General features: G+C 42.8%; 5 protein-coding genes, 1 long non-coding RNA gene and 2 other non-coding genes across 13 annotated transcripts; 3 read left to right on the top strand and 5 right to left on the bottom strand.

Moving 5' to 3' along the window:
* Positions 1-19,383: 19,383 nt before the first annotated feature.
* LOC141981084 (small nucleolar RNA SNORA31) lies at positions 19,384-19,518 on the bottom strand. The gene has a single exon (XR_012637642.1). It is a non-coding gene; the product is annotated as a small nucleolar RNA SNORA31 (small nucleolar RNA).
* Positions 19,519-20,387: 869 nt separating this feature from the next.
* On the bottom strand, positions 20,388-25,878 carry TPT1 (tumor protein, translationally-controlled 1). Its single transcript, XM_074961266.1, has 6 exons — positions 25,704-25,878; positions 25,342-25,415; positions 24,218-24,405; positions 23,019-23,124; positions 22,293-22,409; positions 20,388-20,604 (listed from the first exon to the last, which is right to left on the bottom strand). Exons 1-6 carry the CDS (start codon positions 25,729-25,731, stop codon positions 20,602-20,604), a joined length of 516 nt encoding a protein of 171 aa, XP_074817367.1. The 5' UTR covers positions 25,732-25,878; the 3' UTR covers positions 20,388-20,601.
* LOC141981083 (small nucleolar RNA SNORA31) lies at positions 20,658-20,789 on the bottom strand. The gene has a single exon (XR_012637641.1). It is a non-coding gene; the product is annotated as a small nucleolar RNA SNORA31 (small nucleolar RNA).
* Positions 25,879-59,898: 34,020 nt separating the features above from the next.
* On the top strand, positions 59,899-88,911 carry SLC25A30 (solute carrier family 25 member 30). Of its 4 annotated transcripts, XR_012640559.1 has the most exons (12): positions 59,899-60,040; positions 62,018-62,099; positions 63,528-63,675; positions 65,128-65,222; positions 65,568-65,653; positions 70,114-70,209; positions 73,721-73,845; positions 74,447-74,585; positions 78,975-79,055; positions 80,274-80,693; positions 87,143-87,736; positions 88,304-88,886. XR_012640559.1 is itself a non-coding variant. In XM_074961104.1 (9 exons), the coding sequence occupies exons 1-9, from the start codon at positions 62,036-62,038 to the stop codon at positions 80,313-80,315; spliced, it is 876 nt and encodes a 291-aa protein (XP_074817205.1). In that variant the 5' UTR covers positions 62,018-62,035; the 3' UTR covers positions 80,316-83,621. The 4 variants fall into 4 exon arrangements, 2 of the variants coding, with proteins under 2 accessions (XP_074817205.1, XP_074817191.1); XR_012640558.1 differs by lacking the exon at positions 59,899-60,040 and having other exon boundaries at positions 88,304-88,887; XM_074961104.1 differs by lacking the exons at positions 59,899-60,040; positions 87,143-87,736; positions 88,304-88,886 and having other exon boundaries at positions 80,274-83,621.
* A 4,111-nt stretch (positions 88,912-93,022) lies between these two features.
* On the top strand, positions 93,023-141,705 carry COG3 (component of oligomeric golgi complex 3). Of its 2 annotated transcripts, none has more exons than XM_074961077.1 (23): positions 93,023-93,281; positions 98,203-98,349; positions 98,917-98,978; positions 100,140-100,305; positions 103,403-103,477; positions 103,612-103,704; positions 104,012-104,137; positions 106,958-107,038; positions 107,984-108,027; positions 108,280-108,406; positions 108,868-108,959; positions 111,109-111,248; positions 113,234-113,391; positions 121,988-122,093; positions 124,154-124,278; positions 126,947-127,036; positions 130,969-131,089; positions 134,097-134,185; positions 134,296-134,430; positions 136,966-137,041; positions 138,732-138,859; positions 140,180-140,278; positions 141,512-141,705. In XM_074961077.1, exons 1-23 carry the CDS (start codon positions 93,123-93,125, stop codon positions 141,539-141,541), a joined length of 2,469 nt encoding a protein of 822 aa, XP_074817178.1. In that variant the 5' UTR covers positions 93,023-93,122; the 3' UTR covers positions 141,542-141,705. The 2 variants fall into 2 exon arrangements, with proteins under 2 accessions (XP_074817178.1, XP_074817169.1); XM_074961068.1 differs by having other exon boundaries at positions 113,231-113,391.
* A 4,307-nt stretch (positions 141,706-146,012) lies between these two features.
* On the bottom strand, positions 146,013-194,788 carry ERICH6B (glutamate rich 6B). The gene is made up of 15 exons (XM_074961054.1): positions 194,407-194,788; positions 188,458-188,515; positions 184,337-184,449; positions 182,372-182,452; positions 176,679-176,777; positions 174,342-174,398; positions 166,649-166,716; positions 163,385-163,486; positions 161,987-162,141; positions 160,913-160,977; positions 160,177-160,280; positions 156,728-156,816; positions 156,262-156,414; positions 148,051-148,279; positions 146,013-146,237 (listed from the first exon to the last, which is right to left on the bottom strand). Exons 1-15 carry the CDS (start codon positions 194,786-194,788, stop codon positions 146,013-146,015), a joined length of 1,980 nt encoding a protein of 659 aa, XP_074817155.1.
* A 26,231-nt stretch (positions 194,789-221,019) lies between these two features.
* On the bottom strand, positions 221,020-223,488 carry LOC141982075 (uncharacterized). 2 transcript variants are annotated; one of them, XR_012637944.1, is made up of 3 exons: positions 223,266-223,488; positions 222,006-222,130; positions 221,020-221,126 (listed from the first exon to the last, which is right to left on the bottom strand). It is a non-coding gene; the product is annotated as an uncharacterized LOC141982075 (long non-coding RNA). The 2 variants fall into 2 exon arrangements; XR_012637945.1 differs by having other exon boundaries at positions 223,439-223,462.
* A 25,451-nt stretch (positions 223,489-248,939) lies between these two features.
* On the top strand, positions 248,940-255,365 carry CBY2 (chibby family member 2). The gene is made up of 3 exons (XM_074943795.1): positions 248,940-249,051; positions 250,828-251,012; positions 254,273-255,365. Exon 3 carries the CDS (start codon positions 254,400-254,402, stop codon positions 255,363-255,365), a length of 966 nt encoding a protein of 321 aa, XP_074799896.1. The 5' UTR covers positions 248,940-249,051; positions 250,828-251,012; positions 254,273-254,399.
* Positions 255,366-263,623: the final 8,258 nt, after the last annotated feature.

The following is a 263,623-nucleotide window of genomic DNA, read 5'->3' as shown; positions in this document are numbered from 1 at the left end:
ACCCAGCTGACACATACTGTTGTAAGTGTAAAGTAGTCTCCTTTTATTTTTTTTTTTAAAGAATTGTTATATTTTGGCATCCCAAAATTTCAAGAAAAATAATGTGAAAACAAAAGTAAGGATGCATATGAATTAACTCAGTTATAGCAGTAGTTTCAGATTGGGTGAGTGGGGGGAGGGGGTTAAAGGCATTTTGTTTTTAAGCAGGGTCAATTTAACTTAATCTATGCCTTGAATATTTTTTCCCTCAAAACATTTTCCCACATCACTAAAATCTGTATGTCACTTGTAGACAGATGTCAATGAAATTGGAAAGATCTACTTTAAAAAAAATTTTTTTTAAATTGTTAATAAGAGTAAATACCAATGTTTTTATTACAGAGACAAGGGGGGTGAGGTAATATTTTTTTTATTGGAAGAACTTCTGTTAGTGAGAGAGACAAGCTTTCGAGCTTACACAGAGCTCTGTTTCAGAATGTTACAGCTAAACACGAGGTGGAACAGATATTTTTATTGTCCTTATTATGTTGATTATGGAAGAAATGCTTTATCAGAGAGGAGAGTCTTTCAGAATTGCCTGAAGGTGATGAGATTCTGTATTGTTCTGATCTGCACTGGAATTTTGTTCCACAGCTGAGCTCCTTCAGCCAAGAATGCTTTATCTCCAGCTCTGCAGTGCTTTTTTTCTGGACTTTCTGAGCTGCATTAGCCATGGATGGGTGTGGCCCATGGATACAAATGATGACACTGATGTAGCAGAGTCCTAGGCCACTTATGGCTTTGAAGGTCAAGGTGAAGGTAAAGGAAGTGGAGTAGGAGCCAAAGGAAGGACAGTAGCCCAGAGGCAAAGTTTCACAGTGGTATATCCAGTTGAGGTAAAAAAATATTTATTTGGAGTGAGTGCAGAGAAGAGGACTGTATACAGTTTACCCTGCTTACTTACCTGTTGCTTAAGAAAGGAAGAAAAAGCCTGATTAATTTTTCCAATTTAAGTACTTTCTATTGATTGCCTTCATTTGATTGAACTCAGTTCTCCCTTATTGTTGTTTTTGGAAATATCCTGATTTCTAAAGTCACAATCCTAGTTATTATTTATTTGTTGTACTGTAGTGCCTAGGACTGTCATGAAAAGGACGCCATTTGCTAGGTGCTGTACAAACAGAACAGAAATACGTGTCTCTATTGCAAAAAGCATGCAATCTTGTTCTTCTATTTGTAATTTGCCAATATTGATATAGAAATTAAGTCCAGCCATTGGCATAAAATGCTCTTAATGGCAGTCCTGTGTGATTCGCCTAACAAGAATGTATTTTTGATTTTGATGCATGTTAATTTACTGTTTCATAATCTGTCTTCAGCTGCTCAGTGGTTTAGCAAAATATTGTAGTTATAGTGAGATGAACTGATCAGTCACAGTAATACAAAAGAATTAAAGAAATTCAGTTATTTTAGTGATATGTAGAATGCCTGTTGCTATAGGAACTAGGCACTGTTTACAGAAATTAAAAGCATATATGAGATAAATATGTATTATAGTAACCTATTCAGAATAGGTAACAAGAACACACTAATGTTGCCAGAAATAAATTAATATCCATATCTTTGCAAATTGATCCACCCAGGAGCCGGGCCACTGTGTTGTTCACAGGCTGAAGCTTGCAGGTGATCTTCAGGCATTGACCTAGAGACAGAAAAGACTTCAATCAGCTAATTTCATCCCTTTCCCCCCCCCTCTCCCTGGTTTCAGGGTTCTTCCGTATGGTGTAACACATGGTGCTAAGGACCTCAAGTTTGTCTGAATTAGGGATGGGATGAATAATCCCTTCATGTACAAATACCTACTAATCCCAAAATAGTTTTGGGATTCTAGTTTTTACTAGCTTTTTCTCCAGGGAGCTCCACCAATAGAAGGGGGAGAGGAGTGCCACTTGCCCAGAGCAGTCTGATGGGAGTAGCCTGGCTTTAGGCAGTCTGGTCTGATGTCCTGGTCTCCCTGACTACTTATTTATTCATTTAACCAGAGAGTTGCAGGAATGTCGAATACGATTGTTCCTCCACTGACTGTCTTTCCCTGCTTGACGGTGAGGCCTACAATAAGGCTGCATTTTTCTCTAGTGCAGAGGTTCCCGAACTGCGGTTCGCAAAACATATCCTTGCTTGGTCATCCCTGGAGAACTGGCCGGTCACGTGGTGCTGTTTCTCCTTGTATCTGCCTGCTAAATTTCATTAAATAAACAGATGTATTTTTAGGCTTATCAGTTTCCCAATGTCACTTCGTGCTGGCAAGTTCTGTAGCTGCCACAGGGATATTACATACTCCTGAACAGAGGGAATATGGTGGCACAATTGTGTGGCCTGTGCAGTAGTGAATGAGAAGGGAGATGGTCCATGAGAAGATCACTGTTAAGATACGACTCAAGCACTGAAAAATTGGGAACCCACCCTGTAGTTCATGCCATGATATATGTTTTAGGTTGTGTAGTAGACTAAGGATCATGTGCATGTGAAGTAAAATAAACATCAACTGGAAACGTCTGAAACTGAACTTTTTGCATTTAGTTCCTAAAAACAGCCTCTGAATATTTCAGACAATAAATGTTGAAATCCATAGCCCTAATTCCAACCCCAACATTATTTGTCACGTGTCAGCAGTGTGCTTGGTACTTCAAAATAAGACAACCCAGTCTCTGTCCCAAGTAGCTTACCCTAAAGATGACAGACAAATGGGATGCAAAAAGCTAGTCATCAGTGTTAGGGATGTTGCACCCATTCAGCTGCACTGGTATAAATCCAGAGGGTAAACTCAGAGCAGCAGCTTCAAGCCAGGGCATACCACATCAGTGCAGTTATCCCAGTGCAAAACTCCCTAGTGTAGACGAGGTCCAAGCATATGTGACTCATGATGAATGCAGTGCAGGAATCTAGCAGTAGCAGTCTCCAGAAAATTATGTGGAAGATGGGCAGGTCTAACTTGGAATGTGCATATGTAAGTCTTTATATTCTAAAATATAAACTCAGAACAACGGGTTGGAGTAGATGATGCTAGACACTGTCAATTCTGGGAAGTTGTCGTATAAATAAGAGATGTTAGTTTTCTTCGTTGCACCTCAAAGGGAGCACCATGTGAATATTAAAAGTGTGCTGGCAGAAAGTCACACGTGTCTCTATTGGAACAGTGTTACTGATTCTTTGACACAGGTATGAGCGTCCTCATTTGGAGTGGGAACAGTGCAAACTAGCTGTTAAAATTCCAGTGAGTGCTCCTCAAAGCCTACCCTGTTTTGAGTCACTTCTGTATTGTCTTCACCAGCTGCTTTAAATTGGCTTTGACCGAACATACCTCCTGTATGTGTCAGTTCTGCCTACCCACGTTCAGATGTCACCATCACTAAGATGGCATTTGGTGAGTCATCATATTGACTCCCAGCAAATCATTTTCTTTGATTATTTATTATTCATGATTGAAAGCACTTCTGCAGACTCACCCCGGTGAGGGTCCTTTCTCTGCAGTTTCCAGAGACAGTTCGGAGCTGTGGTCAACATGACACACCTCACAGGGGCAGCCTGCCCCTTTGGTACAAACAGCAGTGGGAACACTTCCCCGGAGCTTCTCTGCCTTTTGATCTTTAAACTTCTGTGAGAGGAGTTGTGAGTTTTCAGATTTTCCTACCTTTCAGCTCTAACCTTCTCCTTTCCTTGGCTTGTTTATCCTCCATCCAACCAGCTACTTCTCCAACCAAGATTTTTCAAGCTTATTGTGCATAATCTGAGATACTCCCCCTTGCCCACTTCTCTCCCTGAGTGCAGAGGGTAGAGGCCGATCTGCCATGAGCAAGCCATGAATCCTCTCTCCAGAGTAGAAATGCGGAGACTGGCAGTGGGTGACGGTAGCTAGAGATTCTAACGTAGACTAGAATCTGGGGTAAGAAGTTTCAGAGTAACAGCCGTGTTAGTCTGTATTCACAAAAAGAAAAGGAGTACTTGTGGCACCTTAGAGACTAACCAATTTATTTGAGCATGAGCTTTCGTGAGCTACAGCTCACTTCATCGGATGCATACTGTGGAGGTCCTGATGCCTCTCTGGGGAAGAGGTAAAGGAAGAAGAAATGCAGAACATTAAGGCCTAGTTTACACTACAATACTAAACAGTTGCAGAGCAGTTGTCAGTGATAAGCTTAACACTGAGCACCACTGAGTTGCAAGGGTAGACAAGGAAAAACCACATTCAGCATTGTTTCAGCTAACCACTTACACCTTGTGTTATGAGCAAGGTTTGAGCACAATCATCTGAAAGAATGCTGAACACAAGTGCTCTTGTAGCTAGCCTTTGCTCAATACCAGTTCAGCTAAACCAATTGCGGACAACCATGTTCGCAGTGTTTTGATTCTGAAGCAGAGACGAGGCCTAAATGACCGTAAAGAGAAAAAGAATAAGAAAGGACAAAGGGTTGAGTTAAAGTGGCAACTGAAACAATGGAAGCTTCTTTAAAACAGTTGAATCTGTGTCAAATTGCTGCTGGGCAGCATTTATCTAAATTAGTCAATAAAATGAATGGAATGTGCCTGTCAAGGCTACCTTGAAAATCAGTCAGTATAAAGGAAATGGGAACTCCCAGGAGTGGAAGAGCTCAGTAGCTTTACATTTGCTTTTGAAAATGATGAAACAATGATTCCCCACACAATTGTGGTGGAACAGGTAATGAAATGCCCTACTAGAATTAATGGCCCAGTTTGGGGAAAGAGGGGGCTTGACCAAGGTCTGTTTACCTGCCTAGTAAGTTCTCACATTGAAAGGGCTCTGCTCTTTTGTTAGCATGATCAAAGGAACCAATGGCTGCGCTATACAGAGAATTTTAAAGTATCTAATTAATGCAGTAGGCTGAGGGGAAGGGGCAGAGAGAGGGATGCTCTCAGATAGTTTGCTCAATGGTGAGGCAGACATTTCTGTGTGTAAGACATCTAATAACCTGGAATCACTTAAAATCTCCTGCTTAATTCCAAAAGCATGCAGCAATGCCTTAGAAGTGAGGGGTGAGAAGAGCAATGTTCCCTGCAGGAAAAACCCTTCCTAACCCAGTCAGCTGCCATCACACACTCAAAAAGCCTGGAGAAAAATATAGCAACTAGTTAGTCAAAACGATGATGTGCCCCTAGACCTGGGCAGACCTTTCCCTCTCCCCTCCACCTCTCTGGAATCCACCAGGTGATTTTTCAGTTTAAGACTGAATGAGCATTTTTCCATTCAGCTCTCAACAAAAATCATGTTAAAAATGATGGTGGGATTTCCAGTTTCAAGAGAAGCTGTGGAAGGCCTCAGCTGCTGGACATCACAGGGACAAGAGCTTGCACAGAAATGTCTCCTGTCTATGGCCTGTGGGAGCTCTATCAGTGCATCTGACCTGGCAAAACTCCAGCATGTGGACTAGGTGGTTCTTTATTCTGTTAGCTGAATTTCTAGACAAAATTGTCCTGTCTTCTAAGTGCTGTGGGAGTAACTGGTGAGATGTCGGTGGCTGCTGGGTAGCTCAGAAGAGAGAAGGGGCCTACCTACATTAATGTTTGAAATTTTTACAGTTTCATTTGTGTTCCTGCTTCTTTGGTGTGTGACAAACAACCTAGTATGTGTGGACTGACCTGTCCCAAGTCAGAGGGACAGACCTTTTACAGACACCTCGCGTTTTTCTGCTTTTCTCCTATCTTTAATGCTATGATCCTGTTTTTTAAAAAACATCTGAAGGCCCTTATCCCTTGTTTGAACTAGTGTGTAAGGCCCCGATAACACAATATTTACTTGGGCAAAATTCCTATTAAAGTTGATAGGAATTTTCTGGGAGAAAGAAGCATTATAGGGTCACATCCCAACTGTTGTAAACCTGGAAAGCAGCTTACCGTTGTAAACAGCAATGACTTTCCATAAAGTTTTCTAGTAACCTTTAAGTAGCAAAATGTTTCTCAGAGATTGTTGTCTGTAAATGTTATATGGTGATACAGTCCATTGATACGTTGTATCTATTGGCATTATTCCCTCCCTGCAAACGTCTACAGTGACAATGTATTGTGACGTCTGAAGAAGTGGGGTTTTTACCCACGAAAGCTCATGCCCAAATAAATCTGTTAGTCTTTACGGTATAACCTAGTGTCCCATCACAGAGTGTGGTGAGTTTTGTGTAAAACTTGGCATGGAATCTTTGGGAGCTATTTATCTTGGTTGTCCCAAGTCCAGATCAGGAGCAAGCCATGGAAGAGGCTTTTTACATCTGACTTAATAGTGCTACTTTGTTTGAGGAGGAAAGCCTAGGACAAACACATCTGTTTTTGTACAGCACCTAGTACAATGAGATCCTGATCCATGACTGGGGCTTTGTGGCACTGCTACAATATAGATAATGCAAGTGCTAAGTGAAAATGCTGCACACTTTTCCACCGGAGTGTAACTGCCCCAAGTGAACCATTCTGTCATTGAGCCAGTCACTCTGCGGCTGAATCTGGCAACGGGGTCAATAGCTAGTTTTTACTCAATGTTCGCTTTCAAATATATTCAATATATGCAGTAAAACTGTACCATGTGAAGTGCAACATCAAAGCATCAGGAGCAGGCCTGCTTACCTGTCCCTAATCCAGCCCCAATTTCCAGCTACTCCTGGGGAGCTACGTGTCCTAGCAGCCCCCGCTTTCCACTCAAAACTGAGCCATAGTTTGGTAGATTGAGCACAGACTAGGAGATGAGACTTTGAGGTTCTGTTCCTGTCTTGCCACTGGATTGCTGTATAACCTTAGCCAAGACCCTTAACATAGATGCCTCATTTCTGTAAAACTGGGCTACTAGTGCTTAGGCAGATTTGTAAAGCACTTTGAGGCCTGTTTGAAATGCGCTGTATAAGGCCACAGTAATAACATTAACTGGTCCCAGGGCCCCAGATACAAATCTCTCAGCCTCCAGCAGCAGTTGGGTACCAGGAGTGGACTGTACAGCCCCACGCACCTTCTGCATCACTTGATGAACATTCTCATCAGATTTCACCATTCTCCTCCACTTTGACAATGGATCTGCTTCCTTAATTGTCTGTGGCTGTTACGAGTTCCCATTACCAGCTTCTGACTAACCCTTCCCAATCTGCTTAAAAAAAAAAGCCACCTATGCCCAACTCAAATAAATACCCTCTGTCCCTGAAATGTTGGATATTAATGCAAATTCTAAGTATAAAAATCAAAACCTCCAACAAGAAAGCAGACCACAGGCTTGGCAGGACTCTGCTTGATTCACTGATGAACTGCTGGACCTGGTTAGAAGCCTCTCTCTCTTCTTCCCCCTTAAATTTTATTTGTCCACATATGTGCTGAACTGGGGGTGTATTCCCTTATCTTCAGACTGGAATCCACCAGCACAGGTTCTTCACAATAATCTAACCATGATATTAAAGGTGACCTGCAAAAGATCTTTGTTTAAAGTGTTTGACTCTTTTGTTTCTTTATGGTGTAAATGTTCTGGATGGTTTTTGATTCTTTGGTTTCTTTTCTGCTTGTTTGTTATCTTGGAAATATTATGAAGATGAAGCTTTGCTTTGGAAGAGGGGAGAATTGGAGGAGGCAGAGCTTTCTCAGGCTTTCCTTTGAGGAAGTGAGTTGTTTAAATCTTTCCTAATGAAAGCTGTCCGTTTAATATTTTTTTAAAAAGCTCATTTAAATGAAAGAGTTTAAACCACCTGACTAAAACTCTCTTCTCCCCTCTCCATCAGGGGTTCTCACAAGGCCACTCATTCTCCAAAGTGTCTTCCAGCAAAAGAGAAGTCAATATGTGATATTTCTTATGGAGATGGGGAGTATCCAAAAAAATTATTTGGGGGGGAAAGGGAGGTTAGGGGGGAAAAAGGGGTGGGGGTGGGAGGAAGGAAGACTTCTTATACATTATAAAGAACCGAAAACAAACAAACTAAATGAAAAACGGTGTGTGGGAGGGACAGATTGCATGGGGGAGGGATAGAGTATTCACTGGTTTCTTTTACAGGTCACTTATGCAGTTGCCTTTATTGTTGAGAATTGTACTCCAGCCAGCCAGCTGGCATGTTTCCAGTGCCACAATTGCCAGTTGGCTCCCACCATGCAACAATATGGCCCTATATCTCCCACATCACCTCTTCTGTCAGGTATATGGCAAAGCAGCACATGGGAGTAGGTGTTATCCACATCATATGGATGGGGAAACTGAAACACAGGAATGGTACATGAACTGTACAAGGTGACACACCCAGCCAACAGCTGAATAGGGAATAGAGTCCAGATTTTTTTTTCGCCAGTTCCCCTACTTTAACGCCATGGCAATGCTGCTTCCTCTAACATAGGTAGACTCTGTTATTACCCACATGGGGATTTGGCCAACAGTGTTAACACTTCACTCTTCTCATGCATGGTTTTAAGTGGTCAAGAACTTGATTGTATGTCTCATCTGACAAACCCTAGCACAAGGCAGAGTCATTGGTTAGGTACTGATTTAGAAGGAAGTGACTCACCAGCCTTACTTGCTGCATGTAAATGTAGCTTAGGACTTGTCTACATCAGGAAAATTAACCTGCAGAGCTATACCAGACTAACTATGCTGCAATAGCTCCCCATGTGGACACTCTATTCAGAAGAAATTTGGTGTAATTATTCTGAAATAAATACAGAAGGGAATTATTCTGAAATAAAATCTCTTATTCTTGAATAGCATCCACACAGGAATAATGATGCTGGCTAATTTCCCCTAGGTAGACAATGCCTTAGAAGATTCACACTCAAGCATTGACCTGGGTCAACCAACTTAGCCTGTGAGATCTGACAGGAACCTAATGAAAGGCTAAATGGCTACAAGCTAATTTGTACGAGAGAACTTGTATTTTGAATCATCTGGACATCCTCTCATCCTCTTGTGTAAGTTAACACAATACTCTACTGCCCCCGGGCATGGCCTCCTTATTAGTCATCAGAGGCCATTAGAAAACTAACCTAGATATAAAACTGCCAGGCTATATCAGCATTGCAGTGGTCACAGTGCAGCTGTTAACTTGGGGTTCTGTCTGCCATATTTAGGGAACTTTTTGTGGTAATGTAACCATCATCCCCAAAGCAGCTGACCATTAGAAATATTCGCACACATCAATCACAAAATGACATTCTGGCTATTTTAATTCTTAGGAAAACTGGATAATTGCCCAGTCTTTGGGTGTGTGTGTGTATGGGGTGGTGGAGGGGGTTATCTGATGTGCAGGAAAAAGGGAAGGGCTTGGCTGATGAGATAGGGCCAGGAGGAGTCTAGAGTGGAACCAGTACTTTTGCCTGTGACCTGTATGCCTGACACCTACTGTCAGCTGATATCTTCCCAGTTAGGCCAGGAAGATAACAGGGTGAAAGTGGGGAACTTGAACTGGAGCTTTCAGAAAGAGGCAGGAAGCCCCATGCATATCTGTGCTTGGGCTGTGAAGGCTAGTGGCCAAAAGAACACAGCCAGGCAGCATAGATCTGTTGGTCCATGGGACCTTCCGGCATGATCAGAGAGAGGGGCAGGAGTGCACCCAGCCTTGGGGAGAGAAGAGGGATTGAGGAGGTATTAAGAACAAGTGTACTCCTCTTCAGAACCCAAGTTCTGCAATCCCATGCTCTGAGTGGCCCTAGCCTGTTTACCAGAAGCTGGGAGTGGGCGACAAGGGATGGATCACTTGATGATTACCTGTTCTGTTCATTCCCTCTGGGGGACCTGGCATTGGCCATTGTCGGAAGACAGGATACTGGGCTAGATGGACCTTTGGTCTGACCCAGTGTGGCTGTTCTGAAGTTTGTAAGTGTGTAGAACAGAGGACAATCCTCTTCCCCTTCAGCATTGTAAGGGTTAAGTGACTCCCACCTAGCCTTGTGAATTGGATGACAGGCTGGGTTCTTGTTATCTTATTCGCAGGGTTTCCCTATCCAACTTCTTCCAAAGGGCCTGGTCAGAAATGTGTGTGAGACGCACGTTGGCTCTACTGAAGGTGTAGAATGGTAGGTGAGAGATGTGATAAGCATGACTGATGTGATTGCAGGATTGTATCCCACCGCTAGAGGGAGGTGAAATTTCCCCAGCCATCTCTTGGGAGAGGAAACAGAGTAAAATGAAGGCATCTGTGATGTGGGGAGGGTCGGGTAAAAATACAGCTGTATGGGAAAGAGTGTCCTCAGTACAGGTTGAGAAGGAAATGGTGCATATGCTAGTGGGGTTATTTTACAAACAGGAGTGGAATGCAAAAACACCCTCTTGGTTTAAAAACAAACAAACAAAAAAGATTTCCCCATAGTCCAAAAGTCTGTGTTTGCTGATAAACTCCCTCCCTTAGATGGCAGGAAAACTGTACCAAGGCCCAAGCTTCCCTGGGCAGAACCCAACATTACCCTGAGTCCTATTTGGCCCTTTGGCAAGGCCTGTGCCATTGTAGCTGCTATTCCCCGAACCAGAGCTGTGCATTAGAACTCCCTACAGCCATTTTAATCCAGTTCCCCTGAGCTTCAGACTGGGAATCAGTGGCGGCTGCTGGGAGTTGTCACTGCATGACTGGGTTTTTGCTGTAGCGTTAAAAGTGGAAGCATGTGAGTGATCAGATGGCTTCCTCCCAAGCTATGACAGCAGCTGGTCCTCTAATCAGCACGTGGATGGAATGTCCAGGGGACAGCCACATTCCCTTTTACCTGGCATTATTCTCCAGCTGGTGGCTGACAGCTGCAGTCCCTGGGTGAAGGTCCTACCACCTCCCTTCCTGTTATATACCAGTGGTCCTAGCACAGACTATAAGGATGGTACCCCCTCCATGTTTCCAGCTGCTTCTCCAAGCCATACCTTGCAATGAAGAACCTAGCCAACCCGAGAAGCAGCTGGAAATGGAGGAAGAGCCAGCAGTATGTGACCTCCCTGCCCTCAGTGGCCCATGGACCAGGATGGGAACTGCTGAAATAAGAATTCCTGCATGTTTCCCATATTGGTTTCCACACTATTGGGTGGGGGTAGAATAGATGTATGTAAATAAGGAATTAGTGGAACAAATGATCCCAATGATAGCTGTTTGCAGTGTTGTTGTCGCCATGTTGATTCCAGGATATCAGGCTATGTCTGCACTACAGACCTTACAGCTGCACAGCTGTGTCACTGTAAGGTCTCCCAGGTAGCCGCTCTCTGCCAGAAGGAGACAGCTCTTTGGCCAGTATAATTAAGACACCCCTAAAAAGCAGCGATAGCTATGTTGGCAGGAGAGTGTCCCCTGCTGACATAGTGCTGTCCACGTGGGCACTTTTGGTGGTCAGGGGTGTGTTTTTCTCATACCCCTGACTGACAAAAGTTTGACCGAGGAAAGTGCTAGTGTAGACAAAGCCTCAGAGACAAGGTGGGTGAAGTAATATCTTTTACTGGACCAATTTCTGTTGGCAAGAGACAATCGGTCACACTACGCAGTCACCTGAAGAAGAGCTCTGTGTAGCTCAAAAGTTTGTATTCTTACCACCAACAGAAGTTGATCCAATAAAAGATCTGACCTCAGATCTCGTTGGGACAGTTGTTGAGGCATAGCACTGGGGAGCGAAGAAGCCAAATTCCACAGGAAATTAGACACTGGAGGGCAGTTGTTCTTGTCTCATCACGTACTAGCGAGAAGACATGCAAGTATAGAGAATATAGACAAGGCTTTGCCTTTACTTCCAGAGTACTTTCCTACCAGTTTAATTACATCCGTTTAAAAATCAGTCTAGTTAAATTGGTGCAAATCCCTAATAGATGCACTTAAACTGGTTTACCATGTTTATACTGGCATAAATCAGCCACAGGAGGCACCAGTGGTGTACCTATCTCAGCTGCCAACCACTGACAGCTGAATCGGGGTCAATCTCCTAGTCAGTAAGGCCCAGATTTTAAAAGGTACTTATGACCTGAATCCTGTTGATTTCAAAGGAAGTCAAGCAGCTAAATACCTTTCAGAGTCTGAGCCTAAGTCTTTGTACACAAATCTTTAAAGACTAGTAATAAATGGTGAATTTTTGTAATACTCTCTTCTTCTGCCATATATAAGTAATTTAACAGGTATGTTAATAACCCCCTTTTTGGGGAGAATAGAACACCAGGGTGTTTTATGTTAGACTCCAAAATAAACGTTGTAATTTCCCCTCCCTGTTTCAGCCTATTTATATTATAGCACTCTTCACCTTTATCTTGTATTTTTATTATAGTGTATTATAAAATCTTAGAAATGCAATATATAAACAGTAACATTCCGGTAAATTGCTAGTAATTAAGGAGGTGTGGAAGCAGTCAATTATGACTACTCTTGAATAGTTACTGTATCACAAAGGTGTCAGGGAGCTAAATCATAAATGAAAGGTTCTTTGCTGGCAGCCTAATTCATTAAATATTCTTTCTGAATGTAAACCCCCCATGTTCCTTTGTTATGTTCAGCTTTTGGGTCCACGGGACCCGTCCATGATACAGTGCCAGAGAATTTGCAGGGTCTTGATGTGAGGGCAGGCAGCGGGGTGATGAACGAAGACTTGAAAAGAAAAAATAGTTGCCCTCAGAATGGAGTCAGGTCTCTCTTTTCTCTGAGCGTGCAAGTCTCTGCGCTCACACAATGTTCTGAGTCAGTTATTGGCTTTGAACACAAGGAGGAGGAAGTGAAGAGGTTACTCATCTCTTTCCTCTCTCTGTGTGCAACTGCTTACTCAGGTTCACTTTGAACTGATGTCAGAAGTGATATTTCCAAGGGTGCTGATGCAATAACACTGCCTGAGAAGCTGCAGCCCAATCTGTGCTGTCTGCTGCTCAATGAAACGCCAGGGTTCTAGTAGCCGCATAGATACTCACTAGTCAATACTCAACTAATACTGGATTGAAAAAACCCCACTCTTTATAACACCAATTTAAATTAGGCTCAACTTCTCTTGGCACAATGGAGACTTGTGAACCTGATAATATGTTAGTTGCTAGATGAAGAGCTCCTGCCAGTTTACACCACAGCTCTGGGCAGCCTACGCTACTCTTCAAAGAACTACCCTTGTATTGCTGTTACCCACATTTTTTCACTTCCCATGTTTGTGATCATTACTCTTCAAGAACCATCTTAACTTAGGGCCTGATGCAGCAAATACTTAATACAGGAGCAACTTTACTCGTGTAATGCTAGTGAGATTCTTAACATGGCTGCTTTTGTAGGTTAGACAAGGTCAAAGAGATTGACATCTTGAATTAAACCTTGCCCTGCTCAGAGCACCTGACGGGGAACCCTGGGAAAGTTGCCAATGCTCAGAGGCTCGGACTACTCATGTGAGTAAAATTATTCACATGCTTAAGTGTCAGCAGGATTGGGCCATTAGCTTGAATGGTACGTGGCACAGGCTGGCTTCTATATGTAAGGCATTAGTCACGTTTATAATGCTTTATCAACAATAACTTGGTGCTCACTGTTCATACGGGGTTCATACAAAACTCTTTAGCATCCACTTCACCCTCCGTCCATTAAAATCAATAGTACTTCAATAGTAGTCAGGCCAATGCTGAGTATTTTTTGACAAATCCCCCACAGGATTTTTGGGGCTTCGATCACTTTCTTCTGAGCGTTTCTTGTGTCACTTAAGTTTTTCATTTTTTACTTACAGAACACTCTAAACAGAGGCATCTCACTCCAGTAACAGTGATGGGAGCCACAGAAGCCTTAGGATAGCTGCCAGTCAATGGGATTGTATATTAACAAAACCAGCCACAGCACAGCACAACTCTTGAATCTGTGTGCTGCCAGTCTTGGGTGCAGTTTGACACAGGGGTTGGTTAAGCAAGATGAGCAAGTTTCCAAGCAGGGCTTGTCAAACTGAAAATCCAGTGAAAATGAAATAATTGGAGCAGGGACTAATTTAGCAAGATTTTTTGCCAAGACCTGCAGGGATTTTTTTCTTCTTCTATTGAGACTTTTACATCATGGGTAGAATGAGGGGCTTAAATGCACATAACCTGTTGTAAGGTATCATGGAAGCTGATTAATTTGGTGGCTAGTGTAGGATTAAGAACCCTAGTTTATAGATTAAGGACCTCTTAAGATCCGTAATGTAGACATGGCCTCAGTGTACACTGACAGGAGGGTTTTTTCCCATTAGTGTAGGAACACCACCTCCCACAACGACATTAGCTATGTCTACAGAAGTCCTCTCCCCTTGACATAGCTCCCAGCATAGATGCAGCTATGTTGGCAGTTATGTCAGTGAGGGGTGTGGTGGTTTCACACCCCCTGACTGATACAGCTGCAGCTAAGCTGATATTTTTCTGTATAGACCAGGCCCCAGGAAAGTTAAGACTAATCAACTGAAGTCCAATGCACATTGAAGTGTGTTAAATCTGGGTGTGGACACTCTCATTCAGGAGCCAAGTAGCCTCAGAGCATTGTTACAGAGAATGATCACAAGATGTGATGTACTCAGTCACTGCATTAAATGCCCCAGTAACAACTATGCAGGTGAAACCAGACACTCACTATGGGCTTGGCTACACTCACGTTTTATAGCGCTCTGATTTGCTCGCTCAGGGGGGTGAAAAATCATCCCCCTGAGCGCAGCAAGTCAGAGCACTTTAAAGCACTAGTGTAAACGGGCTCTCAGCGCTGGGAGTCGCACTCCCAGCACTCGGAGCTAATCCCTTCGTGGAAGTGGATTACCAGGAGTGCTCTCGCGTGACCACACTCGCACTCTCCCAGCGCTCCCGCAACAGCGCTTTGAAGTTTCCAGTGTAGCCATGCCCTTTGCTTTCAAGGGAATTCACCCAGAAAAAATAACAACAAAAATCCTATCACCTGTGGGTAAACACTTTTCACAAAGCGATCACGCAACATCTGACCCACCAGACCTCATCCTCAAAGGAAACCTGCACAAAATACAGGCCTGGGAGCTTAAATTCAGAACTTTGCTACACATTAAAAATCATGGACTGAACAGAGACATTGGATTTTGGCTTATTACAACAATCCCTAACCCACAAACAACTACCTTGCACCCCTCCCTCCATGACTGCACAGGTGTTAACAGGCCACTTAACTTAGAATGGTCCCATGAAACATATCCTAACTACTTGTGCTAAATAATCTGTTCCACCTTGTATTTAGCTCTGACAGTTTCCCAGATCTGAAGAGCTGTGTGTGGCTCGAAAGCTGGGCTCTCTCACCAACAGAAATTGGTCCAATAAAATATATCACCTAACTAAGCTCACTTCACTCCTGAATGAGAGCATCCACACAAGGTGTCATAAATATAAAGGGAAGGGTAAACACCTTTAAAATCCCTCCTGGCCAGAGGAAAAACTCTTCCACCTGTAAAGGGTTAAGAAGCTAGGATAACCTCGCTGGCACCTGACCAAAATGACCAATGAGGAGACAAGATACTTTCAAAAGCTGGGGGGAGGGAGAAACAAAGTCTCTCTCTGTGTCTGTGCGATGCTTTTGCCGGGGACAGAACAGGAATGGAGTCTTAGAACTTAGTAAGTAATTTAGCTAGATATGCGTTAGATTCTGATTTCTTTAAATGGCTGAGGAAATAAGCTGTGCTGAATGGAGATTCCTGTTTTTGTGTCTTTTTGTAACTTAAGGTTTTGCCTAGAGGGATTCTCTATGTTTTGAATCTAATTACCCTGTAAGGTATTTACCATCGTGGTTTTACAGAGGTGATTCTTTTTACTTTTTCTTCTATTAAAATTCTTCTTTTAAGAAACTGATTGCTTTTTCATTGTTCTTAAGATCCAAGGGTTTGGGTCTGTGTTCACCTATGCAAATTAGTGAGGATTTTTATCAAACATTCCCCAGGAAAGGGGGTGTAAGATTTGGGAGGATTTGGGGGGGGAAAGACGTTTCCAAATGGACTCGTTCCCAGTAACCGGTGTTAGACGTTTGGTGGGGGCAGCTAAAGTCCAAGGGCAAAAGATAAAATAGTTTGTACCTTGGGGAAGTTTTAACCTAAGCTGGTAAAAGTAAGCTTAGGAGGTTTTCATGCAGGTCCCCACATATGTACCCTACAGTTCAGAGTGGGGAAGGAACCTTGACACAAGGGTTTAATGTGCTTGAACATGCACTGACTTCATTTAGCTGATTTGCCCTAACTTTCCCAAGTGTTCCCATGTAGACAAAGCACTCAGGGATGGCGACAATGCCAGGGAGTTCTGAAGGTTTATTGTGTTTGCTCAGTCATGGAAGAGGTGGAGCCTATAGCATTACTAGGTCACTGAGATGCTTAATTACATTTTGTAAAGGTGCTCAATGGCAACGTGGGAAAACAAAGGGTCACTATATTGCAGCTGGCATGGTTTATATTCTTAAAAAGCATCTGCTATAGAAAGCCATAGATCAAAAAAATAAACATAAAAGCAGAGCTAGAGTCAAACAGGCTCCGTGAAAGGTGACTCACCTCCCTGAACTTTCTCAAAAAAACCTTTTCTTGCTTTTTCCTCACTTCCTCGGCACTTGCCATGCCCTGATCTTCCTGGGGCATCAGCTGGCCACAGTCTAAACGTCCAGCACTACTTTCTACCTCCTAAAGACCCCAAACTCCTCCGTCCAACCTTTTTTATTTCTTCCTATGCAGGTCCTCTTTAGCAGTGCTCTGGGCTAATGCAGCAGCCTTTGGCTTTAGCCAAGTGTATAGATGGGATTGTCATTTTTTTACATTCCAAGACCGATTGTACTAGGCCTCCACCTTCCACACCTATAGTACCAGGGTCAGTACAGACCGAAAAAAAAAAAGGCCCGTATCTAATGAGAAGTACTAAACACCTAGATTTTTCTACTTTCTATGGAGGAATAAAGTGACAAGACCTAAAAATCATTGCACTGGGACTAGCTACAGTAACACACTTCAGTTTAGTGAGATGTTACAGAGTCCAGATAACAGGAACTGACTGAAACGTATGTAACAACTATATTTTTCATAGGGTCAAAAGCAGACTAGCGAAACAAAGCCAAGAATCTAGCTCTTCTCTAGCACCTGTTTTCTGACTAAAAAGCTACAACATAATGGAACCACTGCCCTCCAGCAGTTTATTACAACCCAAATCTTGCTCTTTTACCAAACAGGATTGCGGGGGGTGAAGTTAGCAGGTGCTGTGGCATTTGGATTTTAGGAAGCCAAGTAAAGTATCTGAGACTGTCACTTTTTCAGCAGCACTTGGATTTTAACTGACTGAAGCACTAAACGCTAAAGGAACTGCAAAGCACCGAGCATAATTTGTAGGGCTGGGAGATGAGGGCAACAGGGCTATCAATTGGCAGCGTGCACTGAGTCAAGACAAAGACACAGCTGTGGTGGAAAGCAGTTAGGCTGCTTAGACAAATGCAGGGTATTCATTGAAAGGGAGAAAATAATAGAACTCTTAGCATATGCACAACGTGCCTCAGGTGGCACTTGACTAGGATTCATCATAGAATTTGGTCCAGGGGTTGGGTCATTTGTTTCCCTGGCCCAGGCCAGGCACTGACCGGGAGTGCAATGTGAACGCTGATCCGTGCCCCCCATAACAGCACTGAGGAATACCAAAAGGACACGATGCTGACACTACATGCACAGCACTTTCTCTTGCTACAGCCTTTTTAAAGAATAATTTCCCCCAACAAATAACCCTCTTTACATCATGATAGATGATGAAATGTGGTAAGATTAAAAGGAGGGGAAGGGACATAGTTTCAGGGTCTACATGCATCATAGACCTTGAAGAAGTCAGTCCAAATTGCTTTGAAGTTTTTGGGCATTCACCTTCTGCAGCCTGCCAGCGTTTGCTAGCTGCAAGAGAACAGCTGTATCACTGAGCCAGGCATCAGCACTTGGTGGTGACTGACATCCATTATTTGCACCATTAATTTTTTAGTGACCAAAGCTGGATTGTGGAACCATTCTGGTTTGTTACCAAGTAAGTTCCACTTCTTAGGCCAATAGCCAAGAATAAAAATGCAAGGAAATAGGGTTTCAGTTCAGCTGCTCAACCCTCTTTTATTCAAACTTTTGACAAAGACTTAGGAGAAAAACCCCCCTTCAATCAAGGGCTCACATTGTCTAAGGAATCCTCCACCAAAGCATCACACTTGATATCCTACATTTTAGAATGGGATAAAAAAAGTGTTTGTAAACAGAGGGGTAGTTGTGTTCATCTGTATCCACAAAAATAATGAGGATGCCGGTGGCACCTTAAAGACTAACATGTATTTGGGCATAAGCTTTCATGGGTTAAAAACCATGCAAGTAGTGGATTTTTTACCCATGAAAGCTTATGTCCAAATACATTTGTTAGTCTTTAAGGTGCCACTGGACTCATTGTTTTTGTAAGCAGAGTTTAGACTGAATGTACACTTAAGCTACACAGTGGTAACTGTCACTTTCGGGTGTGATTTACTACCATTGTAATTATACAAACCCATGCTGTTATAAAGGAGATTTATAGCAGATGAGTTTAGTGCTCATCCTTCACTGCAATAAACTATGAACTTTTGTTCCCCTTTAACTGTATTCACATAAGGGACCTGCTGCTTCACATAGTGGGTACATCTGATGCTGCAAAACTTTTGAGGATAGACAGCCCTGAGGCTTTCATTATTCATCACTGACATCACTTAATCTGACTACATGCTAAGTGGGGAAGACAGTCAAAAGAAACTTGACTGGAGCAAAAATGATAACATAAGGGGGAATAGTTGGCTAGACATTATATGAAGTCCTGCTGTACAACCCATCCCAGCTGTACTGGGCCATGGTGTAGCTTCAGACTGCCATCTTGGGTACACACACTAGAAAATAAGAAATAGGTTGAACAGAAAGAGGTCTAACACAACAGCTGCTTCAATGAAGACAGATTAAAGCCACCCACTCCAGAAGGGAATGAGGCAAGAAGCCCCTTGCAGTTCATGGGGCTAGCATCCCATTGCTTCTCTCCATTAAAAGTCTGCTAGCATCCAGGAGGAACATAACTTTGTAGTGTAGGGGAAGGGTGAAAATCTAAGGTAACAGCCTTCCCCCAGGAATAAAGCTGGTGACTGTAGGCTAGATACTAAGTCCCACCTCATTGTCCACCCCTCTATGCTAGACTGAAAGTTGAATGAATAACTACAAGATTGCCACTTAGACTACAGTATCTGATTTACTTTTGTTGGCAAAGATAAGTCCATTGTGGGGAAAAGAGTAAATCTTATTTCCATCACTGTTTACTATGACAGCTCTATTCTGATCCAACAACCACCTGCTCTGAAACACACCCTAAACTGATCACAAGTAGCAGAAATGCTTTGACAAGGCTATTGTGATTGGAAAGATATACCCAATTCTTCCACCTATTGACAAGCTTGTTAATGTCAAGCTATTTTAGTTTAACAGTAATCGCTCTAGGCTAGTTATATTCCTTTATTCAATCTGGACTGCCACACGATGACAGGCAGAAAGCGCAAGGAACTGTTTTACTCTTGCATCCTAGTGAGGACCAGAAAAGCAATGGTCACATGCTCCAGGTCTGTCAAGTAGATGCATTGTTAGTGACAATCCTCTAGCAGGGACTAACACCCAAATAAAAGCTGGGTACACTATTGAAGGGGTTGTAAGGTCTAACCCCAGCCCTGCCTCCTTTACTTAAATAGCAAGGTGGTCTATTGCCTTTCTCCAACACTTACTTTCCTGTCAAAACCTACTTCACATTTTCGTTTGGAATATTAGCTAGTTCATGTATATTCAGTGTCCCATCTATCAAGCCAGTTGTAAATCTACTTAATCCTGTGACTGATCACTTATGCACCGCTGCTCACAGTGAGAATACTGCTCTATGGTTTGGTGGTAACTGTAGACAGTCCATAAAATACTGTAATTTTATATTAGCTGCATTTCCCACATCATCCCCCTGTACACACATGCACTAGCTCAACAGCTGCATTCTGGTGTTGTTACTGAGATCTTCTCCCCCTGCTTTAAGATTGCTGTGCAAGGTAAAGAAACCAAATATCCTTGCCTGATAAAGAAGCTCAGCCAATACTCCATATTAATAGCTTTGAATTCAGTTTTGTTTTATTGGTTTTTGGTATCTCTTCCAGAGAGTTAATTACTTCAGTTTGTAGAACTGTGAGAGATGCAGAAGGTCCACTTCATTATGATGGCACTTCTTTGGACATTTCCCTTATTCACCTCAGACTGCTAGGCAGGCAAAAGTTAGGAGCCTGCACTTGCATTCCAGTGTCTCAAGTAGTGACTTGCATGAAGTCTATCTGAAGACAGTCTTAAGTTGCAGTGTACTAGGATCAGGCTATATTACTGACAAGTATAAAGGTCCGTGGGCACAAGACTTGCAGCAAGCTTACTGTAGGAGTTCAGCTCAAGAAACACATTAGACCAACAGGCATTACCTAGAATGGGTTTAATGAGTTTTATTTTAGACAACCTACATGACAAGTTTTTTTTAAAACAATGCCTCCACTCCAAATCAGGGTCAAAAAATAAGTGAATAAAGCTCAAGATGGTATCAGTCCAGTTGGCAGACACTGCTGAGTCCTGGTGTTGTGTTGATGAGGAAAGAGCAGCAGCAAGTTATGACGACAGGTGATCCAAAATAGTTGCTCGGTTTTGTTACTGTAACAAGAATACAATGGGTATTTCAGGTTCAGTCAAGCAATGGTGTCTCTGCATGTGTTCCCCAATTCAGTCTGAGCTGCCACGTGATCAGGCAGGCAGAAAGTACAAGGAAGTTCCTTTTGCATCACAATGCAAACCCAGGAGCAGCAGGAGAATTGCTCAAGGTCTATCAGAGGATGCATAACATTTCTACAAGCTTTCAGAGCTGCTGGTGCTCTGAGTTTCTAAAGGTACCAAACAGAACAATGGTCACCTAGATTTCCCCCCCCACCTCCACTGCTGGCAGGGTAATGTGATGGAGTTCATCTTATGCTACCTCCTGAATACAAGTTCAGGTTCACAGGGGACATAAGACTGATTATGCATTACAGTATATGGCACAAATATGATAAAGTCTGACCCTCTTGTCAAGAGGAGCTGTGTGGCAGTTTCAAGGTAGAGCATTCCAAGAGAACAAAATTTTCCTGCTCCTCACCCCTGGAATCAATAGTGTTACAATGCACTGGTAGATTGAGAAAGTAATGCATAAAAAAAGTTTCTGCTCAGCCCAAGTGGGGAAAATATTTCCATTGTTCACTACTTTATTCTAACAGTGTGAAAACTACATGACTAAAAAACAGAGCTGCAGGAGTTAAAAGGCATAGTTAGTGCTGTATGAAATTTGTCTAATATCCTACAAGAGTAGGAAAAAAATTTAGCTGGCCACCTTTAAAAGGCTCTTGCATACCAGAAAATTTACAATAGACTTAGTAAACATTTAAAGCCTTGCACCTAGTTTTCCTGAATTAATATTGTTCACAGCCACTTTAACATATGATCCTGCAGTACTGGCCCCAATCAAAGTAATCTAAGGGAAGGGATTTGCTGTGGCAGATTATAATCAAATACTAGCTTCAGTGTAGGATCAAATTAATTCCACCCTGGATACTTGATGACTAGAGAACAGTAGTCAGTATTTGCATCAGTTTCATCACAATGATCAACAGCAATTCTTCTCATGGGTTGTGGCCCAGTCCAGGACTCTCCAAAGAGCACTTCTAGAACCTGCAGGCATTTAACCTGCTTTGGCCAAGTTGGGTAATTCACTATATTTGAGGCCAACTGAATTTGAAAGGAAGGCGTGAGCCAAGCTGCAGTTAGAATATAACGGGGGCTGCAGCAATCCAGGGTTTAGGTACTGGAATATAAACTAAGAAACCACATCACCTGCATTAGAGGTTTTATCTTGTCTTACCATACTGCCCTAATACTGTTAGGCAAGAACCACTAGGATACCAGAGGAAAGGGACGGAATCTGATCTATATGGGGACCACCACTATAATTAACACACCATGAAATATATCAACCACTGCTTTGATTTACTCTCCCTGTAGTGGGACCACATCTTTGAAAAGAGATGCCTTCCAGTACTGTTTCAGCACAATTCAGAGTTTAATGCCAGAAGGGACTATTAGATAGCCTCCGATATATAGGAGGTCAGACTAGCTATTAAATTTCACCACCTACCCCCTGTATGGAGCCCAATAACCAATGTGGTTACATCTACATTTGACAGGTGATTGTAGTTCCAAAACTACTCTGAATTAGTAACTTGCAACATTTATATTGCAACAGTGGACATTTTATACACAAGGGAAGTTGGCCACATGAGTCAAACATATTTGAGCAAGAACTCAGTACTTACACACTTCTCAGTTTCTAAACCATCCTTAAAGAAAATCATATATGGAGTTACTCCATCCTCACGGAAGTCCAGGAGAGCCACCATGCCATCTGGATTCATGTTTTCACCTACAAAGAACTTTGAAAAAGAACTGGTGTTACTACAATTATGAATGTACTATGAGGTAAAGAGTAACTATGAGTAACCAAAATACTCTATGATAGACAGTGTTTGGGCGGGGGGGGAAAACAAAAACAAAAAACCATCATCATCCAGATCTAGAAAGTTTTCTTGGGCAAGTGCCATCAACTTCTAATGAATTATGCCCAATTTGGAGAAGCTTTAGCTCTTAGGGTTAGAACCTTCCAAATAAATCAATATAGTATTGTCTTTTTAATAAAGTTTCAAAGCCTCCACTGTACATTCAACTGCTAGGCTAAGCTGTGATATTTAGACTTTGGTCAACTGTACTATTTCTCTTTAGAGCCTTGTAGGCAGTGAAAGTCAAGAGTCAGGTCAACTCCATTCTGTTGCTGCTCAGGAAAGCCATGAGCAACAAGCACATTAGAGCCATTTATAAATTATGACAAGACAGCCTGGAAAAAGGTAGATTGAAGGCTCCCCCAAGCACTACCCTTACAGCAGTCAGGAGGTTCAAAGTCTATAAGGTGTCTAATAGTAAGACAACTCTCAGTTGGTATTCCTTTGTTTTATACTACAAAAATAGTTAAAGCTATTTAAGCTTACCTGGTAATTTTTGAAGTTTGCAAGGATGTGTTTGACTTGTTCTGCAGCCCCTGTCATGAAAGGCTTTACTCTGTCTGGCTTGTGTTCCTCAAGTCTGGCTTTGATTCTAAAAGAAATCAAACAAGCTCTTAACTAGAATGTAACAAACGTCAAAGGAGTTCAGCAGACTAGGGTCACTTCATGTCAAGGTGAATAAGTTTGCCTGCTGTTGCTGAACCTCTATTCAGCAGCATTCCTAATACCACGAGCTCCCTGACACTATTGGCATCTGCAAGGCAAAATGTTCTGGCTGCTAAGAAAAGCTACTAACAGTACTTTCATGGATGTGTGGAGAGTAGGCAGAGTTCCATATCAGCAAGAGCACTGTTCCAAGCAAAAAAAAAGGGGGGGACACAAGGGGTGCAAGGTGGGACTCCCAAGTTGGAGGGAACACCTTCCACTTGGAGGGAAGAAAGTTATGAGACAGTTGGATAATTAGATCAGAGAGTTTATTAACATACATAATTTTAGGCAATGAAACATTGTGTTGTGTCAAATTAAACAGCCTCCTGGAAATTTAGAGCAGTTTATAACACAAGAATTTACCTACGAATACATAGTTCTAGAATGCCTCTCATCTAAGGCGATGGGGACTAATAAATGTTAGCACAGTGGTTCTCAAACTTTTGTACTGATGACCCCTTTCACATAGCAAGCTTCTGCGTGCAACCCCTCCCCCCCATAAATTAAAACCACTTTTATATTTTTAACACCATTATAAATGCTGGAGGCAAAGCAGGATTTGGGGTAGAAGCTGACAACTTGCAACCCCGAGGGATCCCAACCTCCAGTTTGAGAACCCCTGTGTTAGCGCATCAAACCTCACTCTGTGGGGTAGAGGAAACATTTGTTTTATACATAAAAAGCCTGCAGCACTCAATGGAACAGGAAGGCAAGGGTAAGACCTACACCTCATGAACAATTCCTGTACCTTAGCTAAAACCATTTTCTGAAGTGCTCCTCTATATTCAACCGTCAGGAGTCTCAAATGATGAGACACTATTGGAGCACTGAAGTTATTCAAGTGTCAAACTGACCACACCACATATCAGCATCTACCATGACTCAGACTTACTTTTGGGAATATGATACCTAAGGAGGTGAAATTCATGAGGTACCATTCACAGAGGAGTTCAAGGGTAACACCAGTTTTCACTTACGCTTTCATGTAGTCCTTGATATACTTCTTGTAGGACTCTTTTGTAAAGCTAGTTTCCTGAAGATGGTGATTCATTACTATATCGACACCAGTGACAACTGTGGGATCTGTTCCTTCTTCAATAGCTTCAGAGGAGGCATTGCCACCAATTAAAGCATCAGCAATCTGACCCTCTGTCCTGGTGACCATCTGGATTTAAAGAGATCATCAAAAGCTTATTAGAGAAAAGCACCACAGAATCAAATGATACTTACACTGTTTAGAAAAAGCACCATTAACTCAGCCCTACTGCTGCTGTCAGTCAATTCAGGAACTGCTCATTTTAAAGCTGAAGTGGACTATAGAACTACCCCATTATTTAACAATAACAGCGCTGAATTCTTAGCCTGTCCTATCAGATAAGCAGGGCTAAAACTTCCACACAGGTTAAAGATCTTGGTCAGTACTAGGATACTAGTCCTGTACCCAGTCCTGACAAGAACGATAAACCACCAAAAGCTATAGAGACTACTGGAGCTGAAGTATTCTCAGATAGGTCAGTCTTCTAGCTGGGGTACTCTCAGACATGCCAGTCACCTCAGTGGTTTGCTTCCCCTCACTAGCAACAAATCAAGCTGCAACCGTGTCAGGAAAGAGCTAAAAAACACACAGTTCACTGACCTGCTAGCAGGCATGACCAAAATAAGGTGAGCTACCGGCAACTGTAGGTGTCGCCAAGCCCTCGCCCTTGTTACTCCAAGCGTGGGTACCCCTGTGAGGGCCAACAAGGCTTGGCCACAGCTGCCCCCCCCTCACCGTAGCAGCTTCGCGCCTGGAGCTGCCTCTTGTCCCCCAGCAGCCCCGAGCAAGCAGCGGGGGCTACGGGCCGGCTCCGACCAGTTACCAGACAGCCTCGCTGGTTACACCGGGCCTCCGCCGAGCAACAGACCGCACGTGGGCCGGGGGGGCTTGGCCAGAGAGCCGCCCGGGGGTGGGGGGGTGCGGGAGGGGGTAAGTGCCGAGGTCCGCGGCCGGGCCACGCGCGCCGCGGGCAGGGAGCAGCGTCCCCAGCAGCTCCCGGGCTGCGGCGCGGGCAGACGCCGCCGGGACACGTGTCCCCGGGCGGGCCCAGCCCCGGTGACTCACCTTCCCCTCCACTTCCAAGCAGAGCCCGTCGGCGACCTCCCGGATTCTGTAGATATCGGAGAACATCTCATCCTCTGCGGGGAGAGCGCGGCGTCAGCCCGGCCCGGCTGCCCCGCACCCGCCGAGCCCGAGCCCGCGCCCCCCCCCCTCGCCGCCCGGCCGAGGCCGCTCCGCCCCGCGGCCCAGGCACCGCCCCCGGCCGCTCCCAGCCGGGCCGCGGGCCGCTCCCCTCCCCCGCCGCAGAGCTCCGCATTCCCCGCCCGGCCTGCTCATGCGCGGGGCCCGGCCGGTCCCGCAGCGCCCCGCCGCGCGCGCGCCCGCCGCTCCCTCCCCCCTCCCCCTGCCCGCGGCCCGGCGCTCACGGCTGATGCAGTCCCGGTAGATGATCATGGCGGCGGCGGCGCTGCTGCTGGGCGGCGCGGCTCGTTCTGTGCGCGGCGAGCGACCCGAGAGCGGGCGGGAGCGAGGCGGAAAGGGCCGAGTCAGCGGCTTCCAGAGCTCATATAGCGGGCACGTCCCTGCCGCGTCACCAATCCCTGCGCTCCTCGCAGCGCCGAAAAGAGTGACGTAGCACAGCGCCCCCCCCCGCGGCGCGGCGCCATCTGGCGGCCAAATCGGAGACGGCGAGACGGGGAAGCCGCGCGCCGCACCGCGCCTGCGCGCCTGCTGGGCTCTCTGACGCAGGGAGTCTCCGGGAGCGCTGCTGCCAGTGGCAATGGACGAAGCGGTCAGTGAGTTCAGTGGGCACGACCCAGCCCTGCGCCCCGGGAAGGGGCTCGGGGTTGGCACTGAGAGCAGTGTGAGCCTTCCTGCAGCCTGTGCTGGGGCATCATCTCCCAGCTGGGGCTGCAGCTGCACAGGGAGCACCAGATGGCAGGTCAGAAACAGGCAGGTGGCAAGTCGAACTTGACCCAAAGCCACACACTAAATAGAATCATAGACTATCAGGGTTGGCAGGGACCGCAGGAGGCCATCTAGTCCAACCCCCTGCTCAAAGCAGGACCAATCCCCAATTTTTGCCCCAGATCCCTAAATGGCCCCCTCAAGGATTGAACTCCCAACCCTGGGTTGAGCAGGCAATGCTCAAACCACTGAGCTATATAGTGAAAATGGTCACAATTTTTCATTCTTTCTTCCAGCCAGTTCCGCTCAGTGCCCAGGGCTACATGGGCCAGCCAATACATAGGCCTGGTCGACACCTATCTTAAGTCACAGCTACATCGCTCAGAGAGGTGAAAAGTTTCATCCATTGTAGTTAGGTCGACCTACTCCCCACTGTGGATGTAGTGGAATTCTTATGTCGACCGAGGCGATGGCAGCCTCTCTGGGGGTGGATTTATTAGAGCAACAGAAAAACCTCTTCTGTCACAGTAGCAAGTGGCTGTGCTACAGAGACATAGCTGCAGTGCTGAAGCTGTAGTGCTTGCAGTGTAGACACACCGGGGAGAGAGAGTCGGTATATAGTTGCTAACAGGATAACCACAGACTCCTTTGCCTGCCCCTCGGCAATAACCCCTGCTCTGTAGGGGGCCAGGCAGGGTATGAGAGCTATTGCTACTATTATTTATTTGTTAATATTGTTTGTTTATTTATACAGTGTCCCACCCCCAAAAGCCAGGTCCTTGCCATAAGGAGTTTACTCTCTAGGACTGCAGATAAGGAAAGAGCATTTTGCACTCAACTTTGCACTGGTATAAATGACTACACAAGTCACAGGACAGTGGAGAATTTGACTCCTTCTTTTTAATGTAGCATGCAACTGGAAACGTCACATTTATACACTGCACTACAAGTGTTGTTGTAGACCTGAGGAAGAGCTCTGTGGCTTCAAAGCTTGACCCTTCCACCAACAGAAGCTGGGCCAGTAAAAGATATTACCTCACCCACCTTGTCTCTCTAATATCCTAGGACCAACATGGTTACAACAACACTTCAAAAAACAATTAGATTAGAATGACAAGTGATAGATGACTAGTTATTTTCTTACTCAGTAAGAGGTACATTCTTAAGACACCACACAGTTCCCATTCAATTGCATCACTCCCTGACAACAAAGGACAACTATAGGTGTGACTCTGTAGGGCAGGGGTGGGCAAACTTTTTGGCCTGAGGGCCACATCGCGGTTGTGAAATGGTATGGAGGGCCGGGTAGGGAAGGCTCTGCCTCCCCAAACAGATTGGCCCCTCCCCCCTTCTGCCCTCTCCCACTTCCCACCCCCTGTCTGCCCCCCTCAGAACCCCCAACCCATCCAACCCCACCTGCTCCTTGTCCCCTGACCACCCCCTCCCGGGACCCCCTGCCCCTAACTGCCCCCTGGCACCCCACCCCCTATCCAAACCCCCCTGCTCCCTGTCCCCTGACTGCCCTGACCCCTATCCTCACCCCCGCCCCTGACAGGCCCCCTGGGACCCCTGACCCATCCAATCCCTGCACTCCTTGTCCCCTGACTGCCCCCTCCTGGGACTCCCATTCCTAACTGCCCCCCCCAGGACCCCACCCCCTATCCAACCCCCCCCCCCAGCTCCCTGTCTCCTGACCACCTTCCCCAAACCTCCACCCCATCTGACTGCCCCCTGGGACCTCCTGCCCCTTATCCAACCCCCCCTTCCCATGCTGCTCAGAGCAGCAGGACAGGCTTATTGGAAAGCCTGGGAGGTAGGTGGGTGCAAGCCATGCTGTCCGTGCGGAGGTGTGGCTGCAGGCGATGGGGGACAGCGGGGGAGGGGCTGGGGGCTCAGGGGCCGGGCAGGATGGTCCCGCGGGCCAGATGTGGCCCGCAGGCTGTAATTTGCCCACCTCTGCTGTAGGGTCTGCTCCAGAGGTGAAAGTAAGCCGGTCCGGTCTGGTACGGTGTACCAGCAAGAGCCAGTATGCCATGCCAGACCAGACTGGCTTCCCCGGTGGTGATTTAAAGGGCCCAGTGCTCCTGCCACTGCGGGGAGCCCTGGACCCTTTAAAGTGCCACCGGAGCTCTAGCTGCAGGGCTCCAGCAGAGATTTAAAATGCCTGGAGCTCTGCGGCGGCTGGAGCCCTGGGCCCTTTAATTCACTCCTGAGCCCCGGGACTCCCAGCCGCCTCTGCAGCGGGGTGATTTAAAGGCTCCAGGGCTCCCAGCAAGAGCCCCGGGACCTTTAAATCGCCTCTTCCGGTTGAGGCCACGCCCCCACTCAGGACTCCGGCATACTGGTAAATCCTTTAAGTTACTTTCACCCTGGTCTGCTCCCTGGAAAAAAAGTGATGTGGGCTTTGAGAAGAGGAAGTGGGAACTCTGAGATGGAGATGAGTGAGTTGAAAGACACAAGGGATATTAAGACTGCAACCCTGGAGGAGCAGGTGCAAACAAAACTATTTGTTGTTATACCAATATTGTACACTAGTGTTTTGGTTGGAAGTGGGGGAGTTGAAGGGAGGGATTTTAAAATGTAGCGCTTGTGAGAAAGCAGTTAAAAATTTGAAGTCCAAAGTCCCAATTATCACTAAGCACACTCAGTGTATAGTTACACAGGGCCCAGGATTCAGTCTGGAGAGGCACTCAGTGGCTTCAACTCCTGTGGAAGGCACTGGAAGTTGAGGGTGCAGAGCACCTCACAAGAATGAGCCTGTGTCCCTAGAAACTCTTTGTTCTCTACTGCTGAAACTCAGGGCTCAGACAGACTGTGACTTTGTAGCCCTGACTCTACTTTGTACATAAAATTGAAACATTGTAGCCTTAACTGGGCATTTTAAACTTTTTACAGTGAGGAGTTATCAGGAGGTAAGTAGCTTGGTTTTTCCAGGTGCTAAACTACGGTAGCCAATGGGAATTGTGTGTGGTTAGCATCTTTGAAAATCAGACTACTTGTTTGTTTGTTTGGGGTGTTTTAATTAAGCCTGCATAATTCTAGTCTGTCTCTGTCCCTGTCAATCATTGGGGAATTTCAGATTGGGTCCAGAACCTGAGCTGAGCTTCATAACTCACGTTTATCTCTACAATGAGCCAAACCAGAACCCTGGATCTAAAGACCCTGAAAGTTTTGAGAAATTTCAGATTTGGTTTCAATGTCACTTGGAAGCATTTCTAATCTATTGATATATAACAGATTATATTAGATAAAATATTAGATTTTAGATAAATACCCAAGGCAAAGGCTTCATTTATAAGGTATAGTGAAGGCCTTTACCAAATAAACTGGAGTTTGCCTCTCCTGCAGTCTAGGCAAAGGTTACGGAACAAATGTATGTATCGTTGTTCTACAGTTTATTTCCTTTCCATTGCCTGCTTCCTTGTCTGCAGTACCATTAAGGTTACACTGAACAGTGGCATTAGACCTGTGGCATGAGTGGTAAACTCATTAGGTTTTTTTTTGTTTTTTTTTTAAGATTCTCAGTCAAAACAATCATTGTTTGTATATCTTTGGAAGGGGTACTATCCTTCCCATGGGTGTCAGAGCCATGAGGGTTGTCTCATTTTTCCATTACTTTACACTGTAAACCACCAAAAAAGAAAATCAACCTTCTGATGGTGACATCTGCCTCAGATGATGATAATGAACATGCATCGGTCTGCACTGCTTTGGATCATTATCGAGCAGAACCTGTCATCAGCGTGGACACATGTCCTCTGGAATGGTGGTTGAAGAATGAAGGGACATATGAATCTTTAGCACATCTGGCAAGTAAATATCTTGTGATGTCGGCTACAACAGTGCCATGCAAATGTCTGTTCTCACTTTCAGGTGACATTGTAAACAAGAAGCGGGCAGCATTATCTTCTGCAAATGTAAACAAACTTGTTTGTCTGAGCTATTGGCTGATCAAGAAGTAGGACTGATTGGAGTTGTAGGCTCTAAAGTTTTACATTGTTGTATTTTTGAAAATAGGTTTTTTGGTACATAATTCTACATTTGTAAGTTCAACTTTCATGATAAAGAGATTGCACTACAGTACTTGTATGAGGTGAATTGAAAAATATTATTTCTTTTGTATATTACAGTGCAAATATTTGTAATAAAAATAAAGTAAGCACTGTACACTTTGTATTCTGTGTTGTAACTGAAATCAATATATTTGAAAATGTAGAATGCATCCAAAAACATTTAAATAAATGGTATTCTATTATTGTTTAACAGCGTGATTAATCGCACAATAAATTTTTTTAATCACTTGACATCCCTAGTTTCTGGGTGACACCCCCAGCCAGATTGGCATCAGCATTATCCATCCAGCTTAATGGCCTATCAAGAGCAATCACCTGTACAATGAACCAATGGAAAGAAGCCTGTGTCTATACCTATGAGTCAGCAGGACATATAGGGACATGCCTGTGGACAGGGGATTCCAAGTACTTTTCCATGCCCATGTGCTGTTAGCTTGTGTTTGGGACAAAGGATGTACAAGCCACAAGGGAAAAGATATAAAAGGCAGCTGCATCTTCTCCATTTTGTTTTCAATCCAGCTTCTTACCTCTAGGAGTAACTTCTCTACAAACTGAAGCTTTGAACAAAAGACTGACAGACCTCTCCAAGCTTTGGATGTTGTCAAAGTTCCTTCCCCACTCTGAACTTTAGGGTACAGATGTGGGGACCTGCATGAAAACCTCCTAAGCTTACTTTTACCAGCTTAGGTTAAAACTTCCCCAAGCTACAAACTATTTTACTTTTTGCCCTTGGGACTTTCGCTGCCACCACCAAACGTCTAACCGGTATTATATTATTAGGAAAGAGTCCATTTGGAAATGTCTCCCCCCCCCCAAATCCTCCCAAACATTACCCCCCATTTCCTGGGGAAGGTTTGATAAAAATCTTCACCAATTTGCATAGGTGACCACAGACCCAAACCCTTGGATCTTAAGAACAATGAAAAAGCATTCAGTTTCTTAAAAGAAGAATTTTAATAGAAGAAAAAGTAAAAAGAATCACCTCTGTAAAACCACGATGGTAAATATTTTACAGAGTAATTAGATTCAAAACATAGAGAATCCCTCTAGGCAAAACCTTAAGTTACAAAAAGACACAAAAACAGGAATATCCATTCCATTCCGCACAGCTTATTTTTCTCAGCCATTTAAAGAAATCAGAATCTAACGCATATCTAGCTAGATTACTTACTAAGTTCTAAGACTCCATTCCTGTTCTGTCCCCGGCAAAAGCATCACACAGACAGAGAGAGAGACTTTGTTTTTCCCTCCCCCCAGCTTTTGAAAGTATCTTGTCTCCTCATTGGTCATTTTGGTCAGGTGCCAGTGAGGTTATCCTAGCTTCTTAACCCTTTACAGGTCGGGCACTCTCAGGAGAGGAATAATCGGTGACACTGGGCGTGGCACTAGGTAACTCGAGGGGGTGGAAGACCACGAGTGTCGAGGAAGCCCCCCCCGCTCTAGGCCACCAGGTAACTCAGGGGGGTGGAAGACCACGAGTGTCGAGGAAGCCCCCCCGCTCTGGGCCCAGGCTAGCCTGAACACTTCCCCCTCCTGAAGGCTGCTGTGTTATACCTTCTGTTGCTCTTGTTTTGTTGCATAGTTTTGCTCTATTTTCTTTGGTGATTCTTTGTAAGTGTTACACAAATACAATTCTTTTCTGCTTCAAAAAAACCCCAAAAAACAAACCAAAAAAAACCCTTTACAGGTGGAAGGGTTTTTCCTCTGGCCAGGAGGGATTTTAAAGGTGTTTACCCTTCCCTTTATATTTATGACAGATGTGTTCCAGAGAGACTCTATGAGCCAGCAAACTCACCAATGCTGCTAAGAACCTGATATATGGACTCTGAAATCATATGTATGTATCTGATTGCTTTGACCTCTTCTCTTTCTTTTCTTTTATAATAAAACCTTTAGTTTCATATACTAAAGGATTGGCTGGCAGTGTGGTATTTTGGATAAGATCCAAATAAATAGTGATCTGGTAATGGTGGCTGGCCCTTTGGGTATCAGAAGAACATTTGTATAGTGAGTAGAGTTTTAAAGAACTCCTCACCTTGCTGCACCTATGTGCTGATTGGGAGCCAGAGAACTTGAATGCAATAAAGGGGGCTGTGTGATTTGTCTTTGTTTTTAGCTTCTTAATAACCAGGAATCAGGAGCACAGTTTGTGACTGATTGGTGAATCTAACTACAGTGTTAAACACCAGTTTTGGGAGACTCTGCTCTCTTTTTGCAGCCTGCCCTGACCTTGACATTTTCAGTGTGGGCTACCATCGGCATCTCATGCCACACAGGACTCACCAGCCAAGGGTCTGTCTGGAGAGATTCCTGGATAGCATAGCATGAGAAAACTTACATGATAGACCTTAATCTCCTTCCTTTTGCCAGGTAGATAGATCTCATAATCTACCAGGTCTGTTTGTCTAAAAGTATCACATTGTAGCCAGTTATTCTAGTTTATTGTTCATTTACTGTGTGGTTATGATTAAATAACATGTTGTGTCATCTATAATCATTGTATGTTAAACAGAGTTAAATTGCAGGACTATGAAAGTATAAAATCAGTATGTAGAGGGAATAATCATTGTGATGGGTTGTCACCCCCAGGATGCAGTCTGGGAGCTGTGGGAATCGCTATGCCCCCTAACCAACCAGCTGGGCAGGCCTCTCTCACACTGCTTTGCTGATGATTCAGCCAGCCTCTCCAGGCCCTGTTGTCACCTAACACAACAGCAGGTGGTGCCACACACTCAATTGAGCTATCTGAGTGCTTTACCTAAGCCACTCAAGGACAGACAGGATACAAAAGCCAATTTCCCAGCTCCCCAGCCTTGCCACCTTGCTGGAGTATAAACCCAGAATTCTACTGTCTTGCACTGCACAGGGATATGTACAATGTAAGCTCATGAATATATTCACTTTCCCCTCATTGTGGGAAAGATATGCAACAGCCTTTGTTCACAGAGCTGAGATTTTCCCAGACGCTTCACTCAAAACACACTGGTTAAGATAAAGCATAACACGAGTTTATTAACTAAAGAAAGATAGATTTTAAGTAATTATAAGCAATAGCAAACAGGTCAAAGCAAATAAACAAAAACACAAACTAAGCCTAAAATATTAGCTAGGATTTGAATCAGTAATCTCTCACCCTGATTGATGATACAAGCAGTCCACCAAGTTTTCATTCACAGGCTAGAAATCCCTTTATCCTGAGACCAGCGCTTGTCCCCAGTTCAGTCTTTGTTCCTCAGGTGCTTCTAGGAGTTCTCTTGTGTGGCGAGTGAGGCCAAGAAATGATGTCACTCCCCATCTTATATAGCTTTTCCATATGGCAGGAATCCTTTGTTCCAAGCTCAGTTCCCAGTCCAGTTTGTGGAAAAATACAGGTACCGAAATGGAGTTCAGTGTCATGTGGTCTGGTCACATGCTCTAGCATACCCTGCTGAGTCATGGCACGTTTACTCATAGGCTGGCTGAAACATTCACAGGAAGGCTAAGCTCTTCCATGGTCCTTTGACTTTGTTGATGAGCCATCAGCACTGTCTAGCTTCTTCATTGTTATACCTGAAAGGCTAGTTGTGGGTGTTACCCAGAGTAAGCACATTTGAAATACAGATACGTAGTCAATATTCATAACTTCAGCTACAAAAATGATACATGCATACAAATAAGATAATCATATTTGGCAAATCATCACTTTTCCATAGACACCTTATAAGACATATCTTGTACAAAACGTATTATAATTATGTCATAATCATATCATAATCATGCCATTATGATTAATACGGGGTGTAGTGTCACAACTATGTATTAGGTATCTAAGAAAATAGGGCTGAAACAGAAGGCCTACAGGCTGAGGCCTTAAGATTTTAACTTAGCCATACTAGGCCATAGAGTTAAGAAATGCTGATATAAGTGACCAAAGAATAACCTGTTGCCCTAAGATTATGGAAAAAGATGTTCCAGTGCGTGATATTGTGAAAAATTAACAGTAAGAGTAATTTTTTGCTTACAAAATAGGGCATGTGTTAGAAAAATGTGACGACCCACAGGGTGCACGATATGCGTAAATACTAATAAGGTATAGTCAGGATCACATTATAAAAAGATGGTGCCCAGAGTGAGAAAATTGAGTTCTCTATGGGAAATTCCAGCAGGAACCGTCCCTCTACTGATGATCAATCCATGAGAGACCCATCAGACCATAATCCTATTGTTAAGGATGTAAGTAACTATATTTGTAACCTGTGCATGGATCTGTATAGAATTTCTATATGCTTAGGTAATCATAACTTTAATAAAACTTGTATATCAGACTAGACTTGTACTTGTGAATGTATGTGTGGTCACTACCCTTGGTCTTTATGTGTTCCTAGAGATTCTAAATCTAAATCAAGTAGCAGAGGTGACTTTCACACAGTTTAGCTTGAAACTGTAGCCACCAGAGCCAAACCCAAAGTGGTATAATACCACATTACAAAATTCACTTTAAATAAAATGAAAGGCTACAACGTGGGCCCTGCCAATGAGTCATCAATTTTGACTCCAAGGATGGTGATAGCAACAGAACCCTGTCTCCCAGGTGGAAAATTTGTAAGTGTGCTTTTTGGTTGTACTCCTGTTCTTGCCTCTGTAGAGAGCCCAGAAGAAGTTCTCTTTTGCACAAGTGCTCAATGTCTTAAGGTGCTCTGGTAGATGTATAATGTACTGGGTTGTGCTGAGTGTGTTTGCATATTGCTTCTCCTAACCTTCTTGATACATGATTCCTCATGCCTGGTGTCCATAGAGAACTTTGAAGGATGAGCATCCCATTGAGGCTTGGGTTACCTCACACACAGCAAATAACAGCAATGGGAGGAGTTGGTCCCAGTGCCTAGGCTTGGTCTCTACAAACAGTTTTAACATCTTCAACATTTTGTTAAATCTTCCCATCAGGCCATCCATTTGCAGATGGTACACTGGTGTTCTCAGAGTCTTGATTTTAAGGTGGAAGCCCTGTCAGTCAATATTTCCAACTGGAAACCTGTCTGGACAAAGAGTCTCATAAGCACAGGAGCGATCACTGTTGTCTTAGCTGAATGCAAGGCTATGGCTTCTGGATAGTGAGTGGTGTAGTCCACCACATTAGTTTCCTGAGGAGTTCTTTTCTAAAGGCTCCACCATGTCAACCCATATTCTTTCAAATGGCATTTCCAATAATGGCATTGGGATGATGGGGGCCTTTGGGGCCTTCTTAGCTGCAGGTGTGTCCCATTTCTAGTGATCCAGCCAGAAAAAGGAACTGCTCCAGAGTCTTCTCCCTCCCTAGCTGCCTCATGCAGAGAATATTCTGAACTAGCTACATTATAGCTTGGTGTTAGTTATGAGGTACCAGTAAGTGAGTTCTTACTACCCCCGACTGTGGGTTCTGCTACACTCTGTACAGCCGCTCTTTCTCTAGCACAAAGTGGGGTACATGGCATATCTGGCTGTGACTGTTGTTCCAGTGGGGGATAGCTATGGTCACTCAATTAGGTGAACTGCAAAGAATGGGGCAGACAATCCCCATAAAGCTGGTGGATAGTCCAATACTTATAATTTCACATACAAAAATGAGACATGCATATGGATAGCATAATCATAACCAGCAAAACATAACCTTTTCATAGACACCTCACTCGACAACCTTTGTATAATATTTGCTGCAAATATATAACAATGATTGTAACAATGATCTATATGGTTATATTCTAATCAGATAACATCACAACAGGGTAAGAGTTAAGGTTATGCAATCCAGATGATTTCTCAGTTGTTTAATATGTTCGATAGGAAGTTACAGTATTACTTAATTTTAATTAAGATGATAATATAAGAACATAAGAATGGCCACACTGGGTCAGACCAGTTGTCCATCTAGCCCAGTATCCTGTCTTCTGACAGTGGCTGGTGCCAGACGCTTGAGAGGGAATGAACATAAAGGGAAATTTATCAAGTGATAAGTCACAAGAGTGAAATGCCTGCAAGCTGCATGGTAACTTTTTAAAAACACCATAATAGAGTCTCAAATTTATACTCCCAAATTAAAAAGAATAGTGAAAGGACCAAAAAAAAAATGCCACCTTGGCTAAACAGAGTAAAAGAAGTGGTTAGAGACAAAAATAAAAGAAGTGGTTAAAAAATGGAAGTCAAATCCTACTGAAGAAGATAGAAAGGAGCATAAACTCTGACAAGTCAAGTTTAAAAGTATAATTAGGCAAGCCAGAAAAGAATTTAAAGAACAACTAGCAAAAGACACAAAAACTAAATGTGATCGGGATCCCAGGGGGGCCGCACTGAGGATACTCAATTAGGGTGAACTGCAAAGAATGGGGCAGACAATCCCCAATGCTGGTGGATATTCCAATACTTAGATTTACCAAGCCAGCACCAAACAGCTTCTGTAATACCTTACTGGTTACTCAGAAGCCTACAACACAGTTCCCTTTGTGATGGGTTGGATCACAGAAACCCCCTTGGGGACTGCCACCTGATGTGCTGACACTACCTCTAAGCCTGTTTTCCCTGGCAGCTTGGGACTTCAGTCCCCTGCCTGGGTTTGAGTCAGACACGCTAGCCTGCTACAAACACAGACCCAGGTCTGAACCACATCCCCTGAAAGCTGCTGGCTTAACTGAAAACAGCTTAAGAAGTGTTCCTGTCTCCAACACTCAGATGCCCAACTCCCAGTGGGGTCCAAACCCTAAATAAATCTGTTTTACCCTGTATAAAACTTATACAGGGTAAACTCATAAATTGTTCACCCTCCATAACACTAATAGCGAGATATGCACAGCTGTTTGCCTCCCCCCACCAGGTATTAATACTTACTCTGGGTTAATTAATAAGTAAAAAGTGATTTTATTAAATACAAAAAGTAGCATTTAAGTGGTCCAAGTAGTAACAGACAGAACAAAGTGAATTACCAAGCAAAATAAAATAAAACACACAAGTCTAAGCTTAATAAAATAAGAAAACTGAATACAGATAAAACCTCACCCTCAGATGTTTCAATAAGCTTCTATCACAGACTGGATGCTTTCCTAGTCTGGGCACAATTATTTCCCCTGGTACAGCCCTTGGTCCAGCTCAGGTGATAGCTAGGGAATTTCTCATGACTGCAGCCCCCTTTGTTCTGTTCCACCCCCTTATATATCTTTTGCACAAGGCGGGAATCCTTTGTCCCTCTCTGGGTTCCCATCCCTCCTTCTAAATGGAAAAGTGCCAGGTTAAAGATGGAGTCCAGTTCAGCTGACATGATCACATGTCACTGTAAGACATCATTACCCACTTGCCAGCACACAGGTATTCAGGAAGACTTGCAAGTAAACAGAGCCATCTACAGTCAATTGTCCTGATTAATGGGAGCCATCAAGATTCCAAACCACTATTAATGGCCCACTTTGCATAATTACAATAGGCCCTCAGAGTTATATTTCATATTTCTAGTTTCAGATACAAGACTGATACATACATACAAATAGGATGACCACACTCAGTAGATTATAAGCTTTGTAATGATACCTCACAAGAGATCTTTTATATGAAGCATATTCCAGTTATATTATATTCACACTCATTAGCATATTTTCATAAAATCATATAGAGTGCAATGTCACACCCTTAAAGCAACCCAGCCTCAGGCCTCCACCCAGACACCCAAGTCAAATATGATGAGGATTACTGAAAATCCTATTCATCATATAAGAAGGTTCTACCAGTCCCAAACGATTGGACATATTACCTCCCAGGTTAATGAATATTCCAGATTTTACCCAAATACTTACAGCCAATCCTGATTAACTAAAGCAACATTTGTTAAAAAAGAAAAGAGAGAGAGTATTGGTTAAAAGATCAGTATACATACAGACATGAGTACAGTTCTGAAATCGGAATCATAGTAGAGATGGTGAGCTTTGTAGTTGCAAAGGGTTCTTTCAGAATTAGTCCATAGGTTCTAGTCCAATATCCATATTCAGGGTGATCCAGATAGGAATGGAGATCTCAGTCTTATGGCTTAAGCTTCCCCTGCATGAAGCATCAAGCAGATCCGAGATAAAGAGGATCAGGACCCAGGATCAGACATCTTTATACAGTTCCAGGCCTTCTTTTGACAGCTTGGAGTCCTTAGGCGAACAATAGGCAATCATGGAGACTTTGAAATAAACCTATTTCCTAATCATCACCGGTAATTAGCTACAGGGATTAACATAAAGCAATTGCCTGTTTTCCACCATTCACAGGTGATTTGCTATGCATTTCAAAGAGAGATGAATACAATGATATCACTATGTTTACAGTTCATTTAAATGTTAATATTTCCTTTTGATCTCTGAATTAACAGAATACAGGATAGATAGGGACTGCTCGATTACATTGTTAACCTCTAACCATATACGTGTAAACACACAAAACACAACCATTATCTACCAGCATGTCCCTAAAGGTTGAATCTAGGTCATTTATTCTGCAGGATGCTTAACCCTTTCTGGCCATGCATCACACTTTGCATAAGGTTTGTTGCAACTGTATAACTGTGGTAGCAACAATGATTTGCATTGTCATACTCTAATCAGATAATGTCACACTAACAGCAACATTTTTTTAAGTACATAAAATCCAGGAAGCCTGCCAAACAATGGGTGGGGCCACTGGATGATCGAGATGCTAAAGAAGCACTCAAGGAAGATAAGACCATTGAGGAGAAGCTGAATGAATTCTTTGCCTCAGTCTTCACGGCAGAGGATGTGAGGGAGATTCTGACAACTGAGCCATTGTTTTCGGGTTACGAACCTGAGGAACTGTACCAGACTGAGGTGTCAGTAGAGGAGGTTTTGGAACAAATTGATAAATTAAACAATAATAAGTCACCAGGAACAGATGGTATTCACCCAAGAATTCTGAAGGAGTTCAAATATGAAATTGCAGAACTACTAATTGTGCTATGTAACCTATCACTTAAATCAGCTTTGTACCAGATGGCTGGAGGATAGCTAATGTGACACCAATTTTTTAAAAAGGCTCCAAAGACAATCCTGGCAATTACAGGCCAGAAAGCCTAACTTCAGTATCAGGCAACTTGGTTGAAACTATATTGAAGAACAGAATTATAAAACACATAGATGAACATGATTTGTTGGGGAAGTGTCAACATGACTTTTGTAAAGGGAAATCATGCCTCACCAATCTATTAGAAATCTTTGAGGGAGTCAACAAATATGGACAAGGGTGATCCAGTGGATATAGTGTACTTGGACTTTCAGAAAGCCTTTGACAAGGTCCCTCACCAAAGGCTCTTAAGCAAACTAAGCAGTCATGGGATAAGAGGCAAGATCCTCTCATGGATCAGTAACTGGTTAAAAGACAGGAATCAAGGAGTAGGAATAAACGGTCAGTTTTCAGAATGGAGAGAGGTAAATAGCGCTGTGATGTGTTCTGGGACCAGCGCAGTTCAATATATTCATAAATGATCTGGAAAACGGTGTGAAAAGTGAGGTGGCAAAATTTGCAGATGATACAAAATTACTCAAGATAGTTAGGTCCAAAGCAGACGGCAAAGAGTTATAAAGGGATCTTGCAAAACTGGGTGAGTAGGCAACAAAATGGTGGATGACATTCAATATTTATAAATGAAAAGTAATGCACAATAGAAAACATAATCCCAACTGTACCTACAAAACGATGGGGTCTAAATTAGCCTTTACCACTCAAGAAAGAGATCTTGGAGTCATTGTGGACAGTTCTCAGAAAACATCTGTTCAATGTACAGCGGCAGTCAAAAAGGCTAATAGAATGTTAGGAACCATTAGGAAAGGGATAGATAATAAGACAGAAAATATCAGAATGCCACTATATAAATCAATGGTACTTTCACACTGGGAATACTGTTTGCAGTTCTGGTCACCTCATCTCAAAAAAGATATGTTAGGAATGGAAAAGGTACAGAGAAGGTCAACAAAAATGATTAAGGGTATGGAACAGCTTCCACATGGGTGGTAGGTGAAGCTTCCCCTTGGGGAGGCTAGCCCCCTTCCGTATCTCTTCCGGCCAAGGCCCCACCTCTTCCAGCCAAAGCCACGCCTCTGCTTGCTGCTCTCAGCCCCCAGTAGCTCCAGCCGGGGCGGGGCTGAGAGCTCGGCCCCTTCCCCCCATGGCCAGTGTGGGCGGGCCTGAGAGCTCAGTTGGGGCCACAGGGTGAGGGAGCCGAGAGCTCGGCCCCAGCCCGAGTCAAGCTCTCAGCTTTGGCCAGGACTGCAGTGGAGCTCTCGGCCCTGCCTGGAGCTCTGAGCCTGGAGCCCCTCCCTATTCCGCCCTTTCCCCCACAGCCCCGCCCCTGTTCCGCCCCAACTCCAGCTCTTCTGCCCGAGATCCCACCCCCCACTGTGGCTCTGAGATCGGAAAAGCTCTGGGCCCCCGGGACCGTGGCGGAAGGAGATTTTTCTGGGGCCCCCAAATCTGTCACTGCCTCCACCCCACCCCTCCGGCAATGTGAGCTTTGGGGAGGCTTAGCTTCTTGCAGCCTCCATTATGCTCTGCCCATGAGCTTCCATATGAAGAGGTTAAAAAGACTGGAACTGAAAAAGAGATGACTACTTTCTCCACACCATTCATGATTGTTTAGACCTCTATCATATCCCCTTTAGTTGTCTCTTTTCTAAGCTGACCAGTCCCAGACTTTTTAACCTCTCCTCATACGGAAGCTGTTCCATATCTCTAATAATTTTTGTTGCCCTTCTTTGTACTTTTGGACGAATGCTTAATGGACTAATGGCTGAGGATTCACATTTCATTCTGTGTAAATGTTGTGTTAATGTATGATTTCCTAGCTTGTCAGTGTTTGCTTTGTGAGGAAACACACTTGAGCTTGCTTAACACTACAATATGATATCTTACTATTTCTGGACTGTAACAACTGCATTAGCTGACGTAAATCTGAACATGGCTTGTGTTGGTCAGTATTGACAGTGAAACCTTGTTCAGCCTTGTGTCAGCTAACCTGTTAAGACACTGTAAATTAATGAAGTTGTGTGTGGGAATTATACCGTTAACTTGAAGCGAAACAGTTTAAAATTAGAGACAAACACAAAAACATCTTTACAGAATCCTATATTTGCTCTGCAAACAGAGGCAAAAATCTTTGTAACCTTCACTAATACTTTCCACAGATTTCTTGTGACCTTTGTTTGTATTTTTTGTTTAATTATTATCATTAATAACCGACACATTAATCAATTAATCTAAGCACTGAGGTGTAAAGCCAAAAACATGAAGCTTAATTTTTAACATGCCAGTACAGAGTGTGCCAAAATAAAGTCCAGCTATTTGAGCTGGCTTCAGCCTCTGGTCAGGAGAGGCTTTTTGGAATCAGGTTTTAGAATCTGGCGCAAAGTTGATCTGTCATGTGCTACAGGGGGAAAAGTTCAAGTTTTAAGCGTGATTTTGAAATGCAAGAGAACAGCAGAACTTAGATTTACTCCTAAGAGATGAGAATTATTGCATAATGTTTCATTTTATACCTGTCCCACAGAGCTGTTGATTGTCCCTTGAGTCCTGAGCCTTTCCACGTTAATGTTCTGAAGCGCTTTTTCAACTCTTAGGGCTCTTCGTATGAAACATTCAGCTATATCTGATAAAAAGAGTTCAGGAGACTAGGAAAATTATAGGGCCAATGGCAAAAATTTCAGTGTAAGCTTGAGAAGATTTTAAAATTGAGCCACGCTTTGGCCTGCTGTACACTAGGAAAAATTGGACATATAATTCAACATTGGTGCAACTCCATGAGTGGCACTAACAATGTATACAGATGTGTTTTACACTATGTCTTCTAACGTAATTTAGGCTTTGTCTAGAGTGACTAGGATAAAAGGTGTGTTAGATTGTGGGAGCTAATGTGTTCTAAAATTCTAGTGTAGACAAGGCAGTTTATACTTCACTCAACCATCTTAGCATATGTTAGAGCCTAGAGGCAAGCCTAGGCTTTAACTTGATCAGCTTAGTCCATGTTACTGCAGGGGCGGCCAACCTGTGGCTCTGGAGCTGCATGCGGCTCTTCAGAGGTTAATGGGCAGCTCCTTACCTAGGCACTGATTCTGGGGCTGGAGCTATAAAGGCTAACTTTCCAATGTGCTGGGGGGTGCTCACTGCTCAACCTTCTGCTCTGCCCCATGCCCCGCCCCGACTCCACCCCTTCCCCCAAGGCCCCTGCCCCTTCTCCTGAGCCTGCCATGCCCTCGCTCCTCCCCACTCCCCTCATAGCCTCCTGTGCATGTGAAACAGCTGATTGCGGTGGGTGGGGGGAGGGGGGAGTAGGCGCTGATTGGTGGGGGCTGCTGGCAGGCGGGAGGCACTGGGGGCTGGGGAGCGGATGGGGGCCTGCTGACATATTACTATAGCTCTTTGGCAATGTACATTGGTAAATTCTGGCTCCTTCTCAGGCTCAGGTTGGCCACCCCTGGGCTACTGTCTACATTGCCTGTCATCTCCAGACTTTAAGAACATGTTTGTTAGAATGGTGATAGCTAACACCTTATAGAAAAACACCTTTAAATCCTACTCTAGATAAAACCTGAGAGTAGTGAATCGCAGGTCCCAATTTTGCCAGTGTAGATGCAGTTGTAATAAATAAAATGGCGATGGCTGTTTCCCTCAAACAAAGAACAGAGGGGAAGGGGACACAACTATTTAATGAAGCTGGTGTATAAATTAATGGAGTCCAGAGTCTGATTTCACCATTATTGTATGTGTGCAGGACAATGTAGGTACCTCAGAACCTGGTGCATTCACTTTGGACTTGCTAGAAAAATAGAGAGAGAAGATAGTGGATGGGGGGAGAAGAAACTGGAGGTTGTTTCATAGGAAGTAGAAGAGAAAGCTAGTATAGTTCTTCAGTCTGATTAAACAGATATTGGAAGGGAACTTTGTTCTATAAAAGTGCGAGAATATTTTAATTGCTGCTTATGCAAAAGAGCAAACTAAAAACCTGTGGACTGGAGGGTGGAATGACCTAGGCCATAATGTTCATTTATTATTGGCATGCATTCTGATTTGGACGTGTGTCAAACCTTTCCTGTAAGGAGAAGCAAAACTACATTAATACTAGAGTTTCATCTACTTAATCTCTAAACGGGTCTTCCTGATACACCTAGAAGTTTTTCTTTGGAGGTATCCAATTACTATTCCAAACTTTGCCTTGCCTTACTTTTCTTGCGCAATCTGACGGGAATCACAGCACAAAGTGGGATTGCTAGAGGGGCTACATTAGGTTCTGTAACTTCTTAAAAACATTTCATGGCTAGTGTCCAATAGAAGCTTCAAGCTACGTTTATAGGTCTTTCACACTGAACTCATCTGAGAAGTGGCATCTTGTGATCAGGTGTCCAACATACACAGAAGTAGAAGGGGTTAATAGAGGCCAGATGGGCCAGTTAACCTGGTAGACTGAATGCTAAGGGGAAAGTCCTAATTAAAGAAACAGGCTCACTTGTGCAGGAACAGGCGGGCCTGTATAAAGCCAGATAGCTGGCTGCAGGCAAAGGCTGCAGGGAAGTAGGCTGCAGTCACTCCCTGAATGGAGGGAGTTGGTATGCTGGCAAACCCAGGGTGGAATGGGAAGCCAGACAGGTAGGAAGAAGCATAGGGAAACAGCAGCAAGGGGTTGGATGGTACAGAGACCTTGGCTGCTTGTTATAGGGTCCCTAGACTGGAACACAGAGTAGAGGGTGGCCTGAGTTCCCCTATCAGCTGCTGGGAAGTGGCAAGGGCATTGGAGACGCCAGCCAGATATCGGGTCTGGAAAGATTGTGAATTCCCCACAAGGGGAGGACGTTAGTGACCTGGCCGTAGTGCCAAGCCATGAAGAGATTGCAGATCTGAGAGTGAGCGGGACTGCAGAGTGAAACAGGGAGGAGAGGATACCACCAGAGGGAGAGCGCAAGCCTGGTGGAGCTAATTCCCAGGATGGCCAGCAGGAGGCGCTGCTAGCAATGAGTGTATCCCATGACAAATCCCTTGACCCTAAGGACTTAGTGCTTGGATCAAAAATCCAGATTGCCTGTTAGGTAACGTGGTACCAAAGACCTATGAAGTGCAGTACAGCTTGGGGATTGCTAACCTAGCTTTCCCATCCCCCCCGCCAACCTGTGAGCTATATCAGTGGTTCTTAAAGCCGGTCTGCCGCTTGTTCAGGGAAAGCCCCTGGCCGGCCGGACCGGTTTCTTTACCTGCTGCGTCTGCAGGTTCAGCCGATCACGGCTCCCACTGGCCGCGGTTCGCCGCTCCAGGCCAATGGGGGCTGTGGGAAGGGCGGCCAGCACGTCCCTTGGCCCACGCCACTTCTCGCAGCCCCTATTGGCCTGGCGAACTGCAGCCAGTGGGAACCACCATCGGCCGAACCTGTGGACGCAGCAGGTAAACAAACTGGTCCGGCCCGTCAGGGGCTTCCCTGAACAAGCGGTGGACCAGCTTTGAGAACCACTGAGCTAGATGATTTTTAGACTAGATTCTGTTTCATTGATTAAAGACTTGTTGAGCTGATTGTCTAAAATCAGTCAAGTTCAGATAAATTGGGTGGAGCTGCTAAATCTATATCCTCTCATCCTTGTGTCAAGATATGATCCCATGTGGCTTTTCTTAATTTGGTTCTAGTCACGCAATGTAGATGTATGTGCTCTCCTTGGTCTTCAGTATAGAGGGGGCAAAACCAGATTACTCTGTGCATATATCACTACTCTAATTTTTTACCAGTCACTGACTCTCTCTGCTAACAAACTCCCTTCATATCCTACTCCTGCTCCTATCTTTGTGCCTTCTTCTTCACTTCCCCTACACCTAGAATTCCCTCCTTATTCCAATGTTCCAGATATACGCTTCGCTTTAAAATCCCCTTTCCTTTCAAAACTCAACTATGAAGCCAACAAATACTCACCCACATCAGCAAAAGTGCTGTCGTCCACCCTTTATTAAAGGAGAGAGAGGGGGAAAAAAGAGGCTGTTAGACAGAACCTCTGGGCCTCCCCCTATATTTTATGTAGCCCATCTATTTTGATAAGCTCTTCAGGGCAGGTATTGTGTTTTGTAGAGAGCAGAGCACTTAGCTCATAAAAATAATAAAAGCAGTGGACTCAAAGGCTGTGCAGAATCCAGCAGAAGTTCAGCCTGTGTTAGAGCCTCCAGCTTTGGTCCAGTCTCCCATAAAAGTTACAGATACTGCAAAAACCAAAAGTTGAACACCCTCAAGGAGGTGTCCTAGCATCTGCTATTTCCTGTTCTCCAGATGAGTGCCTGGGGGTCTGATGATCATACTGGGAATGAGAATCTACAGGCTTAGGACCTAGGTCTGCTGGCTCCATGGTGACTGTTGTATCCACGTTCCACCTGGTAAAGCACTGATTGATGGGCTGCAGGCCCAAGAGCCACCGGATGTGTTGGCCACAAATGGCCTGACTGGCAGTGCTCCTGGGGTCCCTGATTGGTCCAGGCACACTACTTAAGCCTGGAGGGAACACCAGGAAGTTGTCCATTGCAATTAGGTGGATCCTCAACAGGCTGCTGTGATGGACCCTGCTCCTTTGCCTTGCTGCTGGTTCCTGGCTTCTGACCCTCAGCAATGGTTCCTGAGCCTCTGGCTCTGACCTTTGGGTCTGGTCCTTGGTCCCTGACTCTGGTTCCACCCATTAGGCCTGTCTGCCCACACTCCAGCTGTGATACTGGGTCTCTTGAGCGATGGCATCACAGTGTTTTTACAATCCCAGTTTGTTTGGCATAATCAAGTTGTGATGTCAGGCTATATTTCCCAGTTTTTGATCCCATGGCAGGCTGGTGACTGTCTCTCCTTGTCACGCATAGTGTAGCTTGCTGAGGTATGTCTATGCTGCAGTGCACAGTGAGCCTCCCAGCCCAGGTAGACAAACTCAGGTTAGCTCTGATTGCACTAGCACGCTAAAACAAAGTAGGGTGACTGTTATGGCTCAGGCAGCAGCTTGGGCTCTGAAGCCCACCTGAGCCCCTGGGTCTGAGCTGAGGTGGCTAGCCTGAATCTCCACTGGAGCTGCAAAGTCCACACTGCTATTTTTAGCACACTAGCTCGAGCTGAGCTAGTGTGAGTCTGTCTGCCTGGGCTGGGAGGCTTGCTCCCGGCTGCAATGTAGACCATACCTTTGTGGTCTTTGTATTCTTGGCTCATGAATGACTGCCAGGATTGCTCTCCCTCTCTCTCTGGCTTGGTCTCCTTCTCTGCATCTGGACTTTCTTTGGGAACGTCGGCTTGGCCTCCAATCACCTTCCTAAGCAGTTTGCAGAATCAACAACATTTTGGTTCTAAGGCTGTGAAAGGTGTTAGTGCACTGGTTCTCAACTGCGGGTCTGGGGCCCTCTGGCGGGCTGTGAGCAGATTTCAGGGGGTCTGCTAAGGTCCAGGCTTAAGCCCCAGGTGGCAGGGCTTGGGCTTCAGCCACCTCCACCCCCGACTCACCTCAGGAGGCCACCCAGCCTGTCTGGGTTGGGGTCTAAGTTCCCTGTAAGCTGCACGGCCGCGCAGCAGCCTATTGAGTGCTGTGCAGGCGCTCAAGGTACCCACCCAGCCAGGACCTGCCAGGGCTGGAGGAGAGTCGCCCTTCCACTAGCCCTAACCCAGCCCCAGACCTGCCGTGGCCGGGCGACAGGCACCCCTTCACGAGCCCAAACCCAGCCTCAGCCCGGACCTGCCAGGGCTGGAGGAGAGGCGCCCCTCCCCTGGCCTGAACCCAGCCCTGGACCAACCATGGCTGGGGTAGGGGCACCCCTCTCCCAGCCCAAACCCAGCCCCGGCCCAGAGCTGTGCCAGAGCCCCTCTCCCCCCCAGCCCAGGTGCTGCTGCTGCTGGGAGAGAGAGAGCTGGGGGGAGTCCTCTCCCCCCACCATAGCCCCAGGGTAAACTGAACCCCAAGCCCTTCATCCCCAGCCCCACAGCCCGCTCCCTCTAGACGGAGCCCTCACCCGCGCACCCCAACCCTCTGCCCCAGCCCTGAGCTCCTCATCCCCGGCCCCACCCCAGAGCCCGCACCCCAGCCAGAGCCCTCACACCCCTGCACCCCAACCCTCTGCCCCAGCCCTGAGCCCCCTCCCACACTCTGAACCCTCAACCCCACCCCCCCATTAATTTTGTTATGTGCACCAATATAAAAGTGACGTGTCACACATCACCTCCATATTGGTGCACATAACAACATTCATTCTGCACACATGTGGGAAAAATTAGAGGGAACACTGGTTTGGGGGTGGGACACAACCAAAAATTGCAGCATCACTGCACAGAAGAGATCTCTCCCTCCCATCAGAAGGGGTTGCTTCACAGCCATTGACTCCATGAGCAGGCACAGCTAGCCAAGGAAACACACCATTGCTCTGCTCTGCTACATCACCACATCAGGTTGCAGGGCCAAATGGAAGGCAGAAATCTGGGTCGGGGGCATGTTGTTCCAGTGTGTCATCCCCCCCGCATCACTGCTGGTGGTTTAGGGGTTCTTGGGTAAAAAAAGGTTGTGTTAGTGGAAGCAATTCTCAACTGCAGCAGTTTCCTCTGGCTGTCTGTGTCCGTTCTTCTGTCCAAATCCCAGAGATGGTCAGAGTGGAACAGGCTTTTCCAAATGCCTTTATTTTCACATCAGCTACCATGGAACCAACAGCCCCCCTGCCTTTCAAAAGGAGACTCACTACTGAAGAGATTTCTTTTCATTTAAAAAGATTCTTGTTTTGTTTTATTGGCCAGTTTAGCTGCAGAAGGAGCTGCTGCAGTTACATGTCTGTTTTTCTGTCCTCACCCTCACTCACAGCATCTCCTTTCATAAGTTTCTCTGTCTCTCCTCATTGGTTTTCTCGTCTCTCTTCCTCCTGTTGTTTCTTTACCCTTGCTTTATACTCAGAATGGAAAGTGGTGAGGTTTGTATTAGGGCTGTCGATTAATCGCAGTTAACTCACACGAAAAACTGAACAGTTAACGGAAAAAAATTAATAGCGATTAATCACAGTTTTAATCACACTGTTAAGCAATAGAATACCAAGTGAAATTTATTAAATATTTTTGGATGTTTTTCCACATTTTCAAATATATTGATTTAAATCACAACACAGAATACAAAGTGTACAGTGCTCACTTTATACTGTTATTTTGATTACTAATATTTGCACTCTAAAAATGATAAACAAAAGAAATAGTGTTTTTCAATGCATTTCATACAAGTACTATAGTGCAATTTCTTTACCGTGAAAGTGCAACTTACAAATGTAGATTTTTTTTGTCACATAGCTGCACTCAAAAACAAAACAATGTAAAACTTTAGAGCCTACAAGTCCACTCAGTCCTACTTCTTGTTCAGCCAGTTGGGAAGACAAACAAGTTTGTTTACATTTACAGGACATAATGCTGCCTGCTTATTATATACAATGTTACCTGTAAGTGAGAACAGGCGTTCGCACTTTTGTAGCCGGCATTGCAAGGTATTTATGTGCCAGATATACTAAAACATTTGTATGCCCCTTCATGCTTCAGTAACCATTCCAGAGGACATGCTTCCATGCTGATAATGCTTGTTAAAAAAAAATGCATTAATTAAATTTATGACTGAACTCTTTGAGGGAGAATTGTATATATCCTATCCTGTTTTACCTGCATCCTGCCATAAATTTCATGTTAAAGCAATTTCAGATGATGACCCAGCGCATGTTGTTTGTTTTAAGAACACTTTCACTGCAGATTTGACAAAATGCAAAGAAGGTACCAATATGAGATTTCTAAAGATAGCTACGGCACTCGACCCGAGGTTTAAGAATTGAAGTGCCTTCCAAAATCTGAGCAGGACAAGGTGTGGAGCATGCTTTCAGCAGTCTTAAAAGAGCAACACTCTGATGCGGAAACTACAGAACCTGAACCACCAAAAAAGAAAATCAGCCTTCTGCTGGTGGCATCTGAACTCAGATGATTAAAATGAACATGCGTTGGTCTATACTGCTTTGTACTGTCATCAGCATGGACACATGTCCTCTGGAATGGTGGTTGAAGCATGAAGGGACATAAAATCTTTAGGGCATTTGGCACATAAATATCTTGTGACGCTGGCTACAACAGTGCCATGTGAATGCCTGTTCTCACTTTCACGTGACACTGTATATAATAAGCAGGCAACATGATGTCCCATAAATGTAAACAAACTTGTTTGCTTTCCCAATTGGCTGAACAAGAAGTAGGACTGAGTGGACTTTTAGGCTCTAAAGTTTTGCATTGTTTTATTTTTGAATGCAGGATTTTTAAAACATAATTCTATATTTGTAAATTCAGCTTTCATGATAAAGCGATTGCACTACAGCACTTGCAATGGGGGAATTGAAAAATATTATTTCTTTTGTTTTGTACAGTGCAAATATTTGTAATAAAAATAAATATAAACTGAGCACTGTACACTTTGTATTCTGTGTTGTAATTGAAATCAATACATTTGAAAATGTAGAAAACATCCAAAAATATTTAAATAAATGGTATTCTATTATTGTCTAACAGTGCAATTAATCGCACGATTAATTGCGATTGCTTTTTTTAATCACGCAATTAAACATTATTAATTTTTTTTACTAGCTTAACAGCCCTAGTTTGTACTCGTTCTTTGATCCTGCAGGAGTTCATTACATAGCCTTGGACTGGCCCCAAAGAAAGCTCTATCTCCTGCACAAATTAACTTTATCCTTACTGTAGATATCCCATTGTTCCACAGAAGCAGAATTATCATCAATGGTCCTTGTCCCAGACCTTTATGTGATTTTTCTTTTTTTAGATATTCCAGGATCAGACCATTGGGCGCCTTGCAGATGAGGACTGAAACCTTGAATTTGACACACTATTCTGTGGAAAGTGTAGAGAGTTTTGAGAAGGTAGGTCAGTTTGGATGTGCTCATGGTAGCCCATGTCACTGAGGAGGTGTGTTGCTGCATTCTGTACTAGTTTAATTTCCTGAGCACTTACAGTTTCACACCCAGGTGGATTCCATTGCTGTAGTCCAGTGAGGAGGTAACAAAGGCATGTATGACTGAGGCCTGGTCATCATCCACCATGAGGAAGTGCAGTCACTTAGCCAGGCACAGACGCTATAAAGTGCTACTTGGGATGCTGCTATGTGAATCTGGCATCACTGAGGAATCCAGGAGCAATCCTAAGCTGCTGGCCGATTTGCCCAGTCATAGGTGTGCATCTTTGGTCACAGCTGACTATTGTGGTGGCAAACTCCTCCAAGTGTTTGCTTCAACTATCCAGCATACCATGTCTTGCTCAGGTTTGAACTTCAGGTAGCTGTTCCTCACCCATGAGCTCATATTGGCCAAGCACTGGGTTAGTTCTGTGACAGTGGTGTTGTCAGATGTAGAGTAGGTCAACATTTTTTTGAAAGAATAGTTTTTCCTATTAGACAGTTAGACAACAAACTTTGTTGTCTAAATTTTTCATTATTTTTTAAAATAAATTTTTAATTACAAATCATTATCAAAAACATTATTCAAACCAGGTTTTCAGCAAGGAAAGTCAATTGATAATTATGTGGATGATCTTTTTTAACAACTTGGGGAAAAAATTGGGGAAAAAATAAAAAATTAGTGCATTTTGAGCACTTTAAAATGAAAACAACTTTGAATTTTCAAATGTTTCACAAACATATGCTCATTTTTTGGATCTTATCAAGTCCTATGTTGTGGATAACGTACCTTTTTGTTATGACCCCTACATTCTTGACATTTTACTTCACTGTAAGAGCAGCATTACCCCAATTAAAGAACTTCCCCACCTGTAACACTGCTTTAATGGGGAAGTGGACTGTCAATCACAAATGTATCTTACCCTGCAGAAGCTTTGTATTATCCCACACACTGCTGAGTAAGAAGAAATCAGGTGTCCTTTGATTTGCCAGAAGCCTGAGGATATCAGCCACATAAACTTTTCTGAGTAACATTGGGGAACTATGCAAAAATGAGGTGGTTAGTTAAACAGAAATTAAAAGGTACAGTGACTAGAGTGAAATCCATGCAAGCTGCATGGACACTTTTCCAAGACACCATAATAGAGGCTCAACTTAAATGTATACCCCAAATTAAAAAACACAGTAAAAAATTAAAAAAGAGCCACCGTGGCTTAACAACCAAGTAAAAGAAGCAATGAGAGATAAAAAGGCATCTTTTAAAAAGTGGAAGTCAAATCCTAGTGAGGTAAATAGAAAGGAGCATAAACACTGCCAAATTAAATGTAAAAATGTAATAAGAAAAGACAAAAATGAGTTTGAAGAACAGCTAGCCAAAAACTCAAAAGGCAATAACAAAATGTTTTTTAAGCACATCAGAAGCAGGAAGCCTGCTAAACAACCAGTGGGGCCCCTGGACGATCGAGATACAAAAAGAGCACTTAAAAATGATAAAGTCATTGCGGAGAAACTAAATGAATTCTTTGCTTCAGTCTTCATCGCTGAGGATGTTAGGGAGATTTCCAAACCTGAGCTGTCCTTTGTAGGTGACAAATCTGAGGAATTGTCACAGATTGAAGTGTCACTAGAGGACGTTTTGGAATTAATTGAGAAACTAATCAGTAACAAGTTATTGGGACCAGATGGCTTTCACCCAAGAGTTCTGAAAGAACTCAAACGTGAAATTGCGGAACTATTAACTATGGTTTGTAACCTGTCCTTTAAATCGGCTACTGTACCCAATAACTGGAAGGTAGCTAATATAACGCCAATATTTAAGAAGGGCTCTAGAGGTGATCCTGGCAATTACAGACCGGTAAGTCTAACGTCAGTACTGAGCAAATTAGCTGAAACAATAGTAAAGAATAAAATAGTCAACAACATAGAAGACCATAAATTGTTGCGCAAAAGTCAGCATGGTTTCTGTATCTTGTTCTTTGGTTCTCCCATTCTTGAGGCTGTTGGGTGGATTCCAGTCTGCCCTCCGGGGGTCCTCTGGTTATTTCCACTTGACGCCTTCTTCAGCCAATGGACACTGGATTCTTAGGCTGGCACCTCCCTGATCATTCAGTCATTATCCACACCAAGCATCCATCCACAAACATCCTCTATCTCTATTTTAATCACAATTGTTAATACAACAAAAGGGCGGGGAGTCTCTGGGTGCTGTTTCTGTTGTTACAGAGTATTGCTTTGAGTCTCTCTCTGTGCGAATTGCTTTGAGAACAGACTCTGTCTTAGAATGTACTAACGCAATTAGCAGCTTGCAAGTTTCACACATAGAGGGAGCGAAACAGTACCGAAAACCAAGAGACCTCTTAATTAGTAATACCCTGGAATTTAAACTATGGGGAATCAAACTCATTTGTGATTTTAATACAGAACTTCTTTAATATGATCCAACAACAAGCCCTGTGGATGGGGGGAAGCGGTAGACATTGTATATCTTGACTTTAGTAAGGCTTTTCATACTGTCTCGCATGACCTTCTCAAACTAGGGAAATACAACCTAGATGGAGCTACTACAAGGAGAGTGCATAACTGGTTGGAAAATCATTCCCAGGGAGTAGTTATCAGTGGTTCACAGTCATGCTGGAAGGGCATAATGTGTGGGGTCCCACAGGGATCTGTTCTGGGTCCGGTTCTGTTCAATATCTGTTCAATTGCCAGTCAGTCTCACATCAGTCCTTGAAAAAATCATGGAGCAGGTCCTCAAGGAATCAATTTTGAAGCACTTGGAGGAGAGGAAAGTGATCAGGAACAGTCAGCATGGATTCACCAAGGGCAAGTCATGCCTGACTAACCTAATTGACTTCTATGATGAGATAACTGGCTCTGTGGATGAGGGGAAAGCAGTGGACGTGTTATTCCTCGACTTTAGCAAAGCTTTTGATACAGTCTCTCACAGTATTCTTGCCAGCAAGTTAAAGAAGTATGGGCTGGATGAATGGATTATAAGGTGGACAGAAATCTGTCTAGATCATCGGGCTCAACGGGTAGTGATCAATAGCTCCATGTCTAGTTTTCAGCCATTATCAAGCGGCGTGCCCCAAGGGTCGGTCCTGGGGCTGGTTTTGTTCAATATCTTCATTAATGATCTGGAGGATGGCATGGATTGCACCCTCAGCAAGTTTGCAGATGACACTAAACTGGGAGGAGTGGTAGATATGCTGGAGGGTAGGGATAGGATACAGAGGGACCTGTATTGGGCCCCACACTACAAGAAGGATGTGGAAAAATTGGAAAGAGTCCAGCGGAGGGCAACAAAAATGATTAGAGGGCTGGAAAACATGACTTATGAGGAGAGGCTGAGGGAACTGGGATTATTTAGTCTGCAGAAGAGAAGAATGAGGGAGGATTTGATAGCTGCTTTAAACTACCTGAAAGAGGGTTCCAAAGAGGATGGATCTAGACTGTTCTCAGTGGTAGCAGATGACAGAACAAGGAGTAATGGTCTCAAGTTGCAGTGGGAGAGGTTTAGGTTGGATATTAGGAAAAACTTTTTCACTAGGAGGATGGTGAAGCACTGAAAGGGGTTACCTAGGGAGGTGGTGGAATCTCCTTCCTTAGAAGTTTTCAAGGTCAGGCTTGACAAAGCCCTGGCTGGGATGATTTAGTTGGAGTTGGTCCTGCTTTGAGCAGGGGGTTGGACTAGATGACCTCCTGAGGTCCCTTCCAACCGTGATATTCTCTGATTCTGTGATTCTCAACTGTCAGTGTGGATCTCATTTTTTTATTGCTGCACTTGAGAGCTGGGGGTGAGCTCTGCACGCAGATCCAGGAATGTGGCCTTGAACATCCAAAAGTTCTGCCGCCACTACTAGTCATCCCAAATCTGCATGACAGTGTGATCCCACCAGTCCGTGCTTGTTTCTTGGGTCCAGAAACAGCACTTCACTGTCTGCATAAGAACATAAGAACGGCCATACTGGGTCAGACCAAAGGTCCATCCAGCCCAGTATCCTGTCTTCCAACAGTGGCCATTGCCAGGTGCCCCAGAGGGAGTGAACCTAACAGGTAATGATCTAATGATCTCTCTCCTGCCATCCATCTCCACCCTCTGACAAACAGAGGCTAGGGACATCATTCCTTACCCATCCTGGCTAATAGCCATTAATGGACTTAACCTCCATGAATTTATCCAGTTCTCTTTTAAATCCTGTTATAGTCCTCGCCTTCTGTAGCTGGTCCATGGATGCCAACAACAACTTTGAATCACAGGCGCTGACTTTCAGCTTTCCCTGAGGGTGTGTCACCCCCACTTGGCTCTGCCCCACTCCGCCCCTTCCCAGAAGGCCCCACCCTTGCTCCACCTCTTCCCGGCCCTCCTCTGCCCTCCCTGAGGCTCCACCCCAGCCCTGCCTCTTTTTGCCCCCACTCTTCCCCCTCCCCGAGCGTGCCCCACCCTTGGTCTGCCTCTTCCCACCCCCGCTCCTTCCTCTCCCTGCAGCGCCTCCCACCCACTGCCAAACAGCTGATCGGCAGCGGATGGGGGGAAGAGCTGATTGGCAGGTGGTTGGTGAGTACTCAGCACCCACTATTTTTTTCTGTGGGTGCTCCAGCTCCGGAACATCCACGGAGTTGGTGCTTATGTTTTGAATTGTTTCTTTCTATGTCCCACAGCAAGCTAGCCTCCAAGGACTCATGTTTCCCGTGGCTCCTCTTGTGGCTCTGCAAATACTGGAGGATCAGGTGCCCCATGCTCACAACGCTCATAACAATAGTGCAGAGATGCACAGGATCCATGTCACAGATGGCGGACAGCGAGGAGGGACATGCAGGTTTGCACGGGTGATTTTGAAAAGAAGTGCAAATTATTATGGGATGCAGATGAAATTATGGGATGCAGAACACTGCATTATGGGACGTTGAACCCATGCTCCGAATCGCCCCTGAGCAACTAACTCTTTTTAGCCCCTGGAGCGTTGCAAAAATTTCCAAAACACTGCAGAATGGGGGCGAGTTGCACAGTGGGACAGCTATCCATGGTGCACTGCTCTCTGCATCAATACAAGTGCTCCTGGTGAGGATGCACATCGCTGACACAAGGACCGTAGTGTGGATGTGCATAAGGCATGTAGTAACTGTGGCAGCTGTCAGCCAGTGTAACTTAGGTCCACATAATTTTGTAGTACAGGCATGGCCTAAAATGGGATAAAGGTTGAATGACCTACTGCCATAGTTGGAAGAGTTCCTCTGTATGCAACATATTTGTTTACAGACTACAGCTGGAGGGTTCTGATTGCTTGGGGCTTCTTCTGGAAGATTATGTTATTATTGTCGATTCACATGGAGTACAATTTAATGTAATGTAATTTCCTCTGAATGCTGTAAAAGCCTCTTTCTTTGGAGATGTAAAACCAATCTCCCTACCACTTGGAGTCATTAAATATTACTTGGCCCTTTTCATGAGAGGTGAGCTGTTAACCTGTGTCCTTATCAAATTCCAGTTCAAGTAATTTCAGCCTGCCTCCCGACATAACGCCAGCAGATTCAGTTGGCTACTTAACTTCCTGTCCTAAACTGCTGTGCAGTATTTTTAAATAACTTCTGAATTCCTCCCCAGTTGTGGCTGCTTTTGAGTTGTGCTAAAAGTAATTCCTATTTGTAAAACATGTCGGGGATCCTTCAGGATGAAGGCACTATATCTATTGTTGCTTAATGCCATATATAGCTAATATGTTGCATGCCATAATGTCAATGGCCATATGCAAAGAAGCATTTTTATTTGGAATCAGTGTCATGTGACAGTAGTAAAGAATTATATAAGGTGTTGCTTTGTTCTAACACTAAAAAAGATTATTTACTAGAATTTTTTAAAAAAAATGTTTAATCCCTAAATCTTCTCTCTCTCTCTGTCTCTCAGCTTCACTGTGTGTAGAGCATCTGTGTAGAACCTCTCCCAGCCCACTCCTGCCTGGCTTCCTATGACAGATTTAAAGAAACAGAACACATGTCCTTACGCACAGTGCAGGAATCATGGTTGTCCAACTTTAATATGTGGAAAAGAATCTATGTCCCTATAGGTGGTGGTGGGGAGGAGCAGGAGGTGGAAGGAGGGGAGAGATTTGCTCCTTAACAGGGTAGAGTTTAAATACCTGACAGACCTGCTTGCATCACGTGGAACAGTATCAGAAAACAAATCTTAAATATGCAGGGTAAAATGCCATTCTAGCAACATCTTGAAATAGACTTCTCGCAATAGTGGCAGGGGAAGTTAATTTTTGTCCAAGGTAATATAGGAATGACTTTCATTTGACCTCTGCTCCAGGGATTCTTGACGCAAGCTGTAAGGTTTTCAATTGTATATTTCTTTACTCAGCCAGGTCTGTTTTAGTTTTCACTCTTGTGTAGGGCCAAGTACATTGCTGACCCTTAATAAATAATTACACCCAAAAAACTACACGACAAGGACATTATTGAGGTTGCAAAGTCAAGCAGTCAAATGCCAGAATTAAGGTTGGCTGTGCAACCTTATTTAAGTCCCTTGTGCATATGCATTAGGATACAGTCTTTAACTATATGATCACATACTATTTTTTTCCATAGGAACGTTGCCTCATTCAGTCCACATGGTTCCTACTCCCAGTCTCCTTGTCCAGGTAGTCCCAAGCTCCACAGCTCCTCATTTGATCTCAGTCCCTTCCAGGTTCCCAGTCACAGCCTCCTTGAGCAGTCAGTCCCAATTTCTGTCCCTCTACTCCCGTCCCAGTCTAAGCAGTAGGCTTATCTCAGTATTCCCCTCCTCCCCCAGCTTTTGTCCCCTCTGCATTTGAATCAGGAAGCTTCCTCCTTCACATTGAATGGGCCCCAGCAACAGGGTCACTGAGTGCACAAGAAAGACCGGTTCCCTTCTCCCAGTTCCAGTTCCAGTTCCTGCTTGCCCCACCCTACCCCAGAGCAGCCATTACAGGGAAAATCTGGTTTCGCTCCTGTGTAATTGTCAAGGTTCCTCCCCCACTCTGAACTCTAGGGTACAGATGTGGGGACCTGCATGAAAAACCTCCTAAGCTTATCTTTACCAGCTTAGGTCAAAACTTCCCCAAGGTACAAAATATTCCACCCTTTTGTCCTTAGATTGGCCGCTACCACCACCAAACAAATACTGGTTACTGGGGAAGAGCTGTTTGGACACGTCTTTCCCCCCAAAATACTTCCCAAAACCTTGCACCTCACTTCCTGGACAAGGTTTGGTAAAAAGCCTCACCAATTTGCCTAGGTGACTACAGACCCAGACCCTTGGATCTTAAGGACAATGAACAATCCTCCCAACACTTGCACCCCCCCTTTCCAGGGGGATGTTGGATAAAAAGCCTCACCAATTTGCATAGGTGACCACAGACCCAAACCCTTGGATCTGAGAACAATGAAAAAGCATTCAGTTTTCTTACAAGAAGACTTAATAGAAATAGAAGTAAATAGAAATATAAAAAAAAATCCCCCCTGTAAAGTCAGGATGGTAGATACCTTACAGGGTAATTAGATTCAAAACATAGAGAACCCCTCTAGGCAAAAACCTTAAGTTACAAAAAAGATACACAGACAGAAATAGTTATTCTATTCAGCACAATTCTTTTCTCAGCCATTTAAAGAAATCATAATCTAACACGTACCTAGCTAGATTATTTACTAAAAGTTCTAAGGCTTCATTCCTGGTCTATCCCCGGCAAAGACAAAATATAGACAGACACATATACCCTTTGTTTCTCTCCTTCCTCCCAGCTTTTGAAAGTATCTTGTCTCCTCATTGGTCATTTTGGTCAGGTGCCAGCGAGGTTACCTTTAGCTTCTTAACCCTTTACAGGTGAGAGGAGATTTCCTCTGGCCAGGAGGGATTTTAAAGGGGTTTACCCTTCCCTTTATATTTATGACAGTAATCCAGGGGGAAAGGAGGGAGCATGCTCCAGTCTCTCTGTGGGGATGGTGTATGTGCAGTCAGTTCACATATAGAAGCATATTCAGTCTCTCTGAGGGTGGCACATGCACAGTCCTGTCTCATGCACAAGCTGTGAGAGGATGGCATATGCTGTTTGGTCAGTACTAGGAGCTGTGAGTGGCTTGAGGATGCTCAGTAAGGACTGAATCTCAGAGATTTAGCTGATTTTTAGCTTTAAGTGTCTACTTAGATTTTTTAGGTTTCAGAGTAACAGCCGTGTTAGTCTGTATTCGCAAAAAGAAAAGGAGTACTTGTGGCACCTTAGAGACTAACCAATTTATTTGAGCATAAGCTTTCATGCATCCGATGAAGTGAGCTGTAGCTCACGAAAGCTTATGCTCAAATAAATTGGTTAATCTCTAAGGTGCCACAAGTACTCCTTTTCTTTTTTCAGATTTTTTAAAGGCTTATAACTTGGCCAAATGTAGGTGGATTTTCATGGGGATGCCAAAAGGCACACTGCTGACACAAAGGCCACCCCACTTCCAAATTTCAAGTCCCTGCTCCAGAGCATGGGAGTGCTAGAGCTGTTCAAAGAAATGGTCACCAGAGTTTTTTAACTTGGGCCAAATGTTTTTTCACTACCATGGGCGGTGGATATAAAAGGTCAGGGAAGGCTAAGCCTCCCCTAACCCAGGCTGTGGCCCAGCCCACACTCTGCCCTGAGGCCCCACCCTGGGGTCGGCCAGCGGGGGCTCTTCAGGCTGTTAGGGGCTCTTGGGGCTCCTTTGGGTGGGCAGAGCCAGGGTGCTAGCCTCCCTGAAGGGGGGTTTCACCGCCACCCATGTTCCCTACTGATTCTTGGAAATGGCTTCACTGTTTTGGCTGAAATTTCCAAAAAATTCATCCTGAGACAGACCTCCACATGGAAAATTTCAGCCCAAACAGTTATTGTTTGATACCAAAGAGGTACCAGCCCTGCCTGTAATAATGAAGGGGAGCCTGAATGAAGGTGGTTTCTAGCAGTGGAAAAGGTAGGGCTCTGTCATCACTACCATTCCTCTTGCTTCTCAAGAATCATTTGTGTGCATGCAGCTGTGTTGGCTGGAGTGGATGGGGCAGGACTTATTTAAAACTGTTTGGAAGACTAGCTTGTAGCCAGGCCATCTACCTGTTGTGGGGCCCATTGGTGCCTGGGGTTAGTGGTCGAAGTGGTCCTGAGCCCAGGCACTAACACCAGTGCCCTAAGTGTTCAGTCAGCACCCATCATCATTGGGTGTAAGCACAAGGGGGTGGGCTCGGTCCTCACTTTATCAACCAGGTTTCACATGGGGTTTGCTGGTGGGTGCAGCCCAGCTCTTTCTCTGTGTGTGTGTGTGTGTATAAAAGAGGGTTCAGCTGCAGGAGCCCAGTGCTTTTCATTAGTAAATCTCAAAGTGTTTTACAATGGTCAGAATTATCCCCATTCTACAGATGGGGAAATTGAGGCACAGCGGTAACCGAGGCACACGTGACTTGTCCAAGGTCTCCCAGTGCCAGAAAACCCAGCTATCCTGAAGAAGGGCATCATTTGCTTGGAGACACAGGGGCCGTGCCCACCCTCCCCCCCGAAGAGCCTACTGTGCACATGACTCTGTGCGGGGCTGGAGTGGGGAGGGTTTAGACCTAAAGTCACCCCAGCAGCCCCTGTAAGTAACCCCAGGGGCAAACGCCGCCTCAGCTCAGCCGCGCTCCGCCCCACCCTGAGGCGGCACTGACTGGCAGCCCCGCACCGCTCTACCAATGGGAGGACGGGGCGTGGCTCGCGGAGGCTCGCGGCGGCGCGCGGGGCGGCCTAATCAGGGCGCGGGCTGGCTGTGGAGGGTATAAATCCGCGGAGCAAAGCGGCCCCCGCGCCGTTTGATCCCGAGACCTCGGCGGGGCGGGCGCCGCCGGTAAGCGCGCGTGGGGAGGGGAGTGGGCGGCCGGCCGGCCGGCCGGGGCCGCCCTGTTCCCGGCGGAGGAGGGGGGGCCCTGCCCGCGTGTGGCCGGCTGGGCTCTGGCGCGTCGCCCCGCGGCGGGGCCCTGCTGTGGGCACCGCTCCCGGCTGCCTGCGGGGGCCGCTGCGCCGGCGTCTCCTCGTGCTGGAGCCCGGGACTGAAGCACCGTCCTGGCGGCGCCGAGGGGGGCGTTTTCTCGGGCGGGCTCGCTGACAGTCCCGTTCCTGGCGGGAGCCGGACACTGTCCGGTGCGCGCCTCCAGCCGGCCTGCTTTCCTCTCCTCAGCCCGCGCAGGGGTCACGTTTGTCTTTACAAGTTAGCGTGGCAGGGGGGCTGACTGACGTTCCTGTTGTTGTCCCCCCTCCCGCCACCCCCGAATAAAAGCTTCAGCTCAGCTTTCTTGGCTGAAAGTGAAAACTGCCTCAGAGGGATGTGTCCTTGCCTCGGTGCCCCGCTTCACGGCATGCGTCGAGAACGGTGCTGCTGTTCGGCCTTGCTTTCGGCAGCAGAGATCTCCTCTCCTCCTGGTGCCCTCCCAGTTTTTCAGGGGAGAGGACTAGGACAGGCTACAGGCTGACAAGTGCAGGGAACAAAGATGGCCTCATTTTGTACCACTTGTCTTTGGAAAACTACTAACGTGCTGTCAGCTCTGTTAAAAACTACAGGGATAGTAGTGAGAGCAGGATGAATTCCCATGTAGATTTGGGCATTGGGTAAAATATTTGAAATCTCTGTCTGGTAGCTTTTTCTTGTCCTGAGACCATTGAAAAACTGTAGCACCTTAGACTAACCAATTTATTTGAGCATAAGCTTATGCTCAAATAAATTGGTTAGTCTCTAAGGTGCCACAAGTACTCCTTTTCTTTTTGCGAATACAGACTAACACGGCTGTTACTCTGAAACCTGTCATTGAAAAACTGGTGTCTCAAATAATTCTCGCATAAAATAATGTGATAGGAGGGTCTGCTTTCAAACTTGCTGAGAGTCTACCGCTTCCATTAAATTCATTTGGAGTTCTGGATTCTCCACACTTCTGAACATAAGGCCCAAGATTAAGAAGGCTTCCTTTTTTTTTTTTGCTTTGGCAAATATGGAAGATACCAACACTAGTGGCTGTGTGCCTCCCACCCTCCCCTGTCAGATTTATAAAATGAGTGTTGTCTATAGAGAAGGTAGGTCATGTATTGTACCCAGCTTTTTTTATAATAAAAGAACAAACACATTCAGTAACACTGAAATGCAAATATCTAGATATTTGTATGCACATATGCTAGTAAGCCAATGCTACCTGTTTCTTGGTTGTAGTGTTAACTTTTTCATTGCAAAAGAACAGACCCAAAAAATTCAGTAATGACTTACTTAAAAATCACACTGGATATGAAGCCATAGTCAGATTAATATTAGCTCAGCTAGACTTGTAGAAACATGGGAGGGGAGGCACTTTTTTGATCTTAAAGGTCAATCATAATAGTATTGAGTTCTGTGTGCCTAAAATTATCCCTGATAAGTATTTGTCTTATCCTTTTACAATCAAGGTATTGGTAGTCTAAACACTTGTTGAATATCCTGATTCAAATCCAGATGTGTGACAGCATTGTTAACTGTCTTTCTCCTAACCAGAAAGTCAATTAAGTATCACGTTCTTCTAAATTTTCTGAAGGTTAATGTTTTAATTGATAATGCATTTGAGTTTGTTTTAAAATGTTCTAAGCATGCCAAGCTTCCTAATGTATAACACAGTGCTTTGCTGTCTGTCTACTGTACTGTGACACACATAGTCTAGATCACTTGCTGCTGTAGTAAAAAAATAAATGCATTTGAGGGAGGAATATTAGTAATAAGTTCAGAACATTGAGCAATGTAGTTCCCCTAAAAATACTAAGATTTTGTATCTTTCGAATACCTAATAAAAGCCATTGCTGCCTCTTGTAGAAAGAAGAATCCAGAAGAATGTCTGCACTGAACTGGAAGCCATTTGTTTATGGAGGCTTAGCTTCAATCACCGCAGAATGTGGTAAGAAGTTAATCTTCTAACTGTTTGCATGACTTACTCTACATTAGGAGGTTCAGTTTCAACTCTCAAATGTATCTAATGTGAAAAATAAAATAGCTACTGCAGTAGATTACTAACTTACATTTAAAGTGCTTCCAGAAGAGCTTAAATTTTGAAGGGCTATTGTTGCTTTTTGTCTAATGTGTATTTTTGAAGGAAAGAAAAAAAATAGTCACCAATCCAATTAATGATACTCAAGTGTTTTCATATTGCCAAATAAAAGTTTGTCATGTTAACTTGGTTTTTTAAAGAAAAAGGAATTGTTTGCTCCACGATATCCTAGAGCACTTCTTAAATTTTTATTGAAGGGGAAGCCTTGAATGCTGGATTTTTTGTGTGAATGTATGTGGCATTGAGATCTGGAAGTGTGGTATTGGAAATAGTACTGATCTTATTGGCTTTAGGTCTCATGTGACAAGTAGTTTCAATTTAGTCTGTCGAATTTTTGAACAGAATTTTACAGATGGTAAAGATATAGAAAATAGAAATAACAGCAGTCAAGTAAATGGTGAACTAGAGTGTTGCATCTACACTTATTTATATGAGAATTTTCATGGTTATTTATAGCTGTCCAATAGAGTATTATGATAAAATATGGTGGTGATCTCATAACAGAGGTTAAAACACAGAGAGATTATAGGGGGTAGATGTGAAGAAGCAGCCATTTCTTCCTCAGGCCTCAAGAGAATTTGTGTAACGCATTATCAGAGCACTTTTTTTTGGAAGGAATAATTTTCTTAAGATTTGTAGACAATAAGTGCCCATATGGTTTCTGATTCCCAAAATGTTTGCCCTTGTGTACCGCTTGAAACATCTACAGTAAAATAAAATCATGATAGCCTTTCAGTTCACTTACCAGGTGTATAATTTAGCATGCACACAGTCTAGATTGGCTGAATCACATTTTTCACTAACTACAAGTAACACAACACATCAGTGCAACTACAGATATGAACAAGGATTGCTTATATGAGTAAGGGTCTTCAGAATTTGGCTCTAAATAGGTGCAGTTTAAGAGCAGACTCCCAAAGTTCGTATAATGTGAGATTATACATCAGTAGCTGTGTTGTTACTTGTAGTTAGTGAATATGATCAAGGGGATTTGCAGGTCCAGGCCTTCAGTTTCTTATGTGATTTGTAGCAGAAGTTCCTGTTGAGTCTATATAACTTGATATTGAAGCACTGGCTGCCACTGTAGAGCTCTCTATAAAGCCATTTGAATGTAAATGACTGGCTCTGTTAGCCTGCAACTAATTATACATTTTCTTTTGTCTTTAGAGAACACTGAGATTCTACATTATGTTAACATTTTGGTTTATGATGTATCTGCTTTGGGTAGACAAATGTTTCATGTTAAATTAATATACTTTTTCCTCCCCTGACTTTAAGGTACTTTCCCAATTGATCTCACCAAAACACGTCTCCAGGTTCAAGGTCAAACTAATGATGCCAAATTTAAAGAGATTCGTTACAGAGGAATGGTGCATGCACTAGTGAGGATATGGAAAGAAGAAGGGTTGAAAGCACTGTATTCTGGGTAAAATAAAATATACTTTATGTAACCAGTTTGCATTTGTGAATTTTGGGACAGTTTATGAAAAAATACTGTCACATACAAGGGTATTGGATTTTAACTAAAAAAAAAATTTATTGCCCCACTTAAAAAAGAGATCATGAGGGAGAGGCAGGCCATATCTGACCAAGTATAGAAATGGTTCAGAATATAGGGCATAATTTCAAAGCACAATATTTTTACATCATGGTAATTGCTATGTGTGAATGGCATTTTATTTTTTAATAAACTTTACCCACTGTAGTAGAAGGGAGGTTTTTTGAAGTTCGCTTTGAGATCGTAGGTGTGCTGTTATAACTGTGGTTCACAATGCATTATATTTTTGGAAAATGCATCCGAATAGACCAATAAAATACCATATAACTTCCATGTAAGTTATTGTGAAAAGTCATTTTTACTATTATATCATACGATAAACCCTCTATCAGCTAATGTAAGTCAGATACTTCATTTCGTATTAGTGATGGCAAAAGTAAATTTAAATCCCAGCTTCCTTCACCAAGTGATAACTAACTTCATTTGTGTGGTGGTGTTGGGAATCCATTTGTAGGGTTAACATCTCTACTGAACTGATGATTAATACAAGCATGAGCTAGCATAGAAATGAAGAGTGAGTGTGGTACGTTTGTATTGGAGCTTAGGTGTAGTAAACTTGTAGTAGCAAAATTCTCATGTCATAGTATATTGTTGCACATGCAGTGCATCAATTATAACAATAGCAGTAAAAATCCATTTGACTTTGACTGTGATTTTTATAGGGCATTAGATTAAAAAATCCTGTTTCTTATGAAATCAGTGATTACCTTATTTTTAAGAGATTTGTTTTCCTACACAAGTGAAAAACTGGTATTCTCTCATTGTAGCTGACATAATATTGAAACATGCATGTGCTGTGCATATATGTATTCAAATGTAGCTTTTATACTTTAGCGACATCATGTTTTAAACTCGCACTGTTAATGTTAGGTGATACTTTCAAAGTACCACATCAAGTTACAGGAAATTATAATTACTGTTTTAAAACATTATTCAGAGAATATCTTTTGTTCTGTATACATTGATTTTTAGATTTTCAGCTCGTTGCCAAGTAGGAAATGATTGCCAAATCAGTACCAGTGTTCATTATGGCAATCACTGTGGTCAGGGTTTTTCCTCAGCCCTTTTAAAAGGGTCGGTAGTACCACCGCACCTTCATTTCTTCCGTGCTTGAATATCATTTTTACTACAGGCCTTCCCCCTATCTGTCCTGGTTCTGAAATCATCTGGTTTAAATGAACAAACCTTTCACTTTTAGTGCATACTCTGAGTTCAGCCTATCCTACTCTTAAAAATTCATTGAATAAACCTTATTTCTGGGTACCGAGATTTCAGGAAGCTTTGAATGTATACATTATCTGCTTCTTGCTATTTTTATAGGATTGCCCCTGCAATGTTACGCCAGGCTTCATATGGAACAATAAAAATAGGCACTTACCAAAGCTTGAAGAGAATGTTTGTTGAGCAACCAGAAGGTGAGTGGGTTTTTCAGCTTTGTTACTACTGCTTGCTAATATATTTATCTAAAGTTGTTTATATTGTTTCAGTATCAGTCATATGATGCATACATACATTGTATTGTATCAATGAAATGTATGTATACATCAGCTTTATATTTATTCGTTTTAAAAATGGTTCTGCAAATGAAATTCCAACAAAAATTGAGCTATCTTAAAAACAAAAAGAATTGACTTTGAGGGTTTGGCTACTTACTTTCAACTGCCTCTTTCATTAAAGAAGGTAAAGCATTGACTTGCACTTGATGTCTTATCACAGTGTAAAAGCCTGTGGCTGAGAATTTGTTTTTGCTTCTGGAATAGATGAAACCCTGGTGGTAAATGTATTGTGTGGCATTCTTTCGGGGGTGATTTCATCATCTATTGCCAACCCTACGGATGTTTTGAAGGTAAGTGATGTTTTTTATCAAGTTTCTATTTTCGGCATAGGTTCCTTTGTATTCTTGAGATGAGAACAGTCTACTGATAAGAACATAAGATTGGCCATACTGGTTCAGACCAAAGGTTCATCCAGCCCAGTATCCTGTCTACAGACAGTGGCCAGTGCTAGGTGCCTCAGAGGGAGTGAACCCAATGGGTAATGATCAAGTGATCTCTCTCCTGCCATCCATCTCCACCCTCTGCCAAACAGAGGCTAGGGACACCATTCCTTATCCATCCTGGCTAATAGCCATTAATGGACTTAACCTCCATGAATTTATCCAGTTCTCTTTTAAACCTGGTTATAGTCCTCGCCTTCACAACCTCCTCAGGCAAGGAGTTCCACTGGTTGACTGTGCGCTGAGTGAAGAAGAACTTCCTTTTATTTGTTTTAAACGTGCTGCCCATTAATTTCATTTGGTGCCCCTAGTTCTTATATTATGGGAACAAGTAAATACCTTTTCCTTATTCACTTCCTCCACACCACTCATGATTTTATATACCTCTATCATATCCCCCCTTAGTCTCCTCTTTTCCAAGCTGAAAAGTCCTAGCCTCTTTAATCTCTCCTCATATGGGACCCGTTCCAAACCCCTAATCATTTTAGTTGCCCTTTTCTGAACCTTTTCTAATGCCAGTATATCTTTTTTGAGATGAGGGGACCATATCTATACGCAGTATTCAAGATGTGGGCGTGCCATGGATTTCTATAAGGGCAATAAGATATTCTCCCTCTTATTCTCTATCCCTTTTTTAATGATTCCTAATATCCTGTTTGCTTTTTTGACTGCCGCTGCACACTATGTGGAAGTCTTCAGAGAACTATCTACAATGACTCCAAGATTTATCTCCTGATTAGTTGTAGTTAAATTAGCCCCCATCATATTGTATGTATATTTGGGTTTTTTTCCAATGTGCATTACTTACATTTTTCCACATTAAATTTCATTTGCCTTTTTGTTGCCCAGTCACTTAGTTTCATGAAATCTTTTTGAAGTTCTTCACAGTCTGCTTTGGCCTTAACTATCTTGATCAGTTTAGTATCGTCTGCAAACTTTGCCACCTCACTGTTTATCCCTTTCTCCAGATCATTTATGAATAAGTTGAATAGGATTGGTCCTAGGACTGACCCTTGGGGAACACCACTGGTTACCCCTCTCCAGTCTGAATATTTACCATTTATTCCTACCCTTTGTTCCATGTCTTCTAACCAGTTCTCAATCCATGAAAGGCTCTTCCCTCTTATCCCATGAGAACTTAATTTACATAATAGCCTTTGGTGAGGGACCTTGTCAAAGGCTTTCTGGAAATCTAAGTACTCTATGTCCACTGGATCCCCCCTTGTCCACATCTTTGTTGGCCCCTTCAAAGAACTCTAATAGATTAGTAAGACATGATCTTCCTTTGCAGAAACCATGCTGACTTTTGCGCAACAATTTATGGTCTTCTGTGTTGACTATTTTATTCTTTACTATTGTTTCAACTAATTTGCCCAGTACTGACGTTAGACTTACTGGTCTGTAATTGCCAGGATCACTCTAGATCCCTTCTTAAATATTGGTGTTATATTAGCTACCTTCCAGTCATTGGGTACAGTAGCTGATTTAAAGGACAGGTTACAAACCATAGTTCCGCAATTTCACATTTGAGTTCTTTCAGAACTCTTGGGTGAAAGCCATCTGGTCCCAGTGACTTGTTACTGTTAAATTTCTCAATTAATTCCAAAACCTCCTCTAGTGACACTTCAATCTGTGACAGTTCCTCAGATTTGTCACCTACAAAAGATGGCTCAGGTTTGGGAATCTCCCTAACATCCTCGTCTGTGAAGACTGAAGCAAAGAATTCATTTAGTTTCTCTGCGATGACTTTATCATCTTTAAGTGCTCCTTTTGTATCTCGATCATCCAGGGGCCCCACTGGTTGTTTAGCAGGCTTCCTGCTTCTGATGTACTTAAAAAAACATTTTATTACCTTTTGAGTTTTTGGCTAGCTGTTCTTCAGACTCCTTTTTGGCTTTTCTTATTACATTTTTACATTTAATTTGGCAGTGTTTATGCTCCTTTCTATTTACCTCACTAGGATTTGACTTCCACTTTTTAAAAGATGCCTTTATCTCTCACTGCTTCTCTTACATGATGATCATTGCATGATGTGTTCTATTGCTTTAAATATACTCACTTTGAAATTACTTACTCAGTAATTCAGAAAGGTTCCTGGGGAAAAACTGAACTGTAGAAATTTCCCTCCAGGCATGCTGGTCAGCTGGAGGCATGCAATTTGATGAAATCAGTGTCCTTGGAGGCAAGGAGAAACACTTGATTACTTACTTTTTTCTTGCTTCAGAACACAATGAACTACTAAAGTTGCTTTCCCCGCTCCCCTTTTGCTCCAAACTTGACGTGCTGAAGCTGTACTCTAAATTTAAGAAATCAGTGTAAGTTGACCTACACTGCTTACAATGCTGTTCATTTGGAAGTATGTAAAGGACTACTTACTAATCACTGACATCCAGAAATCTCTAGGTTGGAAGAAGCATTAGGGTTCTAGAAAAAAAATCCAGTAGGTCAGGATCTCTATTCTGTCACCTATGGAAAAACTAGTAGCACAGTGTCCCTTTGAAACAATGCCCCTGCATGGTACATTAATGACTTAAGCAGAGTGCCACTTAGTGAAATCACCAACACCACATTTTCAGCAACTGTTTTAAAATTTGTGATTATCTCCTGTCCAAGTACTGGTAAGGTTGATCCTATTTAACTTACAAGATCATGGCCTGAGATTACTTGGCTGCTTCTGCGCATGCTAAAGTTTTCTGAGGATTGAGGGGAAAAACGTTGCTTTTTGCATAGTGCCTAATTTTAGTCCTCCTTCCTCTCAAATAAAATGAATGAAAACAAATTGTTTACAACTTCCCATGTCATAGAAGGGGTAGTGGAAGTATCAACACAGGTAAGCCTTTATTGGCTCTATTCTGGAATTATAGCATACAATGTGACAGAGGACAATACTCTGGACAAACTTTAATGAATTAAGTTAAATGTCACTGGAGTTCATTGTATTAAAACTGCAATTGTGTTATGAGATTGTGTACAACTTTTTAGAAGGAGGGTGATGCTAACATAATTCCTCTGGTTATTGGCCCTTTGAAGCCGCCTCTGCAGAACTTCATATATACTAGGTCAAACTGGTTTCTCCAGGAACCAATGGACAAAGAAAGGATTTTTGGATAAATAACCTGGTTTTAAACAGGTTCAGGGCCTTTCTAACCTGCAAACGGACAGGACTTCTGGTCCAAGGTGGGTCACAATCTTTAGGGAAGGGTTGGAAGGACTGTGACCTACTGAGGGCACATAATCTGAGCACTTGTTCTGAGTTGAAGGTGTGATCAACTTATGACCATAGGGAGCACTGCTATGTGGGTGGGATTTGAAGGACTAATCACCAATCAGAGTACTTGTTGTAGCATGGGGATGATCTCTGGCAAGCTTTTTAGCATGCACGTATGTTTTAATGTTTTTAGTGTTTTCTCTGTAATGCTTTCTACCTTAAGAATAAATCTGCTTGCTTAGAAATAGCCGTGTGGTAACTCATAACTGACAATCACACTGTGTACTCTCAGGTGAGACTTGAATCATGCCTGCTTACAGCCTCTTTCTGAGAAAATCACATGGTCAGGAGTCTGTGCAGCCTGTAAATACCCCAGTTAGAAGGGAGAGAGATGCATGTCTCCCCCGAAGAGGCAATGGTTGGGGAGCTGGAAGCCTAGAGGGGCATGCCCTTGCTGGATCGTAGAGGGAGAATACAGCTGCAGTTTCGCTGAACTTGTGACAGGCTCTATTCCGGAGTGATGGTATGCATGCTAGCCTGGGTGACAACACTATTAACTCCTAAAATTAGGGGTGAATTCATTTGCTTGTCACACTTACCATGAATCCAGCAGTTTGTCCTTGAAAAATCAGTCTTTAATTTCAAATCCAAAAAGTAAAGTACATAGTTCTTCCTAGCTGAAACTCTCATCATATTGACCTTTTGTGTTAAGATGTAGCTGGTGAGTTCAAGGGAGAACACTGTAAAGGACACCATGCAGAAGTCTTCTGTCAATCTAATCTACATGTTAGTGCACCAATTCAAAAATAGCAGTGATTTGTGGTAACTAATCTAAAAGCTATACCAAGTACTAGTTCAAATTCAACTGTTCCAAATATAGCAGCTGCACTTGAAGGATAGCTGATATGTATCTACAGATAGGTGGTACTACCATGATGCAGTCAGTCCATACTTGTATAGTTAAGAAGCAGAGATCATATTTTGAAAATGTTTTAAACTGTAATATTTTGCAGCGCCTCTTCATAATGTTGAGAAACTAAACTAAATTATCATTTTCAGTGTTCGAAAACTGATAACTGCTTTTTGTTTTGGGCTGCCTTAGATCAGAATGCAGGCCCAAGGCAGTGTGATTCAAGGAGGAATGATGGGCAATTTCATACAAATTTACCAAAAAGAAGGCACTAGAGGACTATGGAAAGTAAGTTCTTCAACTATTACACTAACTCTTCCGAGGTTGTTCTTGCAATAGTACGTTAAAAAAAATCCATTGACTGTTCTACATATTGTTGCATATAGCTCTGCAATGTCTGCCAAAATATTGGTGTAAGATGTACCTAAAGTTGTATATATGTATATTAATATTTTTAACTGCTATATTACTTGCCATTCAAGGATTTCAAAAGCACTTGAGAAGTATTAATGTATGTAGATAGACTCATCACCTCTTTGGAATATTATCTCCATTTTACAAAAAGTGTAGTGTACAAGAGTGAGAGTTTATGGACATACTAGCGCATTGTTCAGGTTACATTGGCATGACCCTTAACTCTTCAATTCCTGGTTTTCAGAGGTTTGAATGTCACTAAACTTGACATTCTGGAAGGGTTCAAGACATCACTGAGCAAAGTTAACTCCAGGTTAATGAGGTTTCTTGTCAGTGAACTTCCTAGTTTGAGTAATTTTTTGTAGGAGTTAGTGGTCATTTACGCAGTTGTAGTTATTTCATAGGTTTGCAGTTGAGATGCTAGCATGGCTGGTGGTGATGTCTAGCTCACAGCTTTTTTCATCAGAAGATCACGAAACACTTTACAAAGGAGGTTAACAACATTATATTGTTCACCCAGCAGGTCAGTGGCATAGCCAGAAATAGATCCCAGGTCTGCTGAGTCGCAGTTCCTTGGCTCTGTCTACTGGGCCACATGGTTATGTGATTCCTATATACACTTCCACCTTCCTATGCACGTTGTTATAGTGGAATGGGGACAGTGGTCATGCTTTGAAATGTTTTGGAGGATATAACTGCTGACAGTTTTGATTCCTCTCATCAGCCCTATCAGGAGTTTGGGACAAACTGTGTCTATTACATGGCATTTTCAGTAACTAAGCAAGGGAGAGAAGACTGGTGTCTGTCGTTCTCCACTCTTTCCCCACCATTCCCTGCAACATCTAGCCCCAAGCCAGCATCTAGGTCACCCTCCCTTTCCAGTCCCATTTAGCCATTAGCACATAGAAGGTTGTTCCTTGCTGCATAAATTATGATGTGGCACCCTCTGCTGCGTACACGTGATGGGCAGCACCTTACTGGAGGATTGCACACTTCCTTGGTTAGATAGACTGGGCCCCTTTGCCCCTGCTTCAGGCAGGTTTCCCCAGCTTTCCCCTAACCTATCTGTTCTACCCCATGCAGGGGAGTCACCTGGACTCATTTCCTAGTTTTTTAGAGGTTTCAGTTTGCTTTATATTCAGGAGCCCCTTGATCCTGGCTCACATGGAGAGCAGAGAGGGGCTCCTATCCCCATCTGGTAGAACTTTCCCAGATCCTGGCACGGGGGGAGGGGGATGGGGAGCTGACAGGCCCCCTGCCTCCCACTCCCTCTGACTTGAGCTGCCAACCTCTTGCTCACCTCAGCCCTTCCCCCGCTCCTCTGCCTCTAATCCTCCGAGCAGTTGTTTGCAGGTGTATCTTATTTTCTCCTCAGAAATAGTTTGAGCACCTTCTGAATTACCTGATGTACTCAGGTTATATTTTCCCCGAACAAAAAATACCTTGGTACAAAGGGATTGTACAAAATATGCATATAGATATTTCAAAGTTTTCTGCCAAATGTAGGTTTCAAACTTTATTGCCTGCGTGCAGCTCAAGTTCAATGACTGTATCATGTCCCCATGAGCCACCCAAGTCATGTGGAAACTGGCTGACTAGAAACCTCTTGGCTAGATTTTCTGCACATGTACTTTGTAATCTATTTGGCACGTGAACATTGAGTGCAGACCTCTCTAGAAAGTTTCTCTTTTTTGATCAACATTTTCAATATTACTTCTCCAAAGAGGTAGTGCTTGCCATGCACTATCTGGTTTAAATCTGGGGTGTGATCAAAGCCATGATTTAAGTCCCATATCTGCACAAAACACATCAGTAGAATTTGTGAACATTAAATGCTGTCTTTTTTTTTAAGGGTTTCTTTTTTTCTCAGGGACTCCTTTGCTCAAATGACCCCAAATTTGGATACTTAGCTCACCCTTTGAAGTACAGCTAATTTCAAGGCAATCAGAATAAGCGTGCGGATATTAGAACACTTGGAGTTAGCCTTTAAATGATGCTTCTCAACCTTAGCTCTGCTATAAGTTATTGACAAAAGTTATCCTCTCCAGCTGAAAACTGTTACTTATATTGGTGATGATAAAATATTTCCTTGGCACGGGGAATAGAACTCTTCCATGAACTTGAACTAATTAACCTCAAGTTATAACACTTACAAGGAGTATTGCGACAATGTAGAATTAATTTTAACTATGTATACCTTTACTGGCTGACTTAAAATTGGAAGACACCTTTAAATATATTTTGGTTCAAGAGCAGGGCTGGTTTTGTTAAATAGCTTCAGTATGGGGAAGCTCGCTTCGTTAGATGAATGTCTGTGAAAGCAGGGACCAGATGGCTCTGGGGATTGGTAATTTGAATAGACTCTTGATTTATAGTCTTCTGTTTCAGATTTAGCCCAGGATGGTAGAGGAGTTGTTCAGTGGTCAGTTTCTTGTGATCCAGTGGGTTAAGGCATGTGTCTTGGAGAATGGGACCTGCGAGAATAGGATTTTATTCCAAGTTCTACCAAGAACCATGTGAACTTGAAGTAGCTACTTAAGCTGTGCACATCTTTTTCCCTTCTGCAAAACTGGAATAATTTCTGCAGTATGGAGGAATTGGGTATTAGCCATTTAAATGGTGTGGGAAGTCCTTTGTAAAACATGTTATGATCTGCTGATGAAAAGCACTATGGTATTTAAAATAAACTGTACTTGGCATTAAATAATATTTAATGAACTTACCTTCTCACCTGTAACTGATTGGGGGTTTTCAAATTTTCAGTGTGGATTGTATTTTAGCATGTCATGGACTGCCTCGTAAACCATTCATGATTACAGAAAATCTCTCTGGCCACTACTGAAATTCTGTGCATGAAAAATATTTGCACTTCCACCTGTTGATAACAATTAGTGGTTAGTCTTTGAAAAATGCAGTCAGTCTACTTTTGCTCTCCATTTTATCTCCCCCCTCAATATTCTTGGTTTCTCTAAGCTGACTGTAAGATGAGCCAGCACCAGCCTGCCAGCTCTCAGCAGACTACCAGCAGCAGTCCATAGACTTCAGTTTGAGAACATGTGCTGTAGGTCATGGCTGAGATGTTGGTGGGGCAGTATGGGGAAGTTTGTATTGCTGCTGTGCTTTCTGTTCTGCAAATTAACTCCAGTCCCCAGGTTGGTCCGTCTGGGATCTTTTACAAGCAGTACATTTACACACCTTTATACCATACACCCCTTTATTTTTTAAAAAAACTTTATAAAGTCTATTTTCTCAGTATACAAAACTTGTTTTATGAATATTTCCTAGGTGCTTTTAATCTAAAATGTAATGGTATATGAGTTATCTTCAACCAGACATATAAATGATGCCGTTTTTAAAATCTCACATTATACATTTGTTTTGCCAGGGGGTGTCCCTAACAGCTCAGAGAGCTGCTATTGTTGTGGGAGTGGAGCTGCCGGTCTATGATCTCACCAAGAAGCACATAATTATGTCTGGACTCATGGGAGACACTGTGTATACTCACTTCCTGTAAGTTTGAACAAGCATAAGAGTTAAGTTTAGAAAGATCTAGTTGTATGATTAAATCCCCTTTCAGAGGTTACACATTAATCTCTTAATGTTAGACTCTTCAGAGAATATAATTAGATCTCACATTTTTTTCTCACTATCAATTGAGATGTAAATATACTTCTAGTGTATCTAAATGTTTACTTGTAGTATTTCAAATGACATTTCATGCCATGGAAGGTAATAGTTTTTTGTGCTATTTATGTAATTTTTGACCTGTGTAGACATTTTTATGGTTCAAAATACCTAAATTAGGTGTGTATATAAAGGCTGAAACTAAAATGTGTTTACTACTTTGAAAATAAAAGGATGGATTTTTAAAGTGTGAAATGTCTTCCTGATTGTTACACTGTGTGTGTGTGCGTGTATAACAAGTCTTAGCTTGAGATATATTTTTTTCAGGTAAAACTAACTGAAAAAGTAGTTTATTGATAAAAATGCAAACACAACTTTAAAATGTCTATGCTATAGCTAAAATTTTCCATAAGGGAGGGAATGTTTCTGTATACTTCTAAGTTGGTGGTAGTAGGTCATATTTTTATAATGGTTTATCTTTCATTAGCTCAAGCTTCACCTGTGGATTAGCTGGAGCACTTGCATCAAATCCAGTTGATGTTGTGAGGACACGGATGATGAATCAGAGAAAATTTCGAGATGGAACACATTCAGGGTACAAGGGTACTTTGGATTGCTTATTACAAGTAAGTACAAAGTATATAGCAACTAGTGGTAACTTTTATACAATCTTGTGATATCAGACATGAATTAGATGGTTTTCTGCATTGTAGGTAGACAGTGTTCTAGGTAGAATGTAGAATCTAGGTAGGTGTTCTAGAAAGCCCCTTCTGTGGTGTAGGACTTGTAGAGAACTCTGGGAATAATACATTCTAACTTTTGAACTTGCTGTGCCCATGTGCATCTTTCAGAAATTTGGACTCAAATCCTGTCCCACCTCTCCCACCTTCTGCTATGTAAAATCTATTCTCAGTGTTGATGAAATGTAAGGAGGTCTGCTTGCAACATGGAGGAACATATATATGCATTCATTCCTGCTGGTATTTAGGTCAGGTATACTAACAGGGAATTCTTCTGATGTGAGCACACTTTTTAAAAGGTACTGAAAAACTTATGAAAATATTTATTGAAATATTGGGACAAGGAGAAAGGAGAATATTTCAAATCCCTGAATATAGGGACCTACCAAGGTTGACAGTTCTTTATAGCTTGCATTTGCAGTTGGGATGAAGAGAGGTGTAGTATCGCCAAAAATCAATCAGTTAAAAAAAAGATTTCTCACTTTTCACAGTTCTTGCTTCTACTTCCTGCTTGAAGGCAGGGGACAGGAGAATTATAGCCAGAGCAGACAGGAAGTGGTTTGTTGTATCCTAGGTTCTGACTGGCTGTGCCAAAAACAATGACTTCCCCTAGAAGGAGTCAAGTTAGATTATTTGGAGGGAGTGAGCCAGGATTGTACTGACTGGGAGACGGGGCTCCAAAAGAGAAGTGGGTAGGAGACACACAGCAACTTTTTGAAAGGGTTATGGGAAACAAAGTTAAACATCCTGTTCCTGAGTATTTGTAAGCGTAATTGGAAGCTGCTTCCAAGGAGACAGTCACCCAAAGGCTCTTACCAGGACATAATGAACTCCATTCCTCTTTTAGGTGGAGGCATTTGTGTAGTACCTTTTGCTGTTACCAGCTGCATCTTGCGTTAGTGGGTACTAAGCCCTGGTCTATGCTTAAGTTAGTTCGACGTAGCTTCACACCTCTGAGTGCCGTACCTGTGCCAACCTAACTCCTGGTATAGATGTGGCTAGGCAGATAGAAGAAAGCTTCTGTACACCTAGCTACTGTTGCATGGGGAGATAGAAGCAGTTTTTCTGTCACTGTAGACAGTGTGTTGCTATAGAAATTTCTATGCTACTGGTGCTATAGCATTGCCACTGTAGTGCCCTGTAGTCTATGGCTTAGACTGGCAGTTTCCCCCTGTGGTGGCTACTGTATTGTCTCAACCCACTTTTCAGCAGTGGTCACTAACCTGTTGATCACGATTGACTGGTCGATCCTGGAGCCTCTGCCAGTTGATCACCTGGCACCCCTCACTCCTGCACCCCAACCCCCCCTGTCCCAGGCTCAGCCCAGAGTCCCCTCCCACACTCCGAATCCCTTGGCCCCAGCCTAGAGCCCCCTTCCCAGCCCAGTGAAAGTGAGTGAGGGTGGGGAAGAGCGAGCGATGGAGAGAGTGGGGAATGGAGTGGGCAGGGCAGGGCCTTGGGGAAGGGGTGGGATAGATCCTCAGTTGATCTTAAATTCAAAAAGTGATCTTGTGTGTAAAAAGACTGTAGACCACTGTCTTATAGGCTACTTGGGGAATGTATCTAACACAGGGCCACCTGCTGGTGAAGGAGGGAAATGGTACCAGAAGAAGCTGCTAGGGCCAGGAAAGACTGATTTTGGTGATTGGTGTCTAAAGGTGCTGAATGCTATTTTGCTGTAAGCGGATTATGGGTCATTACCTCCTGCAAGGTCTCTTGGGGAGGCTGTCTTGGATACTAACATGAATTAAATACAACCTGGCCATTTGTTTCAGTTGCAGGTTTTTAAGTAACTCCCACCTGTGCCTAAATCACTGTTCAACATATTCGTAATTGATCTGGAAAAAGGGGTAAACAGTGAGGTGGCAAAATTTGCAGATAATATAAAATTACTCAAGATAGTTAAGTCTAAAGCTGACTGAGAAGAATTACAAACAGATCTCACTAAATTCGGTGACTGGGAAACAAAATGGCAAAAATAATTCAATGTTGATAACTTCAGAGTAATACACAATGAAAAAAATAATCCCAATTGTGCACACACAATGATGCACATTAAATTAGCTGTTAACCACTCAAGGAAGAGATCTTGGAGTCGTCATGGATAGTTCCCTGAAAACACTGGCTTAATATACAGCAGAGATCAAAAAAAGCTAACAATGTTAGGAACTTTTAAGAAAGATAAGATGACAGAAAATATCCAGAATGCCACTATATAAATGCATGTGTGCCCACGCTGAATATTACATACAGCTCTGGTTGTTACTTCAAAAAAGATTCCTTTTGTCACACCTTTTCCAATTCTAATGTAATAAAAATAATTAGGAGTATGGAACAGCTTCCATACAAAGAAACATTAAAAAGACTGGGACTGTTCAGCTTAAAAAAGAGACAACTAAGGGGGATATGATATAGGTCTAAAATCATGAATGATATGGGGAAAGTGAATAGGGAAGTGTGATTTACTCCTTCACATAATACAAAAACTGGGGGTCTTCCAATGAAATTCATGGGCAGCAGGATTAAAACAAATATAAGTACTTCACACAATGCACAGTCAACCTGTGGAACTCATTGCCAGAGGATGTTGTGAAGGCTAAAAGTAAAACGGGTTCAAAAAGAATTTGATAAGGTCACGGAGGGTAGGTCCATCAATGGCTATTAGCTGAGATGATCAGGGATGTAACCACATACGCTGGGTGTCCCTAAACCTGCAACTGCCAGAGCCTGGGACTGGACTACAGGCAGGATCATTTAAGATTGCCCTGTTGTCTTCATTCCCTCTGAAGAGTCTACCACTGCCCATTGTCAGAGACAGGTTGCTGGGTTGTATGGGCCTTTGGTCTGACCCAGTATGGCTGTTTTTAGGGTCTGGTGTCTTGTCATTAAATGTTGCTTTGTGTTTGTAAAGGTTCATGCTAAAAAAAACCCAACAGCTTTTTGTAGCCCAAATAGCAACAGGAAACATTAAGGGGCAAGTAGTGTTGGTATGCCTGCCTATGCTACAGCTTTAATTTAGTACTGGTAACAGTGGCAATGAAGACATGGTAGCACAGACCTTGGTTTGGGCTAGCTGCTGGAATACATACCTAGGATCCCCAGTTGGCTTGTGTTGGGATGGCTAGCCCATTCTGTCGCATCTTTACTGTTATCCTCACTAGCTAAATCAAAGCCAGTGTGGGTATGCCTAGCCCTGCTACAATTATTCCTTAATTTGTGGTGTGGACATACCCTTTGTGTCACAGATTTCAGGTGTGGGTTTCCTAGTCTTCACTGAAGAAGTTTAAACAGAGCAAGGTGTGGAATGGGGAATTAACTTGCTGTTTGGGTTCACAATGCTGCATGGGAAGTTAAATCTCCTTCCAAAAACTTTGCAATGCAAGCTGTTTCAAAAATATACTAATCTTTCCCCATAATGCATAAAACCTAATATTGTTCTTTGTATGTAGTGGATGACTGGGAAGGGAAAATTGTGGACCCAGTGTAAATGAAAGATCCCTTTTTAAAATAACACTACATAAAATTATCTTTGAAAATGAAAATTTCTTCAAAAAGACTCGAGTTATTGCCTGTAGTCCCATATGACTTGCTCTGTTTGAGTCTTAATTAAAGTTATATGTTAAATGTTTCTTGTGAGAGCAGCTGAAACTTTTCAGACTTCAAAAATGTGGGGAAAGATTTTCAAAAAACAATTGCAAACCTACCCTTTTTGACTAGGTCTGATTCTTAATATTATGTCTATTTCATGCTCCTTTACTGGACAAAAATAACCCCCTCACTGGGCTTAAATTTAGTTTTTAATACCTCTTTTCTAGTAAAGTTAAATTAGTTCTGTAATGTTGCTGTCAATGTGGATTATTTAATTTAAATATATGCTCTATATTTAAATTCACATTGTTATGGTTAAAGTAAGATCTTAACTTAGTCTGGTGTTGGAAACTCCTGCTGTCCTATTGCTGATTCCACAAGAAGGTAACTGATCAGCAGGTTTAAATGCCAGACTTCCCCTGAAAGGTTTTATCAAGGTAGTCATGACTCTTGTCTTTGTCCAAAACTGGATGGGCAGTAATTCTGCAACATTCCCAGTCTGAGTTGCTATGAGACAAGAGACTATTACTATGAATTGAACCAAATGTCTTCCTCCTGAAGTAGCACAGAGCACCTTGTAATTGCATTCATTATGTAAAGTATTAGCTGTTCTTTGGATATAATCTTTCAATGAAAGTTTTGTTTTACTCTTCTCATTCATATGCGTTTTTAAAATATTTGTTTCAGACCTGGAGGTATGAAGGCTTTTTTGCTTTATATAAAGGATTCTGGCCAAACTGGTTGAGACTCGGTCCTTGGAATATTATCGTATCCTCTTCAGAAGTATTTGGAAATATTTATTAAACTTTTTTGTGAAGAGCAGTAGGCATTGAGTAGAGAGACAATTGACTAGTGAATTGTGCTTCATATAAAACATTTGGTGTAACTTGTCAGTATAAAAGTAAATTTATTTTCCATCTCTTTATAAATGGAGTACTATGGCACCTATTAATATTCCCTAAGATTTATATAAAGCTGAACCTCTAAATATAATCTTTTTCAAAACATTTTTTCCTTTAGCTCCCAATTTACCATTTGCGTGTTTTTAGATTGCGGTTTAGTTGACATAATAGTGACCAGGTCAATTAGCAATTTGGGTGGAGGGGGATGGGTGGATGGGTTTCTGTTTGAAACTATTTCCTGCATTAATAAAACTGTTTGTAGATGGTCACAAGATCTTTTCACACACCAATTTTTAGCTTATACAACTTGTACAATAGACCATTTGGCATCTGTTTATCCTTAAAGAAAAGGAGTACTTGTGGCACCTTAGAGACTAACCAATTTATTTGAGCATGAGCTTTCGTGAGCTACAGTTCACTTCAGAGTATGCATCCGATGAAGTGAGCTGTAGCTCACGAAAGCTTATGCTCAAATAAACTGGTTAGTCTCTAAGGTGCCACAAGTACTCCTTTTCTTTTAGCGAATACAGACTAACACGGCTGTTACTCTGAAATTTATCCTTAAGTTCATTGTTTTGTGAGAAGATGAGGCACAGCTGTAATATTCCTTTCTCTCTTCCCACAAACAAGAATCTACACAGCTTCAGAGTTTCACCCACTAAGAAGATAGGAGGCAAAAAGACTGTGGGTTCCTCTCCTATTGTGGCCTCTCTGACCTTTCCCCAATTCTAACTTTCATGTTTAAGGTGTTTGGGATAGAACTTGGGGAAGAATTAGGCTGCACTAGGAGGATCCTGTTGGTGAGAGTAACATGCACTGAAACAAGTTTCCCCATTAGCAGTTTGCTACAATGTTGCCTAGAGTTCTGTGCCCTGGACTATAGGGAACATTATAGCAACTGCTGGAGAGGAGTGACTTGTTTTGTGGTGGACTGGTGGTTGTGTTAGGAGGCATTTAATGGGAGACCAAAGTTCCACAGGGCTGCAGTCAGTAGTTAAGTGAATGCAGTAGGAATTATGCATCACAAGTGTGTTAAATAAAAAATGCAAATATCTGCAATTGTTTTCCTTGACTAATTGCACAGTTCTTTTTGACATACGAACAGCTGAAGAAATTGGATTTCTGAAAGATGCAAGATTGTGTAATAAATCAGTAAACTGTGCTGACATGGTATTTGAACTCAAGGCATCTTTTTAAAAATGCTCTTCAGTGTTTTTTCATCAGAGCATAGGACTTGCTTGCAAAAAGCAGGAGGATCATCAGAAGAACATTGTAAATCAAGACCATACATAAAATGATCTCAGAACTGTGGATGCTTAACTGATGTGCCAAATGCTATGCACCAGTTATTGAAATGGAACTGAAAGTTGGCAATACTCCTCTATCAACTGTTTAAATGCTGTTGGACATAATGTATGGTACAACTCCAGAGGTTTTTCTGCTGAAGTGTTTTACTTCTGGATGAAATCTTAATAGGAAAAGAGCTACATCTGTTTGTCCAGAGGTAAGTAGGTAATGGAAGAGCCTCACTCTTTTGTCCATACTAATGAAACTTGATGTATTAATGTGGTCATAAATCATTGATTAAGCTTCTGAAATTTTTGATGCCTTGGAGTTCAAGTGCAGGACATGGAAAATTTTATTCCAAGTGACTCCAGGACTTTGTAAAAATACTTGTTAAATGAACTTCTGGATTCAGAGCACATTTCTGTTGCCGTCTATCATTTAAATGTATATGTAACTTACGTTGGGAGCAATGACACTTCAGTTTAACATGACTTGTTGTTGTCACCATTTTCCATGTTTGAGAAAGGTCTGGCATTTTTTAAGATACCTTATTCTTGGTCTTCAATAGAAGGGATTCTAACAGGTTTCATCAAGAAATTAATATCTATAGACTTCAAAAAAATGTAGTAAAAAATAGAGCATTCACTCCCATCTGCCTCCTGTGAAAGACGGACTTAATTTTTCAATACTTGTTTGAGTCTTATGAAGAGGAACTGCTTTAAGCAGTTAGTGGCTGTCACACTTCACCTGAAAGATGCATGCCACACATTGAGGCAGTTGAACAACTGAAAGCTCAAGAAATGCAGATGCTTACATACAGAGAGCATACATCCAAAAGAGGCAATCTAATGTATTGCTACTTTCCTAAACAAGAATTGGAGAATTGTGCTCATCAGTGCTGATACTTTCATTCAGCAAAATGAGTTCAGCTGAAGTTACTTTAATAGAACTTCTTTTAAGAGCAGTGTGAGTTGACTTCTTTGTAGGTTCTTCTTTTCCTTTGAATTGTCCAGGAAAACTTTCTGCCATAAACTAAAGAAAATTAGTATCAGGGTTACTGTATGAATGCAGGTTATTCAGTTACAAAAGCATGGGAGCGAGTGAAGTGAATGCCTATTCTGGATCCATTGCGGCTTGCAGTGTAGGATTATTAAGTGTACAGTTGTGGTCTATGGAGATTTCATCTTGAAACATTCATTACAATATCTGCATAGTCATACGTTGCACTTAAAGCAATTCATGTTCTAGTGTGGATTTCACTCTTAATATTTCAGTGTTTAAATGGTTGGTTTCAAGATGCACAAAGTAGGTATTTTTTAAATGCACAAGGCACTTTTCTTCTGAAAATACCAAGTGTTAAGGTAAAAGCATTACTTTTCAAAGTGTTTGAATGTTTTTAAGGTAAAAATTATGATGCATAGTTATGCTCGTGTGTGCTGTCTGTATTACTGCAATTAAACTTTTGTGTAGAAATCTTTGTAAAATATTTTTTATACAGAATGTAAAACAAAATTAAGGATATATCATTTAAACTTTTTAGAACTTAAACACTTTTTAGAATGAATAAAATGCATTGTTGCTAAGTTGAGGTACATTTGCTTACAAATGGAACCTAGGGATGGTTCTGAGGCAGTTGGTTAGAGTGTACTTAGGATAGTAAGAGAATATTCTGCTGGTACTGCAAACTGTATGTTGTAATTCATCATTTAGCTACATTAAAATAGAGTTCCTGTAACTAAAAATGTGTATTTCAGTCACACAGTCTCAATAGGTTAATAGTAACAGAAATCAGTTGGGAAGTCTGACAAGCTAATTCACTTCCAGTTTGACAGGCTTGCAATTGTAGACCCAAGGGCTCCATGATAGAAAGGTCAGACAGTCCTTTGCATGTTCGGTACCCCCTGCTGCTTAACACCAGAATCTTTGATCCCAATTGGAATGCCTTTGTTTGCAAAGGATTGCTGTGGGTAAAATGGACATCCTGACAGTAACTACAAGTGTTTAGAAGTTCTCACTGTCCCTCTTGTGCTGCCCTGATGTGAGGGAAGAATTGGTGATTCCCAACCTTTTCCAAACCATGAGTCCACGTTACAACAGAAAAGTCTTGGGACCACATTCCCATCTAACTAAAAGAAAAGGAACTGTGTTTGCAATTTCCCAGAGAGAAGCCATGCCATAGATACTTAAAACACTGGCCTACAATCTTAAATGGCACGAAGGCATCAAAACAGCCTTGCCCAGCAGTGCCAGGGCTCTTAAACAACTTTTCTTAAGGAAAAGTCTGGGGGGGGAGAGAGACATTTTAAGCTAAGTTAAATGTTTGAAATTATAAGTTGTAATTGTACTTTCATCTGCACATTAGTATTAATACTATGAGCCTCTTGCAGAAATGTTCTATATTTTTCTGGTATGACTGAATTGTCAATGCTGCTTGATACGCAGAATAGGCAGGTTACCCCAATCCACTGTACCAAAAAGTTGAGTTTGTGGGTAATGTATATGCAAGTATATTGTCTCATTTGCAGTAATATGCACCACCTGTCAAGTGACATTACTAACCTTTCATGCTGCAACTGATCACATTGAAAGGGATATGCAAATATTCAGAAAATCACCAAAGCAGTTCTTTATTGTGCCAAAAATATTGACTTATAGAAGTGCATCACTTTGTTTTCATATTAGATCATATCAGTGTGTTCTGAAATATTGAACGTATGTTTCATTCAGCCCAATTTGTTACTGCTGCTCGTAGATTTATTGTGCTAGTGAAGTTATTTATTCATATGGAATGTTACAGGGAAACGGAATGTTTTTATGCTTTGTGTTCACATGCCTTATCTGCATGGGAAAATGTCTTATTTCAGCATAATAAATACATTTGCGGGGAGAATGTAAGATGCTTTGGCCTTTGGGGATCTAAAATAAATTTTTAACTAAACTCACTCAACTTGGTTTTCCCATTTCAACAATGCTTATTGCCTAATTAACAATCAAACTGTTTGTTTGTAATTCCTCTTCACCCCTGGATCCAAGTAAAACATTGTGAATTGAATTCTACCAACTTACTAATATCGTGAAAGTTTAACCATTTTTTGTCTGAGTTTTTTTAAAATGTCCTAACTCTGCTTGAAGTAGGGAGATGCTGCTGTACTGGCTGGGACAGAAGAAAGAAAGAAGACAGGCATGTAGGGCCATATTTTTAAATGTACTTGGATGCCAATCTGCATATTTAGGCACCAAAGTACCTTTAAAAAGATGGAGTTTAGTATCCCCCCTCCTCTGCTGGGAGACTCCAGTAGCTGAAGGAAAATGCCATCCTTCTGTCTCCTTCCTCCCATATTTTGGAGATGCTGGGAGGACTACAAACTTGCTGCAGATTTTGAAGGGAGCAGAGACCTACCAATTAGGGTAGTAGAGAAAGAGGATGTGACCTAAGGGGGGATGTCAATTCTGAAGCAGTTCACTAAGAGCAGCCTATTCTTGGAAGACAGCCTATTCTTGAAGCTCTAGAACTGCCCTGAGCTGGCATTTCTTCAGTAGCACAGGATGTTTGTTTCTTCCCCCTAAGGCAGTGGTTTTCAAACTGCAGGTCGTGACCCAGTACTGGGTTGAGGAATGTAAGGCACTGGGTTGCAGTGGCTCCGGTCAGCACCACCAACCGGTCTGTTAAAAGTCCTGTCGGTGGTGCTACCCGACTAAGGCAGGCTAATCCCTACCTGTTTTGACACTGTGCTGTACTCCAGAAGTGGCCAGCAGCAGGTCTGGCTCCTAGGTGGGGCGGCCACGGGCCTCAGCACGCTGCCCCAACCCTGAGCACTGGCTCCGCACTCACATTGGCCTCACTCCCAGCCAATGGGAGCTTGGGGGGGGTGGGTGGTGGTGGTGCCTGTAGGTAAGAGCTGTGTGGAGCTGCTTGCGTGCCTCCGTCTTGGAGCTGGACCTGCTGCTGGCTGCTTCCGGTGCACAATGTGGTGCATGGTGCCAGGACAGGCAGGAAGCCTGCCTTAGCACCCCCGCTGAGCCGCTGACCGGGAGCCACCCGAGATAATCCCACACCCCAACACTGTGCCCCACTCCCTTGCCCCAGCCCTGAGCCCCCCAAACCTGGAGCCCCTTTTGGCACCCCAAATCCCTAGCCCTACCACAGAGCTTGCACCCCCAGCACAGACACCCTCCTGCATCCAGCCCAGAGCCCTTTCCCACACCTTGAGCCCTGTACCCCAACCCTCTGCCCCAGCCCTGAGCCTTCCCATGCTCCAAAACCCTCATCCTCAGCAATGTTGGGTCACAGGCATCCCCAATTTTCTTCAACTCGGTTGCCAGAAAAAAAGTTTGAAAAACACTGCCCTAATGCCAGTTATTTGGGATATTTATAATTTGGGCTATCAAAGATAAAGTTGGAGTAGGTGGGCACAATCAAAAGTTAGGGACTAGTGGCAACTTGCATTATGCTTGTGAGGGACTCAGGCTATAATAAAATACTTCAGCCAGCATCTATCTGAAATAGTACCTTTAAGCACCTAGAGGTCAGGCACAATCAGACCACATTCTGTAGCAATGTTGATTCTATCATGAATTTTGCACCTCCACACAGCTGTGGCTTACAGTGGAGTGTAAAATGTAGCAATTTTTGGACCATTTTTGAAGATGAGGGATTTTTGCCACACTCCTTGGGCACTGTCTAAGCAACCCGCCCCAGAACCTCATTTCCATTGTATGTTCCAAAGAAGTATCTCCTTCAGACAGCCTACACTTCTGGTTCCTGTCACTCCCTGGCTGCAAACTAAACTTGAGCTATCATTCCTTGAACCTTTGCTGCTTGGTTCCATGGAACAGTGTAGAAGGAAGTATGCACTGTAATCAGACTAACCTCATCTTGTAGGGAAAGCTAGAGAGCAAGATGCAGGACAGGAAGGGCAAAAAACAATATAGCATGCCTAGCTGCAGCAAATGGTGAATGCCGTAGCAAAAATGCCAAATTTGTGTATTAGAAAAGTCCAACTCTAACTGTGGAATCAGAGTGCAGAGCCTTTTAAGGTCGATAATACAGTTTGACCTCACTTATTTTCAAGTTCTTTTCAGGCTCTGGCAGGCACCACTGCATCAGTTTGTACTGTGGTTACATTTTCAAGGTTATCTCTGTACTTACAAGGGCTAGAAACATTTCTTGTTTAAGAGAGAGAGCTCAGATAGAGTACAACTCCATACCAAGGAGTCAATTCTGCAGCATATTCCATAATAATAGAAGTAGATAAAGCCTGAGTATAGTGTGATTTATTACAGATAATTAGTATAAAGAAAGCCTCTTGAGTTTTCAATCTGGATTAAACATGATCACAGCACCAGAACTCAAACAATTTAGGAATGTTTAGATACTTAATCATTTTGATATATATTAAAGATGAAATGTAAAGTATAATTTGTTTTCTAAAACAGTACTAACCATGCCTTTTGATATCAAGATCTTACATTTATAGTTAGCTGTAGTTATAATTGCCATTAAACTGAAGTGTTACATAGCTTTTTGTACTGATTGTAGTAGTCTGTGCAGGTGTAACCTTCAGGTGGGCTAGCATTCACTTTATTGCCCTTCTCCAGTGTCTTTAAAAAAAAAAACCAACCCCAACTTCCACAGAAAAAGCTGGAGACCTAAAGTTCAGTCTCTAAGGATTTTCAGCAGGAATTGCACTGGGTCAACCTCCCCATATTCAAGTTCCAAAAGGAACTAAAGAAATGAATTTAATTAACTTTATAAAATCTTCTGATAAAGAAACAAATCTAATGTTTACAGAATGACATGGCTGTTTTATAATCCACAGCCATTACCTTCAGTTATACAGAAACATAAATAAAGAAAACAAATTAAAATCTGAAGAGTTCACTCCCCACAGAAACAGTGAGAAGAAAGAGTTCCCAAAAGCTTAGGTTTTGTTCACCTAAATCTCAGTCTTTGATCATCAAATTTATAGTCTGAGTCTAAAATAACATCTTCCTTCCACTTGCTTGTAGGAATCTTCAGTTGGAATCCAAGCAGACACTTCCTCTGCTGAAATCACTACTAGCCAGTCAGCTAACTGATTAAATCTATACACTTAACTGAGTGATTGGTTAAAGAAAACCCTGCTGCAAAATACTTCAGAGTTAGGGACAACAGTCTTTCTGCTTCTGGGCTCAGCTCCTCACTAGCTGCCCAGACTGCTTGCCCTTATGGAGTCTGACCCCAGCAACAGGGAACCTACTGCAGCAGACCCAAAACTACCACACCCAGTTCCAGTAGCTTCTGGATGTGGAGTGATTGATCTACCTATGAGGATCCTCTACACATAGCCCTGGTCTACACTAGGAGTTTAGGTCGAATTTAGCAGTGTTAAATGGATGTAAACCTGCACCCGTCCACACGGTGAAGCCCTTTTTTCGACTTAAAGGGCTCTTAAAATCGATTTCCTTACTCCACCCCTGACAAGTGGATTAGTGCTTAAATCGGCCTTGCGGACCTTGTGTCCTTGTGAACACAATTAGACGGTATTGGCTTCCGGGAGCTATCCCAGAGTGCTCTATTGTGACCGCTCTGGACAGCACTCTCAACTCAGATGCACTGGCCAGGTAGACAGGAAAAGGCCCGCAAACTTTTGAATTTCAATTTCCTGTTTGCATGGTCACCTGCAGCTTGCCACGCTGGCCAGAGCTCATCAGCAGAGGTGACCATGATGGAGTCCCAGAATCGCAAAAGAGCTCCAGCATGGACCGAATGGGAGGTACGGGATCTGATCGCTGTATGGGGAGAGGAATCCGTGCTATCAGAACTCCGTTCCAGTTTTCGAAATGCCAAAACATTTGTCAAAATCTCCCAAGGCATGAAGGACAGAGGCCATAACAGGGACCCGAAGCAATGCTGCGTGAAACTTAAGGAGCTGAGGCAAGCCTACCAGAAAACCAGAGAGGTGAATGGCCGCTCCAGGTCAGAGCCCCAAACATGCCGCTTCTATGATGAGCTGCATGCCATTTTAGGGGGTTCAGCCACCACTACCCGAGCCGTGTTGTTTCACTCCTTCAATGGAGATGGAGGCAACACAGAAGCAGGATTTGGGGACGAGGAAGATGATGATGATGATGAAGTTGTACATAGCTTACAGCAAGCAAGCGGAGAAACCGGTTTTCGCGACAGCCAGGAACTGTTTCTCACCCTGGACCTGGAGCCAGTACCCCCCGAACCCACCCAAGGCTGCCTCCCGTACCCGCCAGGCAGAGAAGGGACCTTTGGTGAGTGTACCTTTTAAAATACTATACATGGTTTAAAAGCAAGCATGGTTAATGATAATTTGCCCTGGCATTTGCGGCTCTCCTGGATGTACTCCCAAAGCCTTTGCAAAAGGTTTCTGGGGAGGGGGCAGCCTTATTCCGTCCACCATGGTAGGACACTTTACCACTCCAGGCCAGTAGCACATACTCGGGAATCATTGTAGAACAAAGCATTGCAGTGTATGTTTGATGGCATTCAAACAACATCCGTTCTTTATCTCTCTGTGTTATCCTCAGGAGAGTGATATCATTCATGGTCACCTGGTTGAAATAGGGTGCTTTTCTTAAGGGGACATTCAGAGGTGCCCGTTCCTGCTGGGCTGTTTGCCTGTGGCTGAACAGAAATGTTCCCCGCTGTTAGCCGGGGTGAGGGGCTAGCCACGTGGTGGGGGGAGGCAAAATGCGACTTTGGAATGAAAGCACATGTGCTGTGTATGTAATGTTAACAGCAAGATTTACCGTGAAAGAGTATAGCCATTGTTCTAGAAAATGTCTTTTTAAATACAACTGTCTTTTTTTCTCCACCAGCTGCATGTGTTTCAAGAATCACAGGATCTTCTCCTTCCCAGAGGCTAGTGAAGATTAGAAGGCAAAAAAAACGCACTCGTGATGAAATGTTATCTGAGCTCCTGCTCTCCTCCCACACTGACAGAGCACAGACGAATGCGTGGAGGCAGACAATGTCAGAGTGCAGAAAAGCACAAAATGACTGGGAGGAGAGGTGGCGGGCTGAAGAGAAGGTTGAAGCTGAAAGGTGGCGGCAGCGTGATGAGAGGAGGCAGGATTCAATGCTGAGGCTGCTAGAGGATCAAACCAATATGCTCCAGCATATGGTTGAGCTGCAGGAAAGGCAGCAGGAGCACAGCCCTTGTGTACAGCCCTTGTGTAACCAACCGCCCTCCTCCCCAAGTACCATAGCATCCTCACCCAGACGTCTAAGAACGCGGTGGGGGGGCCTCCGGCCACTCCACCCCAGAGGATTGCCCAAGCAACAGAAGGCTGGCATGCAATAAGTTTTAAAGTTTTAAACTTTTAAAGTGCTGTGTGGCCTTGTCCTTCCCTCCTCCACCGCCCCTCCTGGGCTACCTTGGTAGTTATCCCCCTATTTGTGTGATGAATGAATAAAGAATGCATGAATGTGAAGCAACAATGACTTTATTGCCTCTGACAGCGGTGATCGAAGGGAGGAGGGGAGGGTGGTTAGCTTACAGGGAAGTAGAGTGAACCAAGGGGCGGGGGGTTTCATCAAGGAGATACAAATAGAACTTTCACACCGTAGCTTGTCCAGTCATGAAACTGGTTTTCAAAGCTTCTCTGATGCACACTGCACCCTCCTGTGCTCTTCTAACTGCCCTGGTGTCTGGCTGTGCGAAACCAGCAGCCAGGCGATTTGCCTCAACCTCCCACCCCGACATAAATGTCTCCCCCTTACTCTCTCAGATATTATGGAGCGCACAGCAAGCAGTAATAACAGTGGGAATATTGGTTTCGCTGAGGTCTAACTGAGTCAGTAAACTGCATCAGCGTGCTTTTAAACTTCCAAATGCACATTCTGCCACCATTCTGCACTTGCTCAGCCTGTAGTTGAACAGCTCCTGACTACTGTCCAGGCTGCCTGTGTATGGCTTTGTGAGCCATGGCATTAAGGGGTAGGCTGGGTCCCCAAGGATAACTATAGGCATTTCAACATTCCCAACGGTTATTTTCTGGTCTGGGAATAAAGTCCCTTCCTGCAGCTTTTGAAACAGACCAGAGTTCCTGAAGATGCGAGCGTCATGTACCTTTCCCGGCCATCCCACGTTGATGTTGGTGAAACGTCCTTTGTGATGCACCAGAGCTTGCAGCAATATTGAAAAGTACCCCTTGTGGTTTATGTACTCACCGGCTTGGTGCCCCGGTGCCAAGATAGGGACATGGGTTCCGTCTATGGCCCCACCACAGTTAGGGAATCCCATTGCAGCAAAGCCATCCACTATGACCTGCACATTTCCCAGGGTCACTACCCTTGATATCAGCAGATCTTTGATTGCTTTGGCTACTTGCATCACAGTAGATTTGCCCACTCCAAATTGATTCCCGACTGACCGGTAGCTGTTCGGCATTACAAGCTTCCACAGGGCTATTGCCACTCGCTTTTCAACTGTGAGGGCTGCTCTCATCTTGGTATTCTTGCGCCTCAGGGCAGGGGAAAGCATGTCACAAAGTTCCATGAAAGTGCCCTTACGCATGCAAAAGTTTCGCAACCACTGGGAATCGTCCCAGACCCGCAACACTATGCGGTCCCACCAGTCTGTGCTTGTTTCCCAAGCCTAGAATCGGCATTCCACCGCATGAACCTGCCCCGTTTGCATCATGATGCCCACACTGCCAGGGCTTGTGCTTTGAGAGAAGTCTGTTTCCATGTCCTCATCACTCACGTTACCGCGCTGACATCACCTACTTGCCCGGTATCGCTTTGCCAGGTTCTTGTCTGCATATACTGCTGGATAATGCGCGTGGTGTTTAATGTGCTCCTAATTGCCAAAGTGATCTGAGCGGGCTCCATGCTTGCCGTGGTATGGCATCTGCACAGAAAAAAGGCACGGAACGATTGTTTGCCATTGCCCTGACGGAGGGAGGGGCGACTGATGACATGGCTTACTGGGAATTAAAATCAACAAAGGGGGTGGCTTTGCGAGAAACTGAATGGCCCCCTCAAGGATAGAACTCAAAACTGGGTTTAGCAGGCTGTTGATTTCACAGAGGGAGGAGAAAATGAATACAAAACAAATCTGGTTTATTTCTTGTTTTGAGCTACTTCATCTATTTTTATACATCTTGCTGGCAGCAGACTGTGCAGTACGACCACTAGCCATCATCATCTCCTGGGTGCTCGGCAGAAGATGGTGCAGTATGACGACTAGCCATCATCTTCTGCTAGCTGGAGGTTAAAAGACAGTGCACTGCCGGTAGGACTCAATCGCCACGAGACGAAACAAGGGAACTGACCTGGCTGAGTCACTCCCATGTTTGCCCAGGCGCCCGATTAAAAGAGCACCCAGGACTACGTCAATGACGGCTACCAGTCATACTGCACTGTCTGCTGCCAAAAGGCAATAAATTGCTGCTGTGTAGCAGTGCAGTACCATATCTGCCAGCACCCAGGAGACATACGGTGACAGCTGAGCAGGCTCCATGTTTGCTGTGGTATGGCTTCTGCACAGGTAACTCAAGAAAAAAGGCGCAAAATGATTGTCTGCCCTTGCTTTCACAGAGGGAGGGAGGGAGGGAACAGGGGCCTGATGATATGTACCCAGAACCACCCGTGACAATGTTTTAGCCCATCAGGCACTGGGATTTCTACCCAGAATTCAAATGGGCGATGGAGACTGCGGGAACTGTGGGATAGCCACCCACAGTGCAACGCTTCGGAAGTTGATGGTTGCCTCGGTACTGTGGACACACTCCGCTGACTACATGCACTTAGAGCATTTGTGTGGGGACACACGCAATCAACTGTATAAAAATGCTTTCTACAAAACCGACTTCTATAAATTCGACCTAATTTTGTAGTGTAGACATACCCAGAGAAGTGAACCTCACCCTGTATGCAAAAACAAAAGGAGTACTTGTGGCACCTTAGAGATTTAACAAATTTATTTGAAGCTTTTGTGAGCTACAGCCATAAGTACTCCTTTTCTTTTTGCGAATACAGACTAACACGGCTGCTACTCTGAACCCTGTATGTGTTCATGTACATCTGCAGACCAACAAAAAGTATAGTCTGGCTATGCAATCCTTTTGTAAATGAAATAAGATTGTGAGTTTCTTGGGTTTCTGGGAAAATATTCAGCTTTAATAAAAAAAACAATGACCCAGACACAGCTCACTTCTACCTCCCCCCAAATGGGTCTCTTAAAGAGATATCTCCCTATTAGGCACCTGGGTTACACGGGCTTTTCAGAAAGACCAAATTAATCAACTAACTGGATAAGTGGTATATTTTTTTCATAAAGTAATATGGAAAAGTAAAATTAAAAAGTCAATTTTTAATGCAAGAAAGGTGCTTAGCATAAAAAGTACTACATAAATAAGTTAGGATGCTAGTTTCAAAGCTGAAAGATAAACTGGGAAATAATTGCAGGATTGTTTCATGTTGGTTTTAATGTTCAAAATGTAGCATCGTTTATTACTGCACAAGCAAATAAAGCTACATTTAACAAAGAGCAAGTCTGAAGCTCTTCCACTAGTGAGAAGAGTAAATACATGTAAAGATGATGGAGTTTAATGTGTTGTGTGGCAATGTGGAATAGTAAGGTCCAATAGTGACTAAACCAAATTGAGGAAAAATAACAAATTTTGCAGAGCTCTTTGAGAGACTATACAATGAAGAAAGACAAGCAATGTTAATTTCCATGAGAAGAAATATAATTCTAGGTGTTGAAGTATAATGACTCAAATACCTTTCCCCTTGTCTGGGTGAAGGGAAGAGGCAGGTCCTGCACAATTGTGTACAGGTATTACATGCCCTAGCCACGAAAGGGTGATAACTGTGAGGGGTTCCACCCAGTGACCTCTGCTGGGGTAGTAGTGATAGTGCTCCTGTTTTCCCTCAGTAGCTGGTTTTAGAGTTAATACCCCTTGAAGCTGACTAGATGGGTCTGAGCGCTCAGGCTCTGGCCAATCAGCACTCTTGTTCCAGGCTGGCTGCAGACTCAGGCATATGCCCTGGCAATAGTTACACTCTATGTTTCATCGGCTTGTCATCAGGGTAGAACTAAACTTTATTTTTAAATCGGGAGTGCTTGGGTTGTGGCTTCCATCGTCTTTGGCTGCAGGAGGATTGCGGGGACGAATACAATTGGCCAGAAGTGCCACCGACTCCAGCTAAAATGTCATTATTACAGAGCGGGAAGTGACTTGCTCCGGGTCTTTGCACCCTAGCGGCCAAAATGGGATTAGAACGGTGTCCCGGGGCTCCCAGCCCAGCTGAGCAGCGGCCTGCGCTGCAAGGGGCGCAGCCCACTGTCAATAGCTGCACTCTCCTGAGCCCATTGGTCACAGCGGGCCGGGCAAGCAGGCCCCGTCCCCACTGCCCGTCTACGCATCGCAATGACGTCATGAGGGCGAAGGCGCTTGCGCCCCATCGGGTTCGAAGAGTCCCTTCCCTGCACCGGAAGTTTCCGTGCCCGATCAGCTCCTCCCGCTGGTTGTGAGCGCGTGGAATCCTCCCGCGTGTCTCGTTCCCTCCGGAAGCGTTTCCGGGTTCAGATGGTTCCGCTCCTCTCTCTGCCCCTCGCTGCGTCGGACGCGCCCGGATCCCGGAAGTGGCCTCTCCTGCCCGCTCCGGCTGACGCTGGCCGTGAGGATGGCGGAGGCGCCCCCGGAGCTGGGCGACAGGGAGATCCGGGACAAGCTCGGCCTGTGGGACCGCAGGCCCCGGCCCACGGCGCCTCTCACCGACCGACAGACGGACTCGGTGCTGGAGCTCAAAGCGGCGGCCGAGAACCCGCCCGTCCCGGCCGAGGTGAGCGGGGAGGGGCCGGGGCGGGAGACCGTGGCGGCGGAGGCGGTTGGGGGGCGCCTGGCGGACGCTGGAGCCTCCCCGTTCCTCTAACGGGAGCAACTGCCACGTAGCCAGGCGGCGGCGGGCTGGGCGGGGCGGGGTGTGTGGGGGGGAATCATGGGCTGGGCTGGCCGGAGGCTGCCACCCAGGGCCCGCCGGGGGGCGGGGCGTGTCGGGCCACCTCCTGCTGCTGCTGCCGCCCAGGTCGTGCCCTTGGTCCTGGTGGGGCTCTGAGCCGCATCGATGCCGTGCGGAGCTGCCCGCGGTGAGGGGGACCCGGGTCTGGCAGACGGGGACCTCGCTGGTGGTGCAGGAGGGGGCCCGCAGGGCGGTGGTGCGGCAGCTCGCAGTGCTGTCCTGGAGATGGAATGAGCGAAGTCTTGAGGAGTTATGTGGTTAAGAAGGCCTCTCTGGCATCTTCCCGAAGAGTGAGCTCCAGTACCTGCCCTGTTCTCCATGCAAACAACTACATTTCAACTATTCTAGCGTACTGCTCTGGTTTCACCTGGATTCACTATTCGCTTCCTGTTGCAGGGGGCCGTTCCACCCCAGAGATGGCTCCATTGCAGTAACTGTAGAATCATAGGGACCTCGATAGGTCGTCTAGTCCAGTCTCTTGCAGTGAGGCAGGACTTACTGTTATCTTCTAGGAATGGCCAAACCGCGGCTCGCAGTTTTACAATTAAAGTGTGGCTCATGGAGCCCCCCACATCCCATCATTCTCCTCCTACCAGACGCGGGGAAGGAGGGAAGCTCCGGGCTTCTGCAGTGCGGAGGAGTGGTGGGGCTAGGGGCTTCTGCCCCATGGGAGATGCCTGCTGGGGCTTGGGACTTCAGCCCTACTCTTGCTGAAGTCCTGAGCATTGACACACGTGCCTGACACTCAAACTTCTGAAGATTATCATATGCGACTCAGAGGATCTGTAAGTTTGGCTACCCCTGAATCTAGGCCATCCCTGAAAGGTGTTTGACTAACCTGTTCTTAAAATTCTTTAGTGATGGACATTCCATAATCTTCTAGCTAATTTGTTCCACTGCTTAACTACCCTTACAGTTAGAGGTTTTCCTCATGAAAAACCTAAATCGCCCTTGCCGCAATTTAAGCCCATTACTGCTTGTCCTTTCTCAGTGGATAAGGAGAACAGTTTATCACCATCCTCTTTTTTTCTGTTCTTGAAGATTATGTTCCTCCTCAGTATTCTTTTCTCCTGACTAAACACACCCAATGTTTTCAATATAATAATCCAGACAGATACAAATTTTGTGTATGGCTTTCATCTTGTAAAGGACTTTAGGATGCTTTGTTGCCACATAATTTAAAATCAGCACTGAAAGGGAGAATATTCATTAAAATACAACTACGTAAACCCAACCTTCCATAATGTCACAAAATGTTAAATGCTAATAAAACATAAGTTGATTCTGCTCTTGTGTGATGTCTCATGAGTTGGGACCTGTAGCAGTATGGCATACTTGAGTTATGAATGCATTATTTAGACAGCAGATGTGCTGGGGTAGAGCCTATCAGTTAAAAAATGAAGTAATTCTATTTTTTACCATCATAAAAGTTTATGCCCTATTGATTTTTAACAAGAAGCAATGCAATTAAGTTATTTTAACCAGAAGTTAGTCAATAACACATTAGGGTAGTATTGGTTTTCGTTTTACTAGCTCTGCACAATATCACTCTTGTTTGTCTTAGCTGCAAATTGTAATACTGCCTGTTGCATATAATTGTTTTAAGCTGTTAAGGTTACTTTGATGAATAGTGTTGTTAGCATTCCGAATACATATTTCTGCTAAGAAGACAGGCCGGTCTGTATCTTGTCAATAACTGTTGTTAGTATAGGTTAATTTATTCAACACCCTGAGCATATTTAATTTCCTTGTTTGAAAATCTGAGTCTCACAATCAGTTTTCTCATATGTTTGCTAGCAGGAACAACATACATAGCAGCAGATATGTGCTGGTGGAGTTTACTTAATACATTTAAGATGGGCAGTTTGGGTATACATGAAGTAGCTAGAAAGTGTAAAACATGTTGTTATGGTCTTCAAAATTTCCCTTTGAATGAGAAAATATTTTATAGTTGAATAGAATTATAGTACCTGTTACAAATCCTAGTTTTTTTAAATGCTATTGAATGGACAGATCTATGAAGAAAAAAGGGAACAAAAATGTTGTTGTTCAGAAATACTAGGTGAGTTAATTGAAGTATTTCCATCTAGCTCCATTCTGTTGTAGCTGAATTTTACAACAAATTCTTATTTATGAATGACCAACTTACCTATTTCTTATATTGTATTTAATTGAAATGCAATAAGCTGTCAGCAGACCAATAGTCCAGATGTTTATAGAAGGGTTACTCATTCTTGGACAGCACAGTGATCGAAAGGGTTCGTGCACATGATAATACTTAGCACTTTTATAATGCTGTTCTATCATAGATCTAAATTTGTCTTACAAAAGAAGGTGGGAAAACTGAGAAGCAGAGAAGTTATGGGCTTGATTTTCACAGATGCTGAGCACTCTTAGCTCCCATTGAAATAAATTGGAATTGTGGGTCTTCAACGTATCTGAAAATTGGACTCTAGCTGACTTGCCTGAGGTCACGCAGCTAGTCAGATTAGAAGCCAGGTCCCTTAGCTCTCAGTCATGTGTGCTATCCACTAGCCTTTCACTTCTGGAAATCTACGTTAAAATTCCACCTCAAGTCACCAGCTTCCCCATCCTTAGACCCGGTTTGTCCATATTACAAAACTACCAGTTTGTTTAGCAGGCATGGCAAACCCTGCCCAAGCAAGGATCAGGATTAAATGGTGGCAGACTTGCACCCCAACGAGACCCCACTACAAAGGTCAGGTTTGTGTTGGATCAGAAAACAACCTGAACCTGTTTGGTTGGGTTGTCCCTGTTCACCTTGTCTTGTTGGGGGGTCCTTATCCGCTGTAGGCGCTGCTCCTGCCTGTCAGCCACCGCAACCTCTTTGCACTGTATATGCTGAGGTGTGTTTGTGTCAATGGGTCGCAGAGTCTTTCACTCCACAGTGCCGCAGCGGGTGGCAACCAGCAGGAACGGGCCGTACAGCTGCCACTGTGACAACCCGAGAGGTAGGAGGTGGCTGGAGATGGATTCTGGGCACCGGTTATGTGGATCCCCCACCAGGCTGAGCCCCAAGCAGTGGTGTGCTAACACAGGGTCGGAGGGGGAGTGTTGCGGTCAGGTCTGAAAATGACTCAACCCTCTTGGGCTCGGGGCAGGTCAGGCTTTAAAATTAGTCCTGCTAATAGTAGCTAGATAATAGGCATGTTGAATGTCAAAATTAAGGTGCGTTAACAAAGCTGTCTGAGGAATCTGGCATTATCAGCCTCTACTTTTATGACTACTAAAACTGCGTCTTGCAAAAACAAACAAAAAACAACCAACCTGCTAACAAAAATCAAAAAGATATGAAGTTCTGTTGAATTCATTAGTTATCAGACTTTTAAAACCTAGACGAGACCTGGTTAATATTTTCAGACATGACTTTTATTGCCACAGATAACTTGTTCTGTGTAGAAAAGTAATACTTTTTTTTTAATTGTGTACAGTGCTCTTTTGTTATGTTCTTGGTTGTTGTGAGTAAGCTTTAATTGTGCAAATGGTGGGCTGTAGCCCACGAAAGCTTATGCTCAGATAAGTTTGTTAGTCTCTAAGGTGCCACAAGTACTCCTGTTCTTTTTGCAGATTCAGACTAACATGGCTGCTACTCTGAAAGAAGAGGATGTTATGTTAGAATAGTTAGGGAGAACATCCTCGTTAGCTGTAAAATTTTTTTCAAGGATAAGATACAGCATCTAATTCCAAGGCAGTCTCCAGTCTAAAAATACTTACATTAAATTGTCCCAAATTACTTTGATTTTTTTATGTTCAGTAAAATATATTTAATAAGCTGAAATTCTGAAATATAGGAATTATCTTCTAAAGAAACCTTCCTGTATAATCATCTGGAGTATCTATTTGGAAGTATTATTTAAAACATTTTGAAATTATTGGAATTTCAGGTTGTGACAGTATTGGGCTTGGAATTTCCTTTGGTCATATGGCAGAAAAATCTAATGAAAGTTTGTTTAGCTTGTATGCCAGTCAAATGGTTTTTGTGCTGTGTAGATACTGTAAACCTTTGCTATTTTGGCTTGCCCTTGGAAATATGAATCATCATGGGCTTGTCTCCACTACGGGTGGGATCGATGCTGCGGCGATCAATCCACCGGGGGTCGATTTAGTGGGTCGAGTGAAGACCTGCTAAATTAACTGCCCATCACTTTCCCATTGACTCCAGTACTCCACTGGAACGAGAAGAGTAAGGGGAATAGACAGGAGAGTTTCCGCGGTAAGTAGATCTAAGCTACTTCAACTTGAGTTACGCTACTAACGTAACTCAAATTGCGTAGCTTAGATCTACTTTTCCCCATAGTGTAGTCCTGCCCCATGTCTTCTGATATTAAGTCCACAAACATTAATTTGTCTTGCTGTTTAGCTAGCTAAACTGGAGATTTGTAACGCTTTTCAATAATATAGATCATATCCAAGAGGGCTGTATTAATTCATTTTCAGTTAATCTTGTTTAGTAGAAAGTATTAATTTATTTTTTTTTGTCCTGGGATAATTAAGTGAATATTTTAAATATTTCTGAATATTGATACTCTGGTGTTTAAATGTATTATTGAAATAGTTTATAAAATGTCCATGCTGATTATTCCTTCAAAATTAAACAAACGGGAACTTAAGAAATAAGTTTGGTGTGATTGAGATGTTGTTTACACTATTGCATATTAATTTAAAATTAAGCGTTAATTTTTAAAAAGTAATTTAACTAAAATGATGGGATTTTTATGTACAGCTTCCAATTGAAGATTTATGCAGTTTAACATCACAGTCACTAAGTGTCGCGCTGGCTGCAGCAATACCTGAATCAACAGAGGATATCGTCTTGAAAGGATTCACCACTTTGGGAATGGAAGATGAAAGAATTGAAACTGCACAGCAGGTAAATCACACCAAATTAATTGCTTTACAATCCTAGAGGCATCATTTCAGTGCTAAAATTCTTCCCAGTGGATTTGTGAAGCTTTAGTGTGCCTTTCTTATGTTTTTATAAAATTCTTTTGTTAGCATTTAAGAGACATGCAAAAAAATTGAAGAAAACAAAACTTTAACATCTTGGTTGTTCAATAGTAGATGTTTTCCTGTATTGAGAGGCTAAAGCATCAACAAAGGACAGTGGTGCTGCCCGCAGAATGTTGCATTTCAATCCCATAATGTTTGCAGTGAGATAGACAGTGCTAATGTTGTGCTCCTAGAAACTCAAGGAGATCGCATTCTACCTTTTTCCTTTAGTTAGGTGGTAGAATTGTGCTTTGCTAGGTTCTGGACTGTCTGAATCATTGTTGAGTACTTAAGGGTTTTTTTCCTTTAATAATGAAAGATGCTTATGTTGTGGTGCAATTCATCATCTATATCCTGTTGATTGCTCTAGAACTCCAGATATGACGGTTTCTCTAATTGGTTCCTTCTAATGTCTAGGTTGTTGACAATCTAAAAATCTTTGTTCTAGTTCTTCTCATGGTTTGCTCAGCTGCAGGCCCAGATGGATCAAGATGAAGGTGCTAAGTACAGGTATGATCCTTCTTCCATTTGTTGAATTTTATCACTGTATATTTTTAGTCTCTGCCCCCACCAACAGCTTCTAAACTAGAAGTGAAATTTTGCTTTTATGTATATATCAATTCCCCCTTAGACATATTACAGCATATGATATGTAGGATTTTATCCTGTCCACTAATATATATGCATCTAATTTTTCAGCATCCTATGGCACTTTTCCCAGTTATGTTTAATTTGTATCTGTTTTCACCTGACTGACTTTCTTTCTTCAGTCTGGGAAGGACTACTTTCAACTGACTTTAGCTGTTTATCAACTATTCATAAAGAGTTGTGTCTGAAACACTTCTGAGTGACTAATTATCTTAGATATTTCTACTGTGGCTAGTGCCACAATGTTGAGTTGCCACATCCAAAATTAAGAGCATGCATTAAATTTTACTGTAAAATAACCTGCTCTTTTCCCTATCGCTTGGTTTTTACGATCTGCTTGTTCTCTGGCCTTTATTGTGGGAAGAGTTTTGTGTTGTATCCGGAAAATGGTAAGGCTTGGGATTATTCTGAGCCCATACTTGTGAACCTGTTGCAAAGTAGGAGAGTTGCATCCCTGTTCTCTCTATTATGATGTGTTTCTGATGCATGGCAGTAGTGTTTGTAGATCACAGATGGAAAAGTGGTCTATTATGTGGCTATGCTTTATCTGTTTTAGTTGGAGGAGTCTAGAGAAGAGTGTTAATTAGTTCTGTGCCCTTACTATTCTGGGGATTACACAAGTCTGAGAAGAGTTTATGATTTTACATACTGTTGTATATGTGCTAAAATAGAGCACAGTAGTTGAGGCCCAAGAGTCATTAGTTTTGAAGTTCCTTTTTGATTTAAATTGGACACTTAACATTGTTTTAATTTATGCTTAATAGTGTTTGAAAATTGATGTCTTATCAGTTTTAAAACAGAATCTGTGACCCATGAGCCTAAATATCAGGTCAGTTTGTGATTTAAGATTTTATTATACATTGTTTTTTGTTCTATGCATTTACTTCCTGCAAGTGATCTACTCTTTTCTAGAGAGGTTTATGTATCCTCAGGAAAATGGAGTAAATCATGCTATGTATTGGTTATATTTTTAAATATAAAAAGAAAAGCATTATCCTTTTTCATTGTGGTTCTCTTTTCTAGACAGATGAGGGATTATTTGTCTGGATTTCAGGAGCAATGTGATGCTATATTGAATGACGTGAACAGTGCTCTTCAACATTTGGAGTCTTTGCAGAAACAGTATCTCTTTGTGTCCACCAAGACAGGAACACTGCATGAAGCCTGTGAGCAGCTTTTGAAAGAGCAGGTAATTTGTGATACGGTAGTTACGGAAGCTTTTTAAATGGAAAGGTACCAAAAAATAAAGTCCTCAGTTTACAGAACAGGCATCTTGTGGGCAGTAATGGCAGTGCATGATTTACTCCTGAGGGAATTCTGTGCCAAAAAAAATAAAAGTTCTGCACACAATATTTTAAAATTCTGCAAATTGCATTTGTCAAGAAATAAACGTGGAGGCTCCAGCATAGCAGTGGGGAGCACAGCCCAGTGGCGGTGGGAGATCACCCTGCAGCCCCTCCTAACCCTGGGACACAGACTCGGCGGTGAGGCTGCACCCAACCCTGACACAGCATAAGGGTCAGACCTGCCCCAGAAACACACACGGGCTCTGCCTCTCCATGCCAGGTATGCCAGGTGTGGGCAGGCAGGCTCAGCCCAGCAGGATCCAAGTGTGGAGGGTCTTAGTGAGGGTGGATCCAGATGTCTGGTGAGAGGGTTCTGTGTGGGGCAATCTGGGTTCAGGTGGCTCTGTGTGTGTGTGTGGGGAAGGGTCTGGGTGTGGGGGCATCTGGATGTACAGGGTCTTGTTGGGGCAGTTCTGGGTGCAGGGGCAATGGGACTCTGCAGAGGGGTCCAGTTGAAGGTGGTTAGAGCTCAGCGGAGAGGAGTCTGGGAGTGGGGGATGGGGCTCGGCGGGGGGGAGGATGAGTGTGGGGGGCTTTTTGGGGAGGTCCTTGGTTCAGAGGAAGAAGCAGAACGGGAGCAGAGTTCTCTAGTCTCTTCACTGTGGTCCCTGGGAGTTGAAGAGGAGAGTTCCTAGTGAAAACACTTTTCTGAAATTAGAAAGGTCATGTTGGAATTGAGTAAACCATTCACCAGAAAGTCATATATTTTAATGTGGAAATATTTTCTTCAGTAGCCACCTAATTAGAGGAACATCCTAAGACTTTTTCCATTCCTCTTTTTTGGACTGTTTTACCTGTGAAAAATTTGGGTTAAGGTTTGTCATTTATACAGGTTTATTTAGCAGCTGTCTCTGCCTACCATTTCCCAGCTGGGGGCTGCCTTTTATTTTTTGCACCCCTTTAGTAAAGGATTTTTAAAAGGTCTCTTAAGCTGTTCACACTTATTCATAAACCCACAAGTCCTTCGGGTTTCAAGTTAGTTGTCTGCAGACTGATGAAATTACTGTTTGAACATTTGTGGGAATGGTGCTTAAACTTTCTCTGTTTGAAAACAGAAAACTAAATGAGTTGTAGGCTGTTGTAGCCTGTCTTACACCATGTTCCACTCAGACAAAATGGTCATGAAGCATTAACCAAAATTGTCAAAGGTTGTTATAGCTAAACTGATACTACTCTGAAAAGTGATGCCACATAAACAGCATTATGAGTGGTTCCATGTTTGTTTGCTATCCAGCTGACCTCAAGAGCAAGTGCTCAGTATACGAGTAAACATATTTAATATTTAGAGAGACAAGGTCAGGTAATATCTTTTATTGGACCAACATCTGTTGGAGAACAGCCTGTGTCATCAGCAGAAGTTGGTCCTGTCAAGGTTCTTCCCCACTCTGAACTCTAGGGTACAGATGTGGGGACATGCATGAAAACCCCCTAAACTTATTTTTACCAGCTTAGGTTAAAACTTCCCCAAGGTACGAACTATTTTACCTTTTGCCCTTGGACTTTATCGCTGCCACCACCAAATGTCTAACAGATATATATATATAACCGGGAAAGAGCCCGCTTGGAAACGTCTTTCCCCCCCAAAATCCTCCCAAACCCTACACCCCCTTTTCTGGGGAAGGTTTGATAAAAATCCTCACCAATTTACATAGGTGACCACAGACCCAAACCCTTGGATCTTAAGAACAATGAAAAAGCAATCAGGTTCTTAAAAGAAGAATTTTAATAGAAGAAAAAGTAAAAGAATCTCCTCTGTAAAATCAGGATGGTAAATAACTTACAGGGTAATTAGATTCAAAACATAGAGAATCCCTCTAGGCAAAACCTTAAGTTACAAAAAGACACAAAAACAGGAATATACATTCCATCAGCACAGTTTATTTTCTCAGCCATTTAAAGGAATCAGAATCTAACGCATATCTAGCTAGATTACTTACTAAGTTCTAAGACTCCATTCCTGTTCTGTCCCCGGCAAAAGCATCACCCAGACCGAGAAAGAGGCTTTGTTTTTTCTCCCCTCCAGCTTTGAAAGTATCTTGTCTCTTCATTGGTCATTTTGGTCAGGTGCCAGCGAGGTTATCCTAGCTTCTTAACCCTTTACAGGTGGAAGGGTTTTTCCTCTGGCCAGGAGGGATTTTAAAGGTGTTTACTCTTCCCTTTATATTTATGACAGGTCCAATGGAAGATATTACTTCACCTGCCAACATGGCTACACCACTGCTGCAACAACACTGCATACAATTTTTTTTTGTCAGCACTGCAAATTCAGTCTGAGATGTTAGTCTAACTGCTTCCTTTTCTTATCCCACATCACCACCAATAATACGGTTCTGCAGAGCAAAATATGCTCTCAATAAGCACCATCCATGCATTGTTCAAATTTATGCCCTCAGTGACTCTTGTGTAAACACCCCATTGCATTTAGTGGCTTTGCACATGTGCAACTGCTTGGAAATCAGTAAACAATTCTGATATTGAAAGAAGGAAGATTATATAAAAGTAAATGATATTCTCCAAATCTTCTGCTTCTGCAGATCTATAATGACTTTTTCTGAGTTCTTTTTTGGATGCTTTTGAGGGATAAAGGAACTGAAGATAGGAATGTTTGCATGGTATATTTTTAAAGAATGCTGGGATCCTGAAGTGCTTCAGAATAGCATATAATAGCTTTACTACTTGAAAAGATTCTATGGCTCCTTCAGAATACTGCAAGACCCCTAGGTTGTGTGTCTGTAAAGACAATACACTTGAGAACAGCATTTAGTGGTAACGTTTCTTTAATTCAGAGTTTAGAACATGACAGGATTTCTGCTTTCTGCATATTTTTTTTGTGGTCTGTTATGTAGCTAGCAAAATCTGATCTAATTTTTTTAACATGTCTTATTTGAAACCTAAATAGTTTAAGTTACTTACAGTCTTTTATTTGCTCTGTTTGAACAGTCAGAACTTGTTGACCTGGCTGAAAATATCCAACAGAAACTCTCTTATTTTAATGAACTAGAAAATATTAACACAGTAAGTGTTGTTTTATTTCTTATAATCTTAGAAAGTCAAGTAGGCTATATTAATCATCTCAGTTTTGTGACCAAAATTAGTTATTTCTGATGTTTTCTTAATTTCTTCTGATTGATGTATTTTGGTTTTTAAAGAAATTAAATTCCCCAACGTTGTCTGTGAACAGTGAAGGATTTATACCTATGCTGGCTAAGCTTGATGATTGTATTACATATATTTCATCACATGTAAGTAACTTAACATTTTGTATTTTTTGATTAAATCTTAGCACTTTAGAGATACATATTCTAATTACTTTGGATTTTTAAAAATGTGTTTATTTTTACAGTGGGGAAAAAAGGCAAGGAAGACACTTTCTGCTCCTTAAAATGTATCTTATCTGCAGACATTTAGTCCACTTATGCTTAAGTTTATAAACCTGCTACAGTTAGCTTGCATTGGATACTTTTTACGTATTACTTGTTCTTTTAAAAGTATTTTTTGTACGTCTACCATTACTGCCACATTTAAAATGCTTTTCTTTGTTCTTTGCAGCCTAATTTTAAAGATTATCCCGTGTATTTGGTTAAGTTTAAACAATGTCTTTCTAAAGCTATGCACCTTATGAAAACATACACTGTGAACACACTACAGAACCTCACAAGCCAGTTGATAAAAAGGGTAAGTTGGGTAAGCAGGTACTGACTTGATTAGTCTGATGTATTTGTAGTAACCCTAGACCAGGGGTTCTCAAACTGGGGGTCGTGACTCCTCAGGGGGTGACAAGGTTATTACTTGGGGGATTGAGAGCTGTCAGCCTCCACCCCAAACCCCACTTCGCCTCCAGTATTTATAATAGTGTTAAATATAAAAAAAAGTGTGTTTAACTTATAAAGGGGTCGCACTCATAGGCTGGCTGTGTGAAAGGGGTCACGAATACAAAAGGTTGAGAACCACTGCCCTAGACAGAACCAAAAATACCTGCAACTTCTTTTAATATTAATTTGACTGATGCTAATATTACACTGTTGTATTAGACAAGCATTTTTTGGTGATATGACCCATTTAAATACTTTCTTTTGATTAGTTTGTAGAGCACATTAGTTTACGCTGCTCTGGGACAGCTGCAGAGCTGCAATGACAGGCGCAAGTAATCCAAGCGACATCTTGAAAATAGGCTATAAAGATGAATTTTTAAAAGGAACAAAGGGGAGTTAGGTGACCAGCTTCTATTGACTTTCAATGGGAGTTGAACACCTAACTACCTTTTGTGCCCATGTAAATCTCCCCTAAAAAGCTTGCAGAGACGATAAAATCTGAGTAGGAAAATTACATATTTGACTATATAACTTTGGCTGAAATCTGGTGAGAATAAATAATTCCTGTGAGGGTTTTGTAACGTGATTCAGAAGATTTGGGGGTGGGAGAAATGAGCCCATATCCCTTCTCAGAACGTGAATGTGTGCACACTAACATATTGCCATTCAGACTTCTGGTACACTGTATACATTTACAGAGGTAACTTACTGTGTCTCCATTGCTTTTATTTTACATGCTTTTCTTTTTCATTTCCTTCTGTTGTCTTCCTTTCAGTGTCTCCATTTTCTTTCACTTTCTCTCTTTGGCTGCATTGCTCTGTCTCCCTTTCCACCCATTTTTTCCAGTTTCTCCCTTTCTCGTCTCCTCATCCCGAGAATCTCTCTTGTTCCCCTCTTCCTCAGTCTCACTGCTTTTCTAATCTATCTCTTCAGCCTCTCCCTCCTATATCCCCTGCAAACTAAGGAACTGTCTACAATGCAACCCCCTACCCCCCGCCCCCCCCCCAAAAAAACCAAACAACAACAAAAAACCAAAACAAAACAAAAATAAAACAGACTCAGGCAGTGAGTCTCACAGCCCAGGTCAGCTGAGTTGGGCTTGTGCTATGGGGCTAAAAACAGCAGTGTAGACGCTTGGGTTGGAGCCTGGGCTTTGAAACCCAACGGGAGGCATGGGTCTCAGCCTGCCCTCAGGCTGGAACCTAGGCTCTGAGACCAACTCCCCTTGTTGGGTTTCAGAGCCCGGGCTCCAGCCTGAGCCTGAATGCCGACACTGTTGTTTTTAGCTCAAGTGTAACGTGAGCTCAGTGAGCCTGAGTTGGTTTACCTGGGTTCTGAGACTCACTACTGTGGGCCTTTTTTTTTTTTTTTTCCCAGCATAGACGTCCCCTAAGGATACATCTACACCACAGTACAACACCCATGGCTGGCTTGTGTCAGCTGTGGGGCTGTAAAATTGCAGTGTGGGTGTTCAGGTGTGCACTGGTGCCCAGGCTCTGGGACCCTGCGAGGCTAAGGATTTAGCTAGATTAAAAGAGGGATTGGACAGTTTTATATGAATAACAAGAATGTCCAGAGTTATACTAGGTAATGCTAACAAAAAGGGTACTGAAAGAGAGACAAAACTTCATGTTTCAGGGTTTAAGCCAATCTCTAGCTATGGGGGATTATGAATATGACCTTCGTGGAGGAGGAAAGGGAAGATTACCCCATATCCTTCTACAATGAGGTTTTTTTGCACTTTCCTCTGAAGCATCTAGTGTTGGCTTCTGAGATAGGTTAGTAGATTAGATGGACCACAGGTCCGATCCAGTAAGGCAGTTGATGTGTTTCTGTGGAAAGAAATTCATTTGGGGCTAGCCTGCTATTTGCAGTCTCTTCTGCTTTCCCTCTGAAGGTCTTCTCTCTGCCTCCTAATGGGACAGGGAACCAGTGTGGTGGTCTCTATTTGTGGGAGCGCAGCCAGACTGCTTCAGGGGATGGGTAAAGAAAAGTTAGAGGTGGGGATACTTTTTGCCCTCTTCATGTCACAGGCTGAATGCTACTACTTCTCCCCCTGACCTCTGTGGGAAGTGCCCTGGGAGCAGGAGAGGGAAGTGAGCTGGTGGCTAAATTATCCAGAAGGTATTCAAATGTGCAAGGTTCTTTTTTCTGCTCTCCATTCTGGTCTACTACTAGAGCAGGTAAAAGCTCTTGCTTTGCACTGAGCTGAGGCATGGAGGGCAAGGCAAATGCCTGAGACTCTGGCAGCCCAGTTCAGGCTTGGGTGGGAGTGGGTTGAATTTTAACTCAACCTCTCAGTTCCAGGATAGAAGTTAGGTTTCCATTTATCAGTAGTCACCATTTCTGGTTAATCAGTGGAACAGCATTGGCAGGTTTCAGAGGAAATGGCATTGTGACTGGTTTTTAGTGGAGAAGAAGGGAGAGAAGTAAAAATGAAAGTGTGCAATAAATATTCTAACCCTTGCTGCTCTGGTCTTGAATATTGTTCTCCCAACTGGGTTTATCTGAGTTTTAAGAGAGTGCCAGCCTTTGGCACACTGAATAGAAAAGCATAAAAAGGTCATAAAAGTGCAAACATTTCACAAAACAGTTCCTCAAAAGCTTAAATGTCTCAACCAGTTAATACTATGAGCTAAATACAGACGAATCTTATTTATCAATTTGTTCTTTCTCTCTTCAGGATCCTTCATCTATGCCAAATTCTGACAATGCCTTCACACTATTTTATGTAAAATTCAGAGCTGCTGCTCCCAAAGTTAGAGTAAGTAGCTTGGTAATCAATAGCTGATAGTGAAGCCATAAAACGAGTTTTAAATTCATTGTTAATGCTAATATGTGGACTGCAGTTTATTTCTGTTTTAAGGATAGTGTTCAGATCTACCTTCCTATGTTAGAAAATGGTGAATGATGCATTTCTTACTTACTAGATGATGAACATTAATTTTTTACTCATTATTTTTGTCAAGCTGTGTTTTGGATGGAAATTAGAATTAAATTAAAAATACACGAACAGCATTTTAAAATAGTTTGTTATTAGTTAAATAAAATCACCTTTAAATGTTCTGATACTTTTTTCTTGTGTAAGTATCAAAGAATGTTTTGCATTTAAAACTGAATTATTAAGCAAGGGAAATATCTGTAGCTAGTGAATTAATCTGATGGTTTCTGATCACCACATCTTTCAAAGACTTTAGAATTAGTGGATCTCAACCACTCACCTCATTTTTGATAGATTGGGAGAGGGAAACAAGCTTTCCTGTTTTTGTTTTTCCAATTCTTAATTTTTCTCAACTTTGAACAAACTAAATATTGAAACGAATGAGTTGAATAAACTACAATGAAGAAAATATTCTCTTCGTCTGCAGAGGAGCGTACTGCTGTGTCAAAAGGTGGTTTAGCACTTCAACAAACTCTTGTTCCAAGTGCTTAGCCAGTGCCTTCCACCAGTTCAGTGGTTTCTTTCTTTAAAACTTCAGCAACAAGCATACTGCTTTAATATTTTTTATTTAATTGATTTTAATAGGTTATAGTGCTCTTAAGCCTTAATGTAGGTTGCCATAATTTCAAACGTAATTTTAAATAGGTGTATTTTTAAAAAGAAAAATGTTTAAATTTAAGAGTGATTTATTAAAAAATAATTTTTATTCACCCTTAATGTGCGTGGAGTTCATGGGGTTTTTTTTGTTTTTTTGTTCTTTCAATATAGACTCTTATTGAGCAAATAGAGCAAAGATCTGAGAAGATGCCAGAGTGAGTATAATGTAATACATTTATTTTCAAGTGTTTGAAATTCTGGAAGCTTAGAATATTTTACCTCAGTTAAAAATATTGAGTTAAATAAATACTGCTTTTTGGAAAAAACCCCCTGCCCCCTCCAAAACTAATAACTTTGCTTTGTTTTGAACTATGTAGCAGAAAAGTTAGAATACTGGCAATGGTGACCTGAAAATCTAAATCCCTTGTACACAATTGTTAGGTTTTTTTGTTTTTGTTTTTGGCTAGGTACCAGCAACTTCTGAATGAAATCCATCAATGTTACCTTGCTCAGCGGGAACACTTGCTAGGCCCTAGTATTACTAATACTGTAACGGAATTAACCAGTCAGAACAACAGAGATCATTGTGCTCTGGTAAGAATCTTAGTCGTGGGGTTTTTTTGTATGTTTTCAGATTTCTTTAGCAAAACTCAAATTCCTTTCTAGATCCAACCAGCCTTGGATAAAATGACAGATTTCCAGAAATTTTATTAGTGTGAAATTTTGTCCAGTTTTTAGTAAAGTTCATGGGTTTTTTCCCCTTGTAAAATCTGTGCTGTTCCTCACAAAGTGACACTGACAAAAAGTGATTCTCTTTTAAAGTTTGCCCAGTGCATGCAAAAACAAAAAGTTTCCCAAGGAGCTTTCACTTGTTTGGCAAAATCTGTGCTAGAGATGTAGTACCTCCTTTTCAACATAGTGTAATTTTGAACAGATGAGAGAGTAAACTCCAAATTAGTCTTATCTGTAGCAGCAAAAATCACTAACATCCCTTTCAATGTAAATGCAAGAAAAATACAATTTGTTAATTAAGTATTTGTGTTTATGAAATGCAGGTACGAAGTGGCTGTGCCTTTATGGTCCATGTGTGCCAGGATGAACACCAGCTTTACAATGAGTTTTTCACAAAACCAACACCAAAATTGGAGTAGGTAGTACATACTGTTCTTGTTTTTTTGCATACCATGTTTAATGTAGTGTTACACAATAAGTATCATCAGAGGTTAGATTAGGCAGTGTTGAGGTGGTTTGCGTAGACTAATACTTTTTCCTGATGGTTCCTGTTTTGTGCTCCAGAATCAAAGCTTTAATTTAATTGTTTTTAAATCTCTAGCCCTTATGATTCTGAAGATAGTCTTAAACTCCTGAACCTAGTGTGAACTGATGTGCGTGGTTTGAAAGACTTCCTTTCTGGAAGTCATTATTCTACTTTATTTCAGGTTCTTATACTGTGCCTATCATTGTAGTGTCTGTGCACCTGGGCATAAACTGTCTCTGGTTCCTCTCATTGGGAAGTTAACACTGATATATAACAATAATTATTTAAATGTCAGAATTAACTAATTCAGTGATAATCAAAGCACATGTGAAAGAGGGACACTGATATTATGAAAATCTACACGGTCTGCTTTGACTGACATCATTTTAGTGTCACATTGTGGGTGGGTGGAGCTTGAGGAAAATACTTCCACTCATTTTTCCAGTCGGCCCCTTGAAGCCAAAAGCTAGAGGGGAGAAGCAAAGGGCATCAGAGCCTTATTAAAAGGAAGCCAAACTCCGAAATGCCAACAGGGCATCTGAGTCTCACTTGGGGTACTATACCCAAGGAGCCCTTTGAAGCCTAATTGGGGAACCATGCTCCAGTGAGGAGGAGCCCAGGGATATCTAATCCCCATCAAGGAGGAGCCAAATTATGAAGCCCAGCAGAGCACAAATGATTGTAATTTTGAACATCTGCTGAGTAATGCCCAATTTTCACATCTTGACTGGACAGAGCCAGGAAGCCAGTACACCTGCCTCATTTGCTCGTCAGTTCAACCCCTGGCATCATTGGGAATATGCAAATATTGACTATTCAGATTAGGGTCACTACCATTAAGATGCTTATTCTTTTCTTAACCCTAAAAGTGACCCTATTTCCCAACAAAGATGCTGATTCTCTGAGAGTCACTCATTTTGGTGCCTGAATATGGATCTATGAACCTTCCTTTAGGCACCCAGGCTTGACATTTTTGCCCTGAATTCTTGCTGCTGCTGTTTTTTTGTGTGTGTGTGGTGTTGGGCTGTTGAAATTTGCCCCCTTTTCTCAGTTTCTGCTCTTACTTTACCTTGGCAAGCAGCCCTGATTATGCTGTGTTATATTTTGAGAGCTCTTACAGGATGCCCATACCAAAATATGTACATTTTAAAAATTTATATTTTCATCAGCTATTCACAAAAAGAAAAGGAGGACTTGTGGCACCTTAGAGACTAACAGATTTATTTGAGCATAAGCTTTCGTGAGCTACAGCTCACTTCATTGGGTGCTCAAATAAATTTGTTAGTCTCTAAGGTGCCACGAGTCCTCCTTTTCTTTTTGCGAATACAGACTAACACGGCTGCTACTCTGAAATCAGCTATTCAGTTACTTGGGCATAGTTCAAGATGCCTACTACAATTGTCAGTAATTCCGCCTTAAAAAACATGGTTTATCTAGTTTAGAAGGACTTTCCTATTGGAGTAAACTTTCAAATATATGAAAGTGTAAATACTTTAAATCCTCTGATTGAATTCTTTAATTTATTTTCTGTTAATTAGCAGACATGATTTAAATGTTCAGATTTTCATAAGCACATTACTGGGACTTCATTGAAATCTAGGAGAAGCTCATCTGAGAGAGTGAGACAGCTCTTGTTAAAATACAAATCTTCTATGATAGGAGAGGGAGCACTGAAAAATGACAGTGTAAACTTATTTTAGCATGAATATTAGTATTTCCTTGTTTGCTACAATGTAATACTCTGTAAGTAGGGCTTAATTATAGAACTGTGCTCTCAATAGCTACGCATCAGTTCTAAGGAGAAGGGGTGCCAGACTTGTAAATTGGGTCTGAGATTATCTATTTTCAGTGTAGATTTTATATAATTCAGTTATGAATGGTAACTTCAGTTGGATTAAAATTGGGATACATTATGCTGTAAACAGTTTGCTGGTGCTGGCATACAGGAACTAGTCCTTTCTGTAACATGATCTTAGTTAGTATTTTGGTATCCTGGAAATGTTTTTTTATAATATCATACATTTTATCTTTCTTCTAGTGAACTTTTGGAGAAATTGTGTCTCTCGTTATATGATGTCTTCAGGCCATTGATCATCCATGTTATTCACTTAGAAACTTTGTCTGAACTCTGTGGAATTCTCAAAAATGAGATGCTTGAAGATCATGTACAGAACAATGGTAATACATAGGTGGAAAATGAGTGATTGTGGTGTTAATCAGTGTTAGAAACTCCTAAACTTCATAGGAAACCGGATGTAGATGTTTCTTATGTGCTAAACGTGTCAGAGGTGACACATGGTTATTTTAGATGAACTTTGTCCTTTTTTTGTTACATTATGGTAAAAAAAAATTTTTTAAAAACATTTCTGTATTGAAATGAGTATACAAGGGGTATTCTAGAGATTCTTGCTACATTTTGATTTTACTAACAGGCCTTGATCCTACAAATGCTTATGCATGTGTATAACTTTACTCTCACAACTAATCATGTTGATGTCAGTGGAATTGCTCAGATCAATGAATTTGTGCTCTTGGGGTACAGGACTAGTGCCATGTAGTGTGCAATGAAGAGAATAGTGTATGTTATACTTTACATCTAGTCAGGGATTCCAATTTTTTTTTAAAAGTCTTATTATTCATGTGGGAACCAGGGTTGGCAATTTCCTGGGGGGAAAAACTGGATTAGGACACGGTGCTGGTAAATTCCACTTAAACTCTGTTTAAACTGGGAAAAATAATTGCATCAGTGTCCAGCATGTTCAGCAAGCATAGAATGAATCTTTTCAACTTTGGATACATCCATTCAAACCTGAGGAATAGGCTCAGTCTATCCCCAGCATCAAAGTTGGTCTTCTGCTGTAGGCTGCTGCAAGGTCAGATGGACCAGGACTGGTAGTCTGCAACTCTGCATGCTTATGATTGCTTAATGCTTCAAGCCTAGAACTCTGCATTGTTGTTGTTTTCATATAATGGAATGTTTTTGAGTTTTGTGTATGTAATATTGAAAACTGAAATGAGTCATAACATGTATAGCTTCCTTGAGATGATACTGAGCCCAAAATGTGTACAGACATTCTGATGTTCAGTATTATAATTTTATATGTATTAGTATTATACCCACTGCAGTTTTACTTTTTATTTGTATAATCCTAAATTAAGCTATGAATCCTGTTGTCTTACGTAACTAAAATAAAGTGTAATGTGTGAAATAATAAAACAGTTTTTAAAATAGAAAATGCCTTAAATTGGGGTGGTAAAAATCATGATTGTACCTGGTAAAAACCACCTCTGGTAAATATCATGCCATTCCTGTTAGGAACTAGTTCTTCATTTGTGGCTTACTGTGAAACTTATGAAATCTAGTCATATGCCTTTAGATTTCCATTCCCTTGTAGTATATAATTGCATATGGAATAAATATGCAGAAATTTCTGCTCATCTGAGTGGCTATCCATCTCTGGGATTGTGAAGATAGTTAATTTACTTTCCTAAGAACAGAATTGTGACCCTGATCCCTCACACTATCAAAAACAAAACACAGAAACACAATAACTTTGCAGTGTAGTCTCTGGGCTAACTTTTACTTACTGGTTTTACCATTTAAACATAGATCCGATATTTTGATTTAAGCTTCTTCTACTTGGATCGTTAAGTACATACAAATGTCTAATTGGGGTAGGTAGGCCAGATTGCATGTAGCTCTTTGTCCTGCAGTATGACACTTCAGTCCACATGGTAATACTGTACTGTGTATATGACAAAACTACTCTAGGGCATATTCTTAGTATAAAGGCAAAAACTTCATTTTGACATATATTTTTAGCATTTCCCAAAAAATCAGCATACTTAAACTGTAATATGGTATGTTATGTTCTGTTGTATTCTCAGTTTGCGTGTGGGGAAATCTTAGGCAGAGAGAGAGCTGAAGTGACTGGCCCCACGCCACATAGCAAGTCAGTGACAGAGCTGTAGTTAAGAGCGCAAGAGTTCATGGCTTGTTACACACCATTCATTGTGCAGCTCTTCAAATGTTATTTGTGCCTGGCTTTCTTTGCAGCACGTATATTAATTTGTGACAAAGTATGAAACTCAAAAATTCTTTTTAAACATTATTTTCTAGATGTAATTACTGAGCAATTGTATTGGTGTTCTTTTGTCAGCAGAACAACTGGGTGCATTTGCTGCTGGTGTCCAGCAGATGTTAGAGGATGTACAAGAACGCCTTGTATACAGGACATTTATCTACATTCAGACAGACATCATAGGTTACAAGCCTGCTCCTGGGGATCTTGCATATCCAGATAAATTGGAAATGATGGAGGTATGGTATCAGTTTGCTTTATTTGCTTTCCTAGTTTATACATCATATGCAATTATATAGTGAAGAGCATGGCAAACAGGATTGTTCTATTTATATGTGTATTTAAAAGCATTGACACCATCAGGGTGGCATCCGTTGATTAATCTTTGGCCCTGAAATCAGATAACTTGATAAAAGATATATTATACTAAGTCAATCTGGACACAATTTTCACCACGGCGTTAGTGTGCATTGTGGTGCTTCTAACTTTCTCCTCTTTAAACAATTTCTGTTTGTTTATTTTAATGTTCTTGGTTTTTGTCAATGGAGAGTTGGAGTTAAATGTACTGAATTGTAGGATAAATTCTATGGACGGACACAGTCGGCTGATATTTTGTTTTCAAAGTTGCTGGTCTGATACTGGCTTAAAAAAAAAGCTTCAAAGATTAATTTGTTAGGTCGCTAGTAGTTTCCAATAACGTTCTCTTTCAAGTAAGTACTGTCACTAGCTATTCATTACAGCCATTCCCAGCTTCCTGCAGGGTAAATTCATTCTCTTCACACTGGTCCTGGTGGAAAGAATTAAAAAAATAATTTTACTTATAATTTAAAATAAGTATAATTGATATGAGATCTCAGGTAAATGACTCATAGTGTCAATATCTTGTCAAAGAATGATTTGAAAACATCTTTTGGATATAAAGAAAACAGTGAACTTAATACATAATTTAAGGCATATTAAAAACGGATATTTCATTAAAGGGGTTAGTCATAAGAACATAAGAATGGCCATACTGGGTGAGACCAAAGGTCCATCCAGCCCAGCATCCTGTCTACCAACAGTGATCAATTCCAGGTGCCCCAGAGGGAGTGAACCTAACAGGTAATGATCTAGTGATCTCTGTCCCACCATCCATCTCCACCCTCTGACAAACAGAGGCTAGGGGCACCATTCCTTACCCATCTTGGCTAATAGCCATTAATGGACTTAACCTCCATGAATTTATCCAGTTCTCTTTTAAACCCTGTTATAGTTCTAGCCTTCACAACCTCCTCAGGCAAGGAGTTCCACGGGTTGACTGTGCGCTGAGTGAAGAACTACTTCCTTTTATTTGTTTTCAACCTGCTGCCCATTAATTTCATTTGGTGGCCCCTAGTTCTTATATTATGGGAACAAGTAAATACCTTTTCCTTATTCACTTCCTCCACACCACTCATGATTTTATATACCTCTATCATATCCCCCCTTAGTCTCCTCTTTTCCAAGCTGAAAAGTCCTAGCCTCTTTAATCTCTCCTCATATGGGACCCGTTCCAAACCTCCTAATCATTTTAGATATGCCAATATATCTTTTTTTTGAGATAAGGGGACCACATCTGTATGCAGTATTCAGTGGGCGTACCATGGATTTCTATAAGGGCAATAAGATATTCTCCGTCTTATTCTCTATCCCTTTTAAAATGATTCCTAACATCCTGTTTGGTTTTTTGACTGCCGCTGCACGCTGTGTGGACGTCTTCAGAGAACTATCCACGAAGACTCCAAGATCTTTTTCCTGATTAGTTGTCGCTAAATTAGCCCCCATCATATTGTATGTATATTTGGGGTTTTTTTCCAATGTGCATTACTTACATTTTTCCACATTAAATTTCATTTGCCTTTTTGTTGCCCAATCACTTAGTTTCATAAAATCTTTTTGAAGTTCTTCACAGTCTGTTTTGGCCTTAACTATCTTGAGCAGTTTAGTATCATCTGCAAACTTTGCCACCTCACTGTTTACCCCTTTCTCCAGATCATTTATGAATAAGTTGAATAGGATTGGTCCTAGGACTGGCCCTTAGGGAACACCACTAGTTACCCCTCTCCATTCTGAATATTTACCATTTATTCCTACCCTTTGTTCCCTGTCTTTTAACCAGTTCTCAGTCCATGAAAGGATCTTCCCTCTTATCTCATGACAACTTAATTTACGTAAGAGCCTTTGGTGAGGGACCTTGTCAAAGGCTTTCTGGAAATCTAAGTACACTATGTCCACTGGATCCCCCTTGTCCACATGTTTGTTGGCCCCTTCAAAGAACTCTGATAGATTAGTAAGACATGGTCTCCCTTTACAGAAACCATGCTCACTTTTCCCCAACAATTTATAATAGTAAAAAATAAAAACAATGATTGCTGATGCTAATTTGGCAATGAGAGCTCAGAATGTTAAAGGATTTGACTGGAACGTTGCCTTACTTGGCCATTGTGTTTGTAAGATTGTAACTTGTAGTCCATTTTATTTTCCAACTGACCCTAACAGCACAGATGGCATTGTCAGACTTACTGCTACTGAAACATCCTCAAAGAGGCAGTTTTTTGTGATCACTTGCTAGGCACATGTTACTATAGGTTTAAGTTGTACAAATGCTTGCCTTGGACAGGAGAAACACACTTAGTAAAACTATATAATTTTTTTTACAACTCTGTCCTTGCAACTGGCAAAGCTTTATAAGAAGTGTCCTGTTCAATGCCCTGTCCGTGTTCCTATAATCATGAATGTTTTCTCACCAGTATAAAGCTTCTTATAATACTATTGTTCAAGCACAAGTAGTAAGCACAAAATGGCCAGCATTGTATACATGTAGTTATGATATTCATATTTGTGAGCATATTGGCCTTCTACATGTTGTTGTACCATTATGCTTTCCCATATAGTATAATAATGTCTTTTAAACAGCTGTTAAATGTGTTCCATCCATTCAAGCCTATCTACACTCAAGTTTTACCGATATAACAATTTCAATTAGAGATCTTTTTTTTTTAACACTGAAATTATTATACTGTAAGCCCTAGTGGATGCAGTTACAAAGGTATGCAGGAATAAAGTGACTTTTAAACCAGTAAAGTTCTTCCTCTTCCGATACATGGATAGCTATACTGGTATAAAATACCTTTATACCGATATAACTGCCCTCACGCTTAGCAGGGAAGGTATTTCTACCACTCTAACTATAGCAGTATAACTAAAACAGTACAACTTTCTAGTGTAGCCAAGGTCCGTCTTACGGATAATATGCTAATTAAAGTTCTGTGGCTTTTCATTTATAGAGAAGCAGAGGTTTACACTTAATTCCACTGATAGTATAAAGTTTCCACTTCTTACATGTCCTGTGTTTGTCATTGTGATTCTGATCATTGCTGCCAATCACTTTTAAACCCCAAACTTTGAATATTTGGAGAGCAATGATTAAGTCTGAGTAAATGAATTATTCAAATGTAATGCTTAAAATGCAGTGTAAGAGCATGTTTTAAGCTCTTTGCTCAAACATCCTCTTTCCATTTTCAAATGGCTGCTGCCAATCTGACAAATAGTTTGAAGTGCTAAAGTGCAGCACTGTAACAGGACTTCAAAGTGCTAAGCAGAGTCTGGAAAGTCTTTTGCTGAATTCTTGTGAAGAATGAGCTAAAGATAATTCTCTGATGCCACCCAATGATAACATTTATAGGAATAAACAGTCCAAATCAGCATGTTATTTTAGAGTACTGAGAATTGTTCACCTTTAAACAGAAAGCAGTGCCCAAACTTAACTAAAGCAGAACAAACCCATCCCATAAATTGTGATCTGCATGGAATCTATTGAAATGTTGAATCAGGTTCCATGGGTCAAATTCGAACAGCTGTTCCTAAGTGGGCCAGTTGTCCATATCTCTGTAATAGGTGAATATTGGTATACTAGGAAGCGTTCAGTTAAAATCTTGATAAACAAAACACCTTAAAAAATTTATTTAGTTAAAAAGTGCTAAACAAAAATCAAGTTTTGCTATCCTTACTTCTGTCCTTTTTCCACATACAAATCTGAAGATTTAAATAAAAAAAAAGTTTCACTTCATTCTACACGACCTCCATTTTTAGTTGACATTGCATCATTAATGATATATTTTTCTACAGTACCAAAGTTCCGCTTAACACAGTTAATTTTAACAGAAGGGGTGAAGAAACACAAGCCAAAATAGGAAAAGAACAGGCTAAAGAATATTTAGATAAGTTAGTTGTATTCATGTTGGCAGGAACTTCATGAAGTTCACCCTAGATGAAGCAATCTTGGAACCATTAGGGATTATTTTTGAGAACTCATGGAGGACAGTGTGGTCCCGGAGGTCTTGAGAAGGGCAAGTATAGTACTTATCTTTAAAAAGAGAAACAAAGAGAACCTGGGAAATTATAGACCAGTCAGCCTAGCTTAGATATTTGAAAAGATACTGGAACAAATCATCAAACAATTTATTTATGAGCACCTACAGGTTAATAGGGTTATAAGGAAGCAGTAAGGACACGGTCCATATGACATTCTCATAAGCAAACTAGGGACATGTGGTCTAGATGAAATTACTATAAAATGCATGCACAACGGTTTGAAAAAACATACTCAGTAGTTATTAATGGTTCACTATCACAGTGGGAGGGTATGTCTAATGGGGCTCACTGGAGTCTGTCCCATTTCCAGTACTATTCAACATTTTCATGAATGACTTGACTAATGGGATGGAGAGTATGCATATAAAGTTTGCACATGACACCAAGCTGAGAGGGCTTGCAAGCACTTTGGAGGGCAAGATGAGAATTCAAAATTTATAAATGAGAGAGTTGGTCTGAAATGAATGCGGTAAAATTCAATACAGACAAGTGCAAAGTTTTACATTTAAAAAGGAAAATTCAAATATCCAAATACAAGGTGAGGAGTAATTGGTAGGTAGTAAAAAGAACAGGGTTACTTGTGGCACCTTAGAGACTAACAAATTTATTTGAGCATAAGCTTTCGTGGGCTAAAACCCACTTCATCGGATGCATGTAGTAGTACTGCATAAAAGGATTGGGGGTCAGTGTGTGTTATGATGGATCACAAATTGATTGAGCCAACAATGTGATGCTGTTACAAGAAAAGGCAAATATCATTCAGGAGTGTATTAACAAGAGTGTCATGTAAGACCTGGAGATATTTGTTCTGCTCTACTCAGCACTGGTGAGGCCTCAGCTGGAGTATCATGTCCAGTTTTGTGTGGTACACTTTAAGAAAGATGCGGACAAAATGGAAGTCAAGAGTAGAGTAACAAAAATGATAAAAGTTTTAGAAAGCCTGACCTATGAGGAAAGGTTAAACTAGGGATGTTCAGTCTTGAGAAGAAAAGACTAAGGCAGGGGTCGGCAACCTATGGCACGCGTGCCAAAGGCACGCAAGTCGATTTAATGGCACGCTGCTGCCTGCCGGGTCCCAGGCACTGGCCCCGCTCAGCCTGCTGCCGATCCCAGGCCGCCAGCGGGCTGAGGGGGGGGCCGGTGGCCGGGACTCCGGCAGGCAGCAGCGTGCCATTAAAAATCCTGCCCGCCCCGGCCCGCTCTTCTCCGCCGCGCCCCCCCGCAGGAGCAGGATGAAGAAGCTTGGTCCTGCCGGCTACTGCTGCAGGGCAGGCAAGCTCCCCTCTCCCTCGCCTCTTCTCCCAGTGTGCTGGGTTCCTGCCCCTCCTCCTCTTCCTCCCTGCTGCCAATCAGCTGATGGCCCTTGCGAGGGAGGGGGAGAAGCGGAGCTGCTCGGCGGAGGGGACGGAAAACAGGTGGGGACAGGGCCTTAGGGAATGGGGATGGAATCAGGGCATATCCCCTCCAGCTCCCTGCTGTGAGCCACTCTGGGCAGGGGGCTGGGAGCACCTCCTCGACCCTAGCCCACATTCCCAGCCCTCTGCCTGGACCCCTGCACCTCCCCACAACCCCAGCCCCGACTCCAGCATCCCCCACACATACCCAGCCCCCCCCCCCCACTCCCTGCCCTGACTCCTGCAACCCCCCACATTCCCACCCCCACCCCGAGCACCAAACGGGAGCTCCAGCGGCACCCCCCCTCCCATTCTCACCTGCACCCTTCACACCAAATGGGAGCTGCTCAGGTAAGCACTCCACACCCAAACCTCCTGCCCAAACCCTGAGTCCCCTCCCTCATTCTAGTGCCTGGCCAGACCCTACACCCCAACCCCTAGCCTGCTCCTTCACCCCCAGCCCTGTGCTCAGCTCAGTGCAGAGAGAGAGGAAGAGAATGGGCTAGAACCAGGGAGAAGGTAGGTACCCACTCTGTGTAGGTACCTGCTCAGCCCACTGCTGGTCTGGGGTCCTGGCCGCCGGCCCTGCTCAGCCCGCTGCCAGTCTGGGGTTCTGACTGCCGGCCCCTTGCCAGCTGGGGTCCTGGCCACAGGTCCTGCTCACCCTGCTGCCGGCCTAGGTGAACGGAACCCCAGGCCAGCAGCGGGCGCAGCGGGCTGGTGGTGTAAGATCAGCATTTTAATTTAATTTTAAATGAAGCTTCTCAAACATTTTGAAAACCTTGTTTACTTTACATACGGCAATAGTTTAGTTATTATAATATATAGACTTAGAGAGAGAGACCTTCTAAAAAATGTTAAAATGTATTACTGGCACGTGAAACCGTAAATTAAAGTGAATAAATGAGGACTCGGCACACCGCTTCTGAAAGGTTGCAGACCCCTGGACTAAGGAGTACCCGATCAGTCTTCAAATATGTTAGGCTGCTATAGAGAGGACTGTGATCAATAGAGTTTCTCCATGTCCACTGAAGGTAGGACAAGAAGTGATGGGCTTAATCTGCAGTGAAGGAGATTTAGGTTAGATATTAGAAAAAGCTTTCTAACTATAAGGCTAGTTAAGCACTGGAACAGGTTACAAAGGGAGGTTGTAGAATCACTGTCAGTGGAGGTTTTTAAGAACAGCTTAGACAAGCCTGTCAGGGAAAGTCTAGGTATAATAGGCCCTGTCTCTGCCGGGGGATGGACTAGATGACTTCTCGGGGTCCCTTTCAGCATTATATTTCTATGATTCTGTGGTACCTTCCAGACAATGTAAACAAATAGATTCTCCACACCTCAGAGCTTGCAGTCTGTTTAAATGTAAATGTTAACCTCTATTTTAAGGTCCTGTCTGAACCCAACACAGTAAACAGCAGTGGAAAAAATAAATATCTCACAATCTTCATATAATACAATGTTAAGTCAGAGTTGCTCTATTTGCCCAACACATTTATGAATAGATTTTTCACTCTCCATGTTACGTTGCTTTTCACATTTTAAAAATATAAAGAATATTTCTTTTGCAGTACATGAATATATTTATGTATTTTGGCCCAACAGTAACAATTACAGCAACTTTGCTTAATGAAACCACCCTCATATTAAAACATATATCACTTTACATTCACTACTGTCTTTTTGGTATTTCTTTGAATATTTTTTACACTCTGGAGATGCTGTTTTTTTTAGATCAAGGAAAAACGACTTAAAATGTGGCAAGTGACTGTCAAAATGGCACCTCTTTACTGGATAGATGTTATGCGTTTGTATGTAATTATATTCAGTTTAGGGACATATCTTTGCCTTTTACTTCTGTTAGCCATAACAAAGGTAACACAGCTAACAAAGTGAGCCCAATGTCTGTTCCTTCTGGCTCATCAGCAGAGTTGTTTACTTGAGATTCAATTGTTTACACTTGTGCAAACCAATTAAAGGCAATAAGATTACACAGGGGTCACTGAGCCAATATTAGAAGGTTGTAGTGCTGCCCAGATGTAACAGAGGGCCTAAACTGACCTACAGAACCTTGATTACTGGTGGTGGAGTGAGAAGAAACAAATCCAGCTTGACTGAGTCCAGGTTTAGTTTGTAGTTCTGGCAAGCAGCTTATAAGTAACAAGATTTTTATGAGTACCTTTTCATATAGGAATTGAGACCGATAAACTTTGGACTCCCATTGTGATTGTTTTATTATTCACTTTTTTTGAGTAGAACCATTCAGTGTAAAGCTTCTGAATCTGATCTCAATACTAAACATTTCTCTGTTCCTGTATGAACAGAAGTGCTGGGTGGGAAATAGTTTTCCCATCATGGTAGAATTTTTGAGATTTTGAAAATTTTTCTTATACTGAATCAAGACAAAAAGTCAGTCTCAAATTTTCACCCAACCCAAAATCTGAATTTTTTTGGATTGGATCAGTCCAAATACTTCAGCTAGGTTTTGACCTTTAAAAATTTTTTAAAACTTTTTTTACTATGTTAACTTGGATTTTTAAATGAAAAATCATTTAGACTTGCAAAAGAACTTTTTCATTTGGAAAGTGTCAAAATGACACCTTTAGGCAATCTTGATCTCTGTTTTAAGGTTGCAGCTGAACCCAGCACAGCAAATAGCAGCAGAAAAAATTAATATCTTGCAGTCCTCATATAATATAGTGTTAAGTCCATTTGCCGAGCACCTCTCTGAATTTTCAAAATTTTTTCACAATGGAAAATTCAGAATCAACCCTTTCCCACAAACAGTTTAGGTTTTGATGAATTGGCATTTTCTGACCACCCATCCCCCCCCCGCTCCCCCCCCCCCCCCAAAAAAAAAGTTTTCTCGAAAAAATTCCTGACCAGCTCCATTTAGCAGCAGCAACATTTGTTCAGTTATCTGGTTTTGCCATGAAAATCCAAGTAGGCTGGGCACGTTAACTTTTTTCTACATTGTAAACATAAGTTACAGATTCTTCTTAAAAAATAATCTGTTTAATGTAATAGTTGCATGACATATCTTCCCCTGCAGCAAATTGCACAAAGTTTAAAAGATGAACAGAAGAAGTTGCCTTCTGATGCTTCATTTTCAGATGTGCGGCTAGAAGATCCAGAGTCCTGCAACCTAATTAAATCTGGTATGTTTGGGAATATATTTTATAATATCAAATGAAGTAGTAAAATAGACATAGTGGGCATTAATCTAAGCAAATAATGAGAATTATATTTACTTTAATAAAATATTATTTTAAAGTATTTGGAGAATTTTGGGAAGAGCTTGCGTAAAAGGAACTTTGACTGAAGAATTTTAATTTAGACTGAAGAATTTTAATTTAAACTTTTTAAAATTGTCTTCCCAGAACACCTCAGGAACTGGATTTTCAGTGTGTTTATTACCTGCCTTAATCCCGTGATGGTGATTATGGCATGTCTGTACTACAGACGCATTCATTCTGCAAAATACTTACTCCTGTTGTCAAGGGGCATAGCATCTTTTCATATGAAGTATAATAAAGAGCTGAGCTCACAGGAGAAGCATGAGTTGTTTGTGATTCTGGCATGTGTGTTACATGAGCGCTCTGTAAGTTGTAGTTCAAGAATGTTTTCCTGTTTAAAACATAGAATCAGACAGTGATTGCATCCTTTTAGTGTTTTTCTTAATCGATTTCAATAACTTGTAGTCTAGTTATTGCAATAATTCGTTCTTTAGTCTATGAATTTTATAACCTCATTTTGGAATCCACGTTTTTATACATTTATAAAGGTAATTAATTCCATAAAATTTGATTTTGTTAACACCAGAACGCCACATGAATACTGCTTACATGCCTTTAAATGTGCCTGGAATCCCTGGATGACTTTTTTTCCCTCCATCTTACTACAACTTACTCACTCATTAATATTCTGCTTCCCAGTTGTATCTTTCTAGCTCTGGCAGTTGTCTTCACTATTCCATGGATTTATCATGGTTTCCTACTGTGGACATACCAGGCTGACACACCAAAGACCCAGACTAGAACCAGCTAGAACACACAATTCTAGCCTTGAACAAATGGTAGGAACTCCACAAATGGAAGAGATTGTTAGACTATATCCCCACATCAGGACATTGCAGGCTTTTGTTCCATGACTGGTTCTGAGACTTCCTTTTAGTTTTTATTTTTTAAAGTGGTTGTCACTGAGGTTAACTAGTAGTTGCCCCAAAATCTGGGGGAAAGATGAGTTCTGTGAAGTTCCGCGCCACCAATTGTTAAGAAAACCCAAACTGAATGTGCACAGTTGTTTTTGCACCTTCTCTGTCACGAAGGGTGCCCTTGTAACAGGGTTGTGACTTCTAATAATCACCATGACAAAATCATTGTCAGCTGTTAGGACAGAGAACAATGTTGCCATATTAATATGGATTTTAAATTCTATATTTCAGCTGTATTAAATCTCCTCAGGTCATCTACTGTACAGCAAGGAAAGAATAGCAAAGTAAACTTACTCAATATTATTCCTTTTCTCTCCTCCCTCTGGGTGACCTCTGGGTTCCTGTAAAAGCCCTGTGGGCACCCTCCTACATTTTCCCCCCTGTCTTTTCTTCCCCATAACTCTCTTCAGTAGTTATGCATCACATCCTTTTAGCAGCTAGGATGCTACAGTAACGTCCAGAGAAATGCCTATAGAAGTAATACATTTAAGAAAGGATGAACTAGATCTCCTTTGGATAGTCAGTAGTACATATAAAATTGGCCAGGGGTGAAGGAGTAGATGGTTGTCATTGGGTGAAGGAAGGTACGCAGTCTCAGATATGGGTCACTGACTGGACCTGATGGCCTGAAGAATGAGTGTGGTAGCAAAGTTATTTTCAAATGTCTTTTAGCAATTTTTTTTATTTAGGAGAGCAGGCTAGTGTTTTCTTTTTGATAACCATGTATGCCCTCTTCTTAAATACATGTTTCAGAGTATATTCACCAATACAGGATCACCCAGTGCATTTTCAAGATGAATTCAAACCCTACATAGCTGCCCGCATAATCTGTGCATGTATATACTGGAAGTCAGGTTTCTTCCCTCTGAGGAGGTTGAAAACAAAGTAATTTTGTAATGTGTAACATTCCTATGGAGGTCAGCATTAAATAACATTCACTGTGTATTGTTTTCAGATGGAAGAAGAGTGATAACTTTTTAATGTGTGTTTTCTACCTTTAAATAGGTACCGCAGAATCCCTTAATCCCAGACCGCAGACTATGATTTCACCGGCAGATCTACATGGAATGTGGTATCCCACTGTCAGAAGGACTCTAGTGTGTCTCTCTAAACTGTACAGATGTATAGATGTATGGACCTCTTCTTGTAACTTACTGTACCATTTTAAGTTAAAGTAGATAAAAAGAGAATGTATGACAAATTCTAAATATTTTTGTCTAAAAATAACTGGAGAACATTGATATCTATCTTTTGTTAGCTGTTGCCTTTTTGCTGGTCTCGTCTTATTGCAAATTGGCAAATTGCAGATTGTTCAAAGACAAGTGATTTTGCAAATATAAATTTAGAAATGAAGCACCAAATCAGGTCCAAAATTGCATTTGCCATCTTGCTAAGATTTTTCAACAGGTAATGTTTAAAAAGTTACATACCACACCACACAGATTTTAAAAAAAAAGAAAAAAATAATAATGCTCTATCTCAATCGCAAGTTATGGGGTTGATGTAGAAATTATTGGGTGAAATTCTGTGGCCTGTGATATGCATGCAATCAGACTAGATGATCTTAATGGTCCCTTCTGGCCTTAAAAATGGAATAATTTATAGTTACCTTAGAAAATGTTTTAAATCTTTTGCATCGCATTTTTAGTAACTGTAAAAGTACAACAGCAAGAAACGGACAAATTTACGTAAAATAAAAGACTAAGCAGTGTTTCTCAAATGCGGCCACCAGATGCTTTTCTTGTGGCCTCAGCCTCCTGGGCTGTGATTGGAGGGGCACAATAGAGCAGCCCCTCTGACTCCCTGTTGCTCCTGGATGCACTGCCTTGGTGTTGGTTGCTGGGGCCGCCAGCAGCGGTTGGGCCCTGCCTCCCTCCGGAGACACCTGGGGTAAAATGCTGAAGGAGAAGGCAGCCAGTGAATTCCCCACCTTTCCAAGGGTAGTGGGACTCAGGCTTTGGGCTTCAGCCCTGGGATGGCGGGGCACCAAGCTCTGGCCGGGGGCTTCAGGCTCCAGCTTCAGGCTGTAGCTGCTCAGTGACAGGGCCCAGGCTTCAGCTGTGGGGCTTCAGGCTCCAGCCCCCTGCTGTCTCCCCCGACACCCCATCCAGGACTTCATTTGCCCCAGGTGTGGCAGGGCTGAGTAAATCTGCTGTGTAAAGTGATACTTGTACGTTTATTAATATCACTTTACACAGCAGATTTACTAATTAGCAATAAATAAATTACAATGATTTGGACGTGTATATGTGCATATTTATTTGTTTTTCCTAAAGCTAATTAAGTATTTTAGGAAGAAGTGTGAGAGTGGCCACCAGCAAGAGTTGATGGTAGCACTCTGAGGCCACCAAATTTTTTTCCTGAGAACCCCTGCCTTAAAGTATATGAAAGTATACAACAGTGTGAATCTGTGTAAAGCACATCTAATAATCACAGATACAATAAACACCCTGTTCATGGAGATGCAAGAAGTACTTATTCCGATAACCTACTCTTAAAGGAAAAGTTTCATAATTAGATTGTCATTTAACAAAACTACAAAAAGGCTGGTAAATATCTAAGAAACCCACAAAACACATGCATTTTTGCTGTATGTTGATTTTTGTTTTTACTCAGTTGATAGGAGACACAGCAGAAGGGCTACTTTATCACTTTTGAAGAAATCCTTATTTAAGAGGCATAATTTGTGGAAGTGTGGGAGGTGTTAAATGGAACATGGAAAAATATAATAATTAACATTTTGATAATCTCAGTAAAAATAGACAAGTACTTCTTTAGTGTTTTTTAATGTTTTTGGTTGGAGCCCACTGTTTGAAAGAAAGAGAGTGCAGTTTGGAATTATTTACATAGCCCAATTATAAGGGAGTGTGTATGTGAAGAAACAGGGATCGTTGATCAGCATACAACTGAAAAGTTTGTTTTCAAGTGGACCTTTTTAAAATCTGATGCTTTACATATATTGTTGAGTATCTAAAGCCCTTGCTACGCTACACATACAAAAGTGTTTTTATAACCAGTTTTTGTGACACTCTCATTTGGCTGTTTACAGCAAACACAGTGGAGCCAAGTTCAAACAATTTTTTTCCATGACACAACAGTGGGTCTTGTGTGTCCACACCTTACTCTATATCAGTGTGTTCTGGGAAAATCTGAGTAACTATCCTATATTACCTAAGCAGGGGTAGAGTGCACAGAGATATGCACGCAGAGTGGCACCAGCAGCATGTGGAGCAATGCAATATGAGATGTCCTACTACCCAAGAGAGCTGTGAGAAAGGAGGACTAGCCACAATTGGTTTTCCAGCTCAATCCGCTGGTGACATCTACACTGCAAAAGTAGTGTGCTGAATAGTTACAGGAAGACCGGCATGTTCTAGCCTAGGCCACTGGCAATGGCAAAACACTGTTTAGGTGCCATGGTTACTAATAGACTATTAACCATGTGGTGTATAAGGACACAAACCATATTCAGAGCAACCATGTCACTAACTGGTTACAAACTGTTAAAATTTGTAGTATATGTAGTATATTCCTTATTTTAGTTGCTTAATTATGCACCCACCGTATCCAGTCTGTTTACTTGTTATGAAAATCTTTTATATTTGTGGGTTCCATTGCATCTTCCTGAATGTGGAAAAAGTGTTCCCTGCTAATGTGGCTCCAACCCTGTACACTTACGTATGTGCTTAACTTTATGCATCATGAGCGGAACCTTTGACTTCAGAATCAGAGCCACTGTCCTGTATGTTCTTTAAGCTATGTAGAAGGTTGACAAACTTTTTTTTTTCCTCCCTCCAGAGGGCAGTATTCCAAGGATTATCACAAGAGGCTTTATCTGCCTGTATTCACTCACTGCTGGGAGCTGCAGATTCAATTTCCAAAAATAAGGTCAGGCAAAGTTACCTTTTTGAATGCAGTAGTGTTCATTAGGTAAGATTCTTTCATATATAACGAAGGCCCTTAAAGAGTTGTCCAGAATTCTGTTGAAATCTGATCACAATACATTGTCTCTGTCCCCAAAGATCTGTGGGAATTGCTTGCATTCCACTGTGATATAAGATGTGGTAAAGCAGAGAAAATGATGCATACACAAACCGTGCTGAAAAACTACACTTGCAAATCGTAGAGATAAAGGTTATAGGCTAGTGTAACTCGTATGACTCAACTAAACAATAGATTAAAGTGGGATTCCTCTAATCATCTCTGCACCTAATATTTCTCTGTGTCCTATACCTTGTTTACTGGACTTGCATGTGTTATACTGAGTATTAAGTTCCGTACTGGGCGAGTTGATAAGACTGTTCCTTGCCAATATTGGTCTGTACGATCAAAAGAGGTGCTCTTATCTATCATTTCTTCTTGATGGAACACTGTCAATTTAGTTGGTGTTCTGTACAATAAAAATATTTGTGAAAACTTTTTTTTAAATTTCATTGAAAATACGTTTTAATGTAAGTGTTTCTCTGCAGTTTATTGAACACAAACATTGGAGTGTTGTTGCTAATTCATAAAAGCCAGAAAGATAAATTGCTACAAACAAAAATAAAATGTTGTGGGCTATAATAATAGACCAAACTTAGTGGATTGTATAAATGGCAAAAATATTTAGAATTTATTTTAAAAAAAAAGAAAGAAAAAAAAAAAGTCCCTTTGTTTGTTACCAAAGCTGGTTGTAATTGATTTGAAATACACCTACTTTTTTCCGAGTGTCATTTTAAAAGCATAATTCATGAAACTAATTGATAGATTCAGGGGAATCCAGTGATATGGGAAAAGTTTCCTTAAAATTTCTGTACATTATTATCTTTCATATGCAGCTTGTTCAGAGTTCTGCAGTTATTTGGTATTGTGTCAATATCCTTTATTAGATCGACCTTGATAGAAAGTGTTGTAGAGACTGAAGCCTTGATCCTGCAGTGAGTTCTGTGCAGGCACCGCACTTCCTGGTATCGGGGTTTGCGGCACTTCACTCCTGGGGCATGTTAATTTAACACGCACTAGAGCACTGTCAGATTAAGTCATGCATTTAAAAAAAAAAAAGGCAAATTTCCATACTGTATTGTTAGAAATGCCTTGTTTTATTAAAAATGTTAATTTGATATACTTTTCATCAGTTTTGTTCATTGTTTGTTTTTTCTTTTAAAATGTTTTCTTTTTTAATGCCAAAGTATAGCCATTGCAATGCAAACACATGTTGCTGCTTTGTTAACTTAATCTTGGAGAAAAATCTCTCCTACCTAGCAATAGCAACTTCGGAGGTGTAATCTTGGGTCCCATTTCCTTTACCTTAATGAGGCATGATCTTCAAGATTTAAAAATGTGTGCAGCGTTAAAAGTGCACAGCTGAAATAACAAAGAATGCAAGAGTTAAGGTTCTTATAATATGGTGAACTCTGGCCTTGTACTCTCTGTATCTGTTTTACTGCGTAGAAATTAACTAAGCTTTACATTTAATGATAAAAACTAGGGCTGTCAATCTCCTTTAACTCATGTGATTAACTCAAAAAAATGAATCATGATTAAAAAAATGAATCGTGATTAATCGCACTGTTAAACAATAGAATACCAAGTGAAATTTATTAAATATTTTTGGATTTTTTCCTACATTTTCAAATATATTGATTTCTGTTACAACACAGAATACAAAGTGTACAGTGCTCACTTTATATTGTTTTTGATTACAAATATTTGAACTGTAAAAATGATGAACAAAAGAAATAGTATTTTTCAGTTCACCTCATACAAGTACTGTAGTGCAATCTCTTTATCATGAAAGTGTAACTTAGAAATGTAGTTTTTCGGTTTTTTTGTTACGTAACTGCACTCAAAAACAAAACAATGTAAAACTTTAGAACCTACAAGTCCACTCAGTCCTACTTCTTGTTCAGCCATTTGCTAAGACAAACAAGTTTGTTTACATTTACGGAAGATACTGCTGCCTGCTTCTTATTTACAATGTCATCTAAAAGTGAGAACAGGCGTTCTCATATGGCACTTCTGTAGCCGGCGTTGCAAGGGATTTACGTGCCAGATATGCTAAACGTTCGTAGGCCCCTTCATGCTTCGGCCACCATTCCAGAGGTGCTTCTGTGCTGATGATGCTCATTTAAAAAAAAAATGCATTAATTAAATTTGTTACTGAATTCCTTGGGGGAGAATTGTATGTCTCCTATTCTGTTTTACCCTCATTCTGCCATATATTTCATGTTATAGCAGTCTCGGATGATGACATAGCACATATGCATTCTAAGATTTCACTTTCACTTCAGATTTGATAAAATGCAAAGAAGGTACCAATGTGAGATTTCTAAAAATAGCTACAGCACTCGAGCAAAGGTTTAAGAATCTGAAGTGCCGTCCAAAATCTGAGAGGGACGAGGTGTGGAGCATGCTTTCAGAAGTCTTAAAATAGCAACATTCCAAAGCGGAAACTACAGAACCCGAACCACCAAAAAAAGAAAATCAACCTTCTGCTGATGGCATCTGACTCAGATGATGATAATGAACATGTGTTGGTCCACTCTGCTTTGGATCGTTATCAAGCAGAAGCAGTCATCAGCGTGGACTCATGTCCTTTGAAATGGTGGTTGAAGCATGAAGGGGCACATGAATCTTTAGCACATCTGGCACATAAATCTCTTCTGACGTTGGCTACAACAGTGCCAGGAGAATGCCTGTTCTCACTTTCAGGTAACATTGTAAACACGAAGCAGGCAGCATTATCTCCTGCAAATTATAACCAAACTTGTTTGTCTTCCTGATTGGCTGAACAAGGAGGAGGACTGAGTGGACTTGTAGGCTCTAAAGTTTTACATTGTTGTATTTTTGAATGCAGTTTTTTATACATAATTCTATATTTGTAAGTTCAACTTTCATGATAGAGATTGCACTCCAGTACTTGTATGAGGTGAATTAAAAAATACTGTTTCTTTTGTATTTTATAGCGCAAGTATTTGTAATCAAAAATAAATATAAAGTGAGCACTGTACACTTTGTATTCTGTGTTGTAATTGAAATCAATATATTTGAAAATGTAGAAGACATCCAAAAATATTTAAATAGTATTCTATTTTTTTAACAGTGGGATTAATTACACAATTAATCATGATTAATTTTTTTAATCACTTGATAGCCCTAATAAAAACAGAATAGCAAATACTACAATCTGGCAGAGCTAATGTGTTTAACTCTTTAGACCTGGTCTACACTTAAAAAGTAGATCAAGCTAGCTACGTTGTTCAGGGCTATGAAAAATTTAGCGCCTTGAGTGTTGTAGTTAAGTTGACTAACCCCGGTGTTAATGCAGCTAGGTCGATTGAAGAATTTTCCCTTCAACCTAGCTACCACCTCTCGGAGAGGTGGATTAACTATATCAACAGAAAAACCCCTTCTGCTGGTGTGAGAAGTGTTTACCCTGTGGCGCTACAGCTGCCTGGCTATTGACATACTCTCATATTTTATTATATTCCAGAGACATTGAAACAAAAGATCGTCTGAGAGAGAGTGGGCTGCCTTTGTCAGATTGTGGGAGTTATGCTTGCTTTGCACACGAATGCAGAAAGCATGTAATCAGGGTCTTTTAAGGAGCATGCAAATGATCTGTTTCTGTTGAATGAGTTATCAGAAATAATATAGAAATGTAGCGTGTCAGACATGGGACAGAATTATTGGTGCTATGAACCTAGAGTGGCTTGTAAACAAAACTAGGACTTTAGTATTAATTAAAGCAAGTAATTGAAATAATTGGGAGAACTTATAATTATGCTGTTGTATTAATATTTCTCTAAGTTTTTGACATTCTTTTTCTCATTGTAATTTAGACCCAGGTTGATGGACAGCTTTTCTTAATAAAACACCTTTTGATTCTTCGTGAACAAATTGCTCCTTTCCACACTGAATTCACCATTAAGGAAATTTCCCTGGACCTTAAGAAAACTAGAGGTACTGCACAGTGCTGGCAGACAGAGCTGGGTGGGCTTTCCCTCCCCTGATGTGCTAGCAAAGGTTGTGGGTTTATTTTATGTTCACCTGCAATGATCTGCATGCTTGCTACATTGTCTTGCCTTGTTCTAATCCTTTCTAATACAGGTTTTACCTACTAAGAAGAGCAGGTCAGAATGCTTCTAACAAACTCTACTATACTTTTGATTTATATCAAGTGCTGTATCTGTGCTTTTGCCACTGACTTGTCCAATTCATACATGCTGTTTTAAAAAAAACATTGCTAAATAATAAGCTTCACATTTGTATTGTGCTGAAATATCGTTCATCCTTATCTGTACTCTGCAGAGAAGTTTCTTGCTACTTAACAAATTGATTTTAATAACATGAAACTTACTTGCCTAGGCCAAAATTAAAATTGCCCCAGTCTTTTCTGTTGAAGTTTGACTAGAGAAATATTCCTTATACTGTAAAGTTAGTCAATACTTTTCTGTTTATCACGGTGAGAGTTGTTTCATGAAGCATACATACATCTAGTAAGCAGGAAAAATAAAGAGCAGAGGTCATCCAGAAGAGGTTATTAATGTTTTCCTGAGAGTGCATTATGAAGCACAGAGGGGGAAAAAAACCTTAATGAAAAAGGGAAGGGTGAGAGAGACTCAGTGCTGTTCATAAGCCTGAGAAAAAGGAGCTGGAACCTCTCTTTCCATTACAGAAGAGTAAGTTGCAGAAATAACCTTTCTTTTCTGTCATCTAAAACACTGTTATCTTTGCTTTGAAGTTACTGAATCTTATTACTAACAATTACATCTATTGCATTTGAACATCAATGAGACCTCCCTCCTATTAAGTAGTTTCTAGTTGGCTGGAGGTTAAAGGGTAAATATGTCCTTATGGTGTCTTGTCCTGGCTGACATAAAAGTTTGTTCTGTATCTTTTTTTTTAAATGAATAAATTTTTGTACCAGCCAGTATCTTACGAAGGTGGTAAGTAACAGGAAAAGAGGTTCGGCTGGACCAAGCTCTCTGCAAATAGACTTCACTTAAATCAAATGTGGATTTAAAGTTTGAGACATCATCAACTTAAAAATCAAGCTCCTGTCTGAAAAAGAGGTACTTATAAGTAATACTTATAACACTAAGATTATTATAACTGAAAGAGATGGGGGGAATATAGCTTTTTTTTTTTTTTTTGTTGACTTTGTGCATTTAACAGCATTTCCAAGATAGCTAGTCTTCCAATAGTCAGCTTATCCTGTTTGTGTGGGCCTTTTATACAGCAACATGGGAGAGAAACACTTTTTTAAAAAATAAAAGGAAGATATGGGTATATAAAACAAATCGGCAAATGATGTCTGGGACACAGGCAGTACCTGAAAATACTTCTAATTAATTTTTTAAAATTTGACTAGTTTTCAGGCTGATGGTATCCCTTTAATCTCTCACACCTCTTTGGAAATGGGTTCATTTTCTTTGGCACTTTTATGTCGGTACATTTACTTCAAGTATCAGTATTACTACTTTTCTTCTCACGACGTCCACAAACCTCATAAACACAAACCCACTTCAGTACTGAAATTTTGTCACCTTCCCCTTATTAAAAAACAAACACCATGCATCTATCACATCAGTCTGGTTTGTGATGCTGCATGGGTCTAATTCTGTAAACCTTTACTCAAGTGACTAACTCGCAAGTTCTGTGAATAATCCCACTGACATCTGTAGGACTACTCAGACATAACTCAGGGTTTGTAGGATGGGCCCTAAACAATCACCATTCTCTGTATGGCTGAGTGCATTTTGGTGTATTGTATTTGTCTATTTGAAGTGTACCTTCGTAAGAACAGGTTTTGTCTTGGACAGCACCATTTACGTTGCTGGCACTAACAAATATTAGGTTGTCTGGCTATACCAGAAGGAGGATAGGAGACTCTGGATGTGGTGTAATTAGCCCGCAATTTTATTCCTAAATGTCTTAGAGTAGCTGGCAGATAAGAGTACAGTGCAGGTACTTCCATAATCACTTACGTATACCCTGGGGGCTGCTGGCAGCCCTCCCCCTGTCTTAGTCCCCAGCCAACCTGCTGCTGGGACCTCGCCACCCCGCCCCCCCTTGAATGCGTATTAAAAGGGGCTATAAAAGAGGGGTTGACTCCCTGCCATATCAGTCATTGGAGCCCCAAACTCCCAATTTCTACTCCTTTAAAGAATACCTCCTTTAAATAATTTCCCAGTCCATTTTATCTGGTCACTCTATCCCTTCCCTACAAAAGAGCTGCAGTGGACATCCATTCCAAGCTTACCTCATGAGTTGTGACATGATAGGCTAACCCCCCCCTTTCATTTGTTCATCCTACTAAGCCCCCCAACTTGCTGCGGGAAGGTAAAAATAACCACCTTTCTTTGGCCAGTCTGGTGGTGAGGGAAAAATTCTTTCCTAGGCATGACCCCCTCCCCCCCCGCCCCCCAAAGAATGACTAGCGTAATGCCCACCACAGATCATGATGAGATCTGGTATTTCAGCTGTTGCCGTGGATGGGAGGGGGTGCTGCTCGGCCTGGTCCAAATGAAAAAGAGGGTGTGTACTGCACAAATATGGGAGTAAATAGTCCCCTTCTCTTCTGATCACCTGGGGAGGGGAGGGAAATGGGTCTGCATCCCCACGTTGACCTGTCCTGGAGCAGCCTCTACTTAGTATGTATCTCGCTGGCTTTCTAATCGTTAAAGAGGTAACACACCTTCTCTGACAAGCCAAACAAAGGGCACTGCTGCTTAATGTGCGGTGAGGTCGTTGTAAACTCCTCAGTGTGTGGACCCTCTCTCATTTTGTTGTTGTATTGGGTCTAGCACGAGGGACGCTCATCTGACTGGGGCCTCGTGTGCTACTTTAATAACAAATAGTAGTAATCACGCCATGCCATTGTAATGAAGAAATGAAGTATTTCTGTTTAAATTTACTCTGGCTAAATCCTACACATTCACAGTCTGGTTGACTTTCTGCTTCACAGATGCAGCATTTAAAATCCTGAACCCAAAGACTGTTCCAAGATTTTTTAGGCTAAACAGCAACAACGCACTGATACAGTTCTTACTAGAGGTAATATGGAGTCTTTTTGTTAGCTCCGCGTAGGAAGAAAAAGCTCATTTCGTTTAAATGTGTGGTGATTTCTGGGCAAATAAAAAGAAGATAATTGTCTTATGTTCAAGGGTACTCCAGAGATCAGAGAACATTATTTTGACTCTAAGAAAGATGTAGACCACCACCTGAAATCAGCTTGTGAGCAGTTTATTCAGCAGCAAACCAAACAGTTTATAGAACAACTGGAGGAGTTCATGTCAAAGGTACAAAGAGGCTGTGTATTCACTGTGTTGACTGAAATGTTTTTTCCTGAAATGGCAGGATTAATTTGTATTTAAATTTGTTTAATGTTCATTTTATAATAGACGGGGCTGGTAGAACAGCCTATACTTAAGGTTGCCTGACACTTCCCATTATAAGACTCCGTTTTCAGTTGCTTATAACCTCAGCAGAAATTGTTCCTCTATTGCTGAGAATGAGATTAGGGAAACATATTTTGCCCATGTTAAAAATAATTCTCATGCTGTTTCATTGAGAAGCGCATTGATTCAGTGCTTTGGAGCAGGGACATGAAATTTAGCCAGAGGGAAGGGGGTGCTGGGGATTTATGTTTTGCTGTTTTGTGAAAAGCCAGCCAAATTTTACTGAGTGTGTAAGCTCTTGAAAAATCACAGGTGTCATGTGCTTAGAGGCTTAGTCTGGCAGTTAGTTAAATTAGTTACATTCTCCAAAGATTCTGTCAGTATTGGGAATGCCCGAGCACGTGTGGGGTGAGCAGGACTTTTCCTTGCAAGTGCTGCTCCTGGCGCAGGAGCAGAGGAAGATGCAGGATTCGGATGAACGGGATAGTGGAGTGAGGAGACCGGGTCTGTAACCACTAACTTGGAATGGAACCCAAAATTCCCGAGTTTGCCCATTCTTCTGCTGTCAGTAACTATCCACTAGCCAATATGTCTCATCCCCCTCTAGTGCTGGTCCACATGGAGGATGACCATCTACGATTGCTGCCAGTTACTCTTACTTCAAGTGTCAGAGATCTGTGCAGTGGATATTAAGGTTCTGACCATGCTGATGAGCCATGTGGGTGTTAATATGATGCCACATGATGGAATTTGTTTGTTTTTTTTTTAGTTTGCTTTTTTTAAAAAAACCAGGAACATCATAATGTTCATTTAGCAGTTTTTTCACTGAAAAGTTAGGAAGTGCCAGAATTAAGGTTGCATGTTCAAATGCATTACGATAGTTTGTAATTTCCTAACTTCTACATGATTGACTTTGCAACTGTTTTATTTTCTTACCACAGTTTTTTTATGAATATGGTATTGAAAGCTTTAAGAACAGAATTACCGTGTCACATTTTAAGTGATGAACATGAACTAAACCCAACCAAGCGAACATACCTGGGAATAAACCATAATGGTCATGCTTAGAATGGCAATACAAGTTATATTTGCAGTGTGAGAGATTGTAACACAGTGCTTTTAGGGCAGTATTTTTCATGGAAGAATAGTGTTCTTATCCTTGGCAGATAGAAGTAGTCTATATTAAATAGCTTTTTTTTTTTTCTCCTGATGTATACTGTTGAGATGGAGGCAAGAGATCCATGGAGGTAACTTTTGTCAGACTTTTTTATAGTAACACTTTCTGTAGGGTAGACTTTAAGTAGTAAATGTGTCTGTTTGAAGGAGGGTGCAGCAAAGCTTCCTTTCTGTTCAGTATGCATCTCTGAACCGGTGTTAATGCTGTTTGTTCTCTGGAAGTTATCCTTTTATATGCAAGGTCAGTGTGGAAAGATCGTACAATAGAAGTGATGTTTGTAAAGTGCTTTGAAGAGGAAAAGCACTGGACATGCTGAGCATTGTTATGAATCCTTGTATTTGTAACCTCTTTAGCATAACTGCTTATAAACAGGTTTATCATGAGGATCGTGACACCTCAAGACTGGTGGTTGCAGTGTTGCAAGGACACCAAAGTTATCCTGTTTCTTTGCTTTTGGGAGTTCAGAAAATTACAGCAGTGAATTTACTTTTAAAAAAGGGCCTATCTTACCTTAGTCCATGGACTAGATGAAATATTTAGATGCCTAAGGATGGATTGAAAATCACAGATTTACGAACTTAGCTTATTTAGGCACTTTAGTATATCCCACTGGGGACCTAAGTAAGCTAGGTGCATAAATTCTATTGAAAATCATAGGAGTTATGCACCTAACTCACTTAGGCCCTAGTGGGATTTACAAAAGTGCCTATCTGTAGGCATCTAAACATATTTGTAAATCTGGTCCCATTTCTAATTTCAGTTGTGAGAAGAGTTTTTGTATTGTACCATATGACATTCTGACAACTCAGCATGTTAAGATGCGTACATGGTTTTGACTGTTGCATTTGCATTTCTTTGGCCAAGATTGGCTAGGTACACTTTTCCTTTTAAGGGCTTACTGTTATCTTTTATGTAGCTACAGATTCTTGTGAAATAGTTAATGTATCTCATTTTGGTTCCCTTTTCATGTATGGCAGGCATAAGTATTATCAAGCTTAAATTAGCCTCCTTTAATTGTATGTATAAATAAATATGGAGCATAAATCTTACCCTATTGTTTTTGGAATTGTTTGTCATGACTTGACTTTCCTTTTATTTATATCCTCAATCAAAATATACAAGAAAGGCAAAAAAAAAAAGGTCTCAGACTAGAAATTTTAAGAGATTTATTTAAATGTTACTGGCTTGTTTGACATGATTTCACTTTTTGATTCCAATGGAAACAAAAATTTCTCATTCTTTCAATCTAATTGTTTTAGGTTGCTGCATTAAAAGCAATGGCCAGTCAAGGAGGTCCCAAATACAACCTTTCACAGCAGCCTTGGGCACATCCAGGTATTCCTTTGCTTTACATTTTTCATTTTATTCAGAATAGTCTTATTGAGGCTCTTGTAGGTTAGTATATTGGCTAATAAAGGACAGTTTATATTAGTTCCCGCCTTTCTATAGAATTTGTTTTAAAAACTATTCCACTTACCCAAACAACCTTTCTAGTTATCACTTTTGAGAACATTTAAAGCAATACAAAATACATTCTGGGCTAGGCCATTTCAGGAATAATTTGTTTTGTGTATTACTAGGTCATGACTTTCAAAATTAGCCTAAAATTTTAGGTTTCTTAATCCGTATTTAGGAACTTCATTGATTTTCAAAGTGCCAAGCACACAAAAGCTCTCGGTGGCTTTAGTTTTTGAAAATCTTGGCCAAAGTATTTTCAACAATTGTGTAAGTTTCAGTATCCAATATCAGAGAGCTTCATCTTCCATATTCTGAAGGTTGACTGTCAGTGTCTGAAAAACTCAAAACATGAGTTTAATTTGTGCAGTGCATGAGTACATTAAACAGTGTTGAAGATGTGACTGTTGAAATGTACTTTTCATGTGATGACCATTTAATCCAAAGTGTACTTGAAAGTTACCTGGATTACTTTAAGGTAAAGCTCCTGCTTCTATACCAAAGGGCTTACTGAATATTACTTTGAGGCTTATTGTTTATAGTTTTGTAAATACATCGCATATTCTCAAGAGCTGAAAATGTAAAGTGGGAAGCCAACTACAAATTCCCTCATATTAAGAACTCAAATGAGAACACTTCCGAGGAACCTTTGTTGGCTCTGAGCAGTTAATATTGTGATATTTAAAGCAAGCAGAACTAGAAATCTGAATCTTTGTGTCATAGATCTGAACCTTTAGTTTCACTAAGTTCTTAAAATGCAAAGCCTGACCTGTTTGTTCATAATTCAGTGCTGCCTCATTGCAGGTCAGACAATCTTGGTGCTAATTGGAACTGTTGGCTGTAGTTTCTAGTTTCTTCAGGAATATGTCTTAACATTTGCTTTGTGATTCTGTACATAAATGTAAATGTGAACATAGCATGTTTGCAAATGAAAACCTGTTTATCTTAAATGAAATTTCAAGAAGCAGCTGGTATGTAGGACAGTGCCAGTGAGCTATTTGCCATGCTGTCAGATTTCTCAGAGGCAGGAGGAGGGAAAGGAAAATACAAAAGCTGCGAAAGTGTAAAAAAAAAAAAAAAAAAAAGGGGGATGTAACCCTATTTTCCCCAAAGCTCTTGAATATTTCCCCATGTTTTCTTCAAGCTTCTTTGCAAGATTTCTTTAAAGCGCTCATGGCCATTCTTCATGGAGACAGAGCACCTAGAACTAACCATATGCCTCAGATGGCTATGCAGCCTACCATCACAGGAATGCTGTGCTGGATTGAAACATGGTTTCTATATTGTTGCTACATATTTTCAATACCATTTTCAAAGTACTGTTTTCTTTTTTTGGGCTGAGTATTTCCCAACAGTCACATCTCCAACTAAATAAGGAACCTTGAAGGGAGGAGTCTTGTCAAGGCTTTTTACCACTGAAGGGTGGTGACTGTGATTTTGGGGGTTCAGAGGGGACTGGGGTGGTGATGTACATAAAGTAGGGAAAAAATAGAGGGGCTCATTTGGAATATAGACTTTCAACCAGCAGGAGCAAATATTTGTGTCTAATAATTTTAAACTTTATTTCCAGCAAAGGTCAATGATTTAGTGTCTTCCACTTATAAGACAATAAAAACAAAGCTGCCATCAATGTTACGAAGCATGTCATTATACTTGGCCAATAAGGACACTGAATTCATTTTGTTTAAGCCAGTTAGGGTAAGTATTTTTAGTGTATACATCAGCATACTTTCCATAGTTTGGCCAACCTTGACATAGTTGAGTAGCTTCTGAAAGTGTGCTTTGTAAGCTCATTTATTTTTGTAGGAATGAATTAATGTAGCTGTTTCTAAGTTTCTTTATCAGATGATTATTTTTCTTGTTAACTCTCACAAGATTTTCTGAATTTCTGGTGCTCTTGTCCATTACATAGACTCTTGTATGTGAGTTATTGTACATTAGAAAGCAGACAGTAATCATATGAAAGACACCATGCATGTAATAAGTAAGCAGTCTAGTGTATCATAAATTATAGTGTGGCTTTGCTCTGAAAAGGGACCATTTAAAAATGGCACCTTATTCCACAGATCTGATGTAAGTGTTCAGAGTAAAGAAAATAAATGTATATTGCTTTTACTCCTATCCAGTGTGCACAGCAAACACTATAGTAAGACAGTTGACTGGATTCTGTTTCTTCTTGTGTATCACCAACATTTGGTAAGTCCAGTCAGGTATACCTGCGCAGACCGATCAAAGGCAATGAGGGTTGCCCATGTTTAATAGGGGACCTGTTACTGGTGAATGTGCACACACAAGAAAACCCAGCATGGTTCTTAGATGCCAGGTTAAGTGTACAGGGCTAAGTGTTAAGAACACTCCCCCCAATCTTTTATTTCAGAGTAACAGCTGTGTTAGTCTGTATTCGCAAAAAGAAAAGGAGTACTTGTGGCACCTTAGAGACTAACCAATTTATTTGAGCATGAGCTTTCGTGAGCTACAGCTCACTTCATCGGATGCATACTGTGGAAATTGCAGAATACATTATTATATACACAGACACCATGAAACAATACCTCCTCCCACCCCACTCTCCTGCTGGTAATAGCTTATCTATTACAAGCAGGAGAGTGGGGTGGGAGGAGGTATTGTTTCATGGTGTCTGTGTATATAATAATGTATTCTGCAATTTCCACAGTATGCATCCGATGAAGTGAGCTGTAGCTCACGAAAGCTCATGCTCAAATAAATTGGTTAGTCTCTAAGGTGCCACAAGTACTCCTTTTCTTTTTGCACCTTTTATTTGTTAACATAGCACATATTACCTGGAGTAGTCACACAATAGACAACGAAACCTCTCCATGCCATTTTTAGAGTTACTTTTTAGAGGAGAACCACTTTTAAGAGCACAGAGTTCTACCACACACACACAGCTCCATTCACTTCAGAGGCTGTTTGAAACAAACTGAACATCCTGTGTATCATATTTGAGACAGATCTTGTGATATTCCAACACTAAATGTTTTTCTTTCCTTTGTAAAGAATAATATTCAGCAAGTGTTCCAGAAACTCCATGCTTTGTTAAAGGAAGAATTTAGCAATGAAGATCTCCAGATCATAGCTTGTCCTTCAATGGAACAGGTATAAAGTGAAGCTCCTTATTTTACAGATTACTCATTTTTGCATGACTAGCTCACACTTTTAAATTAACCTGCTTTTCCATTTTGCCCAATTTTTATTCATATTCCTCTTTTTTCTGATTCTTTGAAAATCCAAAATTAATTTGAACTCTAAACCCTGAGCAAATGCAATTGTTTAGTTTTTACAAATATCTGTTAGACTGTTTTAAAACTGAGATTAGTGATTAAGACATTCAGCATTGGGATTTTATTGTACAAGGTCATGGCAAGGACTTTTCTGGTGAACTACACCCACTTTGGGCATCTTTCCTCTTTGGAGAAGTGATCAGAGGTGCTAGGTGTATAAAAATTCTGAAAGAATTGCAAGGATCTGTTTGAACTAAACAACAACTGGAAAAATGTGACTAATCATGGAAACTTAAACAGAATTTCAGGTATAAGGAGGGCCTTTATCCTCAAAGATAATCAGTGGAAGGAACTCTCTGCATCAGGAGGCCCTGCATAAGCCACTCTCTTAGCAATCCCATAGCTTAAAAAAAAATAAAATTATTGGACATCAGTGGTATCTTGGGTATAGGGGATCAACTGGTGATTCTTGTTCACACAGTATTAAACTGTTAATCAAATATGTGGACAGGAGGAATTTCCCCACAGGGTATTTTGACAGGAAACATGAAGTGGGAGAAGAATATTAACTTCCTCTGAAGATGGAGCAGGAATAATCTACTGGGATAAGGTGGATTTTTCCCCACAGTAGTCAGATTTCTGTTCTTTCAGTGATGGACAATGATGCCCCAGTCTTTTGGATCTCTTTTATGCCTCCCCTTCTGGTTTATGTAAGCTAAAGTTTGCAGGTTATTAATAATGTAAATGATTCAGAATGCGCCTCTTGGGTATTTAAATTTACTTAATTGTCTCTCAAATGCCTAGTGCACATAACTTTCTTTTAAAATTACATGCAGATACACACAGACTTATTAAAGCTGTGTTGACACAATAGACTGTAACAGCTGAAAGAGCTAGTCTGTCAAGTCATCGATTGCATAGTAGGAGTCTGTAAGTTAGCTAGAACTGGTGATTGACCAATATTCTTATAATTGTTCTCTTGGTTCCTCTAAATCCTTGGAGATTCGTAGAATGTTTGTTTAGATGCTCAAACAGCATAAGTCTGCTTCTGACCTTGGATGATGGTAACAACACAATAGCTAACATATACTTTCATTTTGCCTTTCAGGTGAACCTACTTTTGTCAATGTCTAAATAGCCCAACAGTCAGGCTGTTTGAGGTGAATTTCAGTGGTATGCCAGGCAGCGAAGGGGACATGAAGTCATTTGCCAGAAGTAAATAAAGGATTTACACTGGGATCCGTCAAGGCATCAACTTTAATACTCCCCAGGCTGCTCAATACTGATTTACAGAAGAATCGAGTTCTACAAATTGTTTCAAGTATGGCAGTTTTTTCTTTCCTAAAACTTAAGGGAACAAACTCGCTGAAGATTTTTTATCTTCATCTCAGTTTCTGCCTTGCCATTAGATGTAAACGCGTCTCAGATTGAAATGCTAAGACTTAAATATATTTAAGACCTTACTTCTTTTCCTTTTATGGAAAAGATGTGTGTGCAGTAAAAGAAGTAGCAATTTCACAGGACACACGGACGATAAATGAGAGGAAATCCAAGTTGGAAAAAGTCCGTGTGCAAGGTGCTTGAATGAGATGGTGACCTGAGTGTCAAATGTCGCTGCAACTTTGTTTTGACAGCCACACTTGTTTTTCTCAGCCCTCCGAAGAATCCTGTTCGTCCACAATGCAGTTGAAGAACATAGTTCAAAGAATATTAGTTTGTGAAAACGGTCTTGTTTCCCTTGAATTTCAGAATGTTCTGCAATATTTGATGCAATGTATTTTGGGGGCCCTGTAATGATTAGTAGACGTGAGCATGAACACCTGTACTTTGATATTCTGGAGTGCTCTAAGTGAAGAATCTTTAAAGAGTTTTGACTGTGTTATGAAATGAATATGTGGGGTTTGCAGTGGAAAGCTGTGCAATATAATTGTTAATGTTTGTGAGGGGGAACGACCCATGTACTAAAGGCTTTATGGCAAAGGTAAGGCTTAGCATTAAAGTTTTCAGGTACTTAAGGTTTCAGGTTAAGGGTTTCTATTTTTTCTGATTTAAGGTTGAGCAGTGCAGCTACATTCACACTGTCAGAAGTGAGTGCTAAGATGCTGTAGGCCAGAGAAAGGGGCTCAAAGAGCAGCTCCTGATGGCAAAGCTGTGACTATGGAACTTGTGCAGTACTGGTGCTCTGGAGTAAAGATGTGTAAAGGAGAAGTAGATGATGAGTGACTACAAAAGCACCTTTGTAAGTTAGGGTCATGAGAGAAGTACCTGCTGATCAGTAAACTATGCATATGTGTAACATCTGTTTATGGTCAGCGTGCAATGAATGATTGATACACAACATTGGTATGTTCCATTTCAGAAGGTTAAGTGCATAAACACTTGTCCATAAACTGGATGAAACACTGAAAATGGCTTTAAAGTGTCTCTACTGACCTTATTGTATAGATATGTGGAAGGCAATACAGTGACTTAAATGGCAGATTTTTACTTATTCTCTAGCTTGCATGTTGTAGAAATTTTACATATTTTTGGTATCAGTTTTGCTGTTACAGATCAGCTGACTGGATACTAAAATGGCAAGTTTTAAAGCCACCATGAGCAGCATTATAGCAGATGCTCTGGGGTATGGAAATGGTACTTACAGGATCTCATGTAGCTTTTTGAAATTAACTAAGGAACTAACAAGGAAGAGAACATACCCCTTCCCTTTACCTATTCAAGAACCTAGGCTGTAAAATAATGTCCAATGCCTTGTAATGTATGTACATTTGGTCTTTTTATAGTGTTTTACAAAAGAGTGCATGATTGCTGTACAGAGTTATGACTGAATTAATTGTACAGAAATGGTCTGAAGGATAAAATATTATGTTAGTCTTGTGTTTTGAATCTTTTCACTTCTAAAATACTCAGACAGCTCTAGGACAGCTGATTTAAAAGATTACAAGAGCAATCAGTTTATTCAGCCTGTTTGCTAAATGAAGATTTGTTTAAACATGTACAGTTTCAGATATTTACATATACAATAGTGTAAATAATTTCAAAAGATTAACTTAAAGTGCTTTATATGATCTGACTAGACATTTGCTGTTTTTAATGTTTCTTTTTTAAATAAAAATTTTGCTTCCTATTTTGGTCCCTGAGTAAAGCTTTGTGTGTATTTGAGACTTGTCTGACAAGATAACTGTAATGGCAAACCAATAAATATCCTGCAGGCATGTACAATGCTTCATTAAGAAAGCCAAGATCTATTTTGTTGTTAGCAGTAAGAGCACTGACTTTATCTAGCACAGACAGATGTATCACTGAGTACTGGGTGTGCAGCTAATTGTGTTAAATTTATCTCTTTATAGTCATAATAAAAGTAAATTTGTATTTTCTTTACTCATGAAGGATTTTGTGTGACTAAATGGTCTCTTCACTGCAATTTTATTATAGGGAAGAAGCCAAAGTTGTAATATTTTAACTAATTGGCTTTTGCTAAGAGTAAACTTGGGACCTGATGGCAGAACACACAAGTATTATTCAACCCTTATTTTATTTAATGACTTTTCTTGTTGCCTAGCTACTTGCAGGCTCATCTATCTGTCCTTTGCCATTACGTATTGAATGTATTGTTCTTCTGGTATTCAGTCCTGTAGGAACATTCCTTCCAGAGGGTTGTGGTTTCTTCCTTGTAATGGCAATATAAACTTCCCATTTATCCCGTGGCTTTGGTAGTGGCATTTGAATTAACTATTTTTAAAAAATCCTGTTTTCCCTAATCTCATTTGTAGAATTCAAGTGGTTTAATTGTCACACAGCGGTGCTTCACAGCAGTTGCTTCCTGATCACTCCCCTGGACACACACAACATAATGAAGAGGCAGGGTTCTAACACCTGTTTGAATTATACCATATAAAACTAAATGGAGTGAATAACTAAGTGGCACCCAAAGAAGTCTTTTGGACATTATTATTTATTTGTATTGAGTCTCGATCCAATTTCCACATCCATCCCAATTGCTAGTACAATAGTGAAAATCATAGGGGCACCCTTTGTGTCCAAGCCAAGAAGTTTCAAACAGGAGGAATGATGTGGGGACAACATAAAACACTTCAGAACACACTCAGTTTATGGAAGGAATATTTATTAGATAAGTAATTTTTTTCTAAGTTTATAAAATTCTGTAACGTCATGCCTTCCTAGGTACACTGGATGTAAACATCTATAACAGCCATAAAGAATAGACAGAATGAGTTTATAAAGAATGTCATACCACATGAACATGATCACCTTTTAATACATTTACTAAACTAATAAACGTCTAAGATCTGAATTCTGGTACATCATTTGATAGCATTTTGAAATTTTACTTGGAAAAACTAATTGAAATTGATTTGGTTATGAGTGCTGCCAAACTAGCTGGAAGACTAAACTGGATGGAAAACTAGCTGAAAGACTAAAAGTATAGTGATGACTAATAAAGGGACCTAGAGAGGTAGAAATATCGTCAGGAAATAATAAAATGAATCTGAACTTGTTAAAATGCAAGCTACTGTACCTGGGGGAAATATGAAACCCAGCTAATCAAGGGGAGAGAAATCTGGCATTCAGTACATTAAGAGGCCCAAGTTTGATCATAGTGAATTAGGTATGAGCTGGTACTGTGAAATGGTAGGGAGCAAAAAAATTTAGGCTATATGCACAGAGACCATATGTTGTTGGAGAGCAGTGAACTTGCAGTCCCTTTTCAGTCAGTACCAGTCAGACCACTCCTAGAATATACTCCATTCAGGTCTGGGCCCTTCAAGAAAATTGTAGAAAAACTGAAGGCCTTTCAGAGAGCAAGAGATTCATGAAGACTGGAGAAAGTGACTTACAAGGACAGACTGAAGTAATAGTGGTGCCTAACTGTTTCATTTAAGAAAACTAGTTCACAGAGGAAAAAAATTCTTAGCTCCATTTCTTTGATTAACTTGCCATTTCGCTTAGGATCTGTGGCAGAGCCCCATTCTCTTCACCCTGTCTCACTTTGAAAGCCTCAAATAAAAACACACCAGCCAGCTTGTTCAATACCAACCCTAGTCGCTCAGGCTACTTCACTGTTAACCCCCTGGAACGATCACTGTGATAAGAATTGGAGAGAGTTCATACCACACAAGGCTCTTCATCCACAATCTTTTCCTTTCATTCGTATTCAGACCCTTCCCCTTTAGTAACCATGAGGGGTGTTTTGTTACATTATACGCATGCTGCGTATTCATTCCACAATGAATTTCTGGGCAGAAATGCTGGGCCAGGGTGCCCGGCATGCTCACTGGGTCACACAACAGGCATGGTCTGATATAGGCTCCCACCAAACTGAAGGTGACCCCTGTTGTCCTTTCTCCTACTTATAAGAACCACCTTCTCATTCTGTCAAACTAGCACGCATGTATTGTCGATCCGTAGGCATATACAATCCACTGCATATTTTCAAATGTGCTGTTTAGTGCCATAGATGCTCTACGCTGGAATACAGCTAAACACTTACGACATGCTTGAAAATGAGTTTTATTGTTTCCACAGTGAACTGCCCATGTAACCTTACTTGACTAGAGAGAAATCTAACATTGCAACACCCGGCGTGTCTACTGGGCAAGAGTCTTTCTGCATCTCCATTTCAGCAGTTTACGCAGCTGTGCTAGAACACGGGGCAGCGCCTGAATTTTGTCCAATGGCATGCGCTGCAGGTCTTGTAATACTTCCTTCATTTTGGCTAGGAGGCTGTTGATCTGAATGCTTTTGGAGTGCAGGAGTAGCCCCAGCTGGCTTTCTGCTGGTTTAAGTAAGTGGAGTGTGGCTGTGTCTTTCAACTGCAAAATAGCCAATGTAAAGAGAACTTAATCTTCTGAGCCAACCGGAAAGGCAGCATGCTTACTACTTATAGTCCCAATTGCAGAATATAAAAAAAAATGCTGCACTGTCCATCTCCTGCAGTGTGTTTACAGTGAGCTTTGATTTAAACCACATTAAATCGTTACCTGTAAAAATCTAAAATAGTTATACATCTTGAAGCTGTGTCCCTAATAGTCCACGTGAGATAGGGGTTATTTGCTGCAGAAAGTAATTTAAACTCTTCACACCTGTTTACTGTGAAATCCTCCTGGTGTGTCCTTTGTTCACTGAAAATCCCACAATGCATCATTCTATGAGACCCCCCCCTGTTATCAGGGCATGCCACAAGAAATGCATTTTGATATTATTTGAGGTCACATTCTGGAGTAATTTCTACAAAGCCAAGCAAACCCTCATTAAAAGTCTCAGGAAGGTCCAACAGTGTCCCTAGGTCCTTCACACAGGAACTGAGTAAAGTTGAGTGAACATAGGTGGAACTAATCCCTCCATCTCCAATTTATCTTTCTCCCACAAGCTAAATTTTTTAAAAGATGAGCGTGGGGAGGTTGTGTAGTGGGACTTTCAGCGGTGCAGTAATCAATACAACAGCTGAGGAAACATCTTGGGACTTGTGGACTCCAGCTTACTGTTTATGGGTGTGAACTCGGATCTTCCTGCTTCATAGAATCATAGAATATCAGGGTCGGCAGGGACCTCAGGAGGCCATCTAGTCCAACCCCCTGCTCAAAGCAGGACCAATCCCCAATTTTTGCCCCATATCCATAAATGGCCCCCCTCAAGGATTGAACTCGCAACGCTGGGTTTAGCAGGCCAAAGCTCAAACCACTGAGCTTATCCCTCTCACTTCAAAGCCACAAGACCCATACCACTTGAGCTAAGAGATTTCCATAGCTGCTAGTAATATAGGCACAATGGTCAAGAGCTGAGTAGTTCTGTTTTCATCCAGCAGAGGGCACTGATGTACACATGTATGCCTGCAAGTTCACTACTCTATTAAGCCAAGTTCAGCAGGAGAGCTAGCTGGGCAGGAACCAGAATTTCCATTTCATACGATTAGTTCTGAATTGGAAGAAAAACCATTCTGGGGGGGAAAAAAATTTAGTTTCAGGTAAATTGAAACATTTTGTTTCGAGAAAATCAAAGGTTTTCGTAGAATATCAGGGTTGGAAGGGACCTCAAGAGGTCATTTAGTCCGACCCCCTACCAATCCCTAATTTTTGCCCCATATCCCTAAATGGCCCCTTCAAGGATTGAACTCACAACCCTGGGTTTAGGGCACCAAAGCTCAAACCACTGAGCTATCCCTCCCCATTGACTTATTGTTTCCATTGACTTATTTTCTGCAATACATTTCAAAATGAAAATTAATGTTGAAACAAAAATATCAAAACTTCCTGTTCTGAAAATGTTAAAATGGAATGTTTTAACCTGATCAAAATGCTTTTTATTTCTTTTCTGAAATGAAATTTCATCAGAATCAGTCCCAGTGGAAGTTTCAATTTGGCCGAAACAGCATTTTCTGACACAAGAATGCTCCAGTGTACAATTTCCAGCTAGCTCTATTCAGCAGCGATTGCAGATGTGAAATAAACTAAGTAGTCAGTAAGGATTTTTAACAACGGGCACTAACAGGACTCCAGAAAATGTCACATCTCAGTCGAGCCTTTTCTATGGAGAAGTTAATGCCCTGTCCTTTGGGACAGCTTAGTCCCATTAATTGGTAAATAGGAAATGGATCTGTAGTGCTGATGCTCAGTTCTGAGAACTTACCTTTAGCCTAGCCCCCATGTTGAAATGGATACAGTTTTGTTGTTTAGCAAATGATAAGTAAATTTTCTCCTGAGCCACAATTTTAATCCTGATATAGATGTTTAGTTTCATGCAGATGGGCTGGAAAGGAGGTGCATGAACATGATGGCTGAAGTCATGCCAACTCCAGTGCTTCTGTCTTCTTCCTTTCTTATCGAAGTAGGAGCCAGTGTGGCTATCCAGATTCAGCCTAGAGAAAGAGTCTGAGTTAAGGCATGCAGAAGACCAAAGTACACACTGTCTGGGGAATATAAATAACGAAGAATGTCTCTCATTGGCCTCTTAGGACCCACTGTCCTCTCACTGGTGTAATTGTTGCCATCAGTGTAGTTTCTCCTGATGCTCTGCAGTAGGAAGGAGATCCAAATCATGCCCGGCATGTTTTGCTTGTGAACTCAGTCAAACACAAAAGCTTCATTTACGGTAACCCCTATCGAGTGATGGATGCACTCGTAAGCAGAGCTGAGTAGGAAATGGTTTTTTTCATCCCAGGAACATTTTTGAGATTTTTTTGAAAAAATGTTCCCAGCACCAATCAGGATGAAAAGCCAAGCTCAAAAGTTCTTGTGAGCTGACAATCAAAGAAAGAATAAATCAAATCTGGTCAGGTCAATCGTGATGTTTGGTTTTAATTTTGACTTTTTTATTAAAATTGGTACTATAATTAGCTTAAATTTCTAAAGGAAAGGTTGGTTCAGATTGAAAACAAAATGGACATTTGTTTGGCAATGTCAAAATGGGATGTTTAGACAATTTCAAAACAAATTTTCCAAAAAATTTTGAGCCCAGAAATTTGTTGAAAATGACCTGTTCCCTCAAACAGTTTTGGTATGTTCCTGACCAGCCCTACTTAGCACAGTTTCCATAATGAAGGGAAAGTGGGGAAGGTGGAGGGAGCTCTAGGAAACAGATTTTCAAGGGCTCAGCCTCCCACAGTTGCAGCCAGAGTTTCAAAAGAGCCTAGGTCCTGTGATAATACTTATGGCTGGGTTTTTAAAAATGTTCAGTGCTCAACATGTAGGGCTCTTCATCTGCTCCCTGAACGGGAGAAGAGTTCTTGAAAATCTGCCCCAGACTGTGGCTGATGAGCTTTTTTTGACCCCATTGCGTCTGATCCAACTTTACGGAAGTGCAGTTGCTTCACTTGGACCATACGGGCTTCATCTTAGCAAATAGCTACTCTACAGCCATCAGACACTTCATGGGAGTGGTCTGTCAAAATGAGGGGAAGCCAGTGTGTGTGGTGCACCTCCCACAGCTGAGCAAGTATTTGATGCTAAAACCATACAGGTGTTTTCCCACCTCTGATCTATATTCCTGAACTAAGGGAGCTCTCACCATTGGATGTATCCCTTTGGTACTTTTCTTTTACACAGTGGCACCGAGCCGGGCTGCAGTCTTTCCCCTACACTATGCACACTCACCATTGAACTCCTCGCTGTTGGTATTCAAAATGCAACAGAGATAACTGGAATGCTTGTAAAAGCAGTTGGAGCAGGGTAGGTGTATGTGTGCTGCTCCCAATGGGTGCTTATGGCTAGCTGTGGAAGAAGGCAGCTCCCTACATAACCTCTTGGAAGGATTTCTGGCTATGAGATTAACCACTTCCAAGCAGAAGACCATCTCTCACCTGCTGTTCTCCAACAGCCGTTTTTGGAGTACTATTTTCAATGGCCTCAAAAGGGGATTATTTAACTGACCATCGCAAATGCCAAAGCTGAGAGGCAAAGTCACACACTTACTCCACAAAAAACTATTAAAGTAGCATCACAATTGCTCACTCCAGCTGCCTGTAGAAAAAAAACTAGACTAGGCCTTGAGAGGGTCCTTCTACTGTGTTTTGATCGTAAGTGTAAGGCACTCACATACCGTGGGGAGGAGCACACAGTACATACAGTTAGATGAAAAACAACCTATATGAGTGGAACTTAATTCCTTTGTTACTTTGTGGGCTGATATACCCCCAGAAAATGATTTTACGATGCTTTTTGTTTCCTAATTCCCACTCACAGAGCAAAATGACACTTCCACTGCAGCTTTTCTTGAGGGTTTAAGTACAGCCACTTTGACAGTGAGTGGCTAGGCACTTATTCTGTGTGTTGTGTTGCTATATTATACGCCCTGGTGGGTGAAGGTCACCCCAGCGCAGAGGGCCAGCTGCACTAGCTTGATGTACCACGTAAGCCCTATTTTAAGGTTGTAAGTGAAGTGTAAGTGGTGCATCAGCCTAGTTCGGTTCCTGTTCCCAGGACTGAATTTCATTCTGCTGTGTTTATTCAGCAGGAACTCTGAGAAGTTCTTGTGTGGGGTGGGGGCAGGGGGGCTCACCTATTCTGGTTTGGCCTAGCAGTGCAAGCCTTTTGGGCCCAAAGTGCTTTGTGACCCATTTTCCATTCTGAATGGTGATGTCATGCCCTAGCCATTTCTCCTCATAGTGGAATCAAAGAGAAAACCCTTTCAGGCTCCCCCAAACAGGCTTTGATGCTGTCTATAACACGCAGTCTGACACACTTTTATTACAGTGTGAGTCCAAAGGACCACTGGATTTCACTCTAGGGCTAGAAGAACGGTACTCAAACTGCGCAAACTGACCACTTTAATGAGGTTGCCAGGGCTGGCATTAGACTTGCTGGGGCCCGGGGCTGAAGCCCCACTGCCTAGGGCCAAAGGCTTCAGCCCTGGGTGGTAGGGCTCAGGTTACAGGCCCTACACCTGGGGCTGAAGCCCTTGGTCCCCCCTCCTGAAGTCATGTAATTATTTTTGTTGTCAGAAGGGGGTTGCGGTGCAATGAAGTTTGAGTGAACCCCTAGACAAGGAGATTAAATCTCTGAAGAATTACACTCTCAGGAGCTAACACTATATCCCGGCAGCTTGAAGGAGGAGAAATGTATGTGAATTGGGGCTGTGCCGCTGTTCTCCTCGCTTTAATGTAACTCACCTCACTTGCTCAGTTTTGATGCTGTGGCTCAAACTCTGCCATCATTTCCACTGGCAACCCCCACGCCCTTCCAGCTAGAGGGTTGCCTCTGTGTAAATGACAGCAGCTGATGGCCTCATATTTTCATTACGATTTTGCCCATACGTTAAAAGGATCTGATCCTGACCTAGTGAAATCAGTGGGAATCTGTATGTATTTGTACCTTATACATGTGCAGCATTTCAATTAAAACTAAATACATGTTCTCTGTATATTTGTGTTTGTATGAGCGAGTGAGCTGACTTGCGGGATAAAGAGAGGGGAATGAAATGGAAAATCACAAATTCACAAGATACAACACGGGCAGAGAGGCAATCAGGGAGATCGCTCTGAGAGCTGATAAATGGCCCCCAAATGAGGAGTTCAGATAGTTTTTATAATTCAGCCTATTTGTCAGTCTGAATTTTTGTCTAGTTTAAATATAAAGAAATTGATTCTTACCTCACCGCTACACAAAACTGACCAGAACAATGGCCGGTGAATGGCTTAGCAGACATGTTACATTATGTGTCAAGTATTAAAAGAAATGCAAAACAATAATACACCCCAGCTAGGCTGCTCTGGAGCACAAATTGAAGACATGTTTGAACTGGTCTATGTTAAAATTAGATGGCACAAAAGTGCGTTAGTTTTATTTTGAAACCAAGGGTTTTAAAAAATGTACTGTAATAGTCATTTATTCTATATAGCCCTTAATTTCTCTCTACAGTGAAGCACCGAGCAAAGATATCCCCTCTCACAACAGTACAGCTATAAATCACGGACCAGATCCTTGGCTAGTGTAAATCAGCTACACAATTTACACCAGCTCAGGATCGTGGCCCTAATGTTCCCCCCAAAAAACTTGTACCAATCCCAAAAGAAACCTGGAGTGATTATGTGTTAACTCAAAGAACTGAAGAAAGGCAGAGGCAGATCAACTAAGTGCATTGTAAGTTGTGATCATGGAATGAGAAGCACATGGTTAAGCAATCTTAAATTTTAAGATTACTCAGAGGCAGGGCATTTCCATAAACTCATTCTCATGGTGAAAATAGGATTGTGACTGTGATGCTTGCTTCTCTCTGGGATTTGCTTTTCGCTGCTGCACTATAATATTTCTCGTTCTGATCCATGATTGCTACTGTGGCCCAATTGCCATCGGAATACGAACAAGTGTAGGTGGTGTGATATGACTCCAGTTGGTGAAAACATTAAAAATGAGGGACCATTATTCTACAATCACAATTGTAGACGAAGAGAGTGAGAAGGACTGAAATAAGGGAAACAAATGGCTGGAATGCTTCTGAAAACAAGAGGAGCCACCGTTGCGTTCTTAAAGCGACTGCACAAGCATTTCCAGACCAGAGAGACAAAGAAGAGTAATGGAAAGACAGCAGGAGAAAGAGGTGGAAAACAGAGGCTTAAGCCTAGGGGGTCAGTGGTATTTTACTGCTGCTAGGAATTGCTGTGTTACAGTGTTGTAAAAATCATACTGCTTCATGATGGATGAAAGAGCAATGTGTCTGGAGGCAAATACTGGGAGGGTAGTGGCCTTTATGGATGTGTTATTACAAAAGCTATTTGCAATGATTTGTAACAGCCAGTAAGACATTTAATGTATCCAATAATTAGTTTCAACACAGGGAGGACTTGTAAAATTTAAATCAGCACACGCTTGCTTCCCCATGTAAGAGATTAAAATGAAAAACTGATATTTATGTGCTGCATTGATGTCTTTCATTCCCTGGCTTTTTTTAAGGTAAACTTTCTGGGAGCGGGGGGTTGGAAATTAGGATTTGATGACTTAAAAAGCAGGGATTCCTGTTGCAAACAATCTATCATTAGATATTAGGGTTTAGTCTATGGAAGAAATTGGTCATCTGAGCAATGCTTTATGGCCTGGAGCATTCACTGGATATGAGAAACAAACCAAATGCAAGGTTGCCACGAAGCCAAATGATACTGGCCCTTGCAATTGCCATTCCGATGCACAGACTAATATACAGAGCCTGGGCAAAACAAATTGGGAGGTAAAAGCCAGGAATGGTGGCATAACTGGGTTTAAGCCAACTGATAGCAAGGGGGTAGCAATAGACTGAGATGTGTAACTGGGGTAATGAAACTCTGAAATTCTGAACACTCAGAATTACTGGCAATTTGCCCAAAGACCTCAGTCTACAATGAATGTATATAAAATGGAGCAGACAGCAGCTACTGTCCTCTTTAAAGAAGGCACTCTCGCTACAAATACTAGCATGTCTCGGGCTGAATGGCCCTTGCCGCAGCTCACAATGGAGTACCATATGGCCTGTAGTCTATGAAGGTTATACCTCTGGATTAAGTCTGAGGGTGGTGGGCTGCCTTTGGTCCGCTGTCGCTATCTCTTAAGTGGAGTATGCTGATCGGTTTTGGCTCATAGTTACCTTGTGCTCCCCTGTTTGTTTGTTGTATGAATGTGTTGGGTCCTATCTTATGCACATAGAATCATAGAATCATAGAATATCAGGGTTGGAAGGGACCCCAGAAGGTCATCTAGTCCAACCCCCTGCTCGAAGCAGGACCAATTCCCAGTTAAATCATCCCAGCCAGGGCTTTGTCAAGCCTGACCTTAGAAACCTCTAAGGAAGGAGATTCTACCACCTCCCTAGGTAACGCATTCCAGTGTTTCACCACCCTCTTAGTGAAAAAGTTTTTCCTAATATCCAATCTAAACCTCCCCCATTGCAACTTGAGACCATTACTCCTCGTTCTGTCATCTGCTACCATTGAGAACAGTCTAGAGCCATCCTCTTTGGAACCCCCTTTCAGGTAGTTGAAAGCAGCTATCAAATCCCCCCTCATTCTTCTCTTCTGCAGACTAAACAATCCCAGCTCCCTCAGCCTCTCCTCATAAGTCATGTGCTCTAGACCCCTAATCATTTTTGTTGCCCTTCGCTGGACTCTCTCCAATTTATCCACATCCTTCTTGTAGTGTGGGGCCCAAAACTGGACACAGTACTCCAGATGAGGCCTCACCAGTGTCGAATAGAGGGGAACGATCACGTCCCTCGATCTGCTCGCTATGCCCCTACTTATACATCCCAAAATGCCATTGGCCTTCTTGGCAACAAGGGCACACTGTTGACTCATATCCAACTTCTCGTCCACTGTCACCCCTAGGTCCTTTTCCGCAGAACTGCTGCCTAGCCATTCGGTCCCTAGTCTGTAGCGGTGCATTGGATTCTTCCATCCTAAGTGCAGGACCCTGCACTTATCCTTATTGAACCTCATCAGATTTCTTTTGGCCCAATCCTCCAATTTGTCTAGGTCCTTCTGTATCCTATCCCTCCCCTCCAGCGTATCTACCACTCCTCCCAGTTTAGTATCATCCGCAAATTTGCTGAGAGTGCAATCCACACCATCCTCCAGATCATTTATGAAGATATTGAACAAAACCGGCCCCAGGACCGACCCCTGGGGCACTCCACTTGACACTGGCTGCCAACTAGACATGGAGCCATTGATCACTACCCGTTGAGCCCGACAATCTAGCCAACTTTCTACCCACCTTATAGTACATTCATCCAGCCCATACTTCCTTAACTTGCTGACAAGAATACTGTGGGAGACCGTGTCAAAAGCTTTGCTAAAGTCAAGAAACAATACATCCACTGCTTTCCCTTCATCCACAGAACCAGTAATCTCATCATAAAAGGCGATTAGATTAGTCAGGCATGACCTTCCCTTGGTGAATCCATGCTGACTGTTCCTGATCACTTTCTTCTCATGTAAGTGCTTCAGGATTGATTCTTTGAGGACCTGCTCCATGATTTTTCCAGGGACTGAGGTGAGGCTGACTGGCCTGTAGTTCCCAGGATCCTCCTTCTTCCCTTTTTTAAAGATTGGCACTACATTAGCCTTTTTCCAGTCATCCGGGACTTCCCCCGTTCGCCACGAGTTTTCAAAGATAATGGCCAAGGGCTCTGCAATCACAGCCGCCAATTCCTTCAGCACTCTCGGATGCAACTCGTCCGGCCCCATGGACTTGTGCACGTCCAGCTTTTCTAAATAGTCCCTAACCACCTCTATCTCCACAGAGGGCTGGCCATCTCTTCCCCATTCTGTGATGCCCAGCGCAGCAGTCTGGGAGCTGACCTTGTTAGTGAAAACAGAGGCAAAAAAAGCATTGAGTACATTAGCTTTTTCCACATCCTCTGTCACTAGGTTGCCTCCCTCATTCAGTAAGGGGCCCTCACTTTCCTTGGCTTTCTTCTTGTTGCCAACATACCTGAAGAAACCCTTCTTGTTACTCTTGACATCTCTTGCTAGCTGCAGCTCCAGGTGCGATTTGGCCCTCCTGATATCTTTCCTACATGCCCGAGCAATATTTTTATACTCTTCCCTGGTCATATGTCCAACCTTCCACTTCTTGTAAGCTTCTTTTTTATGTTTAAGATCCGCTAGGATTTCACCATTAAGCCAAGCTGGTCGCCTGCCATATTTACTATTCTTTCGACTCATCGGGATGGTTTGTCCCTGTAACCTCAACAGGGATTCCTTGAAATACAGCCAGCTCTCCTGGACTCCCTTCCCCTTCATGTTAGTCCCCCAGGGGATCCTGGCCATCTGTTCCCTGAGGGAGTCGAAGTCTGCTTTCCTGAAGTCCAGGGTCCGTATCCTGCTGCTTACCTTTCTTCCCTGCGTCAAGATCCTGAACTCAACCAACTCATGGTCACTGCCTCCCAGATTCCATATTGCAAGCTCCTCAGGACAGGGGCCACCTTTTGTCTTGTGTTTGTACAGCACCTAGCGCAGGGCCGTAGTCTGTGATTGGGGCTCATAGGTGCTGCTGCAATACTCAATAATCAATCAAGGCTGGACTGGCCAAATGAGTACCCAGGAGCAGTCACAAGGACGGCAGGGCTTCTTTCACTCTGTAACCCCCTCTCCACCCACACAGCTGGGCTCCCCCAAATCCCAGTGGCACATCGCTCCTCCTCTATGACCAGCTAGCAAGTGGCTCAGCTCCTTCCCTAGGAGAGCTGGCACCACTGCAGCTGGTGGAAGTGTGCCAAATCTCCAGCTGCTCCTGCCTGCTTAGCTATCCTCACCGCTGAGACTTCCCTACCCCAAAAGCCAAGGTGGTGTCCCCAGTCACTCATCATTAGGCCCGGGCTTCCTGGCTGTAATCATTAGTACTGGCTGGAAGACTGTCTAACAGTACTTGTGCTCACCAGATGAGCCCATTCCTATGGTAGCACGTGGCATAGCCGCGGTTTGTGAAGAATGCTTGAATCCCTGAGTATGTGTGATCCTCTAGGATGACGTATATAAACTGTCCTTCCTTGACATACACGATCAGGAGGGCAATGTTACCTGATGGATAACTGCGAAATAGTTAAGGAAAACCCTCCCCTCAAAAACAACACCCCCCACACACACACAGCTCCTGCAATAAGGCAGATTTCAGTGGAACACCACCCTCAGTAGGCTCAAAGGGTCAGGTTCTTGGCTGATTTTAATCAGCACAGCACCACTGCAGTTACTGAAGCTGCTTTACACCAGCTGCGGATTTGGCTCACAATGTTGAGACCTAGTTTATCTGTTAGTACAGGCGGAAACTCCTAGCCAGAAAAATCCTCAATTATATCATTCTGAAATTTGACCCACTATTTAAAGGAATACATCTTTGCGAGATACAAAACCTGACCTGTCCCATCTGGAAAAAGAAGAAAGAATTTCTGCCCATCAGGATAATATCTTCTTACAGGGTCACGAGCATGACAAACCTGTAGAAATAAAGTGATCTGGTGAAGAGAGAAAGCGTGGGGCGAGGAGAGGAGTTCCAGGCCAAATACCCATCAGGAATTTTTCGCCATTGTGTATGCAGCGCATGCACCCCCAACTAAAAATCCGTAACAATGTGACAGAGAGACTGAGATTCCAAATACAATATTCACAAACAATTTCTCCTCCAATATTTGCTCATCTCCAACTGGGACCAAAGCATTTGGCCCAATAATATACATCTATAGATGCTGTATCTCCCATTTTGCCCTTGAAGTTGGTTTTGAATTAAAAGTCTGCTAACTGACACAGGAGACAACACTCTCCATAGTTTATATTTTACACGTCTTATGTACACAACTCGGCTCTCTTTCATTTATATTAGTAGCCTTTCCCCGATAATATTTTGCCAAGAGGCTTTCTTTCCATCAGACACACAAGTTAATTTACCCTGCAATGTACTGACAGATGATTGCAGAGAAAATATAAACACGTCTTCACTTTGGGGCTGGCTCCAAGCGCTGCATGAGGTTGAGCGCCATGCTTCCTTGTAGGAATGAACAGCAGAGCCATTTGCTTCTCCTAGAAAAATGCCGAACTGTTTGCTTTGTTAGTGGGGAGTGGGGCGAGCGGGAGCAGCTTTGCCGTCTAGCATTTTCGCATTATTAAAGCAACAGCTAATTCTGAAATGCAGAAAGAGGCCTTCCCCACTATCTCTCTCTCTGGGAGATTAGAGCTCCACCTCAGTAGCTTCCAGGCTTATGGCTTTCTCCTGCGTGAAGTGACTGATCTTGGCCATAACAAGAGCCCTAATTTATAACCAGCCGGAGGACGTATATTTTGGCTCTGCAAACTAGCTAAAAATGATCTCCTGGTTGTGAGGGGGTGGGCGGGGAGAAATAAATGTTGCTCTGGCTTCCATTTTTCAAAGACTTTTTATAACACGCAAAAGCAGACAGTTCTAGATAGGAGGCTTTGTCATGCACATAGCTCACGGGGGAAAGTAGTATAATGGATTTCTAGATCTACAATAAAAAAAACATCCACTGCTTGTGATGTAAATCAAGGTAATTTTCATGTAAATTTATGGGCTCTGTAACATTTTCTGCTTTGGAAAGCAGGAGGGATTTCAACATAGCAGCCCAGCCCTTGTTCACAATGCAGGTTTGGTGTCGAATACCTTCTACTCCCATTGTCTTCCATGGGAGCTGGGGGTGATCGGCACCACACAGGAGAGCCTCAGGCCCATGGAGTGGCAACTTATCTTTGGGTATTGCCGCTTCTTCTTCATGTACGCGCAATGTGCCTCAAGTGACCAAGATTCATCACCAAATTTGGTTCGCTGGTTGGATCGTTAGCTTCCCCAGCTCTGGCCGGGTACTGATGGGGAGTGTGACGTACTGGAGACAATAGGATTGAAACTCCTCATGGAATAAAGGGGTTACTCAACAGGAGCCCAGCCCTAGATTATTGGCTGTAGTTCTGTGACATGGATCTGAAGAAACCCTTGCCGGGAGTGAATGAAGGAGCAGAGGTGTGGAATCAGGAGGGAAAAGCCAACATATCATATTGCTACCTTCCTGTACATAAACTGGTTTCCAGTCCAGTGTAAATCATTGGCTTTTGCTAATACATATGTCTACACAGTATACATCTGTTATAAAAGCAGTTGAACACTGCCAGCAAATCACATCCCAGTCCAGAGGCACATCCTAGTGTAAATGAACAGGCTCCCTGCATAACTTTCAGCTGTGCCTGCTTATGAAGCACCGCACTCAATTCAGCTTCAAAGTTACCTCTGTCCAGACAGGTCTGCTGTTATCTCGCTGTTTGCATTGTGAAACGGTGGGGAAACAGACTACAAGGAACCAGAGGGATACTGAAAGGAGGGATCCTGCATATCTCTGGCTCCCTGCTCTGCTGTTTGGCTGTGGTGGTTTTGTGTTAGGTCTAGGTCATATATTTGGTCCCTGCCAGATGAAGAGCTCTGTTACCTGTGTCTCGCTCTTACCATGGGTGGACAAAATAAAAAGTCCTCTGTAACTCTGAAAAATTAGCTACCATGCATGTGAAATTGTCTCCCCCCCCATACACCTATTTTAAGAATTCAGAAGGGAAATCAAGAGTATGAGAGCACTGGTCTGAACCAAGCACACTGCCTAAGAGCAGCTACTGTGCCTGCTTTGATCCACCTCCCACCCCTGCTCTGCCAGTGCTTCTCAGTACTAGTATGCAACATCCATACTATTCCCTGTCTGGATCTCTAGTGAGAGACACCACTACTGGAGTCAAATTGTGACTAGCCTCCTGTGTAGAACTGGAGACAGGAATCAGACACTAGTGCCGTGCTCACTGGTGAGCGATGCTAGGATTTGAAGTTGGCTCTCTAAAGCTTTCGAGCTATACAGAGCTCTTCTTCAGGTCTAGGTGAAGAGGAGCTCTGCGCAGACCTGAAGAAGAGCTCTGTATAGCTTGTAAGCTGGTCTCTCTCACCAACAGAAATTGGCCAATAGAAGATATTACCTCACCCACCTTGTCTCGTGGGCAAGTCATGTAATTTTGCTGTGACTCAGATCCCCTTCTGTAAAATGGGGATAATAATAATTCCTTTCTCTCAATTGTTGTCTGTCTATTTTGACTGTAAGGTCTTTCGGAGCAGGGACTCTCTCTTAATGGGTTTGTACAGTATCTAGCACAATGGAGGCCTGATTTCTGTTGGGACTGCTCGGGGCTAGTCCAGCACAAATAAATTAACAATAATAAACCATGTCTCTGGGCAGTTCATAGAATAGACAGTATCCTCCTGAATCTTTCTTTTGGGGTAGAGTGACCAGATAGCACCTGTGAAAAAACGGGACGGGGTGGGGAGTAATAGGTGCCTGTATAAGAAAAAGTCCCCAAAAACGGGACTGTCCCTTTAAAAATGGGACATCTGGTCACCCTATTTTGGGGTTGTACTTTCCACAGGCAGGAGGGTTCTGTATGCTAGTTACAGGATACTTGCAGTGTACTCACCTTACCAGCCTAGGTCTGGCACAAGCCCCTGAACAGACGTGTAAAGTGGAGTACACAGTGGCGAGGGGGCTGAACAGTTGTGCCGACTCACAGAGAGCGGTGTTCTCTCTAAAGCAGAGGCTCAGCGTATTCATCTCACGGTTCGAGTGAAAGGTTTCGTGTCACCATCCCACTTTTCTAAGTCCCATTGAGATTTTCTGTCACAGGTGTTGCTGCCCTTATAACAACACTTTCAAGAGATGTTGCTGAATAGACAAAATCTCGTGAGCATTCAGAAAACGTACTTATGTGGAGCAATAGGTACTAGCATCAAAAGAGAATACAGCCGTCAGGTTATCATCACACACCTTTAAGTGCTCTGCTCTGAACGCTGCATCCAGGTCTTCAGAAGTTTGAGACAGTGCTGGATTCTCTTCTTGGAATTGCGAGAATTGAAATGAAATTTTGGTCACTGAAACAATTTTAAAATGAAGGTGTTCAGGGAATTCAGTGCAGCTCAGCCTCTCAAAGCTCAGAGTTAGCCCTAATCTCATCTATATCGTGGCGCTTCTGTTTAAGGGTAAACCAACTGCAAGGAAACTTTAGGGGAAAACCTGACGATGAGCTCTATAGGTCTGTCTACACTGCATCTGGGAGTGAGCCTCCCAGACCAGGTCCACAGACTTGTGCTAGTGCGCTAAAAATCGCTGTGTAGACGTTGCACCTCAGGCTTCCGAGTGTGGGGGGGGAGGGCGGGCACTGAGAGATTGAGTGCCAGCCTGAGCTGCAGTGTCTGTACAGCAGTGTTGAGCATGCCAGGGTGAGCCCTGCTAACACAAGTCTGTGTATGGACCCACTCCCAGGTGCAGTGTAGACATACCCCATGAGTCTGTGGGAGAGTTTCCCAAGGGGAGCGATGAAAGCTTCATTGCTTAGGGTAGTTAAACTAAATGGCCAATATGCTATAAAATGTTCTGTAGGGAACAATCCTGCCCTGACTAGAAGATGGATTACAAGTGACCTAACAGGTCTCTTCCATCCCTGTCCGACACGATTCTAAATCAAACACAATGACTAAAACAGTACCATGGTTACTGTACTTACAGGCACCAAACCTCATATGCCGCTCATACAGTTCCCTGTATTTATCAAAACCTCTCTCTTGCAACCTAAGGACAACAAACAATATATTTTAAAATCACACACTTGTTTTTGGCTAATGACAACCTAAACAATTTCAGAAAAACATGTGACATTAGGTCATGATGTCCTACCTGCCCATTTACATATATAAATAATTACTCCACATGAACACCCCAAGTCATGTCAACATTGTTGTCTGCCCAGCAGGGCCTTCTGTGAGAGGCAACACTGAGATGGGGTCCAGCAGGCCTATGGGATCCCTCTGCCCCCTCCAGGAGCCACTGTCTCTAGGTCCAAAAGAAGAGGCTTTATTGCTTGTCCACATACATAACCACATGGGAAACTGAGGAGGAATTCTACATGCAATGCTCCATCAGTTACGCTCTAGTGTATTGGTCAGGAAACGTAGTGGAGAGGGACTCCTGATTCCTGCAAAGGGTTCTGGATAATGGGAGAGGGTAAAGAAGTCACCTGAGATTTTTCTCCCAGATGGTAGGAGAACCTGACCACGCCCAGTGATTTACACTGGGTGGCTCCAGTACAGGCCCCAGTGCCTTACTTTTTGCAAGGAGGCCCTGCCTTTTGATGGGGGATCAGAAGGAAAGTTAAATGCCCTAATGCACTCGGGAGTACCCCCTTTCTAGCACCTCTCACAGGGTTATGGGGGCGGGAGGGAGAATCCACAATGCAGCCAACAATACAGCGCCTGCAGAGTGGGTTTTGAGAAATCTCTCTGGCTGGACTGCTGAGTCGGGCTTACTCTGTCAGCCTTACCCTGGTTGTTTGTTGCAGTCCCTGTAGGGTCGGGGTCTCTTAGACGGTAGTTCTCTTTTTGGCTTCAGGAGTCCCCACAGCAGTCTCCTGCTTAGGGCATTCCTGTTCTTCGCCACCCTGAGCTGACTGCAGTTTCCTCCTTTTTAAATGCCTTCTCCCCTTCCATACATGATTGACAAGGCTGGAGAGGCGGGGCTAGCTCTGTCACTAGGGCCTCTCTGGCACTTCCTAATCAGCATGGGGTCTCACAGAGACACTTACTGTTGCTCAAGTTTCTTTCTGGTGTCACTTTCTAGCATTGTTTGTGAAAGGTGAGGATGAGGAGCAATGTCAATCTCTTCGTCAAATGAGTTGCCTTCCATCAGCTCCTTGATCACACACTCAAACACTTCCTTGTACATCCTGCAGCACAAAATCTACAAAATACACCAGATGTGGGAACACAATGGGACCAGCCTACAGGGAACTGGTAAAAAGTGTGATCTTTTCCACACATGGCTTCACATTCCTCCCAACAGGCAAGCAGTCTGAGATTAGCCAAGATCATGAGTGATGCAGGATTTTCCCACTTCATGTAGCTTTATTAATGCCAGTAAACCAGGTTCTCTGCTTAGCTCCATTGCACCAGCTGTGGATCTGGCCTGTTTGTAGAATCATTGAATATCAGGGTTGGAAAGGACCTCAGGAGGTCATCTAGTCTAACCCCTTGCTCAAAGCAGGACCAATCCCCAATTTTTGCCCCAGATCCCTAAATGGTCCCCTCAGGAATTGAACTCACAACCCTGGGTTTAACAGGCCAATGCTCAAACCACTGAGCCATCCCTCCCCCCACTGACTCCCCGCTGCTCACTTCCAAGAATCCCATGCTTCTGTCTCGCAAGCTACAGCTCTTCCTCTTGACTGAAGCCAGGCTGTCTCCCTCCAACTTTGCTTCTCTGACCATCCACTCCTTCAGTGATCTCTTCCCATTCCCTCCTCAACACCCATGCCCAAAAGGTGTTCCTCTTTTCTCCCCCTTGCCTTCTTAATCCAATTTCCTATCCACTCCAAATTGCTTGTCCTCTCAACCCTCCCCAGGTATTTCCCCCTTAGCCCTGCTTCTGCCTTCCTTCCCAACTCTGATGTCTGGTTGTTGCCCTGCTTCAGACATAAAAATTATCACTACAGCATATAGCAGGAGCTTTCTTCCTTTGTCTCCCTCCCCTTTCTGTAATGTATCATACTACATTTATGGAAACTCAGGCTCAGATTAAAAAGGCGATTTGCTCATGTCCTCAAGTCCATAGTCGAATCAGGAACAGATCACAAGAGTCCTGAATCTCAAACCTTGCACCTTGGACACTGGACCAAACTGCTCCCATTTTTTGTTGTGGATTTTCCCTCCATTGGTATAATTCACAATGATTTTGGGGTGACCCTGTCTTGTGTCCAACTGCTGATGGCAGCAGGAATTCTTAGGGATGCCAAATTTTCTTCCTTCCAGGGTACTACTTGACCAAAGTATAATCCTGAATATATTACAAAGGACCTAGCAGTTCCCTCACCTCCACTGTCCTGGTCTATGTTTGGAACTGCCAGGGCCTGGTAACTTATTGGCTTTGCTGCTGGAAGATTACCAGGAAAAGATAGCTTCATTGTTTAAGTAGCACAGCTACTCACAGTTTCCAGTGGTTGTGTCTCCAGGTCTTCTACTGTTGGGATGGGCTTTGCACCAGCCTTACAAAACTCACAGCTTTCATATCCTTCAGCAATGCGATTTTCCTCAGAGGACAAAGGAAATGGTGAAGAACATTAGCTTTTTTTAAAAAAAATTAATTGTACTTGAAGCCTAGCTGCTCACATGAGAAAATCACGGTTCTCTAAAAAGAGTCAAGTTTGCATCTCTCCAGAAAGACCACTATCAGTCAGGTGCTGTCACGAGGATATCCAGGAAGTTCTAGGTTATGTGTGACAATCTGTATTCCCAAGTGAATTGCTGATTTTTACTCCTTCATCAGAGCTGGATGAAAAGTGCTAATTGTGTTTTGTGGGAAATTTGCGGGGGGGGAGGGAGTTTTTTTTTTTTTGATGAAAAAAATGAAAACCAGTATGATCACGTAGTCTGATCTCCTGGATGACACAGGTCAAAGAACTTCCCCAACACAATTCCTAGCACAGAATTTTTTAGAAAAACATCCACTACATTTAAAAATGGTCAGTGATGGAAAATCCACCACAACACTACGTAAATTGTTCCAATGGTTCCTTATCCTCATTGTTAAAAATGTACACCCTGTTTCCAGTCTGAATTTGTTTAGCTTCATCCTCCAGCCATTAGATCACATTATACCTTTCTCTGCTTAATTGAAGAGCCCATTATTAAATGTGTGTTCCCAAAATATTTTATAGGTACTTATAAACTATGATCAAGTCCTTTAACCTTCTATTTGTTAAGCTAAATAGACTGAGCTCATTGAAGCTGTCACTATCAGACATGTTTTCTAATCCTTTTATCATTCTCCTAGCTCTTCTCTGAACCTCTTCAGATGATCAGCATCCTTCTTGAATTGTGGACACCAGAACTGGACATGGTAATCCAGCAGTGGACACATCAGTGCCAAATATAGAGGAAAATTAACCTCTCTCTATTCCTACTTGACATTCCTCTGCTTATACATCCAAGGAGTGCATTAGCCCTTTTGGTTACAGCGTCACACTAGGACCTCATGCTCAGCTGATTATCCACCACGATGCCCAAATCTTTTCTTGGAGTCACTGTTTCCCAAGAACATGTCCCCCGTCCTTTAATTATGATCTACATTCTTTGTTCCTAAAAAGCTTATGCTCAAATAAATCTGTTAGTCTTTAAGGTGCCACCGGACTCCTTGTTGTTTTTCTAGAAAGAATAGTCTTTCAAGAAATTAGAACTGACAAGACAGTCTGTACATGGCTCTGGAAGAGCTGTTATCATCTATCATACAAGTCTTGACATTTAGATGAATTTGTTAATGAAGTATTATTGTTACTAGTGTATTGCCATTATGGTCTATAATGCTAATGTGTCTGCTCTGCAGGCAAACAAAATCCATGTAATAAAATCCTTTCAAAATATTTGTTGAAATAAGTTACCGCCATAAACAGGAGACAGCTTTCAAAAATTATTTTCATATATACACATCATGGATGGACATTCCCTTTTGGTCTGCATATTTCTTTGTTTAGCTTTAAGCTAACAGCTCTTTTTAACAGCCAAGTCAGAACTACAAGATCCTGAAAGTAAGGGGTGAAGAGAGAATTGATATATAACACATTGGAAGGAATCACGATCATTACAGCAGGGGAGCCCAACTTTGCCCAACAGAGGGCTGTAATGGGAAGCTGACAGAAGAGTGAAGGCCACAGCTACAGTAAACTACATAGCACAGAGGCTACTGTTCAAGATGGAGCATTGCATGCTGAGACCAGAACCTCCATATTAATGATGAGGCTTCCTTGCACTGTGTGGGCCTGATTGGGTTTTCTCCTCGGCCACCTCTGAACTAGAGCAATGTAAACATCCAGACACAAAAAAACCCCCAAGCCCCAGTTGAAATGCTGGTGGAAGTAGAAACAGAGAGATAACCAACTCGCCCTCTTTCTTGTCTTTATTTTTAACTGGGCGATGGCTAAGCAAATAACACTGCAAAGGAGGCAAATAAGATTGAGTTTGACAAGCTGAAATACCAGAGGGTCTGACATCGGTCTCCTTTTAAACTTGGCTTCACTTTGAGAAGCTGCAAAACCAGCGGGAGGATAAGGAAGACATTTCGACACATCACACACCCACATGTTTTTCATCAGGTCACATGGCCCGAGAGCCATCTGCTGTCTGAGTCAGTAACACCTACTCTTTCCTTTTCTTGTCAAACTGCTCCCGTTGTTTTGATGGTCAAATGTAAATCTCTCTTACAGGGAATAGCATTTGCCTCTTCAGCAATTTTTGGTCTACTGTCAGGAAAGCAAAGCTAATTTCCTTTCCCCTGGACACTACTCACAGTTTCAGGAGTGTCAAAATATCCCAAGAGAGCATTTTTCTGGAAGCTAGATGTCTTTTCTGAAAGGCATCTCACCACAGACCTGACAAATCTTACACTACCTGCCTGGAAATATAACCACATGGTATTAGTGGGGTCAGGGAAAACAAGCCCTGCCTAAAATCCTCTCTGTTACTGAAGAGCCTTTAGATTAGACGCACTTTTGGTGTAACTCTGTGGAGATCAACGGAGTTATACCAGTGATGAATTTGGCCCTCTGTTTCTATGTGTCAGGTGCATGGAACTTTCCATGAGCTCCTTTCCGATTTTCATCGAGGAGCTGCCTTCCTTTGTCCCTCTTTGTTCTGAGAGAATTTAGTACTTGTCAGAGGTGGTGAAAGTGATGCCCCACAGGACACCATTTATCCACAAACAACACTGCAACCTTCCCCGCAAAGCCGACCCACAAAAGAATGCAAAAATAAACATGCCTCAACCTTAACCAGACGGGACAGAACCTCTGTGTGGGAGAGGATCGTTCACTTTTAATGCTCATTCAGTGGTCGGCCCCCCTCTGCGCTGAGACTGATGAAAAACCTGCCCGACTGAGAGAGGATTTTTTGACGTGAACATTTATCCAGCACAGACTGGACTGAGATCCACACACCCACTTCACACAGGCCACCAAACAGCATCAGGGAAAATGTCACAGCCCCATCCTCAGCTGATGTAAATTGGCAGAGCTCCACCAAGTGAAAAAAACTCACCAATTTACACCAGTTGGCTGTGAGTCTCTACCAGTACAGGTTGGGTGTGGAATGGTGACAGACAGGCGAAAGGCTCTATTGTCCGGTTACCACTCCCTTGAGTCATGCAGCTTCCTCTTTATAAATGACTGGTGTATTCATTTTAATTTCTCCATGGGCCTCACCTCATCTAGGAATAGGGTAGTTATTTTCAGGTCATCACGAATCGCCTCTTCTGAATTGGGCTCCGGGGCTTTTTGTACGAACAAGACAAAGACATGAATTAGCCTTCACTCACTGTGTAGAAATGTTGTGACAGTTGCATCAATTGTCAATTCACCCACAGAGGCACTGGAATCAAAAATTTCAAACCTGACTGCCTACGGTTAGGCTCCCACATCTATTCTTAGGCAGCTCAATATAAGCGGCCTAAATCTCAATGGTGCTGAGAAGCGTCTGTTGATTTCTATAGGGTCTGTGGGTGCTCGGCGCTTCGGCCTATTTAAATCCATATGTAGCCACCTAAATGTAAGTGCTTAGGTTTTCAGATGTGGTGTCCAACTCCAGGCATATTAACAGGGCCTGATTTTCAAAAAGTGAAGAATACCCTCTCTCTGAAAAATCATCTCCCCCCGCCAATCTTAACAAAAAGTCACTTGTCACATGGATTTAGAAACCTAATTTTAGGAACCCAGGTGTGGACATTTTGGCCTTGGCGAGTAAAATATAAGGAAACTTTGCAAAGAGGGTGTAATAATTTATATGCACTTCTGAATTTCGGTGTATAGTATAGAAGAGGGATTATAAAAGTGTTTCATAGTAATAAACTGTATACTAGACTGCAAGAATTGATGAAAATGAGATATTACAGTATAATACAAATGTCTTATTATGGCAGGCCATAAACTTCTATATAATAGTTTTTAAGAGCATGATGATGCAGAGAAAAATAAGAACTATAAAATCTGTGTCAAGAACAAAAATAAGTTAGAACCAACTTTACCCAGATTATTAAATAGCTAAGATATCATCCAAATTGTCACTCACTAGTGCCCCTCTGCTAGGTTTTTATAAACTGGAGAGAGGGTGGATACTTTATATGCATTCTCAGGTAATTTTAAGACAAGTAATTTTCCACATTAAGGCAGAGTAGTTCAAGTGTGGCCCATGAAAGCCTACACTACTGCCTATCACCACCTTTATCTTTAATACAACAGCCTGGATCAAGGAAATATGGCTTCTCAGATCCTGATGGAGTGTTCCATTGCAGTGAATCCATAGGTAGAGACAGCGGATGATATGGACACATCCCACCCACAGACACAGAGGAAGCTGGGACTAGAACTCTTGTTTTCCTTTAACTCCTCCCAAAAGGCCTCTACCAAAGGAAAACTCTGGGAACTTCTATGGGCAGCATGTCACCTAGTCTCACTCTAGGCCAGCCACTAAAGAACAGCATCACTTACTCACAATACACTACTTTATACTGGGCCCTGCAATCTGTTGGGGCCACGTCTTTGTATGGAAGATGAGGAGGGCAGCAGTGTGGTGTTTTTATACTATGGTAATTAATGGGAGTCCCTGAGCAGACTTTGGTTCCTCTGAATAAAGTGACAAACTCCTGTATGTTCTGTATGCTTCCTGTAGCTTCAGCAAGTGATGCATTAAAAAGACAGTATCCAGAGGTGAAAGTAAGCCGGTACAGCGTACCGGTAAGAGCCGGTGCGCCGTACCGGGACCGGCTTTCCTAGAGGGCAATTTAAAGCCCTGGGGTAGTGGTGGTGGGGCTCTGGTGGGGATTTAAAGGGCCCCGGAGCTCCAGACCCCACTACGCCCCCGGGGTCCTTTAAATCTCCGCCGGAGCCCTGTTGCTGAAGCTCTGGGGTAGCGGCGGCGGGGCTCCAGAGTAGATTTAAAGGGCTGGGGCGGTAGCGGCGGCTGGAGCCCCGGAACCCTTTAAATCCCTTATGGAGCCTGGCCGCTGCTACCCCAAGGCTCGGGCAGCAGGGCTCAGGCAGGGATTTAAAGGGCTCAGGGCTCCAGCAGCTGCTACCACAGCAGAGCCCCAGGCCCTTTAAAGCTCTGCCACAGCCCAGAGCCCCAGGGTAGCGGTGGCAGCCAGGAGCCCCCAGGGCTCCTCAGTGCAGTAGCAGCAGCCGGAGCCCTGGGCCCTTTAAATTGCCCCCGAGCCCCGGGGTTCCCAGCCACCTCTGCAGCTGGTAGCTGGGGGTGATTTAAAGGGCCCTGGGCTCCCAGCCGCCACTACCGCAGCTTGATTTAAATCTTGATTTAAAGGGCTTTGGGATTTAAGGCCCTGCCTCTTCCGGTCAAGGCCATGCCTCTTCTGGTTGAGGCCACGCCCCCTGCTCAGGACTCCAGTGTACCGCTGAGTCCTCTAACTTACTTTCACCCCTGACAGTATCCAAACAAACCTATGGGATCAGAGGAAATCCATAAAATCCAAATCCCCCTTTCAGAGACAGTGGCCTCCCTAAATACCTATATTAGAGAAAAAATAACTCCGAAACACACCTACTCATAATCCAGGAGCATACACGTTACACTACATGCAGACATTTAATATGTACATCCTTTGTGAGTGGATAGATGCCCTGGCAGTGCTCGTATTTCTGAATGAGCACATTTTATGGAAATCAGGTTGTATTCCCTCAACCTTGCTTATATCATCCTGTTTACCATCATTGCAAAGTAGCATTCAGACAGAACTGGCTCCTGATCAGCTTATTATTCATGGTTACATGAATGACGGCGTAGGAGGTGGAAAGAACATAAATAAAATTGGCTTCACTAGGTTATCTCAACCTGTATTACTCATAGCAGCTTTTCCCCTAGTAAATTAAAACAAACATGCACGCAGAGGCTCTAACCATACAACATGCGAGGGCCTCTTTTGGGACAAAGCCTCAACTTCTTCGCTGCAGGAACCTGTACTTATTTACCTGTGTGCTTTTGTAGAACTGTTTTAAAACCATATGTCTTACAAACGAGCATTCCAACTTCAGACCTCAATTTCTTCAAGGTATAAGAAATGAGCACAAGGGATCCGGCTATTACAAGATAATCACACCTCTGGGGAAATTACTGGGCTCACGTATCTATGTTCCACAGATCATGATAATCTCATTGGGGTCGGTTAGCCATCAGAAAAGCTTGTTAAACCAGCGTGGCTTGTCAAGCCCTTGTCATTCAGAATGCTTACCAGGCTGTCCTAGTTTATAAGGATCTCTGGATCCCATGAGCTTCCTCAGCTGGCATTTTGCACCAGTGTTTACAACACAAACACAATATTTATCTCCTAAAATCTATCATTTTTAATCTAATTTTTTTTTATAATTTAACGAATGCAGGACCCAATTCTGTTCTTATTTGCACCAGTGCGACTCTAAACTGACTTCACTGGAGTTACTGCTGATTTACATGGATGCAGGAGGAGAATCAGGCCCTCTTTAAGACTGATTGATCCCGAAAAGAAGGGATCTCTGCAGGGCATAATACATATACAGAGAAAAAACAGGTGGTGACCTGTGAAAAACAGAATGGAACTTCCCTCCCTGCACCTATGATTATTATTAGTAGTAATTATTTCTATTATGGAAGAGCTCAAAGGCTCCAATCAAGATCCGGTCTCCCTTGTGCTAGGCACAATATAGTCGCAGACAGGGGTCTCTCCTGAAGACCTTACAGTGCAAATAGACAAGACAGAGAAAACCAATATACAAAGTTCAAACAACATGTCTGGGATGATGTCCTGTGATGCTGGGTACATGCCGTGTTAGTTACAAACCTTCCCCCTCCCTCTCTCCAGGTGCCACAGCCAGTCTGCTGTCCCAGCGTGTTGTCTTTCTATACAACTCAGATATGGTGTGAAAGAGAAGAAGGAAAGGGATGACAAAGATTTAAGCAATATAAGCCCCCACACAAAAGTCAAACAGCCCTCCTACAAACCTTAGCTCTTCAGGGCAGGGACCAGTTTTTTTGTTCTGTGTTTGTACAGAGCCTAGCACAATGGGGTCCTGGTCCATGACAAAGGCTCCTAAGCATCACTGTCAAACTAATAATCCATAATAATGATGAATTTTGGGGGGGTTCCTTCCCAGCCCACCAGGGCCAAATTGACATACCAGCGGTCTGGTTACTCCTCATGCTCTAGCACCATGTGGTATGGATAGGGCCCTACCAAATTCATGGTCCATTTTGCTCAATTTCACTGTCATAGGATTGTAAAAGTTGTAAATTTCATGATTTCAGCTATTTAAATCTGAAATTTCACAGTGTTGTAATTGTAGGGGTCCTGACCTAAAAAGGAGTTGAACATAAGAACATAAGAATGGCCATACTGGATCAGACCAAAGGTCCATCCAGCCCAGTATCCTGTCTACCGACAGTGGCCAATGCCAGGCCCCCCGGGTGGTTGCAAGGTTATTGTAGGGGGGGGTTGCGGTACTGCTACCCTTACTTCTGAGTTGGTGATGGCAGGGCACTACCTTCAGAGCTGGATGCTTGGCCAACAATCGCCACTGTCCCGTCGCCCAGCTCTGAAGGCAGCGCAGAAGTAAGGGTGGCAATACTGCAACCCTCCTAAAATAACCTTGTTACCCCTCTGCAACTCCCTTTTGGGTCAGGACCCCCAATTTGAGAAACGCTGGTCTCCTCCCTGAAATCTGTATAGAATCATAGAAGATTAGGTTTGGAAGAGACCTCAGGAGGTCATAGTCAAACCCCCTGCTTAAAGCAGGACCAACCCCAACTAAATCATCCCAGCCACGGCTTTGTTAAGCCGGGCCTTAAAAACCTCTAAGGATGGAGATTCCACCACCTCCCTTGGTAACCCATTCCAGTGCTTCACCACCCTCCTAGTGAAATAGTTTTTCCTAATATCCAACCTAGACCTCCCCCACTGCAACTTGAGACCATTGCTCCTTGTTCTGTCATCTGCCACCACTGACAACAGCCGAGCTCCATCCTCTTTGGAACCTCCTTCAGGTAGTTGAAGGCTGCTATCAAATCCTCTCTCACTCTTCTCTTCTGCAGACTAAATAAGTCCAGTTCCCTCAACCTCTTGTCATAAGTCATGTGCTCCAGCCCCCTAATCATTTTTGTTGTCTTCTGCTGGACTCTCTCCAATGTGTCCATATGCTTTCTTTAGCGGGGGGCCCAAAACTGGATGCAATACTCCAGATGTGGCCTCACCAGTGTCGAATAGAGGGGAATAATCACTTTCCTCGATCTGCTGACAATGCTCCTACTAATGCAGCCCAATATGGATTCTGCACTTGTCCTTGTTGAACCTCATCAGATTTCTTTTAGCCCAATCCTCCAATTTGTCTAGGTCACTCTGGACTCTATCCCTACCCTCCAGCGTATCTATCTCTCCCCCCCAATTTAGTGTAATCTGTGAACTTGCTGAGGGTGCAATTCATCCCATCATCCAGATCATTAATGAAGATGTTGAACAAAACCAGCCCCAGGACAGACCTCTGGGGCACTCTGCTTGATACCGGCTGCCAACTAGACATCGAGCTGTTGATCACTACCCGTTGAGCCCGACAATCTAGCCAGCTTTCTATCCACCTTATAGTCCATTCATCCAATCCATACTTTTTTAACTTGCTGCCAAGAATACTGTGGGAGACCATATCAAAAGCTTTGCTAAAGTCAAGATATATCACATCAACCACTTTCCCCCTATCCACAGAGCCAGTTATCTCACCATAGAAGGCAATCGGGTGTAGTATAGGGTAAAAGCGCACAAAAGAACAGATTTCATGGGGGGAAACCAGATTTTACTGCCTGTGATGTATTTTTCAGGCTGTGAATTTGGTAGGGCTCTAGGTATGGAGTAACAGCTTCTCCCTGCTGACTGGGAGCGCTGGGAGCACTGGGATGTCCCATGGGGAAATCAGGCTGCCTGCCCTCGTTCCTTGGCTTTATCTGAGACCCAGCACAGGGTTTCCACCTCCTTCGAGCTAGAAGGAAGCTTCCACTCACAAGTCCCCTAACCTCTCAACACCAGTACTGGACACGAGCCCTGTTGTCTCCCCACCCTTCCTCACCCAGCCGGTAAGCAAAGCAGTTTGGGGCAAGTGAGGGAGGGAAAAGTCACACACTAAATGTTTACCTTAAAATGCAAGGGCCCAGTTAGCTGCCTATGGGCTGTCACCAATGCACCATCATTTTGCCTTTGTTGAACCAGCCCTAGCAGTGTTAACCATCTGGGGGGATTTAATTATTAATTATTCAACACTTTCATTCTGAAAGCACCTTAGGGTCACAACAAGGTCAGGCCCCTTTGCAACAGGGGTTGTATAAACTCATGATAATGATAATCCTTGCCCCGGGGAACTAATGGTATAAAAGATAGCAATAGGCGTAAGGAACGAAAGTGCAGTGAAACCCTGCAAAGATCTGATCCAAAGCCCACTGAACTCAATGGGAGGTTTTTCCCACTGATTTTAATGGGCTTTGGTTCAGTCTCCCAGCTGAACTTAAGGTTGCAGAGGGGAGAGCTGGGATGGGGAAGGGCCAGGAGAAGTGTGTGGTGCCATTTAAAGAAACTGGGGAAGTCCCAGACCAGAAAACTCTATGACACGAGCCAGTGCAATTGGTATCTAGCAAACTGGTGGCTGCTGCTTTAATTATCTCAGCAGACACCTCACACCAGTGAGCGGCTTATTGTAATATGGGTGCACTGAATAATACATATTTACTGTGAAGAAAGGAAGGTGTTATTGTGTGGGAAGAATTTGGCAGCTCTGAATACTGAACAGCAGTTTCTGCAGAGCAGTAGGATTCAACCCGGTAATCAAGCCCATTAGCATTAAAAGGAACTGTCTAAATGTCAAGCCAGGTCCGATAAATAAGCCACTAACTCATTTAGAAATGGTTCAGAATGGCAAATTAAAAGTTTTGCTGCTAATTATGTTTCTTATTTTGGAGTTCTGTCACTTCTTGCTTTTTGCTTCCATTCCAATGAGATAATCATCTGCTGCCAAGATGTTCTGAAACCTGAGGCAAGGCAAACTTGGCCATGGAAAATAAGAACTTGTCTGAACCTCAGACCTCATTCACAAGCATTTGGAAGGGTCAAAACTATGGGCGAGTACCCACTAGCCAGGTGTCCTTTAGTATCACCCCCGCCCCCAGCCCCCATGCGGACATCAGCCTGAGACCTCTTGTCTAGACCCAGTGACTCATTCCACTTCCTGCCCATCAAAGCCCCTCTTTTCCACCCCGACTTCTGGTCCGCACCTGGGCCTTTGTGGATGTAGATTCTAGATCCATCAGAGGTCTCAGCAGATCTCAAAATCTCTGCCGGGCCCAGCCTGACTGCTGTTTTCAACTCTTGCGGGATCAAGGGCCTTCCTTAATCAGAGGTACCCCTGGAATATATTGCACTGCCCACCACTGACCTGCCCTCAAACCACCCCCTTCCCAGCTGTCAACCCTTTCTGTCTTCCTCACAACGGAAAGCATCCTTAGCCACCAGATTACCCAAACCCTCGTGTATCCTCCAGCACTGCCATGATGAGCCCCCTCCCACCCAGGGCCTGATCTTGCAAAGTGCTCGGTGCCTCCTGCAAAGTGCTGGGTGCCCCCAACTCTTGTTGACCTCAAGAGGAGTTGAGGAGTCTCAGTTCCTTGCAAGAGGCACTCAGCTATTTACAGGATGTGGCCCTTACCTTTCCTGGACATATTAGAAAGCAGTTATTTGGCCTCTGTAACTAGTCAGGGTTGGGACATCCTGACAGAAAAGTGGTAATGAAGAACTCCAAGTGCTGATGCCTGATTTGGTCTCTTAACTGCGCAGAGAGGACAGTTGTCTCATAACAGCCCAAATGGCCACATATCCTGGCATACCTTCATCATCTGACTTCTTGTCTTCTCCTTCTGCTGCATCACTTTCAACTCTCACATCTACAGATACAGAACAAGCATGGCGTGTTTTAGTGGCTAACCTGCTTGGGCAACGGTAGTTGCCTGAGCTACATGTCATATGGCCAGATTCAGGAGTGGTTTCAGTGTTAGACTTGTGGGGACTGAACTGAGACATAGGAAATGTCACAGTGAAACTGGCTGTTGGTTCAGTCAGTCAGGTACTTTGCCTCTGATAGTGACATATAACTGATACTCCTGGTGAAGGCAAACCCATTCCTCCTCCTTTATGCACCTGGTCAATCATACAGTACCATACGATAGCATGGGAGAAACTAATTTTGACACCCCCCCAAGATGGTAATCATTGTATGCCCTGAAGCATAAAGATTGATAGCCTGTGTAATTTGCAATTTAGCTAGTGCAATTGCAGATGTTAATCCTATATACATACATTCCAACCAAGCAAAAGTGGGGACGCTGTGGTGAGCAAGAGGAAAGAATTAAGCAAGGTTTCTGTGGAGCTTCCTCCATAAAATTTTGGAATCTCAAGTCCAATGCCCTCCATTTTTGAAGACTAGCATGTTTCAGTTATTAAAGTATATGGGGTCTGGGGGAGGGTGGTGGTGGAAGAGAGGCTATGATGGGATGGGTTTGTCTGGAATTCTGTCCTGTAAAAGGTTGCCTCTGTCAAATTACATTCTGTTAAAATACCAAGAAAGGCTGCACATCAAAACCCCAGGGCCCAGATTCATGCAGGTGTTTCCTACCTGACAACCACAGAGCTACGTATAGAAACCAGCATCAGCACAATACAGAACAAAAGCAAGAAAACCCACACACATGGAAGCAGGCTGCTACCCCATGCCTTCCTCCTGTCTTGCTGTGCTATGGACAGATGTCATCCTGATCTACAGATATCAAAATATACTCCTATTTGGCTTTATGTAATATTTTGGTGCCAAACTTTCTATGAAGCAACGAGAAAAATTAACTTGCTGGGCCCGTCTGCCTCATTCTTTGCTTTCCTATGTTTGCTTTGTTAGCTGCCTGTTTCTTTTCTCCTCAACTTTACTTCTAATTAAATTTCCCCCCTTTCAAGCCTTTCCCATCATCTGACCTTTTCCCACTTTCTTTTACTCTCTTTTCATTCTCCTTTCCCTCTTCCTCTCATGCTCTATGCCTCCTCCTCCCTCCCCACATAGTCCTTCCCAACGTTTTTCTTTCATCCCCCCCTTCTCTCAGATTTATTGTCCACTCTCTGACTCCCCCACATTCTCCTTTTCAGTTTTCTTTTTCCCCTAGCCCGAGCTTTTTCTCACCTTTCATGGTGTCCACAGATTCCTACCCCTCCAGTAGGGCCCCTGCACTCTCCCATGGGATGGAAATACGGGAACCACTGGCAAAGTTGGGGAGGGAGGCCACATGTTGCTAAGTGTTTCATGGTGAGATTGGGGCAGGGCATGGTAGGCTGCCTCCTTCAAACATTCAAACAGGATCAGGGGAGGTGGCATGATCCAGTGCCCAGATGGAAGCCACAGTCTGAGACTGTGAATGGACAGCAGCTGTCCATGGGCTGACCCCCTCAAGCAGACTGAAGAGGTGGTCCATGCTGCGCAGGGATACAATGCCTCTTGATGCTTCTCACAGAGACACGTCTGCCTGGAAGGTCTAATACATTCTGACTCTTGCTACTTTAGTTGCCACAATAGCCTTCTGCAGCAGTGAGTTCCGTAAGTTACTTATACTTTCTAGTTAAAAGTATTTCATTGTTATCCTTTTAATTTCATCGAGCATCCCATGTGCTTGTATTGTGGGAGAGTCCTGGGAGTCTGGAGGCTGGTGGGACAGGTACTGATAGGAGATGAGGGAAGCTGGAAGATGACTGCTTGGTCTGAAGGTAAAGGGTGAAATGTTACATCATCAGATGGGCAAGCCCAAAGTAACACCTACCTCATTCAAATCCCCACTCATGAGCCAGAACTGTCCTGCCAAGGTGCCAAAACCCCTCTCGCTTTGGTTGCTGCCCTGGACACTATTTCTGGACAGGGTGATTTACCCCCCATTACTACGGAGTGTTAGCCATCTGTCATCTACAGCAACAAGGCTGGGATTTTCAAAGGAGGCTAGTCCAAAACCTCACATTAATTTACAGTGATCAGGATTATTCACAGATTCCCAGGCCAGTCCGACCTCCTGTATACCACAGGCCATAGAACTTCCCCAACATAATTTCTTTTCAACTAGAGCATCTTTTTTAGAAAAAGCTCCAATCTTGATTTAAAAATTGCCAGTGACGGAGTCTCCACAAGCGCACCCTACCTTCACCTTTGGATTTAGTTTGGTTACATTCTTCGCTTCCTTCTTCAGACTCGTGTGTCTTAATGTCTTCATCTGTGTCAGGAAAGAGTACCACAGTGCCTGAAACATGAAAGCAGAGTTCATGTTACGAGTTGGTCTGATAGAGCACCGGCTGTGCTGAACTGAACGAGGCTAATCCTTAACCAGAGACCTGTGGTGTGTGGCCATAACTCTTGTCCCACATAGCAACATCCCCAACTTTTGTACCTGGGTAACATAGGCTCGGGAACTAGGGGCACGGCAGATGCTGCAGGCAGCATCCCCAGATTTCACTGTGAAAAGTTTGCTGGTGCTATCAGAACGGAGCTGGCAATAGTTCGCGATTCTTGAGACTCCCAGAGCTGTGCAGCATCCGTGTGGTGTGAGCGAGAATCACCCTTTCCCACATTGCTTTTGAACACACGTGGTTTAGAGTTTTGTGAGCTGTCTTCAGCACCACTGCCTGGGTAACCATGAATCATGGGTGGAAGTTACCTCCCAGTCCCAGCTGGGGATCATTTATGTCCCTAAGCATAAAAATGGATAACGTAGCTTTGTTAGTATAAAATCAGATTGTGAAACAGGCAACTGTTGGTGCCAATGGTTAGAGGACAGAGACAGTGCATAGAGTTTTACAGGGAACCCCTGGGTTGGATAGATGCATATTAATTCACCAAAGGTTGGCATGTAAGGTCTCTACTGAGAGCCAGTTATCCACTGGTTGCCATAATCATTGCAAAATGTATGTGCAGATAATATTTAAGGAGTTATATTTCTATACTAAAAGTTATGTTCTTAAGGCAGGTAACCAGGCAGTGACCTGTCTCAGACAATCCCTTTTGAGGCAGTGGGTAACAGACGCTTATCGCCCTGTCTGGTCATTGTGTATTGTGCTCATAACAATATAGGCCTATTTCATATTGAGCCAGATGCTGGTTAACAGATTGGGAAATCGACAAGTAAGGAGTATACTGGAAAAAAAAACCCAGCAGGGGGGCGTCCTGCTTATGAAAAAGGACAATGGATTGTTCTGATATATCTGGGGCTGCTAACGGACACCCTGGATCTTGGCTCACGAATGGACAATCACAGCCAAGCCTGGCTGTAAAATGCTAGAAGAACTTTGGGTGAGCCTTGCTCTATAAGACATGAGAGCATCTAGTTAATTAAGTCTAGGTTTTAGAATGTGTGTTATGACTTTATTTGATACATGACCCTTTGTTTCCAATACTTCTCCTTGCTGCCCTTGAATTGCTATGCTTTGTTAAATAAGATCACACTGGTTTTTACCATACACGTGCCTATGGGATGTGGGTTAAGCAGAGTGGTGATCTGAGGTGAAGCAGATAAGCTGGGGTGTACTGCTTCTTTGGAAGCAGTAAATCTGTGACTACTGTAAATGTCCGTCCAGTGGACCAGGGGCTGGACACTCCAGGGAGACACTCAGAGGGCTCAAGAGTTGGGGTGTGCCTATCGCTAACCTGCAGAGTGAAAGCAGGGCGTGCATAGGCCTAGAAGGGTGTGCTTGCGTTACCTGTGGCTGGTGGGGTTGGCGAGCTGAGCCACGGCAGGGACAGACAAGGCCCCCTCACAACCTTGGTACACCCAGGAAGTGTCACACTGATATTATTTTGCTAGACTATATGCCCGGGAATGCCCTGTGGCAGTGAGTTTGGCTGTCAGCCTGACCGCTCTCTTTTTGTCCAGCATTCCACAGAGCTGGAAAGACACGATTCCAAACAGAGATGTTACAAAAGTATTAAAAAAACCAAACACCTGTCCCTCTGCTTTGTTACTTATCAAAACTGGAGTCATGCCTTGGAGGTGGAAGAATCAGCAGGCAGAGCGGTTTGGATCCTAGGAACTTGTGAAAGCAAGAGGTTGATAAGAATGAAAGGGCAGAAATCATAAAATAGTTGGTTCTAATTCCTTCTTAGTCACAGTTGTCCATAACTTACAGAGAAATGATGGTCCAGGGGTTAGGGTGATTCAGAACACCTAGGGTCAACTCCCTCCTCTGCCACAGACTTCCTGTGTGAACCTGGGCAAGTCACTTAGTCTATGTATGCCTCACTTCCCCATCTGCAAAACGGGGATAAAAGTCCTTCCCTACCTCCCAAGGGTGCTGCAAGGACAAATACATTAAAGAGTGAGAGGTGCTCAGATACGGTGGTCATGGGGGCCATGCAAGCACCTTCCATAGGAATAAGATTGAACTGCCCTCTATGAAGAGTTACAGGAATTTGTTATGGCCTGTCGATCAGCTAATAAGAACCTTCCCTCCCTCTACACAGGTTTCCTTTTTTCACGCTGGCACTTATCTCTGGGGGGCTCTGGGACACACAATATTATGGGCCAAATATTCAAAGATAGGTACCTAAGTTGAGTCCATTCTGTACAGAAATACATTTGTATACAACATCTGGTTCTTGTGCATGTGGTCACCCATTTTGCAGGCACACCTGTTTCACGGGCACCTATTTTTGAACATCTGCCTATGATCTACGAAGCCGGGACGCACTATTTTATAATTTATTTACCCAGGAAAGCTGCAGTGTCTGGGAATTTACTGTTGTTTCCCCTCTCAGGTAAATTTGGTCGTTACCTGACCTTCTCAGGTCTCAGCTCAGCCAGACATTATGGACTTGATGCAGGAACCACTTAGTGGCCTGTGTTTCGCAGGAGGTCACACTACATGATCACAATGGTCCCTTCAGGCCTTAAAAAAAAAAATCTATGAATCAGTGTCCCACAGCGAGAGAGCTGTTGAGCTGGACTTACAATTTAGGATTCCCCTGGCTTTTAGTCCCGGACCTCCCTAACTACTAGCCCATCCAACACCCTGTCACATGCTTTATCTGCTGATGTGTTATTGATTAAAATTACTGATGCCCTAAGAGATTAACAAGTATGAGTGTTTAAACATTGTTTGTTCCAGATTCAATTTTTTAAAGAGTTTATTTTATTAAGAATCACCAGTGTATATTTCCAGACATTTTAGTTCTAAGCACATAGGGTTTTTTTTATACTCATCTCACAGAATGTTTTCCATGCTGTCCAGATTCACAGGTATGCTCCAGTGCTTTACACCATGCTGGAAAGGCAAAGCAGTAATAAACCCAGCTTCACCGGCTGGTTACACTGAGTTTGTAGCGTTACAGTGATGCAAAGCAGCCGGATCCTGCTGGTAAATCCAGCCCCAAATGCTGACATTTCTGTGTTAACTTGGCCTCATCACACAGTATGTGCGTTGCCATAGCAAGTAGGGCCTCACTCCTGGACGAGGACCCCATTGTGCTAGGCACTGTGCAAAGAATTTAGTGGTAGCTGAACCGCTTGGTAATAGTGACCATAACATAACAACCCTGTGCATGGGAAAGCACCAAAGCAGCTCACCATGGTGGTATGTAATTTCAGAAAGGGGAACTACACAAAAATTAGGAAGTTAGATAAACAGAAATTAAAAGGTATGGTGCCAGAAGTGACATCCCTGCAAGCTGCATGGAAACTTTTTAAAGACACCATAATAGAGGCTCAATTTAAATAAACACCCAAATTAAAAAAAAAAAATTAGAGGTCCAAAAAAGAGCCACCGTGGCTAAACAACAAAGTAAAAGAATCAGTGAGAGGCAAAAAAGCATCCTTTAAAAAGTGGAAGTTAAATCCTAGTGAGAAAAGAGACAGGAGCATAAACTCTGGCAAGTGATGTATAAAATATACTTTGGAAGGCCAAAAAAGCATTTGAAGAACAGCTAGCCAAAGACTCAAAAAGTAACAGAATTTTTTTTTTAAATACATCAGACGCAGGAAGCCTGCTAAATAACCAATGGGGCCACTGGACAATCGAGATGCTAAAGGAACACTCAAGTAAGATAAGGCCAGTGTGGAGAAACTAAATGAATTCTTTGCATTGGTCTTCATGATTGAGGATGTGAGGGAGATTCCCAAACCTGAGCCATTCTTTTTAGGTGACAAATGTGAGGAACTGTCCCCAAACTGGGTGTGTGGGCAATGAAATGGCAGATGAAATTCAATGCTGCTAAATGCAAAGTAATGCACATTGGAAAACATAATCTCAACTACAATATACATATTAAATGATGGGGTCTAAATTAGCTGTTACCACTCAAGAAAGAGATCTTGGAGTCATTGTGGAGAGTTATCTGAAAACATCCACTCAACGTGCAGTGGCAGTCAAAAAAGTTAACAGAATATTGGGAATCATTAGGAAAGGGATAGATAATGAGACAGGAAATATCATATTGCCTCTATATAAATCCATGGTATGCCCACATCTTGAATACTCGTGTAATGACCCATCTCAAAGAAGATATATTGGAATTGGAAAAGGTACAGAAAAGGGCAACAAAAATTATTAGGGGTATGGAACAGCCTCCATATGAGGAGAGATGAATAAGACTGGGACTTTTCAGCTTGGAAAAGAGACTACTAAGGGGGGATATGATAGAGGTCTATAAAATCATGACTGGTGTGGAGAAAGTAAATAAGGAAGTGTTATTTAGTCCTTCTCATAACACGAGAAATAGGGGTCACCAAATGAAATTAATAGGCAGCATGTTTATAATAAACAAAAGGAAGTATCTTCACACAACACACAGTCAATCTGTGGAACTCCTTGCCAGATGATGTTATGAAGGCCAAGACTATAATAGCATTAAAAAAAGAACTAGATAAGTTAATGGAGGATAGGTTGATCAATGGCTATTAGCCATGATGGGCAGGGATGCAAAACCATGCTCTGAAGTGTCCCTAGTCTCTGTTTGCCAGAAGCTGGGAATGGGCGACAGGAGATGGATCACTTGATGATTACCTGTTCTGTTCATTCCCTCTGGGGCACCTGGCATTGGCCACTGTCAGAAGATAGGACACTGGGCTAGATGGACCATTGGTCTGACCCAGTATGGCCGTTCTTAGGTGGTAGTGTCTATCCCTGGTTTATTATTGAAGGTAGGCCTTACTACATTGCTGCTTATATTGTTAAATGTATACAGTAAATACACTGGATATGCAATATGGCCATGTTAGTATTGCTGTAGGAACCTGTCCTTTTGGATTTCCTGGGCCTCACTTTAATCACTGGGCTGGGCTCTGGGGGGGAATGGGGGTTTGGGTGTATTAGCTGGGGGGACGTGGCTGGGCTATATGGGGAGGGGTTTTGCGTGTCTGACCCTCTCCCCTCCCCCTCCATCTGGGCTCTGGTGAGGAGGGAAGGGTGCAGAGAAACAGGAACTGCATTGTCATAGGGGTTTCTTTAATTCTCTACTCCTGGGGGAATTTCGTGTGTGTGTCTGTATTGTTATAGACATACTTGCTGACAGCTATTTTGAAATAAATTACCAAAATACTTGAAACTGGCATGATTATGTAGTGTTATTTTGACAAATAAAATTTTGAAATACTGTGTGCAGAATTTTTAATTTTTTGGAACAGAATGCTCCCAGGAGTAATTTAGGCACCTAAATCCCAGTAAAATCAACGGGAGTTAGGTGCCGAAATGCCTTTGAGGGTCTGGTCCATAGAGCCTAATTCTGATACTTACTCCTGTTCAGTAGCATTTTACTCCATCTGTGATCACATGGCTTTACTGTGGCTATTTGCGGAATAAGACATAAAATAAGAAAGTGTATTGGAATCTGACCCTTAGCGCTCCTCACCTTGACTCAGTGTGGGCTCAGGACTGTCCTTGCCATCCACATCTTCTCTGCTCCTCTTCTCCTCTCTGATTACTGATATAGCTTAAAGATCATGTTTTAGTTATGAAGTAAGCTTAGGAAGTAGGATGGAAATTAAATTTACTGCTTCTGTGACTACAGATATGAAATAAAGCTCAGATTCAATGATAGATCAATATCACCAAGGTAGTTTTATTAATAATTTAAAACCAATGAGAAATGAGCATAATAATTCTATGAATCCCAGTTCTGACGTCCTGTATGTTTTCTCCCAGGACATCTGTTTCAAAGCACAACTTGCACGTCTTTGGCAAAAGCTACCGTTAATAAGTTAACGTCCTTTGTTTTGCTTGCTACGCATTTAATAGATTCAGAGGTGGGCTGTGATAGGTTGGCGGTAATGCATTTTCTGTCATATAGCCATGAAAATACTGCACCATCTGCTCCCAGTGGCATGACAGACAACCTAGCTCAGCTGGGGCCCTGTGCAGTCTAAATTTTTTCCCAGATTCTGCAACAGAAGAGGGAATGTCCTCCTTTGAGGGGGCCCATTCTTCTCAAAGGCAGATACATAGGGCCTGATTCTGTTCTCTCACCAGTGTCCCAGAGTAACTCCACTGAAATTACTGGAGTTACACTAGTGTAAGAGGACAAGCAGGCCCTTAAAGGTGATTTGACACCATCGCAGAGACCTAACCTGTTCCTAGACATCCAGGAGAAACCACCTCCTTCTGCAAGACAACAGTAGGGCCATTTTTGAACCAGCTGACTGAGAGTCCCTTGTGGTAGAAGTTTTAAGGCACTCATACATGAAATGAACAACTCCATTATGAACCAGGAGCTATCAGTAAGGGAGAAGGGACCCATCAGCCGGAAGAGACCTGTAAGGGTCATGGGGATAGGATGGGAATGTGAGCAGAAAGGAGCTCCCCATAACTAGAATGTTTCTAGGTGCGAGGTCTGCTGTAAGGTATGTCTACACTGGAATTAGACACCCCTGGCTGGCCCATGCCTGCTGATTCGGGTTCCTGAGGCTGTTTAATTGCAGTGTAGATGTTCAGGCTCAGGCTGCAGCCCAGACTCTAGGTCCCTGTGAGGGGGAGGGTCCGAGAGCTTGGGCTCCAGCCCACACCAGAACATCTACACCTCCATTAAACAGCCCCTTTGCCCAAGGCCTGTGAGCCTTGGCCAGCCGCAGGTTTTTAATCGCAGTGTAGACATATCCCGAGTGTCCTCGTTGGTTTTGTCCAGGTTTCCACACACCCCTGCAGACTGGCCACAGGAGGGAGCCAGCAGCCAACAGGGGCAGTGAAACTGACAGCAGTCTGGCGAAGCACATACGTGCCCGAGGATCAGCTCCCACTGAGGCCTTTCTTCTGTTGCAACCCTGCCTGCCAACTCCTGTGAGGTCTCTCAGGGAGCCCTATTCAGTGCTGGGGCCTTGACCCATTGCAAATAGGCCCTGTGAACCTATGGGGATGGGACTCTAAATGCAGGGGGTCATTATGACTCAAGGCGCTGCTGCTGCTCACAGGCAGTTCTCAAGTGGAACCCTTGCTCTGATTGAGCCTCAGACCTAAACTCTGGCCGATATCTAATTCCATGCTAGAGGTGGATCTGAACACCGCTACCTGAGCCAATCTTTGCATAAAACCCTGCTAAAATACAAGGCAAAACAAACCTGGCTTCAGAAAACCAGCTGTTCAAGTGTAGATGCGCTGCACTGAATAACAGGAGGGCGACACAAATCAGGAATGAGAGACAGTTATCCCCCTGTCAAAATGCTTCAAATGCATCAAAGTTCCTGCTGAATAAAATTGTGCATTTTTTTTTTACCACAAAGCCGTTTTTAAAAGCAAACCGACTGTTTCGTTTTCCCAAAGTGCACTCTTTGGAAAGCAGAGTGTTTTGGATGTTAAATACGGTGCTGCTGTTTGATGAACTCACCGTTCTCAACGGACGCTAGGGATTTGTCTGAATAACTCCATTCCGTCTGGGTCCCCAGATCCTCAGCCTCACATCTTCTTCCGTGAGTGGCGGAAGATCCACCCGCAGACTTTCTGCAAAGAGGCCACAGCAGACTGGCTTTTACATCACTACTAGTGGCCAGAGTGGAAAAACCATCAGAAGCGTTCGCTGACGTAAGACACGGGCCAAATTTTTCAGACATGACAAGTGATTACAGCAGGGGCGGTGCCACCTCTTCCCAGTGGCGGGGCTGAGGTGGGCTAGACAGAAAATTGGGGGTGGAGGGGGAGGGCTGCGCTACCCATCTTGTGGGTGCACGGCCCCCCCGACTTCTGCGGTTCTGTGCTGCTGCTGGCAATGGTGCTGCCTTCACAGCTGGCCCGCAGCCGCTGCTCTCCAGCCGCCCGGCTCTGAAGGCAGCGCCGCCGCCAGCAGCAGCGACGTGAGGATGGCAATACCGCACCATGACACCCTTACTGCTGCATAACGTTTGGCCTTCGCACTGGGAGGGGTGGCTGCTGGGAGGCCAAGGCAAAGTTTCGGGTGGCTATTACCTGTGCAAGCCACCACCTTTTGCCACCCCTGGATTTTGGGTGCCTCCAACTTAAGACACCTTAAAGGGCCCTGATTTTCAGTGTGTGTGTGTGTGGGGGGGGGGCGGGCTGCACTTTCTGAAAGCCAGACCCCTTTAAGGTGTCTCAAGGTGGGCACCCACAATCACCAGTCACTTTGGACTCTCAAAGGGAACAGATCTGTTGCATAAGAGGCAGCTGTCTTTGCACAGAACTTTTCAGAAGAAAGTCACACTTTAAATTGAATGAAAACATAGGGGCAACTATCAGCCTCAGGCACCCAAAACAACTGAGCAGCATTAGTGGGGATCCAGTGTATAAGAGCAAGCCTCCAGCCTTGTCACTTTCATTACCGCTGATCCCGAGGGTTTCTAACCTAAGCATGACTGGCATGTGCTCATCAAACCTAACCTCAATTTGGAGTGATTGATGCTCTGCTCATTTCATCTCAGAGGATTCTGCTGCATCTTCTGATCACGCTGATCGCTCAGCTCAGCTCCACTTCTCAGTGTAGCATTCACTCTGCATTGTGTGCACACCACAGTCCGACACAGGGGCTGCATGTATTGGTGAGGAGAAGGAGATGGGTCTCTTGGACCTCCATATGATTAGCAACCAATGAGGTCTGCGGGATTGGCCTGTCATTTTCTGCACTTTCTTTTCACCTAAAATTGACTGGCAAGCGGTGAAATCATTTTGAACTAGTGTTTAAGAGCTGACATGGTTCCCGTCCAGCCATCTCTGCCTGACATCCCTGTGAGATAGATAGTTAATTTGGTTTGCCTCCTAAATGGTAATTTAAAGGTGTTCAAGGTTTTTATGAGTATCCTCCTGCGTAGGAGGAACAAGGTTGAGCAAAGGGCCACCAAGGGCTGATTGAATGAGACCCCAGAAAGCCAGTGGATTTTTTCCCCCATAGCATTAGTGATTCAGCGAGGCCGTTACACATCACTGCCTTTGTATTATGTGTCTTATGGTTAAGAATTTTAAAATATTCTGGACACTGTATACACTGAAATTTACATATTAACTGATGAAACCCCCAGGGGAATGCAGGAATGATCAATCTAAGTTACTTACATGGCCCCATTACTGTAGTATCCGAGTGCCTCACAATCTTTTAACATTTTTACCCTCCCAACACCCTGGGAGGTAGGGAAGTGCTAGAAATCTCAGCGTATAGAGGAGGCACAGAAGCACAGAGAAACGAAATAATGTGCCCAGGGTCACACAGAAAGTCTGCTGCAGAGCAGGAAATTGCACCCAAGTCTTCCAAGTCCCAGGCTAGTGCCCTAATCACTGGCTCAGATCCTACCTCACCTAGGAGCCAGAACTGCCCACCTCCAGGGAAAGAATAAAGCCCCCCCCCAATGCTTTTCTACTTTCTAGGTTGCCAATAAGATTTTTCTTGCTTTTGCACAGACCATTTGCTTATGCTTGTGATCTCCCATTAGTCCTCTTGGGAGTTGTGGAGCTAATCTCTTCTCGTATCACAGTGAAGCATTTACCCCAGGATGTGTACATGACACCCTGACACCTCACTATTCACCTCTGTCATGTAATTAGCATATGTTTTGTACAAAGTATGTCTTGTGAGGTGTCATTCTGAAGTCTTGATCTGCTAGACATTAATATCGTGTTGGATTGTATGTGTTATTGTCATATGTGAAGTTGGGCTATGTATGTGCTACTGAAACATGTTGTGAGATTGAAAACACCCACAAACAGCCTTTCAAGTACAACTGTAAAAAGGCCAAACACTGTTAATGGCTTATTGAGGAAATGCACACAAGCACAAGGGTTACCCCAGGAACTGTGTACAATAGAAACCTCTCAGAGATAGAGCTACACAATGGAGACTGTTTGACCCAGGTCACAGCAAAAGAGCATTCCAGCAAGTGGGAAGAAGATATAAAAGAGGGAAAATGACATCATAGGGGGTCCTCACTCTCCGTCCAGCAACATACCTGGAAACACCTAAGGGGCAAGGATTGAACTGTGGAAAATGATGGTCCCAGGCTAGAAGGACCATTAGCCTGTGTATGAAAACCTAGGAAAGCCAAGGCAACTTGTGCCTTAAGAGTCTGCCAGCCTGTGTTATCACTCAGGTTGAGAATTTGTTAATTTATATCCTATCTATCTAGTGTGTTAAGCTCAGTTTGTGGTTTTTGTTTATTTACTAAGGTAATCTGCTTTGGTCTGTTGGCTTTCCCTTATAATCACTTAAGATCTACCTCTTGTACTTAATAAACTTGTTTTTGTTTTAAACCCAGTTTGTGTAATTCAAAACTGGGGGGTGCAAAAAGCTGTGCATCTCTCTCTCCACATTGATAGAGAGGGCGAATTTCAATTAGCTTATGCTGTACAGTTCTCTGTGCAGCGCAAGACAATACAATTTTAGGTTTACTCTCCAGAGGGGGAGTGCACTTGCGTGCTGGGCAATTCCTTAGCTGAAAGCCTTCCCATGCGGTACTGATTTCAGTGTCTGTGTCTTTCTCAGCTGGGTGTGTCTCTACCTGTGTGTGAGTGTATGCTAGAGGAGGCTTGAGGTCCTGGCTTAGCAGAACAGGGTGAGGGAGCCCAGGCTGGTGTAACAGGCAGGCTCAGTGGTACCCCAGTACATCAGGTGGCTCCGCAGAAGGGGGGCTGGCAACCCATCACAGTGTACTGTTCCCCAATTTTCAGAATTTTGAAATGAATGATGCCTCAGTTCTTCCAGGTTGTAATTTGCAATCAGAGTGGATACCTCAGAATGAGACATTTCACTGTGTCTACATGTAGCAATACAATAATGTTCTTTCTATAATCCGACTATTATAGCTATTTTGGCTAGTGTTACATACAGACCCTTAGGCGTAAAGGCCCATCCTTTTACTATAGGAAAACATTGCTCAAATATTAACGGTTGAAGGAATAACATCAGTGGGCCACATTCACCCTTAGTGACAAGTAAAGTACACCAGAGATTAATTTGGTCCAATTCATTCTGAGCCAAAATTGTACCTTCTTTTGCAACAGCCCTGTTATTCCCCCCTCTCTAAATAGGTCTAACATTTATAGAGGAGGGCCTAAAGCTGGGCCAGATCCTCAGATCATGTAAATGAGCATAGCTCCACTGAAGTCAATGAAGAGAACAATGGAACTGTGCTGATTTACACCAGGAGAGGATCCAGCTCACTGTTTCATCCAAGCTATACAAACATTTCATCAAATAAAATCATATAAATACACGCACAACTTCCAGGGCTGCATTTTCCTTTAAGAAACAATTATATTGATGTCTGCACAGGTTGACAATATCCTTTTTAATATAGCAAACGATGCGGGGTATGAGACAATTACTTAGACAGAAGTAACTTCCAGATTATTAATAGCACAGATACAGCAGATCCTGCCAGAATGTAGATGCCGGAGACATACTGTACATCTCCAGTTGTTAGATATTCACAGTACTAGCCTAGGTATTGTACAAATATACAGTAACCTGACTGAATCATACTGAAAAATGTTATCAAATACTCTCCTTACTTTGATTCCTTTGATTTAGAACCAGCATGCGGAGTTGATAGAGAATCTGCCTGAAATTCTGGAGGGGAGAGGAAGAGAAAAGTTTTCTTTAAACATATGTTTTGCCTTGTGGAACAATGGAGCTTTTCAGTATTGAATTTTCTTGCTATTCCACTATTTTGTATTTCAGACAACACTTTGCCAGAGTTGCTGCCTTAATTGGAAGCTTTTTGCATTTTAATGATACAATAAATTGTATGCGGGGGGGGGAAGGGCCTTTAAAATTAGTTATTAAAAAAGCCCTTGGAGTCTGAGGACAGAATTTTCAGAAAATGATACGTTTTACAAGCAAATTTACTTTGCCTTCCTATTCAATTATGATTATAACTAACCTGTATCACCTAGGGTGACCAGACAGCAAGTGTGAAAAATCAGGACAGGGGGTGGGAATAGGCGCCTATATAAGAAAAAGACCCCAAAATCAGGACTGTCCCCATAAAATCGGGACATCTGGTCACCCTAGTATCATGTCATACTCTGCAGACTGTACCGTATGCTGTTCCTAAAGAGATAAAGCTGTGACAGTGTGCCATGTAAATTACTCTACAAACCTAGCAATATGCCATGTGTACACAGTTAGCACTGTTATGTAAATTCCAGTAATACACACACACACACACAAACGCCAACCTACAGCAATATGCCTTTTAAACTACCATGGACAGCATGCCAAGTGAATTCCTTGCATAGAGTATAAACCAATACGTTTTGAAAACTTTTCTCCAAACCTCCCACAAAGTGCCATGTAAAATTGTGTATAGGGGGAGTTAAATTGGCTGTAGGTTGGCAGGAACCCCACATTTTGCCCGCTTATCAAAATAGCGGACTCCTGTGGACTTCTCACTCGACTTAATCATGCCTGTGCTTCTGCACGGTAGTGTGTTCTCGGGGGCATGTGTGTGTGACTAATCTGAAACTAACTAGAATTGCACAATCAATTCTTTCTAGTTGAAAACAATTGTTAGTGGTGCTGAGACAGAGTGTGTGTAACCCACACACCTCCTGGGTGTGGTGTTCTGTCCCATCTAGTGGCACTGAGACCACTTAGAGAGATAAAATGAGTCTGCTCTACAGCCTTAGCTAACAGCCAGCTGGAGTTTAGCTCATGCTATAGAGGCTCATGACCTAAGCTCCAGAGGCCCCCGGTTCGATCCTGCCCATCGAGGACCGCGGTCTGTCAGCGTTACCCGTGGTATTCTGAGGAGCACAGAGGCTGAGATTGAGCGTCCTCTGATGGTGCTCAGGGAGAGCTAGCGTGAGTATAAATAGCAGTGTAGCTACAGTAGCACGAGCAGCAGCAGTCAAGCCATGACTGAGCTGTGCCGAGTACAAACCCACCTGCAACTTGGTGGGTACGTGGCACGTCTCAGCCAGGCCTCTGCTGCTGCTACCCATGTTACCACAGCTACACTGGTATTTACACCCACAACAGTTGGATGACAGCTACTGTGTACGCATACATGAGCAGGGGAAACCAGCATGCTAGCTCAGAGTGTAGATGTAGCCCATGAATATGCCTACACTGCAAGTGAAAGGTGTGATTTTAGCATGGATACCTGTGCTAGCTTTAACCTAGATAGCATGGGTAACAATAGCAGTGGGGGCATGGTGACATGGGCTTCAGTATGGGCGAGCAACCCGAGTAGGTGCCCAGGGTCCCGGGAGGACTTTTTTGCAGGTTGCTATCCTGTGCTGAAACTAGGGCCACCACATCTGCACTGCTGATGTTACCTAGGTGATCTAGACTGAAGCTAGCATGGATATGCCTCCTTGTGCTACCATCCCATCTTTACCTGCACTACAGACACACTGTAAGAGCTTGTCTACACTTGGGATTACCTCTTACACCAGTACAAACCCTCAGTGTAAACATGCTGCACCAATGTAAGAGGTAGTTTTCACTGGTGTGGTTTATCCTTGTTTGCAACCAGGGCGAGCTGCATCAATGCAAGCCATTTTTTACACGCGTGCAGCACATCTATACTAGGTGCTGCTGTAACCCACTGGTCAGTGAGTGTTACACATCCCCCTCTGTACCCACCCCTCAGAGACTATGGGTCTGTTACAGCTTTCAGCTAGAGAGTCTGGCTCTTTAGCTCAAGCTGTAGACACTCTGCTTTAAAGATCCTTGGTTCAATTCCTGATGTTGACCAACGTGGTGGCCAAGGCCACACTAGCATCAGTGCAAAAATCCCAAGCATAGTTGTGATCTAAAAAAGAGGAATTTATATAGAGAGAAATAGAGGGAAAGAAGACAGAGCCATTCAGAAATGAGTAGGAGATGGAAGAGAGACATGAGAGACCATCAGGGTTTGGGGTGCGGGGGGAGAGAAGAAAAAGGCACATGGACAGCAAGGGGATGAAGAGAGAGGTTTATACACTAAGGTGATGGGAGGAGGTTGAGGATAAGAAAGGGAACATGCAGAAGACACCTGGGGAAAAGAAAGCACAAGAGAGAAGTGCTGAAAGTAACTGGACGGGTAAGCTGAAAGAATCAAAAAAGGTTCCTGGATGCCATGTTACTGCCCATACTTCATGGGCCATTCACACCAGGACCCCTTTATGCTGCTCTGGCAGCACGAAGAAGCCTAAAAGTGGGTATCTGGTGCAAATTTATACCACTTTTAGGCCCCTTTACACATCTAGAGTAGTGTAAAGGGGCTGTAGTGCAAATGAAACTCTGGCCCTATATTTTTACGTTACAGTGGACATTCTAAAACAATGTGTTGTAGAGCTACACATATATCCACTACATTAAACTTTATAGGACAGTCATTTAAAAATGAAGAGGAGTTCATTTTAATATGTTCAGACCCTTGTTGTATCCGCTTTCTGTAAATATTTTAGTGGGTGAGTTTACTGGCATAAATATTTGTGGCAACACCAAATTTTAAGCAAAAGTGTTCATGGACAGGAAATTCTGAGTTTGTAAATGGAGTATTCACACTGAAAACCTGATTCCAAAGTTGGGTTGACATTATACAGACATTCAGACCTGTTCTAGGACCGGTTGGAAGGATAGTGCACACAAGGCTCTGGAAGATGGATCTGGTTTAGTTAACTTGTTGAAAAGTGGTTTTAACTAAACTGGTTTTAAATATGGATCCCTTTGCTAGAGCTTGTTTATATTACTGGATAATCAGCTTTAGAACGGGATGAAATATTTTTGTAAATTTCTGAAGAGTAGACAGGACTTAAGAGTTACTCTCATTCAACCAGGGAACAGAAACATACCACATGATCACAGTATAGCATACCATGTGATCAACGTGACCAATCAAATCTAACCACACCAGTTCAAATTTCAAATATTGAATTCTCCCACAAATTACTCACAATCTACAGTCCAAGAATTATTTGTGACTATTTTTGATCCAACAATGTTAAAAACTGGAAAAACAATGAGAAACCTGTAGGTTGTTCAGTCAGCACATGGAGAGAATAAGGCAAAATTCCTCCTTTTTTTGCTACAGATTATTTTACCAGCTTTCATATTTTTCCTGCTTTTCCCCTTCATTTTGAGATATTTCCCCACAGAAATATTTCATTTTTTCTTTTTGAAAAAACAAAACAAAAACAACCGCCCCCCACTAATGAACAACAAATAAAGACGACAAAATTACATTTGGAATTTCCCTTCTTTGACAATTTTTGTACTGATAAGAGTCTGTATAAATCTGTATTATTGACTGTGCTTTCTGGGTCCAAAACAAGGAGTTCCCAAAACCCATATTTGATTTTTTTACCTACCACGCATCCATGTACCACTCTATGCCAAAGAAGCCACAGACAGAGTATCATCTTACTTGCATTTTAAATTGCAAGTCAAAAGTTTGTGGTCCAACATTTTAGTTCTTAGCTTCCTTCCTCAGAATGGCATTTGTTGAGGTTACTATATGCATTCAGTTCTAGTTAGTTGACAGCTTTGTTTCAAATCTTTGACCTATTCCAGTGGGGGATTTACTTGCAAGGATGTAGCTCGTGTGAGTGCATGCTAAGAATATTTGATTTCATTGTGGAGAAGAGAGACTTTAAATGGTTTTTATGCATTAAGAAAATAAACCTTGTATATGAGCAGAGATGACTATTGTAATTCTAAGGAAGTGGGTAAGGCGTGCACGGTAAATACACAGAGTTGAGGGGAAAACACCTATCCCCGCTACATCTCCAGAAAACACAATGCTGCTGCTTTCGCTCCGCAGGGAGAGGCAGCTGCAAAAGCAGCAGCTGTCCCTGCAGCTCCCAACTGTTTGCCGTTGCCACTCCCCACAGCCACAGCTCCCAGCTTGCTGGCTCCAGCAACTCTTATGCAGGGAGAGGGCCCGGTGGCATCATGTGATGGAGCGGGGCCAGCAACCCCTGGCAAAAATCTCAGGGGGACACATGACCCCACGTGCCTCACCTACGCGTCGCCTCTGGCTTCTGCTCAGCAGGGATGGGGGGGTGTCTTGGGGTTTCAGCTTTCAAAGTTCTTAAGATTGTCATATGTGGCTCAGAGAGTCAGTAAATTTGGCCACCCCTGGTATAAAGCCTTTGAAAATCATAGTTCATGCATGCTCAGTAGAGAAGTCTTCAATTTTAACAGCTGTAAAGCCAAAGTTTGTCATCACTGAGCATGCTCAGTCCCCACACAGTTACAGAGCATGCTGCAGCCCAGACTTCCCCCTAGTGACCACTCTCAGGTGATCTGGGCTAGGAGGGGAGGATGAGTGGTCACTGGAACTCAGAACAGGGAGCCTGTCTCCTCTGAGTGCTCAGTGACCTGTCTTGTTGGTATTCATGCTGTGTGGAGGAGGAAGCCATCTGATTCTAAAGCAGAGGGGACAAAAGCTGGACCAGGGGTGAAGGAAAGGAGAGAGATTGGTACAAGAAGCCTGGTGAGACTGGGACTGGGGGCAGGAGAGAAACTGGGATTGGCTGGGCAAGGAGACTGGGGCTTGGATGAGCAGCCTGAGGAGTAAAGACGAGGACTGGCTAGTCGAGAATTGACTGGGATGAGGCGCCAAGGGTGGAGAAGAGGCAAGAAAGGACAGGACATGGACAGGTTGAAGGGGCTAGGACTGAAGGGGTCAAGTTTGAAAGGAACAGAAAGAAAAGTCTGGACCCATGAGAGAACACTCCCCTCCAGAGTCTGGAATTGAACCCACAGTTCCTGAGTCTCACCATCCCTCTGCTCCCATCAAATAGCTTTGAAACTCACTGACCAAGTGTGTCTCTCATTCCCCTCTAGTGCTGGTCTACTTAGAGGATAACAACCTACTATTGCTATCAGTTACTTCCTTAGCCCAAGTGGCAGAGATCTGTGCAGTGGTTCCAGAAAGTTCCAACCCAGCTATTGACCCATGTGAGTGTTGAATTTATATTTTTCAATTTCTTTTTAAAAAAATCTAGAAAATTATATACCCTTTCTCCCAAACTGGGGTGTAAAGAACTTTATAAATATTGCAAAGTCAAACTCTCAAAAATTACAGAATACCAGAATCAAGGTTGCCTCTGAAACCTTAATTCAGTGTCCTTATGCATATGCATTATGTGATTGTGTAATTAAAGACTGAATCATACTATTTTTGCCACATTTTCTAACTTTTGAGCGCTTGACATTGCAATCTTAATCGTTGTTCTTTTAACAGAGATTTTGTGTGTGTAATTAAATAGAAGTGTGGCTATCGACCACATGTGAGCAACCCATTGCAAAATAAATTTGGAATTTTAATCCCATATCCATAAAACACTCATGATCAGCCTAACTGCTCTCACCAAAGTCAGTGGGAGTTTTACTGTTGCCTTCACCGGGATTATTTAGATCAGCACTGAGAGCATCTTTGAAAGGCCTTCCCCAAATAACCATGTTCTCCTTGTCTGAACACATATTTTAAAAGGACAAAGAAATCCCCCTCTCAGCCAAAATACCTGCCAATAATCTGCCTTTGTGTGAAATTTCTTCAGCCTTTTCCAAGTGAGTTTCCTTGTACTTTTTATCCAGCTCTCTTGAAAGGAAGGAGATGGCTCCTTCTGGATCTTTTTTATCTGGGACATGCTCTCTGCTAACTTCCCCACTCCTCTCTCTCTCCAGCAAACAGAGATTACTCTGCTTAACATACTCCTCCACGGACTGGTTACTAAGGACTCCTTTTGCAGTCAAATACTCTTTTTCTAGCTTTTTAACATTTTCTACAGTGAGGCACAAAATAGCAGATTGGGAATCTGATGAAATACACCCAGAGGGAGATGGGGATGTTCTCAGTTGGGGCTGGTTACTGCCAGCCACTGACAGCTTGTGTCCTTTCGACATATCTGCAATGCATTAAGGAGATGAAAATCTTCAGCAACAGGCAAGAAGTCAATTCATCATTCTGGTAACAAAGAAAGAAAGAAAGAATAATCCCATTAGTCATTTGCTACTGCTGGGCACATTGATTTATGTAGTTAAAATATTCACACTGAGATAACCTTATTAGATTGAAAATCACTTTCTTTTCAGGAGGGTCTACTAGGGCTCCAATCCAACAAAGCACTTAAGCATGTCCTTAGTATTAAGCATGTGCTTAAATCCCATGGAGGTCAGCAGGACTTTGTTAAGCGTGTGCTTAAGTGCTTTGCTGAATCAGGCCCTGGGATAGCTTAAAAAAATGAAACCCCAAAATACCTCAGAGAACTCCATATTCATAGGCCCAAACACACTAGAATCAAATACCTCGCCTCATAATACACATTACCGTGGTACCCACTAACGCTGCACTAAAAATTGCGCCGGTGATGTCATTATTAACCCACTTTTCCAGGGGCTTTGTCATTGGCTATAAAATGCTGAATGGTTGAAACTTACCATATGAAGCCTGGATCCAAGTGCACTTTATATTCATTACCAGCGTCCAAACAAATTGTTTTAGGCATTTTATGCTCCATGCTGGCAACCACCACAAATATACAGAGGAATCTGTTTAACTGGCCCAGCTGGTGGTCCATTTAACATGCCAATTAAGAGATGACAAACAAGACAGCCCAAGAAAGACTTGAAATGAATAAAAATATTAGCCTTTGAAAATCCTGTATGGATCTGATATTTTAAGTTTTGTACAGCTCTTTGTGAAACATACACTAGTCAAGCAGAGTGACTTGCCCTGCTCTTTTGAATACCTGGCTGATGATAGCTTCTTCCTCTGATCCACCCAATCCGTTTTATGTAAAGAAAAAGGAAAAGGGGGGTGGGAGTGGACTAAAGATAGGTTGACGGCCCCTGTGCTTCACAGTCCCATCTTGGATATTATCATGCATTGTTTTCCTCTACTCTAGTTGCTCACCAATATGGTCATTAACACACATTTTACCTATGTTAAACATCAGATGAATAGTTTGGAGACTCTCCTTTACCTTTTTAAAGATTGGAGGAACATTCAGCTTTTCTCAGTGATTGAAAAACTCACCTGATTACCATAGATTCCAAGGTCAGAAGGGACCATTATAAAAAGAAAAGGAGGACTTGTGGCACCTTAGAGACTAACCAATTTATTTGAGCATAAGCTTTCGTGAGCTACAGCTCACTTCATTGGATGCATGCAGTGGAAAATACAGTGGGGAGATTTTATATACACACAGAGAACATGAAACAATGGGTGTTACCATACACACTGTAACGAGAGTGATCAGGTAAGGTGAGCTATTACCAGGGTATCTTTTGTAGTGATAATCAAGGTGGGCCATTTCCAGCAGTTGACAAGAACGTGTGAGAAACAATACGGGGGGGGGGGGGAATAAAAGGGACCATTGTGATCATCTAGTCAGATCTCGTGTATATCACAGGCCATAGAACTTCCCCAACATAATTCCTAGAGCACATCTTTTGGTATAACATCCAATCCCGATTTTACAATTGTCATTGATGGAGAATCCATCATGACCTAAGCGCCCTCTAATCTGTGTGGCCGCGCAGCAGGCCATCAAGGGCCACATAGGTGCGCAGTGGGGAGATGCACCTCTCCCCCAGCCCCGGGCTGCTGCAGCGAGAGAGGGCTGGGGGGAGTCCTCTCTCCCCGCCACAGTCCCGGGGCAGCCTGCACCCCAAACCCCTCATCCCTGGCCCCACCCCAGGGCCCTCACCCCCAGCCACAGCCCTCACCTCCCATACCCAAAGCCTTTTCCTCAGATCCGAGTCCCCTCCCTCACCCCAAACTCCTCATCCCCAGCCCAAGAGCCTGCACCCCCAGCCAGAGCCCCTCACCCCCTGCACCCCAACCCTTTGCCCCAGTCCTGAGCCCCCTCCCACACCCCAAACCAATCCCCAGAGCCCACACTCCAACCCTCTGACTAGCCCTGAGCCCCCCCCACACTCCGAACCCCTCAGCCCCATCCCTGCCACGCATCAGCTGCATATTGGTACACATAACAAAATTCATTCTGCACATGGACGTAAAAAATTAGAGGGAACATGGATCATGATCCATGGTAAATTGTTTCAATGGTTAATTACCATCACTAATAAAAAAATAAAATGTTATTTCCAGTCTGAATTTGTCTAGCTTCATCTTCTGGCCATTGGATCATGTTATACCTTTCTCTGTTAGATTGAGGAGCCCAATATTTGTTCCTCATGTAGATACTTACAGCCTGTGATCAAGTCACCCCTTAACCTTCTCTTTGTTAAGCTAAATTGATTGAACTCCATGAGTCTGTACCTATAAGCATGTTTTCTAATCCTTTGATCATTCTCCTGGCTCTTCTCTGAGCCCAATCAAATTTATTTATATTCTTCTTGAATTGTGGGCACCAGAACTGGACATAGTATTGCAGCAGTGGTCACACTGGTGCCAATTATTATCCTTGCTGTAGCTCTGCCATATTCTCAGATAGTTCCTTTGTGGCCCTACATTACATCTCTCCAAGTTCTGGAGAGTTTTGTTCATTATGTTTCCAATGAAAAGGAAAGGAAAGGAAAGGAAAGGGTCTTCTGCCATATTCGTCCAAATTAAGGGCAAGGAAATTCAAGTCTGGTGAGGGAACCTGGGGGGAGGGATAGCTCAGTGGTTTGAGCATTGGCCTGCTAAACCCAGGGTTGTGAGTTCAATCCTTGAGGGGGCCATTTAGGGATCTGGGGCAAAAATTGGGGATTGGTCCTGCTTTGAGCAGGGGGTTGGACTAGATGACTTCCTGAGGTCCCTTCCAACCCTGATATTCTATGACTCTAACCAAATGCAATTCCTTGCAAGGAACATCCAAGGCTCTTTAAGGAGTTCTGTGCTGTACATTGGTTTGGTGTTATTACAATGTATTGTTGCTTTCCAAAAATGTCTTGCAAAAGCCATTTCAAAACATTTGGCTATTCTGAAATTCTGCTGAACCTGCCCTTTCCTATCTCACAACAGCTCCCCTCTTCCTGTCCTACCCTCTCCTTAGAGCATACCCTCCTCCTCCTCCTAATAATAATTCCAGGGAATTCTGAGGTTGGGGCTGGTGGATTGAAACTTTGGAGGCAAGTTTTGGAAAAGCTTTTGGAAATAGGGGAGTGAGTATTTTATTGTGACATTCTTGTGTCAAACTTTTGATAAAATTAAAATTTACTTAAGTTTCCATCTTTTTTGGACTTTTCTCCTTTTTCTCTCTTCCACTGAGAGGTTTGTGTCTCTTTTTATCAGTAGTATTTTCTCTAGAATTTTTCAAAGCTATTCTCTGCTTTCACCCTGTTAATACACACTGCCACGTCATAGGTGTGTGTTCCAACATTGCCATCTTGGCCATGTGGAGCAGAACTTACCTACCTTCTCTTTCCTAGGTGGGCCTTCTTTACAAAAAATTCTCACTGATGGGAGCCTTACTGTAGACAAGGCTGTTTTTTTACCACGACTTTAATTAACTGGATGGTAAAAACACTAGGGCTCTGGCTATGCTGGCCTACCACCAGTTCAGCCTCAGCAGCACCAGTTCACTCTTACTGATTTAAGCAGACATAGGGTGTTTGCTATTTTTATGTGGTAATACTGGACATTTGCCTAACAGGATTTTGGGACAGTTTCCTGTGTCTAAGGACATTAAAGGATCCCACATTTTCCTGGGTAGGTTTCCTTATTATTGCAGACTCCTTATGTTGTAGTCTGTGTAGAGAGGGTTGATGTAGTGCATCCTGTCTCCTATCCCAGATTTGGAAAGAGGTCCAGCAGAGCAGCCATTCTGGGTCTGTGATGTGACTGGAGGAAGTTTTAAGAGCCTTGCCCCCATCTGCAATGGGTCTTGTTTGCTTCAGAGCAAGCAGGGAATGTTCATTATCATAGCTCTCACTGGTATATTGCTCTTGGGGATTTTTCAAGTTCATCAGCCTACACTTGGTGACCACGTCATACATGGATTTGTTGTGGTCTTTCCTGGCAGCTGCTATCAGAACCCCAGGTTCAAGAAAAATGGAACTGGCCACCAAGGAATCAGAGAAAGAGGAAGTTAGAGAGGAGGTCTGGGAATTCATAACCACCAGAGGCAAGAAATCATGGAGGCAATCTGCACAGCTGGAGACAGATGAGGATGGGCACATCACAGAGAAGAGGACCAGGAAGAATTCTACACAGATAGAAGTTTCAAATTGACACCAGGTCCTGAACGTAGAAACGTTGGAAGAGACCTCTCAAGATCCAGGAGGTCTAAGGGGACAGAGAGATGTATGGTACACACATGTAGATGGTAGCTTGGTCCAACCTGTATGAAAAATCGAGTTGCCCTCAAAGAGCATTCCAGCCATCCAAGGAAGACAGACAATCCTTGTTGGAGATCCAATACTTAGAACACTTGAAAGAACATTCTGCAAGGGACAGGTGGACAACAGGACATTGTGCTGCCTTCCCAGAGCCAAAACAGGAGACTTCACTCCAAGATTGGATAGGCTTCTGAAGTTGATGGGTAAGGAGCCATCAGGGATGGTTCACATTCACACTAATGACCCTGAGTCACGAAATATCTCGCAGATAGTAGATGACTTCAAGAAACTCAGAAACTTGCTGAAGAAGAAGAATGTTCAAGCAATCTTCTCTGAGATGCTTGCTGTCCCACAAGAGAAGGAAGACAGAAGATTCTGGAAGTGAACCACTGGCTAGGTAAGCGGTGTAAGTTTTGGCTTTGTGGAACACTGATCCACCTTTTGTGGGAGAGCTGGCAGTTTAGTTTGGATGGCCTCTACGTCAGAAAAAGGCCTCTAATCTACCCAGGGACAGACTGGCTAGAGTAGCCAGGAGGGGGTAAACCAATAGCAAAAGAGGAGTGTAAAAAAAGAGCGAAGATCTGAGTGCTCAGCACAAAATTAAGACTAGGAGAACAAAATTAATCAAGGAACCAAAGGGCATGAAGAGAAAAAAAAATCATGAATTGCCTTAACACCAATGCTAGTAGCCAGGGTAATAAACAAGAGGAATTGGAATTGCTCATTTATGAGGATAAATTTGATCTAGCTGGTGTTACTGAACCCTGGTGGGATGATGCGCACAACTGGAATGTTAAAATAAATGGTTCTAACCTATGTAGGAAGATCAAGTGAGTAGAGGGGGAGAGGGACTAGCACTCTATGTCAAAAATGGCATTACCTGTTTCCGAGTCACTGATAACTTGGAAGAAAATTATCTGGAATGCTTATGAATCACTGTCCTAACCAATAAAGCACAAACTGGAGTATTAGTTGGTGTCTGTTACAGATCACACTAGGGAACAGTATGACCACCTCATGCACCTATCTATAATGTGCAGAAAAAAAAGCTGCCGGATCATGGGGGACTTCAATTTGAGTGACATATGCTGTCAATACTAAAACATCCTTGAATTTCTAAAAACATTACGGATGACATTTTTCCAACCCAGGAAGTATTGCATCCAGCTCGGAGGAATTCTATATTATACCTTGTCCTAATGGATAAGGAGGAACTGAACACAGAACTAAAAATTAATGATAGCTTAGGTACAAGTGATCATGACTTGATCACATTTATAAAGTGCAAACAGAATAAAGTCCAGGCCCATAATATTTATACTTGACGCTTTAATATGACTAGTTTCACAAAGCTGAAAACAATTATGAGCTAAATCAACTGAAGGAAAAATTTAATAAAAAATGTGAATGATAATAGGGAGTCATTTAAAAACACCTTACTAGATGCCCAAAAAGGCACAATCCCACAACTGATGAAGAAGTCTGTGAGGATTAAAAAAACCAACCGACCAACCAAAGAAAACCCACCTGGTTTAGCGGGGAAGAGAAGGCAGCTAAAAAAAGTAATATATAGATATATATGTTGACAAATTGGAAAGGATTTAGAAATGAGGTACAAGAATGATTTAAGATCTAGAAAACCTGCCTTGCATTGACATTGAAAAAACTCAGTCTATTTAGTTTATCCAAGAGAAGGTTAAAAGGTGACTTGGATCACCATCTACAAGTACCTCCAGAGGGAGAAATTTTTATAGTAGAGGACTCTTTAATCTAGCAGACATAGGCAACAAGATCCAATGGGTGGAAGCTGAAGCTAGACAAATTCATGCTAGAAATAAGGAGCAAACTCTTAACAATGAGAAAATTTAACCGTTGGAACAACTTACCTAGGGTTGTGATGGACACTGTGACTTGAAGGCCTTAAATCAAGAGTGAATGTCTTTTTAAAAGATACACTGTAGCTCTAGAAGAAGTTTATGGGTGTGATTCTGGAAATCACTTGGTGAAATTCTATGGCCTGTGTTATGCTGGAGGTTAAATTAGATGCATGTTATGGTCCATTATTAAAATCTATTAATATAAATGAGGCCTGATCACAATTTGGTCCAGTAGTTGCTACAAATTAATAATAATAAGCACTAAAGAATAGCTTCATTCATCCATAGATTCCAAGGCTAGCAGGGACCATTTACCATTATGACCATCTAGGCTGACCTCCTGTGTAACACAGGCCATAGAACTTCCCCAACATAATTCCTAGAGTAGATCTTTTAGTAAAAGCATCCAATCTTGATTTTAAAATAATTGTCAGTGATGGAGAATCCACCATGACCCTTGGCTAATTGTTCCAGTGGTTAATTACCATCACTGTTAAAAATTTACCTTATTTCCAGTCTGAATTTGTCTAGCTTCATCCTCCAGCCATTGGATTGTGTTATACCTGTCGCTGCTAGATTGAAGAACACATTATTAAGTATTTGTTCCCTGTACAGATACTTATATACTGTAATCAAGTCATCCATTAATCTTCTCTTTGTTGAGCTAAATAGATTGAACCCCTGGAGTCTCTCTCTATAAGGCATGTTTTATAGACTTTAACCATCCTTGTGGCTCTTCTCTAAACCCTCTCCAATTTATTAACACCCTTCTTGAGTTATGGACACCAGAACTGAACACGCTATTCCAGCAGGGGTCACACCAGTGCCAAATATAGAGGTAAAATACCTCTCTACTCCTAACAGAGATCCCCCTGTTTATGCACCGTAGGATTGCATTAGCTTTTTTGGCCACAGCAGCACACTCAGAGCTCCTGTTCACCTGATTATGAACCATAACCCCAAAATCATTTTTTACAGTCACTGTTTCCCTGGACAGAGACCCCCATCCTGTAAGTATGGCACATATACTTTGTTGCTAGATGTATACATTTTACATTTAGCCATATGAAAATGCATCCAGTTTACCAAGCAATCCAGATTGCTCTGAATCAGTGACCTATCCTCTTTATTGTTTACCACTCCCCCAATTTTTGTGTCATCTGCAAAATTTATCAGTGGTGATTTTATGTTTTCTTCCAGGTCATTGATCAAAATGTTAAATAACAGAGCCAAGAACTGATCCTTGCAGGACCCCACTAGAAAACACACCTGCTCAATGATAATTCTCCTTTTACAATTACATTTTGAGACCTATCAGTTAGACAGTTTTTAATCCTCCTAATAGGTACCATATTAATTTTCTGTCATGCTAGTTTTTTATTCAAAATATCATGTGGTACCAAATCAAACGCCTTAGAGATGTCTATATATATTACATCAACACTATTACCTTTATCAACCAAACTTGTAATTTATCCAAAATATGTATATCAAGTTAGTTTGACAGAATCTATTTTCCATAAACCTATGTTGATTTTCATTAAATTACATTACCCTCCTCTAATTCTTTATGAATTGAGTCCCATATCAGCCGCTTTATTATATTGCCCAGGATCAATATCATACCATTTACCCTTTTAAAATATTGGAACAACAGTAGCTTTCTTCTGGAACTTCCCCAGTACTGTACTCCAAGACTTATTGAAAATCTACATTAGAAGTCCAGAGAGCTCATCTGCCTGCTCTTTTAAAACTCTTGGATGCAAGTTATCTGGATCTGCTGATTTTAAAGAATCTAACTTTCATAGCTTCTGTTTAACATCCTCCAGAGATACTACTGGAATTATCATCACCATATGATGAGACTATATCATCTCTTTTATCCCCAAATACAGACCAGAAATACTTATTGAACACTTCTGCCTTTTCTGCATTATTATTGATAACACTAGCATTTCCATATAGTAATAGACTGATACAATTGTCAGGATTCTTTTTGTTCCTAATATATTTTAAAACTTTCTTACTGTCCTTAATTCTGCTGGCCATAGATTTCTGTTTGTATCCCTTTGCTTCCCTTTTCAATTTTCTACAATTCCTAACTTCTGATTCATAATCATTACTATTAATTTTCCCCTTCTTCCACTTGTTTTTATTATCTATCGTTTTTATTATCTATCTATAGACAGATAGATAAATAAAAACGATAGATAATAAAAACAAGTGGAAGAAGGGGAAAATTAATAGTAATGATTATGGCAACATCTTTTATAAAGTGTTGCATTGTGCTAGATGTTGTACTAACACAAGGTAAGACTGTCTGTGCCCCATAGAGCTTACAATCTAAATAGACAAGAAAAACTAAGGGTGGGAGGACAAACACAGGCAGAGGTTTGATGTGACTGACCCCGGGTCACATAGTAAATCTGTGGCCAAGCAGGGACAAAAGCTCAGGTTTTCTGACTTCAAGCTCAGTACCAGTCCACCAGCCCATACTGCTGCTCAGCTTTACTATTACTGCTGCTGTTGCCACCCCTAGCTGGGCCAAGAAGAGGAGTTCCCAGCTCACTTTCTCTTCAAGTACCAGTTGTTGTGGGGGAAGTTTTGAGTGTGTGACAAGAGTGAGACAAAGTGTCTGTTGGGACTTCTGGTATTTTATTTAGTTGCTTACTGATTTTTATTATTTATTTAAAATATCAAGTCTCAAAACCATCTAAGCATTGTATATGGATAGTTTTTATAACCATACATTTCCTCTCCCTTCTTTCTCTCTCCTTCATCCCTTCCATCCATTTGTTGCACCCTGTTATGTCTTTTCTCATAATAGGCCTGGATCCTGCCAATGGGATCTACACAGGCTTAGGGGTGAGCCCAGGCAGATCTGTTTGACAGATCTCATCTAGCCTTTAAAATATAAACTCTGCAGGCCAGGGACTGTCTCTTACTTTATGTAACGTGCACTGTGCAACACCTATGACCCCAACCTTGACTGGGGCCTACCACAATACAAATAATTTTTCCTTTGTTTTGTTGGAGGGGAAGAGGATTCTTCTAACCAACCCATCCCTGCTCTTCTGCAGCTCCGAGCAAGGCTACTACACTAGAGCTAGTCAATACTGTTTCTGATTTAAAATGGCCTTTTTTCAGCCAATGGAACTTTTCACAAAAAAATTGTTGCCGTCTTTGTATTTTTTCTTCTTGACCATTTCAGTGACATTCTTACCGATATTGATCATCCTTTTTTGCTGACTGTGTTTGCTCGTGGTTAAAAAAAATCATTACAAAAATTAAAAATTTCACATAAACATTAGTGAAAAAAATGGAGAATAGGCCCATTTTGAACGCTGCAAAACAGAGAGAGTTCTTAATTTTCATACACAGCGGATTTTCTTTTTTTTTGACTAGAGCTGTACAACAATAGCAGAGCCTCGTGGCAGTATCCACTAATATACAGGATGTTTAGCTTGACTGCTCACCTTCCCCACCCTGATGTTCTTAAAATGAAATGTCAAAATCAGCTTATAAACCAGGTGCAAATGTAACACCAACACTCTCTGGTGGGTGGTTGGCAGCAGAGATCACACTTGGAACCTAGTACCTGAGTTTTCACTACCTGAACGCACACAACCCTCTCTGTTAGCCGGTGCTGCAGCAGACTCCTCAATTTCTAGTTGACTTACCCACCACTAAGAGGGACAGAGTGCCACACTTTCACAAAGAACTAATGGTGGGAAGTCATTTCAACTGTATTTTTCCCCATGCCATGCAAGTGCAGAGTATGAACGCCGTACAGATCGAACATCCTAGACTTTAGGGATGTGTCTACCTCTGTACAACATCTGCCATAACGGGGCTATCATCCTGATCCAAGCATCTGGACAGTACTGCTATTAATACAATTTATATTGCAGTAGTTTCTAGGGGGCCCCATAAAGGATCAAGTCCCCGTTGTTCTCTACAAACATGAAAGACAGTCTCTGCCTTATAGAGCTGCGGGTCTAGGAAGCCATGAAATAAAATATCAAATAATAAGCCAGTCACAGCCTAGAAAATAAACCACAGAACGTTAAATCGCCATTAAAAATATCACAAGGGATCACCTGTTTAGAATATACAGATGTTTGCATGCAGCTATTCCTCTCGTGCGAAGCTGAACCAAATCAAGCTGTGCCAGGGCATCCAGACACCACAATTGTATTTAGAAAAGTGATGCTTATCTGCTATTTCCTTTACACAGTTTCACATTCCTTGCAGCTTTTCTATGCTGAAATCTAGTCCGAACACTTGAATCTTAAGGAAACAAACACATCTGAAGTGGGCTGAAGATTGCAGGCTTATGAGGCCAGGGGTATAGGAAAAGAGAGGGTCATATTCGTTTTAATAAAAGTGGAATCACCTCACTGGCGTAGCTGCCCCTTGCATTTATTTCTTCCTTAGTTTCATCTTCTGTCTCACCACCAATGCACTTCAAATCTCCATGGCAATCAGAACTGGCACATTTGCTGGAAGCAGCAGAAGGACCTTGTTTGATCCAGGGCCTTCAGGCAGTGGAGTGAGTGTCAGAGTAGCCTTCCCTCATTAAAACCAAACCAAACCATCTGGTAACTGACAGTCTCGCCCAGATAAAATTGACCACTCAAGTGATCTCGGAGTCCCCCTGGTGAAGCAAGCGACTGAGCATGGCCTACTGTTGGCCTAATATACATTCTGGTCACATCCCCTTGGTTCACTGTTAAAAACAGGTTTCCCTTACTCTGAGCACTTCAATCATAGCTCATAAAAATCAAGCTGTATTCATTCCAGTTCACGCATCCTCCTGATTTGGGCTTGGAGGAAATCATCATTTGCGAATCAGAAACTCTTTCAGGTGACAGTGGGGTAAGTGCTATGGGCCTTAGAGAACGATGCAAGAAGGAAGGCTGAAAGTGGGTCTTTATGTTCAGGGATGGGGCGAGTGCCTGGCTCTCTCACATGTACTGATGCTCCCCGATGACTTTTCCATGACCTTCCTATCTTTAGCTTTCATGGGGAGAAAAGTGAAGAGAGTCCCTGAGGCCTTGTCAATACTCAGGCATAGCCTTGATTCAGCACTAGCACTGACCCCTATAGACAACATTATGCCTGGGGTTTACTCTGACTGAGCTAATTGAGATTTACCCCTAGGTGCAACCAGGATAAACCCTGAGTAAGTCATCTGAAAAACTCCAGCTTGCTTTTCCTACACATAGGGGTCAGCAGTGATGTAGATAGACAGATTGATGGCCACTGATTGCCGAATCAGACCTATTCCTGACTATAGATAAGGCCTGATTCTCTTCTCACACCAGTCTTATATTGGCGAACCTCCACTAAGATATTCCTGATTTACACCAGTTGGGGAGAATAATCGGGCCCAGAGTCTCTGGCAATAAGCTCTGTAGTGAGGTGAGCCTGGGTACCACCCCTGGGAACCTTGCGTGTTTGCGGGTAATGAATACACTTGGAAGCCTTTCTCAGAGAGAATCCCTAGCAGGCATAAGAGCTGAATGAAACTACATCAAGATCCAGTGCACACTGCAAGTACACAGAGAAGACTCCCTCCTTCTGGGATTAACCAAGGACAGGGGAGGGAATGTTTATTATTTGTATTACTGCACATCCCAAGCCAGCAGCAGGAGGAGGAAAATGTAATCCTCTTAAATGAGGTTAAACACAAAGTATCGTACTGAGAACTTCCAGCAAAATTATTTCTAGTTGTAAGCTCCCTATACTTGTCCCAAAAGATAGAGAGCTAATATGTATGCAATGCTAAAGAGACTTTTGTATACAGCAACTTAGGCACTAAAGGAGAATTTTCACACAGCAGTAAGCTTGAAATAATACTCTGCCAAAAGAATTTTACTCAGCCTGCATTTGCCTTTGTTATATTTAAAGATAGTTGTGCTTGCATACGTGATCTTTCCTGCCAAGCAGTGACTGCTTGATCCCACAGTATTCATAATCCTCTGCTTCCATAGTCTATTGCTATGGAAATGCATATAATGGTGATTGCTATTTGTAAAGCCCTGACAGGTACAGATTTGAACTATTACCTTTATCAACCAAACTTGTAATTTATCCAAAATATGTATATCAAATTAGTTTGATAGAATCTATTTTCCATAAACCTATGTTGATTTTCATTAATTACATTACCCTCCTCTAAGGCATTGTCCCTGCTCAGAGGAGCTTACAGACGACAACAGGTGGACAAAACAAAATGCTCTGAGAGACCCAGAGGAAGGGCCTCAACTGCAGAATTGTGACTTTACTGCAAAACAGGAGGAGAAGCAGGATTTGCTGCGAGGGAGCAAACAGCAAATGGGCCCACTTCTCCGCTAATGTACACTGTGAATCAAAGTGAATTCCACCAGCCAGGTTCTGCTCTCAGTTACTCAGGTGTAAATCTGGAGTAACTGAACTGACTCCCATGGAGCTCCTTCGGATTCACTGGAGTAATGACAGCAGGGTTGAGCATAGCCTAGTTATACTGGTGCAAGAGGGAAATCAGGCCCTAATATCTTTGACAATTAACAAAACTGATAAGAATTAATAAATCCATTAATCGTTTGGATACACTTGATTTCTGCTCAGCTTCTTGGTAAATTTCCCCATGTGTCTAAGGCTTTCTTTATGAATGAAAGTTGAAGAATAAGGGCTTGTCTACATAAGTATTTAGTTGGCGGCAATCTGCGGTGTGAATTTACCCTGCACTAACCCACCACGCACTAACTGGGCCCTGCTGTTGTGCATTAACAGTTTGTTAGAGCATTTTAATCCACTCCCGTTCTAAAGCAGGGTAGATCACGTCATCAGGGTCCACACGAACAGTTAGCATGTGGCAGGTTAGTGGAGTGCAGATTCACATCTTGGATTGCCACAAACTAAATGCTTGTTTAGACAAGCCCTAAGAGTTCAGTCACAAGGGCAAATCCCACTATGTTATTCTGCTCCCGTTCAGGCCCCATCCTTAATTGGACTTGTTCCCTCTCTCCATTGAGAATAGGATGCAGTGCTAAATTTTTCTGCCAAAAGACAAAATGCCAGAAGGGATGGGAAAGGAGGGGGAATCAACAGACGTATAGCTGATCCTTTTTGTCTCTTGCTTGAGAGGTCAAGCAGTTCAGGAAGCCAATATAACCCATGGGGACCTCTCTCTGTAACTCAGCACTTTCAGCCTGCTACCCTAATGAACACCCTTGTCATCCATACCCACAGGCAGGGACCCCACACTTCTCATGGGGGTGGCACACTTGGTAGAAGGAACCAGAAAAGCTTTTGTAAAGAAAAAATTTAAAAGTGCTGCATAAATTCTAAACCATTCATGTGTATAGGCCAGTTCTTCCCTCCATGACACTAATTTTAGACCTGTGTACTCCCATTGAAATCAAGTGAGGTACAGCAACACAGATGTTGGGTAACAGAATGGAGTGTCAAGATATGCAGGCTTAAAATTTACAGACACATTTTAAAACAAAACAGCCCCACATAGTTCCTCCATCACATTCCTGCCCAGATCTGCATTCAGGGTCTGCGCTTTCCCTACCGCAGCTGATGTTATGGCAACCAGCAAAAATAGCTCCATTCGGCCCTGTTCTAGGTGCTTGTACAATAATCAACTATTGCAAATAACACAGTTCTTACACAGGGTCCAATTCTGATGTCCTTACTGACGCTGAGTAGCACTTACTCAGATAAGTACCAATAGCTCTATTGGAATCAATAGCAGTACTCATGGTAGTGCACCTCAGTGTAAACTAAAAGGTGGCAGAACTGGGCTAGACTGTAAAGTTACAATCTGCTCTGCGTAAGGGGGCAGCATTGTGCTCTTGTCTGCTCTTAGGATGGCAGAGCTAACTATTTTATTTGAGCATAAGCTTTCGTGAGCTACGCTGTAGCTCACGAAAGCTTATGCTCAAATAAATTGGTTAGTCTCTAAGGTGCCACAAGTACTCCTTTTCTTTTTGCGAATACAGACTAACACGGCTGTTACTCTGAGAGCTAACTATGACTCCCAGCCAAAATACCATCTCTGCTCTCCCCCATGCTGTGGGTTGGGGGAATAAACTCCTTCATTCCCTTTAGTGCAGCAGTTTACTACTGTCTAGGCACCCAGCCAGCTACTCTGCCATTGCCTTGCTTAGCAGCCCATCTAGCCCATAGTGTCTAGATCCCTTCTGGATCAGATTGTCATAGCATTACTCATACTGAGTGGCACCTGGCTTCATGATCATTCCTACCGAAGTGAATGACACACACCACACATGGAATCAGGTGCATTCAACATGAGTAAAAGTATCAGAATCTGGCCTCTGTACAAAAATGAGACCAGTATTACTCAGAGAAGAGCTTAACTCAGTGGAAGTTTCTATCACTGGGCCTGATTCTCCATCACTTGGCATCTTGTGCAGTCATTTACACCTGTGCAAAGTACATGTAAAATGCTAGAAAAAGACAATAGTTACTTCTCTGCATTCATGTTGCAGAGGTGTAAATGGCTATACCAGGTTCAGAGGAGGGAAAAATAAGGCCATAAGTCTCTGTCTTTGGTGTTTTTAACTCACCTATCATATTGATATTTAAATGGCAAGTTGCACCAGTGCATCCCAGGGCAGGCTGGGCACATATTCTATTAACAGTTGAGGAACTTGCGTTTCTGAAATACTCTCTAAAAAGCTTCATCGTTCAACAGGAAAGCAGTTATATGACATAATAAAAAAGAATGGGTTGGTCCATAAATTGTAGTTATCGGGGAGTATTTATGGATTCTTGTCATAAAAGAACAGAGATAAAGTGTTGCTAGATAGTCCAAATGCAAAGAATTCCCAGAACATAACATTTCCAGTTATACTGGCTCCTTCGTGCTTTGAAAGTAGAAATGATTGTTCTGATGATACCACAGAAGAATTATTATATTTAGCTTTAAGTAATATTTCTAGTTTGAGTCAGAAACAGGAGTAGAGTTTTGATTTCCAACACTGCACTAGGTTTCAGGCAGAAATATTTTTGACTTATGTGAGTTTCACACCTGAGTAACTCCACTGACCAGTGGAATTACTCCTTATTAACCCATGTGAGAAGAATCAAGTCCATGTAACAGTGCATGAGGCCCTTTCCTTTACAGAGGGAAAGTATTTTAAGAGGGCCCAGTTCTGCAACCTTCACACATGACAAATAATACTTACGTTAGTCCTTGGGTCTATATAGGCCCTAAACACAGGGCTAAAAGTAAGTTTCACCATGTACCTTATAAAATGCTGGGACAGAAGTTAGGCACTAAGCTAAAATATACCAGGGATAAGGACCAAATTTAAGACACCGGTTTCCAGTCTCATTTATACTGGACAAATTGGCAGTAACACCAAAGACGTAAATATAGTTACTCCAGATTTACACTGGAATAAATGAGTCACTTGATTATTCATATAGTCCCCAAAATAAGCATCTAGAATTCTAGCACTATGGGTAGATCTCAGGGGCGGGGGGGACGGGGACACTTCCAGAAATCGCTATTGTAACTAGCAGTTTAGCAACAGAAATTTATCAGAGTTTGACTTGCAAACGTGTAGGTGTGGGTGAGGTGCTAAGATTCTATACAACACACCTCTCATCTCTTTCCACTAAGTTTATTAGCTTTCCCATATAGTGGTACTAGAACAATGTGTATAGTGGGGGTGCCGAGAGCCATTTAGCTAAACTGTAACCCCTGTATAAAATGGAAACCACTTCAAGCCAGAGGACGTGGCAGCACCCCCAGAACTCCAGCACCCCCAGAACTCCAGTATAGTTCCCATCTATATGCCTGATTCAAAATTGTTTGCCCTTGGAGAAGCCCTCACCTTTTGTAAGGCCTGCTGCCAGTATTTTGGGAAGGTTTTGTTTGCTTTTAATCCACATTGCAGAAGGGAAAATTTGGAAGTCAATACAAACTAGAGAAAGTATAAAATATTAAGCAATATTAAGGCAGCCACAGTGTTTAATATTCACAGCTAGACTCTCCTAAACCTCTTCCAGTAATAAAATCTCAGAGCTGTCTCAACAAAATGTAATTTTTTGCTCTTCTTTCTGAAGAAACATTTGAGTGAATGAGAACCACCCTCTCCCTGAGTCAAATCAGTCCAAGACTTGCCAAACACACAGACCCCCTCAACAAAGTCAGCCTAGCATGTGCATCTGAGTCCTGCCTGGGGGACTTGGGCCAGCCCCACCTGGGGGGTGGAGGGCTTGGCCAGCCCACCATGGTGTCCCGTTTTCCCTTTGGGAAATATAGTCACCCTAGCAATAACTCAAAAACAAAACAGACAAAAAACCCCAACACCAAAAAAAAAAAAAGAAAAACCCCTTTCTCCCGGCGCAACCACATTTCCCCTCCAACCCTGGAAACTCACTTCCCTTGTTTTGCAACATTTTCTGCCTTTCAGTGACATCAAGAACTAATTAGAGCAGGAGAGAAGCGCCTGCCTGTCAGAAATGAAAAGCACTCGGTCTACAATTCATTTCTCTCTTCTGTCCCACCTCTCCTGACCAGCCAGTCCCGCTCCTGGTCAATTTTTAGCCCGGATGCCATCACCGCGGCTCAGCATGCCCCTCCCCCTGCTCAGACCTTCCTTTCGAATCCTCGCGACTCCAACGTTCGGAAAACATTGTCCTAGCGTTCTCTCAGCCACCGGGACTAGCGGGCCCCCAGGCGCCCAGAGCTCGTCTCGAACCCAGTTTAAATTTGCCCCGCCCTCAGCCGGCCCACAGCTGTTCGTGTGTTATGCTTTCTACTCCCATGGCAAGCCGAGCACCGCTGCCTTGCCCTGGTGGATGCTCCGCCAAGAGAGCAGATACCCTGCATGGGGGATTGCTTGCAACTTACTCATCTTCTTTCTGGCTGGGGAAATTCCTTAGGCATCCTGTGCTAATGGCCTGGCACAGACTTAAATCTCATTCCTTAATATAACTGGAACATTACCTGGACTGAAATAGGCATAGACTGGAGAAGGATGGGGGCTTGTGAGATGCTGTGTTCCTGGAAGCTAAAGTCTTCTGGTCAGGAACAGTCTAGTGACACCTTTCTTCAGAGCCAAGATGTCAGTGCCTATGTCCTGGTCCATTTCCAACTAAGTACGGCTTTCTGCCCCCTGATTTTCCCCGGAACAAGGTATCCCTCTTCCCTTCCTGTCCCAAATTGTTGTGCAGCACAGTGGCGCCCCCAGCCATACACGTCACTCACGGTACATACCCCTGGCAGGGGCACCAACTCATCAGGGTTGGCCACTCCCAACGGCAGTGGTACGGAGGAGCAAGTTTTGCCTTGTTCCCCCTTCATCATGACGGAGGGGAACAACACTGCAACCCCCATGCACCAGGTTGTAGTGCCACTCACTCAGTTTTGGCCCCACCACCAGTTGTCACAATAGTGGGACAGCAGGGCCAAATCTGGGTGGGTGGTGACGTGGACAATGCCGCTCCTCCTTGCTGCTGCTGTGGGGCTGGTTCCTGCACTAGGGCTTCCCCCTGGGCCAGCCTAACCTTGCCCTGCTGACAGCTGACCTGCTGCAAGTATGGGGAGCTGCAGTGCATGTCTGCACTGGAGAGCCTGCCGGGAGAGAGGCAGCAGACAGTACCATGTGAAAAATTTCTGGGGTCATCCTGGTGCCTTGTTGTTCTGCGCTGTTAACCAATAGCTCTGTTTCCACACAAAAGAGTGCTACAATTCAGTGGTGAGTGATACATTTCCATATATCCTTGATATGCCACATCCCTCCTGCAGATCTAATTATTGACCCAGGTTTTTATATGGTTGCCCATTAGCATGGCATCTGAGCAGCTGAGTTTACAGTGCCTCTGTGTTTGGAAAGTTTTGGAAATAGGCAAAGGCTGGTTCTGTGCATCACTCAGATGTTTCTTCATAAAAAAGAGGGAAACTCTGTAGTTGGCAGCTGGTATCAAGCAGAGTATCCCAGGGGTTGGTCCTGGGGCCGGTTTTGTTCAACATCGTCATTAATGATCTAGATGATGGGATGGATTGCACCTTCAGCAAGTTTGTGGATGACACTAAGCTAGAGGGAGAGGTAGATATGCTGGAGGGTAGGGATAGGGTCCAGAGTGACCTAGACAAATTGGAGGATTGGGCCAAAAGAAATCTGATGAGTTTCAACAAGGACAAGGGCAGAGTCCTGTACTAAGGAAGGAAGAATCACATGCACTGCTACAGGCTGGGGACCGACTGGCTAAGCAGCAGTTCTGCAGAAAAGGACCTGGGGATTACAATGGATGAGAAACTGGATATGAGTCAGCAGTGTGCCCTTGTTGCCAAGAAGGCTAATGGCATACTGGGCTGCATTCGTAGGAGCATTGCCAGCAGATAGAGGGAATTGATTATTCCCCTCTTTTTGGCACTGGTGAGGCCACATCTGGAGTATTGCGTCCAGTTTTGGGCCCCCCACTTACAGAAGGGATGTGGATGAATTGGAGAGAGTCTAGTGGAAGGCAGCAAAAATGATTAGGGGGCTGGGGCACATGACTTATGAGGAGAGGCTGAGGGAACTGGGCTTATTTAGTCTGCAGAAGAGAAGAGAGAGGGGGGATTTGATACCAGCCTTCAACTTCCTGAAGGGTGGGGTTCCAAAGAGGATGGAGCTACGCGGTTCTCAGTGGTGGCAGATGACAGAACAAGGAGCAATGGTTTCAAGTTGCAGTGGGAGAGGTCTAGGTTGGATATTAGGAAAAACTATTTCACTAGGAGGGTAGTGGAACACTGGAATGCGTTACCTAGGGAGGTGGTGGAATCTCCATCATTAGAGGTTTTTAAGGCCCGGCTTGACAAATCCCTGGCTGGGATGATTTAGCTGGCATTGGTCCTACTCTGAGCAGGGGTTTGGAGTGGATGATCTCCTGAGGTCTCTTCCCAGCCTAATCTTCTATGAGTCTATGATTCTAATAACTGCATTTAAAGAGACAGCTTTTTTAGAGTCTACTGCTGATGTGGACAGGTGTGACCAAGAACTCTGTTGCACTTTCTTGGAGTCTTTTGCTTCATAGATCTCACTGGCAGCTATGGCTTTGTCTTTTATAGATAGTTTCATTGGTCCTGAGCCCTATATGTTACTTGGAAGGGTATTTTTCATCTTTGCTATTATTCTTATGGGGTGGCCCAATAGGGTGACCTTAAGTAATTCACGAGGAAGAATTTTTCTTATGTTCTGTTATTCTGGGTGTTGAAATGAGAAAAATGACAATAACTGAAACAAAACTAAATGTGATAAGGTCAATGGCCACAATGCCATGTTGCCAGCAAAGCCCTGTTCTCTATATGCCCTTCAACTTGCCAGCACATCCTTGCTTTTCTCTTTGTGAAATGGCAAAAGAAATTGAACAAAATGTCAGTGGATTTGACCTTTGCAATCACTCTGAAGGAGTTAAAATTGATAAGAGGAAAGTTGGAGACACTGGAGTAGCTGGAGTAGCTTGTATCCCTTTACCTACTCCAGCAACCGGGACTGCTTCCCCCATGCCAATTTAAGATTTTAATCTGACATCATGGAGGACTTGTTAAAGTCAAACTCCTAGACCATCAAGTTATGTATAGAAAAATGGTTAGAAAAGATTATGATGCACTTTTAACAAGGATGAGAGGGCTTGGAATTTCAGTTCAAGATGAATGGTTTTGGGGAGAGAAGAATTTAGGGCTTCCTGACGTAAGTATTTTTTTTTTTAATATGTATAATTGACTTCAATTTCCCTTTAGAAAAAGGTCAGTTCTTGTCTTCCAATGATAACTGAGAAGAGGACACCTTAAGACTATTCAGTAAGCAGGCAAAGAGATCAAGAGATCTCAGCTTCTTCTATTTGATCTAAAACAGAGTTTACTGCTCCTATACCCTAATCCCTTTTATATTTAGATAGAGGTCCTGGAGCATATGTAAGGACAGTTTTTGAGATAATGGAGGGAAACCCCTGGAGCCAAAGTCATTATTTTTGCACAAAGTGTTTAATGCTAAACATAAATATTGAGAGAATTGAATTCCCAGGCTGTTGTAGACTTTACACTTACACTCCAGATCTTGCTTCACATCCAATTATTAAGAGCACGATCTTAAGTGAATAGAAAACTGATAGGAAAACTTTAAAGCGAAGACAATTAGAAGGCATTATTTTACAGTTAAAAGGGAAAAAAGCATTTTTTGATACAAAACAAAGAAAAATGGGGCACATTAGCATCTCATCACAGACAGCACACTCCAGTGGGTCTGCAAGGGGGAAAACATAACTAAGGGAAATGACTTTCTGCAGTGATGATCCAAGAGTGGATTGAAGAGTGAGTTCCTGTGGTGCACATTCATCAGTCTCTCTATTGTAATTCTCATGATTTACACCCCCACAGTCATGATTACATGGGGAAAAAATGATCTACAGCCTGGATGACTCCAAAAAGCTACATTCTTTGTCCAAATCCAATCAAGTTCCATGGCGGGCAGGACTTTTGGTTTAGCATTAATTTAATATATGAGGCCCTGAAAATAACACTCGTGGCTTTTGAAACCTCAGAGGTGAAAATAATGTTGCTTAAGTACTGAACAGCAGATTACCTCTGAAATCTTGTCATTGCTCATTCACGAGGGAGTTTAGCTTGAGTGAAGAATTGGACTCTATATCAGGATGGAATTTATTGCAAAATGTAGTCAATATAATTTCTTGGGCAAAATTTGGTTTTCATGAACACCAGGGCAAGTCTAGGGTAGCTGCACTGGAGCTGTTTATGGATTTACTCTGGATTTACGCTGTTGCATAATGGACAGCAGAATTTTGCCTCTCATCATTAGACTGCACCTGTGTGAAATCCTCATGGCATTTCTTTGAAATGCATAGTAACAGCTGTAGTAGAGGTTGCCAAAATGTTTCCACTCTGTGTGTGAAATCCTGGCTCCACTGAAGTCAATAGGAGTTTTGTCATTGACTTCAATAGGGCCAGGATTTTACCCTAAGACCTTATCTCTAGTTGCTCATAACTTTCTGAAACTTTGAGCTACCGAGCTGCATTTTTTGCTGGCAACAGAGTATTCAAATTGCAAGTCAAACAAAGGAAGACTGCAAAGCATGTACACACTTAGCTGGTTTGGATTCACCTATGTGTGGGTACAACTGGTTGCAAAAAGGTTAAAACAAAAAAATCCTCGAAAAAATTCTCCAGAATTTCTTTCTATATTTCACTGAAATGTCAACCCCTCCCCCCTCCCCCCCATCTGGCCATCTCTAACGAACAGTAACAATTTGTGATTCAACCATTCAGAAGAACCAAACAGCTCATGGATGTATGGAAGGAAGAAATCAGGGGGTGCATATTACTTAGCTACCACAGACTCAGAACATGAATTTGAATCAAAAACTTAAGCTGGCTTCATTCAAGGAGACAAATGAGCTAGAGTATTTTTATTAGCACACTACATATACAGATTAAAGCACTGTTCTTTTCTGATAACAACTATGTAACAACTAACCACTCATATTACACAGCTGATAGTTCTTTCCTATATTCTTGAGTGGGTTTCCTTTTACTCTTTCTAGTCTGAACAGAAAACTCTGGTGATGATTGTGAAGGACAGATACAGAATTACTGGGCTTGTATTAGTAAAGAGTGTGAGAACTGACAGGCCTGCAATTTGCACAGGGAAAAAAACGATGAGGCATCTCAAAAACTCACTACTTTGACAGAACAAATGGGATCTCTTGGAATGCATGTAATTTGTGTCCCATTACAACTGCTCTGGGAGCCTGTTTGCAGTGAGATTCAGAAGACATTTGTGTACATAGTGTCCTTCATACAAACATCCTGGGCATTTTATAATTCAAAGTTCTACAGAATTCTTACCAGAAGTAAACATTCCACAACACGTCAAAGCCTGATATCTCACTATGTGAGTACAGACAACGCTCCATCATCTACGGCATTGTCTAGACAGATGAGATTTTTAGGGACATCTCCCACCATTACAGTAATAGGGGCACTGCTTAAACTGACTGCTAATTTTTTAGTCTTCAGGTCATGTAATCCTGCTCAAAGAACAGGTTGGAGGTTTCCTTACAAATTTCAGTGTAGACAAGGCCATCACATCTCTTTCAAATGAATCTGTGGAACTCACATAATGGATGATGACCTTTTGAGGGGCAGGGTACTCCACCAGTTTCTCTTTCTCAGTCAGCTTCTGTCCTTATTTGGTCCCATCCAAATTATAGTTGCATTTAAAAATTGCTTTGCCAGCTTAGCTACTTTGCCACTAGATTTAGCGACTTGTTGGTTTCCCTAGTGAGAAAGTAAGTGCCAAAGTGACCAGTGACAAATTTAGCAACTTTCACTGCCAATTACAGTGACATTCAGAGAAAGAAATCACCAATATGCGCAGCCACAAAATCATACACAAGCAGCTCAGTAGTGTTAATAAAATGCATTCCATGTTTTTCTTACTACTTTCTTTTGGACACCAAGTCAATGTCTCAATTGAGCATGTCTTGGGAAGGAATCACATTCCAGGGCTTCTTGGGCTGAGATCAATATAATCTGACTGCAGGAGAGGAAAAGAAGTTCGTGGAGGTTAATTAAACACTTTGCTAAAGCCAGGTGCTCTTTGGAGAGAGCAGCACATTAGCCAGGGCTTCTTTCTAGCCAAATGTGTTCTTTCTCGCTGCTCCGTAGTAGCACACCCAGTGATGCAGTAATGAAGCGGACAGGTTGGGGAGGCAGGTAAGCCAGCAAGGAGAGCTGCATGGATGAAAGGTGGGGTGGGATAAGACAGGGCCATATGCCCCAATGGGGCGGCGGGCACTGTGCCCCCAGGGAGGAAGCCCTTACTACAGGATCAAAGGTGGAGCTAGCTTGATATTGGCTCCCTTTTACTCCTTCCCTTGGCTTGGCCTGGGGTTAGCTGCCCAGCTGATTTCAGAAATCAAACTCTGGAAGTGGGGAGAAGAGGTCCAGCTAGCAGATTTTTGTTTTTAAATCTACTTTCTTGGCTCCCTGCAGTGTCAAGATCAGTCAGGCGAATGCCCTTTTCCCCCAAGTTCTGGGCCCTCCCTTTCACTAGCCTGTTGGCTCAAATCCAGGCTGGCAAGAAAGACTCAGCTGAAATTAACCAACCTGGGCTACAGTGTACAGAGCGCCCTTCCCAATGATGAGAGGGCCACTGGCTCACATACAAACCATAAGCCCTCTGCTGAATAGGCTTGGATGGGGGGAGCGCACTTCATCAGGGCCAGGGGAGGTTCTGCCATTGCAGCCAGGCCCCCTTAAGTGGGTGGAAATTGGACTCTCTATTAGACAAACAGCAAAGTCCATACAGCTAAAGTTTGTAAATCCTCCTCCTCCACTTACCCTCTGGATCAAATTGTTGAAATTAAAAGCACAACGAAACAAACAAAAAGCCCCCCTCCTCCCTTGCCGATAACATGGCGTTGTTTTATAAATGAAACACACATGATTAAAGGGGAAATATTCATTAGCCCCAAAGCAGAAGGTCTTTCCTACCAATCAGACGCATTTGGCAGGTCATAGCCCCCGCACCTCTGGGCAATGCTTAATTTGTGCTGGAGCTTGCCGGGACTGAGGACAGCTGAGCCCTGGCACTTCTTTCATCACAAATTAAGCACTGGGCATACCTAAACCTGCAAAATATCCTCATCCCACTGCAGCGCAGGTTGGCTGGGGTTGGTGAATTTCAGCCAAGCCTCCCTTTCTTGCCTGGATTTGAGCCAACAGGTTAGTGAAAGAGAGGGCCCAGAGCCAAAGGGAAGAGGGCATTCACTTGACTGATCTTGGCGCTGCAGGGAGCTAAGAAAGATTTCAAAACAAAAATTCACTAGCCGGACCCCTTCCCCCATTTCCAGAGTTTGATTTCTGAAATCAGCTGGGCAGCTAACCCCAGACCAAACCAGGGAAGGAGTAAAGGGGAAGCAAAATCAAGCTAGCTCCACCTTTGATCCTGTAGTAAGGGCTTCCTCCCTGGGGGCACAGTGCCCCCCACCCCATTGGGGCATATGGCCCTGTCTCTTCCCACCCCTCCTTCCGTCCGTGCAGCTCTCCTTGCTGGCTAACCTGCCTCCCCAGCCCTGTCCGCTTCATTAGCCATCTTCCCTGCATCACTGGGTGTGCAACCTACTACGAAGCAGCGAGAAAGAACACATTTGGCTAGAAAGAAGCCCTGGCTAATGTGCTGCTCTCTCCAAAGAGCACCTGGCTTTAGCAAAGTGTTTCATCAACCTCCACAAACTTCTTTTCCTTTCCTGCAGTCAGATTATAGTGATCTTAGCCCAAGAAGCCCTGGAATGTGATTCCTTCCCAAAACATGCTCAGTTGATACGTAATATTGACTTGGTGTCCAACAGAATGTAGTAAGAAGAGCATGGAAAGAATTTTCTTAACACTGTTGAGCTGCTTGTGAATGATTTTGTGACTAGACCGGCCTGGGAGCACGCGCGTGCATGTGTATATATAATTCTCTGTTGAATTCTCTGGAAATTTTGTTTAGTGACATTTTTGACTCCTTTTGAGTGCTTAAACAGCTACATGTAGTGACTTGTCAAGGTTTGTCTGGTGACTTCCTGCTATGTAGAGTGGCAATATAGTGTTAACTTTAAACTCCAGCCATCGTCTATTGTCACGAGAATAAAACTAAAAATCCTTTTCGTATGGCAGCCCTTGCCTCCCTCCTCCCCCGCAAAATAATTAATAAATGGTAGGCTTGTTGCCAGAGACTCAGGAGAGACAATGAACATAAATAGCAAAAGAGGACTCCTCAAACTTTCAAGCATTAAATGCAAAGATCAGACTAGTATGTTCTCTGAATGAGACAAAGATGTATGGAGCTTGATGTAGGGTATACGAAGATACTGGAGTCGCCTAACTAAGAGGAACCTTGTAGGTGAAACACCTTAAAGATTTTAAAGATCATTTGGAAACCGGTGGAAGTCTCTCAGAGGAGGTATAATGTAATCTTGACACCTCTAATGAGTAGCCCTGCTGTGGGATTCTGAAGCAGCTGAAAATGATATAAAGAGTTAGTGGGAAGGTCAAAGACAAGAAAAGAGCAGTAGTTGAGGCAGAGAATGACAATATTATGAATCAAGGATTCTGTTTCTCCTTGAGATAACAGAGGTCTCAAGTTAGAAATATCCCTGAAAAGGCAATAAAAAGCTTTGACAACCTGATTGATGTGGGCATTACCACAAATATTAATTTGTTAATTAGAGTTAATTCTGACATACAATATGAGATGCTGCAGGTGCTTCGTTTCTTCCCTGTGAAAACGATTAGCACAATGTAGTTTGCCCAGATATACTTGTGCAATGTTGTACTTATGTTTTCCATAAAATAATATGAGTAGATGCCTTTATAGTGAAATATAACTCTCTGTACCAGTTATTTTATATATGTATGCTACTATGGGCATTTACATCAAAGCACTTTTTAACAAACTTCATGGCTAGGCAGGATTTCAGTTCAACCACAGGTGGCACATCTGCCTTTAATATTTGGAAAGTTCCCTAGTGATACTATTGTTTTAAAGAAAAGGTTGTGTCCCTTACTATTTACTGATATTACATATGCTGAATATGAAACAAGCTTTGGTTTAGATTACTGTTAAGTGGCCTTAGCTACAGTATTATGTATTTTCCTTTAAACAGATTGGATTCAAGTTTTGAGTTGAAAGGACACGATTTCGCTTGCCATTAATGTTTACTTGTATTTTCCAATTGGAAGCAGTTTCCTTTTCAATCACTGTACCTACCAAGAGATCTGCATCATGGCCCTGGTGATCAACCAGAACACGAATGCTCTTGGCTTCAACTGTGCATCATAAATGGCACATCTGGCCAAATGCCGAGCAATTTCTTGGCTCACCTTCTCAAGCACATTTATTGCACAGGAAATGCTGCCTGTCAGAAACTATTTTGTTTTCTTTCATTTCCTCTTCTTCTTCTTTGCAGTAGCACCTACAGGCCCCCCCATTGGGGATCAGGGTCCCGTTTTGCTAGGTGTTGTACTCATGAGTAAAACAGGGGCAGGTACAAGAGAGGACAAGCTGCAAGAGAAAAATGGAGATGGGGTCAGGTAACTTAAAAGTGTGTCTATTTGCACAATTTAATAGTCTCAGTCATAGAAGTCACAGGTGGCCATCAGTCTCGCCAATTTCTAATTTTCTCTTTCAGAAACAGTGCCACATGAAATAGATGCTCATTTGGTATTGGGTCACTTAGGGCCTGATTCAACACTCACTGAAGTCAATGGAAATAGCCCAGCTGATTTCAATGGGCTTTGACTCTAGCCCTTAAAGATCAAAACTGCACTAGGTTCACTGGCTCCACTAGTGCCAATGGCTCATGTTAAATTAAACCAGCTTCGTACAGTGCTTTGCACTTTGCACTTGATACAGTGATTTCCTATTCCATCTATCTGCCTATTATTTTTTTAAGGAGTTGTACCCCAAATTAGCTTTTGAGTTTTAACTCAGATAGACATAAATTGGTTCCTATTGGCCTTGGTTACACATAAACCCCAAATGTCTCTCCTGAGTAAGTAATATTTTTTTCTGGTGTTAAAACTGATCTATCATCTGTACCAAATCCTCTTTAACTTCCTTCCGCTCCACGTAAAAGCTTTATAGACTTAAGATACTGCTGGGACTGCCACACAGAAATTTCTCAACCTGCACTTTAAAAATGTCTCTTCAGCCTCTGTGTTTCTGTGATGGTTCCTTGCAAATCAAGAGGATTTAATAAGCACTCAGGAGGAGGCAGGTTTGTCAGGAGAGAAGGCACAGCACGTTTATTAATGACAGAAGCCCCATCTCAGTCTGAACATGCTCAGACTTCTAAGACATCTAGTTTGCACTGGCATAATATTAGCATAATCAGTCCCATGCTAACATTACATCCTGTCGTACAAATAACTTTATACTCACTCTTACACACGGTCCAGACTCAGTCTCACTTGGGCAAAACTGGATGAAAATCCCATCTCAGAGCCCTCAGCTGTTTCTTCCCTAGATTCTTGGCTTGAATGGTTACTGAAGTTAGACATGTCGGCCTAGGAACACAGGATTTAATTTCAGACATATTTGTAGTCCCAGCCTCCCAAATGACCAACCCGCTCCAAAATAATTAGCCTGCAGATGACGGAAATGTCAACAAGAAAAAAAAGGAAGAAATCAGACTCAAAAAAGGAGCTCACTGATCTCATGTCATAATATTGCAGCAGATCGCATGGGCCCTTGTGAGAAAGGCATGATTTTTAATATTTGTGTAGACAGACTTCCTAAGCAGAGCTGAAGCCGAAAATGTTGCTGTTTTTAAATGGGAAGTTTTGTGAGGGATCCATTTAGGAGTTTTATCAAGGAAACTTTTTCAGCTTCATTGATGGTAAATGAAGAGTTCGGAAGCTGTGCCATTAAACCTGCAATATTCTCTCCATGGCAATTCACAGCTATCTGGGAATTATGTATACTGTTAGCAATACATTTTTATATATATATGTGTATATATATATATGTATATATATTTAAAAAAATGCTTGTTGCTTTATTTGCAAATATATATGAAAGAGTCAACAAAAAGGTACCCTGACCTTCCAGGAATATTTGAGAGGAGAGACAGTTGGGGAAGAGAGAAAGCGAGTGATGTTTGAGATCTGAAAGGTGTAGTGGTGGGATTTGGGGAAAGGGGAATGAAAGACTGAAGTTTTTGTGAGGAGGGGAAGGTGGACTTTTGGGAAGGTGATAAATGATGTGGAATTTTGGTGGGGTGAGAGTTTTCAAGGCAGGACGAGAAGAAGGAAGAGAATCTGCCTTAAAGATACTTGTGAACAGTTTTCTTTTGTGCAGTTTGTTTGTTTTGGAATGTGCCAGATTTCACCAATTAATTTCCTCATGGAAAATGCCCCCCAGGCCTCACTACAAGGGCCTGATCCTTTTCCTTGATGAATGCCCCGGAACATCAGCTTGATTTGTTTTCCTTCATGTCTGCAAATTATTCGGGGGGGCGGGGGGGCTGATCCTTTGAAGTGCAGAACACCTTCAACTTCTGTTCACTTTAATGGGAGTTGAAGGGGCTCAACACCTTGTCGAATAGGACCCTAATTTGGGGGCTGATCAAAAGACACTCTGAACCACTTTGTACCTGCCAATCAGGCCTTGTCACGATAGTTCTTCCCAGCTACTCCTTACCACTGTTCCAGAACACGTCTGCACCCGTCTCCCATACACAGAGCTGGTATGCGGACACCTGTCAGTCCCTCTTCCTGTTTCCCCCTGAGGTTGAGCATGTGGAGTTTGGAAGAGTGAGCTGGATTCCATTCTGGCTCATCAGCAGAACTGTTAACAAAATTCCGATTGCTCACCAATTTCTCTCCTCCGTTACACTCTCCTCAAATGCTTGTTTGTATTCCCAGAAGCTTGTCATTTAACCAGTCATATTTTTATTCCTGATGAAACAGAGAAAATAAAAATAAGTGGTTTTCAAAAGAAAAAATATGAAAAAAATATTCTCTTTTACTTGCAAATGGAGCAAATTTCATACATGAGCCATTGAGAGGCAGGAAATGTGGAAGTCCATGGTGACACTTTTACAGAGTCCCTTTGAAAACAGGACAACACTTTGCTTTCTTGCTGGAAGGAATTTTCCATTAATATTTCAATGGCTTTTAGCTCCCTTATAAAGTAACATTTTAGAAGGAAAGTTACAGAAAACAGGCTCATCATTTCATACGGAAATTATAAATCTGACATGCAAGACAGAGGCAATCATTCTCTACATCGTCACATACCTTCCAATACAACTTTCAGTATAGTCAACTCTCATGACTTTGTCATGAGTCTCATGGTATGTGGTGATTTATTTCAAGCCCCAGCTCCTGGAAACATGGGATTGTAAGAAAATCTTTTAAAAAGTAAGCTTCTAGCCTTCATGGTTGTGAAGAAAAGCTTGAAAATATGACTCAGAAACCAGAAGGCAAATAAAAAGAATCCATTTTTTATCTATCTAATCTATCTATCTATCTATCTATGTACCTATCTAACACAAATCTCATTATTTTTAGCCAATTTCATGATTTTGGGGCAGGCCGACTCATGATTTTTGAGTGCTTGGGGTCAGCAATACTGAACTCTGATAATGAGACTCTACAATGCAGATGATAATGATATCTTTGATCTATCAGCTATGGCAACAAAGATGAAGGTGCCCTGGCAAAACTGGTGTGATACCCGTAGGAATAGCCTTTTTTGTCATTCGTCAGTACTTGGTATGAGACTTGCAGAAATTAATCAACTTTGGGGCAAAAAGGTGAGTGAACTTAGGCTGCCAACTTGCTCCTGGTCTATAAGATTATGACAGGATTTGGTTTGGTTTGTTCCAGATGAGGCCCGCAGCGGTTTTTGGAATAACCTTCTCTGTCTTGAAGAGGTGGTAGTTGGCCTTTCACCACCTGTTAATGTCAGGTACAAATTTTAGCTAGAAGCAGGAGAAAGGTATCCAGATTCCCTGTTAGTTAAAGAAACGGTGACAGGCAAAGCAGCAAAACCCAGAAATAATGCAAAACACTTAAAGGACCTTCCTATTTTCTAGAGAAAGGTTGCCAAGCAATTTTAGTAATTGCTGAAGTTTGGGCAACCACTATTTGCGAATCAGTTCAACCACGTCTATAAATATGAAAGTAATGCACACATTAGTAATGCACATTCTTTCAGAAGAAAAATGTTGTTAACAATACATTCTGTGTGACTTGGGATGCTAAATTATTATTCTGTGAAAGCTCTTTGGGACAGGGACTGTCTTTTTGCTCTGTGTTTATCCACTGTCTAGCACAATGGGGTCCTGGTCCATGCAGAGGCTCCCAGGAACTACTGCAATAAAAATAGTCCATCAATAAAAATAATCTGTCCATTCAAATATCTGTGTTTGTGCAGTCATAATTTTCTATTTAGAATATAGGAAATGGCAAGGTTCCACATGGAACCTTAATGTCTGTATCATGAAAAGCTGTCATTTATTATATGTTTATACAACGCCTACCATAATGGGTCCTTGACCTTGCTGGCCTCTAGGCACTATCACAATATTAATGTTAAATAGTAATAAGAATGACCATTTACATTATTTTCATGACCATTGTGATCCAATATATTTCTACTGCTTTGCCTCTTCCTACAAACCGTATGAGATAAAGTAGCATTTTTTTCAGGTGAAAGGTGATTAGGTCTATTTCTCTCACAGCCTATTCTGATTGGTACAGGTTTCTAATTTTGTTGGTAAGTAATGTCTGATGGTTTCTAATGTGGACAATCTGCTAGTGTCTGTGTTGAGGCTACAAACAGATTTTGCTTCGATATCCCAGACATTTAAGGCCGACATTTTAAATTCATGTAGCACTGTCTCTTTCCATTGCACACTAAAGACCAAATCCTGAGGACACTTATGTGGCTAAAACCAGCTTCAAAGTTATGGTAGGGGGCCAAAACAATGTAGGCCCCTGCACAGAGGGACTTGGTAGAGCTTCCGGGGTGTAATCCAGACCAGCGAAAGACCCCCTAAGCTTATATTTTACCAGTTTAGGTTAAAACTTCCCCAAGGCACAAATTCCTTTCCTTGTCCTTGGACAGTATTGCTGCCCACCACCAAGTGATTTATACAAAAATTCAGGGAAGGGTCACTTGGAATCCCTATTCCCCCAAAATATCCCCCCCCAAGCCCCTTCACCCCCTTTCCTGGGGAGGCTTAAGAATAATATACCAACCAATTGGTTAGCAAGGTGAGCACAGACCAAACCCTTTGTCTTTAGAACACTGAAAATCAATCAGGTTCTTAAAAGAAGAAATTTATTTATAAAGAAAAAGTAAAAGAATCACATCTGCAAAACCAGGATGAAAGGTAACTTTACAGGGTAAATAAAAAGATTTAAAACACAGAGGACTCCCCTCTGGACTCAGCTTCACAGTTACAAAACAGGAATGAAACTACCTCTTTAGCATAGGGAAAATTCACAAGCTAAAACAAAAGATAACCTAACGCATTTCCTTGCCTACTTGCAATTTATGTTATTTTAGATGGATCATTCCAGGTATATTTTCAGGAGATGTTGTACCTGCTTGGTCTGTCCCTCGGTCGGGAGAGGGAACAAACAAAGAGAGCCACAAACAAATCCTCCCTCCGCCCAGATTTAAAAGTATCTTCTTTCTCATTGGTCCTTCTGGTCAGGTGCCAACTAGGTTATTTGAGCTTCTTAACCCCTTACAGGTAAAGCGATGTAGTACAGCTGCCAAGGAGGGATTTTATGCTACCCTTCTTTCTATGTTTATGACAAGGGGTAAGAAACAACAAGGACAATAGATTATAGTGGTTACTTCTTCCACCTTTACTTATGTTGAGATATCTGACTATGCAAAAAATCCCACTGATGAGGCTGCTCATGGAATAAGGTGAGAAAGGGTAACTGAATCAGGCACATTATAATTAATAATGCTTAGCAGAAAACATGTTATTGCTTGTGGGGAGGGAAGTGGGAAATTTGTTATTATTTGAGTGTTAATTGGTAGTAAGTGAAGGTTTGCTATATTATGCCAACAGATGTTGCTTTATGACTACATTAATGTTAATATTTTCCTCCTGTTGCATGTGAAAACTATTTAACTTATTTCTAGCTCTTTGTATAGTTTGCCTGGTATTCGAGCTCCCGTTGTTTTTCTGAGTCTAACCTAAGTTTGGATGGGTATTTTGTATAGATGTTCTATAGGTAATTTATTAGAAGTTGCAATTACTACCTTCCATTTATAAAATATTCCTTTTGCAACCTCTAGTCACATAGGGAAAGATCCTCAAAGGTAAATGAAAGATGAAATCAATGGAAGTTAGGAGCGTATATACTTCTGGGGATCTGGGCCATAGGTGTCAATGGTTAAACTTCATAAATTAAAGATCGAAGGAAATGACTAAGAATGGCAGCTTTTCTGGCTGCAAAGCCTTCTTCAGGATTAGATAACATGTCCAAAATTGCTTGTGCAACTGCTGATAATGGTAACTGGGACCCAAATGTTTATTCTCTTATTGTTAAAATCTCTCTATTTTGCCTGCATGCTGTTAAAAATCACCACTATGGGATTCAAGAAAGAATTTTCAAGCCATTGAAGCATGGGCTGAACAGGTGTTAAAACTGTGTTCAGTGGAGCAAGGTATACTTTGGCCTCATCAAACCAATGCAAGTATTAAAAAGGCAATCAGGGGGTAAACCAATGACAGCTGAAGAGTTTGAAGGCATCTCACATCAGCTCCACTCCATAATATGGTTTTTGTTGTGATTCTATATTCATCTTTACTGTGTTATTATTCATGTATCTGGCACTGCAAACATACATGATACCATCTAGCAGTAGGCAATCAGTATCTGCCCCAAAGGACCTATAATCTTATTATTAACCATTAATATATATTGTACTAGCACCTAGCAGCCTCAGCTAAGGATCAGGGCCAATTGTACGTATGTACATATGTTGCATTGCTGAATTACCTGCACTGTAATTGGCTTATAGTAGGAAAGATGTGTGCGGTTTCGGTCTTACTCTCTCATCCAGGCAAACCATGTGCTACACTCAGTGCAGAAATTGCAATGAGAAGGGCAACAGATGTGGATGGAATGGTTTCTCTGCCTTTCCAGAATTACTGCTGTAAGGGCAACTGCATTCCCCTACAGGTTGTAGTTGGCTACAGGCTTCTTTGATGAGGCCTACATGTGCCATGTCTTTAGGCATCTGTAGCATTTTATAGGGGCAGCAATGCCACCTGTTGCTCCACTACACACTGTTGGCCTGCCATCAGATTGTCTGTGACTAGTTATTAGATTTTCCTGCTTACATGGCACTTGAGGTCTTCTGAATATCTGGCCCCCACGGTATAGTGAAAAACAGATGGGGTCATTCTGGAAGGCTCTCAGATACTATGGTAATGATGATGTTACAAGAACGTCTATAAAATAGCATGGAATATTACAGAATGGGATGTGCCCATTGCAGCCTGAATGATTCTCAGAATAAGAGACTGTTTAGTAATTTGTTGAACGATAAGACAGAGGGCATTTGGCCTGTGCAGTATAAATAAGCTATTCGAGGAGTATGAGACAGCATGGAGAGAAACATGGAGTTAGGGGCAGGACAAGGTGATAAATGAGGCAGCGAGGAAGAAAACTTGGTCAGATCCTAAGGCAGAGGTTGAAGGAGATGAAAACAGAGAAAGAGGGACCCTCTTCCACATATACCCCATACTATGGAGTTGCCCCAGACATTGGAAATGATTATGGACATGAAACTTATCAGCATCGTGTGACCTGTGGAAGAAACACCATGTTTTTCAGTACTGGCATTATACAGCAGTGTTTCAAAAGGCACTGGTGAGCATGTATCACTCTCCATACTTTAATAACAATACCTGTAAGAAATTCATATACCTCCATTTTGGCCATTTAGTTCAACAGGGAGATGGACACAGAACAAAAACCACAGCACCACATGAGACTAGAGGGATACATTCATATTCTCATGTAAGTTAAAGAGAACTGAAATCATGGTCAATTCATTTCAGTATAGGTGGAGCTGGTAGTGTCATCTGTAGATCAGATTGCCTAACAATTTCCATCATAACTCCCTCTGTTCAGTTGATTATAACTTTGCCAAAAACTTGAATCATTTGGGCTGAGATGTACCAGGCCTGATGTCTGCCTCAGGCTGATATTTTCTTTTCCATATCAACTAGAATAGTTCAGCCATTTCCAAGCATGATGTTAGAGAACAATATGTTGTTTTGACCATGCTAAAAAATTCTTATCTGTTTCATTGAGATGCTCTCGCCTCTCCATACCCTGGAGCAGGGATTTATAATTTGGTGGGGGGGTTGCCCTAGTGTCAGAGATATAACTTTTGTTAGATGTGTGAAAATCTGCCCAAGGTATAAGCCTTTGAAACTCTCATTTAGCACATGCTCAGTAGAAGTTTATTCGAGTTCGGTCTCTACATTTTCTGAAGATTCTGTCTGTACAGAGGATGCTCCAGCTCCACACAGCTCCTACATACTGACTAGATTTGGCATGTACCATCCCCTCAGAGCAACCAAGCATGCTCCATCCTGGAGCTGCAGGCGCTGCGCAGGATTTCCCTTGCAATTGTTCCTCTGGGAAGCTGAATGCTCAAGCTGTGGTACCAATCACTGCAACTGAGAGTAGGGAGGTTGTTTCTCTGATGTTCTAACTGCTCCCTCTACTCAGCAGGCACGCCAGGCACTCCAGGTGGCCTGACTCAAATGTGGAGGGGTGAAGAGCAGAGTGGTGAGGAGACAGAACAGGAACAAGGGATGGAAGAGGAATAGATAGCATCAGAGGGGACAGAAGCTGGAGGGAGAGAATGAGGGTAGGCACTGTGGGGTGATGAGGGGCACAGGCCATGGGGACAGATCAGCAGGGTCTATATCTACTGGAGAACGCTCCCTTCCAGAACTTGGAATTGAACCCAATTGATTCCTGAGTCTGATCATTCCTCTGCTGTCAGCAAATAGCTGTGAAACCCATTGGTAAGCTGTTATCTTGTTCCTCTATAATGCTATTTCACATAAAGGACAACAGCCTACTACTGCTACCAGCTACCCTGTTACCTGAAGTGGTAGAGGTCTGGCTGTGGTTCTAAAGGTTCTAAACCTACTGTTGACCTATGTGGGTGTCAATATGATGGAATATCTGTTTTTTCATTTTGCGTTTCCCAAAATGTAGGGAATTACATTTAAAAAGCCATAACCAAACCCTACTTTAAAAGAATGTTAAGGTTGCAAAGTCAAGCTCAGAAATCAGGAGATACCAGAATTGAGAGTGCCTGTTTTTCTAAATCACAGGAGTCTCCTTTTTGGTAGGTTTCCATCATGTTATCATTTAATTGTGCTATTTCAGTACTTTAATAGGTTTGTAATGTTTGTCTTCATGTTTCTTTGCTTAGCAATATTAAAAGTAGCACTGTTTATAGTATTTTATCTACTAAATCCTAGTGAGACTACATTTTAAGGCCTCTTTAGCTCAGTCAGCTTTATAGCTTGGATAAAACTAAATTGTTAGATTTTAGTAAACCTGGTCCTTATTATTTCTGGAACTGATTTGATAATGAATTAAATTGGTACTATGGGGCCGTCACATGTTGTTTGATAAGTGTTCCATTTTAATTAAGAAGTAGCTAATGGATAATTAATAGGGAGGATTATACACTTAGCTAATTTGATGATTTTAAAATTTAGAATGTACAGGCTCACATAAATCACTATTAGGGGCTTCTTAATAAGCTGAAACCTCAATTTTCTCAATGTCAATCAAAACTGGAACTGATGGCATTCCTCATCAACCCACGGATACCTGTTCCTCCAGTCCTGGTTGCTGCTTAGGAAGGATCACTCTAGTCAGAATGTGGGCCCGATTCAGACCTGCTGTAAGTGGGCGTGCTTCATTGAGGTTCAGGTGCGTCTCAGTCAGTCAGCTGCCAAAATCTTAACAACGGATTCCCTCCTCACCCCACGAGGGGGTCATTGCCCACCCCCGCCCCCCAGGGCTCCTGCCCCATCCAACCCCCTCGCGTTCCTTGACATCCCCCCCAGCCCCATCCACCCCCCTCCCCTGTACCCTGACTGCCCCCAGAACCAGGCAGGAGGGTCTCGTGGGCCACCGTAGTGGGTGCCAACCCCATCCCTAAGAGCCAGAGGCACCTGCCGGGGGGCAAGGTGGGGAGTCCCAGTGGTGCTTACCTGGGGCAGCTCCCAGGAAGCATCCGGCACGTCCCTCTGGCTCCTAGGGGTGGGGGAGCAGGGGGAGCAGCCGCTCCCCCACTGATCACATCAAAAGTGGTGCCTTAGGCGCTGACTCCCTGGGTGCTCCGGGGCTGGAGCACCCACGGGGAAAATTTGGTGGGTGCAGAGCACCCACCAGCAGCTCCCCGCCCCATGCCTGGCCCCAGATCACCTCACCTCTGCTCTTCCTCCTCCCCTGAATGTGCCGCCCCGCCCTGCTTCTCCACCCCCCGGCCCTGGCTTCCCGCGAATCAGCTGTTTGGCGGGAAGCTGGGAAGGGCTGAGAAGCAGGCCGCGGCTTTCCACTCAGGCCGAGGGTGGCGGAGGTGAGCTGGAGCAGACGGTGGTTCCCCACCCGCCCCCCCGGGTTACCTGCTGCAGCACGGGCAGCCCTCCTCACGCCCCCCCCACCCCCCGCCCCAGCTCACCTCCGCCTCCCTGGGCCTGAGCGGGAAGCCGCGGCCTGCTTCTCAGCCTGCCCCAGCTTCCTGCGCTAACAGCTGATAGGGAAGGGAGTTACCTCACAAGTGGAGAACCAGTGTTGACAGGGCCAATTTGATCAGGGTGGATGTAGTCCACTCCCAACAGTAGATGAGGAGGTGTCAATTTCAGGAGAGGCAAAGCTGCTTTTGTAATGAGCCACCCACTCCCAGTGCCTAATCAAGCCCAAATTAATGATGTTAAATTTGCAAATGAATTTTAGTTCTGCTGTTTCTCTTTGAAATCTGTTTCTGAAGGTTTTTTATTCAAGTACAGCTACTTTTAAATCTGTTATAGAATGTCCAGGAAGATTGACGTGTTCTCCTACTGGCTTTTGTATGTTACCATTCCTGATGTCCGATTTGTGTCCATTTATTCTTTTAGGTAGGGACTGTCCAGTTTGGCCAATGTACATGGCAGAGGGACATTGCTGGCACATGATGGCATGTATAACATTAGTAAACATGCAGATGAATGACCCTCTGATGGTGTGGCTGATGTGGTTGGGTCCTCTGGTGGTGTCGCTAGAGTAGATATGGCGACAGAGTAGTCAACAAGGTTTGCTACAGGGATTGGTTCCTGGCTTAGTGTTTCTGTGGTGTGGTGTGTAGTTGCTGGTGAGTATTTGCTTCAGGTTGGGGGGCTGTCTGTAAGCGAGGACTGGCCTGTCTCCCAAGATCTGAGAGAGTGAGGGATCATTTTTCAGGATAGGTTGTAGATCATTGATAATGTGTTGGAGAGGTATTAACTGGGGGCTGTACGTGATGGCCAGTGGTGTTCTATTATTTTCCTTGTTGGGCCTGTCCTGTAGTAGGTGATTTCTGGGTACCCATCTTGCTCTGTCAATCTGTTTCCTCACTTCCCCAGGTGAGTACTGTAGTTTTAAGAATGCTTGATAAAGATCTTGTATGTGTTTGTCTCTGTCTGAGGGATTGGAGCAAATTCGGTTGTATCTAAGGGCTTGGCTGTAGACAATGGATCATGTGATGTGTCCTGGATGGAAGCTGGAGGCATGTAGGTAAGTATAGTCGTCAGTAGGTTTCCGGTATAGGGTGGTGTTTATGTGATCATCATAGAATCATAGAATCATAGAATCATAGAATATCAGGGTTGGAAGGGACCCCAGAAGGTCATCTAGTCCAACCCCCTGCTCGAAGCAGGACCAATTCCCAGTTAAATCATCCCAGCCAGGGCTTTGTCAAGCCTGACCTTAAAAACCTCTAAGGAAGGAGATTCTACCACCTCCCTAGGTAACGCATTCCAGTGTTTCACCACCCTCTTAGTGAAAAAGTTTTTCCTAATATCCAATCTAAACCTCCCCCATTGCAACTTGAGACCATTACTCCTCGTTCTGTCATCTGCTACCATTGAGAACAGTCTAGAGCCATCCTCTTTGGAACCCCCTTTCAGGTAGTTGAAAGCAGCTATCAAATCCCCCCTCATTCTTCTCTTCTGCAGACTAAACAATCCCAGCTCCCTCAGCCTCTCCTCATAAGTCATGTGCTCTAGACCCCTAATCATTTTTGTTGCCCTTCGCTGGACTCTCTCCAATTTATCCACATCCTTCTTGTAGTGTGGGGCCCAAAACTGGACACAGTACTCCAGATGAGGCCTCACCAGTGTCGAATAGAGGGGAACGATCACGTCCCTCGATCTGCTCGCTATGCCCCTACTTATACATCCCAAAATGCCATTGGCCTTCTTGGCAACAAGGGCACACTGTTGACTCATATCCAGCTTCTCGTCCACCGTCACCCCTAGGTCCTTTTCCGCAGAACTGCTGCCTAGCCATTCGGTCCCTAGTCTGTAGCGGTGCATTGGATTCTTCCATCCTAAGTGCAGGACCCTGCACTTATCCTTATTGAACCTCATCAGATTTCTTTTGGCCCAATCCTCCAATTTGTCTAGGTCCTTCTGTATCCTATCCCTCCCCTCCAGCATATCTACCACTCCTCCCAGTTTAGTATCATCTGCAAATTTGCTGAGAGTGCAATCCACACCATCCTCCAGATCATTTATGAAGATATTGAACAAAACCGGCCCCAGGACCGACCCCTGGGGCACTCCACTTGACACCGGCTGCCAACTAGACATGGAGCCATTTATCACTACCCGTTGAGCCCGACAATCTAGCCAGCTTTCTACCCACCTTATAGTGCATTCATCTAGCCCATACTTCCTTAACTTGCTGACAAGAATACTGTGGGAGACAGTGTCAAAAGCTTTGCTAAAGTCAAGAAACAATACATCCACTGCTTTCCCTTCATCCACAGAACCAGTAATCTCATCATAAAAGGCGATTAGATTAGTCAGGCATGACCTTCCCTTGGTGAATCCATGCTGACTGTTCCTGATCACTTTCCTCTCATGTAAGTGCTTCAGGATTGATTCTTTGAGGACCTGCTCCATGATTTTTCCAGGGACTGAGGTGAGGCTGACTGGCCTGTAGTTCCCAGGATCCTCCTTCTTCCCTTTTTTAAAGATTGGCACTACATTAGCCTTTTTCCAGTCATCCGGGACTTCCCCCGTTCGCCACGAGTTTTCAAAGATAATGGCCAAGGGCTCCGCAATCACAGCCGCCAATTCCTTCAGCACTCTCGGATGTAAATCGTCCGGCCCCATGGACTTGTGCACGTCCAGCTTTTCTAAATAGTCCCTAACCACCTCTATCTCCACAGAGGGCTGGCCATCTCTTCCCCATTCTGTGATGCCCAGCGCAGCAGTCTGGGAGCTGACCTTGTTAGTGAAAACAGAGGCAAAAAAAGCATTGAGTACATTAGCTTTTTCCACATCCTCTGTCACTAGGTTGCCTCCCTCATTCAGTAAGGGGCCCACACTTTCCTTGGCTTTCTTCTTGTTGCCAACATACCTGAAGAAACCCTTCTTGTTACTCTTGACATCTCTTGCTAGCTGCAGCTCCAGGTGCGATTTGGCCCTCCTGATATCTTTCCTACATGCCCGAGCAATATTTTTATACTCTTCCCTGGTCATATGTCCAACCCTCCACTTCTTGTAAGCTTCTTTTTTATGTTTAAGATCCGCTAGGATTTCACCATTAAGCCAAGCTGGTCGCTTGCCATGTTTACTATTCTTTCGACTCATCGGGATGGTTTGTCCCTGTAACCTCAACAGGGATTCCTTGAAATACAGCCAGCTCTCCTGGACTCCCTTCCCCTTCATGATAGTCCCCCAGGGGATCCTACCCATCCGTTCCCTGAGGGAGTCGAAGTCTGCTTTCCTGAAGTCCAGGGTCCGTATCCTGCTGCTTACCTTTCTTCCCTGCGTCAGGATCCTGAACTCAACCAACTCATGGTCACTGCCTCCCAGATTCCCATCCACTTTTGCTTCCCCCACTAATTCTACCCGGTTTGTGAGCAGCAGGTCAAGAAAAGCGCCCCCCCTAGTTGGCTCCCCTAGCACTTGCGCCAGAAAATTGTCCCCTACGCTTTCCAAAAACTTCCTGGATTGTCTATGCACCGCTGTATTGCTCTCCCAGCAGATATCAGGAAAATTAAAGTCACCCATGAGAATCAGGGCATGCGATCTAGTAGCTTCCGTGAGTTGCCGGAAGAAAGCCTCATCCACCTCATCCCCCTGGTCCGGTGGTCTATAGCAGACTCCCACCACTACATCACTCTTGTTGCACACACTTCTAAACTTAATCCAGAGACACTCAGGTTTTTCCACAGTTTCGTACCGGAGCTCTGAGCAGTCATACTGCTCCCTTACATACAGTGCTACTCCCCCACCTTTTCTGCCCTGCCTGTCCTTCCTGAACAGTTTATAACCATCCATGACTGTACTCCAGTCATGTGAGCTATCCCACCAAGTCTCTGTTATTCCAATCACGTCATAGTTCCTTGACATCACCAGGACCTCCAGTTCTCCCTGCTTGTTTCCAAGGCTTTGTGCATTTGTATATAAGCACTTGAGATAACCTGTTGATCGCCCCTCATTCCCAGTATGAGGCAGGAGCCCTCCCCTCACAGACATTCCTGCCTGTGCTTCCTCCCGGTATCCCGCTTTCCCACTTACCTCAGGGCTTTGGTCTCCTTCCCCCGGTGAACCTAGTTTAAAGCCCTCCTCACTAGGTTAGCCAGCCTGCTGGCAAAGATGCTCTTCCCTCTCTTCGTAAGATGGAGCCCGTCTCTGCCCAGCACTCCTCCTTCATGGAACACCATCCCATGATCAAAGAATCCAAAGCCTTCTCTCCGACACCACCTGCGTAGCCATTCGTTGACTTCCACGATTCGACGGTCCCTACCCAGGCCTTTTCCTTCCACGGGGAGGATGGACGAGAAGACCACTTGCGCCTCCAACTCCTTTATCCTTCTTCCCAGAGCCACGTAGTCCGCAGTGATCCGCTCAAGGTCATTCTTGGCAGTATCATTGGTGCCCACGTGGAGAAGCAGGAAGGGGTAGCGATCCGAGGGCTTGATGAGTCTCGGCAGTCTCTCCGTCACATCGCGAATCTTAGCCCCTGGCAAGCAGCAGACTTCTCGGTTTTCCCAGTCAGGGCGGCAGATAGATGACTCAGTCCCCCGGAGGAGAGAGTCCCCGACCACCACCACCCGCCTTCTCCTCTTGGGAGTGGTGGTCGTGGAACCCCCAACCTCAGGACATCGCATCTCATGCCTTCCAACCAGCGGAGTCTCCTTCTGCTTTCTCCCCCCAGACATATCATCTGGTCCACTCTCCGCAATGGTACCTGTGGAGAGAACATGAAAGCGGTTGGTTACCTGTGTCTGTGTTACTGGAACCCGGACATTCCGCTTACCTCTTCTGGAGGTCACACTTCTTTTGCACTGTAGTGTCCAGGAAGTGGATCTCTTGTGTGGACTGGTCTAGGCTGAGGTTGATGGTGGGGTGGAAATTGTTGAAATCCAGGTGCAATTCTTCAAGGGCCTCCTTCCCGTGGGTCCATATGATGAAGATGTCATCAATGTAGTGCAAGTAGAGGAGAGGCACTAGGGGATGAGAGCTGAGGAAGCGTTGTTCTAAGTCAGGTTGGCATACTGTGGGGCCATGCCATCATGTACAGCCCCCAGTTAAAACCTCTCCAGCACAATGTCATAAATATAAAAGGAAGGGTGACCACTTTTCTTTATATAGTGCTATAAAATCCCTCCTGGCCAGAGGCAAAATCCTTTCACCTGTAAAGGCTTAAGAAGCTAAGGTAACCCCCAGGGCACCTGACCCAAAATGGCCAATGAGGGGACAAGATTCTTTCCCCCAACAGCATGGGGATGGGATAATCATCATAGACTGCAAAAGTCCACGTTTCTGACCAGCCCTTGTACTGGACCAGCAACTTGGCTGTAGGCAAGTCAAAAGAGTTTGACTTGAAGGGTTGAATTGTCACTTGGACCTCTGGGTCAATTAAATTGGGGTCCACTTAGGAAGCGTTAGTCTTTATATAGTTAATAGTATATTTAGACAAATATGTGTCTTATTAACTCTGTTTTCTCCTAGAGCGCCAGAAAAAAATCACAGCCAGTGTTTCACCCTATCTGTGCTTTGGGGGGCGTGTCATAAATATAAAGGGAAGGGTAACCACCTTTCTGTATACAGTGCTAAAAAATCCCTCCTGGCCAGAGGCAAAATCCTTCCACCTGTAAAGGGTTAAGAAGCTAAGGTAACCCCGCTGGCACCTGACCCAAAATGGCCAATGAGGGGACAAGATTCTTTCAAATCTGGAGGGGGGGACAAAGAGTTTTGTCTGTCTGTGTGATACCTTTGCCGGGAACAGATCAAGGATGCAAGCCTTCCAACTCCTGTAAAGTTAGTAAGTAATCTAGCTAGAAAATGTGTTAGATTTTCTTTTGTTTTTTTGGCTTGTGAAATTCGCTGTCCTGGAGGGAATGTGTATTCCTGTTTTTGTGTCTTTTTGTAACTTAAGGTTTTGCCTAAAGGGATTCTCTATGTTTTGAATCTGATTACCCTGTAAAGTATTTACCATCCTGATTTTACAGAGCTGATTCTTTTACCTTTTCTTTAAGTAAAATTCTTCTTTTAAGAACCTGATTGATTTTTCATTGTTCTTAAGATCCAAGGGTTTGGGTCTGTGTTCACCTGTACCAATTGGTGAGGATATTATTATCAAGCCTTCCCCAGGAAAGGGGGTGTAGGGCTTGGGGGGATATTTTGGGGGAAGACGTCTCCAAGTGGTCTCTTTCCCTGTTCTTTGTTTAAATCGCTTGGTGGTGGCAGCGTATCAGGTTTTAAACCTAAGCTGGTTCCCAAGGCAAGAAAGAAATCTGTGTCTTGGGGAAGTTTTAACCTAAGCTGGTAAGAATAAGCTTACGGGGTCTTTTATGCAGGTCCCCACATCTGTACCCTAGAGTTCAGAGTGGGGAAGGAACATTATCAACGATCTACAACCTATCCTGGAAAACGATCCCTCACTCTTTCAGAGCTTGGGAGGCAGGCCAGTCCTCACTTACAGACAGCCCCCTAACCTGAAGCAAATACTCACCAGCAACTACACACCACACCACAGAAACACTAAGCCAGGAACCAATCCCTGTAGCAAACCTCGTTGACTACTCTGTCGCCATATCTACTCTAGCGACACCACCAGAGGACCCAACCACATCAGCCACACCATCAGAGGGTCATTCACCTGCATGTCTACTAATGTTATACATGCCATCATGTGCCAGCAATGTCCCTCTGCCATGTACATTGGCCAAACTGGACAGTCCCTACCTAAAAGAATAAATGGACACAAATCGGACATCAGGAATGGTAACATACAAAAGCCAGTAGGAGAACACGTCAATCTTCCTGGACATTCTATAACAGATTTAAAAGTAGCTGTACTTGAATAAAAAACCTTCAGAAACAGATTTCAAAGAGAAACAGCAGAACTAAAATTCATTTGCAAATTTAACACCATTAATTTGGGCTTGAATAGGGACTGGGTGGCTCATTACAAAAGCAGGTTTGCCTCTCCTGAAATTGACACGTCCCCATCTATTATTGGGAGTGGACTACATCCACCCTGTTTGAATTGGCCCTGTCAACACTGGTTCTCCACTTGTGAGGTAACTCCCTTCCCTTCATGTGTCATTATATAATGCCTGCATCTGTAATTTTCACTCCATGCAGCTGAAGAAGTGGTGTTTTACCCACGAAAGCTTATGCCCAAATAACTGTTAGTCTTTAAGGTGCCACCAGACTCCTTGTTGTTTTTGTGAACACAGTATATTTTACACCTGAGAGGATAAACAAAAGTAGCATGTAGCACTTATCTATCATGGTGATTTTCATTTTCAAAGCACTTTACAAATGTGAACTAAATAATCTTCACAACGCTTCTGATGAGTATTATTATACCCATTGCATACGTGAGGAAACAGGCACAGAAGTATGCTACCAAAGGTCACAAGGGTCAGAGGTGAGGTTAAAACTATGAAGTTCCCATTGCAGCACTCAGTTCACTCCATGGCACTGGCTTTCACTCCCATGAGAACGAAAGATCAATATTTTGCATGATGTAACAAATGTGGCATGTAAAGGGAACATCATCAACATCACTATGGTATGCCACTGGAAGGAGAATTTGTCTGACTAGACTGTGGCATGGATGGCTCCCTCAAACATTTGATGAGTCTGGAATACATTGTTTTGAAGGTTTGCATTATTGATTTATAGTAGGACTGTCAAGTGATTCAAAAAATTAATCGTGATTAATCTCAGTTTTAATTGCACTGTTAAACAATAATAGAAAACCTTTTATTTAAGTATTTTGGATGTTTTCTACATTTTCAAATATATTGATTTCAATTACAACACAGAATACAAAGTGTACAGTGCTCACCTTATATTATTTTTTATTACAAATATTTGCACTGTAAGAAAGATAAACAAAAGAAAGTATTTCAATTCACCTCATACAAATAATGTAGTGCAATCTCTTTATAGTGAAAGTGCAATTTACAAATGTAGATTTTTTTTTTACATAACTGTACTCCAAAACAAAACAATATGAAATTTTACAGCAGTCTTTCTCAAGCTTTGTGTACTGGTGACCCCAACTGGACTTAAAAAAAAGCCATCAGGGAGAGAGAGGTGCAATTTAAGTTAAGGGCCAGTGGTAGTACAATAACAAATGCATATAAACTGTCCATTAACAAGATTAGGCTTGAAGATAGATGAAGGTTTCTAGCCATCGGAGAAGTGAAGTTCTGGAACAACCTGGAACAAGTAAAGGGAGTAGCAGGGGCAAAAATACTAAATTGTTTCAAGACTGAATTTGATAAGTAGAGCTGTGAAGCAATTAAAAAAATTAGTCGTGATTAATCACAGTGGAAAAAAGACAGTTATACGTAACGTGACAGACCCAGACCGGTTGGGTGCAGGAGTCTGGTAGAAGGAAAACACACTGGACACTGGATGAATAGTTTTCTGTTTCCTGAGTGACCAGGGCAGGGGCTACCCTAGAGCAGTCAGGAAGGTGCTAGAAGCAATTAAGTCAGGCACACTCCAAAGACACCTGGAACCAATTCAGAACTGATAAGAAGCAATCATAGGAAACAGGCTAATTGGATCACCTCAAGCCCATTTAGAACTATCTGGGACTAGTTTAAAAGGAAGCCCCTTCAGAGACACCAGCTGGTAGGAGCTGGGAGAAAGAAGGTGTACAGTAAAAGACCTGGGAGAACAAGTGTGGTCAGGTACCAAGGAGGGTGCTAGGAAGGGCCATTTGGGGAAGTAGCCCAGGGAAGGGCTATAGCTCTGGCAGTATAGGAAAATTACATTTCTGCTGCCAATTAGGGTCCCTGGGCTGGAACCCGGAGAACAGGGCAGGCCCTGGTTCCCCCCCCCATAACTCTACACAAACGCTCCCTGAGTAGGAAGACAGGGACTAAAGAGGGCTCTTACACCAAACCCATTGACTGGTCGATGATGAAGGTGACTCAGTACGCTGTAATCCTGGGCTCTAGGAGGGGAGAGGGGCTACATGGAGGGTCACAGCAAATCTCTGAGGCAAACCCTAACCGCCTAGATGTGCAGAACGACCCGAGGCAAAGCTGGTGCTCTGCCAGAGTAGCCATTGCAAGGCTAAGTTTCAATACCATCAAAGTACTTCAGGTCTGCAGTACCACTTACATGCCAAACATGCTTTATCCTGCAGTTCTTGCGCTATGAATCCCACGAGCAAATAAATCCCAACAAGCAAATGAATCCTGCCAGCCGTGACAGGGTACACTTAGAGTTTCAGATTGGCTATAAGCCATTGGATCAAACAAAGGACAACAGCTTAACCAATCCTATTTCAAAGTGGATAAGTATGGACTGCAGACCACTCAACATTGTAAATGACTCAGGGCAAAGATATGTTATTCAAATTGCATCTTCCAATCAGTTATACACCTTGCCCTTGGGAACCATTGAATCAGGAATACATGACCTATATCACAATGCAAAGAGTATAAAGTTGGAGCTTCTGAAAAATGCACTAGCTGTTGCTTTGACTGGTGATTACTGGACAGCCTTGAGCAATTACAGCTCTTTCAGAGTCATGGCACACCTGACTGAGGTTGCATGGACATTGCAGTAGTTTGCTTTAACAGTAAAGAATACTAAAGGGAGACATTATGCTAACACATGTGTAGAGAATTTCTTCGATGTGGTGAAAGAATACAATATTCCAGAAAAAGTGACAACAATTAGTACTAACAGTGATATCAAAATTGTGATTAATCATGATTAATTTTTTATTTGCAATTAATTTGTTTTGAGATAATCACAGATTTAACTGAGATTAATTGACAACCTTAGTTTACTTCTCTTGTTCACTGTAGGAGTTGTTTGGGAAGACTTGTTAGAGCTGATGTCACCTCTTGCCCAGGACCTTGCACAGAAGTAAAAGGAGCTGGCTTTCCCTTCTCCTCCCAGGTGAAAGAGGTCTGCCTTAACAGGCTTCTCACCTGGATTCACTTCCCAGAGACTTCAAGCCTTCCTTGCTTGAAGGGCTCAGCTTGCAAGTGCTCTGGAGCCTTGTGTCTGTCTAGTGATGGATGCCAAAGATGGCTTCTCTCCTCCAAAGTTCCAGGACCTTCTTTCAAGAGGCAGGATGACCTTCTGCTCTTCTTCCCTTCCTCTGCGCTTCCCAAGCCCCTGCTGATTTCTATGGAAATGAGGATTCCCTTGCTTTTGCTCCCTCTTTACTCCATTTCTTTGGAGAAAGGGAGCTAGATGCCTTCCCTCCTATTTGAGGGGAAAGCCTGCTTCTCCCTTGCTTTGCTCCCAGACTGTAAAGCAGAAGATCAGGGAGTCTTCCTAATTCCTCAGCTTGTGTGAAGACCTCCATTTCACCAGGATCTTCATCACCAGTGTGTGAGAGGCTTCCAGAAAAGGTCTTGCTCAATACCCTTTCAGAGCCCAGTACTATTTGATACAATCAGTTGATTCAACTCTTTATGACTTGAAGTTCAGCCCCTCGTCTTTCTAGACCAGCCAGCCTTGGCAATGTAAAGTAAAACCCAGACCAAGCTTCTCTCTCCTTGGTGGAGACGCCATGCCCTCTTCTCCTCTTCTGCTTGTTAGCTTGAGAGCTTTCTCTACCTCCTACCTCAATGACCCTTGATTCTCTCGGCCTGACGAGCGGGCTGCTCAGAGAAGCAAACCGTTTCCTTCGCCTAGGGCAGACTCCCCATGACACGCCTGGCTTCAAGACATTGCAGTCATCATTCCAGCCTCTAGCCAGAACTCTTCATACCCACCAGGGGCGTACAGCAGCAGGCAAGAATAGTAGGGATCGGGAAGTTCTCAGTTTTTAGACGAGACATTCCAGGACACCGTTAAGGTCCAGATTGAAAGTGTAGTGCGTCGGGCTACGCTTAATTGGTGTGGAACTCATTTCCTCAGCCCAGTGAGCCCCTTCTCTTCCAACACCGGGACACACTTAGGGTCACAAGGATCCACTTTCCTGGCAGGTTGCCTTTCTCTTGTTCATTGGAGGAGTCGCTTGAGCAACAACGGGCAGAAGAGGCCTGGAGGAAGGACCCCGTAGCCAAAACAGGAAGGGAAGGGCAGTGATGAAGGTGGGATTCGAACCCACATGTGCAGAGCACAACGTATTAGCAGTCTATCGCCTTAACCTCTCAGCCACCTCGTCAGTTGAAAGGGCCCCCCTGGACACCAGCTCTCCTTTGATTGGCTGACGCTGGCCACCTGAAGCAGGATGAGACTCCTTAGGAAGCGCAGCCTGCCACCGTGCCAGTGGTGTAGAGGCATCATGCAGGATTCCCATTCCTGCGAGCTGGGTTTGAGTCCCAGCTGGCGCAAACCTGCTGGGTTCCCGGCTGTATAAGGTCCTTCTCTTTTGTTGGTGCCTGGAAGCGTTCTTGGGAGAGGGAGAAAAGGCCCAGAGCAGTAACTCAGTAATTTGCTGCCCCCGCAATAAAGAAGAAGGGAAGGCTCCAGACCAAGGTTCCCTTCTAAGCAGCCTGTAGGATGAGCGGTCCTACGGCTTTACCATTCAGCTAAGCAGGACCTCGAGGTACCTGCCATCCTTCAACAGCCAAAGACAGGTACCCAAGCCAGCTGGAGAAGAAGTGTCAGTCAAAGCCTGCGAGCTTGCCAGTAGGACTGAGGCCTGGTGTGAGATTCCTCTTCCTTCGAGCCTGAGGGGAGACCCGGCTGGCACGAGAGGCACTGTGGCATTGTCCCGCTTGGGCGTGCTGTGAGAGCTGGTGTCACCTCTTGCCCAGGACCTTGCACAGAAGTAAAAGGAGCTGGCTTTCCCTTCTCCTCCCAGGTGAAAGAGCTTTGCCTTAACAGGCTTCTCACCTAGCTTCACTTCCCAGAGACTTCAAGCCTTCCTTGCTTGAAGGGCTCAGCTTGCAAGTGCTCTGGAGCCTTGTGTCTGTCTAGTGATGGATGCCAAAGATGGCTTCTCTCCTCCAAAGTTCCAGGACCTTCTTTCAAGAGGCAGGATGACCTTCTGCTCTTCTTCCCTTCCTCTGCACTTCCCAAGCCCCTGCTGATTTCTATGGAAATGAGGATTCCCTTGCTTTTGCTTCCCCTTTACTCCATTTCTTTGGAGACAGGGAGCTAGCTGCCTTCCCTCCTGTTTGAGGGGAAAGCCTGCTTCTCCCTTGTTTTGCTCCCGGAATGTAAAGCAGAAGATCAGGGAGTCCTCCTAATTCCTCAGCTTGTGTGAAGACCTCCATTTCACCAGGATCTTCATCACCAGTGTGTGAGAGGCTTCCAGAAAAGGCCTTGCTCAATACCCTTTCAGAGCCCAGTACTATTTGATACAATCAGTTGATTTAATTCTTTATGACTTGAAGTTCAGCCCCTCGTCTTTCTAGACCAGTCAGCCTTGGCAAAACCCAGACCAAGCTTCTCTCTCCTGCTGGGTGGAGATGCCATGCTCTCTTTTCCTCTTCTGCTTGTTAGCTTGAGAGCTTTCTCTACCTCCTACGTCAATGACCCTTTATTCTCTCAGCCTGACGAGCATTCTGTTCAGAGAAGGAAATGGTTTCCTTTGCCTAGGGCAGACTCCCTATTACACACCTGGCTTCAAGAGATGGAGAAAAGTCCCAGAGCAATAATTCAGTAGCCCCAGGTGCAAAAAACGGAAGACTCAAAACCAGGTTTCCATTCCAAGCTGCTCTTTACTTACAGGGAGGTTTTTTTTCCATTTCTGTACTTAAATAGAAAACCTACAGAGCTCTGTGGTTGGGTTTCCAGTTTTTCCACCACCTACAGAGCTTTTGGTTTTGGGGCTCCAGGCCCCCACTGTTTTGGAGTGGGATTAGTTCATGAAAAAATTAACACATTAATTGTGCTGTGAATTAATCCTTAATTGACAGCTGTAGTGCAAAGTGAAAGGTCATGGGGACTTCTCAGTTGGAAGTGACAGAGATGGAGTGAGACCTGGGTGTATTGGTCTGCCAATGTGATACAGCTGTGAGAAAGGCTAATTGACTCCTAGGATATTTCAGCCATTGTACTTTCAGTAGAGATGGGGAAGTGTTATTACCAGACCTCATCTGGAACATTGGGTGCAATTCTGATCTCTCATGTTTAACAAAGATGATTTCAAATTGGAACAGGTTAGAGAAGGGCTGCGAGGATGATCAGAGGAATGGAGAAACTGTCTTACAAGAGGAGACGTAAGGATCTTGGCTTGTGTAGCCTAACAAAACAAAGGCTGGGGGGAGAGTATGATTGCTCTCTGTAAATACTTCAGAGGGATAAACATCAGGGAGAGAGAGGTGCTCCTGAACAGGAGAGGCTAACAGGGGAGTTTTGAAAGGGAGTTCTTCAGGTGAAGGAGAAGCAATTACGTGACCCTTGAAGTACATTTGTTGTCAGTAGTGTGTGTGTTTGTGGTGTGTTTGCTGCTTGACTGAAATATACCATGTGGTCTGTTTGTTTGGGGGACCATGTGCTGAGCCTAGTGGCCTGCTAGGCATGGCTGAGAGCTTCTTTAGGAGGCTCTGATCCCTAAGTCCTTTAGCACCCATCAACCCTTAACCAGGGGGCAGGGCTTTAAAAAAGGCCACACCTAAGTGACCAGAGGAGCTAGCGGCCAGGGTTGACTAACAGGGGAGTTTTGCGAGGGAGTTCGTAGAGGGAGTGTTTGAGGGGGGAGCTAGATACACTTAACAGTCTTTGAACTGAAAAGTCAGAAACACCCCCTGATAAAAACAAAACATCAACAAAGGAACGCACTGCAGGAGTTAAAAGAGAATGCAGGCAGAAGTCCAGCAACAGAGTGGGGGCTACCCAGTTTATTGGACCCAATGTAACATATATGATTATCTGCCCTATGGGCAGGTGGGGTATGAGTGCATTCAGTGCAAGGAGCTCTTGGCCCTCAGAGACCGTGTACAGGCTTTGGAGACCAGAGTGGCTGAACTGGAGGAGCTGAGAGAGACAGATAAGTACATAGATGAGACTTTCCGGGACACTCGCAGTCTGACAGCCTCTGTGCTGTTGAGGAGGATGAAAGTCTCAGGGAAGGAGAACATCCACCGGGAGCAGAGGGAAACGATCCCATAGTTGGGACCCTCCTTTCAGATGATGTTGTGGTATCCTCTCACACTGAGGATATTTCTCCAGGGGAGGGCACTCCAGTTGTTAGGAAGAGACAGGTAATAGTTATGGGGGATTCAATCATTAGAAACATAGATATCATTAGAAACATAGATGGGTTTGCGATGACCAGGAGAACTGTGTGGTAACTTGCCTGCCTGGTGTGAAGGTTATGGATCTCTCGAGACATCTAGATAGACATATGTATAGTGCTGGGGAGGAGCTGGTGGTCATGGTACATGTAGGTACTGTGACGGGTTGGATCACAGAAACCCCCTTGGGCCTGCCAACTGATGTGCCAAGACTACTCCTGCCCCTGCCCTCCCTGTCAGCTTGGGACTCCAGAACCCTGCCTGGTTGTGCCAGACATGCTTGCCAGCTACAAACACAGACCCAGGTCTGAACCACGTCCCACAAACTGCAGGCTTAACTGAAAGCAGCGTAAGAAGTGTTCCTAACACTCATATGCCCAACTCCCAGTGGGGTCCAAACCCCAAATAAATCCATTTTACCCTGTATAAAGTTTATACAGGGTAAACTCATAAATTGTTTGCCCTCTACAACACTGACAGAGAGATACGCACAGCTGTTTGCCCCTCCCCAGGTATTAATATAAACTCTGGATTAATTAATAAGTGATTATTAAATACAAAAAGTAGAATTTAAGTGGTTCCCAGTGATAACAGACAGAACAAAGTGAATTACCAAGCAAAATAAAATAAACCATGCAAGCCTATGCCTAATACAGTAAGAAGCTGAATACAGATAAAATCTTACCCTCAGAGATGTTCCAATAAGCCTCTTTTACAAACTAGCCTCCTTCTAGTCTGGATCCAGCAATCACTCACACCCCCTGTAGCTACTGTCCTTTGTATCAGTTTCTTTCAGGTATCCTTTGGGGGTGGAGAGGCTGTCTCTTGAGCCAGCTGAAGACAAAATGGAGGGGTCTCCCAGGGGTTTAAATACCCCTTGTGAGTGGACACCCCTCCCTCCCCCTGTGTAGAATCCAGCTACAAAAAATGGAGTTTTGGAGTCACATGGGCAAGTCAAATGTCCATGCATGACTGAGTTCCTTACCAGCCAAGCCACATGCCTGCGAAAGCTCAGATGTGGATTGGCATCTCCAAGTTCATTGTTGTCTTAAGTGTTTCTTGATTGGGCACTTACTGAGAATAGTCTTTTTTCAGGAAGCTGATCAACTGCTTCACTGAGCTATTTAAAATTAAACAAGTATACAGCCAATATTCATAACTTCGAGTACAAAAATGACACATGCATACAAATAGGATGAATAGATTCAGCAGATCATAACCTTTACAGAGATATGTTACATGGCATATGTAGCATAAAGCATATTCCAGTTATGTCATATATACATTTGTTGGATCATATTAAAGAAGTTTTGTATTAAAATCACAAATGAGTTTGATTCCCCATAGTTTAAATTCCAGGGTATTACTAATTAAGAGGTCTCTTGGTTTTTGGTACTGTTTCGCTCCCTCTATGTGTGAAACTTGCAAGCTGCTAATTGTGTTAGTACATTCTAAGACAGAGTCTGTTCTCAAAGCAATTCTTTGTAACAACAACTACTCACACAGAGAGAGACTCAAAGCAATACTCTGTAACAATAGAAACAGCACCCAGAGACTCCCCGCCCTTTTGTTGTATTAACAATTGTGATTAAAATAGAGATAGAGGATATTTGTGGATGGATGCTTGGTGTGGATAATGACTGAATGATCAGGGAGGTGCCAGCCTAAGAATCCAGCGTCCATCGGCTGAAGAAGGCGTCAAGTGGAAATAACCAGAGGACCCCTGGAGGGCAGACTGGAATCCACCCAACAGCCTCAAGAATGGGAGAACCAAAGAACAAGATAACATCTAGCAGCACGGAGCCATCAGGAATGTGCTATCTGCTGATTGATTCAGCAACAGCATGATGAAGCAATTCCCATAGACTGGCATAGGAAGAAATTCCTATTAAAATGGACTCTAGAAAGTGAGAACTTTGGGGGTCTGATTCTGAAAACCAACTTCCAGGAGCATCAGATGAGCATCTGACAAGGCCCTGCTCCCTCCTCATGTCCAGGCCACCTGGCCAGTGGCTTGGCATGAGCAACTCAAAGGTTGGTAACTATGATAACAACCTTGCAGAACCTGTGTGTGTGTTTGTAGGAATGAATGTGGGAATAAATATGAGATTGAATGGAATGTTATAGCTATAACTAACTGCTTACTATGATTCTTTCTGTATTCACAATAAATGTGGTATTTTGCTTTTTCCCCTTTAATAAGATCCTGCTGGTTTTTATTTTATTGGTATAACACATTCAAAAGTATATTCCCATAAAGCATTATGGGGTGCAACGTCACAGGTACCGGTGACATAGGGAAGGATGGGAGAGAGGTCCTGGAGGCCAAATGAGGCTGCTAGGTAAGAGATTGAAGTCCAGCACCTCCATGGTAGCATTCTCTGAAATGCTTCCAGCTCCACGTGCAGGGCCAGTTAGACAAGCAGAACTGCAGGGTCTCAATGTATGGATGAGACGATGGTGTAGGGAGGAGGGGTTTAGTTTTATTAGGAACTGGGGAAACTTTTGGGAAAGGGGGAGCCGATACAGGAAGGATTGACTTCAGTTAAACCATTACAACCATAGGTGCCGACTCCATGGGTGCTTCGGGACAGGAGCACCCCCGGGGGAAAAAGAATGGGTGCTGATCTACCAACCAGCTATATTGCTTGCACAGCCCCTATCAGCTGTTTGCTGCGCTGAAGCCAATCAGCTGTTTGCTGCGCTGAAGCCAATCATCCGGCCAATCAGCTCTTTGGAGCAAAGCCACCTATCAGCTGTTTGCACGCAGCTAGCATCTGTTTCCCAGCACGTGTGGCTGCTGCATTTCCCAACCTGGCTCTCACTGCAGGCAGGTGAGTTCTTTTCCAGGGCAGAGGGAGCCCGGCTGGTTGAGGGGCTAGCAGGGGCACAGGCAGCTTCTCAGCTGGTCACAGGGGGCTGGAGCTTGGGGGAAACAAGGTGGGCAGGCAGCTTCTGGACTGACTGCAGGGGACTGGAGGGAGACAGGGCAGATTGATAACTTTGGGCAGGTTGCAGGGGGCTGGGCCTGCGGGGGAGACAGCCTGGGTAGGTAGCTTCTGGGCTGGCTGCAGGGGGCTGGGACTGGGGGAGAGGATGGGCGGGCAGCCCCCCAAACCTGGCAGAGCCCCCCCAAACACACACATGTCGCCCTTAAGGCAGGAAGGGGCAGAAAGAGCAAGCGGTGAGTGGGAGGTGCTCAGGGGACAGGGCCTAGGGGGAGGCAACAGAATGGGGGCAGGGCCTCAGGGGAGTGGGTGGAGCTGGGATGGGGCACCTATCGGCAAAATAAAAAGTCAGCACCTATGATCACAGTGAGAAGAGTATAAAGTTGGAGCTTCTGAAAAATGCACTAGCTGTTGCTTTGACTGGTGATCACTGGACATCCTTGAGCAATCACAGCTATCTTGGAGCCACGGCACACCTGACTGCTTTAACAGTAATGCATTCTGAAGAGAGACATTATGCTGAAACATGTGTAGAGCATTTCTTTGATGTTGCGAAAGAATGGAATATTCAAGAAAAGGTAACAATGTTTAGTACTAACCGTGCAATCAAAACTGCGATTAATCTTGATTAATTTTTTTAATCATGATTAATTTGTTTTGAGATAATTGCTGAGTTAACTGCAATTAATTTACAGCCCTAATTTATACACTGCCATCCCAATTCCCTTGTGTCCTTTTCAGAGCAGAAGGAATGCCTTGATATCCCTGGTAACTCTTTCTGATCAATTACTATGCCATGAACACAGACAAAATAGGCTACAAATACCTTGTTGTACCTCCCCAATTAACCAGTTCTGGAGCTGATGCAAAGCCCATTGAAGTATGTATCAGTCTTTCCACTGACTTCGGTCTGGTGTGGATCAAGCCTTAAATCCTGGGGTAGCATAAAGAATGATGATTCATTCACACCAGTTTGTACAGCTATGAGAAAAGGCAGGAAAACATAAAACACAAACATGAAACACAAACTTTACTCCTAGCAGGATTTACTAATTCAGAAGAATTGGATTTTTCTCTTTTGATCAGTACTTATTACTGGATTGTTCTTATCTTCGCTAACTTTGGCTCCAGTAAATTACTGAGCCCTTAAGCTTTTCTGCCAAGGTCTGCTTTAGTATATTGTGCACCCTTGGTTCTCCAGGAGTTGAGGAGGATCTCCAGTTCAACAATCACCTTTCCTAAAGCTCCCTACAACCAGTCAGCAAACTTCAATCTCCTTCTATCAGAGGACAAACTCCCTGCAAGAAACTGATTTTCCTGCTCTCCACTGTAGAATACTTGAATTAGAAAGTAAACAGAATGCTCTTCAGGGAGTTGCTATAGTGACTAGTGATGCTTTAGTGTTGTCTGAGATTAAATAGAAGTGTGGAAAAAATTACAGTGAGAATTTGTATGCCTAGGTTTATCATCCTTGCATAACTCAAAAATAGCTGAACTGGTTTACCTCCAACTTTCCAAAAGAATCACAATTACCTTAGGGCTAAGGCCAAGTTTGGTATTTTCACCTGAGAAGAAATTAACTGTAGTGTTTGTGACTCAGGAACACTCGAATTAGAAAACACTTTATTTTACTCTTAAAGATGCAGCAAATAAGAAATAGGAAGAGATCATTAAAAATGGAAAGATGTGAAAGTGCAAATAACTGCTTTGGATAATGTCATTAACTTTAATGCCCGGATACTCTCTGCTGTCTATTTTCTTGTTAACAGGATTTCAGTGATATCCTAGCTCTTTTAATTTGTAGTAAAAAACCCCAAAACCCGCCAACCTCAAAGTTAGTTTTGGAAAATTACTGCAGGCCTCATAGTGGATAAGAGGAAGGTGTTTTGTTAACTTCAGTATCAATTCAGAAGTGTACCTAATTTGAATTTCTGTGATGGAACAAATCGTATTCTCTAAAAACAAAGTACTGGAAAAAGAATTCATTTGAACTGCTTCTAAGATCATATGTGAGGATGGAAAACAGAAGGAGGACTTGATTCAGGAAGGAGCTTGAGAATGAGCTACTCATTATAAGGAAATGGAGGTATCTTCTATTTAAAAAATCCACATACGGATCTGGAAAAAACAAGATATTCTTCAGAGATTGTGGTGGGAACAATGGAGATTAAGTTGTGAGAATATAGTATTAGGAAACTTTTGGTGGGAAACACTTAAGATCCTACTAAGCCTAACAGGCCTGGGGAGCAGATGCCTTTCAGCTCCATCAATTGTACTGTTACTCTGGATGTGCTTGAATATTGCGTCTATGTCATAATGGGGCTGACACATTTCCTTCTTGTTACATGCCTCAGTTTGAGCACCATGGTCCTGTCTCTGGCCATGCTGAAAATCAGTTTTGAGGAGGTAGAGGCTGAGGCAGCTTCTGGCACTGGGCCTCAGCATTGGATGCACTATAGTTATAAACCAACTGCGTGACTGGAGAAGATAAAGAGAAAAGAAACAGGACATCGGTAGAGTTATTATCTTTTAAACAGAGGTAAGCAGATATACCTACTACTACTGAAGAATACTATTCAACTTGATTTTAGATAGCTTTGCTCATGCAAACTGTACCCCCAAACTGCTTACAGGATTGTTTAATACAGAGCTAAACGAAAATGATAACTGAGATTAAGAGAAATTAAAAGGCCTCTGCTAGTGAGAAAAGATGGGTGTGGTTCACCACTTGACATTACTCTGGTTTTACACAGATGTAACTCCATAGAAATCAGGGTAAAACTGGAATGACACAGTGATAAATCAATCCCATGTAAAATGAGATTTGAAAAGAGATTGTCAATCAGTGAGACAGAGAGAGACAGAGAGAATAGCAGTGAATTTGCCTTGGAGGTTTAGTGTATATATAGTAGATTAATAGATTCTTAGATTCCAAGGCCAGAATGGACCATTGTGATAATCTAAGCTGCCCTCCTGTATAATGCAGGCCATGGAATTTCCCCAAAATAATTCCTAGAGCAGATCTTTTAGAAAAATATCCAATCTTGATTTAAAAATGATCAGTGATGGAGAATCCACCCTGAACTTTGGTAGCGTGTTTATGCTACACTATAGATAATTAACCATGAATCAGTGACCCCTATCTTTGCTCTCTGATATTGAGATCACTGCATTCTTATTAAACGATCAGTTAGAGAAAAAGCAGAGACTCAGCTCTTAGCTGAGTCACACAAGAGGTTAAGTAAGAAAATTGAGGAGTGTACAAAGTTAAGAAAATTAAAAAATGTATAGAAAAAACATGAATTAGTAAGAGATTCAGGCACTTATTAGGACAAAGAGGGTGCAGCCTCAGAAGTCAAAGAAACTCCAGTAATTTATGAGGTAATTGTGGATAGTCTTAGTGAAGGAGAAACGAATGGGGGTAACAAAGGAGATGGAGATTATGCAAAAGAAGCTACATTATTAGGATCTTTTGATTCCCAGACAGCCTCACGAGCAGTTGACTATGTTGCTTCAGTTAACAACGATGTAAAGTCTAGTAGAATTATGTCAGAATTAGGTAAAGTTTTTAAAGCCTACAAGAACACCTCTCCCTAAAAAGTGTTTTAATTCACTTTCCCCAGACATAAGTCAAAATGATGAAAGGTTGTGCTGGGAATTTTCTTGGCAATACCCAGACAAGACTTGTCCCACAGCTCAGGTTTGACCAGGGTAACATGCCTTGGGTTCTTTCTCAAAAATTAAGACAAGTTTGTATTGCTGCTGGAGGAGGTAATTATGCTGATCTCAGTTCCCACTGGAAGCAGCAGCATGGACCACTGAAAAGCTAAAAATTAGCATATTTTCTTTTTCTTGATCGCAAAGAGAACTCAGTGTGGTATGTGTGATTTTTTTGAAACTTTCTGGAAAAGGACACAGCCAGGGCCGACATTTCCAAACTTGGATGCTTAAAATTAGGGTCCTAAATCCACATGCAGGCACCTAATAGAAATGGGCCAGGTTTTCAGAGGTGACAAGCAGCCCTAGCTCCTACTGACTTTGGTGGCATTTGTGAGAGTAGAGCAGTTGTGAAAATGAGGCCATTTATATATCTGATGCCTAAATATGGAGTTAAGCACTAATTCTAGGCTCCTACTTTTGAAAATCTTGGCCAGGATTCTTTGTGAAATCTGTGTCAACACAGAGCTCCACTTGTGAAATGGAAGGTAAACTGATGCAGTGGAGGGGCCTTAAGCCAGACTGGGTGAGTCCTTGCTACAGATATAAAACCACTCATTATTGCCATAAACTTACACTGTGACTCTCAAACATACATTGAGAGATGTTCCCTGCTCCAAATGGCTTATAAAATAAGACAAAAAGTTCATCAGGAGGAGGTGCTGAGGTTTTGGAGAGCAGAAGAAGGTAGGGAGTATCCCTGGATGAAGTGGGTTTTACAGAGGAATTTGAAGGAATCAAGAGAGAGGCTGTTTGGCAGCACATGAGACAACCTGCTAGAAGATGCAAAGGAGAGAAGGAGAGTAGAAGAGAAGGACTGAGCAGATTGGGAAGAGTGCACAGATAAAAGAGTCATAGGAGAAAATGAGGACAGAGGTGTGGGGAGGTGAGACTATATATGGGTTTGAAGGTGAGGACAAAGCATTTATTATTATAGTTACTTATCTTTTGCCAAAAGTGTTCTTAGCACCTCAGAGGCGGACAAGGGCCCTGCACACAAGCTGAATAGACCGAATTGGATGCAGTACGTGACAGGAAGCCAGCTGATGGATACAAGGAGGGTTGCGAGAGGAAGGTGACATAAGCAGCAACATTTGGTCCAAGTGAAGGAGGAAAAGTGAGAGAAGGAGCAGATTGCCTCAACTTTCTGTGATTAAGTTGTGGTCAAGCAGTAGGAGTAGTAAGGAAACACGGGTTTTGGTTATGTGAAAAAGGAAGAAGCAATAGGACTGGTTAGCAAGAAACAAGCATTGGGGAAGGGGAAGCTAAAGAGTCAAATATAATCCCGAAAATGTAAGTCTGGGGGACAGGAAGACCAGGAGAGCGGCCAATGGATGCAAACAAAGGAACAGAATGAAGAGAGATCAGAAAGAAACATAAGGAATTCTTTTTTAGAATGACTATTTTTGAGATGGTGGCAGAACATGCAAGAGGATCATCTGTGAAAAACCAGAGGCCGGTGCTGTGGTTCAGGGCTGTTTTTTATTCTGTTTTTGGTCATTTTGTGTGTGCATGTTACACCATTCTGTGCTCTACATTTCATAAGTTTCTACATTTTTTGATCCAGTCTCACCTCCTGCATAATACAGGCCACAGAAGTTCACCCAGTAATTTCTGCACCAAGGACTGAATTTTCAAAGGTCCACAAAAATGCAGATAGGAGCTGTTGAAAATCCCACTAAGCAAGTTAGGTGCCTGACTCCCACTGATATCAGTACGAGTCAGACATCTAACCTGCTAAGGTACTTTTGAAAATTGGTCCTAAACCTATAACATTTGTAAACTCATTTGCTTGTGAATAGGCTGGGAATGAAATAGCATAAGGAGCTAGATTCCTGTCTTTTAGCCCCTTAACTATGCTCAGGATGAAGCTGTATTGTGCACAAAAAAGCTGGTAGATATAGTAGTATTAGTTTTGCCAGCGTCTGCAAAATTGTTTTCAGCCAACACAACCATTCCGACAGAGGCTGATCAACGAACAGACTTTGGGAACTAGATTTATCCGTTTATTTCTTGTCTAATTGAGTTCAGTTTTGTCTTTGAACTTCATAACTAATCCTGTTTTTGTATTCCATATTCCAGCAGTCCTGACTGAGCCTCTCCACAGACCCCTTTCTATCTACTCCTTGCTAAGGATAACAGTCTACTACAAAATTACTGAAGAAAATCTTTTCATACAGACTTCTCCACTTCATTTACTTTTGATCTGATGAATCACCAAATGCAACGGGCAGAACCAGATATGGATTACATTCCCCCTCGGGTCAAGCTAAGTGATGAGACATTTGTCTTTGTAGATGGCAAATGGGTGAGTGAGACCTATAATCAGCCACCTTTTGCTTCCCAACAGAAACATTACAACAAGAAGATGCAGAATGACTGGACTCTCTGGGAGGAGAACAAAGCACTCTGGGAAGAGATCAAGGCCCTCCGGATTGAAAACAAGGCCCTCCGGGAGGAGAACAAAACTCTCCAGTGCCTCCGGACACAGAATAAAGCCATCCAGGTTATTTATGATGAGACCCTCCAGCAGGTTCTCCAGAAGGAGAACAAGCCCTTCCCAATCTTCCGAGAAAGGAATATAGGCTTCCAGGTCAGCCAAGAGAACAAGGCCCTTCAGGTTGTTCGGGAAAATAATATGGCTTTACAGGTACTCCGGGAGGAGACCCAGGCTGTCCCAGTCTTCCAGAAGGAGACCAAAGCCACACCAATCGAGGAGGAGAGCAAGGATGATGTCCCTGCCATCCAGGAGGACAGCAAAGCCAACCCAATCCAAAATGAGATCAAGGCTGTCTCAGCCCTCCAGAAAATGAGTAATTCTGTCCAGGACATCTGGGAAGAAAGCAAAGCTGTCCCAGTTCAGGAGGAGAACAAGGCTGCCCCAGGTATCCAGGAGGAAAATGTGGCTCTCCAGGCTGTCAACAAACTAAATCAAACCCTCCAGGCCCTGCTAAAAGAGAACCAGACCCTTCTGGAAGAGAAAAAGGCAATCCAGGTTCTTCAGGAAGAGAACAAAGTCTTCTGGGAAGAGAACAATAAGTTGAAGCTGCAGCTAACTGTAGTGAAAGGCACAGTGTTGGAGATTATGGCCCGGATGGAAATACTGCAAAAGGAGCTCAATACCCTTTCTCCTGTGCAGTGTAATGAGATGAGGAAGCCAGACAGGTGCTGGTAAATGAATATCAGCAAGGAGAAATGTGCTGCTTGGCACTAAAGACCTGCTAGATCACATTTGATGGAAAAAGCTCTCTCCTTGTTTCTAATAAAGTCCTGGTGGAGACTCAGAAAAAAACAGATGGGGGAATATTGCTTTATTCTGAGACTTGCATGTTTTGCTTTATCTTTATTTTCTTGTTTCCTCCTCTGATAACATGCATATTGGTGTGTGTCATGAAGTTGCTGGGTCGGCCATATTTCCTAGCCTCACGTGAGCAAAAATGTCATCTGCTAGGGACTGATAGATTTTTACTCCTAGGGGATCATGGGATTACCAACCAAGTGATTTTTTAAAACTGTAACTCTAAGGATAATAAGGCCTAAACGTTCAAATGCGGCTTGTGATTCTGGGTGTCTAACATGAGATACCTTAAAGGGTCTTGTTTGTCAGAGGATGACTGCTCAACACTTTCTGAAAATCAGGGCCCTTCCAAGAATTTCTATATATTATAGATGATAATTTCCTAACTCAAGTGTTTCATCCAGCACAAGGGAATTCTATCTCAGACCTCGTCTTGATCGATGAAGAATGGATCACAGAACTAAAAATTAATGGTAACATAGGTACAAGTGATCGTGACTTGATCACATTTATAATGTTCTAACAGAATAAAGTTAAAACCAGTAATATATATATATATATATATATATAAAAATACACACAAACACACTGAGTGCTTTAAAGGGGCCATTTTCACAAAGCTGAAAACAATTATGAGCCAAATCAGCTGTGAGGAAAAAATTAATCAGGAAAATGTGAATTATAAATGAGAATTGTTTAACACTTTACTAGATACTCCAAAAGCCACAATCTCATAATCAAGGAAGTAGGTTGTACTGGTAAAAAAAAAAAAAAAGATCTGGTTTAGAGGGGAATTAAAGACAGCTATAAAAAATGAAGAAAAAAAAAAGAAATGGAAGTTGATAGTAATGAATATATATCAGAATCTAGGAATTATAAAATAATGATAAGGAAAGAAAAGGGACACTAGGAGAAATCAATGGCAAGCAGATTTACGGACAATCGAAGATTTAAGGACAATCAGAAGGCATTTTTAAAGTGTATTAGGAACAAAAAGAATCCCGACAATGATATTGGTTCATTACTTAATGGAAATGACAGAATTATCAATAATAATGCAGAAAAGGCACAAGTATTCAATAAATATTTCTGTTCTATTTTTAGGAAAAAACAGATGTTATAGTCTTAATATATGATGATGATAACACTCTTTTCTGTCCATTAGTATCTTGGGAGGATGTTAAACTGCAGCTACTAAAGTTAGACATTTTTAAATCAGCAGGTACAGATAATGGATAATTCTGTTCCTGAATGACTAACAGTGCTATATCCCAAGTATATCAGGATGTTATGATTCTTTAGAGGAAAAAGTTTTATAAGAATTGACATGGTAAATGAACCTTGTCTCTGATGCAATCTTCTGTGAGGAGCTAAAGGAGAAGGGTTGTCAAACTACCCTAACCGTTCAGGACAAGAAGTGAAGAAGATCTATATCAAAAGCTGATTGAGCTGTTCATTGTGTATAAGCTAGCCGTCACATTTAAGCAAATTATGCAACAACAATAACAATCAAAAACCTCACACATGTTTGTGGAAAAGTGAAGAAAAGGCTGGCAAATGCATAAAGTCAAAAAGTATTCAGAATTCAATTAAATGTTTGCAGAAAAGTTTCAGTCATTTTCCCTGTCTCTTCCCATATATAAATAAAGAGCCAAGAGAGATCTAGTTATTCAGAATACAATTGTCCTTCACACCTAATATTCTTTTCTTGTGAAAAGTGCCATGACAATTGTAATGACAAGGATGCCATTTCTACCTCTTATCATTAAGGCTAAGAGTTAGTCATGGGTATTTTTAGTAACAGTCGTGGACAAGTCACAAACAATAAACAAAAATGCATGGCCCTGTGACCTGCCCATGACTTATACTATATACCCCTGACTAAATCTTTGGTGTTCTGAGGGGCTTCGGGGGTGCAGCTGCTGCTCTGGAGGGGAAGCTCTGGTGCTGGGGGGGGAGGTGAGGAGAGGGCTCTGGGACACTCGCTGGTACTGAGGGGGGCCTCCAGGGTGCCCGCTGGTGCTCAGGATGGGGGCTTCAGGGTGCCCACTGGCGCTTGGGGTGGAGGCTCTGTGGCACCTGTTGGTGCTCGGGAGGGGGGAGGTGCGGGGGTGGCATGAGACTGCCACCATCGCTGCTGACAGGGGATGGTCCTGCCAGCCCAGGACCGTAGCAGCCGCAGCTTCTACTAGAGGGAGAGCAGCCCCGCCAGCCTGGGGTCACGGCAGCCACTGCTGTCAGGGGGCAGCCTGGGACTGCCATGCTGCTGCTGGTGGGAGCAGCCTGGAATTCCCACCACAGCTGGGGTGTAGTGTGTGGCCCAGGAACACCGCTGTTGTGGGAGAGGGGGGTACAGCTGGCCCCAGGGCCACCCGAGCTCTTGCAGCCCTGGGGTCAGTCACACCAGCCGGCTGCAGAAGTCCCCGAGGTCCCAGAAAATCACGGAATCCATGACCTCCGTGACAGACTCGCAGCCCTACTCATCGTCGCCCTACTCATCGTCACCCTCCTCTACAATCCCAGGTGGAAGTATTTGTTCTAACTTGGGGATACGAGTGCTACTCACTGAATCGCCAGCACCTGGGTTTTACTTGGGAGATCTAAGTACTTACACAGTCTAAATCAGCGTATCGTCTAAGATCTAATCAGATCACCGCATGAGATAGGCACTGACTAATTTTGCAACTGGAGCTGGTCAGAAAATGGATTTTTTTTTCCTTGCAGGAAGTTTTCATGAACATGCAAATAAATAAATAAATAAAATTTAAAAATAAACATAAAATCATAATTTGTCTACATTCTCCATGGAAAATGTCAATTTTTCAGCAGAAACTTTAAAACAAAAATATTTTGGCTAACCTCCCGCCCCAAACGTTTCAGTTCAGGAAATGCTGCCCCCGTGCCTGATAGGAGTTGTAGTTCAGCTGCCTCATGCCTCCCATTCTCTTCTACAGACCAGGGTCCCCGGTTGGTCTACATCTCCCATGGTGCACCAGAGTCTACCCCTCTTGAAGAAGAAAGATGGTGCAGCATGTGAGTTCCTGGCTATGGCACATCATGAGACATGTAGTCTAGCAAGGGCAGGGCTGTCCCTAGCTATTCTGGGGCCCCACACAGCCCCGCCATGGGGGGACGGGGTGTGTGGGGGCCCAGGCCTCTGCGGGTGGGGTGGGGGGCAGGGGCTGGCCCCAGGCCTCTGCGGGGGGGCGGGGCTGGCTTGAGGGATGGGGGGAACCACCCCCCCAGCACTCACTGCTGCTCTCCTCAGGGGAGTGGGAACGGGGCTCGGGAGGTGCAGGGGTGGAAAGAGCCTGGGCTGGGGCCGGGAAGGGGTGGGAAGAGGCAAGGTGGGGGCAGAGCAGGGGCGGGGGCCCTGCGGAAGAGCCGGAGCAGGGGCTGAAGCAGCATGCAGCTGCTCAGGGCACCAGGAAATTTGGTGCCCCAAATTTCCTGGTGCCCTAAGCAGCTGCGTACTTTGCATATGGATAAGGATGGCCCTGAGCCAGGGAGCCTGAGCCAGAGAGGAGAATGGGGATGTGAGACAACCAAATTACGGGCTCCCATGAGGCACTGCAGCAGAATATCTAAATCAAAGTGGTTTGGTTTTCAGTTTTTGGATGAAAACTCAAAAATTTCGGCAGCAAGTGGACACTTCACGAAAAACGACACTTTGTCGAAAACCCAGTTTTCTGCTGAAAAACAATTTAAACAGAAAATGTGCAAACAGGCTTACAATGGCCAAGGATATGGGATCTTCCCTACTGAAAATGGAGCTGCTAGAACACTCTCTTTGTTCTCTTCTCCTCTCACATATTCCTGCCTTTTTCCATTGCCTCTAGCCCCTGCTTAAAACACTTCCTCAAAGAGGTCTATAAACCCATTTCTTCCCATATAGCAACAGTATCATAAAATATTACTGAACTCGCAAAGGTGTATATTACCAACCAGAACATCATGTCTCTTCCTGCCCCAATATTTATTAACATCTCTCATCATATTGCATTGGGCTTTATCCTGCACATACTACTGAGTGCAGTGTTCATTAGCATGAGAAGTCCCATTGATTCCAAGGGAGACTACTACCCTATAGTTAACTGTACATCCAATTAAATGAGTACAGGGCTGGACTCTTAGGGTTTGCTCTAAAGCCCATTGGAGCCATTAGAAAGACTCCTGTTGACTTCACTGGGGTTTGGATCAGGGCCTCATCAGAACATCTTTGAGACAAGTACATTATCTTTTACTTGTCTGTAAAGGACCATTCATATTTATAGAACTATATAAATATTCACAATGGGCTAGATCCTGAAGTCCGTTGGGCTATTGGTTTGGGGCTACATTGTGGTGTATAAGATGTGACTCTCCGGGAGTAGCCTATGAGAGTCAGAGAGAGACCCACCTGAGTGTAGGGGGACACACATTGTGCTCACTCTATCCTATGTGCCTAGACATAAGGTCCAGATAGCCTCCTTAGGGCATTAAGGGAGCTTTTGCCACCTCTAGCTACCTTGCATGGGCAAGTAGTCCAAGTGACTAGCTAGCCCATAGTAAGTATACAGCATACTACAAATAAGCTTGCTGATTAATAAACTGTTTCTTTCAAAGAAGTAAACAAGTTACCAAATGTAAAGGGATGTGTAATGTGGGCCTGAGGGGGGAATCAGGGTACCTGGCTGCACATGGAGGGAGAGCCTAACTGAACAAGAAGCCCAGCTGGGCAGGAGTAGGCTGGATTATAAAACGAGGAAGTTTGCTGCAGAAAGGGGCTGCAGGGAGAGTGTCAGTAGTCACGCTTTGAGACCAGAGAGTAGGGGAGGAGAAAACCTAAGAGGGAGAATAAGCTCTGAGATTCTAGCCCTGGAAGAAGTGTCAACCCCAGAGGAGTTGTGGGGAAAGGAAGCCTGAAAGGGCTAGGTAGGAAGAAGCCCAAGGAAACAGCAGCAAGGGGTAGGACTGTGCAGACCTTGGCTGCTTGTTATAGGGTCCCTGGGCTAGAACCTAATGTAGAGGACAGTCCTGGGTTTCCCTACCAGCCACGGGGAAATAGCACAGGAGCATTGGAGATGTCTACCAAACAGCTGGTCTGGAGAGACTTTGTAAACCGTGAAGGGGAAAACTACAGAGTGAACTGACATTAGTGTTGAGTCACAAAGAGGGAACACCCTGAATTATGAAGAGAGAGAGAGAGAGGAGTCACACCTTGAGTAACTGATGGAAGAGGGTGCCAGACCTGGGTGAGAGCTGATCCCTAGAACAGCCACAAGGAGTGTGAACTCCTTCACCCCAAGTCTCCAGAAGATGTTTTGCTGGATGTTCAAATCCCACATCTCATTGCTCAAACTAGCATTTAGGTGTGTAAATGCCCATTTTATGTATCCAATTGCCAGTTTGAGTTATCCACATACAGAATTTGGGCATCCTAACAAAACCTCCATGTTTGAAAACTGGACCTAGTCTCACAACTGGTATGACTAGAAAACCTGGAAATGTCTCTCTCTCGCTCTCTCTCTCTCTCTCTGTCTTGGACTCCTGTGATGCAGAGCAATTTGGCAAAATCTTTCAGACCGAACACTGAAACCTTTAGATAATCTAACAAGACAGCACCAAGAAGGTTTCTGCAATGTAATTGAAGGTAGCGTCATTATAGAGAAAAGGAAAGGTCACAGTGAGAGTTACATCTTGCAGGGTGGCCTGAGAAACATCTTGTCACTACAGTTTATAAGTCTCTAAATGATTAAGCATCAAATTACTGAAAGGATGAATTATCTTTCACCTTGTATTTCGCTCAGATAACACCTGGCCAAATACCAGTAATAACTGTTTATTTCAAAGTACTAAGGATAGAGCATCAGCTTTTGCTTTTAGGACATCTAAATGTTGAGAGGAAAATTACCTCATGGTTGAATATACAGGATTTGGCTCTGCAGAATGCAGGTATACGGTATTACGTATATAATTGCAAGGTAAAAAGTGAGGGGAGGAACTGGGAAATCATCCTACTTTAATGAGAGCACTCAGAGCCACCAGGTTGCTCCTGCCTAGTGACAGTAGCATAGCTAAAGAGGGGAGCATGTAGCTAAATACCTCATTTGAATGCTGAGGATCATGTTTATGTCTATGTCTCCTCAGAGACACTCACTCTCTGCTTGCTCGTTCTCTCTCTCATTATTTATTTATTTAGTATTTATATTTTGGTGGCTCTGCGTATGAATAGTGTTTCTTAAAACTCTAGCAGGAAGCCAGGCCACAGATGGGGCTGGGGAAGGTTGAAGGCAGAAGCTCTAGAGTGAAGCAGAGACAGAGAAGTTTTAAAGTTAGTATTGTTTTTCCTATTTTAATAAAGTTCTTTCTTCAGTGTTAGAAAAAAAATTGACTCTTTCTGGAATTCTTTACCAGTTTCTCATGACATGTGTCTCACACTAGGGTGTCAGAAGCTGCGAAGAAGGGAAGTGCTAACCTCATTTTACAGATGGGGAATTGATTAGGCCAGGGCCCTCCCCACTAGATCGTCCTTCTCACTCTAGTAGATAACCTACCAGAACTTCAAACATTCAGTGTGCCTCAGACAGGCTGATGATTCTGATATCAGATACTCTAGTGCAAATTCAGAATAACCGTACTGTAGCTAATGACACCTTAGAGACTAATAAATTTATTAGAGCTTTATAAGCTTTCCTGGGCTACAGCCCACTTCATCGGATGCATAGAATGGAACATATATATATATATATATATATATATATATATATACACACATACAGATAAGTAGGAAGTTACCATACAAACTGTGAGAGGCTAATTAGTTAAGATGAGCTATTATCAGGAGGAGAAAAAAACTTTTTTAGTGATGATCAAGGTGGCCCATTTAGACAGTTGACAAGACGGTGTGAGGATACTTAACTTAAGGAAATAGATTCAATATGTGTAAGGACCCAGCCACTCCCAGTCTCTATTCAAACCCAAGTTAATGGTAACTAGTTTGCATATTAATTCAAGCTCAGCAGTTTCTCATTGGAGTCTGTTTTTGAAGCTTTTCTGTTGCAAAATTGCCACCCTTGAATCTTTTACTGAGTGGCTAGAGAGGTTGAAGTGTTCTCCTACTGGTTTTTAAATGTTATGATTCCTGATGTCAGATTTGTGTCCATTTATTCTTTTGCGTAGAGACTGTCCGGTTTGGCCAATGTACATGGCAGAGGGGCATTGCTGGCAGATGATGGCATATAGCACATTGGTAGATGTGCAGGTGATCTATCTATCTATATGTTCCATTCTATGCATCCGATGAAGTGGGCTGTAGCCCATGAAAGCTTATGCTCTAATAAATTTGTTAGTCTCTAAGGTGCCACAGGTACTCCTGTTCTTTTTGCGGATACAGACTAACACGGCTGCTACTCTGAAACCTGTAGCTAATGAAGTTACCACACATTTAGATCAGAATCTGATTCTAAATGTTTATAGAAGTTGCACATACTCATTCCCTCCCACCCCTCCATACCTGTGGGCTTATAGATATGCCTTGTTGAAACCCATTCCATATTCAGATCTATTGGTCTGATCCTGTTCCCATTGAAAGCAATCACAAAATTCACTCTGACTTCAATGGGGACAGGATTGGGCTGCATGTTTGTATGTGCCTAAATATCGTAACCAAATCTGTCAAAATAATTGCACACATATTCATGTTAGCTCTTTTAAAGCTTCTGTGCCTCTGGGTTAATAGGGGGTGGAGGTGTTGGTGTTGGGGCAAAGGTGTTATAATGAAAACACTCAGAACTATCCATTTTTAGAAAATTATAAATGACAGAAATGTTTTCAAAATGCAAATTGAACATCTCTTTCTTTTGATCCTTGGCTATGCCAGAGCTCTAACACACATCTTTGATCCTGTGGCAGTGTCTGGAGAAATTATGGGATTCTAATATGGAATAATAGATTCTCATCAAGACTTCTAGCTTTAGGAAATTGTTTAATCTCCATTCGCAGTGGCTGTTTCTTTGATGCAGCTGTGACTGAAGGGTCCCAAGTGTTGGGGAAAACAGCTCATCAGCTCAGAACAAAGCTGATTATGTAAATTACACATTAAGATTCAGCTTTGATTTAATTTTATTCTGTAAATAAATATCCCATTAACATCC

Source organism: Natator depressus, chromosome 1 (genome assembly GCF_965152275.1).
Source record: "Natator depressus isolate rNatDep1 chromosome 1, rNatDep2.hap1, whole genome shotgun sequence".
Classification (NCBI taxonomy): domain Eukaryota; kingdom Metazoa; phylum Chordata; order Testudines; family Cheloniidae; genus Natator; species Natator depressus.
The sequence above is the reverse complement of the archived record's forward strand: the minus strand, read 5'-3'. Positions and strand labels throughout refer to the sequence as shown.

Excerpts from the sequence above, each read along its gene's own strand:
- ERICH6B (XM_074961054.1), bottom strand. The coding sequence starts at position 194,788 with ATGTCGAAAGGACACAAGCTGTCAGTGGCTGGCAGTAACCAGCCCCAA. Across the intron at positions 184,450-188,457 it reads TCTAAATCAAAGGAATCAAA|AAAGTCTGCGGGTGGATCTT; the intron begins GTAAGGAGAGTA and ends GCCTCTTTGCAG. Across the intron at positions 160,281-160,912 it reads GCATATGAGGTTTGGTGCCT|TGACCAAAATTTCATTTCAA; the intron begins GTAAGTACAGTA and ends AAATTGTTTCAG.
- SLC25A30 (XM_074961090.1), top strand. The coding sequence starts at position 87,181 with ATGATGGAGTCCCAGAATCGCAAAAGAGCTCCAGCATGGACCGAATGG. Across the intron at positions 87,737-88,303 it reads AGGCAGAGAAGGGACCTTTG|CTGCATGTGTTTCAAGAATC; the intron begins GTGAGTGTACCT and ends TTTCTCCACCAG.
- CBY2 (XM_074943795.1), top strand. The coding sequence starts at position 254,400 with ATGAATCACCAAATGCAACGGGCAGAACCAGATATGGATTACATTCCC.
- COG3 (XM_074961068.1), top strand. The coding sequence starts at position 93,123 with ATGGCGGAGGCGCCCCCGGAGCTGGGCGACAGGGAGATCCGGGACAAG. Across the intron at positions 103,478-103,611 it reads AACTAGAAAATATTAACACA|AAATTAAATTCCCCAACGTT; the intron begins GTAAGTGTTGTT and ends TGGTTTTTAAAG. Across the intron at positions 103,705-104,011 it reads TTACATATATTTCATCACAT|CCTAATTTTAAAGATTATCC; the intron begins GTAAGTAACTTA and ends TGTTCTTTGCAG.
- TPT1 (XM_074961266.1), bottom strand. The coding sequence starts at position 25,731 with ATGATCATCTACCGGGACTGCATCAGCC. Across the intron at positions 24,406-25,341 it reads GCTTGGAAGTGGAGGGGAAG|ATGGTCACCAGGACAGAGGG; the intron begins GTGAGTCACCGG and ends CTTTAAATCCAG. Across the intron at positions 22,410-23,018 it reads CAAACTTCAAAAATTACCAG|TTCTTTGTAGGTGAAAACAT; the intron begins GTAAGCTTAAAT and ends TCTTTTTCAAAG.